The 236,803-nt window shown below is 34.6% G+C and overlaps 12 protein-coding genes, 1 long non-coding RNA gene and 1 other non-coding gene across 24 annotated transcripts; 6 read left to right on the top strand and 8 right to left on the bottom strand.

Moving 5' to 3' along the window:
- Window positions 1-442: 442 nt before the first annotated feature.
- Window positions 443-104,001, bottom strand: LOC120348633 (kalirin-like). Of its 4 annotated transcripts, XM_039418807.2 has the most exons (70): window positions 103,983-104,001; window positions 103,211-103,436; window positions 102,428-102,542; window positions 99,812-100,004; window positions 95,831-96,052; window positions 93,191-93,323; window positions 91,673-91,702; window positions 89,246-89,427; window positions 82,404-82,526; window positions 81,573-81,718; window positions 80,830-81,040; window positions 79,885-80,022; window positions 79,107-79,208; window positions 78,352-78,474; window positions 66,507-66,593; window positions 66,116-66,220; window positions 65,280-65,449; window positions 64,759-64,981; window positions 63,658-63,850; window positions 62,477-62,643; window positions 61,622-61,741; window positions 60,961-61,200; window positions 60,310-60,418; window positions 59,830-60,027; window positions 56,962-57,102; window positions 56,384-56,481; window positions 55,989-56,098; window positions 55,530-55,648; window positions 54,716-54,923; window positions 54,276-54,413; window positions 53,222-53,351; window positions 51,853-51,978; window positions 51,198-51,365; window positions 50,502-50,636; window positions 50,108-50,227; window positions 49,568-49,677; window positions 48,354-48,465; window positions 47,633-47,906; window positions 22,648-22,764; window positions 21,168-21,262; window positions 19,890-20,048; window positions 18,811-18,936; window positions 17,444-17,533; window positions 16,636-16,740; window positions 16,025-16,182; window positions 15,583-15,652; window positions 14,765-14,944; window positions 14,217-14,345; window positions 13,453-13,637; window positions 12,470-12,663; window positions 11,928-12,032; window positions 11,088-11,822; window positions 10,524-10,686; window positions 9,976-10,185; window positions 9,377-9,616; window positions 8,963-9,029; window positions 8,735-8,846; window positions 8,024-8,354; window positions 7,758-7,851; window positions 7,125-7,285; window positions 6,484-6,623; window positions 5,346-5,477; window positions 4,506-4,676; window positions 4,031-4,168; window positions 3,464-3,608; window positions 2,825-2,963; window positions 2,259-2,464; window positions 1,379-1,490; window positions 959-1,132; window positions 443-584 (listed from the first exon to the last, which is right to left on the bottom strand). In XM_039418807.2, the coding sequence occupies exons 2-70, from the start codon at window positions 103,275-103,277 to the stop codon at window positions 549-551; spliced, it is 10,605 nt and encodes a 3,534-aa protein (XP_039274741.2). In that variant the 5' UTR covers window positions 103,278-103,436; window positions 103,983-104,001; the 3' UTR covers window positions 443-548. The 4 variants fall into 4 exon arrangements, with proteins under 4 accessions (XP_039274741.2, XP_039274742.2, XP_039274746.2 ...); XM_039418808.2 differs by lacking the exon at window positions 91,673-91,702 and having other exon boundaries at window positions 7,125-7,288; XM_039418812.2 differs by lacking the exons at window positions 78,352-78,474; window positions 79,107-79,208; window positions 79,885-80,022; ... (9 more) ...; window positions 103,211-103,436; window positions 103,983-104,001 and adding an exon at window positions 72,869-72,967 and having other exon boundaries at window positions 7,125-7,288.
- LOC120325552 (small nucleolar RNA SNORD34) lies at window positions 17,245-17,322 on the top strand. The gene has a single exon (XR_005567351.1). It is a non-coding gene; the product is annotated as a small nucleolar RNA SNORD34 (small nucleolar RNA).
- A 17,315-nt stretch (window positions 104,002-121,316) lies between the features above and the next one.
- Window positions 121,317-123,040, top strand: LOC144427441 (uncharacterized). 2 transcript variants are annotated; one of them, XR_013477980.1, is made up of 2 exons: window positions 121,317-121,785; window positions 122,111-123,040. It is a non-coding gene; the product is annotated as an uncharacterized LOC144427441 (long non-coding RNA). The 2 variants fall into 2 exon arrangements; XR_013477985.1 differs by having other exon boundaries at window positions 121,317-121,834.
- A 4,590-nt stretch (window positions 123,041-127,630) lies between these two features.
- LOC120338243 (proteasome activator complex subunit 3-like) lies at window positions 127,631-130,559 on the top strand. Its single transcript, XM_039406205.2, has one exon. The coding sequence runs from the start codon at window positions 127,682-127,684 to the stop codon at window positions 128,453-128,455; it is 774 nt and encodes a 257-aa protein (XP_039262139.1). The 5' UTR covers window positions 127,631-127,681; the 3' UTR covers window positions 128,456-130,559.
- Window positions 130,560-130,588: 29 nt separating this feature from the next.
- On the top strand, window positions 130,589-136,096 carry LOC120338236 (exocyst complex component 2-like). The gene is made up of 7 exons (XM_039406194.2): window positions 130,589-131,273; window positions 131,564-132,213; window positions 132,961-133,064; window positions 133,458-133,618; window positions 134,034-134,719; window positions 135,027-135,205; window positions 135,699-136,096. Exons 1-7 carry the CDS (start codon window positions 130,603-130,605, stop codon window positions 135,912-135,914), a joined length of 2,667 nt encoding a protein of 888 aa, XP_039262128.2. The 5' UTR covers window positions 130,589-130,602; the 3' UTR covers window positions 135,915-136,096.
- Window positions 136,097-137,429: 1,333 nt separating this feature from the next.
- On the bottom strand, window positions 137,430-151,066 carry LOC120344956 (p53-induced death domain-containing protein 1-like). 2 transcript variants are annotated; one of them, XM_039414307.2, is made up of 18 exons: window positions 150,224-151,066; window positions 149,892-150,049; window positions 149,061-149,222; window positions 148,887-148,985; window positions 148,305-148,408; window positions 147,698-147,821; window positions 146,841-146,936; window positions 146,237-146,383; window positions 145,646-145,785; window positions 144,928-145,018; window positions 142,280-142,432; window positions 142,020-142,138; window positions 141,401-141,486; window positions 139,866-140,065; window positions 139,253-139,316; window positions 138,970-139,078; window positions 138,728-138,826; window positions 137,430-137,986 (listed from the first exon to the last, which is right to left on the bottom strand). In XM_039414307.2, the coding sequence occupies exons 1-18, from the start codon at window positions 150,921-150,923 to the stop codon at window positions 137,869-137,871; spliced, it is 2,769 nt and encodes a 922-aa protein (XP_039270241.2). In that variant the 5' UTR covers window positions 150,924-151,066; the 3' UTR covers window positions 137,430-137,868. The 2 variants fall into 2 exon arrangements, with proteins under 2 accessions (XP_039270241.2, XP_039270248.2); XM_039414314.2 differs by lacking the exon at window positions 150,224-151,066 and having other exon boundaries at window positions 149,061-149,232; window positions 149,892-150,024.
- Window positions 151,067-166,545: 15,479 nt separating this feature from the next.
- On the top strand, window positions 166,546-174,056 carry LOC144424488 (uncharacterized). Of its 3 annotated transcripts, XM_078113843.1 has the most exons (16): window positions 166,690-167,044; window positions 167,124-167,273; window positions 167,804-167,957; window positions 168,109-168,212; window positions 168,425-168,622; window positions 168,911-169,066; window positions 169,139-169,246; window positions 169,573-169,683; window positions 169,767-169,839; window positions 170,113-170,328; window positions 170,580-170,636; window positions 171,134-171,198; window positions 171,384-171,507; window positions 172,198-172,979; window positions 173,059-173,220; window positions 173,709-174,056. In XM_078113843.1, the coding sequence occupies exons 1-16, from the start codon at window positions 166,940-166,942 to the stop codon at window positions 173,856-173,858; spliced, it is 2,715 nt and encodes a 904-aa protein (XP_077969969.1). In that variant the 5' UTR covers window positions 166,690-166,939; the 3' UTR covers window positions 173,859-174,056. The 3 variants fall into 3 exon arrangements, with proteins under 3 accessions (XP_077969977.1, XP_077969973.1, XP_077969969.1); XM_078113851.1 differs by lacking the exon at window positions 173,059-173,220 and having other exon boundaries at window positions 166,546-167,044; XM_078113847.1 differs by lacking the exon at window positions 169,139-169,246 and having other exon boundaries at window positions 166,548-167,044.
- Window positions 174,057-176,111: 2,055 nt separating this feature from the next.
- On the bottom strand, window positions 176,112-194,167 carry LOC144428282 (calnexin-like). Of its 2 annotated transcripts, XM_078117289.1 has the most exons (16): window positions 193,972-194,167; window positions 193,626-193,705; window positions 192,768-192,902; window positions 191,716-191,863; window positions 191,560-191,628; window positions 190,830-191,032; window positions 190,224-190,334; window positions 188,964-189,114; window positions 187,659-187,853; window positions 187,077-187,217; window positions 185,713-185,766; window positions 180,953-181,071; window positions 180,070-180,142; window positions 179,486-179,555; window positions 177,788-177,881; window positions 176,112-176,868 (listed from the first exon to the last, which is right to left on the bottom strand). In XM_078117289.1, the coding sequence occupies exons 1-16, from the start codon at window positions 194,098-194,100 to the stop codon at window positions 176,826-176,828; spliced, it is 1,815 nt and encodes a 604-aa protein (XP_077973415.1). In that variant the 5' UTR covers window positions 194,101-194,167; the 3' UTR covers window positions 176,112-176,825. The 2 variants fall into 2 exon arrangements, with proteins under 2 accessions (XP_077973415.1, XP_077973418.1); XM_078117292.1 differs by lacking the exon at window positions 185,713-185,766 and having other exon boundaries at window positions 193,972-194,165.
- Window positions 194,168-196,068: 1,901 nt separating this feature from the next.
- Window positions 196,069-207,794, bottom strand: LOC144428274 (peptidyl-prolyl cis-trans isomerase FKBP9-like). 2 transcript variants are annotated; one of them, XM_078117268.1, is made up of 14 exons: window positions 207,671-207,794; window positions 207,280-207,395; window positions 206,907-207,052; window positions 206,258-206,334; window positions 205,517-205,626; window positions 204,614-204,759; window positions 203,846-203,956; window positions 202,450-202,518; window positions 200,800-200,908; window positions 199,898-200,043; window positions 199,055-199,247; window positions 197,943-198,088; window positions 197,269-197,435; window positions 196,069-196,808 (listed from the first exon to the last, which is right to left on the bottom strand). In XM_078117268.1, the coding sequence occupies exons 1-14, from the start codon at window positions 207,737-207,739 to the stop codon at window positions 196,611-196,613; spliced, it is 1,803 nt and encodes a 600-aa protein (XP_077973394.1). In that variant the 5' UTR covers window positions 207,740-207,794; the 3' UTR covers window positions 196,069-196,610. The 2 variants fall into 2 exon arrangements, with proteins under 2 accessions (XP_077973394.1, XP_077973398.1); XM_078117272.1 differs by lacking the exon at window positions 202,450-202,518.
- Window positions 207,795-210,258: 2,464 nt separating this feature from the next.
- LOC144425917 (cytochrome P450 2J6-like) lies at window positions 210,259-212,322 on the bottom strand. Its single transcript, XM_078115714.1, has 2 exons — window positions 211,075-212,322; window positions 210,259-210,851 (listed from the first exon to the last, which is right to left on the bottom strand). Exons 1-2 carry the CDS (start codon window positions 212,190-212,192, stop codon window positions 210,626-210,628), a joined length of 1,344 nt encoding a protein of 447 aa, XP_077971840.1. The 5' UTR covers window positions 212,193-212,322; the 3' UTR covers window positions 210,259-210,625.
- Window positions 212,323-213,537: 1,215 nt separating this feature from the next.
- On the bottom strand, window positions 213,538-216,323 carry LOC144428269 (cytochrome P450 2C3-like). The gene is made up of 3 exons (XM_078117257.1): window positions 214,734-216,323; window positions 214,186-214,297; window positions 213,538-214,003 (listed from the first exon to the last, which is right to left on the bottom strand). The coding sequence occupies exons 1-3, from the start codon at window positions 215,888-215,890 to the stop codon at window positions 213,767-213,769; spliced, it is 1,506 nt and encodes a 501-aa protein (XP_077973383.1). The 5' UTR covers window positions 215,891-216,323; the 3' UTR covers window positions 213,538-213,766.
- Window positions 216,324-217,592: 1,269 nt separating this feature from the next.
- On the bottom strand, window positions 217,593-222,150 carry LOC144424484 (cytochrome P450 2A5-like). 2 transcript variants are annotated; one of them, XM_078113840.1, is made up of 4 exons: window positions 221,949-222,150; window positions 220,389-221,591; window positions 219,858-219,969; window positions 217,593-219,406 (listed from the first exon to the last, which is right to left on the bottom strand). In XM_078113840.1, the coding sequence occupies exons 2-4, from the start codon at window positions 221,537-221,539 to the stop codon at window positions 219,170-219,172; spliced, it is 1,500 nt and encodes a 499-aa protein (XP_077969966.1). In that variant the 5' UTR covers window positions 221,540-221,591; window positions 221,949-222,150; the 3' UTR covers window positions 217,593-219,169. The 2 variants fall into 2 exon arrangements, with proteins under 2 accessions (XP_077969966.1, XP_077969960.1); XM_078113834.1 differs by lacking the exon at window positions 221,949-222,150 and having other exon boundaries at window positions 220,389-221,933.
- A 4,356-nt stretch (window positions 222,151-226,506) lies between these two features.
- On the top strand, window positions 226,507-229,149 carry LOC144427265 (cytochrome P450 2D28-like). The gene is made up of 3 exons (XM_078116157.1): window positions 226,507-227,677; window positions 228,401-228,512; window positions 228,704-229,149. The coding sequence occupies exons 1-3, from the start codon at window positions 226,521-226,523 to the stop codon at window positions 228,938-228,940; spliced, it is 1,506 nt and encodes a 501-aa protein (XP_077972283.1). The 5' UTR covers window positions 226,507-226,520; the 3' UTR covers window positions 228,941-229,149.
- A 2,569-nt stretch (window positions 229,150-231,718) lies between these two features.
- On the bottom strand, window positions 231,719-236,292 carry LOC144428275 (cytochrome P450 2C1-like). Its single transcript, XM_078117274.1, has 3 exons — window positions 235,130-236,292; window positions 234,125-234,236; window positions 231,719-232,947 (listed from the first exon to the last, which is right to left on the bottom strand). Exons 1-3 carry the CDS (start codon window positions 236,266-236,268, stop codon window positions 232,696-232,698), a joined length of 1,503 nt encoding a protein of 500 aa, XP_077973400.1. The 5' UTR covers window positions 236,269-236,292; the 3' UTR covers window positions 231,719-232,695.
- Between the last annotated feature and the right edge of the window lie 511 nt (window positions 236,293-236,803).

The raw sequence follows: 236,803 nt of genomic DNA, 5'->3' as shown, positions 1-236,803 counted from the left end.
GCGCCTATTTGAATATGTTGAGGTATCTTCAATGAAAGGAAGATGTAAATATGACATGAAAAACTAAACTTGTCTTACGTACATGATTCAGTAATAAGTATATAGGCAAATGCTGTAGCGGGAATACTGTCATGCTAAATATAATTAGTGAAATTTTACAAAAAATTAAAAAATATTCATTTTATTAGTGACACAAAGTACCCTATTATGGGTTCAATTAGAAAGGGCAGAAGATCAAAAAAATTACAAAAACATAATTTTCACTTTTGATTTGAAATTCAAGAATATCACAATTAAAAATGGCAAAAATTAACAAAATAATATCTATAGGGAACAAAACGATCATCAAATTCGTAACAATCTAAAGTATCGAGTCTTCAATAACGTCACTATGACATTATATTATCATGAATGTGACGTCACAATACGGCATAACAGAAAGCAAATAATAATAAGAGGACAGTGTGAATCAAGAAAAACAAAATTATGAAATGAAGTCCAGCAGTGGAAGCAGGAGAAATAAAAGTAGTAACACGATGAAAACGTCTTTATTTATTGAATGTTGACAACGGCGATGAATTATGCTGAAAATGAATAAAATAGAATTATTAAAATTAGTTTTCTTGTATTTCTAACCAAATAATAAAATTTAGCTCTGTTCTGAATATACGAGTAATATGTTACACCAACATTTCAAATTGTAATAATGCAAAAAACACAAAATTCGACCGATGGTTTTATACATAAACTACATTGAACACACGATAGTATAATCTCAACCAATTAGCCAATCGCAACTAATTATTTTCATCTGAAAATTCGTTATTTTACTATTCAAAATCATTTTTTATGAATGAATGAACTCATTTGAACAAATTTCGTCACTGAGGGGACTTGATATATACCAAACCCAATGTTCCATATCTAAAATCGTTTTTTAAAAAGCAGTCGCAATTACCTGATGTTTCCTACGTTCAGTAAAAACGCTCAGATGAGAAGTCGGGAAACTTGTATCCTTTGTAGTGGAAGAGCTACGATTAGTTTTATTCACCCACTTATGTTTCAGAGAAGTTTTTGCAGACGGCCGAGTAGAAGGTAATTGAATCAGTAGAGATTTGATAAAGTCTTTCGCCTGAAATGTGAAAGTTTTCAATGTAATAAGAAAGGAATTTGTATCTACTCGTTAAGCAGTTAGATTTGGTATGACGTCATGTTTTATTCATTTATTATGACATTTTGTAATATGATGTCACTTTCCACATACATCATGTATCAATATGTGCCCGTTTTAAACGTTACGATCTTGTATGACGTAACGTTATTTGAAGTGTGACGTCACTTTTTACAGGTCAATTGATAATAACTTAATTTAACTAACCTGAATAGGTACTAATGAAAAATATTCTTCTGGAAAAGTGAAGTTAGCAGAACAAACATTGGAACAAATTTCTTCAGAGCTGTCATCAAAAAACGGAGAAAAACCACTAAACCTAAAAAAATAAGCATCGAATAAACATTTTTGTCCATATCATGGTTTTTGATAACAAGCAAGCTATATCTCCTCTTAAGATGGTCAATACAAGTGTTGGAAAGGTTTGACTCATTGACTCAAGGCCAGCTGAACTCAATTAGCTATTATTTAAAGACTCAAAAGTGACTCGAGTAATCTAAATGAAATGACTCTGATTCACACTCAACTAAACGCCAGTGAGACTCAACTCAGTGATTAACGTAGTATTCGCCCCAATTGACACGGGTATTACATTGAAATTTAGTGCTAATTTGCAACAGTAAAGCATACAACTACTCAAAGGTATATGATTAAATGAAACTTGATAAATTTCAGATAATATTTATGCTCATCATCTCTGAATGCAATAAATACTTGCTTGTGTAGAGACTAGTTCAGAGCAAGGGTAGGAAACAACCAAAAATCGCTGAAAGGTTAAAGTTACCTTATCGAGACATAAATAATGATGGATATAATGAATACAATGAACACTTGAGATGACACGTGGGATGTCTGTGTTATTGTTTATAACAATACATGGAGAAGTTACATCCCGGATATAACCTAATGTCAGATCATGTTATTATTGAACACAAAGTTGACATACGAGACGCTTCGCTAAATTGTTGTGAACTGTGGGTGGACTGCTGCGCGATTATGTATCTTATCCTTTCTATTTTGTGACAAAGATCACGAAGATTCGTATCCCAAGACTAGCTTAACAAACTAGTCTAACCACCATACTTACATAGAGTAAGTGACAACACCCAAACTCCATAAATCTGCAGCGGTCGTAGTAGGATGACCGCGTAAAACTTCTGGTGCCACAAATTCTGGTGATCCTAGTACTTTATGAACGTAGCTCGTACCACGTTTTAGTTGAACTGAATCACCAAAGTCAGTGAGGTAAATTTCGGGATCTGGAGTTGTCGATTTCACCAAAACATTTTCAGGCTGAAAATAACAAGAAAAAAGTAAGCAAGTGCACAAACATCAAAGCTGAATAAACACAGTGTGTGAAGACTACGTTAATTTAAAATAAAAAGATCGTCATCCATTTAATTAATTCTATGCGCAAACTCCATTTTTTTTACCTTTTGTTTGTTGACATCTTATGTAATAAACGTGGCGCCAAAAATTACGAATGAAACACCTTAAAAGCAAAATAGAGCAGGGTCCTTCATAACATACTTTACTTTCCAATCATAGTTTAGATTACTAATAGAAAACACTCAAACACCAAAAATAAAATCTTAAACTCAGTGTCATTCCCCATAAAATAAACAATTTTGAGACAAATTTGACACACATTACCTTGATGTCCAAATGTGCGATATTTTGTCCATGAAGGTACACAAGAGCTTCTAACAATTGTGCGACAACGTCAGCAAGTACCGATATCTTGACTGACTTCTGATGAATCAAATAATCAAAAAGACGACCACCTGATAATCTGTAAATGGAAATTGAAGGTAGGTTAGGATAAGCAACACCAAAATATTACATAAAATGATAAAACAAGGTAACTACTTTTGAGATGGGTACAATATGTGTTATCCTAGATCTGACATGGGCAAACTACGGCCCGCGGGCCAAATCCGGCTCTTCAGGTAATTCAATCTGGCCCGCCTGATGCTGCCACAACCAAACTAAAACCAAATTTTGATGACTCAGATAAAAATGGCTCAAGGAATTTGTTGAGATTGTGATTAAATTTAGTTTTGGCATGTTAAAACATAGCCTTTTGATATTCTAACACCTAGTGTGAGATAGCGTCGAGTCGCACATCCTCCAAGTCTCAAGTCGAGTGGACCACAAAAATCAGTCTCACAGGTGGCTAGCTGATGAGTAATTTAGAGTAATCCCACTTAGATGACATGAGTCACTGATGTAAGGTACTGGCACTCGCGTCGAACAACCGTTTCATTCTCTAAATTACAATAACAAACTTACATAGGCATAATAATAACGTATGCTAAAGGTGTGACGTAGATATCTTTAACAGGAACAAAATAAGTTGTATCTTTTATCATTTGCATCATCTTGATTTCTCTTTCCGCATTTTCTTTTGTCGTCGTCTTTTTGCTTAGAAATTTACCTGAAATAAAAAAGAATTTCAAAAGAAGAACTGCAAATTTTACATGGAACGGTGAAAGAACCTGTAACCCACCAGTAGTCAAATACATCTCTCTTCGCAACTTCAATAATTATCTCGCACCACGGGCATAAACCCGATAAAGGGTAAACAGGGGTTTGATGGAAACCATGTCCCTAACGCTCAATGCATTATATAAACGTTTTTCCAGTATAGTTATCGCTAACTCAACTCAGATTTGAATGATAGTTATGTGAGGTCTCACGTGCCAAACTGAACGTCTTCCTGACATTTTTTTTGGAATCTAGCTTTAAAAATTACTTCAAAATAACAAGAGTTTGCAACCCACCTACACCAATTCTTTAAATTCCCCATACATTAAATTTCCAAATTTCTATAACATCGCTATAAAATTACCATCTTACCTGCAAATGTGTTGCCAGATGATATAGAAACCAATTCTTGTACGACGGCAAATCTTCCACGAGCTAGGAGTTGTGTGCACGAATAATGTACATCAATATCTTTCTTCCAAACTATTTCATCTTTACTTTGAGTATGAGCTTAAAATTAAAACCGTTTTGCTGAATTCTTGTTGGTTTTGAAAAAAAAAAAACGCTTTTTTCAGTGTAAAATGACACAATCTACTTCAAATTTTTGCACTCAAAGATGGAAAAAATCACTAACTAAAAGGCTTCAACACATTTTTTTTCTATTTCCTCATAATTGTATGGCACCCGCTAAAATTCAGCAAAAATTTTGAAGTCTAGTTGAAGGGGACACTTTTTATTTCGCATTGCTCGACCGCCTTCTTATTACGAACTTATTTATCGCTCTGTTAGAAAAAAATCCACAGGTTGAAAATTGTCACCCAACCTTTATTAAATCTGCCACAGTTACCTTTATCTTGCTGAACAACAGCAGGCTGAGATAATTGTGAAGGACGACTGTCTCCTGCTGAATTATGAACAATGATACGAAACTGGTACAACACACCAGCTGGTAGATTCTCCATCAGTTGCGACGTAGCGGTTGGATCAGAAATCTCGATTTTTTGCCACTTTTTGCTCCCTAAATGAATAAAAAAGTATTTGAAATTCTAGTCTCAGAGATTCAACCTTGAAGACGGCTCTTAACAGGCAGCAGAGTTATTAAATTCAAAAAGAAAATTTTTTTCAAAAATATGCCATTTTTTAACAAGGTGTAGGCGACAACATAATTTGCTCCAATAAACTCTCCAATTTATTCTATGATAAAGCATCAATTTTGGAATAACACTTCGAAATTATTGAAATACTAAACCAGTATATAAATGGGAAAAAGGAATAATACTCAAAAACGAGTTTCCTACAATTTTGTAACACATTAAATTATCATGTTTAGAGTATCTATCGATCAATATTAAAATAAAACATTAAATTTGGAGTACTCCCGTAGTGTGTGTACCAGGTTAGGGTTAGGCCAATATTTCATTTCGATTTTCCTTATTTTATTTCTATTAAGAGTTAGGGGACTGTCTGTGTTACCCAAGTCAATATACCCCTCTCCCATAGACACAACTTGATGTAAAGTGGGCAAACAAAATTAGTATCTCCATATTGGTACACATACTTCTGGAGCGCCATGCTTTGAAACAATATGTGATGTTCGACAGAGTATGGTCCAATGATGAAATGTGATGTGAGGCACATTCCATCATTGGTCCATACTCGAAACAGTACAACAAAATAACTCTATTACCGGCTTGTACAAATTCCAATGTATATCCAGTTATTGGTAAATTTCCTGTTAGATCAGGCGGTTCCCATGTTACTGTGATGCTGGCTTTTGATGTTTTGATTATACTCGGCTTCAATACTGCACTTGGGGGACCTGCGAAAGAAATACAAGGAAAAATGTATAGGATAAAACGAGAAGAATAGCATGGGGATAGGTACTACATAGTGTGTGTACGAGGTTAGGGTATAATTTTATTCTGATTTTCCTTATTTTAGTTCTATTATGAATTCGAGGACTGTCTGTATTAGCCAAGTGAATATACCCCCTGTCCATAGGTTTCAATCGTTTTACACAACTTAATATAAAATATGCGAACAAAATTAGTTACCACCATATTGGTACACACACTTCTGGAGCGCCTGGAGAAACGGTGGAATTATGTTGGCATGAGTTTTGAGATGTATGATCTGATTTGGCAAGTCAATTGTCTTCCCATATATTTCATACCAGAGTTCAAGTAGAAATATCAAGTTGCGAGTTAAGAAATGTCATTGACTATCAGAGTCTCAAGTCTAATCTGGAGTCAATCAATGATTTAAGTCTAAATGAGTCTAGATGACTCGAGTGTCGAGTGACATTGAGTTTTTGTTATATTGTCGAGTCAATAACTCAAGCCGCCCCAGTACTGCTCCAAACCAACCAGAGAGTAATAAGATTGCAAAGTTTCTAAATTTAGCTGAAAAAATTTGAAATGTTCACTTGATTCTTAATCGCAATTGTTTCAAGTGTCTTGCCACAGGGCTTTGATATATTTTCAGGATTTTATCCGATATTTTTGCTATTATGGAGATCGTTTCTATAAATTCTGAGTATTTTTCTCACTTTGACACTTATGAGTATATATTTATAGCAAGTGATTTTCAACCTTCTGAGGCACTCACCCGAGTGAGTTGTTAATCTCTTTTTAATTTCCTGCTCGAGTTTTCTGCTTGAGTTTCTGCTGAGTTGAGTTATTATTCCCACATTTGTAATTTCTGAAGCACTCACATGAGTGAGTTATTATATTAATACCCTCAAATTTTAACTTTCTGAAGCACCACCCCTGAGTTACTAATCTTATTTAAGAACTCCCAGAAAGAATAAAATTTCAATGGCCTACCTTGTACAGTTAGGACAGCTGATGTGGTGGATGTACCGTTTTGATTGACAGCAATACATGAATATTGTCCAGAATCCCTTGCCTGTGCTTTTGTTATTTTCAATATCGCTTCATTGTTTTTAGAATATGATGTCACAAACCTATAGAAAGCGGGTGAAGGGTTTAAATATCCATATCTAAAAATTGAGGAGTGGCCAAATGCAATGTCCTAATGGCTGATGCACTTGTTCATAGACTGTCATTTAACATTCATACTTTTCAATAGAGTTACAGTGGAAACTCAATTGGATAATTATGTTCAAGAAGATTGCTGGACTTATTGCCACCATAGAAAAGTTCACGTATTTGTTGGACAGTTACGGCTTTCTCGACCACCAAGTCCATGCATTTGAAACAAGTAACTGGTTAACTATTCCCATGCCCAATATGGACTGGTAAATGGTCGAGATGTCCATTTCAATCCTGAACACACCAAATGCATCCTCATAAACGTGATGATTTTAGTAGGCTATGCCAATCTTCACAAAAACAAAGCAGTAACAACTGCTTGTCCAAAACCTTGTTTAGATCAAATATGCAGAGCGGGCAAAGGCTAACACTATGTTTTACTGAATTGAAAGTCAAGAATATTATTTACCAACCTGGTTCCATGTAACATATTACTATTGGGAGTCTGCCATGCTACGTCCGGTCTTGGACGTCCACAAACAGAACATTTAAATTCGACTGGATCACCTTCACGGACTGTGATATCGATTAACTGGGTTTGGAAGACAGGTATGTCAACTGCAGCAGATAGTTCCTGCTAAAATCATGCAAAAGTTGATCCTAATGTTTATTCAAGTTTTCATTATTATATGAATATTACTAATAATACCTTGACTCAAATTGATTAAGAATTTAATCTGAATACAATAATGAATATGACAGAAATTATGACAATATATCCAAAATGGGAGTATTCTATGAATTTGAATAAGTGTTTACAAAATTAAATGATTGTATATTATACTGACCACGATTTTGAAGTAAAAATTAAAAAAAACATAATGGGTAAAATATTTATTGCAAAGTCTAATTCTAGAGTTATGGTGAATGAAAACCACTCATAAGCAGTGTTGAAGAGGCGCGGGTCATTGATGCGACTTAAGTTGGAGTAACTTAACTGAGAGATTGAGTTGACTTGCGATTTGGGGATTCCTACTCAACACTGCTTGATATATGGTATGGTTTTTGTCACAAACACTCAAACCTAATGTGAAGATTTCCCTCACCTGAGTAGAAGAATCCGAATGCCTACTCGTCGTTGACATTTTTCTTGAAGAATTTGAGGATTTTCTATGACGTAAGGAAGCCCATGGTGAAGCTCTACAAACAAAAAATCATGTAAATTATCTAAAATCTGGAAGCACGTTTTTCTACATATTATTTTCCTTATTATTAACTTCATTAGTAAAATTATTAAGTATATTCCCAGGTTTCAAATAGTTTTTTATGTAAATAAATAGAAACGATCATGAAACAGATTATCCAATCTTACTTTTCTGAAGACAACTTTCGAACTGGAGTTGAAATAACGGAAGCGTTATCTTCATCCCCGTTGTTATGGTTACCAGTAGTCTCTGATGTATTATTCAAACTTGGTAATGACTGTGCGGCAGAGAGAGTTTTGCTTGATAACTTGCGTAATCTTCTTCGACCTTTTGACCTTGAAACCTCTTTTACATCTCGGGGACTTTCGACTGACGAGGTAGACTTCTTTTTCGATGGTCGTTTCAAAGTATTACTGGTGTGACCTAAAACGTGACCTGGTATCCACCCTTCGGCAGCTGGACTCTTCTCTGTCACAGGTCGGTGAACAAGACATTTTCCTAAACACATAATTGTTTATTTTAGACAAATAGGATGAAATCCAGATGAAAAAAATGTCCAAGGCGGTTTTTCGGTATTTTTCACAATGCTTCAATTATTCATTGAATTTAACAAAAAATGCATAAGACAACGACAAACAAATTTCCAAATCAAAATAAAATTCTAATTTTGTACAAATTTTGTATGTTTTATTTATATCAAAACTTTATAAAAACACTCGTTCATTAATCGATTCATATTTAACCAACAATCCTCATGCATATAATTACAGCTCAGAAAATTTCAACCTATACCACATCATTGTATTAGTTGGCCTTGTTCAATAAGCAGATGTGTAAAAAATCCAAAAATTTGTAATTTAGTAAACCATAATCATTACCTTCACTGTTAGTTGCAAGAATCTGTACGACATCTCCTTTATTCACCGATATTTCATCTTCTTTTTGTGCAACATAATCACATGCAGCTAACATTGATACATTCTTATTTTCCTGCAATGAAAAGTTAATGTCATTTGACTGATAAAACACTGCTAAAAACAAAATCGTCGGATGAAAAATATAAAAAATAATGCTTAAACAAAATATAAGAAAATACAAATGAATACCTTTTCCTCTCCTTCATTAGTTTCAGGGTTTTCTTTCTTTTCAGAAATATTATCAACACTGAATTGTCTGAAAAATAAACTGAAGTTGAATGCAACGTAAAAAAAATTTCATAAAATATTCGTGGCCTGAGATATGGATGTTTCACAATCATTGACTTCCTTGTTTATTTCCCCAATAATACCGAATCAGAAAAATCAACAACGAAACAATTGAAACTTCAACAGTCGCTTGGACATATCTTCGAGTGTGATTCTGAATGTTCAGTTTTTTTCAGCTTTGAGTGATATAAGTTCTTCATACAAAATTTAAGTATAAATCAGATATGGCCATCATTTAATGCTGTCAGGACTATGTAATTAATCATGCCATTTTTTGTGTCATTGCGGATTTATAAAATTTTCTTATCATATCACCTAGATACATTAGACATTGAGCCTGATGCTGGATAAGAAAACACTTCCAAAGCACTTGGTTTTGTAGCAGGAGACATAGGTGACAACCAGAATGATTCTTTCGGTAACGGAGACAAAATTCCGCTACTTGTACTGCTGGCATGATGAAGCCCAAATGCTGGCGTAGACCGTGCTGACAATCTACTTTCTAACGATGTTCTTGATGGTGCTTCTCGTAATGGTACTGGTGAATGTATGGTCCTAAATATGTATAATAAATAAATGAATAAAAGGTTGACAAAATTTTTCAACTCAAATTATTTAGTTCACAAATTACAAGCAAGATGTAGAAAAACATGACATATCAAAGTTTAGAGTCCCACTTGTCTCCATTTTATCACATTTGTACAAGTTTGCCACAGTTGTCCCCACTGTTCTAAGATAGTGTATTCATATGAATTGAAAATCATACAATTGCGACAAGTGTGGGACATGTAATTCTGAAAAAGTAACTAATATCTAACGATATGTAACAACTACTGTTTTTGGATAGGCTGATATTTTTCCAATTCCGCAATGACCAATTTTCAACAAAAATTAGTAAAATTGTTTGTGTCTACCTTATAGCTTCAATTTTTGGTACTGGATTTGTTTGAGAATCCCTGATATCATCTTGAGAGCCTCCTAGTTTTCTAGATGAAGATGTAATATCTGGTGAGGATGATCTTCTTCCTCTTCTATTCATTATTTGGTCGTCTTTTGTTTCATCCTGGTTTGGATCTGGTCGAGCATCTGCAGTTTTACTACGTTTTGTGAAGAATCCTGGTAACCTGAAGAAGTTCGTAGAAAATTATCATAAAAAATTTTTCCCACAAACAAAATCATATGTAAAAAATTTAAATGTAAAACATTCTGAATGAAAGTCAAATAGAAAAATTTAGGTCAAATTAAATTTTGCAAAATTTTGAAGTGACATTTATTTAACCAAACATTTCACATAGCAGGCTGTAAGCTTATTCATAGTAATACATGCAAAGGTGGCTAAATTATAACGCTTGCTTCTTACCAGTTGTGCATGCATTACTACAAACATTTCACATATTTCATATCAAACGAATTAGAAAATTTTTTTCCAACAAAACAAAAACGTCGTATTCCAAACTCTTACCTTCTATGTTTTGCTCTTCCTCTCCGTTTCTCCAATTCCTGATCGTCAACAACAGACGTACTTCTACTTGCTTTCTTCTTCGCTTCTTTTGCCATTTTTTTCAATTCCTTGCCTGATGGAGGTTTTTTCGTTGATGATGTCATAGGTGAAGAAGACTTGATAGCTGAAGATATTATTCGGAAAATAAAATAGATAAATTCCGTGAAATCTCTGAGTCAGAGTTTGGCATGACTCATTGGAGCTGGAGTCGGAATTTGAAGTTCGCGAAGTCTGGATTTCAATGTTATTATGGAAGCTAAGTTTTTCTACTGAAACTCAGAAGGCAACAGGTTTACTGAGCAATTAAAACATATATTAAAGAAGGCATCCTGAAGTTTGGTAACAAAATTAGATTTCCTCGGAGTTTGGATCTGGAGTCAAAATTTCGAAAAATCACTGTCCATTATATATTTTAATAAAATAAATTCATTTAATAATTTATAAAATTCTAAATTTTTGCCCAGCTCTTGAGCTTGACAAATTTACCTTAATTTCACATAAAAAATCATTGCTGACATTTCTCACCTCCATTAGTTGATCTCATTTCACTTGAGTCTTTCACAGATTTAGGAGATGAAGTTATAGAACCAGTAGTTCGGGTCCTTGGTCTTGTATCTGGCAGGCTATTTATTGTCCGCTTAACAGAAATCTCTGACGACGGTGCATAAGAGATTGTGTCATTTGAAGAATATTGATGAGAGAGTTTGCTGTTTAACGATGCTTTTAAGCTTTCTTGTGATGGCTTTTTAACTAACGGAGATCTGTAACCTGGATTATGGTTTAAATCTCCATTTTCAGTTGGAAGACGTTGTCTAGTAACAATAGCGGATGGGGGTTGTATTCCGTTGTTGTTATTATTACTGTTGTTGTTATTATGTAAATTCCATGTACCTGCTGCCCCAGAAATAGTCGCAGTTGGAATTGTGAGGGGTGGAAGTTTTAAAACTCCGTCTGGGGTCATTACCGGGGATGATGAAAATGACACTCGTTCACAGTGAGTTTGAGTGGTTAGGTCGAGTGATAAAGACGTTTTTGGTCTCAAATTAGTTTGAGTAGTTTCTTGGTTTTGTTGATTTTTTGACCACGGTGGTGAGGGCGCTTCTGTTATAGATAAATTTTTAGAAGCGAGAGCGTTCGTTATTTCGTCGCTTAATGACGACACGACACTTCTTGACGCTGATGGTAGTACGTCAGACTCCTCACCACCCGTGTGGCAGTTTAAATTACTGTCAGATTTGTTGCTGTTTGAGTTTTTGGTGCCTGAAATATAAAATTAAACCCAAAATTAGGAGAAAAATTGCAGGTGGTTTAAAATTTAAAATCATAAAAAATAACCCTGAACATAGGTAAATGCACTCAACTTACTTGGTGAAAGCAATCCATTATTGTTGTTATTATTGCCATTACTGTTTGCTGAATGTGCAGGTGACGTATTGAGATTTTGTTGGTACATTATCGGAGCTTGCAAAGCTGAAAACAATATAAGGTAGTATATGAGAGATTGACTTGTTGCCTTCCAAACAGTATAATGTGAAATTTGTTTCCACTCTTTCGAGCATGACTCCGTACAAGCGGCCATAAAGAGCGCAGTTCAGCACTGCCCACCCAATTTATTACACTTCCGATGAGGTGGTGGGTATGGGGTTTCAAAATAAAAAAACTCCACTAACTATTTCAAATTCTTTCAGTCAAGATCCCAGATGCACTCCATGTAGGGCGAGATAAAATTAGCCAGGCAATGTCAAACAGAAAACGTTACAACTATTCAAAAAAAAAAATCAGCTCTTCTCATATCATTAACTACTTGTCTGGAGCCTTGATTGGAGTTGAAAGGCAAAATTCCATATAAAGATATAAATTTGTTTAATTTTTTCTAAAACACGGTAAAACGATAAATAATCAATCACCTTTCACAAAATCCAACTGATTTTCCAGCAAATTTCTGATTCGCGTAACCCATGATGAAACAATTTCTGAATTATCGCAAGAAAGTTCGTAAGTTTCTGGTCCTTCACTTCCAGGAACTCTTCTGCTTTCCATAAGTTTAAATTTTGTGGGATCGTGATGGACTTCACTCAGTACAAGGTTAATGCATTTGATACTGTGGATTGAAAATAATGATGATAATATTTAGCAATAATGATAAATATTTGAAAATTTCACACTTCAAAAACTATAATACAGTTTAATAATGTAAGTCACATATTTACTTTTACTACCACTTTTAAAATTAGAAATGCCTTACCCAGAAAAACTGTATATACCATAATCCAAATACATTATAGTAATAGAATTAAAAAAATTGCAGTCAATTTACTCTAAAGTAAAGTAGTGTGATGAAAGGAACCTAGTGAAGATTTTTCTTGTGGCCCCAAAATGATTCATGTGGCCCTCCAGGGCAACCTAGTGCCCAGTTTGATAAACCATGCACTAAGGCATTAACATCAAAATCTTAGTTTGGACACCATTTATGAAGCTGTATGTAGCCAGTGGACAGATATCTTTACATGGTTATCCGATTCTTTCAGTAAATGAGATTTTATATCAGACGAGTGCCACCAGACACTGTTTAATGGAATAATTAATCAGCGTCCTTAACAGCAATCAATCTTATTTCCGCTACTAGGTCCATTCAATAACACCACAAATACAACTAATAGAACCTTTATCTGTTTTATCCCATTAGAACAGAAGTAACAGTTCAATTGTGGGAGTTGACAATCAGAAAATCAAGGATAATCAGAGATAAACACAGTTTTATTCATTCTAAATGACTGAAAATCGATTACCCAACGGAATGGGACAATTTTATCTTATTTCAAGATAATTGAAAGTGACAATTCACGAGATGTATTCTAAGACACGCTGATAAAAATTATGGTAAATTTACCCTGATTTGTATGTAAATCCCCTTTCTTCAGATTTTTTATCCACAAGTTCACTGAATATGATAATTTGCTCAAATAGAAAAACTTTCCTTTCTTTCCCTGGACCACTGAAACCTCCTCCAGGTTCCTCGACTCGAACCAAGAACGTTTCTTGGAGAAGTAACTTGCCTTGAGCTGTTAGACGGCCCTGTATAAAATTGAATAAAATTATAAAACTCAAAAGTCAGAGTATGGAAAGATAGAAAAGACAAGAGAGTGATGTTGAAAAATATGGACACAAAGTTCAAAACGCAGCAGTACGGGTATGCAAGGAGGAACCAATAAAGTAATAGCCTTCTAGAGAACAATATGAAGATTGGATTAAATTATTTTCAATGAAGGATGACAACGAAGATACATGACAAGTCGAGTCACTTGCTCCAGCAAAGTTCAGACATACAAACGTGAAGGTTGCAAAACATTTTAAAGCACTGAGTTTGCTGAAAGTGTACAAGCGAGATGAAGGCAATCAATCATGGCAAAATTTAAGTAGTGTCTCCATTTGATTAAATTAAAAGTGATACCTTTCCAGTGGATTCAGATATTTTAAATACAGAAAATTTTGAATCAATTTCTCCACAAGTTGCAAAAAAAAGTCTTCAATACTGAAAGTTTTGAATCAATTTTTTTTTTAACAGTAACCATTATCCAAATAACAAAAATTCAGGAAAACGATCCAAATGAAAACGATCGACTTCAAGTAGAAAAAGTCGCAAACGCTACTTACCTCATAACCTTTCATTCTTCCAACCATCATCATATCATTAGCATGCTTAGGAACAACATGCATAACTTCTACTGCGTCTCGTAACAACTGACAATCCAGCTTTGCTCTGTCAGTATATTTGAGAATATCCTGAAAAAAATTATATTCAGGATATTAGAAAATAACAATAAAATGAATAGTAAAACTCAGTGATGTCTTATTTGTGTATTTTTATGCATGTGTGTTGATGACTAACGGGTTCTCCAGTTGTGTGTACCAATATGGAGGTAACTAATTTTGTTCGCCTACTTTACATCCAGTTGTGTAATAGGACCAAAAGCTATGGGCAGGGGGTATATTCACTTGGCTAACACAGACAGTCCCCGAACTCGTACTAGAACTGAAAAAAATAAAAAAAATCAGAACAAAATTATGCCCTAACCTGGTACACATACTATGGGAGTACCGAATAAGGGGCCATGAGTTAACGATCAGGTAATTAATCACAATTAATCACAATCGTTAACCATTCAATAACGATTAATCATTCTACTTTTTCTTTTATTTACCTTCAAAAGTAATTGATATTTCATAATTCTTTGCACAGGTTTGATAAGATATCCAGCAATATCCAATTTTCTTCCGTATTTTTCTTGAATTTCAGTGAAGTACGCTTTGTGTTTCATGACAAGAAATTCTGATAAAGGTTTATTACTGCAGTATGTCACGTACATCTGCAATCGTCTTTCCTGTGAAAAGAATGACAATATAAAGCGAAAAGGTTATTAATATATAAAGTGAGCCCACCACCCAGGGTAAAAATTGGGACCTCCTGAAGTATGCGAACCAAGGTGGCACACAACCTGAACTCAGGTTTTGTACCAGGTTAGGGTTCAGGTTATGCGACATCTTGGTGCGCATATTTCAGGAGTACCAAAAATTGAGTAGACAATGCTGAACCCCATGGATTCCATCCCTGCTAAAAGTAAGAGCATATAATTAAATAATAGTGGATGCTGCCTTGTTTGGATGGATGCTGCCTTGTTTGGATGGATGCTGCCTTGTTTGGATGGATGCTGCCTTTGTTTGGATGGATGCTGCCTTGTTTGGATGGATGCTGCCTTGTTTGGACGGATGCTGCCTTGTTTGGATGGATGCTGCCTTGTTTGGATGGAAAGGCACGAATGAGTAAGCGACATATAAAAACAGTCAAAAAGTAAATAATTTTGTAACAAGAAATTTTAGTTGCCCAAGCTCCTAGTCATCCAATTATTTTTGTACATTTTGTGCATGTGGGTCCTGAGCCTGAGTCAGAACAATTGTAATTTTGAATCAACTAGCCAGACCTGCTCATGACACTATTATTATTCAAATAATTTTTACTTACATATCGTTTGAATAATCTTCCAATATATTCTGGATTGTCGAGACACTTCTGAAATTCTTTTGAAAATACACTGAAATGAAACAAACATTAATATTAATTACCAATTAGTGAATGATTTTTTGGAGATTCCAGCAGATATCTTTGGACCAGAATAGATGTTTTAGATTCAAGTTCTGGTAATTCAAACAATCAGGGAATAGGAAACAGGAAAAATTGAAAAAAAAAGTAATAGCGTTTTAGTAAATTTATCCATCTTTAAGTGCTGAACATTTAAAATTGAATTTGACATAAGTTGCGAAGAAAAGCGATTTTTCATGTTGCTCTAACAACAATAAAGCAAAATGATCCATAAGTCTACTTCATGTGCAATCATCAATTCTACAATTAGGAATTCACTCTTCTCACAAAGAGTAAATTCCCATCACTTCTGCATGGTACTCACTCTCTATGCCACTCATATATTTGTTTCGTATTTCCAAACACAACTCTTTCTTTTCCATTATCAGGTTCAGGTAATCCTTGATCTAATGTATCAGCCATAAATTCATTGACCACAATACCAAGATCAGTGACATAATCTTTTTCGGTGTCAACAAGTTCCTGAGATTGGAAAGATTTTTGAAGATTGAAAATACGCAGATCAGAATAAAAAAAAAGAAAAACTAAAAATTTGATTTGGTATGAAGAGAAAACTGAGTGAGTACAATGGCTTATTGGTTGCCGAAACAGAAAGATTATGGTCATATTGAACCATGGCAACTATTTATCTAGCAGTGGCAAGTGGAGAAACTTGTTTGAAGCGGAAGGTGTATAAATATGTCATATGAAAAATAAATACCGGTATATTAAATTTCGATTGTACTTAAATACTTGATTCGTTTTGGACATTCCCGATGAGAATACTTTAAAAGACCAGATGTACGGTAATAACAAAATAGCGATGTATTTTGTAAATTGACAGGACATGAAAAACTTTCATACAACATTTGAATTCACTTTCATTTTCCTAGCATAAATAAGATGTAATAAAAAATATGTAAAGAAAGTACTCACCATTAGGACATATTTTCTTTTCTGCAAGATTGCATCTCTTTCCTCTTGAGATATTTCTTTAATTAGTGGTTCTTCTGGTTCATTAGCTTTGATTTTATCAGCGTCCTGATGGAATTAAAAAACAGAAGACGTAAATGAATTAACTCATCTAGTAAATCTATATTATGCAAGTCTCCAGTGGTTTGAACTTTCAATATGCATGGGATATGATAACAAGCAAACAATGTTGGGCGCTTGAAGGTAACTAATTTTGTTCGCCTACATCAAGTTGTGTAAAGAGACTGTAACCTATAAGTAGGGGGTATATTCACTTGGCTAACACAGGCAGTCCCCGAACTCGAAATAGAACTAAAATAAAGAAAATCGGAAAATAATTAAGGCCTAACCCTAACATGGTACACATACTACGAGAGTACCCGAAGTTGGGCATTGACCCAATTAAATATATAAACACAGACTGAGATGCCAACATGCAGATTAGTTTTTTTTTGACAGAATCTTACCTGAAGATAGGTTTGGAATTAAAGTCTTATATATCATAATTTTTTACCTTCAAAATACCAAAATTTGGAAAAATAACAGGACTTAAAACTATAATTATATCTCCGAATAGTTTAGAATGCTTTTCAAATATTCCTTACATTTTTTGATATTTATAGAAAAAATCTTATGAATTCTGAAACTGATTGAATATCTTACTTTAAAATGTCTATTAATCAAGAAAGAATTTCATTTTTTTAAGAGAAAACCAATAGGATTAGAAATATCTATCAAATCTTCATAACATCTATAAAACCAGTAAACCTACCCTTTTTTGCCAAACTTCAGGATTTTGTTCAGATTTGTCTGAAACTCCGGAAATGCTGAGACGTTGAAATGATTTTATAGAAGTCGACGTCTGAATTAATTAAATAATTAAACATCGATAAATTGTAAGGAATAAAAATACACGGACATGCAGAATGTGAATTAAATATATTTACTGTGTGCTTGAGATGTCTAAAAAATTCAATTCAGAAGAAATTGGAATATGAAGATATATATTTAAACCCAGGTATTCAAGTTAACCTTTTTTAAGAAAACTCGCCATTTTTATGATGAAACCATACAATATGTGATCTTATTATTAAAAATTTAGCATATGGTGTGATTTTTTTGCTAGATATTTCCATTTAGAAAATTTGGAATTGAAATTAATTACAAATTTGGAGTCCTAAATACCCAAGTGTGCAAATTCAGTGTGAAATATTTTGTGAGGTTATATGTGCAAAGAAACTGTGTTTGAGCGAGTGCTTGTTTGAATGAGTTCTCTCACTCTTGTTGAGATAATTGAGTGAGAAGGTGGTATGATATTCCGTGCTCTTTATATATTACACAATTTAAAATAAATGAATTTTTACGTCATAAAAAACCTGATTAAATAATCCGAAACATACAATGAACTTAGTGAAATATAATGTAAACAATGATAAATGTAGAGATGATACACTACACAAGCACTGTAAAATGACAAAACTGCGAGACAATGATGATTCAAATAAAATGAAAGTGCATTTGCAAATTATGATATCACCAAACTGTGCAAAACACCAATGCAATAAGCACACCAAAAGAAAAATAATATGGTAGACTTCACAAAAGGGCTGTAGCAACAAAATAGTTTGGGAGAGTCAGCAAGTTAACAGTTAAACCCAAACCAAATAGATCAAAAATCTAACAAATTCGCACAATCGAGTTATATATCCGAGAATAACCGAGATGTAGATGATACTCGATTTAGCCCTTATTATCATTATCTATTGTTGAGTATTACTTCATTTATCACTTTTAGTCAGTGTACGGTAGGAACCCCTAAACGTCAATTCTCAAGTCAGAGGCCACCAGAATCTCGAGTAGAAACCGAGTTAACCCTTGCTGGTGGTTAGTTGAGTACGAGTCAGAGTAATTTCATTTAGATGACTCGGAGTACCTTCGGAGGCTTTAATAAATGGTAACTCAATTCCAACTAAAGTTCATACAATAACTCAAGCCTCCTCATCAGTGATTTTAATCAAGACCAATCATTAGAGTATCACCCTTCAACATAGCCCCAATAAGATGAAAAAGACACCCCGTGCAGTTTAAATTCACCCAAATCACTCTAATATGAAAAATCACACTCAAATCAATTTATACCGGAAATTTCTCGCATAGAAGATCTTCCATTTCTCGACTAAAATCTTTAGCTTGTGAACGATTAAGATTCGGGTCGGTTAGATCTTGCTCGGATGATGATCCACCTGCCCCTGCCTGTCCCACAATCTTTGAGGGGGGTAATGTACGCCAGGGAAAAGATTGCAGGGTTTTAGGGTGGCGGATAGGTTTTTATTTAGAGTATGTGGGGGGGGATGTTTTTTATTTTTAAAAAGAATCCAAGGTAATGAATGTATAGGAATAACGATAAATTTGCGCATGGCGCAATTTGAAAATTTCATTTTTTTAAAATTTTAAAAAAGCCGAATATTTTTGAATAATTTTTTTATTATTATTGATTTTTATTTCAAAATATTGAATATTATATAAATCAACACAATACAGGGTGAAATATTTATCCACAAAATAAATGGGGTATGAGGACATCACAGACATTAAAAATTAACGGAAAATAAAATAAATAAAAGTGGGCAAGCCAGGCAAATAATAGTGCATAAGACGTTTAACCAACATGGCAAAGAAGGTTTTTGTTTAAAGGCAGAAGATAGGGACATGCAGGACAAAACAATAGAACAAGCAAAAGAAAAATATGCTGTAATAAATGCATGCTAATTTACACCTAAAATGCAGTTTTTAAGCCAAAAAGATAAATAACTAATACATTTAGAGTCTCAAAATTTAGATTTGTTATTATTTATTATTCTTAATTTATGCAGTATTTGTATGGGTATATGCTGCGTCAATAATATGTTAAAAAATAATGTATTTTTTTTTATTTCAATTTTTATAATTGTGATAAAAAAACCTTAGCTTATAAGGTTTTTAATTATTTTTAAGAAAGATCATTATCTCAAAACCCATCAGAATATGTTATTTACACCAGGTAAAAGTTGTCAAATTTCTTGAAATATACTCAAATTTGGATTTAAACACCTAAATGTTTCATAAATTATTCCACTCTCTAATAAATTAATCAATAAATGCAAATTCCTCCCAAAGTAATTCAACTAGCGTAATTAACACCGAAAAGCAACCGAATAAACATGCAAAATTGTATCTACCTTCACTCCATTTTCTGAAAATTTATTTTCCACAATTGGCATCGCGGGAGGAAGAGCTGGGGCAGGTTCAATGTCATCACTTTCCGAGACGTCGGCAACAAGGTGTTGCACTGACGAAGCTTTGACCACTGGGCCAGTTTCATCTCCTTTTACTTTGTCCTGGAAATTTTTATACAAATTTTTATACAAATTTTTATAATTTATTCGAGTCGAGTCAAAGGTCAATCAAGCCTCACTTAGTTAGTTTCACTGGCTTGATAAAAGGTGACTCGAGTACAACTCAAGTCAATGAAGCGAACTCTTCAACAACAAGTTGACCATTCATTTTTTTCCTACAACACTGAAATTTAGTAGCCTATTCACTTTATTTTTTCAAAACAAATTCGTTTGAAAAATATGGTCATAAAGTTATTTTTTGTCAATTTCTAAGTAGGAGAGAAAAATCTTTCACTAGTTTCTTTTATCACAAAAAATATGAGAAATATGAAATATTTTCATTGCAAAGGTAATAAAAAGTGAAAATAGGCCCGGAGAATATATTAAAAATTCATACACAGAATGTTTTGAAGGTAAAACATTGTGCATAAATTTTAAAAGAGATCCAATGAATGCTAGGTGAATTAGTTAAATTTAAGCAACCAAATTTGACAGTTTTTAATTTTAGTTTCGTCATTTTTTGAATTATTATGCATTTTTAAACCAGGAACTAGCCTATAATGTTCCCTATCCCATAACTAACACTAAACGAATTTTTATTTGAAAACAGCGAAACTATAATGAACATGAGTCACCGGTACATTTCTAAATTTAGAAAAGTAGGTTCACTTCCCTTAATCAGTCATATGAAACATTTTCAATTTTCATAAAAAATATAACAATATGATCACATAAAAATTAGATTTTTTTTATATAAAAAAATGCCAAATCAAGGTTATATGTGCGTGTGCCATCAGAAGCGATGGTGCCATCATAAATCGAAACCAAATAGTCACTCAAAAGTAAGGGAGATTGATCTCCGACTTACATTATAGGCGTCAGTGAGGTAGTATATCCTACATAACTGAAGTTTATAGAAAAAAAAATTTTAACATGCAATTTTTTATCTGGAAGGTAGGATGACCGTAAATCAATGTTAACTCACAGTCGACTGAATATGAAGCCAGCAAGATTACCAATGACAGCTGCGTAAGTGTTAGCCTGGCCATATCATAAATCAAAACCAAATAGTCATGGTCTAGCAATAAATATATTATGTCTAGAAAATAGTTGAGGGAATACCTTTCTTGCTTTGGGTGACTTAGGAGGCAATGTACCCATTGATGCATTAGTGCCAGCACCTTTCCTCTTTCCTGTTGACAACCATTTTAAAAACCCTGCGAATAAGAAAAATTAAATTAGTTTCGTTAAGATTAGGTCACAGTTTCGGTGATTCATATTGCTTGTGGTGAAGGGAAACGTTAAATGTAATTTGAAGGAAAACTAAAAAAAATTGGTGGTTTTTGATTTCGTAGTCTCAATACGAAAATATTTACTTATTCATGAATATTTTAAAAGTTGTAGGAAAAATCAGCAACAGACCCTGATAAAATTAAACAGCCGTATCATTAAAGGAATCAAACCTTCGTACCTTTTTTTTTTATTCAGGTACTTTTTTTTTCTAGGTTTGGCAAAAGCAATAAATTCTCTCTCCCTCAGATATAATCATAATGGATCATATATTCGAACTGCTGACTCAATTACAAAGCATAAATGCATTTGGATTTAAGATTATAAATCAGAAAATTATACTAATATCAGAACAAAAAAGACAATGTTTATGAAAAGTATGAACTAATTTTTTTTTGCGAACTAAATAAGCAGCAATGATAAATTTTTATTTAGCAAGGTCATATTTTTGCTATATAATTTCCTTGCTTGTTAATGTCAAATGATGACATAACCACGGTCAGAAAGACGCACGCAATCAACACCATGGTGTCAATGTTAAAATTAGACGAACTCATTGAATCACAACATACGGTTTAGAGAAGTGCATTGCTATGTGAGGGCAAAACAAAGTTCGAAACGAATATCACATTCAACGCAATGAATCAGTAGATTTACTATATATACAATCTGCGATTATATATATATATACCGTATATATATTTTGTTTTGCTCATAAATATATATAATATCAATACCAAAGTCATCTAATTTTTTTGTCTTTTATTAATATTTTAAACCTTCTCTCTGAAGAAGATCAGCACAAGTCACTGAATTGTGTGTTGTTTGGGAGTCGATTCGGTACGTTCTATAGAATTCTTCATATTATAAGAGAAATGTACTCTAATTTCCAATACCAAGACAGCCACTGCGCTTACTTACGATACTTTTTGACAACTTATTCAAATCTAATACATAAACCAATTTTGTTTATGAGAGCGACTCGGTCATACTGCTTTTGATTGCAAATAAAGGTGTTTGTATATTACTCTAAGTCAGTGGTTCTCAAACTTCCATGATCTTTGGCGACCAAAGATTCTCAACATTTGTGACCCCCCTGCTACAATGTACCGGATAATTAAAGAATGTTCCATAAAATGTGACTACAGCATAAAAATAAAACTACAATTTTAAGTTTTAATTGGTGAACACTTAATATTGCACTTCGGTTTCACAATAATTATGAAGACATTTGTTTGTGGCCCTAAAAAATCCCTCCATGGCCCAAAGGGCCCAGTTTGAGAAACCCTGTTCTAAGTATTCGTCCCATTACCTTGTTTTTTCTCGGGAGGTAGAGTCGCTGTTGATCCAGCCTGTGATGTGTTGTTGTTCTTTGCATATCTGCCTGATAATGCTGGTAATGAAGATGTGGAAGAAGACACATCTGGATCTGTAACAGAAAAAAACAAGTTAAATTTAATGCTTATTTACAATTGTACTTCCATTGAACTTTAAATTTGTTATTATTAAAATTTGTTATTATTTGTAATAGTTCACTTTATTTCATTCAACATATTATGCAATAATGTATATCTTGATTTGAATAATTTGCATACATAATGAAGACAAATATCGTCTTGTTTTAATAAGTGATACATATACTACGCATTTCGATATTTTTTTTCATTTTTTATTTATTGAGTTTTAAAAACATAATACAGAATTTTAGATACAATACGTCACCCACTTCCAGAGAGTGTTCCTATGTAATATTCCGTAAATGATAAAAGTATGATTCTTATTGATTTACTGCGCAGGTGAATTTTTGTGTAGGTGGCTATTTGAATGAAACTGTTTCGCTTTCCATATATATTTATTTGTTTTTTATATGAATCAGCGTGTATACTGTGTAGCAATGCACAAAGGAACAAAACCTACACTACACAAATGAAACAAACAGGTAGGAATGTTCATTATCTCAATATTTATTTTCCTAAAATTTTTCTATATAATCGATTTTGGATATCCCATTCATTCATTGAGCAGTAAAAACATGATTTATGACAAATTTCATGGCGGAAATTGCGATATCACTTAAAAACAAACAAAAAATATAGCAAATTTTGATTTTCGTAGTGAGTACAAATCGGGTAATCGAAAATAGAAAAAAAACTCTCTTCCAGACTTTATCTAGAAATCAGGAATGTTTCAGAATCAGAATCAGAATTTCAAAGAAAATTCCAAACCCTGAAACATTTTAAAATGACACCAGCTATGATTCTGGTTTGACAAAATCTTTGACTCGACCCCACAGGGTCCAACTCCGAACAGAAACCTAAATTCGATATTGCCATATGCAAGTCTTAGTAAACTTGATGCTTTTTGTTTCTGTTCTTAATTTTTTGACTTTAATTATCACCATGGCCTAAAATTCTAAATCCAGAGAATTCCGAATTAAACCCTCATTTAGACTCTTTATTCCAAAAAGTTTGAGAATATGACTCCGATACCAAACAAATCAGTAAGGCTAGGAGAGTAATACATGTATGTATCATCTTGTTGATTAATTATTTCCTGCTAATCAATTTAGATGGATGATTTACCTGTTTTAGGTTTACCACAGTCAGCACAGAGACGCAAAAATTCTCTGAAAGAAGTTGCCATTTTATTTGTACATTATATCACTATTTTATTTAGCATTCCATATGGAACATCTATTACATATTATTACTGAATTCTATACAAAGAGGAAAGGAGAACATCAAATCATGATTAGTTCAGTAAGCCATGCCAACAATTGAAGCTTGAAGCAAACTACCGAATAAAACTGAGCATAAACATTGAAAATTTTGAAGTGAAAAATACTAATAAAAATTCTGAAGCACAACCCCAGTTACGAGCGTTCTAATAACTTTATTCAACAAAACTTGAAATTTTAATTCAAAAAAAAAATTGATTCAATAGAATTGACAATAGTTACTTTATAATTACTGCTAAATATCACGATTTTTCTTAACAGCCTTTCAAATAAAATATTCAAAATTGTGATGAATCACAAATAGCAAAATGAAAACACATTTCTATCTTACTTAAAGCAGTATATAGCTCAAATGAAATAATAAAATCCTCAAAATTCAATCTGAATAATACCTGATTCTATAATTATAATTGAAATACTAGCGCTTGAAATACAAGCTTCTAAAGTCCTAACCATTGAACATTATGTAATACAATAAGATAAAATCATGATCTTAAACGTACAGTCTGATAATTGGATTATTTCCATTTATATAATCCTTGCTTTATTATTTGACGAAAATCCATACAACCTTATGTATGGTTAATTTGGTAGCTCTCTGGGAAATATTAATTAGGAGTATAGATTTTTGCATTACTTTCCATATAATGACTATTTACATTTATTCCCTTGGTGATTGTTGAGAGTGTTTATGCAATATTTATTACCTGAGTTTTAAATATTGTTAATTTCACTCCTACTTTTGTCTATATTGAGATGGTTTTTAATGATAATTACGGTAGTTCGAAGCAAGCAATCAACTCAATCATGTACTCAATTTCAAACTCAACTCGACACTCATATGACCTGTGACTCGGGGTTTAGAGATTTCTACTCAACATTGCTTGCAGGTCCAGCAGTAATTCTAAATCAAATTATATCTACTAAGCAAGGTGAGAATAGTTGATTATCATATTCATACTACTTAGATAAATGAAGCACATTTTTTCACTATAAAACGAAATTAAGTCAAAAGTAATTATTAGAAAACTTCATTATTGATTTTAATCATCTGACACTGATTTATTTTCAAAGATAAACTAAGATGATTCGATTTTCTAATTACTTACTCGTTTTCATTTTAATATTTTATTTACTGTTATGCTAATCATAAAGTCGAAATAAACATTAAGTTCATATATTTAATATTATATACAAAGACTGATGCAAAAAACATTGAGGGACAGTTTCAAAAATGTACTTCGGCAATTTAAATATATGTATGAATCTTTCCCAAGCGTACACTTTTCATAATGAAACTATATGCTTTGCGATATTGCAACCTATATATGTGCAACATATGTTCACGTTAAAAAAAGGCGCTCGTGTAAATAAAATAAACGATTTGATGACTCTTACATCATAATACATGGTTTAATAGCAGCCGGGTTTGCGTAATTATATTTCTATGACGTCACAGACACTTGTTGCATCAATGGGCCATGCTTAAATGATGCGAACGAAAGTAAATGAGGTCATTCATGTATCATATGCATTATGAAGTATAAATATAATAAATTTCATTTGGTTGTTTTAAAAGAAAATGCGACGTTGCGGTGATTTTAAAAAATCAATTTGGATGATAAATCAAATATCGTGAAATACTGTTTCGGTTTTAATTGGAAGGTAAATTCTGATTGAATCGATAACCGAAACTCGAAGATTTTTCTTTTAATTTAACATCGCCGTTTAAGAAGCGTGTCAAAAGATTTTGGCGGAATTTCATTTATTTTTAATTCACTATCTCATTGTTTTTTCCAGATTGTATTGACTTGAAATCATTTACAACGTGTAATTTCACGCCATAATTCGGCGCTCCAGAAGTGTGCGTACCAATACGGAGGTAACTAATTTTGTTCGCCTATTTTACATCAAGTTGTGCAAAGGGATTGAAACCTATGGGCAGGGAGATGGATATTCACTTGGCTAACACAAACAGTTGCCGAACTCGTAATAGAACTAAAATCGGAATAAACTTATGGCCTAACCGTACACACACTACGGGAGTACCCATAATTCTACCTACATAGTTATGACATTTGTAGACGCTTCAGCGTTGCGTTAACATTGCGTTGAACAAACTTCCATATAAAAAGGGCGATTTCAAAATGCAGGGAAACATTGTGTTTTCAAAATTAATTTAAATTGTTAAAATTTAATTTCGCGACATTTATGTTCTCAATTAATAAATTTGATCAATCATGATATAGGATAAAGTGAGTCTTGGTATTTTCATCCCGGGGGAGAAGAAAGGTGATAAGATGGCTCGGCTCAATGATGTATATATATTTATATATATAACAGATCACGGCCTCTCATCCGGCTAACAGTCCATATCGGGTATGGAAATACCGTAGATAGTTGATGATTCGTTTCAGATACACGTACTTGATGTATGCCCGAACAAATAATAACCATCCTACAATCTATACCTAATCACGCTAGATCCTATACTAAATCCTGCTCAACTCGATACACGTCATCTCAAATTAGACGATAACTCAAGAAAATTGACCCGAATGCTATATTGTAAAAACGCACGATAGAGGGAAACCTAGTATTTCGACAACTACTGTTATTTCATTCGAAATTGACTTTCCCAAGTGCTATATTACTGTCGCAGTTGCTACTTGGCAAGCAAACCTGTTATTTTCTTTTGTTACAATGATCTTGGTAAATCTAGAAAAATTCGCTAAAAACATGTTGTTCATGCGAAACGGAATGCGGCGTGAAAGAATTTCCAAAAATATATAAAAAAACGAAACGCAACTTGAAATATTATCGGTGGCCTAAAGCTTGAATGTATCGAAGGAATAGAAATTACCACGGACAATTGATTTCCAATGGACATAATATAAATAACCATTATCGTTAAAAGCTATAAAGGTTCAGAAATGAAATACAACAATCAACCCTAAAACGAAGGCGTATCCAAAAAATAGTAGAGATAATATAAATAACCATTATCGCTAAAAGCCATGAAGGCACTATGTTCACAAACGTAGGACAATAATATACCGCAAGACGAAGTCATATAAAAAATACCAGATATAAACATGGCCGTCGAGTCGATTTTGGCTTACTTTCACCGGAGTCGGAATGCTTAATTCCAGGAGTCGGAATTTTAGAATCTTCACGGTTATAAAAAGAATAGAACATTTCTACCGAATTTCAAAAAAGAATTTATTTTACTAAGCTTTTTTAATAGTCTATCAAAGAAGGCATACGCCAAAGGTTTTCTTATCAAAATTTGATTTTCTCTGTGCTCGGAGCTTGAGTCTAAATATTCCTCAACTCAGAGTCTGAGTCGAAGTTTTTTTAATCCGGATTTGGAGTCAATTTATTTTCAATCCGGATTCGAAGTTGATTGTGAAATTTCATCGACTCCCCAGCCCTGAACACAAGCTCGGAGTACTGTAACCTTATTCTACGAATATTTCGATTGACATTTAAGAAAAGCCCAAACAACGTGAAATATTCATTTCAGTGCAACATTGACATTTAACACGTCTGAGCAAAGTTAAGGTCACGAGAGAAAACATAGGAAAAACGTAAATCAGAATTGAATTTATGAACAAAATCGAAACAAAAAATCCATTAACTTCAAAATTTCACAATATTCGTTATTTCACATCACAAATGAAAATTTGAGTATCGAGTATTTGAAATCTAAAAAACTTTTAAATTCCGTTTAAAATAAACGCTTTCGTACAACGCTAGTATAAAATAATAAAAAAATTCTGATTTTCAAAATAATTCTCAAGTTTCTAAATGACATGCTCATGAACTCACATCTAAACCAATACTTAAACCTCAAAAACGCTTAAAAATCCCTCCAAGAAATCCATTAGAAACGGAATACCTTCCACCTGGGCTAACTAGCCTGGGTCGTTAACTTACCGACTCCAATCTGAGGCGAAGTCGATCAAGCAAGAAACGTCAATAAAGTAAGTAAAATGTAGTTCCGGTCCATGCCAAATTAAAGATAATTCGAAATATTATTAATTACTTTGTTATTAGTAAACAAGGCGCTATTTTTGTTTGTGATTATTGTTTGATCGAGGGTTACTCATTAACAGCGAAAATCGTGTTCCTACAGGTCTAATTCCAACTTTAATTCGATTTTTTTCTACTACTAAATCATTTGTAAAAATACAAATTACTACATATATCCATCATCATTAAAATCATCTTAATATTTCAATACAATATCAACATGCTAGCTAGGATGTTTAGTCTAACATAAAAAAAAATTGTATGGGAACACTTATCCAGCGAAAAAGAATTATTTGATAGGAATTCGTCTTCAGAAAAAATTAAGAAATGTGAAAAATAAAATAAGAAGTATTTGTAATAACAAAATCAGAATTACTTAGATTATGTTTGTCTGAAGAAACCAAAAATACATTTGCGTATGTCTACAGCAAGATTCATATTTCACTTAGTCTTTGAAGAATAAAATAAGAATTTTTATAACCAATTAACCTTCCAGGAAGCAAAATCAAAATCACGAAGAGTTATATTACGTAAAAATGTACAAAAAAAAAACAGTTTCAAGACATTAATTCTATGTCCAAAATTCTTAATTTCCGAATTCTTTCGATTCTCTCTCGGAATAACTAATAACCTTTGCTAGTATACTTACAAAACGAATTCCCATCGGAAATATTCCTAACTCAACTTCATCAAGTCATAACTTGCGTTTGATAAATGACTTCAAGAACACGCTATGTTACTTTTATTACTAGAACAAAACTTTTTTTTACAAATATCCTGTAAGGCTTAATTACGAGCTAAGACTGTTTGCTATCTCACGCGTTATTAGCGATCACAAGTTAAAATGTTACACCAGTTAGCTAATACACAGACGTGTTAAATACAAGGATATTAAACTGTCCGTAGCTGAGCTACATGAGTAGATAAACATTAATTTATGGCTTGTAACACGAGAGACTACACCAAGGACCCTGCGTAGGTACACTTTTCTTTTTAATCTATAATCAAAATGAACAAGAAAAAAACTATGCACGGGAGACTACACCAAGGACCCTGCGTAGGTACACTTTTTTTTTAATCCATAAGCAAAATAAACAATCCCAAAAGCTTGCACGACAGACTATACCAAGGACCCGTAGTAGATATACTTTTCTTTTTAATCTAGAATCAAAATATACAAGCCCAAAAGCTTCAAATTATCCCTATCCGATATTCAGCGGGATACAAAATTTGAATTTATCTCACAGTTTATTGTTTTGGGATTAAAAGCTTGAAATTAACAAGCCCCCAGCCCGATTCTGTATCCGATTGCATATATATACTACAACATCACTTATAACGAGTATAACCTTACAATTAAACGACGGACGTTGTTTAAAAATACGCGTAACACAGATATCAAATTCGGGAGAGTTAATTACATTTTTCTCTCGCTACTCTCGTTTTCAAACAATGTTAATATGCATCACCAACACGCAGTTTTTAAATACATAATACATGTGATTATATATATATATAACTTGACTCAAATTTGACTAAATTACGATTCAATCCGTAAGATGTTTACTTAAATTTTCATCGTGTATGCAAATATCTGGGGAATACTTGAGAGTACAATATTAAAGCAGTTGGAAGCCACTGCCTTATGTTACGTTATTTATGTAGTCGGTTTCGGCTGTCATGTCATGTTTCACTTTCTGATGTGCGTCGAAGAGGGGAGTCAAGAAAATGTTCCGGATCACACAAAACCGCATTTTAATCCTTGTACTTATCGCATTATATGCGGTCTCGTGTGGACGTGTGGGACAACTCCTCAATTAGCCCGACAAGAGAATAAGTAAGTAGCCTTTAATATAATTCTATCATAAATACAGTTATGATATGGATCAAGTAAAAGTCTCGGACAGGTATTGATATCGAACGCGATACCGCTCAGTGACGTATATAAGACTAAAATCTCGAAAAGGCATTTTTTCTCACTCCAAAATATGAGTAAATAACTAAATATGCAACGAAAAATACCCAATTCCAGTGCTCGTTTTATGAAGGGTAGGTACCTTTTTCCGACTCAACCTAGCGCTGATTGAAAGTAACATGAAATCGACTTTTTAAACTGGTATCAGTTCTCTGGTTTGGCGCTTTACTCCCTATCTCACTCTACATGTGCTACTGCATCCACACATGTTGAAGGTTGAAAATTCGGTTCTCTCATAGTGTGTGTATCGGGTTAGGGTTAGGCCATAATTTTATTTTGATTTTCCTTATTTTATTTCTATTACGAGTTTGGGGACTGCTTGTGTTAGCCAAGTGAATATATCCCCTACCCATAGGCTTCCGTCCTTTACACAACTTGATGTAAAGTAGGCGAACAAAATTAGTTACCTCCATATTGATACACACACTTCTAGGGCGCCAAAATTTATTCTTAGGTAATCATTCTTTCTTCCATAGGCAGTCGATTTTGAGCCCTTTCTCCAAAGTAAAAAATAATAAATCTTTATTCTGACCTCCATAACACGCAACCATATTTTAGCTTGGGGGGTGAAACCTAATAGGCAATACATTATAAGCGGTCGACCACCGCTATCATAAAAATGATTAAACGCGACAGCTGTGACAATACCAATTCACGGTCCGGCAATCAAAGGCATCGTTTCATACAAAAATAAATATACTTCACCGGATACACGATTATCTGGTAATTATATTAGTGAATATACCCCCTGCCCATAGCTTTCAGTTCCTTTACACAACTTAATGAAAAAGTAGGCGAAAATTAGTTACCTCCATATTGGTACACACACTTCTGGACCGCCGAAAACAAAAGATATATTAACGTTGGGTAATGCTCACAAGATATACATTAATACAGTTATCAGCTTCCCGTAATTTAACACCGACATACTCTCAATCATTATGAGGATACGAATTTGGGGCGTAATTAAATCACTTCCTAAACCAGAACATTTAGGCAGCCTATTTGTTCTGGCCTATATTGCCGATCGATTAGGCAGTGATCCTCAAACCTTCCTGATCTGTGGCATCGTTTTAAAGACTCTCCACACTTGCGGGCTCTTCTACAATGTACCGGATAATTTGTGAAAAATAAGTCTCCGACCGTCATAAGTGACGTAATAATGATTTCAATTTTGATGTTAAACTGGTGAAATCTAGGTATAGTAGGTCGTAACACCAGTACTTGGTAGTAATATCATCGAGAGATCAGTTCGAGAAGTCTTGCCATTGAGTATCTTATACGCATTGCTTGAAAATGTGACGAACAATAATTTCTGGTATAAAACTCCAAACTCTACTCCATTACCATTTTTTACTACCATACCTCAAGCAGCCCATAGTGCATTGTATATTTCGCACGCCTGAGATAAAAAACCTCATGTTTCATAAAAATCTCTCAAAACGTTTGAAACAATCTATTACAAACTTAAATATCAGATTGGTAAAAAGCTCATCAATTATCTTCTAAATAAAAAACATGCCGACTGTATCGATGATGGAACGTATTCACGGTTGTCGAATTTTCAAGAGAAACCTTGAGGAAATCCAAGAATTTACGGGGCTCAAAATGTACTTATTATAGAAAAAATATAACCTATTTACCAATATTCACTTTCTGAATGTTAAGCTATACTTCTAACCTATAACAAGATTACACTTGATCTTGAATACTCATAAATGCTAGTAAAATAACTGATTTTTTTTGTTCGACTTTTTCTTTAAGTAAATTGGTTCTAGGTTGACAAGGAGCGTCACATCTTCAGCCATGAGGAAAGGTGAGGTTTTATTTGGAAGCAAATATTGAAACGCTTTGGAGATTATGATAATGAGAGACGCAAACAAACTGATTTCCGCATTGGGCATCTTTTTCTTTCATAGAAATAGAACCCATCAATAGTATATAGGCATCAAGCATTCAAAAGTAATTATCATCAATTATAGTCAAAAATGTGAAAGTGCGGAAAAAACATAATTGCCATACAATATCCCTCTTCGGATATCTTATACTACCACGCTCCAGTATTTCTTTATTCTACATGTGCAAGTAGTAAAGCAGAGCTATGTGGAACAGTTTGCCAAACCAAGCATAGAAATGCATGCGGCACATACATTTCTAGGTGAAAAACACCGACAGTCGAATTTTGTTAAAACTCAAGAAACCCAAACGTTACGTCTTTATATAATTTTAGGCCAATGACTGAAAGAATATAAGAGTATAAAGAGTATAATCCTTCACCAAAACAACTATTTTGACACACGACAGTTAGACTTATTGGGCCCTATCCATCAAATTAACCGAAGCAGGGTCGCTATACCTTTCCGATATACTATACCAAGCATGTTTATATAAAATCATATCTCTCAGTCTTATATTTGCGTCCTCGCTTGTACAATAAAAACAATGGTAAGGTAAACTAAACCAACACCTTTAACCTGATAGGTTTGGCTAGAAAGCATGTAAAACTCACAAAGGATTTCTCGCATTAAGATTTTAATAACAAAAGGAGTTGAGAGATGATTCCTAACTAGATAACTACTTTAGCAATGCTAACGACGCAAGGAAACGAAAGTTAGGTTATCTCTGTCTAAGCTCACAGGATATAATGTTTCTAAACATAACGGCGCTCCAGAAGTGTGTGTACCAATATGGGAGGTGTAAAGGGACTGAAACCTATGGGCAGGGGGTATATTCACTTGGCTAACACAGACAGTCCCCGATCTCGTAATAGAACTAAAATAAGGAATAAAATTATGGCCTAAACCTAACCTGGTACACACACTACGGGAGTTTCAACATGACAACTTGAACTTCTGGAAATAGTGAAACAACCTTATAGTTTCATCTCAATAGATCCAAAATGGCGAATTTGGCCATTCCAAATACTTGTTAGCATTTCTAGGGCAAGTAGAAATCTGAATCCCCAGACAATCAAACACAATGTATCACCTTTGTCGTAATTTAATATAAGAGTTCAATGCACCTTTACTCAACTGACTAAATCTTATCTTTGGAGTCTAACTCACTTCGCACGAAGTTTCCCTTTTCTTATGTATATATAAGAAATGACAGTTTTACAAGTGCAAAGACCTTAACGACATTCTTGTTCCTACAAACGGTGATGACAAAATACTACGTAATGAGATTTTCTTCACGCAAGACGAGAGTTTAGAAAGCTTTAGCAATAACACAAGGCAATTGAAATGCATTCAGTATTATGGCCGATAATTGGTGACATTGCTATCGAACAACGATGCGTGATAATACCGGTATATATTTTTCGTTATGACTAATAGTACAAATCATAGTTTAGTTTGAAACTAATACATTTATAAAATCAAGTGACGCAATACAGGTTGTTAGAAAGTACACAACATATTAGTAACGTTTCCCACGATAAATAGTCCAGATAATTATTTTAAAAAAGTTTACACGATTTGATGCCTAATCTATATAAAGCACTATAATGGAATCAAGTACATAATAGAATTCACTCTTCGTCTAACATGGATACACACTGTGTTTATAAAGTCTTAAAGAATTTAAAATTGCAAAGGGTATTTATCCATACCATATATCGTGTGGGTGTATTTAAATAAAGAAAAACTCAAATAAACACTGATTAAAATAAACAAACCCGATTTAGATATATTGAGTACTGACTCTATAACAAAACTGAAATTGTAACGGGACTCCGTAAAAAACCCGTATAACCTCTCCCTAAAGTATTTACGACTATAGACTCAATCAGCATTACCTGTTTGATGTGCTTCTTACTATAAAGTAATCTATTCAAGCGAAAAATTCAATTCCCAAGCGACCATAGATCACCAATCAGTAGGAATTATTCGGTCGGTGATTGGAGTTTGATCGCTTAAATTAAGGCTGTTTCCCTTTGCACAAAAGAAATTGATTCCCAAAATTGATGAATAGAGTAAATAACAACACAATGGAGCGAAAAACTAAGACGCTGGTGGTTCTAACCTTTTCAATGCATTACTCACCAAATTTTGCATATTTGGAACTTTTTATTTCTCGCTAATCCTAAAAACTCAGATTTTGTTTGTTGTTTCAATTTTAATCGACCTTTAGCACTAGTCATACGCGCAACTCGCGCGTTTTAACTTTTATATAGTTTAAAAGGTTATAAAATATGTGCATAAACTAGTGTTAGGTATTACTGAATAACTAAATAATATGAGTAATTAATACTGCACGCAAAATACGAAATGGAAATTAGACCATAAAACAAATAAAAATCTCCCTGACTGGCTAACACCGTATCACACAGAGGTTATGCACGAGCTTCCGTCCGCGAAAATAAAATAAAATGAAGGCTCCTAAGCTAACGTTGTTTTTTCCTATAAAAAGTCACTTGAACCGTTTGTTTAGGCTAACATAACTCTAAAATTACACAAAATATTCAGATTCAAACATCGGAGCGGAATTCTTCAAGCAAACGGAAGAAAAGGTAAACACGAAATTACAAAATAACTCCACGCTACACCGTATAATATGTATTCGTCTGCGGCACCCAAACTAATCGAAGTAAATGTTATTATCCCGCTATCACCCCCAGGTCTTGGCGCAGGCAAAACCGGATCAACCCACGCAATGTAAAAGTTCGGGTCGAGCATAAAACACACATCTTTTTAGACAAAATCATGCTTGGTATGGCGCAACACCATGGATTTGAAATGAAAGAGGTTTCGACGAGAGGAAGGTGTATAAATTGAATTTTCTACGTCTCATCAGTCGATATATAATTTATATTGAAGATTAAAAAAGCCCCGAAACTAGAAAGTTAAATTATTTGGTGCCAATAATACACTTAAAAATGATATTGTACCGTATTGCCAACATTCAGTATTGAGTTTTTTGACAAATATTTTATGACCGCCCAAATAATGCTTAAAATCCACAAGTGCAGAACTACTGATGAACCACTTTAGATATTATGCTCGTTATTACAGGTTGCTGTGCACATTATAAAATGAACAAATACAGCCAAAAAGACAGTGACTTGAGACATATCCAGGACTAGGTAAAAAGAATGCATATACGGGCGTTTCGGTCGCCGCGCATTGCATGAATATGGGGGTATGTCCTATGTTGGAAAACCCAATTTTGTTCTCGATTTGCAAGTAAGAAATAATGCAAATTAATGAACCAAAATGTCCGAAAAAGGGGAAAATATATACGAAATGCCAACGCAAGGTACAGCTCATTAGATGTGTAAAAAATTGATTACCGAACTGAAAAAACTACAGATATCGGATAAGCAGTATCGACAGGTAATTAGATTTTATAATTGCTTGTTCGGGTGAAAGATTTGAATATGATAAACATTAACAAAAACTAAAAAAAAAATCATTCACCAACAAAAACCAGTGCTTCTATAGCATGAGGTCTGACGCTGCATAACGGATATCACTCATTATAGCAATTTATGGCATGGATCTGACCCCAACCCGAGCAAGTTAAACTGCAGACTGCTCCCGGGTGGGCGATATGTGGTGGTAGACCGCCTTCTCAAAACTATCGACTTTAAAAGAATCCGCGCTCCAGAAGTATGTGTACCAATATGGAGGTAACTAATTTTGTTCGTCTACATTACATCAAGTTGTGTAAAGGGGCTGAAACCTATGGGCAGGGGTATATCCATTAGACACAGACAGTACCCAAACTCGTAACAGAACTAAGATAGGAAAATCGGAATGAAATTATGGCCTAACCCTAACCTGGTACACATACTACGGGAGTACCAAAAAATCAACTAGCCTTATTAATACGGCGGAAGTCAGAAGCTAAAAATACGATTAACAGTTTCGAGCTGGCTGCATCCTAGTAAACTGAACTCCGAATAGCACAAACTGCAAGCAAAAAAGGTCACATTATAGTGAAATTGACTGATATCACGTAAACTAGGTTCGCCTTACGTAATTTTACGTGTCACCATGACGATAACATATGAGTAATAAAATTAATTGCGTTTCTATTCAGCAGCAATATGTGAACATGCAGTTTCAGTAAGGCGCCGGTAGAGTTATAAAGTTCAATAATGCGTCGTTGAGTAATGAAGCCTCAAATTGAAAAAGGCAGTTAGACGTTTTAAATTAAATAATTCAATCTCGTTTCTATTTACTAATTATATTTTTACCGCGTTTAAACAAAAATAATAAAATCGTGGAACGCTGAGGTTTTATAATAAAATAAGTGAAAGATTAAATATTGTGAATGAACCTAAGGAGTGGATATAATGCAAAGGTGTTGCAGCAAGTTTTTTTGTAGCGTTTCGTTTGTATGTTTGACGAACATCTGACATCCATAGGACGGAACGTAACAGAAATAGTAAAGTAGGCAGTGCCAAGCCAGAAAGATTCCGCAACTTCCAAGAATATCTAAGTGCGAATATACTCCGCATAAGGAATATGAAGCGATATGTAACTGAAAATGTACTTACCAGCAGATCTTGAAATCCTAGCTGAATAGCTTTTTCGAATCGAACGTCCGAAAGGCATCCGGGCAGCAGTTTTAATCAATATCGTTTAGGTACTATTCAACAAATGGCATCCATCACGTAATTTACGCATAGCATTACATTTTAAAAAGTCGCTGAACGCAAAAAAAGCAATGTAACCATAGAATTACTAAAAAGACAGGTTCATCAAAACAAGCAATAATGAAAAAGACTAAGTATTCGAGAAAATGTTCAAATATGCAAATCACATTTTATTTTCAACCGAAGTGTCTATTTTAATTAAAATGCGTCTGCGTTCTTCTTATTATACATTTTCACATTTTAAAGTAACTACAAGCTAATAAAAATATTTACTGTCAATGGCACCATATGGACTAATGGCTCTGATTGCCTTAAACCTTCAAATTTGGATAAATGTGTATTTTCTACACAATGAGCCTCTGTACCGAATGGACACAAGTCATTTTATTTTCCACAAGAGCCAAAACGACCTATCGACACGTGTAATTGTATTAAGACTGATTTTACGCCGCTTGGGTGACAAGCTAAATTCAATTAACCCGAAAAAATATGAAAAAACGATTCGTATATTATATCCGCGAAACCCTGGCCCAAAGATAAAGTTTGGATTTTAAATACGGGCCGAGTCTCTACGCTGTGACTAATACATTTACGTTGAAATATTAGCTGATGGAATTATGGCAAAATTAGAGTTTTACAACAATTTAGTGTCGGATTTTGAATTTGGTTTGACATTTTGAGAACGATGAAAGTCGATAAAGAACTGGGATTTTCAGAGAACAGTTCCAAGTTCAAGTTTTACCGAGTATAAAGTATAAGTTTGATACAGTAAGGACGAAAGAATAAAAGTCTTTTATCTAATTTTATCCTCGGGGGACAGGAAAGCCGACAGTAAGGCGATTATTAGAATGGCAAACTGCTTCACTCCGGTGTCTCAAGATGCCGTGCCCCATTTGTCCCACACATGCCCTAAACTTGTCCCAAACTTGTACCACTGTTCTGAGTTAGGGTAGATAGAATACTGGCAGAAAAAGTATTCATATGAATGGATTTACATACAATTGGGATAAATGTAGCAAGTGGGATAATTTCGAGACACCCTTTCTCCCGTAACACTTTGTAATTGTCCCAATTTTTTACACTAGTCCCGCTTATTCTAACCCATACCACTGCTCTAATTCAGGGTAAATATGATAATTAGTAGGAAGGTTTGAGTAACCGTTTAAAAGTGAGATTCGTACAATTGGAGCAAATGTGAGACACAATATTTTTGAGACACCCTTTTCTCGTACGCCAAATAGATTGCGCGTGATTTCAACTCGGGTAGAAATCAGTAGTAAGCCAATGGTCTGACACATGCAAACTACGGCCAACGGGTAATTCAATCTGGCCCGCCCGATGCTACCACAACCAAACTAAAAACTAATTTTGATGTTGATAGATCAAGGAATTTGTTGAGTGAGATTGCGATTAAATTTAGTTTTGGCACGAGGCTTATTGTTTTCAACTTTTGCTTTTGTAAAACCGCAAATAAATTTCTATTCATAAAATGTAACTTTTTACGTTATACTTATATGGCCCGCCAGTCTAGGTGGGCAAAAATGCCCTAGGTCGAACATTGCCCACACTTGAATTCTACGTCCTAAATAACAACTTTACGATACCGTACCGATATCCACAAGGAAGAAGTATCTATTCTGATGCATTTTTAGTAGAGCGTAAAAATACAAAAGGCGGAATCGAAATGAAATTATATATAGTAACTGCCGGTTTGGTTAATGTAACTAGTTAGATAAAATCTGTAGTCTATATAATCTCGTTGCTGTTTTGTGCTCAACACCTATATTTTGAGCCATATCATTGGACTAATCCTGGAACCGCAGTCCGAGGTGGCCAAACCTATGCCTAACGGAGCATTCTTGCATTCTCTGCTGCCTATGGACTAGAACGCCGAATATGCTGCCCACATCAGCACTGCCTATGTTATTATATTGAAATCTCAGCTTGAAGTGAATATATGACAGTAATATTCGCCCACATAATACTTCCCAACCTATACATATGCAGCAGCACGAGACGACGCACACGACACGACACAAAACATATAAATAGTCCAAAATTTGTAGTTTGCTACCTACTTCCACGTGACGCAGGTCATTGGGTCATAATATAACCTACTATTTGATGTAATTTCACAAATGGGCCATCTGTGGCACAAGTTTGATAGATGATGACGTCACTGGAGGAAATTTGTAATTCGACGCAGGTGCGTATATATTCAGTTTGCTTAGTTGCGTAAATAAAACGTTGGTATGCGACTATCACAGCGTTGTGATCAATATTTAACGTGGTACAATTTTGGATTAGAGTTGGACACAATTTAATTTCGCTACTCACTAATGTCCGATTTAGTAGTCATACACAGTCTCACCTTGCGAAGAAAGTTAGCACTGATGGATAATACATAAAGTAACCTCGCCCTGTTGTCTAATTTGATTAAAATAGTTCAGCCAATCAAGATTACCTTACCATAGTATTTGCTACACACACACACCAGTTGGTTAAATTAACAACCTAATAAACGGTATTTGAAATCGTACCAAATCATCCTCACATATTCCTATTCGAAATGAACCATATGTATAATGCAACTACTACGCTATAACACAAAGTCTTTAAATACACGACATATCAAATATTTTCCCGAGGTAACAGCGGCAATCAACTGGCGAAAGATACATTATGTCTTTTAATTTAAACGTGAAGTAATTTTTCAAGTACCATTAAGTATCAGGTATAATAAACGACTAAATGTCGATATCTTGGACAAGCCATATACCAGACAACTTCCGACTAATCTGAGCCACCCACAATTTGTTTTCAATCAATTAGATTTCAAAGAAGCATTGCAAAAAAAGGATGCAACGATAAAATGAAGGCGTGAGGCCTCGGGGGACAAGTTTGCTGCATTGCCAAGAAGACAGGTTTAACTAAAGTCCGATTGCAAATGGCTTGGTATGCTAGGAATGACGGGACCGCGCCAGTGGCGCATGGTCAGAATCATTCCATAAGAAAAGAGCAACGAAGCGTGGAATTGTTCGAATCGAAATTGCGTCCAGTGTGGGCGGGCTGCAAAATACACAAATGCCTACTTATGGTTACCAACAAAGCATCCGCACTACATTGTTTCAAATAACAGTCACTATACAGACTTCTACTCTGTGCAAAATATGGCAGTAAACACACCCACAACAGATAGAGATGAATATACGAAATCGGTATAGCTTGACTTGCACCAACGATGCCCATTAGTGGCAGCGCTTAGTTATTAGTACATGAATGTAGATTCGAGATATGGCGATTCCTTAGAGCAGTTTTCATACAGAACTTGAACTTAGAATTAAAAGGGAACATTTTTCCAACTTAAATGGAGACATAACACATCTTACTTTCTGATTACATTTGATTCTACTGCATTATTGACCAACGAATATCTGACTGAATAGCTATACTCAACAATACATTATAATTTTTGTTATATAGGCATAGCGCAGTGGTATTTGACCAAAGTTCAGGAAGTTTGCACTCAAATCCGAGTGTCTTTATTATTATATGTATATTGTTCACTTGAATATATCAAATACATTGTTCAGTACATTCCGTGGCATATTTTATGATAACATAGAATAAATTGCACATGTGTTCATCGAGCCTGTCCACCAAAAAGCTTGAAAACCACTGACAAAGAAAGAAGGGTGGGACCTCCTAAACTAAAGTATGCGCACCAAGATGGCGCACAACCTGAACTCAGGATGTGTACCAGGTTAGGGTTCAGGTTGTGCGACATCTTGGTGTGCATACTTCAGGAGTACCGAAGGATGTCTTCAAAGGTCGATCACAATTTCAATTTTGTTGTGAAGTCAGTTCTCAATATATCTTGACCAGGTTTGTCGTTCTTTAATCAGTAATTGTTTAAGTATTTTTACTTCATTTAATAAATCTGTGAGGGCCAAAACAATATATGGTATCGATAAATTTCCTTTGCAATTTCAAAATTTTTTAAGATTTTATGGACACTCGATATAGCAAACAAATAAAAATTCTTACTTGCGTCTCTCACTGTGACGGTAGCCTCATCTCCAGTACCGTTACTTTCGTCAATCGAACGAAACCATGACATTCGTTTTGTGAAAAATTTTCTCTTATTGGACGGATTAAAATCATAACCGCCGCTATGGCGACGCATGTTATTCATCTTGAAGACAAGCAAATACTACATTTGCTTTGTAACTTTAACCCATGATTTTTAATAGTATTTTCACATTATTATACGGAATTCTATAAATACAATAAAAGTCAAATTTTGAGATAAAACAGTAATATTTTCATATTTATGTATTATTTTTCAAATTACCCAATTTTTTACACCCTGGGTGAGGGGGAAGGGTGTACGGCATGGGATTTAAACCCACAAGGATGAATATATAAACATGGCCCTTCTTCAATTTGAATAGACTTTTGTCAACAAAAAGAGGAAAAATAATTAATGCATTACATTCAAATAATTGAACAAATCTGTCGATTTATTTTAAAATTATTGTAGTCATCGCAAATAGAACCTAATGAAACTTCTGCTTGTGGGTCCCTAGAAAATTACCCCGTGCCCCCTAGGTGCGTCGAAAGCTCAGTTTGAAAACGTCGGTCTAATTCGTTTTCAGCTATAAATTTCCACCACTTCACTCTAAACCCCCCCATCAGCCTCACGCAAACTACGCTATTGTAAATTGCCTGCCTGTCGTTATTATACTTCTTGCAAAAGTCCAATAAGAAATGTTAATCATTCTCTACAGAAAAGCAAACAAAGAGATTTACACAGCCATTGAGTATCAACCTCGATAACAAACAAGGCGCAAGAAATTCTTAACGAATAGCTGTAAAAGTGATTCAAGATTCTATCTGCACACTAACACAAATATTTGTGTTCAATAGCAAGACTCTTGAATCACTTAGGATTGTTATCTCTACTCTTGCTACAGCATCCTTGCAGTATATGCATACGGATCCACCGACACAAAAGCATAGAAGAAGAAGAAGTATGTTAGTCTCGCAGAAACTAAATCATTAGCGAAAGCTGTAAAATTTCCCCCTATGTTGTCGTTAATAAAACTAATCACTGACGATAATGCTAATACCTACCACAAGAACATTTTCGATTCAAAAATAGCTTTCAAGAACGTCATATCAAGCTGAAAAACAACATACCGGTATGCATTTGAAATTACTATACGACGCAGGAAAAGCTAGCTCTGGTCTATACGATAATGAATCAAGTCGGTAAAACGACCTAAAATAGACGGATGTGACATATGAAACTGACGGGAAGTGCAGCAAGGTAGCCCACAACACGGTAAGACGAAGAATGATTAATATATCGACTATAAGCTTATCGAAAGTAAATTTACTCGAAAGGAAAAGTCAGAGATGAAAGTGGACTAGTGCGTTAAGGGCAGGGTTCGCACTTTTATACGACGTATTTACACGATGTTCGTTCCGAATAAGGCTCTGCACAACACAAGCAACTGCTGACATGTGACGAGGTACTTTATTTTGGATAGACCGGTTTCTTCTTAGTACGACTTCGCTTATCCCATTCATTTTGGTAATTTGATTATAAAGCATCAATTTTTAAAACATATCACGTATCTTGGAAAAGACGAAAAATTATTTAAATTAAAAAAATAAGTTCACAAGAGAGTCGATTTACAATTAATCAACCATCAATTTTCATTTCATACAGAAACCGAAAAAAATTATACGCGTAACATATGTGGCCCTTCAAAAAAGAAATCCATTTTATTACGCAAATGTAAATTGCTTTGTACAAGAATAATTATTCATAAGTTCTTCAATGTCTAACTGACCGTTTTTTTAAATATTGTTAATGTTTAACCATCAATCAATATACCTTATCAATACCGTTGGTAATGCCAATAATGCGAGTGACCTTAATGTCAATCGCTGCCCACAGTGCAAATAAACTTAACACTTTTTAAACCGTCATTGAAATGGCCTCTCCCGTTATAGGTTTCCAGATAACAAAAAATAAGGTTTTATGAGTCACGTACATAACTTTAATTTTTTTGGACTCAATTACCCTGCCAGATTTGCAATAGAAGCACAAAATATTTTACGTGTTTCAAAAATATTTTACGTGTTTCAGAACGATCGTTTCGATTATATTAAATATGTAACAATCTCTCATTCATTAGTACTGATAACTAATTTTAGCCCAATATAGCGCAGTTTTTTCCGAACTAATTTTTGATTTGATTATTGTTACTGAACTAAAATTTGCAAAACAAGGTCACCACCATACGGTTATTTGATTTACAACTGAATTTCATAAATACTGCTTAATAGTGATTATTAGCTATCCAAACAACGAAACGAGCTAATGTTTACCACTATGCCTAAAAAATCTGTTGGCGTGAAAAAGTGTCCAAGCGGCTGCTAAAATTTCAATTATTACGTCACCGTTGACATCACGCTGATTAGACAATATTACGAAAATAAACAAGGAGGTCGGGAAACGTCCGGGAAACGTCCTTTAATAAAATAGCATTTATTGTCTCTGCCCGAGTCTGTGCAAATAGTTTTCTGTCTAATTTAAATTTATACCGGAGTCTACATAATGAAATTTATAAGGCTCAGTACCATTTCATAGCCTAGTGAAACACGGACTCAATCATAAACCATTATAAGAAGACCTCTGACCACAAATCAAAAATTTCTGGTTTAAAAATTTATTTCTCTTCATTGGGACAAGATTATGTATCATATACACATGGGCACAATAAAAACTTCTGTCTAGTGAATTATGCATGTTTAATCTCGTTTCAGAAAACGGGGCGAAAAACATCGAATTTCGATTTCAAAAATCTCAATCGAAACATGGAATTCCGCATGTTCTTGTCACGGGGATCGTGTTGCCCGTGTTCAATTATAAAATTCGCGACGTAAACTCAATCGGAGAAAATCACAAAGTAAATGGCTGAATATTTTCAAAACTTTTCGGGGTATGCTAGGATGTGGTATTGAACAGTAAGTCCTGTCGCCTCGTCTCCTTCTTGCATCGGATCGGATCCGTATATGGTCGTTGCGTTGGTTAAGTTATATCTTGTTTTGTCTAGTTTGACTATGATCTAACGGAAGCTAACAAATATACTTGATATTTCGTGGATAGCGATTATGTTATTCTTTTCATAACTTATTTCATAAAAAAAAATCTGCAATAGGCTGCATTCGCATCTGTATGTACTTATATAAAAAAAAAACTACGTAAACTACGATAATGCTAAAAACAAACGGCGAATAAAACAAAAAGCGCTGGAAATCTTATCACACATCCAACCTTTCTAATTCAAATACTAGAACGCTGGTATCAGTGGTTTACCGAGGACGGTTCGTGATGCATGCTGTCATTAATTAACCGCTACGTTTTAGTTCTGCCTGTCAATACGACTCCTGTAAGATTTTAATTGGCTTGTGATATTTTTATACCTCGTCTATCATGTATGATAGATTTGGAAGTATTGTATTATAAAAACGTGCAAATAACACAAAAACAAGATCTACACTTAGTACAAGGCTGGGTAAAAAGTATGCAATTCTTGCATTATGGGTATATTATTTTTGAAAATGTTGAATATTTCCGATTGTCAGGGCATAAGAATATACTCAAAATGCAAGTTTACTGAGAGTTCAAAGAAGGTTCGCATACGCAAAAATTTCTGATATCAAAATTTGAATTTTTTGGGGTTCGGAGATGGCGTTGGATTTTTTTAACCCGGAATTCAGAGTAGAAATCCAAATTTTTCTTAATCCGTGTGATTTTTCCCTTGATTAAAACCACATATTTACTCCACATGACGATGAAATCTATTTTTTTTACATACTTTTAATATCAGTTTTCGACAACCAATTTAAATTTCGAAAAATATTCTTTCTAATACTATTTGGCTTTACTATTCCTTCCTGTTTTATCGTCACAACTAACCTGCCTGTTTGTTCTCCTTCGTCACTTAAACCGAAAGTATCAAAGAATTTGGCACTGTAACTCCAACCTTTGGACTTCACAATACCAATACCGTCAAGTTCCAACAAGAAATAACGCCAAATTATCGATTACATTACATTACTAGCCAACAAATCCAATTTTATTTGTCTTCAGCTCAACGCTTCAACCTAACCTAAACTCCAAAACGATTCTGCGGGCTAAGTTTAGAACAAAAATATTTGTAGACTGCAAATAGATTTGAATAATTCCAATGAATAGCGGTGGGATGTAAAAATGTAAACATGTCAAAAATTCCATAAAATAATTCTCTTCCGTATTTAAAGAATGTAATTCACTAAATATAGTAAAATATACATGCATTTTTGAGTTATTCCCACGTTCAACGGGTTTTCTAACATAATGTAAAAGAAAAGATATTCACAACGTCATCTCTTTCAAAACGAATAAACCGTGCAATTGTAAAACAAACGGCATAAAAGTTCTTGTGAATTTTATTTTAAGAATCGAGCGCTTTTCATTATTTTTCGATCGGAACAAAACACTTGTATTGTCAATAAAACCATTCGGGGGAAAATTTGAAAATATAAAATTATAGATTTCTAAAGACTTCTTCCATTTTGCGGAGGCAGAATTTGTTATTGATTGGTCCACAAGTTACGAAAAAGTTACGATTTTTTTCATTACCAACAATATTTCAGAAAAATAATTCATATGTAGTGTCCAATGACGTTTATTTCTAACAGCTTCGTGTATCTATTTCAGATTGAGATAAGAAATAACAATTCATAAGATGAACAATATGATCGAATTTAAATGTGGCAGGTCCGTGACATAATTTGCAAATGGATCGGCTACAAAATAGCATAATACATCATGACATGGTAAGTTCGTGGCACGCTGGCATAATTTATGAGCGAGACGAAAATGGAATGACGAAATAGAATAAATTTAGAAATGCGATGTAATACATATCCACGTGCCTATTCAATACTAATATAAAAAAGTTAAGTCATTTTTTTGGTAATATATTTCCCAATAAAAGCTTGAAAAAAAGGCGCTCCAGAAGAGTGTGTACCAATATGGAGGTAACTAATTTCGTTCGCCTACTTTAAAACAAGTTGTGTAAAGGGACTGAAGCCTACAGACAGGGGGTATATTCACTTGGCTAACACAGACAAACCCCGAACATCGAAAAATCGGAATAAAAATGTAAGTGTAATTTCTTCCAGAATTTTCATTTAAGCCCTAATGGGCCCGATAATTAATCCATAATTTGAATGTTTATTCCAATTCTTTAAAACAATTATTTTTTTGATGAATGGAAATACTCCATTCCACCACGCTTGTCAGCCAATTTGTTCGGTAAACTTCGCACTTATTTACCGGTGCTGATGACAGACAAACCCCGAACATCGAAAAATCGGAATAAAAATGTAAGTGTAATTTCTTCCAGAATTTTCATTTAAGCCCTAATGGGCCCGATAATTAATCCATAATTTGAATGTTTATTCCAATTCTTTAAAACAATTATTTTTTTGATGAATGGAAATACTCCATTCCACCACGCTTGTCAGTCAATTTGTTCGGTAAACTTCGCACTTATTTGCCGGTGCTGATGCGCGTCCTTTGCGGTCCGCTTTTTTGAACATTGCTCATTTGTCAGAATGAACATACAAGTAACGGAAAAATTCGACTGTTAAATGTAATCCACCATTCCATCAATGACAAAAAACATTCGCGAAGTAGAATCATAAATTCTCAACTAAATGAAGAAACAGTCTCAACCTCACAAAGCTTTGTGCAACAAAAGACCTAAGAAAGAATGCCATAGATTTTCTTGTTCTACTTAAGTTAATCGGAATAAAAAATAATCAACTTCGGAAAACTATAAAATATCCAGTCCTAAAATTCCTTTGTTTTTTGTCTAATTTACCAATATTCTTGTAAAATATGTGGGAAAGTGTTCGTAGCAGCAAGTACTGTGAATACGAAACGTTCTAGCCTTTTTTAAACGTAAAATTACGTAACTGCACATTATACCCTGTGAAGCCTTTCCCCAGCCATCAGAAATGAAATATTGTGACTGGATTGAAAAACAAATTTGTAAATATCGGAAGTCTAACAAATATGGCCCACATTAAATGTGGATTTTATGTCAGATTTTGCTTGATCACTGCTATAGTACTAATCTCAAAAACTTCTTCGGATTTCCAGAAATATATATCTTATCCGCCACAAAAACCACGAGTGTCCTATTCAAAATTCACTCAAGTAGGCTTAAGTGAAAGCTTAAAATTTTCAGGTTTCCGTAAATCTCTTTTCACTTTAAGTCAACTTAAAACTTATGTCAGTTTTTTATATTTAAAATGAAAATATAGTTATAATATGACAAAAAGTTCACTTATGAAATTATATCCCATGACTTGTTTCCATTCTTCAGATATAATAGGAGTTGATGGTGTTGAGAAAAATCGTTTGAATATAGAAAAGATTAGTAATCTTTTATGTACAATGTTAAAACAAATTAATGTCAAATTTGTTTTGTAGTAAAATTAACATCTTCATTTGAAGTCTGAAGAAGTCTGACCTTGGTCAGACAAAACGTTACAGAAATATATTTGTGTTAGTGTGCAGCAGGACCCTTGAATCACTTAGGATATTCATTTGTTGAGTTTGTAGATTTTTAATTTTCATTGTTGTTTTGAATTTGATGTTGCAATGATTTTAGCTCAGTTTTATAAAAATGTTATGCTATGTCTGTCAAGTAAATCTGGAATCTTGTGAAGTTCATTGCTGGTCCCATTATTTACACTTTCTTGTATCATTTTTCTTGTAATCGATCATGTATGATGAATAACTGAAGCTTAGGTTTGCATTATCCACGATCAAAACTGGCCTTAGAAAATTACAACCATTAGCAATTTTTACTTACCTTGATTCATTGGTCCAATACATGACAGCGGCACCAGTCCTTGGCATGACACTGGGCTTGGGTCACGTGGCAGTGCACCAGGTGTCAAAGGTGGGTTCAATGACTTTTGACCTTCGTATGTCGTGGGTGTAGAGTTGGTGACTCGGACAAGAACAAGATTATCGTCTCTTGAGTTGTCCATGACCTCCAATGTTTGACCCCGTCGAATGGACAAGTGGTCTGGACGATTTGGTGCATAATCTTGAGTGGCAAGAACGAAGTCATTGCTCATAAACTGTTGAATATAATGAAGTAACATTTTTTTTTATTAGACATAGGATTATACTACATAGCAAGAGAGCAATGCTAAAATATATGGAAACCAAGGTCGAATGGCCGCAATGTCAGCAAAATTCTAGCCAAATGTTAAATGATTTGTACCCTATATTATATGAAAGGATTTCCACGAATTATAGAGAAAAGCATAATTAGTTGATGGAAAAAAAGCAATTTTTTTCTTCAACAACAACAATAACCCTAAACATCTCAACAACAACAACAAGAACTTTCCAAAATAGTCCATAAAAACTCAAATTCATGCCCAATAAAGTTCGTTGGAAAAAGATATACACCATGTAATAGCAAATAATATTGTACTCTAATAATATATATTAATATAATATTGCAAGCTACTAATACTGTAATATTGTACTATATAATTTTTTCCCACTTAAGCACCTACCCTATCATTATCTGCATTCTGTGAATGTCTGGAATAAAGTGAAATTGAATCGGGTTGTCCACCACTGCTCGTTTCACTCATTTTATCTTCATCCAGTAAACTTGCACTCGACCTGACAAAAATAAGTCGGAAATTTAATACAGTACTCGCACCATTAAGATGAGGGAAGATGTTCAGAATGAATCGAATAACCAGTGTAATCAAAACGGGTGATATTCGATATAGTAAATTATTGATTTTAGAAACAATTTGGAATATTTTCATTCAGATATTTAGCATGTCCAATGATCGGACAAAAAAGTAAACTTAGTGCAACTTCTGAAACTGTAAAAGAGTGAATATAAATTAAAACGAGTTGATATTAAAATATCCACATTATCATAATATGAATTCTCATTTGGGTAAAAGTTCTCTCTTGAACATGGCCCATTTTAGGTCATTCTACTATTAAATAGAAAAAGTATTTTCAATAAATGTTCGCTGATTGATGGTCAACTTGAAATTGATTTATATCCATTAGGTAACAAATGAATAAAGCTATAAAACCAAGGATTCATGAACGTTCAACAAATTATGATAATGAAAATGAAGAAAATAGATTGTAACTTAAATAAACATATGAATAAAATCGTAAAAGAAATTGGGTAAAATATAAATGAAAGATGGAAAATATGTTAATAACTGAAAAATGAATGAAAATAAAGGAAGATATGTAAAATCTTACCTATGTTAAGTATATAAAAATTTCAGAAACACATTCTGTGAATATATATGACATGATAAAAGTAAGAAATGAGAATAGAAAAGTACATGTGTACAAGTGGGTATTCATACTCCTGTAGTATGTGTACCAGGTTAGGGTTAGGCCATAATTTTATTCCGATTTTCCTTATTTTAGTTCTATTACGAGTTCGGGGACTGTCTGAGTTAGCCAGGTGAATATACCCCCAGCCCAAATGCTTCCATCCTTTTTTACACAACTTAATGTAGAGAGGACGAACTAAGTTAGTTACCTCCATATTGGTACACATACTTCTGGAGCACCTACAAGTGTTTATATGGAATGGCTTTATATTACAATAGAGTGATTTTTCCCCATGTTGTTCAAATGCTTTACAAACGAGGATCTTCACAATGATATGAATGAATATTAGTGTATTACAATTGAAATTTATTATTTGTATTCATTTGTATGATCTAAAATGGGAACACACCGCTTAGATCTGGACGAGTTTCTGAATGCTGTAGGTTTAGGTAGTTGCAATGTATCTTTCATATGTTCTCGAGCTTCTTGGATTATTTCTCGTAGTTTTTTCACCCATTCCTAAATATTGAAAATAGGATAGTATTTTTTTTTTATATATTCATGATTGAATAAAAGATATAATAAAATAAAAAATGAATTAAATGAAAAAGTTCTAGAATTTTTTTTATACCTTTTACTCTAAATAAGGCCTGTACAAGCCTCCAGTGGTATTTAAGAAGCGACTTTATTTTTAAAGAACTGGAATGTTTCAGGTTCAAAATTTCCTAATCAATTTATTCCAAGCACAGGATTTGAACCTTGAATGCCAACATGGTTAATTTCAAAGCTGCACCAGCAACAGACTAGTCAAACCACATTAAATGAACACAAGACTTAAAGAGATCTAAAACTGGATACCACTGGCATCGCAATAACATTCTTGAACTACCATATAATCATTTTAACTATTGCTGAAACCACTAACATTTTCAAAAGTAAGTCCATGTACCTGTTTTACATCATTAGAACTTGCTTTCAATGTTAATTTTCCATCGCTCGCTTTTCCTCCCCAAATCATTAACTTGCATTGATCTCCTTCAATAGTGTCTGACACACCGAGTTCATTGGCCTAAAAAATAAGATAAGCGTTGTAATTGTGATTACATTACATGTAAGTCGTTAAACAAGTGATTGAAGACGGTATCATTATATATTATCTTCGATCCAGAACCTTGGTTTACTGTTCATCAATAGCGAGATTAATTAAAACAAAAGAAGAAAGCTATAATCAGAAATATGACATTTTGAAAAAAAAAATTTACTAATCAACTAAAACTGTTAAGCCATTATATGTTTCATCAACACAGCCTATATATAATATTTTGTAACAGATGTGTTATTACCTGAAGTTTATATTTGAATTGATATTTGCTTTTTCCAGCATTATCCTTTCCTTCCTTGCAAACCAGAACTCCTTGTTCAAATAGAAATAAATTTCTATCTCGACCTTTGCGAATCAATTGTTTGGTGTCAGAAACCTGCATGTAAAAATTTGCTAGAATTAATATTGTTCGTCAAATTAAGATCAGTCTAACGTAAATTATAGAAATTGAAAACGAGGCAAATCCTGTCAAATAACCAGAATTGTTTGATTATTACCAGTTCACAATTAGATAATAGATACCTGAATGGATGGGATAAGATTTTTCATTTTAATCCTGGGGGTAAAAAGCAGGCGTACCGCAGCCTCTCGTTAAATTACCAGCCCATGTCAGATATGGGATTAGATAACCAGTTATGTGCTTCAGATGCATGGACATGATGGTGGAGTACAGGGGCGTAAGCCAAGGGAGGGGCGGTTTGGGGGTCGGAAGTGGAATAAGGCGAAACCGACCAGCTGTGCAAAGAGGTGGCAATCATATTTCAAACACGAAGCATGATGCGCTAACTGCGTCTGGAAGAAACTGATAAGCAGTTGTGTGAAGCACCCTTGAGTCGTGTAATCAATGGTACAATGATAAGTATGTTTCTATATAGTATTGTAGCATAGGCCACCCTTTGATCATACCAATGCCTAGATGAAAATATGATGAATGTACCTGGAATACATCTTGTAAGATGACATCACCCATGAATGCAATGTCCTCATCGTAACCTTCGATCAAACTAACGTGCAAAGCATCGTTAGCTTTCCTAGGTATCGTCATCATCACTTCTAATCCATCTTTAATTTCTCCTGGTTCATCTTTACAACAAGCCAATAGTTCCTGGAACAAGAAGAATGAATGTTAAGAAATTAAGTAAAAGTAAAATTCCTTCTCCCCTTGATTTATTTTGACTTTTGCAAATACTTATGATTTAAAAAGCGAAGTGCTTCTGAAAAGGAATTTCAAAGTAGAATTATGGATGTAGATACCTGAAATTGATTGCATTTCAAATTCACATAACTACAGTTATAGCATGCGACGATGCCAATTTTCTTTTTTTATTAATGACTAACAACGATCCGTCTCTCTGTAGTAAGAGCATACTAATATCTATTATGCAACAGAGGACGTAGCAATCCCAAGAATTTTACAATCTGCTATATAATCAATGCTGTATTAGGTCACATACTTCAATAAAAAACGGTATGTGAATTTCTTGTCTGCAATGTTTACCCACAACCACAAGACAGGTCAAAGGTCAAATTTTCCCCCAGTCACACATTTAAAAGATGGTACTTATGTGACAAAACATATAAATTATATTTACCTTCAATAATAGTTGATATTTGGTGATTCTCTGTACCGGTTTGATAAGATATGAAGCGATTGAATTTGATAAATTCTTTGCTGCTTGGATTTGTTCAAAAAACTTTCCGGCGTGTTCGATGAGAAGCTGAAACAATGAAAGAATTTTATGTTAAACAAGCCGGTAGGCCGTCAAGGGTTGATCAAACACGAAACATAACATCAATCCGAGCTTTGTGTAAAACGTACATAACCAATATCACATGATAACCAAGGTAAGGGATGTTACCCAGATTGAGTTAGCAGTTTTTTTAGATTCTACTACAGCTGGACAGCCATTTAATTAAATACACAGACAGACAAAATGATTAAGAATAATACTAAAGCGGAGATCCAATTACACTGAATAAGTTTAGTTTGTCTCTGAGTGTATAAAAGAACCTACGGCTTAAAAACCCAAAAATTCAAAAAGATGTGCAATTTAGAAAGACGATGTAACACAGCAAGATCTCGTAACTTTTTGGTTGAGGGAATAAATTAATTTAAGGGTTTCGAGATAAAAGCCTAAATATTAAAAGTAAAAAAAAAACGAAAAAATAAAATGCATGAATTGGATTTGAATATTTATCATTTCCACATATACTCACTAAGGCTATTATTATTTAAATTAGATACCTAATAAATAATTCATGAATAAACCCGAAACAGTAATCAAATTAACTAGCCAATGCAGTGAAATACTATCTGAAATAAACCGGAATAATGGGATGATGACAAAATGAACTAAATGTGGTTTTGTTTTATGAACAGATGAACACCACAGCCTGATATGCAAACTGTCGAAAAACGTGAAAAATAAAATAAAAACTTGTACAGGAATTAAGTAATACATGTGTGAGCGGCTATTGCAGCCCTACTACTCAGTGTGTTGGCACAACTTTTTTTCAGAAAAATTTCCTCAGAGGAAAGTGACATACACTCACTCAAAAACTACATAGAAGTGGTAGTGCATTACTCAACAGTAAGTACTGATTGACGAGAAACTTGAAGCAGTAAAAGTCAATATGACCAGGAAAAAAACATAAGGATGCTAGTGTTATGGATATCCACATATGATAGGTCTAGTACATGACTGTGCAACATTTTTTGTTGGTGGGCCATAAAAAAACTCACAACATCTAGTAGGATAACACAAAAAATACAAAATGCACTAGCAAGAACCAGAGAGCCGAAGGAAAGGCAAGAGAATAGCATGTGACTATCGCTTAGCCTCACAGTTAATAATACACTGTCAAATCGACGGAAGACTTAACGCAGCGACACGAGCATTCACCCATGTGAGTGCCCGTTTAAACAATTACCGAAATTAAGATGTCAAATGATACACATACCTGAGTTGAGTCGGGCTTGTTCTTGCAAAATGTAACATACATATTAAAATCTTGAGCCCATGTTACGAAACAATGTCCAAGATCTTCAGGAAGTTGTTCATATTTTTCTAATTCTTTCAGAAATGTTTCACTGTAGAACGAGATTTAACGTAACGTTTTGCTACTTATATGCATTATATTCGAACATTTCATAAAAAATTTCTATAATGATAATAAATAGTCGTATGGTGTATAATATTATGTCATTTCAACTGTGTGGTGAACATCTGATTTTAAGTGGCAGTTTCAATTTTTTGACTGATTTCTCAAGCCACCACAAACAGTAGCATACTAATGAATATATTAGAATCATGAGTGCAATGCACACTAATCCAGATGATGAGTATTGTACTTTCGCTCTACTGAACAGTGATGAGCTTATGTATATCTGATGGATAGTATAAAATGATGACAACTGGTTGGTAGTATAGGTATAGGTTTGTGGTATATGGAAAAGGATGACAGTTGGTGATTGTGGCGTTTCTGCTATGGTTAGTTGTTATGGTCAGTTAATAATAATTTTCATGATCAATTAATAATAATGGTTAATGATTCTAAATCCAACAAGCGAAAGTAAAAATTAATTAAGTAAAATAAATAAACAAATCAAAGCCAAATCTGCCTTAATTAAGTCTAGATTCTTGTTTGAGGTGGTGAATCAGGGGCCAAAAACCAAAAAAAAACTGGACTGGCGGGCCATGTGAATATGACATAAAGTTACATTTCATGAACAATATTTACAGTGTTACAAAAGCAAAAGTGGAAAATATAGGCCAATCGCAATCTCAACAAATTCATTGAGCTATTTTTTAGCTAAAATATCAAAATTTGGTTTTAGTTTGGTTGTGGCAGCATCAAGCGGGCCAGATTGAATCCCCCAGCGTGCCAAATTTGGCCCGCGAGCTGTAGTTTGCCTATGTCAGGTCTACATCCTTGTGTGAGGTAAAGATGTAAACAAAACCACCTTCGTAAAAACTTTATTTATACAACAAAACAAAAAATATTTGAAACTTACTTATGGAAGCTGAATATTTGATCGATATTTCCGAAAATTATGTTTTCTTTTCCACGAATTCCCATTGGTATATCGTATCTTCCTGATTTCATCTCCGATACGTAGTGACGTATGCAATCATCCAAATCTTTCACGTATCTGGAAGTAAAAGCGATTATGAAATTAAATGTCGGGAGTGGAAATTGTTTATTCTACTAAGCATTTTTAACAGTCTATGGAGGAAATCTTGCATATGGCAAAGTTTCATTATTAAAATTTGATTCTCTGATTGAGTTAAATAATTTCTTAACCTGGAGTCGGGTGTCGAAGGCAAAATCTTTTTCAAACCAGGGTCAAGGGTCAATCGTAAATTTTCTCAAGACTTCAAACCCTAAGATAAAACTACCACAATAAAATTACCCTATGTCTCTTTACCCCAATAAAGTCAAACCAATACATACATTCTCTCAGTTTGTAGTAATTCTGTCATGATACATTCCTTTCTTCTTTGTAGCCTGCGTTTTTCTTCTTCAAGCTGTGTCAAAGGTCGATCAGAATTACTTTGAGTCGCCTGGGCAGTGGTAGAGGGAGCTAGAGATTGAGAACTTGTTACTGTTGATTGTGATGTCACAGAGATATTTGATCCAGAAAAGTAGCCTGATGATCCTTCTGTCAAAATAAAAGGTCATATAAAAATCTGTAAACCATCAACAATTAAAATTGACTATTTTTTGTAATCAGTATCAGAGAGACTTGATTCATTGATTCGACTCGTTTCGAGTTACCATTTATCAAAGACTCAAAGTGACTCGAGTATAAATGAAAGGACTCTGACTCCCCATCAACTAACCACCATAGAAACTCAACTTAGTGACTGGAAATGTTAGGACTGTGTGTCGCAACCTAATTTCGAATCAGTCGCACAATATCAACTCATTTCCTGAAAACTATTTCTTATGTGCCTGATTTAGAACTGTCATGACACGGTAAAAATTTTCTGAATTATTGTTATGAGAGCAGTACGATTCACAGATATCGAAAATCCAGTTCTGTTATGATTGTTTATATGCACGAAAACAAGCTCACATGTAGCATTGATAAAATGCGCAAAAACTGTATTGTAAAACACCTACTTGTCGCAATTTAATTTTAATGTCAAATTTTTATTTTTTTATTAAATGCGTCAATATTCAGATCAAAGATAATGAATGTGTCTTGAGTCATTGCTCATTGCTCTGTGCATTATTGAAGATCAAAATTTATAAAAATTTTCACCTGATAAACCGCTTAATCTCTGATCTTGTTGTTCGTGTCTACTTGTAACTGATCCAATACCTAAAGCCTCTTCCAATTGTCTGCGATATTTTTGCATTCGCTGTAAAAAGTCTTTGTACCTGAAAAAAAAATGATAAAAATTAGACTTTTCCCATGAACTGTTTATGTTATGCAGCATACTTATACGCCTTTCACTCTGAACAAGGCTCTGTATAAGCAGTCACTGATAAGATAAAGCTAGTTTAGTTTGAAAGAACAGGACTCTTCCCGATTTGGCATTCCTATCTTGGCAACTACTTCAGTCTTTTAAGTACTGAAAATTTGAAATCCATTGGACCATTAGTAAAGAAAAGGTGATTTTTATTTTGTACCGAAAAAGTCGCCCCCAACAACAACAACGATTTTAAAAAGAATTGTTCGTATCATCACCTTGTGTTCAATAATAACAATGGTAAGTACCTGACATCCACAGCAGTCACCCATGCTTTAAACTGTGAAGAATGAGGACTTCCACGCTCAACAAAAATATCGGCAAGTTCTTTCAAAATTTTTGCACTTTCGTTCTTTTCCTAGACAGAAAAAAATTCAGAATCATGATGTAAAATGTTACAATAAAATCAAAAATTGTGATAGAAGTAAATAAAATAACAATGAAATTGGATGAATCATATTCAAATTCACATCTAAGAAAATGTATAATTCACACAGAATCTGAAAATAACAATGAAATAGGATGAGTCAATGGTATTCAAATTCACATCTCAAAAATTTTTTCGAACTTCATTAACTGTAATTTCAATTAATCCGCACTCAGTAACTTCGGACTAGCATTATAAATTCTAATCCAAAAATACCTTTGCTTCTTGTTCAAACTTGAGGTGTTTGTCATAAAACCTTTGAGTCTCTTCTCTCGTATTTCCAATGCCAGCATTCGAGTCGAGATATTTTTCACCTACAAACATAAGGAGTAAAAATTTCAATATGATAATGGACGGATAAAATGGAAAATAAATAAACAGCTGCGCCTAAATAGTTTATTCCAGAGCTTCAGGAAAATTATTGACTTTGAATTGAGAAAAATTTTGGCTACAGGTTAAAAAAAAACTTTACTCCGGGGATAAAAAATTTTGATCCAGACTTCAGCTCAAAACTGAAGTTGACTAGAAATTTTTTGACTGTGAGTGGATCATTGCAATTTTTAGGGGGGTTTTTCATATCTTCGCTGCAAACAAGGCTCTGTAAAAGCTGCACTTGTCCATGTCAGGACCCATAAAGAAGGGAAATCTCTCTAATTTATCATTACCTATCTATGACGTGATGGGCATGAGATTTGAACCAAAATTTTTATGCACAATACACACACGATTAACGCATCTTGTGAAACTAGTTAGATACACTTTCTGTTCAATTCAATTCTATAATAAATATGTACCTGCTTCTTGTACCCAATCCAAAGCCATTTTTGCACTTTTTTCAAAAGTAACATATTGTTCCCATTGTTCCAATCGTTTCTTTTTACTTGTCCAAAACTGAAGAACTTTGTTTTCTTTCTGCAGAAGTTCTTGAAGAACACCTAAAAAGATAGAAATAACTCATTAAAAACAATACCAAATACCACAAGATTCCTGGTATATTCATTCCATTTTTTTTACAATATTCAATAAAGGAGCTACAATATTTTGGATGGACATATTCTTTCTAATTCAGCACTGCCTACAAAATTTATTACATCTTGGAGGGGTCGGCATGGAATTTAAACCACAAATCTTCAGTGCATAACACAAATGACACACACTGGTATAGAAAATGTCTCAGCTTAGCACAGAGTGCGCCGCAAAAACTGATGAACAAGTATTACTTAATAAATGATCCCACACATCATAAAAAGTGTACCCATGAGTTGAAAAAAAAAAATAGCAAAATTTGTTGTAAAATAACCCATAGGACTCAGGGAAAATCATATGCACATTTAAATTATTGCAACAACTAATACAACAAAATTTGAAAAAGCAATACAACAAAATAAATTAATTAGTACGGACACCTTTAGATTTCTTGAACCTGCTCGATAATCTGCATCTTATAGAAGTAACTGATAAAGATTTCTTTGTATTTTTTGATAAATACATATCTATGTTAATGTTGTTAATAGCTAAATCATACAGACTTTCCAAATGATAGTTTAATAACAATGAACTTAAAATCTATTTATCTTTAGGTTCTTCATCAGCAAGAGTACTCAAGACGAGTTTGAGTCCCTTCAAATCTTCTCAGAAGCCTACTACCTGATTACTTTTGAGTACTGCTTTGGTGATTCATAAATTAAAGATATAAAAAGTCGTATCAATTCATGAAACTTAGCAACAACTTTGAAATTTTCTCAAGCGAAACGAAATAGTATACACTGTGCTTTTTCTGTACAGAAACAACTTTTAGACTGCTGACGGGTACCAAACTAGCTATTTTAACGAGAGACATAACTGCGGAGATTGTTTCAGAACCCGTAGCATGGAAATTCCCACAAAATTTTTAAAACCTCTCCTTTTTCAAGGCCTGCTTTCCCCCTAACTACAGGTATGTCATTTTATAAGTAGCATTCATATCAAACTAGAGACATAGAAATAAGCGGAATTTTTGATAAACCTGTTTATTAAATTAAGACTTTCCAGTAAATGACAACAACCTGTCATTTAAAATTCCAATTCCTGTGAAACCACTACCTCAAAAACACTTTTACAACTGTGGTGGTATGAAAACAAAACAACTGCATATCGGAAACAACAAATTCAATTAAAATTTCAAAAAACGCAAAAGAAAATTCTCAGATATCCTCAAAAACGACCAAAGCGTTCATTAAATATGCAGGACCCGAGGGAAGAGAAGGCAGCACTTAGAGCATGGCAGATTATAATGATATACGATGGACGAAACAGTCTCGTGATAAAAAGGTTTTTTGAAGCTTGGCATAAGATGCAAATCCTTTTGTTTTGTTTTTTAATTTGAAAGATTTTAATTTAAGTCAACGTTTTGGCCAACCCTAGAATTATCTTATCAAATATTAAAATTGACACAAAAGGAAGTTCAAGACCTTGGACAATGGATACATGACTGAACATTACATGCGCCATAATCTTTTCTGGGTTGAACTAAAATATGCAATTTCATGCCTCGAACTATGATCTACATAGACACTAGTAACAAAATTAGTGTTACAATAGGAATGCTTAGAAAACCAAGTTTAAGTATTGATCATGATATTAATGTTGGAGCATTTTGGTACGTCAGACCGGATTATAGAACAATGTAACAAAATTTATTGCTTTCATTTCTCGATTTTAGGAAATTATCAGAATAGTTTTATTTGAAAAATAATCATTTAATGCAATTAGAATTTACCAGTATGGTTGACGTTTCCTAAAGTTTGTAAAAACTATTAAATGCATTGGATATACAGTGATCACATATAAAAATATATTCGGTGCTCTTCATTCAAAATATTGTTCCAGAATATATTCGGAATACCATATTATTCGGTTTTGGAAATTCCCTTTTTCTTCAAATTTTTACTTCGGAGAGTTAAGACATTGGCCTGTACTTCTGAGGAACACTCATTTAATAATAAAATAAGTTAAAATTAAATCAGCAAAATTTATTTGAAACAGAATTTAAGAACAAAAAACTATTCAAATACATTTATTCCAAACTCCATTTACTAACACTACACAATAGGTAGTAGATTATATTTACAAAAAATCAATTCTCATTAGTTACGCTGACCTGCAACACCAAAGTTGACATAAAATATCCATTATGGCCACACAAACTTTTTATATGTCTGCACGGAAACTGCCATGCAGCAACGCAAAATAGCGAAATGTGGGTTGACGAGCCCCCATGGGTATGAGAGAAATGTTCGAAGAAATTGAAAGTAACAATTACCCAAACAACACAATTTAATAATAAAATCCATAAAGTAGGTATACAGTTATTTTAGTTATTTTTTATTACCTTCCAAGCAGCTAGGAAACTAAGTAAAATTCACACTAGATTTATTATCTAAAAAAATAAGCAATTTTCGTGGTACTTAGCAAGTAACATAAAGTGAACTGCAAGTAGCTTCAAAGCATATAAAATAGTTTAATAACTGTATACCCACTTTTGGGCCACCCTGTATATTTCATTTGCAATAAAAATCTGTCCTGATATTTTTCATCTCGAGTATAATACTACCTACGACTTGCTAAATAACAGTTCAATATGGTATCGCTAAATACGAAACAAATAACGTAAATCAACTTACGTCGAATACTTGATTTAGGATTCTTTGCTCTCTTTCCCATAGCGTCTTTATAAGCTTGTGATGTGGCTGAATTATCTGTATCGGATTCACCATGAAAGTATGGTTTCATTCTTTGTGCACATTTATTAAAAATATCTGCATGTCGTCGAGCGAAGGTGCATGCTCGTAGAAAACTTTCTTTTTGTTCACCATGTTTTTCTAGAAAAAAAAATAAATAATTAAAAATCAGCGGAAAAAGAGGTTACTCTAGGAATTTTGCGAGTTGGCACTTTCAAACTAGTATACATGTTTCATAACTATTATTTTGATGCAAAGCACTCAACCTACTGTCATTTAAATGTACTGATAGGTAAATTCAAACTAGTAAACTAAAACTTCTTGGAAGACATGTTATGAAAGTAAACAGGTGAACACTAGAACACAGAATCCTTAGAACTTAAAAAAGAATTACTATTAAAATTAGTCCGATATACTACATACCGAGTAAAGATTTAACGTCATCTAATTCAGCAGATGCATATCTTTCATTAGTCGGATAATCATTCTCTCTCTTGTAGTCGACTTCAAGGCTGTCGAGAACTGTACAAACCTAGAAAATGGTTATTATTTATAAATCTGGATTTAGAAGACTCTTATTAAATTAGGGGTTTGACCGGGGTAAATTTACCCAAGGCTGTGAAGCCAGAGTCGAGTTTAGCATATCTTTATTGATAGTTTGGAGTCCTAATTTCGAACTCCCCAAGATTCGGAGTCGCGAGTCAAATTTTTGAAAAACAGAAGTCAGAATTTCAGACTTTTACCGTAATTATGATAATCTATGTCAGAATTTGCAACAAAAACTCAAAAAGAATGAAGCTGCTTTTCAAGTAATTTCAAGAGACAAATAAAGAAGGGTTATAAGCACCAAAGATTGGTTTTTTTGGAGTTAAGAAAGAAAAAATTGAGGACAACATTTCTTACAACTTAGAGTTACCAGTCAAAATCAGAATTTTTTGTTATTTTTTTTTAATTGCTCGAATTTGGTGTCTGGTGTAATTTGCCAACGACTCCACAGCGATGTTCAAAACATAATCTTACAATTTAAAAAAAAAGTGAGTTTTCAATCACATCATAGCTACAGTAAAACTATACCTCTTCAGCAGTTTTATAAAAAACAACGGCAGAATGAACCAATCTTGTTCTATCCTCTAGGTGGCGTGCAGTTCTTTGCCATTCAGCCACTGTTCTTTCAGCAAGTTCTCGAACTTTTTCTGAATCTCTGTATAATTGTGATCGTTGATCGAGCGAACCACCTTTCCTTTGTAGTAGTTGTTGTTGTTTCAATAACTGATCGGCTTTTGATTGGACTTGTTTGACGCTGTTTCTCGTTTTCTGCGGAGAAAAAAAAAGATAATTGCAAAACATGAAGTTTAGCTGAATTTGCAATGTTGGGGAGACTCAAGTTATCTACTTGTTTCAAGTCTTATTTTTGATGACCTGGGCCAGTTACGTAGCAATACCACTTGACTGGAACTTGACAAACCAGCAGTAGGAATAGCTAACCAGTTGTTGTTTCAGATTCATGGGCTTGAAGATGGGCGGCGCCTACAGCACAAGCAGTTCTAGCAATCTTTTTGCAAATAATTTTCACCCACAGGATTCAACCCAGTGAACCCAGGCAGGGTAATCAGAGGTGCGAAAGTTTGCATATTCCTCACGCTTAGCACAATGCCAATTGCTGGGTCATTTATTTTTTGAAGTTGTTCACCAAAACAATATTCTGTTTTTCTACAAAAATGTATAAATCAAATACCTCAATGGCATCAGTACATTGTTGATGTTTTCTTTCACAATCTTCTGCGTCGTTCAAATTATTCAACGTTAATTGAGATGCTTGAATTAAATTTTCACCATCTTGAATACATCGCATTACCTAAAATATATCAACATACAATTTAGCAAATATTCGAAATTATGGGAATTACAAAAAGATACAATTTGAGCTAGAAAATTTGAGGTGGCATTTAAAAATAAAAGTAATTTCAGTAAATAGTGCTGACAACAACTTTGATTGCGCTAAAATTACCAGACCTTGCCCAAATCATTTTGTGCACCCCCTGCCCTTGGAGAAAGCTATGAAAATTTCCCACAACTACATACAAAATCCATATTTATTGTATTTGAAATATCTAAACTAAGAATTGTCAAAATAATTTTAATAGGTTCCATCCCCGTCTCAACAATATCAGTTGCCAATTAAGTACTTTCATCAATGTAGCCATTGCAAAAAAAGCTCGACCACCCCTGTTCTAATTATTATTAACTATTAGCGACTAATAACTTATTCAACTTATAAGTTTAGTACTAAACATGAGCAGATAATTCGACGTTCCAGAAGTTTGTGTACCAATATGGAGGTAACTAATTTTGTTCACCTACTTTACATCAAGTTGTGTAAAGGGACTAAAACCTATAGGCAGGGGGTATATTCACTTGGCTAACACAGACAGACCCCAACTCTTAATAGAACTAAAATAAGGAAAATCAGAATAAAATTATGGCCTGACATCAACCTGGTACACACACTATGGGAATACTGCTAACTCCATATTGCAGATCTATCAAATCCTTTCTAGCATAAACATTACATCGAATCTATTAGGCTTACCTGAGATACTTGTGAATCCAAATGTCTGAGTAATAATTTTTGTGCCAAAATAATCCTATGTCTTTCCACTGCCTCATCCATCTCATGTAAACTCTTTTGCACAGCTTCACACAAGTGACGAATTCTATCACTGGCTGTGGTGTCATCCTCGCATTGTACGTCAAGATCTTGAAAAGGAAATATTAGGAGATTAAAAGTTTGTAATATATTTTAAGCTCATTAATGATTTCCTTATATAAGATTATTCTCTCTTTAGGAATACAATGTATAATCTGATGATATGGTAGAAAATTTGATGTTTTTTTTTTTATTTGTATTTTTGCAATTTGCTTCAAAGATGGCCACACGCAGTCACTCAGAAATAAATGAAAGATCTCAAAACGAAGTTGCAGTCGATCTATAAAGAATTTAAGTTGTATGCGTAAATTGCCACGGAACTCGGAAGCAATTCATACTAATGCAATCAGAGAAAGAGCTATGAAGTAGTGAATTCTTTGCAACAGAAGGTCTCGGAAAAACTTCATGCAAAATTTTTTTTATCTCAATTAGTCGAAATTAATTAAATGTTCATGGAACACAAAATAGGCCATTTTCGTAAAATCACAAAGCTGTTTTCCTGATTGTATCCATTGACTTGATACCTTAAGCTTATAATAAATATAATCCAAAGTTTCAGAATGTCTAATATTGTTTTAATATCCATTTTAACATTTCAATAAAAATTGGAAGACTGGAGTTATTGACTCGACTCGAGTTAAACTAGAGTCATTCATCATTTATCGAATATTCGAATTAACTTTGAGTAGATGAATAAAATTGGACTTTGACTTTGGATTCAAATGACTTGCGAGTTTGGGTTTAGGGATTTCCACCCAAAACCGGCTTACTACTCTTCTATATCTAGTTTATACAGGGTGGCGCTAGAAAAGCAAAAATTTTGAAAGTTAGATGAGATCACCAATAAAATGCCTATAGGTTTTTAACCTTTAACCACAATTTAACCTTCAAAACGCTACACGAGCTTGGACTTCTAGGTTAGGACACTGCTCTGAAGTGCACAAACAACATTTTGAGCATCGAGTGTAATATGACATATTTGTAAGTTTTTCTTTGTAAAAATGAATAGCTGTTTGACAAATTTTCTGTTTTTCTAGCGACCACCTTGTATTATTGTACAATACCTGAATTCTCAATCTGAGCACAAAGTTCTCTTCCTTTCGCTAAGATATCGTTAGTTTGTATTCTCATGGTATGAGCGTTGCGATCAACTTGTGAAATTCTTTGCTCAATGACAGAAACGTCTTCAAATGAATCGATGTCAGCAACAGATACTTGTCGTACATCGGCAGACCAAGAATCTAATTCCGCAGAAACCTTGAAGTAAAATATGATTAAATGTTATTTCAGAGTAAAACCAACCGTGGAGAGAAATTTGAAAACATCAGACCACCCATATATAAGAAGCCACGAAGATAACAACAAACCAATAAAGGTAAAACAATAGAAATTAGACTTGTGCTGTCGGTAACTAGATAACCGAAAACTCCTCAGCACCATATCATTATTGTAATTAGTCATATTTTATTGAGTTTCAACATCTTCGCACTAAACAAGTAACTACAACAGGGTTTGGCAAGGTTTTTGGATCAGTGGCCAAAAAGTTTGCCCACCTAGACGACGGCCATGTGAGTGTGACATAAAAAGTTACATTTTATGAACATTGTTTACAGTGTTACAAACGCAAAAATGGAAAACAATAATCTCAACAAATTCCCTGAGTTATTTTTATGCTGAAACATCAAAATTTGGTTTTACTTTGGTTAGGGCAGCATGAGGCGGGCTAGATTGAATTCCTGATGGGCCGGATTTGGCCCGCGGGCCGTAGTTTGCCCATGTCAGAACTAATACAAAAATTCTGTACATTCTGAGTGAGTGTGTGGAGTAGTGTGAGTGAGTGAGGAGGTCACATGGTTGTTAATATGTAGGAATAACATGGTTAATAGTATGTTTCTTTGCCCCAATGCAACATCTCTTTTGTTTTAAGTCAATTACTATATTGTTGCTACCTAATTATTGGACATGTCGTGGACCTATGGATTGTTTTGTTATTATATTGTTGTTGTTCTTTGCGTTACTTCCTATCAATATGGAAAAAATGGCCACTACTGGACCAATTACTTTGAAATTTTCAGGGGTGAAAGACTTTTTTTGCTAGAATGCTATCGCTTTTATTCATTTCAAAATTTTCTATGAATCCTATGAGATCTCAACATAAAGTGTACCTCGACTGCGTCTCTTTCAAATGCTCTCAACTGGAGTTGAGAATCGAGGCGTACTTCTCTCTCGGCACATGCGTCTTCTAATGTGGCTCGTTCTTCGTCTAATTGTCTTAAAATACTGTCGACATGTTGAATGGAGCCGCTAGATTGTGTCGCACCGCTAGAAGTTGGAGTTCCTGATCGACCACTTGCACCAGAATTACTGGTCTGATCTATAGATGAATACCTGGAATAAAAAGAAAAATGTCACACAACAAAAAGAACGAAAAGCTAAATAAATGAGAATGATATACAATACCTCTTAAATCCCTGTCTCTTTTTGAATAGAGATATGTTTGTAATAGTTATGAACAAATCCAGCCAGAAAATTAGAAATTGTTGATTCTTGATACTCAGTATCATGGGTTTAAAGTCTTGGATTCATTACCTTATCCCCTACCTCCTTAGGAGTCCTCACGGTTACAGAGTCAAGTTATTAATCCAAAAAGTAGTTAATGAGGCGATCATGGTTATAAAGAACTTACTTTAAATTTTGCAGAAGGTGTTTTCCTTCTTGTTGTGTTGCGATAAATGTTTCAATTAATTTATAACGAACTCTTCGAAATTGGTCAACACCCTCTTCTGCTAGTTCTAATGTTGAGGCAATTTCAACGCTGTGCATTTCACGCTTGACAGATTCTAGCCAAGTCCAGAGCTTAAAATAAAAATATGTTAATGATCTAAAAAATTGTGCATATAGGAAGTAGGAATGAAAAGTTATAACTTAGTATGGCTAAATTTAAATAGCAATGATAAAATATATATCCATGGGGTAAATAGACTATGACAATGTACCATGATCAAAATTTAAAACTGTGAAAGAAAGAAAAGAAAGCAAAGTTATAATGAATAAAAATAAATAAAAATATGATATGAAAAATAAAATATGATATATAGCCTTTTAGCGACTCCTTCCATTCCTAAATACTGGAAATTTGAAATAGATTGGTGCATTAATTGCGGATAAAAGCAATTTTTCTGAGCAACAAAAAAAAAATTTTGAAAAATAATAATTATTGTCATAAATGCTTGAAATAACAGTTATATTGCAGTATAAGATTTTGTAAATCAAAACCATTTAAAACACATGTAACTTGATAACATTTAGTCATCAAGATCCATTTACATATTTCAAATACCAAATATTACAAAAAAATTTCAGGAATTCTGAAACACAACGAGAACATTGAAAACTATACTTTCCTATTAACGACCATTAATTTATTCATACTATATTCAATCATGGTCCGAAGAAAAATAGCATATAGATTAAATTACTTTATTCGGTAAACAGTTTTTCTAGTAAAACATGATGAGTTACCTCTTTAACGTGTGTATAGAATGACACTGACATATCGAGAAGCGTTCGTCTTCTCTCAACACGTTTAACGAAGTCATGAATTCTCTCTTCCAAATGTCTTGCGACCTGAAAATAAAAATATACCATTGGTCTTTACCCTATGAAAAATTCTCGAACTTTTAGAGACAGATTCCAAGGGTAGTATAACTATACTTGCACACTGCAGGATCCATGGTTGGATACTAGCAATACACAAAATATGCATGAACCGAAGAATTTAATTCACATTACCAGTATGTAAGGTATCGCACACATAAATAAAACTTGAAAAAAATGTGATCGATTTTACCCATAAATTAGCTAAAAGGTAAAAAGTTAAATCCGTTTACGTAAATTGTAAAATAATTCCTACCTGGAATATTTCGTGTGGATCACAATCTCCATTTTGAGCAAGTTGTTCTGCAGCTTCTAATAATTTGTCTGCATTCGTGTATGTGTTCTGAAATAAGATCAAAGGATGTAAAACATGATTTAATAAATGAATAATATTGTAATTGGAGAGCCTAAAAGAAACCGACGTCGTTTCTACCAACTCTCAATATTTCAAACCTTAAAAAGGACCAAAGAGTTGGTAAACCACAATTACGAGCAAGCCCAGTCACAAGTCATCTAAATCTCGAGTTGAGTAGGAGTGCAAAGTTGAGGCAATCACCAAGCCACATCTCAAGGGCGGTTTGTGAGTATGGGTTCAAGACACTTCAAGTCTTGGGTGACTGGAGTATAACTTCAGTCAATCAATGAGACCCCCCCAATACTGCATACAACTACCATTACTACTTTTATAGTAATATCAAAACTGGAACAAAACCATATGAAACGTAAAAAGTTGTAGTTTAAAAAGTTCCTTTTTTATATTCTCAATAACAGTATGATTATTTGATTCACTATATTACTGCTTTTGTTCTACAGTGTTCCACATGAAATCAATAAGCACTGATATTTGAATAACATTAAACAGTATTGCACGTCACAGTACTCTTATCTACAAAATAATACGACAATGACGAGACGAGTCACAAACTTCCGTAAATACCATTCAAGTGTTTGCATGGGTTAAATACTGAGTTCAGATTCTTGAATAGATTTTATACAAGGTTTGAAGATTAAAGCAAATGCAATGCTGACATCTTTGATATTTCCTATATTATGGTGAGAGGTGTACGTAATATATTTGTTATTAGCGAAATCTCAAGGCCATGAAGTAAAAAATGTGAAACATACTGATAAAACACTAACACACAACCATTGAGATCTAATTGCTATTTATAGGTTTAACCTTGCGACAAAGATGTCAGTATATAGCTAAACGGTGGGGTGCGAGTTAAGTCAAGTATAAGGAATTCCATTATTTTAACAAAATAATTGAGAAACAAACCATCAAGTCATCGTGGACAGCAGACTCAATTCGTTTCAAGTTATCCATCGGTAAGATAGATTCCGACATATTGTTAGTTTATATACATATATTTAGTAAGAAATAATAGAAACATGAAAAATGCAACTGAAATACAAGAAAACATATCTCATTATGTAATAATAAAATAACAGCAAAGCCAAATACATAAACCTTAAACATCTTAAGTCAGATATGTTTAATATTTAGCATTTAACCGTAAAAATCAGCTCACAGCTGAGAACTGAAAATAAAAATGGAAGCAGACTGTGCAACCTTTCTCTCATTCCAAACAATGTTTTCATATGATTACACCCAATTTATTGCAAAATATGCAAATTCTTTGTCTATATTTCGTTGCTAGCACCGTAAAAAGTAAAGGTAAGACGCCAGTTTGAAAGTAAACTCTTAAAACCTGGGGTGGACAATTTGAATTGCTACCAAATTAATATACGATACAAACACTGCGAAGACTACAAAGATTCAACTAAGTTTGTCCCTTGCTAGAAAATGGTATATTACCAGCTAAATATCACATCATCCATCCCTGACTTCTGAGTATATACACAAGATATTATACTGTAGCAACATTATCTAAACAAAAAAGTACTGTGAATTCACTTTTTAAATTACTATACTGTTTAATTTCATTTAAACAATAATCAGTTTACATGGAAAGATTTCAAATGCCCAGACATTGACTAACATACATTTGCCATAAACATAACCACATTCTCTTACATCTTCAGAATAAGGTAATCACTAATGGAAACACTAGTTAAATATGACTCATAACACACCACAAATTTATGACATAAACTGGTTTCTCTCTTATCACACCACTTCCCTAAACGCCTACAATTTAACGTCATCTTATAAATTAGCCTATGAGATTAAATATGAAGTAGGTAGATAAAATAAGGCCTTTTTGAATACTGCCAAATTACAGTAGTGGATATATATATTCTTTAAACCAGTGGTTCTCCAACTATCATGATCCATGGCCCATTTCAAGAGCTCATTAACTCTTGTGCTCTCTAGAAGAAGGCCTTTGCTTGTGTCCGCCGCAGAACCACTCCACAGCCAACTAGGGGGTTGGAAGTTGGAATCTAGTTTGAGGAACTGCAATGAACTCAAAAATGATCCCATTTAAATTCAAACTTGTAGGGAAAACATTCCTCAAAATTGCTTGCTTTAAACATTGCAAGCCAACCATACAATATCACACAATGACCATAATGATGAATGAATAAAATGATGTAACCAAGTTAAACCAACATTGAATGAGTATTCAATTATAAAACTTCCGTATAATTTACGACACGCATTCCACTCAGTAATATACAATTTTATTATTGAATGCAATCAACATATTACAAGTTAAGTCTAATTTTTTGAATAAATTTATTTAAAAGTTTGTCTACAGAATGACTGTGTAATTTGTTATTGCAATACCAATACAATTACCATGCCAATAAAATACTTGAAAGTTTCAATTAAATGTAAAATTTGACATGTCTATTGCAAAAAATGATTTGTATCAAGCTTAAAGAAGTCACCTAAGTCAGACTAAATGACTAATGGTCATTTTGTAGAAAACCAACCCAAAAGCATATATGGTATATACAGCATTGTATACAATACAGTAATATTCGTAGCCTCACAAATGTACTCGCCAACACAGGAGAATAATAGATGATGATATACCAGGCAATAAATGTCTCATAAAGTAAGGTTACATACTCCTGTCTGTGTTAGCTGTGTTAGCCAAGTAAATATACCCCCTGACCATAGGTTTCAGTCCTTTTTCCCAACTTGATATAAAGTAGGCGAACAAAATTAGTTACCTCCATATTGGTGCACACACTTCTGGAGCACCGAGAAACTGTAGCATGATATTCTACATGAACATTCCAACTATGATTTACTCAAATTATTCTAATGTACCGATATATGAAAATCCCAACATAAACCAAAACCGTGCAACCTTCAAAAACCTTTATACTTTGCTATATTCTCAGTCATGTAACTCATACAATCACATGACACTAAGACCTACGAAATTTATAGACCCAGTAAACCACGAAACACAATGAAAATATTTATTTTAAGTATTCAACTATTTCAGTCATAAACTCAATCGCACATTTACAACACTGTCTTGTCAGATAATAAAGCAAACAGAATAAGAACAAAAATTTAGTGTAGGAAAAATTTCAACCATAAATCGCAGTGAATTTGGTATTTAATGAAAAAAATTTTGATACCAAAGGTATAAACTTGAATAAAAAAAGTATTAAAGATGGGTGAAAATATTATTTAAAACATAAAATTATATAAACAATATTCCAAATAATAATAAAAAATTGAACTTTGATCAAAAATCAATCAAATTGATTCTATAATTACCGTAATTCTTTATTATAATAAATACTGTCGAAATAATAAATTGTCGAAACATGAAATTTGGTCTCCCAATAACCAAATCATCAGAAATACCTATCTCTAGTATTTTCCATCATATCCACCAAATCTCATCTATTTTTTCCAAAAAATAAGAGCACTTAAAAAAGCATACAAATTTAATATTACTGATACATCTTTAACTAAGAACATTAGAAACATAATCTGAATAAGTTATAACACCACATATCTCAAGAACAACAATTATTCTACTTTGGGTCCTATAAAACATAACCTACGCTAACATAAGATCTGGAACTATAATCAAACATAACGACAGTACTGCGATGTCACATATCTTCGAGCGATACTTTTGTCATTAAAAAACATTTTATTCATGATGTCGTAGTGGAGCAGGTTGGGTAGATAAATGATAATTTAGGATAAGATTAATCGATGCTCAAGTTCGAACGAACATAAACTGGCTATATTTTGTGATCACTGCTATAGATCTCTTTATCTCGTTCAATGTCAGTATCAAATTGCGAGACGCAATGTCATCGTCGCAAGTTCAAGGGAATTCCTGTATAATAGTTAATGTGATGGCCTCGCGCAGGGGTTCTCAATCTTTTAGTGTTACAGAGCATATAAAGAGGTTGACTATTGTTTACAGAAATCCCCCAATGCCCCTATACCCCACCCCCCAACCCCAAAGTGAATTTGTAAAAGAAAAACGTTGTTATTTATATGTACTGATAAATATCCCAGGGTGAACTAAATTTTCTTAGTTAAATGATTGAGATGTAGCTCGCGGATTCACTAGGTTTTTTTTAACGAATCCTCAAGGAGCACTTTGGGAACCCATGGCCTAACGAAGCGTTAGACTCAACTGTGTAGACAATAAAGGTTACCCACCATTGGCTATCAAACTCTATCCCTAAAACCTTATCCCTTATTATTACAAGAATATATACATAAAAAATCTCAAAGTCAAAATTTCATTACCGGCACATAGAAAAATTTCCTACTGTTAGAAAAATTGTAAATCCTAAACTGAAACACTTTCACTATCTGTTCTTCGAAAACTTCGCTACCAATCACTCAAACGATAAAATCTAATGAATACAACTTATCTCTTCAATGAATATAACATACTACCTACTCAATGTTCTCGTGAACCAAACTATTTATCTTGCTACACCTGACAAAGTCAACATTGAGGAATTAGGGTATTCGCAAATCAAATTCAATGAAAAGCAAACATAATATATCAATACTATGCCTTTTCATTTAGAACTATCGAAAAAGTTAAAAAAACAAGCAAAATTGCTAAGTAACCTATGTAAGTTTCCTATGAGGAATTAGGGTATTCGCAAATCAAATTCAATGAAAAGCAAACATAATATCTTAATACTATGCTTTTCATTTAGAACTAACATAGAAAAATAACACCCCATAAGTTTATAAAATATAAATCGCAAACTTTCATTTCATAAACAACATAATGCTAAAGATTGTGAAATTAAATTATTTTACAAAATTTTCAACAGCAAATTAGCTAGACGAATCAGTATATAATACCACAGTACTTACAACTATAATATGGGATAAGTGCATAGTTTAATACAACTACCACACCATTCAAGAATATTCTATATATATATATATATATATATATTAAACAGATAATGATAAATAATATAGTGAATGTAACAATAACAAAAACAAAATCTAATATGAATTTTTGCAACCCTATAGCAGCATAATCTTGGTACAGTCAACATATACCAAAATCTTGGTGAAGCCAAATTAAACTTCCAAATAATAGCTTTGTAATAAAGCAAGTAGCAATAACTTTGAACCTATGTAATCTCCATACTTTCAACTCACTCCTTGAATTTTTTACCTAAACTATGCAACCTCAAAATTACAATTGATAATAGAAGGACCATAGATGAAACCAGCAAATTTTTTATCAATATCTCATACCCATACTTGGGATAAAAATTTTAACTTTCACAAGAAAAAGAATTTTATATGGATATACAGTATACCGGTATAGCTTATAGTTGTTTCAACATTGCTTCACCGAATTGTTTGAATTTAGCGAGTATATGCCTTATACGGTGTACAGGAGGCGTAACTATGCTATCAATAACAGTAAATAGACACAATAATATAGCATCACAAATTCACGCCACATATTTTAAAACAGATCCTTCATTCACAAATACCAGGTTGCGTAAAGTCAGCAGTTAGGGTTGAATGATTTAGTGTGGCATATTTTGCCTATCCCGCAGAAATGTTTAAAAAAAATAGATACTTGATGATTTTTTTTCATAACTTAACTACAAAAACTGCAATTGAATAATTTTATCGAACCCTAATTTTTAATATATTTATCAGACGTGTACATATAGATCGTCATGCTGAATTTTTGTCGCTGTTAGGGCTTTTATTGTTGTTGTTAAAAATCCTTTTCCTCTCAACTAATCCCCAATCGATTTGCAATTTTCAGTACTTAAATATGAATGGAGCTGCTAAAAGGCTATTCCTATTACATTTACTTTTTTTTTTTTAATTTTTTTTAAGGGTTCAATAAGACCCACTAATTCACCCAAACTATTGTAGTTTTTTTTTAATTCCTGGGATTACTATTTTATGAAACATGGTAACATTATTATACAACCTTTGTTTCCATATATTTGAGCCTTTTTATTTTGAATAAAACATACTTTCGTCTTACTATCTGTTATTTGTAGCTTATTGTTATAGCTAGTTATTTCTGAGCTGGGGCGCGAAACTCAATAAATTCTAAAAAGTTTGAGAGCCACTGTTTCAGAGCAACAGGCTAAATTTTAAACTTGTGTTCTTGTGATTGGTTCTAGCGATCAAGAGTTTAAAATTTATAAACTTACCCGAGCATGATGTGAGTGACTACGACTACGTTTTCTAGCTCTTGTTGTTCTTCTCATCATTTTAATTCATAAAAGCAGTATCCAAAAAAATTAATCCATAGTTGGTCTACTAAAGTAGACTAATTTAGAACTAGTATTGACAAAAAATGAAAAAAATTTACTATCAAATACTGATAAGGAAAACATAATATACATTAGTTATTACGGAACTGTACTCAGAGCGTATGAAATTAGCTAATACCTATGCCAACAGTGGGCAAACTGCGCAAAAATTCCTTTATCAAAATGGACGCTCAAAAAGCACCTTGCTCAGATAAAAAAAAAATTACACCCCACAAAGTGTCACAAAATATCTAAATAATACCTCAATTTGCCATACTCAACAAGATTACTATAAAAAATAGGAAAATATAACTCTCAATTCTGCGATGCACCTCAAACAGAGAAAAAGTTCTATACTACATATATTCAAAATTATCTTAAAAATATCCCCTACTTATATATGACAAAGTATGAAGGACCAAACTAAAGTTTTTTTGTACACGCCGTTGTCTCTGAACAAGGCACTATACAAGTAGCCACCAATATCAAGGACAAATCCTTACTATGGCCAAACAAAATTGGTATAAACCATCTGACTCTGGTACTGGTACTCAGACGTTATTTAATGATAATTAATCACAATTGTCTGAAGAATAAATGAGACTTTAATATAATTAGGGCGAGACCCCTCATAAAATAAACAATTAAATTAATCCATTACCGGGTATCATAACAATAATAATAAATCGAATATCCTGCTGAATTAATCCTATATCATGATTGTCCGCGCACTAAAACGGGATATACACAGTTTTCAGAAAGTCCCGTTAAAATTTCAACTTTGTTATGAAGTCAGTCCTCAATATATTTTAACCAAGTTTGTTTTATTTTCAATCAGTGTTTTTTGAGTTTTTTTCATTTCATACACTTGCAATCGGCAAACAAACTTTATATGATATGGATAAATTCCCTTTCCAATTAAAAAAATTTTAAGACTTGGTGTAACATTTTATATTGCAAGATAAGACGCTGTATTATATTATACATAAACAACTACAAATTATACATTTTGAATAAGAATTACCATCAGCAAAACTGATGCATCTGTTACAGATAGATACGCCGGAAAGTAAAATTCCACGAACGATTGAATAACCAAAACCGATGGATATTTTAGGAAGGAAGCAAATTTACAGCGGAATTGTGATTAAATTAACTTGTCTTTCATTTATCAATAGTAAACCTAGCCCAAAGTTGCAGAAAACTAAATGATTACGATGAATTTTTATATCGGCTAACGTCATTACAGAATTTGTGCGGGAAATAATTCTGATAAACATTCCGATCCGTGTACTCTTTCCATTCCCCAACAATCTTCAATTCTAAGTCTAATATAACATCGATAGCCTAAGTCCACACTTATAGTACAATTATAAACTGGTTAGCTATAATCATAATCAACCTATGTGAATCGAATAGGACGTGAAACGCCCTACAAATTCATTTTATCGGTTTTCTTGAACGCGCGAAATTTGAAAAAAAAAAATTTCATTCTAGATTATTAAATCGGAAGACGTTTGAGTTAATAGCTACCGAGTCCGATATAAGCAAAGCTAAGTACAAACGTATTGTTCTTCTATCTGCCTATAACTCTGTCAACCAATCCGTGGCCAAATTAAGTTAAACGAATGATCGACCAATTTCATACGATATTATACCCCGCGCACAATTTTCACCGAGCGCTACCTGTCCTAAACCGATACTAAAAATGATATATCGCCTCTCGTCTCGGTTTTTAAAGTTACGTAAGAAACCCACAAAATCTAAAAATACCTCCACAGAATTGAATTAATTTTTTCTCTCGGCCAAAACAACAATACACTAATATTTCTGGCGCTTATTGATTATTGGTACGGGTTTTAGTTTAAGTTAGACTAAGAACGGGAAAGTAGAGGCGCCTAATCGTGCATGAAAACAAAACGCAAAAAGTATATCAGTCAGAAATAACAGTTCACCGAGCATGGACCAAGCGAATGAGGCAAACAAACGCCATATCACTAAATATTTTATTTATAACATATACTAACAGATTCAACTTCAAAAAAGTATTTATCCAAGGAGCGGGGAAAGTCGCCAAGACGCTAACTCTCTTTGCAAAATTCAGCTTCGGAGAAAATTACCATCTTTTTCTACTAGAGGCAACATATGAAATGAACCATCCGCCGCAATAAAATCTTTGTACTTTTTCCCACCGCAGACGAATAATAATGTCATCCATTATATCATTGAACGTTTTAATTAGTTATTACCGTTGTTACGTCGTAGGTAATCCTTTATGATACATAAGATGGCGCACCCAAGATATTGGAAAACAAGAGTTTCGACAGCAAAGAAAAAGCAACGTTACATAAAGGCAGACGAAAGACACGATTTTTATATTTACCCGGGAGAGAGGACAGCCGATAAGACGACTTATCAAACTCAATTTACGGCATGCCGTCCGGTTAACGGACAAGATAGAAAATGAATAAAGTTAACCAGTTATTAATTAACGAGATTCGAACCTGCGCGGCAGCTATAAAACCGAAAGAGAGGAATGCCGATAAGACGATTTAATCAAATGGCTAATTGCGACCTCTCGACTTCCAGATCAGGTCAGATATGAAAATAGACAAAGGTTTATCGCCCTGACTGTGAAGGATGCCACACCGATCAGAGATTAGATTAGGTAACCACAATCCACGGGAATCGATCCTGCGTAGCCACAACAAGTCGACTATCGATTGGTGGATTTTGAAGGCGGATACGTTAATAATTTCAATAAACTAGGGTCTGAAAATTAAAATTGCAACTTTCACACATTTCCCGTGATTCGACGCTATCACGGATATCGTCACGCTTTCTATCCATATTACCCGGCGTTTAAATCTATAAAAAAACATGCTAAAACCGAGTCGGACGATTGCACTGGACAAACCAAATAACTAGCACTGGATTTGCAAAACGCTATCGAACTATTATAGTCATTATCAATCTTTAAATTACACCGACTTCATCTAAGAAAATAAAAATATGACAATACAAACCCTACGGGCACACCGTGGACTGCGGGTTCATTAGCTTTATTTTATAGAACGGCCGAACATAACCTAACGATAAAAACAGGATATATCTACCAAAAACGCTTGGTTATATATAAAATATACAGTATTTTGAGCCAGGTTCGAAAAACTACAGAATACAATAATATCGTCAAATGAGGCAAAAAGGTATTTGTTATAGCATGATATCGTAACCTGAGTTCAAACGAAAATATAAAAAATATAAAACCGCACTTCAAAGATGATAATCGCACACGTCAGACGTAATATTTCGTAAACCGGCTTTTTACATTGTATGGAAATTTAGCAGAAGATAGAAAACCGATAATGATATCGCTTAATGATATGGAGAACCACAGCCAATCGTTCGTCAATTTTTTAGGAGTGGATAAAATTTTCGTTTTTGCCGGGGAGAGGAAAGGTGTTTTGTTTGTATAACAGTGATAATATATTTGTGAGACTTATCTCAGTAATTGACTCGACTCGATTGACTCGTATTTCGAGGTTTAGAAACTTTACCTCAAATTTTCTCACTGTACCAATGTATGAAACCATTGGCGAAACAAAAATACCGAAATATCCCACGCAAACTATTGGCGCCAAATATTCCATCATGTGACTCATACTGATAAATGATGAAATATTATTGGCTTACACATTGCCTATGGCAACCATAAACAAACAAAATTAATTGATTATAGATAAGTTAAGATAAGTAAAGAGGTTAAGATTACGATTTTAAATCTAAGGTAGTTACTTTTGTTTGTTGGATTAGAAAACGAGAGTCATCAATATCTCTTTATCCCGCCGTTGCGAGAAGTATCAAAAATAATATGAATTGTCTTATAAACATGCAAAGCTCGGCTAATATGGACGTCCTAATTGGAAATACCGAAATCCAAAATTAAATTAGACGTTTTTTTTTTAAATTCAGTTAATTAAAATAGGAGATTTTCCTATTAAATGGCCAGTTTCGCGTTCTATTTTAGATATTTTATGAAATAAAATTTGGCATATCTCGTATGATGTTGAGGCAAAATATAATCATTGGAACGTGTTAAATTAGGAATAATTGTAGGCAAAACTCTAGAATACAACACAATCACAATTGTGACATTACTGTCACGTAAAAAGCGCTCGTGCTAAAGTCGAACATATTATAAATGCAGAATACTACCAAATTACAAACGTTTCTAAAACAAGCGAGCAATGCTCAAATGTATGAACTCGAAGGTTGCGCATTGGTAAAGGTACAGCGACCCCTTGGAGCTCCGCGTTTTTGAAAATGTTGGCGGACAGACATCAATAAAAAGTGTTCTCCTTTCATTGAATCAAACAGAAAAATTTTGGCTGAAATACCGGGCCCTATAAGCATCAGAGGAAATTCGAACAAAAATCTTGGAAGGTTGAAATGATTGGACGAAGAAAAGCGATTTCTCCCAATGACAAAAGATAAGAATTCAGCAAAACGATTCACAATTACACCTTGTGTCTAATAATATCACGGCACATATTCTGACCTATCTAACTCCGATTACAGACTACACACTGTGTTACTACATTATATCCTAGAAATAATAAAAACTCAAAAAAAGACGAACTAAATCCCATACAGACCAGTTTTCAGACGCGACCAAAAGCGTCATAAAAGACTGAAAGAGAATGAACAACGAAAAAATAATCGGCAAGAAATTGTTTTTGGTCGTCAGGAAGTGTGGGCAAATGATTATGTAAATGTCACTTACATATTGCAGTTATAACATTCCGTCAGAAAATTGTGCAACTTTCCATGATGACGATATGAATTTGACATTTGTAACTTAATACCTATAGAAGTGGGCGATAATATTCGGGTTTCGTTTTTAGTATGTGCGACCTTGGTACAAGTTCATAGAATTTCTCAAGAATAATTCTTTAGTTTTGCAAGTAGTGTAAAGGATGCCTGTGTAGAAGTGGTGCCAATGTTGAAATTAGTGCAGGACAGACGGCCAAATAACTTGATATATATAAATCGGGGCTAAAAGCAGACAAATGAACAACTTTTTTCTGATTGAGAATTGTGGTCTTTAGGTAGCAATTATCAGGAAAATATCAAGGGCTGTGGATTCGGGCGTCTGATTTGATATGATTTTATAAATAGTGGGGTCAAAGTTACGACAAAATTTTTTCACTCCCCATCTCCCCCCAAGTTGACCAATTTTGACTAATTATTCTCAACAGAAAATTGAAGAAGACTTGCAAGTAGCGGACACCTGATTTTTTTTCTATGGTTTGAATTCGTTCACTAATATTGTACTATATTGTTCAAACCTATTCATCATGCACTGTAACTTAACAAACCTGAGCGACGTCTTCAAAATCTTCGTGTCTTTTCTTCAATTGCATAGCACGATGTAAAGATTTACCAACTCCAGTATATTTGGCAAGAAATGCTTCGCCATGATGCTCTATCCAATTCAATACCTAAGGGATGATTACAATAATAATGATAACTGGAACCATAAGATATCTACACTATAGCATGATATATTGAGAATTGGAGATGTGAATAAAATAATATGCAGAGGTTATAAAGTTTTGTAAATTAATTTGCAATAGCAGCATTTCTCAAACTATGTGTGCTTCTTCGCAGTGTTATGCTGGAAAGGGTCAAAATTGTGACTAATTTGTTCACCATGCGACTCGGCCGTATTTTAGCTCCTCTGGTAAAAAGCATAGGCATTCTGGGGCTAAAAGAAACGACGAGATATAGAATTGTGAAGGCCACTCGTTCACCACTATTTCTTTTATCTTTCTTGTATTTGATCAGCGTTGGATATGTTGGCACCACAGGTTAAAAATTTCAGGTACAATTCCCGAGCCCACCACCTTACCTAGGGTGTAATAAATTGGGTGCCAATTCCAAAGTCGAAAAAAATTCTGGCCCTCTCTAAATGAAGTGGCTCCTCCAAAGGCAATATAAAAAGCGTCATAACTACCACAAGTACTGTTAGCTAAATGAAAAGCCATGTATCCATATAATTAAGCTACATTATCGGCTTTCGTTTTCCAAATATATATTGGTAGAAAAAAATACCATGATATGTAAAGCCAACCTGCTCAACGTCTTGTTCATAAACTCTTAGCTGATATCTTTGTGTCAGAAGTATTTTCTTTTCTCTCCATAATTTTTCCAGTTCACGATGATGATGGAAAACCTGGAGAATAGTAGTTTTTAAGTTTTTGATTCAATATTTATTTAATTTATTTATAATCAGAAAGGTAATAATGTAAAATAGCAGTCTCCAGTGTTAAAAAAGTACTGTATACTGGGCTGCCACTTTTTGTAAAATAGTGGTGAAGTCTGAGAATATTTGCACCCGGCTTCAACTCTTCTCTGATTACCATTTAAAAGAATGGCTCCAACACCAGACTTAACTTGACAAAGATTAGACTTCAATTTTCGATCTCGTCCAGATATTTGGAAAAATATTGACCTAAACTCCAGCTCTGAAAAAACACATTTGTAAATACACTTTTGGGAAATAGCATGCAACCCTATAACTCTCAAATAATGTCGAATTCCAACTCCATGTCTCCAAGTATTCACAAACAAATGAGTTAATGCAACACATTATTAACAAGATCTAGTGTGATATCGATAATGAGCATGGACGGATATCAAGCATCGGCCCAGGGATGTGGATGAATGTGCTGAGCCCACAGGCCCATTGCATATATATATATCCTTACATGTGATCAGTGCTTTTTGCCAATTTTTTCAGACCACCTTTGACGAGCCCAAACTTTGCTTCGAGCTTTTTGGATATCGTTCTCGCATGCTCTCGTCATGCTAATGGGACTTACAATATACAACTGTACAATTGCACTTACTTCATGTATTCTGTCCAGTACTTGCTGTGAAGCACTACTGTAGTCTATCAATTGGGCTACAGCATCATCTGTACTTGGACTTGCAGGTTTCTGAAGAAACTCCAAAAGTGCTTTCCCATCTCCATGTGGTCCACAAACCTGGAAAAACAGAAGCATGAAGTTCAACATCAGAGAAATCATCTAGCTTACCTCGGAACAAGGGTCTATATGAGCAACCAATGCTACTTGGGGGCTATTTTTTTTTTAACAAGACCCCGAATCTTTCCAGTTCGGCATGGGAATGGCGACAGAGATTTTCAACACGCACTACCAATACAGCTTAATCCCACGCTTCAGCCACTGCACTGCAGGTCATTGCATCTACTTATTTAGTAGTAATAAATTGAATTGTTTCTAAGTCTCATGTCAGCTCATGCCTGCATGAAGCTCTTAGCTCTGTCTAGATATAAATGAAATTTTTGTTTCAAATTCAATGATATATTTAGCAAACAAGAAAGCTTAGTGAATCACTGATTTCAGATATCAGTGCCGAATCGGAAAGATTCAAGTCCTTTAAAAAATAGTAGCTTTGTCATTATCGTTAGATATGGAAGGCTGCTTGTTTTGAGCAAAATTTGTGAATAAGCGCTGTATAAAATATATTGGCAATCCTATCCTGAATGATTAAAGATATTTTGAGCTTTTTCTTCTAAAGTTACAAAATTCAAATTCAATCTCAATAGCAAATTGAGCTATCGATTGAGTTTCTATTTGACTTAACTAATTCTCAGTCTTCTATACTTCAGCGCCAGTGGATCCGTATGCATATGATGCAAGGATGCTGTTGGAAGAGTGAATATAACTATCCTAAGTGTTTCAAGAGTCTTACTGCAAACGTGGTATTTCAAAGAAATTTTCATAAAAAATTTGCAACCCAAATAACCCCAAATTCTGACTGTAACTTACTTCATGATATTCGCCAGAAATACTGTCTTGTAATTGATGATGTTTTTGAAGATGACCTTCCAATGTTGCAATGTCGTCAGGCACGATGTACGTCACGGCAACACCAGCAGATGACATTCCTGATACTCGACAATCTTCTTTCCATCTCGATGCGTTTCCGATGAATTGTTCAACTCGTTGATGAAACTTTACAGCAAGGACGAGAAGATGACTGGAAAAATTTGAAAATAGAATTAATGAAAGTGCACTCAAAATGAGTCTTGACTCTCTTTTTAGAAAACAAGAAAGCAATGCTCGAATAGATGAACATGAAGGGCTAATGATAACCACAATGTCCACAAAATTCAGCCAAATGTTCGAAAAATTGTGTCGAATGTCATGAAGTGTTTTCTAAGTCAAAAAACAGCAAAATTCTATCGCTATATCGAACCTCGTAGAATTTAAGCTACTTCATCTATCTTTAATTACTGAACATTTGGAATTAATTGGTCTATTCGGTATGAAGAAATGTGATTATTTTCATAACAACCCAATCATCCAAATAAGACATCAACAACAACAATTTTGCAAAGAGATCCACTCTATGTTCAATAATACACAATCAAATTTGACTATGTGTGACAAACGAATGAAAAACATCGTGAACAACAGTCCTGTCCTATTGCGATGAAATTACATGTGCCCCTTTTCACTGGCCATAATGACACCAAGCCCAAATAAGTGTATTTAGAATTAAATAATACCTTCTCTCATCTAATGCAGCAGCAAATATCTTCCATTCTCTGTCTAAATTAGCAGATATTCGTCTTATATCATCAGATGCATAATGTCCTGTTTCTAGTAACCTGTTTGCCACTGACATCACACGATGCACATTCACATAGACACTCTGCAACATAGAAAAAAGGTTATATGCTACTACAAAGTGCCAAGATTTACTGGAGAAAGATAAAGATTATAGCAGCGAATCATGTGTTAGTGAATATCGAGTGAAACACTTGACTTCAGCTAGTTCAGGAAAACAACTATAAGGCTGTGAATACCACATTACTGGAATTGTCCGAAAACTTTTTGGCATAACACCCATAGATGTGTTGAAAAAAAAACAGGTGAAACCTTATAAAAGCTTTAGAACAGTTTTTCTCAAACAGGGCACTCGTCATCCTTGAGGGCCACAGAGTTTTTACCGAGTACCACAAGCAAAGATCTTCAATAGGTAGCTTCGCAGATGCCTTCACTGGTATTGCAAAAGCTTTTGCTATCAAATTCAGAGTTTATAGTTGAGTAAAAATTCCTCTCAACCTGACATCAGAAACCAGGTCAGAGTTGAAATACCGTATTTGTCAATCCTGTGGCCAGGGTTGTTTTTAAATTCAACTGCCGATTTGTTATGTTCGCCAGTCAAACTTGAAATTGCGGTTTTACTATCATGTCATAGATTCCCTTGAAACATTCGCTTTTTCGGATCTATTTTTTTTGAACGTCCTTGAATTATTTGGTACCTCATAGTCTTTAGAAGACCACCACAGTTCATGAAAGTTTGAGAAGTACAGCTTCAAAAGCTTTTAACTTACCATTGAATTAGTTGCAAATTGTCTGTGCTGTTCTTGTAGTTCAGCAGTTTGTTGATGAGTAGTTCCGATCTCCGAACATTTCGTAATAAAAGCAGTTCGATTTAACTTGATCCAATCAAACATCTGAATTTGAATGCAAGAAAAAATTGAGAATATATAGTGATCTGCACCAGTGTTCACTATTAGCGCACTTTTTTGCGAAAATTGCGAAGCACTTTCGCAACTTTTTTTAGGGACTGCGAAATAGCACTTTTTTCCGATTTTGAAGAGAAATAGCACTTTTTTCCGATTTTGAATGGAATAAAAATTCAAAGTTAACAAATATTTTCGAGTATTAAAGTGACAAATAAGTAACATACTAGTACTTTTGTAACTCAATTCTGCATATCATAACGATATTTACCGGAATTCTAACCTATGAGATGCAGACATAGGAGATAAAGCTTTTGCATTAACGGCAAAATTCTTGTTTATAATATGATTATTATACAAGCACACCGATTCCGCTTCTCCCGCAAAAACGCTCCCCGTCTTTGAAACCAGATGTTGGAATACTACACAGTGCGTTTCTTTAAACTAGAGTGGTCATGTGACTATCAATAATATCGTTGAATTCAAAATGACTATAAAAGTGTTAGTAAAGTGTTATAGTCACTTTGGATGTATTGTGACCAAAGTGCACGATTTTCAAATCAGACGAAACTTTTAGCAGCATGTCACAGATTTGCAAAATCACCAAATTCACAAAATACCATTAAGTGCCATTTTATTGTAATCACAATGTTGAAAGCATGTGACATTTTGCGATATTTACACAACTATTTCTCATTGATATGCGAGTACCGGTGGGCAAAATTCAATATTTTATTGAATTGAATATTTTTAACGAATAACAAATATTTTTGGAACGTTGGTGGAAACATTATTAAAAAATCGGCAACAAAGCCTTTTTACTGATTAATTCCGTTGTAATCGCTAATTGTTCTTGTCGCCGATCGTTTTGGCGGCGATATCCAGGTTTTGTTAATCTATATTCCCGCCCTCTCTTTTTTACAAATATAAATTCTTGCGGGTCGGCGGACATCGAAGTTTTATATTTCGGGTTTACCCGTTTGTTCACATCGGCAACAGCTGTTGAAGACATTGAGGACTCGAATTAACATTTGCGTTGGCTTTAATATTACCTATCAAGATTTGTAAATTTACGGTCCCAATTTTATGCGAATGGTAATATTATTGTCGATACCGTGATGCTGATATTTATTAAGACGATAATTAACTTTCTCATGTTTTTCTATGGTGATAAACTTCACAAATCTGAAAATTGTGCCAATCCTGAATTTTGATTTAAAATAGTGATTGAATAATTCGGCAATAAAGGCATTTCTGCGTGGTCATAGGACGAGATGACGTTAATGAACAGCACTTTTTTACAGGATATTTTACGTAAGCGACTTAATGCTAAAAAGATTGGACTCGAGTGCTTTTTTTTCCAGTGCTCGAGTGTCTAATAGAGGTCAGGCGCTAACTGTAACTGATTCCCTCAAGTTTCAACATGTTTTCAACAAAACAATACCCCGGCGATAATTATAGCTAAAATGTTACCGAGCAATTCACAATTTTATTTATGGAATTTGAAAATTCACCAGTTTCTTGACGATATTGATAATGTCACGCCCTAATTATTAGTGCAAAAAATACTCCCCTTCTTCTGCGGCGGTTTGACGGGTTCTTTGTTCCAATCTTCAGAAATTTCTGACACGGGGATATAGAATACTGAATCCGGAGGGTTCAATCCCTGTCGACTTACTGGTGATTTTCCGTTTTGGAATGCGTGGAACACTTTAAATTAAATGACGTTTCGCGGACTAGAGTTCTCCCCGAAAATGATGTGTACCAGACGTTAGTTAGACGATAGATAAAACATTAGATAAATATATTTCATGACGCCCCATTTTCGAAAATACAAAATTATATAGCAAAAAATGCGTTTTGATACATTTGGATTGAAACATTATTTACGGTTAATTCAGATCATATTTTATTCTTCATGACACCCGGTATCCGAAATACAGTTGTATTGCGAAAAATGTGTTTTGTTACATTTAAAATAAAACATTTTTGCGATTAATTTAGATCATATTTTACTTTTCAGGACACCCGTTTTTGAAAATACAAGGTTATATCGCAAAATGTGTTTTGTTACATTTAAAATAAAACATTTTTGCGATTAATTTAGATCAAATTTTACCTTTCACGGCAATCCGTTTCCGAAAATACAAAGTTATATCACAAAAAAAATGCGTTTTGTTACATTTATTTTGCATTCCCGATAAAATACATATTTTCCCTAATTAAAGTCGTCGATGAATCTGTTCCTGTCGGTCAAGCTTGACATACGTTTGGACGAGTGTGGGGCGGTTTTTTGGTCGACGATAAATTAAAAAGTTGCCACACGTTATTTGTATGACGATAATAACTGAAAAATTAGATTTTATAATGGAAGTGAATTTGTCTCAAGATGGTATTTTACGATACTTGCCCACAGAAAATAAACACGCTGACAGGCTTGGTTATAATTGATATTCGTTTAATTTATTTTACACTATTAATAAACCCGCCACATCAAGTGCGGCCATATAAATTGCTGTCGCATCGGTATAATTATAATTTTCAACAAAACAATACCCCGACGGTCATTGAAGCTGAATTCGTTACCGAGTAATTCACAATTTTATTTACAGAATTTGCAATTTCAAGATCTCACTTGACGATTTTGATGATGTCATGCCCTAATTATTACTGCTTAAATGCCTCAAAATACAACAAATGTAATCATTTTCGACGATAACAGGCGCAACAATTCGTAAACGAGCCGTTATAACGAAATTCGCGATTGATTTTACCTCTCTCTTGTTTACAATTTTAACATCCCGCCGGCCATGTATGGTCGAATAAAATGTTCACATATTCGAAACATGACTTGGCCAAGGATGGAAGGGATCACTAAAGAGCTAATAGAAAGTACATACGCGAGGGTATGATATTAATATCGAGAATATTTGTGAGCATATCACGGAAACATTTTGCACCCGGCTGTTTGTTGGCAGAACAACGATACGCTAAAGTTAATTGATCGAATACAGGGAAGTATTTATTTATCATCTCACTTGCGAACATCGAAGTTTGGGCGGAATTGTACGATCATGTTGTCTTTCTTAAATAATAACCTCTTCAATAAATGTTCATTTTACTTTTGCGTCTTTATTATATGTCCGGGTTTTCATTAATTTTAAATTCGAAATTGTCCGAAATACTCCAACAGGTGTATAAGTACAATAATAATAGTACTTACCAGGGAAGTTTAATACACACGATGTGTTAATGGCGTCGTAACTCCCGTTTTTTAATTTGATTGTTTTACATTCTGCTTAAAAAACAATGTCGTTTTGCAGTCGCCTAACGTAAATCTCGCGACCAAATCTTTTTTGTTTTGTATGGCATCGTCTTGGCGACGAATTTATTGCCGACTGAATTTTAATTGTGTTTTAGGATAAGTTATTCTCTGTTTGTTGGTTTCTAAACTTTACAAACGTGGGTAGCAATTACTATTAATGTGAGATTTGTGCATATGAACGATTGAATATCGCGACTGGCTGTCCGATATCTGAGAATGCGTATATCAGCGTTCATGTGGTCGAATAAAAATTATTTATCAAATGGATTGGTATTTCGAGACACTCTCAAAATTATTTGGGATCCACTATCATATCATTCGTTTATTTTTTATATTCATGTTTTTTTCAAGAATCACCCTCGTTATATTTCGTGTACCTTCGCAAAAGAAAACTCTTTGTCATCGTTCCTATTAGTGTAATTGAAATATATGGAAACCTCGCAAGTGGCGTTGTGATGCGAATATTTGATACTAGGTCAGCAGCATTACAAAGAGTGCTATTTATGAATGCTGAAAGTACATGGCATTACTAAACATTTTGCCAATATATGATGCTTTCTGCCTGATTTAAACTAACTCGCACGCAAACCAAGGCATGTCGACATTTAAAAATTACTTGTCTTTGGGTAAGCTCTGAAATAGTATAATATGAATGTAAATGAGAAATTAGGTCACGCTAGCTCACGAAAGGGAGGATTTTCAAAGTGTAATATTTCGGAGAAAAAACTTTGAAAGGAAAGTAGGTCAATCTATCTCCTAAAACAGGGGAGTATCCTGCGTAATATTTGGGAGGGAACGTAGGTTAACCTATCTTTTAAAACAGGGGAGTATCCTGCGTAATATTTGGGAGGGAACGTAGGTTAACCTATCTTTTAAAACAGCGGGTGGCGACTTTCAAAGTGGTTCAAAATCAAAATTAATAATTATCAGATTAGGTTTAGGGATAAATCGAAAAGTTGAATTTCCAGCGCACCTAACCCTAATTAGTTGATTGCTATTTAAATTTTTTTTCGGGGGGAATTATTTTGCACGGGATTTGTGCAAATGATCCACCCTGATCATATGGTTTCCAGCCTACGTCGTTGTCTGTTAGATGGAAGGAGTAACAAATGTGAAAGCCTTTGCTGTTCACGCGAATAAGAAACTGACACCATGATACATTGCATGAAAATTTTGTTCGCGGCAGGTGTTAGCAGATGTCCTTTTGTTGCCGATGAATTCGCTTGTTTTAATTAAACATGAATTCGCTTAAAGGGAACTCGGTTAACGGAAAGGCTTCTCTTTAATTCATAATATTAACCGGAGGAGCGCATTTTCGAGTATCTATGCCATTTTAAATGGGTTATATGAAAGGCTAGAGCACCTAACTTGTTAAAATCGGCAAAAGCACTTTCGCACTTTTTTTTTCGACTGCGAAGCACTTTCGCACTCATAATTCGCTTAGAGTTAACACTGATCTGCACTCACTCATGATGAAGGCTCTCGAATCATTGGAAAACTGGATCTGAAACTGGCGACATATAATTACAGATACAGGCACAGCTATGGGAGTGTTTGAATATAGGCTAATAAATTATGTGTTGCACTTTGATATTTTTAACCTATAAAACCTATAAAAGATTATGGCCTAAACCACAGGTTCGCAAACTTTGCAAAATCGCAATGGAACGCATTGGAAAGAAAATTTTACCTTATTATCATTAAATTGCAACAAGGAAAAGTTTTATAATACATGAATTAAATCAATAGGATACACAACCTCATTTTTTGGCGCTCCCGAAGTATGTGCACCAAGATGGCGCACAACCTGAACCCTAACCTGGTACCCATCTTGGTGCACATACTTCAGGAGGTCCCATTTTTGGCACAAGAGACTAATATTGCACATTAGTATAGTAAGTTATTTCTATCCATCATTTTCTAGTCCAGGGTCAAATTCAAAGCAAAAATATATAAAGTATATAAAAGCTTCCCCTATTTATTTTTTCTTTTACAAAATACAAAATCGACAAAGTTTGCAAGTGCAAAACATAATTTTTAAAACCTATTTTTTTTTCTCGCATAACTAAACCTTGTAAGAACTGTACAAAACAAAATAAAAACGTATAAAAGAAGTTTTTTTGAAATATTTTCTTGAAGCAGAGTCACACTCAATCACAGCGCACTTACTCAGATATAAAGGAAATTAATCTCAACTTGAGTGACAAGTGCTTATGATGTTATAAGGACTTATAGTGTGGTATTGTACGCTAGTAAATATCCATCATTGCAAGACTTAAAAAAGAAATTCATGTTTTTAAAATAAAACATTGGGCGACTTTTTTTTTTTTGTCTGGTAGGCACACTGACAGTAAACAAGTGAGATTTTTGGACAACATGAAAAAAGATCAGTCACGAGATCTTCAGAACCCACCGCATGAAATCGAAGCAAAGCCATGGTGTATTCCAACTCCGCATCTCTAGTACATTAAATAAATAATTCATGCATCAACCGGTCAAATATTTCCCCTGGCAATGACCTTTGGCCGAGCATAAATTGATAAAAATTAATACTTAAACAGTGAGGATCAAGCTTGTCACATATAAAAAAATTCCCCATTTTTGCGAGGCAAAACCTAACATTGTGGCTATAGAAATAAAAGAAGATGGTCACAATTATGTCAGAATGTGAATCAATTACCCAAATCATTAAATTACGTTTAAATTTATAAAAATTAAATTAACAATGGATTACGAAAATAGACAAACAACAACTATGTCCAGCAAAGAGTTTCAATGGTTTGAAAACGCTTAAAATCAGGTTTATTGGATTAAATTTAAAGTTAAAGTCATTTGAAAAAGTTCCTATTTTTGTCATTAAATTCAAAAATACAAACTATCTAAAAATGGCATCCCCTAATTGGAATCAGTATTAGGCACAAGTCCCCAAAACCAGAATTGAGTTGCAGGTCATCTGAGTCTCAAGTCAAGTCAATCACAGAATTGAGTCCCACTCGAGTTCGAGTCATTTTATTTAGATGACTTGAGTCACTTCAAGTCTTTATTAATAATAGTGCCAACCTGCGTCAAGGTAATATGAAATAGTGAAGAGAAAAATTTTGCATGAATTATCAAGACCCATAAGACTCGATAAAAAGCTAAAATAAAAAGTGATTCTTGAGATTTATTCCATCTTCAAGAACTGAAAATTTGAAGCCGATTAGTTGCGGAAAAAAAAAGTTTTTTCACAAAAACAACAATTTTGCAAAACAATGTATGTATGTATGTATAAATTTTTTTAAAAAAATGGAAATTAAATTTCAGCTCAAACTTTTGATAAACAAAATTTTAGGATTTTTCTAATCCGGTGAGGTCATTTATAACCATTACCATTTTATTTACCAACCTTATTTGCGTCTTGTTCGAATAAACGTAGTTGAAAACACTGATCAAGTTTGACTTTTCGTAGATGCCACATATTATGAAGTCTATGACGAGTGTTGTGCAGTTTATCAACCAGACTGTGAATTCTTGGAGCAGCACATTGAAAATCTGAATTCCCGGAAAGAGCTACTCCACCTGAACTCCCTGAAATATAGAAAGAAAAGAGTAAAATGAAGAAAATATGATGAAATTGGAAATACGGACACAAGATGGGCATGTTTTTCTTGATATTAGAATCAGAGTTGGAGACACATGTCGTTCTTTCACTTAGTTGAAGGTCGTAGTCGAAATTTTAAATTTATCAGAGTCAGAAGTTCAAATTTTTCATGATAATAAGTAAGCTTGAAATTTCCAAGTAGCATTGGGTTAAGCATTTTTAACAAATAATTAAAGAATTCTGCACACAAATAGCTCCTGTTACCAATATTTCATTTTCTCAGGATTCAGATCTAGAGTCAGAATCAAAATTTCCTTGAATATGCAAGTCGAAGTCCTAATTTTTTTTTAGAGTGCTCGAAATTTGAAGTCAGATTTCGACTCCTCAACTTAACTAATCAGAGCAACACAACCCTTCCAAGTGGAATTTCCATTGATACGTGTCTACTAGTTTAAACCACTGTATTTGCGCCTACATACATTGGAAAAGGCTTATTATTATGATAAATATACTTTTCCTAAAACATAAAAAAATGTAAAAAACAGAAAGATATGAACGAAAATACCAATATAATTGTGATTAATGAGTTCTGACTAAGATAAAAATTACTAAAATTTTGAAATTTGAAAACTATAATCAAAATATTTTTAATTATCTTTATTTAGCGCTTATTCACGGCTTTCGCTCCAAACAACGCACTATGTACGCAGCCACTGATATCTAAAGAAATTTATCCCAAAAACTAAGCCAGCAGCACACAATTAAACATGTCATTCTTAAGGTAAATTTCCAATTTTAAATATTTCTGTATTTACTTTATACAACAAAAAAAAATTATTTTGGGTGAATGTTTAAATAAGAAACCAAACTTTATAAGTGCTTTGTAACAACAATAATGACGTGAAAAACCAAAATTACAGGTCACTGGACAAATCTGAAATGATGGCAAACCAGCAATTTTCCCATGACAATGTGGTGGGAAAATTTCAGCAATAATTCAACAAAAACTATATAATTGATGGGATAAATAGCTATTTCCTAGTATGAATTGAGGACGCATAGGTCAATTTAAAATCAAGACAAATAGCTGTTGAATAACAGCTATGAATTCAAAAGTAAAATGAATTTGGTAAAGCGAGTGTCTAAAATTTAACTAATAAAATTTCTGCTATTTGGAAGAGAAAGATTACGTTTTGTAAGATTTACCATTTTTTAAATTAAAAAGATGATTTAATAAGACAAATTTAAAAAACGGGAAGGTTAAGATATTAATTCAAAATCTATATGGAAACCAAACATATAATTTTTTTATACAACATGCATTCACACTAAATAAACCCTGCACAAGTGTAGGTATTAAATACAATACTTTCAAAAAATATCCATATAATAGTATTAGTAGGTGCGATAGCATCAGTAGCGATTAGTGTGCTGTACCTTGTCGTCACAAATATAAATACTTTTGAATTTTGAAACCCATGTCAAAAACCACACTCAAAAGTGTATACTAATAAATTTGGAATATGCCGAATTGTAAAAGGAAAAACAAATAAGCTCCCTACATATCATACTACTGCTTGAGTCTAGTTCGGAGAAAAAAAACATTTCTCATTATTGTTCAAGACCAAACTCAGCCGCAGGTTGAGAAACTAGAGTGTGAAATTCATGCTCAAAGAGTAATATATTAGGATTATGCCCAACTAGAAAAAAAAATTTCTGAATGCATCCCTATTAGCTCATGCTTGCGTAGAGCCTAGTTCAGAGTAAAATCAGTCTTCATTTACATTTGGGACAAAATTTAATCAAATCAAGTCAAATCTCAGCGAATGAAAAATTAATCAAAGATACTAGGATATAAAAATAATTAAACTTGATAATTGCTTTATTCTTTATTGAAACGGTGTCTCACACAGTCACACTGAATAAAAATAAATCAATTTTAGAATCGATCAAAATTAAAAAACTTGAAATTAATCAATAACATAATTATTCATAGGTATTAAATTAAAATAAAATTACCACAAAAAATTACGCGATAAGTCATTTCATTTAAAAAAAAATTTCAAATAAGTCTGAATCACTCAACAAATTTATGAATCACAAAAAAACAAATAAAAATAATAAAATCATAATATTGAATCAACATATTATTAAAAATATTGTGATCAGATCATCAAATGACGTCATTCTAGCCTTGATTGTAAATAACATGTCAGTTAATAATATACGAACCGTTCATATAGTACTTGTATGCTTTCAAAACTGAAGTAAAACAAGCAGAATTTTAATGATTTTTTAAAGATACTAAAATGTATCAGATGAGGGATAACCAATATCTCTATCCACTATCTACTGACATCTTTTTAAGAGCAGGAGCTCTTATCTTTATCTTCTCGTTTTCCCCTTGCCAAGTTTCGAATAAAAGATTTATCTCTTGTAGACTGTGTCTATACCAGGTGTGGGCAAGGTTTTTGGACCAGGGGCCAAATATTTCGCTCATCTAGATTGGCGGGCCATGTGAGTTCGACGTAAAAAGTTACATTTTATGCACAATATTTACAGTGTTACAAAAGCAAACGTGGAAAACAATGAGCCTTTTGCCAGAACTAAATTTAATCACAATCTCAACAAATTTCTATAACATCGAAATTTGGATTTAGTTTGGTTGAGGCAGCATTAGGCGGGCCATATTGAATCACCAAACGGGCCGGATTTGGTCCAAGGGCTGTAGTTTGCCCACCCCTGGTCTATACAGTAGCCTACTATCATGTTGTGTGTAAAATCTGAAAAGGGCACAAGACCAGACCATTTCTCCGCAGTGAGAGTATAATTACCCCAATTGTGCAAGAAAGTACTTTGTATGCATTATTATATGTTATACACAGATTTGACCGATTTGGCCAGGTACTTCTTGCTACCTCCAAAGGGTAAATTTCACGCCGACCGAAGAGAAATTCAGAAGAAAAAAATTTACGTTCCCACATTTATTGCTTGAAATTTAGCATAAATTTTGATTCAATATGAAAAATTAAAATTCTACAAAATAAGTTATTTTTACAACTTTGTTGTTAATGTAAATCTATTTCATTGGCAACAAATATTAACTTTATTCAAATTGTATTTGCTGAACTACTAGGTGGAACAGAAAAAAAAAATTAATCTCAACTGTTTTATGAGTAGGCTACATCTATAAAATTTTAAAACTCGGCAATGAGTCCAGATATAAAATTTAACAAGCTTCTGAATACACGGATCTCTGTTTGGTCAACTGTCAATAAACTTCATTTACACAAATTTTCAAATTTACAATTTATTTATACGATGATTTATATGTGTCTTTCCTGTTGAATAAGTATCCACTTTCAAAGTCAATACACAAAAAAATTAATTGAAAGCATATTTACTGTCTTTATTAGATAAATAAAACAGAATTTTGTACATATTTCTAAAATTAAAAATATAGGTGATACTTATTCATGATATACTTATTTAAAAGTATATTATTCGATTTGTTATGGTCTTACTGAAAAATTCATCTCTGGTGAACGCCATACTAAAAATTCCCCTTATCATCCTAAACATCAAGATCTGCAGTACTTACAGTGATGTAGGTTACACAAATATATAAAACAAATGAGTAAAATTACCAGAAAACCATACTAAAAATTCTCCTTATCATCCTAAACATTCAGATCTGCAGTACTTACAGTGATGTAGGTTACAGAAATATATTAAAAAAAGGAAAATTACCAGAAAACCCACTGTCAGCATCACCGTTGCTTCCGTTAATTCGTTTCAGTAACTTATGTCCTTGAGTATCAAGTTGTTCGATTGGGGCGTGAATTATCTTCTTTTTCAGTTTAACATGGTTTTCAATCATTGCCTAAAAAGTAGACATATTATAATGGCTTTCAAATGATTACAAGACAAGATATCATTTGTTATGCAGAGTTGAGAAGTCAAAGAAATCTACCATCGACTCAGACGCTTGACTATGGCATGTGAGAATTTTCAACTCTGACTCCAGCTTTAACACATTTAACTTCAATTAAGTTAAATCTTGACAACAAAAGCGTCTTTTGTCTGCATTGAAAGACCGGAATCCAGACTGTGACGATGAGGAGTTTGAAAATACAACTCCAGGAAAAAAAAGATCCCAAACTTTGACTCAAACTCACAGCCCTGCATTAAAAGATGGTTTGACCAAATTAGAATAATCTACTATTCTGAATATCTTTTGAATTACTATTCTAAAATACGGAATATCACATAATAAATTTAAATTAGTTTGTGTTCTCCCAATAAATATCCAGAAATCATTGTAAATTGAGAATTTGGTATTTGCAGAGTATTTCAGATTATAGTTTCACAAACCGGGCACATGACATCTCAGTGGGGTCACGACCAAAGTCTTCACTAGGCTTTCACCTTCACTTCATATGATGACTATATTATTTTGAAGTAAATTGACTGATTTGTTTATTTCTTTAACCATAATACATTTATATTTTTACTATTATTTATTATGTGGTGATTAAAATAACAAATGAAAAAAAAAAATCAAACAGGGTGAAGGTCTTTGAAAGGGGGTTACCAATCACAATGTTTAAGAACCACTGGTTTACCATAAACTTTGTTTTGATTTTATATATTTCAGTGTCAAAAGTTAATTGGACTCTTGTTTTTGTTCCCAATACAATAAGAATTCCTTACAACATATTTCAAAAAAAAAATATTTCAAATTATTCGTAAAATCAAGAATTCAATATATTGAATATCACCAATTTAAATATTTGATACACTTGGTCAATGCTGCTTATAGGCAAGGAGTAGTACCGGTATCGTCAAGTTACTGGCATTCCTAAATTTGTTTGAAAAAAGTCAATGATTTTCAATCAATGAGATTACATAGAAGGCCAGTAATCAGATTATATCCGAGAAAACCAGATCACGCTAAGCAAAGCCAAACAAAATAGTTCTGTTGAACTGTAGGTCAAGTGAACAACTCTGCTTTGGATCTCCAAACAATAAAATCAATTTTAAAATACTTTTTCGACAGGTTGAAGTCTAAAAATTTGGAGAAAATGAATCAAATTTTCAGCTTTGATACAATATTTTTAAACTCGTTAAAACTTCTCATTTGGAATTTTATCTAATGAAAACCTTGTTTGATTTTGAGCTTATAAGGTCAACTCGCTAGCCTGGCATTGAACCAAGAAATAAGGTAATGGGTCAAATAAATTATGAAAATATATTTCTCCACAGCAGAACCAAGTTAACTGTTTGAAAACAGTTGGAATATGACAGTAAAGCCTTAAATTAAGCAAAATTGACAAATTGATATATTGAATGTAAATTCCTATATCACACCAATAGTTAAATCCAAATAAAATGCTAAAAATATTTTTTACAAGAGGGAAAACTTTGATACTAAGCAAATATTGTGGCCTGAAAGTATCACTCTTAGCAATATAAGTAAAATAGTCTGATCAGTGATCAGATATGAACTAGCATAAATACGAGGATATTGTGTTAAATTATCACAAGTTGGTACTTGATCAGAGCTTGAACAAAATAGGCAAACAAAACATAATGGCAGTGTTGCTTTGACACTATAATGAATTAGTAAAGGTCATAGGTCGCTCGGCAGCCCATTGTTCATTCCCTTGAGAGCTGACGATCTGTTGCGGCTTCTTATTATGTTAGAATGTTTGAAGAATCTTAACACCGCTTCTGTTATACTTGATTTTTCATTTTTCAAATATAGACTACTAATACGAAACAAGTCATTCTTGCAGAAAAGTGAATAAAGTAAATTAAGAAATACCGAAAACCAAATTTTTATTTTCCATAATTCATTCTAAAAAAAACTATTTCAAATATGGGATATATCCAGATTGGCTATGTTTAATAGAGAAGACAAAATTGTTGCATATTCACGAGCTTATGGTAATAGTAGAGAAAACTTGGATTACAAAAATATGTTTCGAATGTTTTACCATTCTATACAGTTCTCAAAATTTTACTTTTCTTGGTCCGACTGTCAGATATCTTAAAATAATAAATTTTTAGACGGAATTATTAAAACTGATTCTAAAAATAAACCATTTATTAATATAACAAATTATTTCTAAAATTCAATTCGAATATGTAGGAGTATACAACCCTTATTTGACTGTTGAAAACAATTAGTAAAATAAGTGTGTTTGGGGGGTTTTTAGATGAAATTTCAATATATTTAATCACTATTGAAAGTCTGCAATTCTAAATGAGGCTGTTGGAAATTTCGAATTTTGACTCAGTCTTTGCAGCGTTTGAAATCTGACTCCGGCTGCTTAAGATAAAACATGCTAGATGAAAAAAGGCAAAAATAAAAAGTTATTAACAAACCTTAGCTTCTTCTTGTGTGTTTGCATATTCATCTGAGGACAGTTCACCTTCGATGGCATGAAGTTTATCGAGCGCGTCTAATGCGTCCCAGATAAATTCTTCGAACGCAAGACGAAGTTCGATCCATTCATCGTGATCATATGTCAACGTGCCGCTGATATCTGGAGTCAATTGTCGTGGATCGAGAACTTTGCATAAACTGTCGACTGAGACGAGTTGAGTCTGAAAGCAAAGAGGAAAGATTGATCATCATGTTTGTATACAAGATTAACTTTAAATTCCTTTCAAAATTTGTAGGCATTTTAGGCTCATCAGCAAATAACTGTATTACTATACTGAATCAATTTTAGAGTAGATTTGATTGTTATGAATATTTTTTATATGGCACGAATTATTTGTAGGTATAAGCAGCAAGTGATTTTTAGACGGATATTACTTTTTGGAGGACCGGAATCTTTACGATTCCGATTTCCGATACACCCTGGGTGAGGAGCATTTGGCTTTATGCCTCCCTTTCCATTGAATACCTACCGCTTCTAACAAAAAACTGCTGTAACCACTTTGATTCACGGGAGCCAGAGCTCCGAGAACAAAGAGCCACATGCAGCTCCGGAACCGCAGGTTATAGATCGCTGATCTGGAGCAGGGCTACTCGACTATTTTCATCAAAGATCTACCTACAAAGCTTCAATATTAATGAAGTACAAGCTTTCAAGAAATTATATTTCTACATCCTTAAACGCGCATTTCCTCGACTGGTTGATGATTATTCACTGATCAAGATAACGCTATTCGCATTGTTTATTATGTCGTTACAGTTCTTTTCATTCATAGTCAGGTGCAAATATGAGCAAATTATAAAATAACCTTTGAAACTATAAGTCATATAATTAAAACTTTTACATATCTATTGATCCAAAACAAAAAATTAGGTGCGGTTCGAATCGAATACTCGACAAAGTCCGGATTCAGACCTTGGTCCGCCAGTTGAGTAGCCCTGATATTGAGCACCAGATATGAAATGCTCGAAATAGCAAATTTTTAAATGAAATTATTCTAAATCATTACTAAAACCAAAAATCAAATATATATTTAAATTCAACTATACGCGTATTTGATTTGGATATCCCATCCTATTAATAAGTATTATCAACATACAGAGTTAAGTCAATTTAACTATAATCCAGAATATTCAGAATAAATACCTATTAATTCATGAATTTTCAGAAAGACATTACAATACACATTCATTCCATTTTTGAATAAGTTTAAATCTTCTTTGAATCAATAATAAAAGTTAGAAGTTGATTAGTATTGATACTTTGCAATGTATAAATACTTCTCAATTTAGGAGTATCTATCTGATGCAGTATTGATTTTCAATACAATGCACAACCGCAGCTGTTATTTGAAATTGGATATACTTACTACCAGAAACTCTATTATAGAGCCATTGAAGCTATTCAATATAGGAAACATATATGGAATATGGTGTGTATACTATACTCAGTACATATTAATAGAATTGTGATGGGTTGGATTACATACATAGAGAAAGTATAGTCAAACTCAATATGACCAAAGTTAATAATGTCCTTATCCAAAAGCATTCCAAAAACATTTGGTAAATATCTACCGGTATATTCAAAATCATGCGCTAAGATTCTGTTATTATTAATGTGTTGGACTTTACCATTACCGGCTTTACCGGACCGTGAGTAAAAGAGTAAAAACTCAGGTTCAAATCCCATGCCCAACATCTCACACAAGGTGTAATAGATTGGATAGGCAATGCAGAACCAGAAAGATACCAGTTAAAACTATAATAGCTTGTTACCTAAAAGTACTTGTTCTGAGTGGATGTATACCTAAATCGAATAAAAAAAGATGAACATTGTTTTGTTTGATTTGTAAATTTTTGTTCGGTGGTCAGACAATAATTTCCCAAATATAATTTTTTTTCAGCCTCTTTAAACTGTTTTTAATGAGAAAACATTCGAGTAAAATATAGGCTTAAATCTATTTCATAAGTACATTTTATATTTTTTTATATGTTTGGAAATCCCTGTATAAAAAAATTTGAATGCAAGGCAAATAAAAATCTAGCCTCAATTCCTCTATTAAATTGAGCAAGTAAACATAACTTTTACTAGATGACAAAAAATTACCGTAACTTTTTCTTTCAACTAATTAGATAGTAAACATTGATACTTCAGTATTATTATAACAAAGTTAAGGGTCATTCTCAACATTCCTCAAATGGTTTGGAATAGTCTAAGTACACGTGGAGTAGAATATAAATAGTAGTTAAAACATGTATGTCTGAGAACGTCTGACATCAGCTGGATGAAAGTTACAGAAATATATCCGTATTGGTGTGAAGCAGGACTCTTTAACTTAGAACCATAATAGTAGTTACTAATTCGGTATGAAAATAAATCGGGTTTGAAAAAGAAAATATATTTTTTACATTTTGAACGGCATGTATTCAAAACCATCAATTTTCACTTATTGATATTGTGCCAGTATATATCATCATATCCACTTAAAAATAGCATTTTTATTTTAAGTTTTAAAATGAACCTTGTGCCTAATTAAAATAAATCTTGTGAAATTTGACATTAGTGAGTTAAAAACAAATATCACACTGCATTAGCTTATTTGCATACTTCCATTCTGTCACTCTACTCTCTAGTAAAATTAGAAACTTATTTATAGTTCTGATTACTGATTAGCATTGCCGATATTCGGCGTTTATAAATAATTCAAACAAAATTATTTTCAGCGTAATCATGTTAAATAGCAAACTTTACTGGGTGAAATATCTAAAATTGCCATCGATTTTTATTGACAAATTGCATATTAAATAAAAAGGTAATGGCAGTAATTTTTAGTAGAAAATATTTCTCACTCAAATATAATATGTCAATACTGGATAGCATTGTTTAAATAAAATTCTACAAGAATACCCAGTTCAGATTCAAAGAAAATTTTTTTTAATTTTTTTGTAAGTGAAACGAAAAATTGCTTTTTTGACTGAATAGCCTATTCAATAATATCAGAAAAATGATATAAGCAAGACATTAAGGCACCAAATACATAGGTATTCATTGTTACTTTGGTATTGAACATATTTGCAAACAACAAATGTATTATATAGCGGGCTTTATTAGGAAGTAATGAAAATATTGATTTAAGGTCTTGCCAATATTTAGAAGTCTAAACAAATAAATTGAATCGTCGTGAATCATCAGTTAATTTGACTGAGTATGTTTATTACCATGAATTCAAAGTAATAAAATAGCTAAATAATGGAACGTAAACGAAGATGGAACATTCATTTCACTAAAACTGTAGATATGCCTTTGCATTATGAGGTGTTTTCACAATTTCACTCCATGGCCCTCTTTCAAAGAATTAACACTTGTGGACGTGGCCCCCTACCCTTCTATAAAAATACTGAGCTTGAGTTTGATTTCATCACTAATTTTAAGTGTTACATTAATTAATGTAAATGCAACAAATGAAAGCAAAAGAATAAAAGCATTACTGACATTTCATTACTTTAAATAAATGTGGTCATTGAGAATGATACCTAATGAAGGCCCAGCGGTTAGGGCTGGGCATTTTCGAATACTTGATGATTTCAGAATCAAATTTTTTTTTCGAATCGAATCTCGAATACTTGGGAGATGTAAAATTGTAAGTAACTTTCATTAGTTACTGACCATTGGCGGAAAGAAAAAAAAAGATGGCGGCGATTTGAAATTTTGCTCGAATGTTCGACTCGAAATGCCCAGCCCTACCAGTGGTACACTCTGTGGCACCAGGGGGCCCAGAGAAAGCCATGTTATACGAAATAATGTGAAAATCAATAATAGGGCAGTGGGGAACAGTGCTTACTAAATTATCAATAAAAGTATATTGAAGTCCTTTAATATACCTACATGATACATCCTAGAAGGGTGATACAATACTCACTTCGAAAGAAAACTTTGTGCTCCCAAAATTAGTTCTTTGTTTTTGCCAGAAATTGTCAGGTTTTATAATATAACTAATGTTGATCTTTCCAGGAAAACCTTCCTGTAAGGCTTTCAGTAAAGGTTTGACAGAATTCCATGTTGAACCACGCATGTCCATTATCACAGTGAATCCAATTTGCGCTACCTCCTCACTGTATAATAAAAAACAATTAGAAATTAGAATAATTGAATCATTAGAAAATACAAGAGATTAATGTTCAAATATATGAACGCAAAGGCCAAATCTCGAAACAGTGTTTACTTGAATGAAAATAAAACAGAAAAATTCTGAGTAGGCCCCAGAAAAAAATTTGAAAAAAATAAAATTATAGCCTGCGACTGATCTATTGGTCGATGAAAAGATTGATTTTTCTTTATAATAACAACAACAACAACCTCAACGAAAACAACAACAATTTAGCGGAGTTATCCATAATTCCACTTGTGTCCAACCAGGTTTATACAGTGGAAAAAGTATATGTAAATATGGCATGAATAAAATTTTAAGAATATAAACCAGTATTAATATCAAACTGAATAGCTATCGGTATTTATAAAGTGTCTCCTTTTCATATTCATATAAATAAAGAGTACAAACGCTCCCCTCTGAGGCCATGTATATTTCAACATTTGAAAACAATAGGTCAAAAATGTCTTTCATTCATACAGACAACATGCCGAGATAATAAGTGTTGTATAGTTTGTAAGAAAATGGGAGGGACATAGCGGCTTGAAATGTATTCACTTTCTGATACTGATGAATTCCATGAATAATGATGTGCCAATGTAAGTGAATCAAATAGGAAAGTATAATTTGCTATTTTTATGATAATTGTCTTTTTGAAAATGTTATGATGAATAGGCAATTCAATGAGTGAATCAGAATTTGAAAAAAATGATTTTACTCTTATAAGTTAAAATAGTACAGGAGTTTATCAGGCGTTTACTAAAGATTCAGTGCAAAAGCATTACTATAGTTGCCTGAAGGAGATACAATTTCATAAAGAAGTCGTTCAGCATTTTCCACCCAATTTATTACACCCTGGGTGAGGTGGTGCTGAAATAGCTCGCGTAAGTGGTAGCATTTCAAATTTTCTGGGCTAGTGAATAAAAACAATGCAAATCCATCATTAAATAGGATTTCCAATGTCTAATCTGAGATAAGAAAAATGGGATAAATGTGTTAAGCATAAGACTGTTTTTCACAATCGATTGACCTGAATAATCCTATAATACATGAACCTAATTGGCAAGTAATATAATACTGCAAAATACGTATAAAACGCGGACAATTTAGCTAATGATTGGCTCTTGGAATAACAAATACAAATTATCTAAAATGTTCAAAACTTGATATTTTGTGCCAGAAAGTTGATTTTAAGAAGATTGACTAGAATAGTAAAATTTATATTACAGAATCAACAATAGTCATTGTGAACATGTAATGGGTATCTGTTACTTGATAGAGCATGGATCAGCCAGACTGCCCCAAATATCAAATTCTTCATTTTTCCATTCTTTCAATACCAATTTCATCGTACAATTTTTTCAGAAATTTTACTCAAAGCGAAATCATGCACACTCACTTACTGAGAAACAAAAAAATGCAATCCCTTGGTGAAATTATGAAGAGAACCGAATTGCCAAGAGCTATTGACAGTATAAAGAATTTTAGCGGAAAAATAATATGATAGGATATAGAGATTTGCGTTATTTTCAGCCTTATAATTTGTATCTATAAATATTATTTCATATTGTATTTGGAACAGTAGAACTATTCCATTCTTAAGTCCATAACAATGCTCGATACATATAAATGCAAAAGAAATAAAAATATAGTTTCGAATTTAAAAATTGAAGATTCAATTTATACGTCCTACTACATTCAGTGCCAGACACAGTACAACATCTTTTGGCAATCAGCCTAATACATACTTACATAAAGTATATAACACAAAAAACCCAAGAGACTTGACACTACAACAATGCTAATGATAAAATAACCGTGACAATGACAGATTGTTCAATGGATAGGTTTAACAAATCAGCGTGGGAAAATCAAACATCAAAAGTCTACAAATTACCAAATTGTAAAAATGTGGTTTAACATCTCAGATATTAGTGAAACCCCTGGGTATATAATAACTACATTATCTTCCTGTTATACACCTACTAAGATTAAATTAAAAACTGATAAAAAATGAACATTTTCAATGAGCCAGTGTAACAGTATAATATGAATATCCTATAAACAAGTTCAATTATCAGCTGGATATCTGAAAGATGATAAAAACGTTTGGCTCCAGAAGTGCGTGAACCAATATGGAGGTAACTAATTTTGTTTGCCTACTTTACATCAAGTCGTGTAAAGGGAGTGAAACCTATGGGCAGGGGGTATATTCACTTGGCTAACACAGACAGTCCTTGAACTCGCAATAGAACTAAAATAAAGAAAATCGAAAAATAAACTATAGCCTAACCCTAATCGAAACACACTACGAGAGTTCCAAAACTATTGCGTAAGTTAGTGTTACAACATATGCATTACCTATCCATTGATAAGGTTTATTATTACCTTGGTACGCTGGCAAGATATGACAATAAATGTCTCATGTCATCAGGCTTAATTCGATCAGTATTTTGACGAGCTGGAAAGGTGAGAATAGGCCCGCCATTCTGATCTCTTCCCCCTAAAAAAATTATTCAAAAATGACACAATGATACACAATGTTTTTTTTTCCTAAATCACAAGTTTCCCACAAAATTTAGGCCACGATAACAATGATAATTATTTTATTTTTGTACTCTCACAGAAATGTGACTCCGATGAGAGTTATTATACATTCATCGGCGGCGAGGTGCTAAAGACAACTTCGCAATCCGCAACAAAAATTTTTTGATTCAAAAACGGCAATATAAAATACTAAAAATAAAACAGTAAACTATATAAGTTTTGTTGTAAGAGTAAACGCGAATAAACCAATAGTTGGCAAATAACGGGACAAGGAAGTTATATAAGTTGCATTACTTCCTGTGGGAGGTAACAATAAATATCAATCAACATGTTACAGTTTTATTCTGATTCGCAGAAGCAACATGCCAATATTATGTTCTGAGTTAAGACAGAAACATGGTTTAACATGGTCCAGAGAAAAGGGACAGTTGTGCAAAGGAACAGAAGGAAGCCCACGGGCAGAAGGTATATTCACTTGGCTAGCACAGACAGTCACCGAACTTGTAACAGCACAAAAAATATGGAAAATCGGAATAAAATTATGCTCTAAAAAGGCCCCTAACCCCTAACCTAGTACACACTACGGCAGTACCTATGAAAATGTATAATCTAAAAAAATCATACCTGATAAAAAAGCTATTTTTTCTTTTAAAGGTTCAATCAAATCAATTGCTTTTAATCGTTCTCCCATGATGACCGATGAAATATATCCAGTTACGATTATATTTTTTGTTGCCTATATCCAATAGTTACGTCTTGTTTACTTGCTGAATGAATCACAACAATAAACAAAATCGTCCATGCTTTTAGACATAAGTCTCGATGATTAAACATTAAACTAAACTTAAGTCTGTAAAAAAATAAAATAATAGATTTTACTCTCAATGTTTTTTCCGTCCTCAGCATAAAGTAGACATAGAAATATGAACTAAACAATGTCCACAAAAAGTGAAATATCAATGCCATAATTCTGAAGAAATCTTTGGTCTTTCAAACAAGTGGAAATACCAACCCATATAGCTTAGCGGTAGCTGGCAGTGACCAACAAAGTAGGTGGTGCAAGTTGGGGATTGCCTTATGAAGGCAGTTAAAACAGAAACATTAGTGCATTCAATTAGAAGATTTCAAATAGTCCAGATTGCGGACAATGTGTTAACTTTAGTAACAAAATTTGTCACAACCTATAAAAAAGCATGGTTAAACAATTCTCATCTGAAAAAGATTATTTTGAGTGTACATGATAGGTATGCCATTAAGATTCCAAATTCAAAATACTGATAAAATTCAGTCACATGAGGAATAAAAATTGCACTAATAACTAGTGATGTAATCATGCAATGCAAATATCTGATCATGACATTAATGATTATCAACAACAAGTAACTACACCGCTAACCTGAAATAGCATTGATCTGCATTAAATCATAGAATAGAATGCTTGTCTTATTGAAACATTTGAGTATGATGAATCAGATATTACACTACTAAATCATAAACCATAGATAATATAATTTTAAATCAAACTGACATTGGAAGAAGAAACTGCAGTTAGATTTGTGTAAGAACTATGAATGTATATTCTAAATAGCGACAATCTGAAGCTATTTTTTATTAGATTTTATCACACAAAGATATGAAATTAAACATGAATCACAATTTCACCACAAAATACTGACAATCTTATAAACAAGCGATACAAACTAACAGATGTCTTTTTCAATGATTCCTAATAACCCTCTTTACATTATGTTACAATATCTGAACCAGAAACATACATGAATTGGATACAGATTGACCCCAAAAAATCAGAACCATTTGCAACATATTCTATACCGTGTCCGGAAAATTCACGTAGCTTTCCGTAGATTTCCTACGGCAGAATTTCCTGCAACGAATTTTCCTAGAACCTTTCTATAGAGAGAAAATAACTGAAACTTCTAGGGACACTCATACATAAACAGAAAATCAAGCGCATAAAATAAAAGTGTAGAAGTGTATAATAAATTTATGTGTCCTGTTATTTTCGGTGAGGCAGGCCGGGTGACACAACAGAAGTGTGCAAGATTGGATTTTATTTTTTCAGGTGACTCAGAAATGCACTTCATCACCATAATAATAAATCCAAGGAATATTTTTTAATTACCATATCGGTACCCAATAGGCCTACCATATCAGGCAATATCCAGACATGATTTGCAAAATTTTCCAAAAAATAGTCAACAAACCTCAAACAAGTAAGGGTCTAAATCACTCTAAAAATAACCTGTTCTTTAATTAGAATTTATTCCCTATTTAACATGACAACAGAATGTAAGGTCATATTGACAATCTACCAGATGTAAACACTCAAAATAGAACAGTAAATTTGTCTTACCTAATGAGGCAAACATCTCACAAGATTAAAAAAAGATAAATGTAACATTGTGAGTCTCAGTGTTCAAATAATATACACTGCCATATGTTAATAAATCTCAATCAAAATAACAAAAAATGTAGCCATTACCAAATCATTATTCAGCATGGATATTAGGTTTCAACGTTCTTCATTACTCTGCTAGCTATCATGTTTTGTTTAAGTACTTATCTTTTCTATTTGACCTCTAAAACAGGCATTTATGTAGAGTTTTCTGTGGGCTGTCAACACAAAAGTCATCAGTAAATGTCCCATGTTGTATTATGAGCCTGTGAACTGCGATATCAATTTAACACTAAAAAGATCCAAATATTAGAAAATATATGTAACATTCAAACAAATCGAAGAGAAAATAGATAGGCACAGCCCAGGTATCTTTAAGGTGCATCTCTATTTATTGTTGAGCGCATTCTTTTCAACATTATCATATCAAAAATATTTAGTTAAACCTAGAGCATGTTAGATATAACCCTCAAGCTACCCACAAAAATTGAAATAAATTATTTCAGGATATCGTCAACTCATCAATTTTAATATGTAGGGGAAGCGTCAACTTATACTCACATCAGTAATGTCAATTCTTCAGTTTAATGCACCCTCTCATCATACACAAGATACCATAAGAAAAGTTTTACTGATTTTTTTTTTATAATATTTTTATATAGCTATTTTTTCATTTTGCCTTGAACATGAAAAATATTTACCGATAACTATCAAAACTTGAATCTCGCAATTACAAAACGAACAACACTGCAGACAGCACATACCATACCTAATTTTATCTAATCTGCGGGATCGGCACAATTTCAATATTTTGATATCAAAAAAAGTCCTAGATAAGTGAAGCCGCATGAAAATATCCCTTGAGGCAGGATTGCCCATGTTTTGTGTCGTATAAACGACGTGAGTTACGCGAGATAATTCATTTCGTGGCATCTAATTTGCGTTCTAATAAGATCAATTTTGTACGACGCGCGAATTTTATAATTTCAAAATTCCGAACGACAAATAAATACTACTATTCAGTTGTACAATTTTTGACGATGTATAAAGCTAGCGACAAAGCGCGCTTTAGTTTCTCAAAAAGAATGTGTTTTATTTAAAAGGCACTAAACGCAAAGCGCCGAATTGTCAGTATATTATAACCGCAGTGGAGGCACCATCGCGAACGTGTAAATTTGAATAAACGGCTTTTCGGAATATAATAGATTTCGTTTTTAGATACAAATAGCTTTGAACGCTTTCTATTATCGCCGAGAAAAACTCGACAAAACTATTACATAAATGGTCCAAAATTACACAGGACAAAGCAATTATAGCAAAATAGCTCGGTGTGACTATTAAAATCGCCTCCATAACTTAATGGCGTTACCGTATTTACAATTGAATTTCACCTAATTTACTTTAAACTTAAAATTCTTACACCGCCTTTAAAATGAACTTACCTCACTGAGCCTTTAATCGATCGCTAACTTTGTCCTTGACCTTACGTATCACCAACAAAAGATAAAAGTTTCACAACCGCTGATAGTAGTTAAACGTAACTTTAAGCGATAACCATCGGGAAAATTTGGAAGTTCTAAAGTCCCGCACACGACAGAAAACGACGACTGTTAAAAATTGTCCGCGTAATAATACACCATTTCAACGTCATGTTTATCGATTTTTCCAAAAAGACTTTCTCCTTACGTAACACTAACATAGTGTATCACATTTGTCGAAGATTTTAATCTGCCAAGCGAAGTCCAACGATGATAAATAAAAATTCCTCGAGCGCGTCATAAGTCAACGGTGATATACCGAACTAAATATGTGGAACAATTTTTCCGTACGCTCCGATTATTGTCCTAACATTTCAAATGAGAATTGATCATCGGCGGATTGGCCATTTTTTTCCGAATTTGTAGTATATTTCCAATTAGATCCTGTAATGGCGGTCTTTCAATTTTCTAGCAATTGAGTAAATATACCTGGTTTCCACCCGCCGATCAAATCCTTGGCATTATCGATGTACAAGATGACAAATTTTAAATTAACGTCGGAAGTATTTCAATATTACAATCTTTTCCGATAACCGTATATCGAACAGTGTCGTATCATTGCAACATAATCATGATCAATCGAACACTTTTCAATTTATTCGCGCGATTATGCATCTCCTTTTAGTCATTTTAACAAAGTTGCGGAATAACATAACCATCGGACAGAGTTAGGTCGTATCTAAAAAGTGCCACCACCGTAACGACAAAAATGTGAGCAGCGAAATGACGCATCACTATGCTACGTCATAAGTTGTTTTTGTTGCGGCGCGGTTGATCAAATTTCATGAAATCTAATCGTGACCCGGATTTAAAATTTACCTATAAATCGGACCCGATCGAAAAAACACGGATAAAGTAATTTGGGTTCATGGCATTTCAGATAGGAGACTGGTATGGTATATATTTAATAACCTAAACTTCAATCATTTTGACCATGTTCGCAGACAAACGTAATGATTTTTTTGCGTTCACCTGTGTAAAACTCAGTAATAGATGTTTGCTAGCAAAGACATACGTGTCAGACAGATTACTGTTGGACAGTTTTTGATTGTTGCCGTATGTAACTAATTTGTGAAACTGTTTTCCTTTAAAAAAAAACGTAATGATTAATTTGATAGTTATCCCATAAGGTAAACGCGACGAGTACACATACATAAGATTCCTCATAAGAGTAGACAACACACCTATCCCAGGATAATAAAATTTATTGTTAAAAAATTTAAAAATAAAAATTCGCACGAACCCCAAACTTCTGTGCTTCTATTATTTAATCTCAAACCTATAATTATATAACTATAAAATCTAATTTTAAGACAATTATATTTTAAACGAACAGGATACTAGTGTATCTTACCACACACCAACGAATACATCTTTTACTTTACTAGTTTAGAACTACACTAAAACATGATCATTCGTGATGGTAAGGAGTCAATCACTATTGATAAAAAAAAATCTATACACAACCCTTGCCACTAGTTGGTCTCATTTTCAGTGTAAACTGAAGAACTGCTTGCTCTATTACACTATGACCAGCACCGCCAAAACTAACTTTGTAAAGTGTTAAGTATCATTTTCCACCAGTGTTAACCATAAACAAATGTCAATGCCAAAACCGGCCAGTCGAGAGGAAACAAATTTTGGATTGATGTCAAATATTGATCACTTCAAAAATACGCAATATTTCAAGGCAGGAAATGTCTATACAAATTGTTCATGTATAACCCATTTATGATTCGTATAAAAAGTAATACTCAACAAACATTGAAAAAAATAAAATTGGAAATGAACCAGTAATGTGATGGGTGATTAGCAAGTTTCAAACATATAAGTATATTTATTGATTACTTTAATCGAATACATAAACAAAACATGCAGAGAATTCCTAATCATCAGATTTTGCATTTTTGCAATTGTGTTTGAATTTGCGAGGACCAAGCCGCTAGAGCGTTAGACCCAACTGTGTTGGAATCGCAGATTACAAATATCGGATTTTAATCCCATGCCCTTCACCCTACCCAGGGTGTAATAAATTGGGTAGGCAATGTCGAACAAAAGGATTATGATGCTTTCAGAAAAAGTAATAAAAGCTGCTCCTGCTCGTTTATGGCCTTGTTCAGAGCAAAAAATGTGAATAGCATTGCATAATTAAAATTACTGGTATTTGCAGTGCTTTTGAAGTTATTCAAAATAAAGAAACTCGAGCCTTGTCAGAAAGGGCAGAAAATATATAAAAATTTGGCATATTCTATATATTGATAGACTAATATGACGAAACATTTTCAAACGATGATTTCAACAACTTATCACTCCACAAACAAATATTAACATACTCTCAAAAACATAATTAAATCAACCAAAATTCTTGCACTGACAAATATAATCTAGAAAATGAACTGTACTCTGGGATTCTGAAGTGAGAGAGAGTAGTAGCCCACATATATTGAATTTATATACAGTGCGAATGCAAATTTTCAAATCTACAATCAGTGCTGAGCTGACACCCACAATTTCATAGCATTGCAAATTTTCGTGACCCTAGTATCCTATGCTAACATACAATACAATTTTCAGAATGGTAAAGTTACGACAATTAATATTAAAAATTAAAAAAAAAAATTTTGTATTGCAAATAAAAAAATAATTACCATAATTACAAGTTTTATAAAACTCACTTTTAGTCATTTACTATTCAACTTTTCAATGATCATCATAAATTCGCTCAGTAAAGCATGGGTTTAAAGATAATCCTTACTCGCTAGCATGTTGTGCACAACCGTAATTCTATATAAAACAGTTTCAGTACCGGTACTTTTTAGCCCTTTATTTGTCCGCAAGTAACATTGCTCAGAGATTACATTCTCCTTCAGTTCTGAGTCAGTGACATTGCTTTGAGAAATTTTCCTATAAAAAAGCAACAGAGTAAATTGAACAGAGAGATAATAAGATTTAAAGGACTTCAATATCCCTCGTAATTCTTGAAACCTCACAAAAATTGACAGACATTTTAACCAATGAATGAATGTAGCTTTTAGAGTATCAGTAATTAAGTAGAGTATTACACAGTAAAGGTTATACATATACAAACTGTGGAAGAATCCCACTTCTCATCAAATAAAGTGAACATGGAATAGAACAATACGAGTTTGCTATATGATCTCTAGGTTACATAAAAAGTGCTTTACACAAAAATATCATCGGATTTTTCCCAGCCAAATTCATTTCGCGTTATGTATATTCTAAATTATGGATTAATATAGCAATCTTTCACAATAAAAGTTTTTATGTAAAATCGGTTCAGGATGAATTTAACAATACAGAAAAAAAAATTTCAAGTTTGTTTTCGCTAACATGTTCACGAATAACATATAATATGTACCAAATCATACTTTGAAATCATTGTCAAACAATTACTGAATTACAAATGAATCCAAGTTAATAACAGCAGAATCCTCAAGTAGATGATTAGGATGATCTAAATATTTAAGAGCAATAGAAGGCCAATAAAATGGTGACAGGGTCAGGGACTCTTATATTTCTGAGTAATCAACTTGATAACAGAGACAGAAAGATTTATTACAGTACTATCATTAATAAATGTGAGCATTCGGTGTGGATAGAAGTAGCCAAAAGTCATAAAAAGGGAAATAATGTTTAATAATTTGAACATAGCATGCTGTCCGTCACCCCTTTCACTCAAATCATCGGGGTCTGGTATAGTTTAGTACCACATCCACTTCTAGTTGGCCTGGCTCAACAATTTTTGCATATGTCAATCCTAACCCCCACCTGACTAGTCACCGAAAAATTACGTCATTCCGACGTCACAGTGGCGTAATAAGGCTCACCGGAGTACGCGGATGGTCGCCAAAACGCGCAGACGATAACCCGAAATCAAGCAAGCTATTTCTCTCGTTTTCTCGTCGCAACGATCACGATAGGAGAGAGATCGCCGGCTTTAGCAAGTTCTTATCGGCGGCGCAGATGCCATTTCGGGCGATCGTAATTATACTTTGGCAATCCCTATGACGTCGTAGTGACATAGTTTTTGGATGGCATAGTCAGGTGAGGGTTAGGAATAACATATGCAAAAATCGTTATGCTACGCCCACTGGAAGTACTTGTGTTACTGAACTATACTAGACCCAATCATTGTAGCTACTGCTAGCTATGAACATAAATAAAAAGACTAAAAAATGGACGTGTTGAGGTGAGATTCCTAATTCTAAGCAATTCCCTTTTTGACATGTTTTGTGTATTTTGACCACAAGTTCTCGAATTTTGGTACCAAAACCCTCTCCCCCTCGAAGCACTTCAAATTAAACTAGTATAGTAGCACACTTGTCATCATGCATAGTGTTCTGAATGAAATGAATAGGCTTGTTGATTTTCAACTTCGCAACTACCGGTAGCGTAGGGTACGGTACTTTTCAATGTTTATCACATTTTGGTCCTATACAATCTTAAATCAGATATTTTCTTTGTTTTAGTGGCAACATCATCACATCTGAAAACCTTTATTACATCTTTTTAATACGATGTTGGAAATGCAAGAATCCGACATGTCGCGGCCTACGAATATAACTGTATTATTTAGAAAGCCCTGAAGTCACAGAAGGTTATTAAAGTAAACTGACTTAGACAATCGTTATTTAAAAAAAATAAAATCGAACTAGGTTTCAATAGCTTTTTACAGCTACTAAATAATCACGAAAACAAGTTTCGCGATGGGCTAATTCTGACCTTTCTCAAAGCCTTTCGAAATGCACTCTTGCCCCCTCCGGTTTTTGCTCTTAACGTATCTCTTTCGCCCTCTAGTCTAGACGGCGATATTGCACATTTGCTTTCCTGACATCTCTAACCCAAGAGAGAGAGATCTATTGAAATGAACACAAAAAATGAACAATGAAGTCATCGACTTCCTTGTTTACTTCGGGACATTGGCCAATCAGCAAGATGCAAAAAGTGACGTAACAGGCTCCCTTTTCGCGTCCGCTCAGTCTATACCGAAAAAAGTGTTTTTTTTTATAGCCATTATTTATTTATTATTATTATGACTGTATTTTTCCGGTTGACGAAATAAATCTCTCTCTCTCACTCTCTCTCAGACACTTTTCTCACTCAGACAGATTTTCAAGCGTGATCGTAAACATTACCTCGTTTTCGCGTTTTTGAACTCTATTCGTTAGTTTTCAGTTGTGTTTCGGAAACTTAAATAAAAATCAGATAATTCAATGATCACTCTGTATTCCTAGGAGTTTTGATTTGATTGCAGTAATAAAAAATTAGTGTAGAAATACCTATGATAGACTAGGCTAAAATTCTTTACCGATACTTTTAAAAAACAGATTGTTGTATGCGATGAATCATAATGAAACACACAGTTTGAAACACATACTTAATTTTACAGTCGCCAACTCGCAAAAGCACTCTTAAAATAGCCCCGAAAATTTTGCAATGGTAAAGTATAGTAAGAATTTTTCGGGGTCAACGGTCGGGGAAAGCTCCATAGCGGGCCTCAATATTTTCCAGCTTTCAGTTTACTTTGGTCTAAAATTTTATATAGTTCTGGTTTCTAGTCCCAACAGCGATAGGGTTCCTTTCTTAATGGACAGGAGGGGGGGGGGGGTAAATTTTTAGGCGAAATTTGAAGTTTCATTTTGAAGTTACTCTAATAAAGTTTGAAAAAAAATAAGAGAAATAGCTTCATATCGCATTAGGATAGGACAGGAATTACCTATTTATCCCTGAAGAGAGGAGAACCGATAAGACGACTTAACCATATGGCGAACCACGCCTTTCGTCCGGTTAACATTCTATGTCGGGTATGGGGTTAGTTAGTTATTTGTATTCGGAAGCATGGATTTGATGGTGGAGGAATCCGTATTAATGCCAATCGTTTTCAAGTACTGTACCGTTACTTAGTTGCATGAAAAAGAGATTTTTCTGAAAGAAGAGCAATTCAGCTAACACAAAGAAACGACATAGCAATGTTCAAATATATATTTACCAGTGGCGGCGCGTGGTCATTTTGACAACCGGGGCAAGCTACTGCGGGACCAAGTCACCCCCATCTACGGGGACAGGATGAGCGCTGTAAATTCTCCCATCATTTTATGAGTATAAAAACCATTCCATCGGTAACAACCAATCGGCAAAAGCGACAATTTTTAACGATAAGAAAGTGTCTTTAAAACCGGTCCAAGTCAAGGGATTAATAAATATAGACATAGTTTATTTTGAAACCTCTTTCAAAAGGAAAGGCAATATTTACCCAGATAAATACAATGACATATTAACAGAAGCTTCGGGAAAGCAGACAAAACCTAAAATAAGGTTTAAAACGTTACTATGAAGAAAGGAAAGTTAATGCAAAGATAAGGACATGCGTCGCTCACTCATAGATATATATGCTGCTAGACTTCTACTGCTTGAACATATATGCAACACGCCGCGGTTTCTTGGAAGCAAAATGCCCAATACCGCGCTGATTAAAGTCATGCATCCCAGAAATATCGTCTCTGTGAATGGATAAAACAGCCAAGGAATTTAATCTATCTTGCCTCATTGTGTTTCTGAGATACGTTTTAATACGCTTCAGTGTGCTGAATGTTCGCTCTGCGTCGGCGGAAGAAATAGGCGTCGTCAAAATGATGTCCAGAAATTTTGCAGACGCCGCAAAGGTAGTTACTAGAGTGTTATCTATGAGGAACCCATAGAGCGCGCAAGTTGATGTGATGTTCAAAAAAGTTTGATTGGTGTATATACATCGCAATTCATTTTCCAATTTACCCACGTTTATCATGGGGTAAAATATGGAGACAGTAGCCAACAAATGGATGGGAAATTGACGTGCAAATTTTGAAAAATTTTTGGGGTTCATCAAAGAGAACGCGGCAAGGTGTTAAGTGCGCAGACGATCGCCTATTTGATTCACCAGGATGTCACAGCATTCCTTTGCAGACAAAATCAAACGCTGCGTTGTTTGCCCGCGGCGTAAAGAAGCACTCCATGTGTCGTCGTATTTTATTGTTTACCGGATACGAGATACAGCATCGCAGAAGTCTGAAATACACGGCTGCACAGACGCTCCATCCACTAGCCTTGACTGCAATGCGCCGTATAATACATCCACGTGATAGAATATTGTGGAGAAAAAAGCGAGAAAAAATGAAAACTCACCATCTTCTAGCAGACGCTTTAGATCTGCCGCCTCCCTCACAGAGCGTTCGTCCCAAACCGGAGAGCTCTGAATGCCATTGAAACACTCAATGAGCTCAGACCTAATTTCGAACACGCCCTGCACCACGCGTGATTGGAAGTTCCAACGTGTTGGTGCACAATCTGGGAGACGGCGGCTACATATCTGGCGAAGGAGGTCAGAGCGCTTCGGCGAAACGGAAAAAAATGAAGAAAACCCCGAAACATTTGCAAAAAATATACGGACGAGAGGGGTATCAAGACACATGTTTTTAATAACGAGGTTAAATATGTGTGCATGTGATGTCAGTTGTCTCGTCAGACTGAATCGAAAGGAACTGGCAATTCTCAATTTCCAGAGCCAAATGTTGTAAATAAATTTTATACATTGAGTCGAGCAAATCATTTTGGATATCATTTTGGATACCGGAGTTGCGGAGTTGCGGAGTTGCAGTTGCGGCATCAAGATGATCTCTCAATACTGTATCTAGGGATGCGGTGTATTCCACCATATCCAAAAATACCCCTCTATTAGAAGAGCCAGCCCGTTCATCGTGCCCACGGAGGGACAGCTCGTGACAACCAATGAACTTCAAAACATCTATCAATCGACCGAGAACATGGCGGTTTTTCTCGACGTTTTGGTTGTGCCGACGAATAGAAACCGCGCGTCCTTCATCCAACTGTGCTGCAATATTAACATTTCCGAATGTTCGGTATTTTACTGCATTGTCCAGATGCTCCATAGAAGATTGATGATCCCTGGCACGCTCGGAAAGATGTTTAAGATCTCTAAAACCAAATTTACACCAACGTGAGTCACGGGCGGTAGCAAAAAGTAGGCAATAAAAACAAAAAAGTGCATTTTTGTCCTCGCTGTAACACAACCATTCGTGTTTTTTATACCAAGTTTCTGCGCAGAATGTACGCCGACGCTTTCCTCCGTCATGGGATTGTTCCAGTGAACAATTTTGTGGTTGATAAGGCCCAAGACGTTGTACCTCTAATTTTTGTTCCAGCGGCAGCTGCGAAAACGGAGTGCGAAGTAGTGCATCAACCTTATCCATTATGAGGTCTAAGGCTAAGAAATGCGAAGCCGGAAAGAAGTGAGTAGCTCAAAAGGAATGTGGAAAATCGAAAGCAAATGGACTAAAGGTCTCTAACTGATTCAAATAACGAAACAAGCGACAAAAACGAAGGCGAGGAAACTATCAACTCTTCAAGCAACCAACGAACGAGAAGGAATGCGTGAATATGTCAACACGTTGTTGTAAGAAACGTCGGCATTGTGTCGTCATAATTTCGGGGCTAGCCCGATCGGCCCCGATGATTTAGTAAAAGAAACAGAAAACAAACGAGACAAACGCGGCGAGTGGAAGATAAAAGAGAGAATACGATATACAATGAGCAACCGGGGCAAAATCGGCGTCGCCCCGTCGACGTTCGGCGAAGGCTTTGCGAGCGAAAAATGAACCATGTCGGGAGAATATGGCTAGTGTAGACAGTCTGTGCAACCGATATTGAGGTATTTTTCGAATATTTTTTATTATACCGAAAAAACAACCGGGGCATTGCCCCGGTTGGCCCTATTGACGCGCCGCCACTGATATTTACATATATATTATATAGACAAGAACGTTCCCCATCGGTGCCGACATGGTATAGGTCGCCCCGATGTCACTAACAAGATCGACGATCAGGAGAAGGTCAAGCGATACAAAATAAAATATATCTCTTTAAATTAAACAATCTTCAAATAAAACAATCTTTCTGGTACTACCATAGACTGGAAATAAAAGAAGTAATATATATATTCTTCAAGCGACTTTTATCATCTTCAAGTAATGACAATTTTAAATCGATTGGTCTGTTAGTGGCAAACAAGATCAATTTTTCTCGTTTAAAAAATATATACATATATTCTTTAAACGACTTCTTTCATCTAAATTAGTGGTTCTCAAACTGTGGTACGCGTACCACTAGTGGTACGCGGGAGCTTTTCAAGTGGTACGCGAGCAGATTTTAATTATTGCAATAATTAACCTTTCAGTTGGCTAAAATATGCCGGCAACGCTTCATCTTCCCTACTGTATGTATTTGCTGAGCGTTTATGGATGTTTTCCCAAGTTTCAGTTTCCTTGTTTATTTCCGTAACTATAACCAATCAGCAAGAAGTCAATAATGACGCAACAGGTAACAATTGCAATTTCTGCAACCAGCCGCTCAGACACTTTTGTCGCCCAAACAGATATTCAAGCATGGTTGCAAACATTGCCTCGTTTTTGTAGTTTTGGGTGATATTTGTCAGTTTTCAGTTGTGTTTCAAAAAAATAATTGTTAATTAATTAACTTAATTGTCATTATGTCTTCCGCGGAGCTTTATTTTAGTTGCAGTAATTAAAAATGAATCTCGCAAATGCTGCGATAAACAAGGCTAAACTTAGCTATATATATCAGTGGCTGCAAATGGCACATGGTTGATTAATTTCAATACAAATGATGGTTTCAAACACATAAACCAGTTTATATGCGCCAACATACCGAAACACTCTCAGAATAAGCATAAAGTTTGCAATAGTAAAGTATAGGGATAATTTTTCCGGGGTCAATGGTCGGGGAAACGTCCATAGCGCTGGTGCGCTACCAGTCCTTGACTTTATAAATCGCCCTCGCCCACCTTAAAAGAAGCGATATGGGCATGTTTTTGTCCGTTCTGCGTGTTACGCCACAAGGGATGTAGTACCACATCATAAAATACTCCCATAGCACGTTTCTTGTGTCTTTTTCCTCACGCCAAAAAAGGGGCTTTGTCGGTGGTACGCGGCCATAGTAATAAACAGTAGAGTGGTACGCGGTCTGTAAAAGTTTGAGGACCACTGATCTAAATCCTAAATTGATTTAAAAGGTGTTGCCCGATTTCATATCGTGTCTTTATTTTATTGTGTTTTTGACTGTTTTGGGGGGACGGGCACGTACTTGTACGTTTTTAACTTTCCCATGTTATGTCCATCCTCCAGGTCCTTTGCATTTCGTTTGTCCATTTGTTGTTGTTTTGTTTTTTGCAGAGTGACCAAAATAAAATTTATTGATGATTGATCTTCAAGTATTGACAATTTTAAACCGATTGGTTCGTTAGTTGCCAAGAAGGTCAAATTTTCTCAACAAAAGCAATGATAACCAGAATTCAGCAAAACGAATCATATTACGTAGTTTGCAATTTGCATGTTCAAAGACTTCTACAAGTAATCCTCCCCAATTCTAACCGTATAGCACAGGGGTTCCCAAACTTCATTGGCCGCGGACCAAAATTAGAATTTGAAGGGTGTTCAGAATGACGTGTAACGTGACGTGTGTCTATTTAATAACACGGGAGTGTGGGCACGCAGATTGGGCCTGTAAATAAGAATCATAAAAAATGAACATGTAGAATTGCGATAATAATCTGTCCAATGTAAATATTAATCATAAAAAATGAACATGTAGAATTGCGATAATAATCTGTCCAATGTAAATAATAATCATAAAAAATGAACATGTAAAATTGCGATTAACACAAGAAACGGGACTGGAAAAAGTACCGCTAAATGAGCTCCAAAATTATTCAAAACATATCCGGCTAGTGAAAGGAAACCGAGCATTGAAGCAGCAGGCGTGGCTGACAGGAGAAAAAAAGATCGTAACTGGTTACCGGGAGTTTCATTGGACACTATACGAAAATTTGCAAGAGAAAAGCAAGCATAAATAATATCTTTGGTATTAAGAAGTGCAATGCAGCCAATGAATACCATGGTATATATGTGACAATATAATCCAACGCAAGCGGTTATACTTCCTATAATAGAAATGACAACGGCACCTGTCAACGCTACCTTTTCACATTTGAATCGATCTATAATCCTTCCTATGATGGAATAAAAAACGCAAGAAACAATAAACGATGCACATACGATTGAGCCCACCGAACTATCAGCTCGTTTAGGGAAAACCTGCAAAATTATGGGAGACATAAGCGTTGATATTGCTGAAAGAGAAAATTCTAATGTATATTCAATAAGAAGCACACGAATAGCGGGAGACGAATACAGTTTGAATACATTGCTAACTTCAGATTTCAAACTGAATGCTTCCACTGACGAATCCACGTATTCGTAGCCATTACGCTGTGGAGTATCAGTAACAACACAGAAACCTATAACATAGAAAAGTAGGGCAAATCCAGCGAAAATCGAAAAATTCCACACAAGGGTGTTGTTGAATACGTCCAAAATGTTGACATTCTTGTTAACAATTTGAAACTTCGTTTGGTTCAATAATTTATTCTCTGGAACAATCCCAATAATTTTGGTAGAAACTAAAACTGATGTGATGGAGGAAGCCGATCTGCCTATCCAGATAAGTGATAGAACTGTCGCTTGCTCATTCAGCGCAAACCAGTTGGAGGTCATTGCCTGTGCCATAGGTCTCGAGATTGCTGCAGCCATTCCGATCCACACTTGTCCAATAATCACAATCGGATAATCATTCCGAGAACAAACGCCGATTGCCGCTATCATATATCCACAGAACAATATTAAAGATGCCATAAGTAGAATATACCGAAAATTCAATCGTCCACTTACGAAGCATAAGATGAACCCGAAAATTCCTCTTGAAAAATAATAAAGCGTTGATAAAAAATCCGTAATCCTGGGATCCGTGCGAAAATATATTGAAGACACATCGTTTACATAATTAAAGAAAACTTTGTTATAATCGCTCATATACACCAGAATAAAAACGGTGCTCAAAATTATCCATCTTTTCATTGTGTTCTAGATTTCATAAATAGGAAATGTATCAATAAGTTTAGCTTTATAATTTTATTTATACAAATGATTATTAATGTTAATTTTCATTGTGCAAAATTCATATAAACAATTACATTCATCTTTGGTATCGTATCAGGTGGGCCTACTAGAAATCATTTCTCAAATGATCTAATTCAGGGGTGTGCAACCTTTAATACATGAGGGCCAGATACAAATAACTGGGTGAAACCGCGGGCCGCACTTAACATATGTTTTTTAGTAGTTGCAGAGTACAGACACAAAGGGCATTGTGACGTCATATACATAGATAATAAATTGGATTTAGGTAGCAACGCAAAAAGTTTGGTAGTACTCGCTCCATAATATATACTCATTGCTCGCACGTACAAGATTAAACAAAATTGAAAATTCGTTTCGCGGGCGCACACCATTCAAAATTGGCACTTTTCCGCGAGACGCACAAAATTCCTTTGCGGGCCGCAGGTTGCACACCCCTGATCTAATTGACGAAAACTTTTATAAATATCCCGTATATAATGTCTCCAAAAACTGTCCTACGATTCGACGGGTTAAAAATATTAAGATCTAGAGCAAAATACTATATCGTTCGTGATCTAAAGTAAACGTTTGTCAGCGGTTTTTCTATACGATGATATCCGTCATTTAAGTCGTTCAACACAGTCTGTAACGGATAAACGGTCGTACCGAATCATGATTGAGCGACGTTACATTATCAATATATATTGTAATTTGATACAAAGCGTATGAACGTACAAAGCTATTTCGTTAGAGACGTCAAGGTGAAAAAGAAAGACATTTCTTACTGCATACATGTCAAAACTTCAATATGCGGGCCACGTTATCGCCCAAAAATATGTAATCATTTGGTTTCCACAATGCTTTCGCTATCACGGGTCACTATATTAGTCCCAAAAGCCTATAGCACCATTTTATTAATGATAATATCCCGACATTGAATTGGTATCTTTTTTTTTTAAATATTTGCATCTCCGTAATATGCTTTTTATGCACACATATCCATTTTTTAAAATCCCCATGGCGTAGATATTAGATTTTGTTGCGAATGATTATAAAAATAAAACTGAATATATCTATCGAAAGTTTTAATTTGAATAGTTCATGTGCAGATATATTATAATGGATGCCTGGAGATTATAAATTCAATTTTTCTTTGTAGATGTAACGGTTTAAAAACAATAGTTACTCCAAAACATCACTGAATATAAATATATATCGTCACGCTAATAACCGAATTGCGTAAGTCATTTTCAGCAGTTTTGAGAAAAACGTAAAAAACTTCCTAATGATATCGTTATGCAATTGAGAGTCAATAATTTGCCATGGTTGAATTTTTTGATCGTAGCCGGATTTAAGTTAATTTGTATGACGCAGTTAAGTGACGTCATAATGGCGCACTGTGACTTAGGCAGAAATGTGTCTATGACTTTGGGACATACGCAATTTTGCAACTTTACTATATGCACCAGTCCTGAAAACTAAACATTCCAAAAACGAATGTAATTCTCACTATCTACAATGTCTAATCCCCAAAATAGCTAATCAGTTTCAATTGCATTATTTTTTATGTTTAAAAATATATGTTTCATCAATATAACATGTTCTGCACACCCACCGAAATGAGAATGAGAATAAATATAAAGAATATAACAGCAATGCACCCAATATAAAAGCCAACCAAGGTGAATTGGACTCGGACAGTGAATATCACAAGTGCACGTCTTCCTATACTGTAGTATAAATTCAAATTAATACGCGCTAGGCTAGAATCCGAGATGCAAAAACTGGAAAATACTTAGCCGAGATTATTTTGCCTTTGTGACGTCACAATAGTCACGCGGTAACCATGATAATTCATTATGACGAAACAATTGCACAAATGTGTATGTCATACTAAATCTCCATTTTTATAGGTTTCGGAATTCTTAAAATAAAATCTGAGTTAACAGACAGGTGCGCAGCCTTACATAAATACCTATTTTAATAAAAACTCAAAATCGCCAAAAATGACTTACGCAATTCGGTTATTAGCGTGACGATATGGTGTAGCGAGTACATTGGGGTAGTTACTGTGTATTTCAATATTTTCACCTGATTGTTAATAGTGCATGTCATTCGCCTGAAACAAGGTCGTTGCTCTAATTCATTTCCTTCATGATTTATTTCCCTCGCTCAGTGTTGCTTGTCTTTAACGTACTTCGTTAGTTAGAGATTTAGTTTCATCATGTAACTGCATTAATTGAGGCTTTAAGTGTAATTTGTTATCTGTTTTGGGGATCAATTCAATTGTGCATCTTTACAATATAAAAACATTTGGCATTCAATCCATTGTGTGCTCATTGACTTCTGTGGAGTTCAGATCGGAGTTACACTCTGCTAACGTGTGTTCAATAACACGGGAGTGTGGACACGCAGATGGATCATACATAATCCCCTATAGGCCGCGAGCCGAGGCCATTTATCTTTCAGTTTCGTAGCGCACATAAGGTAACTACCTGAAAATAATTTTAAAATGTTCCTTAGAAATTTAGTAACAAATATTGCCTTGTTCCCATTTACAAAAGTTGCACGTTTTACAGAAAATACACTTTTACCACAATAAATATGTGTTACCATCTGTCCTACTTTCTCTGCTTATTCGGTATCATGGGCCAATGAACGCAGACAGCTGCATGACGTAACAATCGAATTAGTCAGCTGTAGGTGAAAACCCAGTGGTCGGATGAATATCAGATGTACTACTACTGCTTGCTTTTGCGTTGAGTAGCCTTTCCATAGTTTTTTCAGTTATTATTAGTTCAGTTATTCTAAGGAGGTGTTGAAAAGTATAAGTAAGATATTAAACACTTGTATATCCTTACCATAAATAGCAATTTTAGTTGAGCACTAGCTCATAAGACGTTGTTGAATAGGTACGGTGCGGTAATTCCAAGGAAGGCTAGACTTAGAATAATATGTCACAAACAACGATATTTTCTGGCTTGCATGAAATGTTTATGATTAATTTAATGACTCTTCTTGACTATTCAGCAGACTTATACTACTATATAGGCCACAGCATATTTGGAAATAGAAATTAATGGCTGTTTCTGTAATGCACGGTTGTGTGAAAGAGAAGAAAATAATCAATTTTACTAATGTCGGTTGGTCTAAATCTAAATTCATAGAGTCGACAAGAACCTGGGAAGCAATGATACGGTAAGTTATGCCGGAGTGGAAAGAAAGTAGCATTGGAAACGATTGAGAGGTGTGAAATCGAGTTGTAGACAGACAGTTGATGTTTTAAAATATAGTCTAGGCCTATAGTCCATACTCATACTGTCATAGGGCATTTCAGACTGTGATATATCAAAATTTAGTGTAGATATAGTCTAGTAATGGTATGCTAACACTGCTGGACTGTAGTACATACGCTCATTGAGTACATCAGATAAAATGCAATATTTATTCAAGGTATTAGTTAGTATTTAGTGGTATTTTTACACTCATGCTGTTCCAAATATGATTTTCTTCCTCATTTTAGATACTGTACGACAAAAGAAGACGGCAATGTTCCACCAATCCGACCTAATGCAGGCTCTAATCCCTGCTGCTATAAAATGGATTAAACAAGAAGTCTTGAAGCGTAAAGGTATATGAGAATCATAATAGTTGCAAACAGCTTAGATGGGCTATTCATATTGAAATACTTTAGCACTTTTCTGCAATTGGAACTGCCCATTAAACTCATGTTGGAGACTTCATTGTGGTTTTCAATTCATATTTTCTCAACTATGAAGATCTTTTGAGGTTAACGAGGCATTAATAAATAAAGCTGAGGAATTTGTTTGTTCACTGTATGAAGAGGATATGAAGAATGTAAATGATACCAGGGCACGTCTATTTAACACTGGCAAACATAAGGATTATACCCAACAATGATTCACTGAAGAAGCATGTGGCCCTCAAATCAGTTCTTGAGTTGGCAAACTGCAAGTGTAAAAAAATAGTCAAAATAATTTATGCAAGTGTGCCAAAATCAACTTAAATTGCACAGATTTTTGTTTTTGTATTGACTGCAAAATCACAGTACACTTATAGAGGAAAAGTCGATTTTCAAGATAGTGGATTTCGAAAACAATTCAGAAGAAAGTGAATTAGATATTGCAGTTGATTTTTATCATTTATCAGTAGTATCATTCATTTTTTTTTTTCCGAACATTTGTTAGTGTCGTAGTCCTGTTTCTAGAAATAATATTGCCTTTGTTCAAATACATAACCACATAAACTAAAAAAAGACTTATTGTAATATTTCTGTTCACTATGTTATGTACATATTGTACAATTTTCTTGACTTTTCGGGTAAATTTCTAAGTGAGAAATAACTGATTTATTTGTGTTTTCGTGCTCACGATGTTAATTTGTGACTTCATTGCTTAAAAATAAATACGTTTGATAGCTTCTATAAAATGGATGTAGCTTTTAATGCTCTTCTTGTTGTAAACTGCTTGTGGTTATTACATAAAATTCATTCGCTAATGTGAATCAGCGTTGTTGGTGTCGCTGCTTTCGAGGTCACTCGCCACTCCTGTCACACAATTAAAGTATTTTTTGTTGTTGGTTACACGTATGTCATATTTTTCATAATCTACCTAATAAATTATGATTGACTGAGGAAGTCCGATTTTGGTCAGGCAAAACATTACAGGAATACATTTGTGTTAGTGTGCTGTAGGGCTCTCGAATTGCATAGTTCTTATGTATGTGTTGTGAACTTATGGTTATTGAATTTCCGGGAACCTCTTATATTCAATTTCGCATCAGGATTGTGGAACAAGCTGTAATGCGTTCAGTATGTTCATTTTCACACTAAACTGAAGGATTTATTTAGTTACCAGATGTGCGCTACGAAACTCATTTTCTGGGCGTTTTCAAGGCTTCGTCTCACGGCCCATATCCGTTGTAAGGATCTACAAGAGTTTAATAACTTACTTATACATTTTTCAATAACGTCTTAGCATAACTTAACTAATAATAACTAAACAGGGCTATGGAAAGGCTGCCCAACTCAACGCAAGCTCGAGCAGTAATAACTAATATTCATCCGCTCGCTAACAGCTGATTCGATTCAATTGTTACGTCATGCAGAAGTCATTGTTCATTGTCGAAAATGTAGAGAATATAGGACAGATCGTAGCACAGATTTTTTGTAGTAAAAGCGTCTTTTCCGTAAAACGTGCAACTTTTGGAAGTGGGAACAAGGCAATATTTGTTACTACATTTTTAAGGAACATTTTTAAATCATTTTCAGGTAGTTACCTGATGTGCGCTACGAAACTCACTTTCTAGGCGTTTTTCATGGCCTCGGCTCGCGGCCTACTATACCAGGGGTGTCAAACTCGTGCGTTTTCAAGGGCCGCATTGCATTTTGGGAATTGTGCAAAGGGCCGCAAACAGCTTTTGATATATTTTGATAATGTATACTTAAAAGCATATTTTCAGATATGTGTAGTGTGTGACATATATTGTGATGCAATTAAATAGCCGAATGAAGTTGTTATTTTCTGAAATTTTAAATGGCATTTACATAATAATTTCTTGGTATTTCACTTATTATTGCAAATTTATTTATTCCAAAAAACAATTTTTTTTTACAACTATCCAAAACATTTTTGAACAAAGATTTGATAAAAGAATAATACATAATAAAAATGACTTAATCTAAATATATACCCCTAAAAGACTAACGAATAAACTCCCATGTTTTTTTTTTTTATTATATATGTCCTGACGTTTGGCATCTTTTGTGCCACCAGCTTACTAATATCGGGCTGAATTGATTTCACAGTATCAACTCTAATTAACGAGCAGGGGCGTAGCCAGGAATTTTCAAAGAGGGGGGGGGGGGGAGCTCTGAAATTTAGGTGTGTACGAAATGTCGCACAACCTGAAGATAGTATGTGTGCCAGGTTAGGGTTCAGGTTGTGCGTCATCTTGGTACGAATACTTTCGGGGCGCCGAGTTGACAGCAAAAGGTGGTCTGGCAAGAGCAACAGGCCGGAGGCCTCAAAACGCAAGGTTTCTAAGAGAACTGAATGTTTCCCCGAGCATCAACTTCCTTGTTTACTTCGGGACATTGGCCAATCAGCAAAATGCAAAGAGTGACGTGTTTCGCATCCGCTCAGACTGATTTTCAGGCGTCGCCGTAAACATTACCACGTTTACGCGTTTTGAAATCTATTCGTTAATTTTTAGTTCTGTTTCGAATATTTAAATGTAAATCAAATAATTCAATGATCACTTTGTCTTCTTAGAAGTTTCAGTTTAACTGCAGTAATAAAAAATTAGTGTAGAAAATAGCTGCAATAGACTAGGCTAAAATTCTTCACCGGTACTTTTACAAAACAGATTGTGGAATGCTATGAATCAGAATAATGGTCTGAAGCAAAATACCCCATTTTACAGGCGCCAACTCGCAAAACCACTCTTTGAATAAGCACCAAAAATTTTGCGATGGTTAAGTATAGGAAAAAATTGATGGGGGTCAAAGGTCGGGGAAAGGTCCATAAATCGCCTTATTCAGTCACAATCACATCGCTTCTACTTGCCACGGCATCCGGAGCCATAAAGTTTCATGCGCTTATTCGGCGCGTGGCAAGTCGCGCCTATTAGTCGTCGTTTTTACACATTCCAAAAGGGGGGGGGGGGGTCGACCATTGGCATCACGTGGCATATGACCGCTTGGATTATGATTTATATATATTGATTTTTAGTAACTAGGTAGTACGATAATTATAATATAAACACATAAAAATAAATGTGCCAAATTAAACAATGTGCTTTAGAATTTTGAGAAATACAGAAATATTGCAACCCCCTTTTTTTCGAAAATGCCAATTTCTTTGTGTACATTGCGTTTCATTTAGTTCCTGAAGTGTTGTTTTTTTCAATTCTTTTTTGCTAGCTTGAAGTGTATCCATAATTGGGTCAAATTGAAAATAAAAAAATCAATTTTTCAAAACTAGTTTTTGTAAATTGTCCTTTTTGTGTGTGAATAATCAATTAGATAAAAAATACTTACAAAATAATTACAATTATTGTTAAGCGTTCGAGGGCCGCATTGGAAGTTCTCTGGGGCCGCATGTTTGACACCCCTGCCCTATACTGTAATGGTAAATACGGCTGTAATGTATTTATATGGGATCATCTCAGATCGATGGAATACAAACAGAAAGTACTACATAGTACCCATAATAAGAGTACGTTTACCACCCCCAGCCAAACTCATTGATCCAGCACATTATAAGGTCAGATATCCGCATTTAGAGATGAAGCCTAATCAAAATATCACAAACAAAATGACAACATATGTTTTGATCAAATCCTCAGCCAGTAGAGCGCTAGAACTTTATTTCAATATTCAAACATACTTTGACCAGATACATTGCCGATAAAATGTTTAGGGTAATCGTTCTGGCTTTCGTAATTTTGAAAGTAAACCGTTTCGTCTGAATAATTCGATCACAAATAATTTTATGCGCAAAAAATTATATTGTGTTGGACAAGAAATTGAAGAGTTGGTGCTTGAATAACAAACCTTAAAAACTTTAATCAGGTATTTTAAATGTTTTCTCGCGTTATTGCTTGCTTTTGGAGTTATTCCTCGGAGGGGATGTTTTCTGGTGGGAACTTTGTACAAAGGGTTCCCATCGTTTTATATAAATTGTTATTAATAGTTTCCAATATAAAAAAGTGGTGTTGACAAGCGACGTCCTATTTTCTATACTAGGATGCATTACAAGTTACATTGCATTATATTGTCACATCTATAATATGGTAAATAATGGAGGATACGTACGCTAATCACCTAAGTAGATTGGATAGTACGTTAAATTTAGATACATTTTGAGAAACTCGAGGCTATAATAAAATGCCACGGCACCAGAACATGCAATGAAATCCAAATCCAAAAAACGATGAAAATCAGAGAGATTATGCTTTCGGATCATTACGAATCACATCAGCACGACAACACTGAAAGTCGAATTGAGTGACACCAGGCTAATCATATCGGCCGCGGGAAATTCTCGTTTCTTTGACAAACGTGAACCACCCTGCGACGACGAGGAGTCTGGGACGTCTCTCGCACATAATTATCTTCACAGGATGCGCACCTGCTGACCCACACGGGGAAATCAGCGGTGCGATGCCAAATGTGATTCTAACGGTTAAACGGTTTACGATTCCGGCGCTACAAATTACTATTTAATCAGCTTGTTGCGTAGTTTTTAGGAAAGACAGCAGTATTATCTTACGACGTGCTAAGGTCTGTTTGATTTGGAGCCTCGTTACTCGCACACTACCCAGTCCGGTTATCACTTTATCACAGCTTGAAGCAAATTATCCGTGAAGAACGTTAGGTTGTTTCCGTTTTCAGTGTATATAAGACAAGTAATTATAATATTGATTCAAATCCAAAGACTGCGCTTCCCAGTTCTACGAATGACATTGGAATTTATTCTATCCGGAATTGACTCCGCGCAATACCATGAGTCACGATGGGCTAAAAAGATTTATTTTGCGAGTGGCTGTTTTCTGAAAGTTTTGAGATTTTAATTTTCATATCTCAATATAAGACGATATTACCGGTAGTGTATAGCTCCTCAGTAGTACGGGAAACCAAGAAAAATAGATAAGAATTCTCATTGATTCGTGCAAGTGCAGTGGTGACAGAGTTGGAGTTTTGGAATCGAGATAGGCTGCCGATACGTTCGTAACCGGTACCGAAAGAACATAGTTTGGTCAGTTTTTCTCAGTTCGGAAGGCTGCTGTAGTGACTACCCCTATAATTCAATAACCCTTACTCTGCCTTTACACTACCGGCTGGCCGGCACCATTTGTAAATTTTGCTACAGGCAGATAGACCACTGGCCTATAGAAACTAACAGTACTAGCGTTTTTCATGTTTTTATGTATAAGCCTTTTACTTAGGCCTACTAAAACTATTTACTGCAGTACTGTAAAAATTGCTGAATTTGATAGCAGAAGGGCTTTTTTCACATTTCCACACTCTTGTATTACAGGTATTTAACTACTAAAATATCAAAATAAAATAATGGATCAAGATTTACAAATCAAGGATAAGCAACTGAGGAAAGAAATTTCTGATTTTAAACTTGGAATCGCTAAAGATGCTGAAATTTTAGTCAATGAATTTTTTCCAAAGAAATGTATTGAACTAGATAAATTTTTAAAAGAAGATGTTTTACAGACTGAAAACGTCAGAAACATTGCACAAAAACTTGAAATTCCCATTCCAAATGCAGTTATTGTGCAAGACTTTAATAACGTTGATGGTCATGTTACGAGCCCCAAAAAACGTAAACTTGATGTAGGACCGGGAGGTGACATTGATGGTACCAAAGTATTTTCATTTGCTTGTGGTCCAGTGCCCTGCAATAAAAATCTAATAGCAATAATCGATCGAATAAAACCCGATATTCGTCTACTGATGGAAAAAGTTAATACTGTTCGAATGTGGGTGACTCATCTTATTCCAAAAATTGAAGACGGAAATAATTTTGGAGTCTCAATTCAAGAAGATACTCTTGCAGAGTTGAGACAAGTTGAAAGCGAAGCGGCTTCATTTCTAGATCAAATATCACGATATTTTGTCACAAGAGGTAAAATTATCACCAAAGTAGCAAAATATCCTCATGTTGAGGACTATCGTCGCTTTGTTGAGGAGATCGATGAGAAAGAATTTCTTAGCTTGAGACTTATAGTGTGTGAGCTGAGAAATCATTATTCCATTCTTCATGACTTGATTCTAAAGAATATCGAAAAAATCAAGAAACCGAGAAGTTCAAACATTGATGGAATGTATTAAAGTCTAAAACTTTGGCGAGAGAGTATGATATGATCCAAAAAACTATAGAAAGCCAGGATATTATTGGACTCAAGATGGCTGGTGCAAGAATTAGTTCATCCTCTGTATTTGGCGAGGCATTTTATTGAAAACATTTTTATTACGAATAAAAGTTCACCATGAAATTTTTTTAGCTTGGTAAAAAATTCATTCATCTGTTTTTATGCTTATGTGTTTTGAGCCTGTCTAATATTGTCACAATTGCTGTTTCGCATTAATTTACTATTTTATTATTTCATTCAGTCTGCCATTCTTTGTGTTTTATCTGGCTTTTATTGTGAGGGTATTTGAATAAATTATTTGACAAACTATGGAATCAGAATGATAATACGCAGGTGATGGATATACAATGATAAAAAATATTGTCCAAATTCCAGTTGCTAAATTTAGGTGTATTGTTGAATTTAGGAGGTTTTGATTGTATCTTATTTTATTATCTGGTTCAATTATTGTTAGCTCTGAGTGTTTAAATCTCGTTTTTAAGTTGTCAATTGTCTAGGATGCCCATTAAAATATATTCTAATCCGTATTTATTCATAAAGCACAACTGTTGGTAATAAATGCCTTCCCTCCCCACATGCAAAGACTTTGAAAGTGTTAAGATACTATTTTCCAATAGTTGATTGTTGTAACATTAATAAGTGAAGTATCACTTAGAAGAAGATTCCTCATACTATTTAAGACTCTGACCCCTATTAGTCAATCATTTACTGATTACCAGTTATACAAAATAAAATTTGATTTCCAAATTGTCCAAATACATAAAACCTGTATTTGTTGCAAGCCAAACCCAGTTGGATTACGACGTTATGACCATATCAAAATAAGACTCCCTGTACTATTGAGGACTCCAACCATATTAGTCAATCATTTACTAATTACTAGGTATACAATTTGATTGTTTATTATTAAATAAAATTCCAAATTTCCCAAATACATAAATTCTGTATTTGTTTTAAGCCAAACCCAGATAGCTTATGTCGCTAAGACCATATTGTCAATATTAATATTACTATACCCATTCCGATTTATAACCTTGATGGTTTTCCAATAAAGGAATCTCGTTGTTAAACTGCCTGAATCAAGGTACTACATATTCCTGATTTCAGTATATTTATACCTGTTACATCTTGTCCTCTTCGATTTTGTAAGACATGTCTGAAAAATTGGGATCTTTTGTAGAAAGCCTCTGACAAAAAAACATCCCAGCGCTCAAAATAATAAAAAATTGGTGATTATCCAATTACAATTAAAGAATGATAGAATTCATCTGTGAATTCAGAGATGTCAGGGTTAGCGAACCTACAATTACCTAAAACAGGGCAGGTGAGGGTGTTGTTTTCAAGGTGGCGAGAGCTTTCTATAAAAGGTTCAAAATTAAATTGGTAATATGGTGGGGATGGAAAAAAAGACCTATCTTTTCAAGCACCATTTTCACCAGGTCTGCACGGTCCGATCAAGTATGCAATTTTGGATTCAGGATTTATGATAAAATTTAACTCCCGCTCATGACTCCGTAGTAGAATCAAATACAAAAACATTAGTAATTGTCGTATTTACTGTTTTGTATGTATATAATTATAATGGGTTAGCATTGTATTCTGTGGTGTCTGAAACAGTCATTTTTTTCTTGTTATTTGTTCTTAGACGATTGTTTTGTAGTAGCTCCCAACCAGTGAAAAAAACATTGCTGAACAGCATACTATTTATCCAAACTGATTTACCACTGTATGTGGTTTGTACTTTATTCCATATTTGTTTAAATAAATACTGTAGAATTTCACAGCGATTATGACGCAATAATTTTACATTAATGCTGGTTGCAATTTTAGAATTGGTGATAATTTTGACGGCTTGGCGCATGTGATTTTATTATTGCGATTGTCAAGTTATGTAATGGAAGTGAACATCCTCATTAATTGAGTTCATCGTAAGTCATTATGGCACTGTTTTAAGTGAATATTCCTGTAAAAAACCTGCCATCTAATCGCGGACATGGTGGCCATTTCCGTCTGTATTTTCTTCTTTCAATGTAATGAATCAGTGATATTAATTCTTTGTACAGCCTGGTAGTTAATTAGATTTCCTGAAAGGGGTCAAGGGTCATAATGGGACCACCACCAGTTGTGACAGGAGTCTCTCCAAAATTTGGAACGCCGCTAACGAAGATCACAATTCGTGGAGAAAATCTTGGAACTAGTAAAGCTGATCTGATTGGTGTGTTAATATGTAATAAAGATTGCACACTTACCTCCGAATGGCAGTCAAATTCAAAAATAGTTTGTCGTACTGGTAGCGGTTTCGGTAAAGGAGACATCATTGTGTTCACAAAGTCTGGAGGAAAAGGATCATCCACTGTTGGGTTTACAGGTCTGCCACCTAAAAAAGTCGGCCCGCTGGAAAAATCTGCAGTATGGGTGGATGAGAGCGAATATGTGGACCAACGTCTCGATAGAAATCAGAAGCAAACTGCTTTGTCATTGAGAAGTGACCCATTGGGGCTTAATTCTGATGATTCTGTATCCAGGGCACCAAGTAATATGAATCTGCCAGAAATGTACCCAAATGGAAGCCCCGATCCAACTGATGAAAATTTTGTGCCGGCTTGGTTCCTTATTGAGCGACATTTTACAACATCGTTTAAAGAGTTGAAAGAAGGCCATACCTACATGAAACGACGAGCGAATAAAAATACAAACAATGCTCCACTGAATCATGTCAAGGACAGTTTACCGGTATTTTTTGAAGTGCAAGAGATGTTATCATCGATTCACCAGAGGCAAGTGCAAGTGTTTTTTTTCTTTTTTTTTGTATTCTATTTAGTTATAGAGGGCTAGTAATAAATTCCCCATTTCTTCATTCGGAATTATTTTCTTCAGGGTTTGATGTATTTATATTATAATATGTACCTTCGTAATATCAAGTTCATGCATCTGAAACAAATTACAAGCTATCTATACCGATATCCAACATGGACTGGTAACAGGATGAGAGGCCATGGTTTCGTTACGTCGTATCGACTTTTCTCTTCCCAAGCAAGAATATAAAAATCCTATTCTTCTTATTCAGGATGATTAAAGATGAGGCTGGAAGAAACAATGAAAACATCACTGCTAATCTTGAGAGTCTGTTAGCAGAGGCAAGTGAAAAAGCTGGTTTGTTATTCACCACTGTACTAAACAGTAAGGACCGAGCTGACTCGATTCGTAACACTCTTGGAGTTCTCCAACGATTCAAGTTCTTGTTCTATCTTCCATTGAATATTCAACGTAATATTGAGAAGGGAGATTACAGCGTCGTTATCAACGATTATGAAAAAGCAAAATCACTTTTTGCTGAAACCGACGTCAGCGTATTCAAACGGATCTACGCTGAAGTGGAAGACAGGATTGCTAAATTTCGTGTGAAACTCCGCAACGAATTGGTCGAATTGCCTCTTCCGTTATATCGCCAGAAAAGTTTGATCCGCTATCTTCTCGAGCTTCATGAGCAAGGTGACCCAGCGTGGGATTGTCTCAATAATCAACACGAGTGGGTCCAGGGACAACTTCTCAAATGCAAAGATAAGTATTTGCTAAGAGCAAATAAGGAACACAATGCAAGCAGTGGAGATAGTTCTAAAACAACTGATGTTCCCAGAGAATTTTTGGAAGAGTTGGCTCAACTTGCTGTAAGTCAGATTCCAGAACACTGGCACCTATGGGAGCAATATTCCACTGGTAATTTTGAAATAATTTTTGCATCGAAGTTATTTTTATCACTGGTATCCTGTAAGACAGGCCTGCACAACATACGGCCCGCAGGCCGCATGCGGCCCGCTAGATACTTCTGTGTGGCCCGCGGGTGATTTGGAAACACGCCACTTCTCGGGTCTAACAATCAAAGCCGGCATTGTTATGCAAGCGCGACGCTATATCATATTCAAAATCGTGAGATTTATGTTTTGCACTAGTTTCAATAAATATCGAACTTTGTGTGAAATTGGTGTGCCCTTCTCGACCCCTAAAATTCGTCGCTTGACCCCTCGCCCCCCCAGTTTGAAAAACCCTAATTTGAATATCTCCGTATTCAGACTGAATCACGCTTAAAACAATATCGGTATACAATCTCACACCCATCAGTGCATATTAGCAACCTATTAATAATCCCATTATTTTTTTACTAGCAGTTTATGAAGCTGAAGTTTCTTTTTTGTGGCAAAGTTTGCGGCCCGCCGGGCCTTCAAATTTATGCTTGCGGCCCTCGTAATTTGAGTTGTGCAGGCCTGCTGTAAGCCTTTTTTGTCTTATTGAAACTAGTATTGAAGCCAAGAATCGATTTTCCACATCCTATTGGGAATATCAGTTGACTAAATAAATATTAACTACCGTAATCATGCCTTATCACTTAAACCTAAAAATGTTGTAATACGGACTTAATTAACTTCACAGTTTTTTAACCGTTTATCAATCTCATTTCCTATACAGGTATTATACTGAGTGAAACTGGTGAAAAATCCACCGATGTTGACAGACTTAAACAAATGGCATCAAAACATAGTAAACAAATGAAAGGATTGTTGAGAGATACAGTGAGTGTAACAATATTTTTATAGCTGTTAGAGGATTACTACTTGTACATAAGATAGATGCCACTCAAATGTCTATAGCACATTTTAATGGTTTTTCATTTATTCAAGGGTTTTAAGACAAAAGGACAAATGTTGGAATTTTGATGAAAAAATTTATAGGTAATCTCTGATCACTGGTATCCATAGTTGAAGCATTATTTACCAAAGTATTTCAACAAAAAGTTACATGATTTCCATATATCAATATTTTTCTGCAAAATAATTCAATTCAAAATTTCAAAAAATAGTTAAGAATTGTAACAAATTTGTACATAGATATGTACCTCTGCACTGCTTTTTGAAAAATTTATAAAAATATCATGTAGAATAATATACCAATACTTTTTATTTCAGATAATTCTTTTTGTTAATCTACTACGAGCTGCGTTCCTTCCTGCAACCTTGAATTTTGACGATGCTGATGAAGAAGACATGAAAGAAAGAACTTCTTATGGAATCTGGCCTAATGCTCATATTCCTGCAAACACTCTGGCAGAATGTGTGAGAACTGCTAGGTAAGGTCCAATGCAAAATATAAAAAGAATTCTAACCTTGGAATAACTGCAAAATCTGATCCACTTTCAAAGTATTTTTTTTTTCTTATCAAATTGAGTAAATATGCATGTAGGGACGAGCAATTAATGCTAAAATTAATTCAGAATTTTGGGTAATTTTAAATATCATACAAATATATTGTGATATCGTTCCCAGATAAAAGATTGAGATGTATTCAATTGCGCTTTCTCCCTCATACCATGAGTAAATAAAATAAATATTTGGGTAAAGTCTGTTTTAACAGCAATCCAAACCCATTAGCCTAGTTGCGCAGAGTGACAGTATGACACAATTTTTTTTTCAGTATATTATTTTTTGCAGAACATTCTAAAGTTGGTGTTTTCCCTAATTTCTCAACTTTTTTTCTGTTTTTAGGAATGTACTGAGAACTCTCTCACAATTGAAATTGGCAGAAAACACTCTACAATCACTGGAAGATCTGATTCACGATATGAGGGTGTTGTGTTTGAGTTCTTCCATGCAAGAAGCCAGCAGTTCGATTTCCTTGTTGAAACGAGAAGAGAATTGGCAAGTTGATAAAACCGGTATCACATCTTTACCTCCTGCGTTTGAAAATCTTGTCAGTAAATTGATCGTTACGTTACAAGAAACCCTACAATCGCAAGGCAAAGAGGAAGGCGTATTCACACGTGAAGCAGTTCAATCTCGCGTATGTGAATTGACGACATCACTTTTTACAACTTACGTCTCTTGCATGGAGCAGCTGGCATTTAACGATGCCACTTCAAATGCCTCTGCCACAAGCACCAATGTCGAGCCACAAATTGAGAAGCCGGCACTCGAAAAGAGAATCATTATCGTGTTGAGCAATCTTCGTTACGCTAAATTGAAAATAATGGCACCGATGTTACAGTGTTTTCATGAGCTATCCTTTCCGAAAATGCAGCAGACAAAGGAACAAGCAGAAAGTGCATTTGTAGATTTGGATGAAAGGCTCTTCGCATCGTATCTGGAACATAGAATCGAGCCACTTAGTGCAACCCTGGAGCCGGGAATGTATTCTGGATATTTCAGTTGGACAGATTGTGTGCGACCTTCAGGTAACTGCCATGTTAACTATCTAATCAGATAGATTACAGGTTAGACCATGAGTGCACCAGTTTGTTTGATCCTAATTCTAGATCAGCTTACTTGCATTTTACATTTGGAATGCCCATATGTGCTCACTTTCTCTATTTTAAATACCTAATTTTGGAGATGTTTCTGATATATTGTGAATGTGATGTTATTATGAGTGAGGCATGTGCTTTCTCTCTATATACAGTTTTCTGGTACATTTCCTGTATTTGTCATTTTTGCGTAGAGGTATTTTTGAATTATTCCTATTGTTTGTTTTTTCCCCCCCAGGGGTACGACCATATATCAAGACGGCGCTGACAGGGATAATTACTATACATGCTGAAGTTTACACGATTTCTCCACAACTTGTAAAGAGAATTATACAAGAAACTATCAAGTCTTTAGCCGAAGAACTCCTTCGCCTTATTCAATGTGTTCAAAAGTTCAGCGCTAATGGTTCTCTACAGGTATTGTATAAACTTGGAATAAGTTAGTTTATAAACAAAAGTGTCTTAAAACTACGTTCTAATGATGGCTGCTTCGTGGGGACGGTTATGAATATGCTCATCATATTGCCAATTCTCTCGCATTGCTTCATATGCCTTTTTGTCAAGTATTATTTGGTCATATATGGGTATTTTTTATAATTGTCCCGGATGATTAGAAAGCTAATAAGACTGCCTAATCATATGGCGAACCACAAACTGTCAGGTGAGGAGTCTAGCAATCCTCTCGTTCATAATTATCACTCATGGGATTCGAACCTGCGCAAGGTAATCAGAATAGTTGTTTATTTCGGCATTCTGAAAACAAAAAATTCGATGAAACAAACAAAACATGTAACAGAAATGCCCGGAAAATGACCAAAACCTAATAATAAAATTTATAACGTGCAATGCACATGCTCGATTCGCGACTTCTCTGATTTACTCAATTCAGTAATTGGATTTCCCTTTTCAGGCACGACTGGGGATTCTTGCTCTACAGCAATCAACAATATTATACGCAACAGAGCAGTCCAATAAGACATTTGAAGATGCTTGTGCTGTTTTGCCACAACTAGGTAGCGGTGCTGAGAAAAAACTATTGGAAGAATTGTTGAATAGATTCAAGAGTGGAATGCTGTTCCATCTGAAGTGCTTGGAAGCTCCTATAGATGTAGAGGATTATGAATGAAAATATATCATGTAAATGCATGTATCTGTGCAATAATATATTGAGGGTTTCAAGACTGAAGGGCGAATGTTGAAATTATCAAGTTTCACTTTCAAGGAGGAGCCCTCGAATTGTTATGTCTGTAAAATGTTGATTCTTGCTTTGTTATTCACATAATTCTACAATATATTATATTATCTGGATTTTTTTGTTGAAATAATTTTGGGGTCCATCTATATCAGCAGTCTATTTAAGATTCCCCAAAATTTAACTTCTATGATTTCAGATATGGAAATCACTCATTTAAAGTGGTCAAAATCTAAATCTTAAGGTGTCTGGAATATTAATATTCAGTTCAAAAACAGTATTTTATTGTCCGCGCTGTTGTTCTTGTGATAATCCCGAGTATTGGAGAGAACCTTTAGTTTTAGTGCATTACAATGGGAGATATTGTTAAATTATCAGTGGGACACCTACCATGAATAGATTTCTGTGAACGTTGCCGCTTACATGATTATGGTGAATATCACTGGAAAATATATGCTCCAATGGCCAGCATTGGAAATTGTTTAAGAGTAGAACGAATGCTCCAGTAGAGAAGAGCGCTTTTCGGTTCTCATTCAACAGATCTTAACACTACCATAGGAACAGACAGATTAATTGGGATAGTTCCGAGGTCCCACTATAAACCAGAGGACCATACTAGTTATGATACTTCAGACATTATTTTGCAGCATGCTAAAACTGTTGGTCAATGTTCTGCTGACTCCAATTAGTTATAGGTACCACCATCTCATCATATTTCTAGCTAATGAGCAGCTAGTTTCTCTTCATTTGCCAGTTAATGCTCCGGTGCATGGTTTATTTTTGTTTAATCTCAGTTATGCCCCAAAGTGCTCTTTGCCAAGTTTATATGAAAAGCAAATGCGGCAACATCAAATACGAGAATATCGGTTGGAAACCGAAGACTTATCGATCGATAGTTAGGGGATCCCCCAAAACAGAAACTGCAGTTTTGATTCATCCGCTCTTGTAACTTGCGCACTGCGCATCGCACACACACACTCGGCGGGTCTCAAAATTCTCTCGCTTTACAAAAATCTAGATCACTATATCAATAATTGATTGATAACTCGCTAATTATACGACATAATTCGCCCAAAATCAATAGGCTTCTGGTCCGAGATAAGATGAATGCACATGCAAAATCTGGAGCAGATTCAATCTCGCTTTCGTGAGATATCGCGTGCATCTAACAGACAAACAAACATACAGACAAATACCTATCAACATACTTACCGATTAAAATCGATAAGTAATAATAATCACATCAGAGAAATATTCCAGATCCACAGTTCATGAACGCAATTCATGAAAACTAACCAGTAAAGCACGTTAATGTGCCCCTTTTCAGTTATTTTCTGGTCCAAAGCCGGATAATAAGTCGGCACCAGAAACCACGCCAAAAAATTGGGTCCAGGGAATTGGCTTATTAGCTGGAAAATACAGTATATCAAAAAGGTAGACATCAATATACCGTAATTTGCATGTATTTATCTCCCATTTTTCAACAAGAAAAGTTCTCTGTACTGAAGAATTGATTACACTGTATAGAATCCACAATTCTCAATTTCAACTATCAAACGATTTTATTAATTAGAAAACTAGCAGACACACATAGCAACAATGCAAAAACTGCTAAAACGGTTAAAAAAGTAAAAAATGCATAGTGCAGAAAACAACTGATATCAAAATGGCAGTTTTGGTTGACTGAGAAAAAGGGAGATTGACAAAGTAGGGCAGTGCCATGCATCATTGTGTTTTGATTAAGAATTGGGTAATCCACGTTTTCAAAGGCATATAAATAGAAGACCTTATGAAACAGAGGTGAATGAAATGGCAGAAATTCAAAATTTTTCAATACAATGACGGTACATCACAAGGGGATTGTTCTAGGACCTTTTTTTATTTTCCATTATCCGATCCTCATACTTTTGACAGAGTTATGGAATTCCTTTGTTCCTTCTTCATATAAAGATTTGACTTTCAATGCAAGATCATTCCTACCAGCTTCTGATAAACCTGTTGTGAACCTAAAACCAAAAATATTGTAATTCTGAAATTACACAAAATACTATGATTGTTACAGCACTGTTAGCTTGCTCATGTTTGCATTTTCAAATCCCAAGCTATTTTCTTACTAGACCTGGACTTGTAACCTCATAGGAGGCAGCATTTTGCAGTGTTTAGGAGACTTGAGATACAGTTTTTAAAGACACGAGTCACACAAGCGAAAATTTTGGTAGAGCCTTTAAAAATAGAGAATAAAATTTCGGTATGTACGATACGACACCATACACAATGTTGTATTGGAAGAAAGTTGACTAGCTCGTGCAGCAATAAGTCAGTTGATACTGATATAAAGACAAAAAGATACAACCTAGTTTGATTTTCAAAATAACGTTGGTTTAATCTCAATGTGATTTATGCTACTTGTGACTCAGAAGTGCAGTGCCTCGACTAAAATTTCAAAATTTGCTGCCAGCCAGACTTACTCATACCTCGAGGACTGGGGACCATTACCCAAAACTGGAAATTTGAAAATCTTAGAGATGTCTTTAGGTCCCATCTATCCACAGGATACTGATGAAATTTTAATCCAATCTAACCTACATAGCAAAAATTCGAAACAGTTGAAAATTACTCCATTCAAAAATTTATATGAGCCCAAATACTTTGTGAAAGAGAAAGACAATTTATGAATGAATTTGAAATAAAAGCCCTGAAGTTTTATCTCATTCTTCTTTTATATAAAACAAAGCAAATAACACAACCTTTCAATACAATCTTCATCTGCTTTGTGCAGGTCAGACCAAGATTTCAGCATTCGAAAAATTTGTTCTGATAAATTTCCAGGATTGTTCATTTCAATTCTAAAACACGAAAAAAGACGATTTTAAAGAGAACAAATTACAAATAAATAACAGGAAAGAAGAAAACGCACAGCAAGTTATGAATCTTTCACTGATTGGAACTGGCTTACAAATCGAAGACAACAAATTCTATACTTGCATACCGGTCAAGTTGCGCAGAATTTAAGTCGAGGAAGGTTCCTATTTCTCTCCATTCTTTTCCAATATGATTTGAAAGATATCGTAAATTGTCTTCCCTGAACATTCCAGTTCCTTAAAAATATAAATTGATGTATCGCGATAAAATATTGAGTTATTATTGGTTAAATATGCTTCCCCTTCAAGTCACCCTAAATTTATTGAAAAGCCTAAACACGATGGAAATGAAAAATAGTGAAATCATCAACACAGTTATTTTTACTATTTCAAATGACAATATGCATGTACCTAATCCTCCATAGTCCAAGTCCATCTGTCTACTTTGATTGATAGTTGGATCCAATCCATCACCCTGGAAAAATATACTTTCAAGGTAAAGTCGTTAGGTCATGAGTTTGAGCATTGCCTTGTACAATAGTAAGGCTGTAAGCTTTGCAAAAGCAGAAAATAGCTTGGACATTTGCAATTTTCCTGGAAGCCCAAAATTCTGATTCAAACTAATTTAACACTCTAAAATTGCTAAAAAAACAATATAGTTCTCATATGTGAAAATCAAAATCAGTACATTATTTCAATTTATAATGTAAAAATAATGTTACATTAAAATAACGCAATATTAAAATCAAATTAATATTACATTAGCAAATTACAGTATCTATAGTGTCTCATTTGAAGCAAAGGACTTTTTGCTGTCATTTTCACTGTGGTTCGTCTCTATTGGCCATGAATTTTTAACCAAACTTTTCAGCATTCTTAGCCAGGGCTGCATTCTCATACCATTGAGACCAGTACCCACCTCCTGGTAGGTAGGTAAGCCAATGCTGTCTTAACTATTACTAATTGTAGAATGTAATTTCCATATGTATGAACATAACAATAAAACCCCAATAATCATTCTTACTTGCAATACAATAGGGATATCTCCTAAATGATTGTCATCATCAAACTCATCATCCGAGTTAATTTCAATGATCTCTTCTTTATTATTACTTGTGTTATTAATCACCGAATTATTATCCCCAGATTCTGCTTTTCGTTTCTGCTTCGTAATTTCAGGAGGCGAAAATGATGGTAGGTCTTCTCTAGCAGCTATTTTAGTAACTGCAACATTAAATAAAAATTGATGAAAAAGAGGCGCTCCAGAATTATGTGTACCAATATTGAGGACTAATTTTGTTAGTCTATTTTACATCAAGTTGTGTAAAGGGGCTGAAACCTATGGGCAGGTATATTCACTTGGCTTAACAAAGACAGTCCCCGACTCGTAATAGAACTAAAATATAGAAAATCGGAATCAAATCATGGCCTAACCCTAACCTGGTACACATTCGAGGTGCGGCTAAAAAGAAACGGGACAGACGTCACAGATTGCGCAACACAATTAACCATCGGTAATCAACACTTTTGCAGTGTGGCGTAATATGTGTTCTTTGTTTAACAACTGTTTTGACACAATATCGCAATTATTTTTGCTTTTCAGGATCCATAAGTGAATGTGATAAATTTCTTGTTGAAAAAAAAGCTGTGCGAGGTCTGATTGAGTTTTTTGGCGATAGGGGGTTCAATTAAAGAATGACGACTGAGCAAAGAATTAACATTAAATTTTGTGTCAAACTTGGAAAAACGGCGACTGAGACTTTGCAGATGTTGCGTGATGTTTATGGAGATTCTTCCATGTCCAGAACAAGAGTTTTTGAATGGCACAAGTGATTTGTGGAAGGCAGGGAGGATGTGGAGGATGATCCGAGGTCAGGGAGGCCTTGCATTTCCTCTACTGATACCAACATCGAAAAGGTTTGGCAGTTGGTTCGCAGTGACCGTCGCTTAACAATTCGCGTCATTGCCAACTTAATTGGGATGGACAAAGAAACGGTCCGCACCATTTTGGTTGACACTTTGGAATGCGAAAGGTGTGTGCCAAAATGATGCCAAAGGCTCTTGAGTTGACTGAGGAGCAGAAAGCTCAACGATTGAATGCATGCCGAGTTGACATGCATTTTTCCAAGTTTGACACAAAATTTAATGTTAATTCTTTGCTCAATCGTCATTCTGCAATTGAACCCCTTATCGCCAAAAACTCAATCAGACCTCGCACAGCATTTTTTTTCAACAAGAAATTTATCACATTCACTTATGGATCCTGAAAAGCAAAAATAATTGCGATATTGTGTCAAAACAGCTGTTAAACAAAGAACACATATTACGCCACACTGCAAAAGTGTTGATTACCGATGGTTAATTGTGTTGCGCAATCTGTGACGTCAGTCCCGTTTCATTTTAGCCACACCTCGTACTTGGGGAGTACAGCTTTCTGCATCAAAACTGTACTTGATCAAAAATCCCAGTCCTTCCAAAATCCTTACATAACAACATCTTTCTGTCTAGAACCTTGTTTGGAGCAAAGTACGGAATATCCCATTAAAGTACCCTATTCACCTTTTTCTTCTTCGTTGTCTACTTTATAAAAGGAAACAAATCCAGTGTGAAATTTTTTATTTTCTTCTCTTGATTCAATGAAAAATCTGAAGACAAATTGAAGACAAGTGAATAGCACAATCTATGCGAAGTGCTCACCATCGTATAACCTAATAAATGTCAAATTGTACTAAATAATATTCGAGAGAAAATAATCAGCAATCCTTAGTGCACACATAACTATTCTCAATAAGAATGGCATCAACTTGGTTTTAGACGTGAGTCAGATTATGTATATTTAATCCGGGTGAAAAGATATCAAGTAAAGTGGCTTAATCATATTGTGAACCACAGCCTCTCGTCAGTTACCAAACTATCTTATGTTACGGGAACAATTAACCAGTTATTTATTTTAGTTGCATGGACTCGATAGTGGAGGAAGTTGTATTCGACCAACGGTTGCATGAACCCCCCTTTAACACAAGGGGCGCACATAAATCAAGCTATTCAACCAAGGTATTGGGAAGTAAAAGACCCATTTTGAAAAAAATGCGACTTAATTCAAGGTATAAATTGACGATTGCTTTCTACTATGATATTTATTACTGAGATGGATACATATAAAGTAAAGAACGCCTACCTAGAAAATCCCTTTTTATCAGGAGGATATTGCGAAAAGAATCTGCATACTACAAGTTTTTCTTGAACATGTTGAGCAACTTTTTCTTTAAATGTTTGCAGTTTGACATCGCCAATTACCTGAATATTACAATGCATGGTTACAAACTAGAAAATATCTCTAAAAAAAACTTAAATACGGCAGGTGTTTTATGATGAAGTCTTTAATTTATTATGCGTTGTTGGCAAATAAATTTAAAAAATAAGACAAATATTATATACCTTCATTTTAAATACAGCACCCTCCATTATTTCTTGCACTGGAGTTACTGAATCTTCACCAGAATAACCAGATTCCGTCAGTTGCTTTACTCGTTCAGGAACTTTCTTTTCAAGCACACATTGTGCAAGTACTTGGGTTGGCAATGAATGTTTCTGTTAAACAATTTCTGGGTGAGTCGTTTTCAAGGCAAATCTATTTTATACTGGGGAATACCCCAGCCATCTAGTGGAATGAGTGGCCAGTGGAAAAAAACCTCTAGTTGGCAATGTTGGTTGGTACGAATACCATAAGCATACACATCCAAAATAAATGCACTTTTTGAACCTAGAGTCAAGACCTTTTTAATTCAATTAGATTTTAGAACCTTGGATATTGCTGATCGATAACTAGCTTTGGCTTCACTTCTCCGGGTCGTATCAAGAAACACAGAACCAAATGATAATATAACAAGGATCGCAAACTTGAACAGCGGGATAACAAAAAGGGCCCTTTATTGGGGAATATTATTGAGGTAATCTTTATTAAGTAACTTTTTTTGAATTATCTTGAGAAAACATAAGTTTTTAAAAAATAGGATTAGGAAAAAAATAAGTAAAAGTTAATTTATTATTGAGTAAAAAAACAAAAAACACAATTAAAATATCAGAATTAAAATAATCAACTATTAGCCAAATTGATTGGATGTCAAAAGGATCACTGAAATGAACAAGATAAACAGTCCACACTGTTTATCTCTTTCATCACAAACACTGTGGCTTTGTTTTTGCTGGTTAAAATGCGTCAAAAAAAGCGGCAACGCTTTTCCCGACCGAATTGACGCAAACTGTTTCAGGTCTTGCCTAAATCGATATTCACTCACATGAAATTCTACAGTGCAACTCTTTATAGTGTCAGTAGCTCTTAGGAATTGTAGTGTTCCCTAGCTTTGCTCGGTGTTCATTCTCCTCAATTTATGAGTGAGCTTTAGTGACCTTGCTTTGATAAATATTTTTGAAAAAAAAAAAAAAAAAAAAAATTGTTTTAAAATTACACAGGACGCAGTGCCAGTGCCTTCCTGTCATGGGTTGTGACTATGTATCATGAAGAGGAAGTAGTTAGTGTTTTTTTATAGGCTGTTTTGTAGGACTGTGTAGGTGTGACGCATTCATGCTTAGGCAAATCTACAGACATATAAAGCAGTTTAGTTCTGCCTTCTAGGCTCTCTCTTAGTCAGTATATCTGTGCTGTGTTGAACTGATTTTGTATTAAGTTTATATAAATCAGTTTATCATACATTTTTATGGGGTCTGTTTACTTAGATATCATGTTTAATTTGCTAATACACAATACAGGAAAATGTAAGAATGTGAGGAATTAAATAGGAAATGTGTAGAATAATTATTAAGTCTTAGATTTGGCAATCAAAAAAGTTTAATAAATACATATCGCAATGACTACATTATTCAAAAAACATATTACCTGAGACTTGTTTAATTTTTTTACCGTAATGAATTTCTTTTTTTGTTTAACTGTGGTACTACAATAACTGATGGAAATGTGTTGAAAGCAAACCTATATATATTTTTTATATAAAATCAAGGGGCGAAAAGTGTGGAGTTTTGAAAGGGGTCCAAATCATAAAAGTTTCTATGTATACTTAAGGCTTGTCCAACACCCATCATTTGCAATTGTTATTGTTACTTTTGGTGCATCTTGGTAAAATTAAGTACATTAGTACTAAATTGATTGGTATTTCAGAGGAATATCAAATATTTAAAATAAGTTGTGAATTTGATCTGCTCGTTAACTATCGAAAGTCAAATTATTTTAAAATGGACAAAGATATTCCCTCAATGGTTGCGTACAAAAAAGGAATACTATCGACAATCAATGAAATGAGAAAATCAGGATTTGCTTGTGACTTCTCAATAAAAGTAGCAAACAAAAGCTTTCCTGTACATCGCAATATCATTTCAGCTGCTTCTACATACTTTCGTGGTATGTTATCACACCAAATGAAAGAAAATCTGGAAGGATTTGTACAGATGGAAAAGGTGGAACCATTAATAATGGAAGTGTGCATTGACTTCATGTATACCGGTGATTCCAGCATGTTGACACAAGAAAATGTGGAAGCAATACTCCATGCCTCAAACCTGATGCAACTAAATGTGTTGACACAAGATTGCTTTATGTACATGCAAAACAAAATTTTCAACTGAAAACTGTCTTCAAATTGTTACTTTGGCCAAGTTTTATGACGAGGATGATGTGAAAAAGTATGCGGAAAAGTATGTTCTGGCCAATTTTGAAAAAATCATTCTCACTGAAGCTTTTGATAAAATAAGCGTTAACGATCTAATGTTTTATATGAATGAGTTGAAAACAACATTTTCATCTGAGAAAACCAAGTGGACAGCATTGTTAAAATGGGTGGAACATGATCTTGAAAGAAGAGAGAATTTTTCACAATTCTTCTGCTTGATAAAATTAGAACGTATATCGCCCGACTTCGTCAGCAAAAAAGTCCGAACAGAGCCCCTTGTGAAAGCATCTACTGAGTGTTTGAACCATTTACTCGATTCAATGGAAAAAAGAGGTGGTACAAGTTACATAAAGAAAAAACAATTGTTTTAATTTCAAATTTGAATGAACTATAATGACAAACCTGCATAGCAAGAAACTGCACTTTATGGGTCCTGAGACGTCTGTAAATATAACGAACAACTCCACAGAAAATTTCTGTGACAAGGACAAACCTAAAAAAAAATTATATTAATGAGCTGAGGTAGTTGAATTATGTGTGTGTGGAAAAATCTGCGAAATGATACAGTGTTTTTTTGTGCAGCCAGACTCTTTGATCACTTAGAATATATAATATTGCATGAAATGGAAAATGAAAGGTTCTAAGAAAATTCACAGTAGGAAATTTCACTGTAGGAAATCTCGCCGCAAGAGTATTTTGCTGTAAAATACGTATTTGTGATAAAAACAGTTCAGTTTTTGAATTACTGATACCTTTTTTTTTGAAAAGATTCGTTATTTAAGAGCATACCATAACCCTATAAACTTAACTTTTTTATCACAAATACTTGTTTTACAATAAAATGCCCTTGCAGCAATTTTTCAAGAGGCGAATTTTCCTATGTGGCGAATTTCCTGGACGCGCTACGTGAGAGATGTATACTTATTGAGTCCTCAAAGAATGATCAATGTACTGCACACTAGAATAAAATTTGCATTGTGTTTCTCAAAAAAAGTTTTTAGCACAAGTAAAACTATCCACACCGGTACTAAAATGCCAAACTTCAATAACATAACCAAAAATTCAGTTCAAATACTGTTGTGTTTTGGAATTGCTGACCTATCAATTTAATTTCTCTTACTTGGAGAATGAGTGTACTCGGAATGAAACATCAACGGCAGAAATATTGAGTGGGGTCGCATGAGTTACATCTTGCCACTCGATGGAATCATGAGCACATTTCATTAACTTCAATGTATTATGATCGAATTCCTTTCCAAGCTGAAAAGTAAAATTTAAATTTTTTTCATTTTTTAATGATAAATTTCATTTGCAAATGAATAAACTTGACAATTATTCACTGCAGTCAAAATTCTAATGCAATTTGAGTTATTATAAATTAGAGGATAGGACTAGGAGTTTTCTAATATAACCAGAGAGGGAGGCATGTCATAATGGTAAACCATGGCCGGTTGTCAAGTTACCAGTCCATGTAAGATATGTGGATAGTTAACCAGTTATTTGTTTCAGATGCATGGACTTGATGGTAAATATAGATATAACTGACCAGCAGTTATGTGAACCACCCTGCGGCTTCGGAAATTCCAAATAATTCTTGCATATAATTGTAAATCACAATATTTGTGATAGCGCAGAATAATCAGCGATGTAATGGCAAGTGTGCACCTAGTGCTTGCAATATATATGGTATGAAAATGTAACGGCAACTCACCAGTTTATCCGGCAATGCGAGCCGTACAATCACAGGTTTTTTGAAAACAGTTTCGGGTGGAAACACTTGAACAGATAAAATACAACTTGCAGTTGCAGTTTGACTTTGTGAGATTTCTTCAACAATTGTCGAATCCATGTTGATAACCTGAAAAATATTACAATGTTATTGTTTATTTTCGTTTCAATTGTGCAAGGTAGAGTAGGCAAGCAGGTGCATCATACTCGCAGCTTTTGATCCATATTCGCACCCCTGCATAGCCGAAAGCTGCTTTCCAAATCAGCTGAGAATAATTAATAACTAATGCCATAGTGTAAAAACTTCTTAAACTTAATTTTGAAGGAAAGGAAATTTTTGATTGGAACACAGCATTATCAACGGCGCTCCGAAAGTATGTGTACCAAGATGACGCACAATCTCAATCTGGTACACATACTATGATCAGGTTGTGCGCCATCTTGGTACACATACTTTAGGAGCACCTTATCAATAGTCCATATTAATGAGATAATACCTCTGTATCAAGTTTCATTCAGGCATTCCTTTTAATCTCAACTTATTGACGTCAAAAAACTTTTAAAAAGTTCATAAGCATTAACCCAACCTTCATAGTAACTTTGGTACCATTGTTCACAGATCCTTCTTCAAATTTTAATTTTGTTCTTGGAAAAGCGGGAGAAAAAAGAAGATGTTGACTGTCCTGAAAAGTTTGAATAATATAAAAAAATAATATTCAAATAGCAAATAAAACATATAGAACAGAAAAAAAAGTTAATACAATGATTCTTCCCGTCTTCCGATGCTATGAAATAAGCCATGTACAGGCAGCCATTGATATCTAACGGTAGGTAAAAAGCTGAAGCGGAAGGACCTGATTCTTTCTGGTTTAGTATCACCTATCCAATTTATTACACCCCAGATGAGATGATGGGCATTTAATTTGAACCTGTGATGTGTAACTGACAATGCCAACACAAGTCCAGCGCTTTCACTGCAAGACCACCATGTCCTCAAGAGCATTGAAGGAATATGAATGGATTGATATAGATTTTTAGGCATAAAGATAAAATATTGTAAAATCATACATTCTTATTTAGCTTAACATGTTTAGCAGAACATCCAAACCTATTGGATATAGTACAAGACAGGGTCATACACACGGTGACACCCAAGAGTGGAATGGAATACAATATTGCCAAAAGTTGAAGGTTTAATTTTAAAATTCAGATCACATCATGGTCTTTAATAGAACTCCTTTTGGGTTGATGTCTCATGATTGTGGTCATATCATAAACAATAATGGCTATGAAGCTGATGCTGGAGGCAAACTCTGCTCTGATGTCAGAGATAGCAAACAATCAATTTTGAATATACTGTTGCCTCAGAGCTTGGGCCAAGGTGATTTCAAACCTCAGCTTAGTTTGCCATATGTACAAACGTGCTTTTGCAATCAAATATTACCTCTTGTAAAATTGTACTAGCTTCCATTACTCTAGCTACAACACCAAACAAGCAGAAATGTGAGGCATATGCTTCAGCAATGTTTATGTCTCGTTCTCCATTGTTTTCTTTTATTGTTTGAGTTCTGTAAAACAAAATTGTATTTGAATAATTTCAGATAAAAGTCAAGCAAGTACATTATTTCACAACTTCTTCCACTTCATAACAATTTTTTTTTGTGGAATATGTTTCCAGCTTTGACTTGAAACTGAGTTCTGCGAGATAAATAATTGAGTCAGTCGGTTCCTACAGGGCTCAGGTCAACAAAATTTACACTCCCAACTCCAGGTTAATGATAAATTCGATTACAGACTCCCAGAAAATCGAATTTCATTAATAAAAAAAAAAAATGCAAGCTTTTTTTAATATACTGTTAGGACTGCTTCACTGAATTTTATTTTTGTGGAGTTCAAGGAAAATTACGACCTGAATTATCACTATTAGAAATTCTAAATTTTAATCCCAACTATTTTGAAAAACGATAAGTCAGTAAAATTTTTTTCTGGGGTCAATGGTTAAGGAAACATCTTCTATGACATAAGGTTCAAGATCATATTATGAAACTTACTCTAAATCTTCAGTAGAGCCATCTGCTGACATCACCCTGATCACAATCTCCCTTGTTTGTTGGTCATGTCTTTCAAATGAATAGGGTATCGATAGTTTGATTGGCTAAAATAATATTATTACTTCGAACTTAAAAATTTCAAATCACTGAAACTAATATTGAAGCTGAGGGTAATGAATGGAGACTTGAGGAGTTCTAGATCAAATTGTCATAATGTTAGAAACTTACAACTAGCGATACAAAGGACTAAATGATTCCAACGCATCTGGAAGATCTAGCTAATTGGAAACATGATAATATAGTAACTAGCCTGTCGGTTCAAATACTGTGGAATCATCCGATACAAATAATACCAGGCAAAATAATTCTATACCCAACATGGAATGCTAACCAAACAAGAGGCTGTGGTATGCCATATGATCACCCTATCTTATCTGCTCTCCTTTTTTCCCGGGACACCATAAAAATCCTATCCTATCATAGGTAAGACAGGTCATCAGTAAAATTTTCACGTTAAAAAGCAATGTTCCAAGGAAACCCAAATTTTTTTTTTAAAGTGAACGAAAAAGTTGAATAACTCACATTATCAAAAGTCAATCCGTCCGGAGTGAGTTCTAATACCCCACTTAGCAATTCATCCATGTCCTCCAGTCTGAAGTCAACATCAGCATCAGGAACAAGCTAAAATTGTTGAATCAAACTTAAAATACAAATGAACCTTCTAATTTGATAGAAGTGAACAAAGAGCAAATTTACCTGAGAATACAAGGTAAGATTAACTGCACAAGCATTCTTTGGCACAACAATATCGATTCCACACGGGAGTTGAAATTGAGCTCCCGTTTCTACTTCGACTTTCATACAACAAGTATCATTTTCCATTGCAAATGCAGGGACTTTGTAGAAATCCAGCAGATCCTGAAATCACCTAAAGGTTAGAATTGGTTTGAAATTCCAAAAGTGATCTAAATTTAATTCCTTTTTTTTTGAATAGGAGATAAATTCAGAATAAACTTTTCATAATAAAGTCTAAATCAGTGGTTCTTAAACTTCCATTATTTATTGCAAACCGCTTCCAAAGGGTCTCGTGGTCATTCCCTAATATTCAATGAAAAGAGTTTCGATTTTGAAGTATTAACATCAGTTAATTTATCCGCAATATTTAACAATGAAAAAGCCAACGAACAGAAGAAGTAAAATAATAGGTGCATTACAGTTGAAAATTAAACAATTTAGGAAATGCCAAAAACTGTGTCACTAAATGTCACAAAGAGAGTTAAGATGAAAACTATTTTAAGTTGAACTGGCAAATGGTACTGGTAATTAGATTGGTGACCCACAAGAGAACTCTTCTGAACCCCCTCCCCCAAGGCTCTGTTTGAGAAACCCGAAGTAAAACAAAAAATCGTGTAAATGTACCGTATCTATACTGCGTGTATACTGGATATTCTATAAATTTAACTCGATAGAATATGCATAATCATGTATTGGAACAGATGGAAAAAATATATAATTTTTTATATTTCCCAATTTTTTAGAATCTAATATACATGTTATTCTATTGATTCCGACACTAATATTACTCACTCTGTCTTCTTTTTTCGGGGAATTATATCCGATGGGATTTCCGTCCAAAAGTATGAAATCTTTTTCAATCAACAGAGACGAAACGATTCTTATTTTATTGAAGCGGAGATCAAGACAATTCAACGAAGTTGAATTAACAAAGTCAGCATCAACCGTAACTGAAATTAGATGATATGTTAAATATTGAGGAAATAACGGAGACTAACAATTTAAAAAAGGTCCATAAAGTCACTTTGTGTCTAAAAATATAATGCTCAGCAAATAACTGCCTAACTGGTCAAAGCAAGCTATAAAAATGAATACAGACATGACAAACTTTCCATCCAACTTACCTATTTCATTGTTTCTCAGTTTCAAACTTTTCAAATTTCTCCAACGTTTAGAAGAAGCGACACAGCCACCAATCAAATTTTCCGACAAATCCAAGGTTGACAAGTTTTGTAATTCGAATAACGCGAAAGGAATTTCCGTAAATTTATTATTTGACAAATTCAATACATTCAGGTTTTGAAGTAAAGAAAAACCTTCTGGTAATGTTGACAATTGATTTTTTTTCATGTGAATTTCTTTCAACATCGACAAGACACTGATTTCAGCAGGAATCTCTTTTAAGGCACAAAAACTCATCTGTAATCTTTGTAAATTTTTCAAGTTTAAAATCCAAGCTGGAAAAATGTTAATGTCATTAAAGCTCAGATCCAGATAAGTTAAACATATCAGCTTTTGCATATTTGTTGGAAGATTTGCAATATCCCCTTTAATAATATTTCCATTTTGGTCCTGTTTTCTACCTTTATAAACCAAAGTTTTCAATCTAGTCAGTTTCAAGATGGAAACCAAGAGAGGTTGCAATTTTTCATCAAATCTTGTAGATGGCAGGTGCAGGCTTTCAATGTTTTGAAGAATGTCATCTTTGGTTGTTTTCATGAAATTCTTGAATGAATCATAACACTCCAGTGTATTTGTTGAAACAAGGTTAATAGGCAGCCGTCCCTCATACTTTGCAATATTAAGAAGAATGTCATTGTTCATCTCATACTAGGCCAAAAAACTGAGATTATAAAAGATAACATATTTACTTGATATATTAAAATATACACATTAAATTCAAATATACCCAGACATATTTTTGAAGCTAGAATATATTGCATTTGCTGAATGGAACAGTGCTTAATTAAAGCAAGAAGTTAGAAGTGCATAGATAAAAAAAACAGTGGAAAAGGAACATATTTATCGAATTGAAGAATTTCAAATCTAATGAACATAGTGTGGATCTTTGAGCTTTTATTAAAAGAGCAGAAGAGCAGGTTTGCCCAAAATCACAACATAAGCCCGAATATTGAACAGAAAAAACATTGACGATGGATATTCACACACAAACATGCTGGATAATAAGAATGGTCAACTTTTCAGTGAATGGGCCCACAAATTTTATATTGATAAAAAGAATAACCGATATCCGAATTAATTGGAAATCCATCTCATTTTTGTTGAAAATTATCGTACTTCTATGCAAATTGGAAGCTGTTGATAACAGTGATGAATCGACTACAAAGTTTGCTGATCATGCAAGATTCGTAAAAAGAGACAATTTGATTCGCAAATCAAAGCATTGCATTGCTAGTTTATATTCATAAATATAACCATATTATAAGTATTAAAAATAAAGCATAGTATTTGGAAGCAACATTCAGAGAAATAAGTAGCTGAAATCGGCTATAGTAACATTTTAAAACTTTATACATCTAACTAAAAGCAGCAATATATGGCGGCTCTAACATAATTCATCAACAAGGCCACAAAGTCAGAGTTAGGCATGTATTTTTCGATTGTGAAGTCAGGGTCGTTTTTTCGGGCATTTCAGACTTTGGTATTATTAATGTTGGGCGTTTACATCAAAACTTCCTTCAAAATGAATTTTGTTTAATAATGTAACCTACATACGTAGGAACTTTCAATCAAAATAGCAAAGTGAGATACTTCGCAATATACTTATTAATCACTGCAGTACTTTTCTTTCAATTACTCAGTGGTGCGTATGACATTCTTTACATCCCATACTAGACTATGTTTTCACTGTGCTCCATATCAATTGGAGTTTGAAGGGTACTTTCACAAGTTACAGGTAGCAAAGGCGTACTCTGGCTTGCTTCTTCCTCTGGCAAAGAATTTTGCTGAGTTTCAGCCCCCTGTTGTGTTTCGGTTGGCTGTTGAGTTTGATTATCAGACTCTGTATTCCCATGAAACTTTCTTCTCATGCTTTTTTCAAGTTTAAGCTTCAATTCTTGTCTAACATCATAGTGACCAACTCTGTCAAAAACCCACATAGCAGGATGAGATTGTCCTGGTTCTGAGGGAATGGTACAATAAAGCATATGCTCAAGAACCTTAATGAAAGGGATAAACTTCGGAACATTGAACGAAGGCGCACTGTTTATTATACTATTCAAACATAAATCGAAAGGTGACCTTTTGTTGTGACCTTCATCAACATCAAACTCATAAACTCCACATTCAAAATGGCGAAGATTCATAGTTGTTTCAGCTATGTAGGAGTTTAACAAAGTTATAAAGATATCCCATTGTTTTGTAGATGCCAAGTACTTAGCAAAATTTTGTGCATCTGTATCCCAGTGAGTAAATCTGTAAGAAGAAATTTCGTTTTCAATCATCATCTTGTGATGTATATACTCTTCACTATTTCTGAACTCATCAGAATGCAATGCTGCAGAAAGCTGATGCTTCATTAAAATTCGGCGTATTTCCATCTCGCTGCAACTTGGAACAGACTTGCCTCCCTCACTTGCTTCTATCAATTTCTGTAGTTCTGTCAACTTTTGTTCAGTAAGATGAGGATTCTTATCAAATACCTTTTTCACGAAATCTTTTGCAGACCATGTCTGAAGACCACTGTGAACGTATTTAGGTCGATTATCCTTCATAGCTCCGAAAAGATACTCAGCAGCTTTAAAATATTCTGGCTCTGACAGAGCATAATATAGGATAGACCTTGGAATGTTATGTACCGGTACATACGGAATAGAATGTGGTTTTCTATATTCTTCCAATTCATCCAAATTTAGGTTTAATCTTTTAATATATTCTTCATTTTCAGACACTTCAGAGTTTAGGCAGCTAAGAACTGCGACCAAAAGAGGCCAATGACTATGTTTAACAGCTATTTTTATCAAATCCTCTGTTTCAGAATCTTCTACAGAGCACTGGATATGCTTCAAACATTTAATGATATCGTTTGCACCATATACATTACCTTGACTATCTTCTTTGTTTTTACGAAAGACACCAGCCAGGATTTTCATTACATGTCGCTCTCCATCTTTTCGCAATTTACAGTACATTTCAATGAAACGCATGTCATTAGATTTCACAACATTATTAAGCTGCGTTTTCATTTTATCCAATGCTTCTTCGCTAAAAACGAATTCAACAAAACTGCCAAATGCCCCTGACCGAGTGGGATCAGCACTTTTCCAAAAATTTATCATGAATTGAGAAAACTTGAATCCTTTTTGTAAATCTTTACTGCGTATGTGATCAGGCATGGTGATATTACGTGCCTTAATAATTCCCACAGAAGTAAAAGCTATCTGACAAAATGCAGCAATAGAGAATACTATGACAAAAGGAATAAGTTGTCTCCTTATATTCAAAGAACAAAAATATTTAAAGGGGTCACCAACGCCATGAACTTCTAAATGATAGCCCTCAGTAAGAGAGCAATGGAAGCGATTGCCAGATCCAAATAATTTCACCAATGTTGCAATTGAAAAACATAGCGATAAGAAAATAATGACAAGGGAGATGACATTCCTTATAACATAAAATGTAGCAACAGTGCTTTTGCATTTATAGCCAAACAAGAGTTCATGAGCTGTTCGAAGTTGTGACGAATCCCCTTTATCCTTATCAACGGGTTCAGTAACCATAGATTTTAAATCTTTATTTCGATCAAGCAATTCTTTAATGATGGTCTCCACCTCCTTAAAAGTGTTGAATGAATTTATGACGGCAGGAAAATATAGCCAGGAAGCAGAAGCAATCAACAATATTGCTACAAATGCCAACAATATTATCCCACTATAGGAAACAAACCAGGGGAATTGGTTGATACAGTAATTGTTCATTAAAGAGGTATGTGCTTTTGTGAGCTCAAATGGGAGACTTACATTCTGTGACAACGGAACACAAGCTGTGGATGTAGTCAACGTAAAATAAAACATGAAGAGAGACGCTGCGACACAAGCTGCATAACAATATCCTCTAGCCTTTTCCCACCAGGGTTTCATGTTTTTATCCGACAACAAATCACCCAATATGAAGTCACTCAACCCAAGAACAGACATTTTTAATATTTAGTACAGATATTTATTTTTACCAAACTACTGTAAAACCTGTCAGTAAGAAAATAGGTATCCACTGTTACAAATATACATTGAATTTACAATGTCTAGGGTAATTTTTGTTAGTCTATTCAAAAAGCTTAATAATATAATAAACCAAACCGAAGACCATACAGCATGAGGAGTTTATGAAACTCGAAAAGCAGAATATCCACTTGTATTATACGACAGAGAAATGATAATTCCAAGTTCTAGAATTAAATTATTACAGAGCAGTAGCCCGAAGCTAAATTCCGATTCTTACCAAAATTTCATAATATAAACCCAACAATAAGTGTACCGGTAAGTCAGTAAGTGTTTATTTTCATATTTCATTACAACAAAACAATAAATGGCAAAACGAACAAATATATACAAAAAAATCAGGGAAGTGAGCAAAATCTAAAAAATATTTAAGAAGTGCTAATGCAGGTGCCCACTTACCCCAAACAAAGCAATTGAAGTAAATTTTGAAAAAAAAATGAAAGATGATTCCGGCGTAAATATTTAGGTGTGGACGTGGTGTTTGAACATGAACTGCGGTTTCTACTATATCTGTACAAGAAAATAACAAAAGAGCAGAATACAACAAACAATCGGTGTGCAACATGTGATTATGAACGCACTCAACTAATAGCCTACTTGACGATAATCAACAACATGTCACATTGTAATTTAGTCTGATAAGGCAAGTTGGTGCATCTAATATAAGACAGATGTAGTAAATGCAGTAAATGGCACTGATTTTATTATATTACGATTAATTTCAACAATAATGTTTTACCGTGACTCTAATTACTGAATTATAATCAGTCCAACAATATCTTTTAAGGAATATTTTTATATCCACAGTATATAACTCTTGTTGACTCATTCGGTATCCAATTTGGCAATCCTCATGAAATTATTAATTCGGTGTGGCAAAAGAATTTATTCATTTTTTTTTTATATTTTTCTTTTTACTGAGTAATTTTATTGATTTTAAGTCTCGCTTTGTTCACTCCCAACCTTATCATGTCTCGATGATTGTATGTGTGGGTGTTTTAATTCGTTTTTATACTTTTGGGTGAGCGAACACGTACTACTTCTTTTATCAATACCTTTCCATCTGAAATTTGTACGCTCCAAATCTTACTTGAGGTTTTGCTTGCTCTATCGATTTTATAATCAGTTATTTTTTTTTGTCTTCAACTATTATTTTATTGTCTACTGCTGATTATGGAGTCGAAATGAACTTTTACCATACTGTTAGATACTTTTAAATTGAGTAGGTAACATACTAATTTAGTAACTAAACATACCAAAGTGGCACCAATAGTCATTCCTGAATCCACAGGTTCACCTTCCTCACTTCTCTATCAATTCCAGCAGGTTTGCAAACTTTGTTTATCAAGAGAAATTTTCTCATAACATAAATTTTCCATAACATGTTACGCAGACACTTTTTCAAAAACTACGGTACCGTACTATATTTAGGTCTTCTACTTTTCATGGCAAGAATATACTGATATACTCAGAAGATTTGTGAATTCTGTCATAGCTGAATTGACGAAGCCTTAAACAAAAAAGACTTTAGACTTCCAAAATAAGTGTCATATAACCCTTGTGCTCATTCATCAAAAATGTGATTGTATTAAAATATTTTAAGTGTGTTGTTCAAATCTATAGTGGTGGTAGCATAAAAGTCATATTGGGGATGGCAGAATAGGGATGGCAAAATACGGTCGAAAGGTGGCAGATTAGGGATGGCAAAATAGGGTCGAAAAGTCATATTGGGGATGGCGAAATGCGGTCGAAGCGTGGCAGATTAGGGATGGCGAAATGCGGTCGAATGGTGGCAGATTAGGGATGGCAAAATGCGGTCGAAGCGTGGTGGCAGATTAGGGATGGCAAAATGCGGTCGAAGCGTAGTGGCAGATTAGGGATGGCAAAATGCGGTCGAATTGTGGTGGCAGATTAGAGATGGCGACGTTTGAGAAAGTGAAGGGCATGGTGTCAGTGTTACCGTATACCGGTACCGTACGAACATTTTAAGGTTCTTAAGTTTAGCATGTAGCCTGAATGTATCTGCATATGCCAGAGTTACCATACTTGGACTTTTAATTACTATGGTAACGGTAGACTACCGGTACCGTATCATCGGACTACCGGTATGCCTTCGCGGTAGAATTATTGTGTGGCAAGATGTAGGCACGAACACGGTATGTCAAATTGGGACTGGTACCAGTAACATTGCAGCATTGTATGGAGCAAGCGATAAACTAAAAAGTGAAACTGCTAAAGACATTTGACTGTTTGAGTGAACTCCGCAGACCTAAGCAAAATGTTAATATGCATTCTAACTATTTGATATATTTAATTGCTGAATTGTCTAACTTCAAATTAGTAGTGGTGTGGCTCATCGTGCTAAGCCTGTAAGCGGAATAAGCTTGGCATCGCACCTCTTATTACTTACACTATGTCAGTCTGTGTAGGTTCGCAGGTTTAAATGTGGAGATCGTTAGGAATACGCTCGTCACCCCATGGTTATGTGCGAGAGGATTACTGGACTCCTCGTCTCAGTTGGGTGGTTCACATAACCGCTGGTCGGTTACAGCTTCCTCCACCATCTGGTCCATTATCTCTCTCCTGGGATAGATATATGTAGATCCTATCGTTAATCCGAGCGAGACACATATCATGTTAATTTACTGTAGTAAAAGCCCCGAACTTCCAATTCCATTATAAAATTTTATCGTAAATGACATTAAGTCTATAATGACTACTTGAAACTCTGTCAAGTATTTTGATATAATTTCAGATATGAAGATTAAGGTTATCTATTCTTTAGGGATATTGCTACAATGACTGAAGTGAGTCTATTTGTGCCAGAAAGGGGATCAAGAACTTTATAGTTTGCACTTTCAACAAGAGAGCGATGCTCAAATATATGGACACGCAGCCTGAGCGAAGCAGTAGTCCAGCTTACCTTTGACGGTTCGCTAAACACTAGAAGCACCAATGTTTGCTGACTTCGTGACTCGCTCGCACGATGAACCGCCACATGGTGGCAATTTTTGATGAGGTCATAGCACAAAAGAAATGAATTCCATGCAGCTCTCAGAAATATTGGAAATATATGAAAGTAATAGCCTTCAGGCAAATCAATCTTAAACCATTGAAAATTTCAAAGCAATTCGTCCAGTAATCAACAAGAAAAGCGGTTTTTCAATATGTGTCAAAGAACAACAACATAATAACAAAACGATCCATATGTCCACTACATGCCCACAAATGAATTGTGACATGGGACTTACTCCAAAACTATCTCTGTACTTCAAAACTGTGTTTTGAAGTTGATGACCGGCTCACATACTCTACTGTGTATTGGTTCAATCTGCAAATATTCTGAAACTTGAGAATGTTTATGAATTTGAAGTGCTGAAACTTACGTTTCAGTTCAGATTTGGTATCATTGCTGATCATTGCTTCGGACAATTCATTAAAAAGAGATAATAATCGTTCAGCTGATAAAGGTTCCTATTTTGTTATAGTTAACTTTACCCTGGTACAAAAATGTATTGAAGATACTTTCTAACACAATAGCTTCGTGTAGTATTTCACTAGTTCTTTGAATATGATTATGTTCAAATTTCATAAAGGAACCATTCTAATCTAGTGATATTTAATATTTATTCAGCATTTTAGCTTATAAGGCAAATGTTAAATAGGTTAGGTTAAATACTTGTTATTTGTAAAGGGCATATAAAACATTAAACTTTAGTGTATGTTTGCTAATCCATATGTTAGTAAGAGTTGTTTATTTGCCATAATTGCTTCTATTAAAATAATTTTCCTATTTTTGTTAATGTAACTTGGATCAATCATAAAAATCACTCTCATTGTTAATCTTGTTATTGCTACTGTTTTTTATGCAAACTGTATTCCAATTGTTGCATCCAAGGTTATCCATCCAGCTAATCTAAACATTTTTATGACAGATCAACTTTTTCATAGATTTCACCTAATAGCACATAGTCAGCCCTATAGTTATCATTTTATTTACACAAACATTTGAAAGAGTGCATTCTCCTGGTCTGATCTTTTACTTCCACAAATATTTTATCATTTCGACTTGCTACTAGTATGCAATCTCACTTACTTTTGTGATTTCCATTTTCGTGTCTTGAAGACATTCTCATAAAATTCAGTTCCTAACCCTACCTAAAATCCCTGAGATCACACAATCGCTGAGATTGAATACCTTTATATGTTTAATAGGTGCTCCCTGTGTGCATTCCGTCCCAGCATGTGCACCAAGATGGCACACAGCCTGAACATATTATGTGTACCAGATTAGGGTTATCAGGTTGTACGCCATCTCAGTGCACATACTACGGAAGCGTCGTTTAATAACCTAATAGCTCTATTTGTGCTACTGTTCAAATTAATGTCACTGACTTCAACTTGTGTACACAAATTCCAAATATTTATTTTTTTCTTCTAATAACGTGCAACATACTAAATTGTATTTGTTTGAGATTACATTTTTCCAAGATACAGAAATATGTTTTAATTTGCTTTCAGTATTTTTTGCCAATTATTAAACACTATTTATGGGGACTGTAGCATTTGTGTACACGATATTATATTCTTTGTCTAGTCCTTGTTTGTTTTGAAGTCAATCAATAAGATCTGATTTTCATTCATGAATCATAACCACTTTGTACTAATGCATTGTCTGCAATCCTAAAATAACAATTTCTCTGCTACTACTCCATACTGTGTTATTTTGTTCTTGTTATAAGATAAACTTGTTATTCATGTGGGTGGGTGCATATGCTGTTATATATATTCTATAATGAAGTTCCTGATTACTTTCTGTAGCAATAGTTTTCAGTGTGTAATCTTGAAATCTTGCAGTGAAAATATGTCTTCCCCCAGATAATGTCCTAGCATTTACTAAGTCCTTTGGTTAAGTTCATGTTTTAATATGCCAAACTATGCATGGAAACACATGTAATTGTGTGACAACATTTCGAATCAATATGATATACTGGTGTGGTGTTATATGCTTTCATTAATATAAGATATTGTAAATTAATTTCTCAATAATGTAATAATTTTTTATTGGTTGGATATCCCAATTTTTGTGTTCACATTTTGAACCTTACTGTAAATGACGCAGGATTTCCCATTTTGCATTTATACCCGATATCTTTATAGCATCATGTCATCTCAAATTATGTGCTTCATGTTATCTCAAATGTCATCTCTTTATTTCCGTTTACAACTTCTTTCTTGCGCGCATGTATGAATAAACATGCATGGTTCACTAACATTTGCATGTTTTCTCATGAATGTCCTGCTTGTAATTTTCTTAAAAGCTTCTTAAATATACTCTCACTCTCATGTCAGTGCGCTTTCGTTTCTATAATATAAAGCTTTCAAAATCATATCATATTACATGAGCCAACTTTAATGTTGCTCAATTTTGAAATGATTGATGATGATGATTTTTTTAAACCTACTTAGTGACAACAACTAGACCATTATAGTTACTTTTGATGCCTTATACCTTACTTTGAGTCATTCACCATTTACATATCTTAAGTAACCAAGGCCATTACCTCAAATTTGAAAATACCATAAAACCTACGATCTCTGGTCGTTCTTAGAGCATCGATTCACGGGCCTTTCAAACTCTCTGGTCATTTAGTTCAGGGACATTTTATTCATCCCTACATATATACCGTTCAATATGTTTTAATGTTAGTCTAGTCTTGGAAAGTTTTGAGATTGTTTTTATCGTGGAAAACTGAATAAAATGAAATAAAGAGGGTTGTGATTAGAGTGGTAGTGACTTCAACATGGCAGAAAGCCAATCTAAAAATGCAATTCTCATACAGTGAAATCCCGTTTCAAAGCTCTTTTGAAACCACGGGAATATTTACCGTAGCGTTGGAACATATTTCGGTAATTAGTATTACACAAATTACATAAAATCGAGTACAAGATATTACCTTAGTCTTTCAACTTCAAAGATTATGAGTCTCATGGAAAAATTGAGGCAGCGGGTTTCTCTTCAATTAAATACCTACGAGTGGCCAATACCGAATAGTTCACTGTTTCAAATACATTTGAAGTTCAAAAAACGCTTATCTATAATTAGGGCTGGGGAAAATATTCGAATAGCGAATCGAATATTAAATTATTCGAATGGCATTTTACTATTCGAATATCGGGTACCACGTGATCTGCGTCGCTTCCCTTGGACACGGAACGTCTGTGAACCGATCGTGAATTGCGCGAGAATTCACCTACAAGCTCGCTCGCTAACAGACAAATTTGAAAAATCGTTTTTGCGTTGTGGTGTTATTTGTTTTCTTTGCGTTTCGATCGTTCATTTCAATTCCCTATGTTGCACAAAGAGGTACCGACACCGTTCCCCAAATTTAGAAACGTTAAATCAGATGAGGTATTCAAAATAAATATTCCAGATTTTAAACTCCGTATGATTGGCGGCACGTGATTAGCCGTTTCATGAATGAACCAAACATAAATTTGTTTAACGAAAATTAAAAGTTGAATTAACTTTTGCGTGGAACCATATATACATAGTATAACACGAACAAGCTATGACCAGAAAAGAAATGGCAGGACATAGTTCTTTTAATGTACTTTCAAATAATTCTTTAGTGATCCCTTTCATTCTTGACCAAATAATGTTTCGAAAGTGTAAACATTTCACTCGGGCATGCATGGCGGGTGGAGTGTAGAAATCGTGAACATGAGTATGGCGTAAAATCAATCGTGAATTTCGATGTAACAACGCGCACTGTCTCGTTTACGAATTGTTGTATCGTCGGAAATGATTACATTCGTTTTATTTTTGAGCATTTTTGCACTAATAAATAGGGCGTGACATTGTCAAAATTGTCAAGAGAAGTAAAAGTGAATTCGCAAATTCCGTAAATAAAATTGTGAATTACTCGGTAACGATATTAGCTATAATGACCGCGGTTTGTTGAAAGAAAACGTCGGAACTTGGAAGAGTTAGTTATAAATAGCGCCTGGCCGTCTATTAGGCACAAAAGTACAGAAGCGCAATTTTTTCAGCATTAGGTCGCATATGCAAATTATTATTCAGGAAGCGCTGTTTATTAACGTCATCTCGTCATATGGCCACGCAGAAATGCCTTTATTGCCGAATTATTTAGTCACTATTTTAAATCAACATTCGGGATTGACGCAATCGCAGCTCTGCGAGGTTTATCTGTAAAGTAACATAACCACCATAGAAAAGCATAGCAAAGTTAATTACGGTATTGTCTTAATAAATATCTGCATCCCGGTATCGATTATAATATCACCGTTCGCTTAATATTGTGACGGTAAATTTACAAACGTTGATAAGTAATATATATGAAAGCTAACGCAAATGATAAAAATTAGAATAATATTAATTTGGGTTTTTACATCAATCCTTAATGGTTTTAACAGCTGTTGCCGACGTGAACGCACGGGTAAACCCGAAATATAAACGTCGATGTCCGCCGACGCGAAAGAATTAATACTTGCAAATAACAGAAAGGGTCACGGTGACAAAAACAATCATGATTATGACGAAATTAACCAGTAAAAAACGCTTTGTAGCCGATTTTCAATGTCTTTATTAATTTTCAAAGGGAGTATCGACCGACGTTGTAGACCTCCTGTTGTGTATAAAAAATATTCGTTATTCGACTATTCGGTATTCGTTAAAATATTCGAACTATTCGATTCAAAAAAAAATATTCGATTTTGCCCACCCCTATCTATGATATGCGAAGGAATTTGCATGCAAGAAACAAAGGAATAACTGGCTATATTGCCAGGCATTTCATATTCACAGATTACTGCGATATATATTTTAGAATAGTAACGCTTTTATTCTTTTATAAGTCGACGTAATCATGAGTTAGTTACGTTAACAGATTTAAATTAATATGGCAAGGCATTTGAAATAGTGGTATCGGTCATGGATTTGAATATTTGGCGCAACACAAAATCATCCTGGTAAAAAGTTCATACTTTCAAATACCAACCATTATTCAAATTATTTGCCAAAAAGCGGGATAAAGTATAAATTATTTTTCCGACTTGGGACAATTTTTCCAAGAGTCTGAAAATACGAATCAAAAATTAATTATATTCAGGCGCTTTACCACACATTTTAAGCCCACAAATTGCCGTTGTATTTTGGAGTAATAATACTTTTATTATTTCGTGAATACGAAAAAACGAATCAGCAATTAATTATATTCGGGCACTTTACCACACATTTTAAGCCCACAAATTGCCGTTGTATTTTGGAGTAATAATGTTTTTATTATTTTGTGAATACGAATCAGAAATTAATTATATTCGGGCACCTTGCCACACATTTTAAGTCCACAAATTCCAGCAGATTTCAGAGTAATAATACTTTTATTATTCAGTAAATCCGAAAATAGGAATCAAAAATGAATAATAATCGGGCAGTTCACTACACATTTTATGCTCACAAATTGTCGTCGCAACCATAAGCTACGTTAATAAACAAAACTAAATTAATAACGCATAATAATTTTATATGCTGGTATCGGTCATGGATATGAATAATTTGCACAACAGAAAATCATCCCAGTAAAAAGTCGAAACTTTCAAAGGTGCTCCCGAAGTATGCGAACCAAGATGGCGGACATCGGAACGTAACATGGGTAACAGGTTAGGGTTAGGCGATAATTTTTTTCCAATTTTTCTTATTTTAGTCCTATTATCAGTTCGAAGACTAGCCAAGAGCCTCCCGTAGTATTTATACCTAAAATTATGGCCTAACCCTAACCCAGTACACATATTACATTCCGAGCTCCGCCATCTTGGTTCGCATACTTCGGGAGCCCCCTTTCAAATATCATTATCAAAATTATTTGCCATAAAGCGGGAAAAAGTATTAATTATTTCCTCTAATAAATCGACTTGTTTTCCGACTTGCGACAATTTATTGGGTATCATAAAAATTACGACATTGAATAATCTTCAATTTCTTGACGTAATGGAAATGAATGTGTAAAATCGTTTAAAGATTCCCGCAAAAACGAAAAACCGTGTTTGCGATGAAAAAAGACTATATATTATTCGAAAATCAGCCGAAAATGTATTCGAATATTTGATTCGTTTTGGACAACCCTGTCTACGAACCACAGTCTTCTTTTCTACAATACAACAATAATTTTCGTCCCAATTCTTTAAAAAGGTTCGCCATTCCTGCTAGACTAACCCATCAAATTGCGTGTTCCCTGACTACTACATGAAACATTAGCGTTTTCTGACCATCAAATGTTTGAGATTGTTTTGTAAAGTTTAAAAACAATTAGGTTGAAAATTTTCAGTTGCAGATTAGTAGTAATTTGACTCCAGTGTAGATGTCGAATATTCAGGGAAGTATTTCACTGGCTTTATTTCGCTAAATGTCCGTACAATTATAGAGACCCTGCTCAGCGCAGAATGTTTTCAAAACATTTCGCCTATAAGTTTTTGAAAGTATAATTTCATTTAATTTCAATTGAAAATCTAGAAAGGCTTTTTGTATCTTATACACACCAGAACAAATATTACAATCATTAGATATGAATATTGAACGTATTACTAGCTCAAAATTAATCCCTCATCAAACGCATTTGAACGTGAAATAACGGTGCACGAAACTACGCCAGTTATAAGCATCATTAAATATTAAACAATGCGGATATATATAGCACCAAGGTCAAACCCACCCTATTCCAAACAGCACGAAAAATTCGTAGCAAATGCGTCTTTCCTTGGAATTCAATTGCAACAAAGAACAAGACTTGCGTTACACGTAACACATTAATTTATAAGTTGCTCCTTCGCTATCCAGTAAGACATGGGTTGGATTCTGTACCAAGTAATGGTAATTATGTTCCTCAAGAAGTAAAGCATGCAAGAAGATTCCTAAAAAGTCAAACTAGTCTTCGACATTTTCTTTCTCAAAAACGATAAAATGGATGACTTTGGTGGTTCCCAACATTTTGTGTTGTAATCTTCTATTAGTTGGTTTTTGAACTGTTTATACCAAAATCCCTATGTTTAATTACCTTGCCTTTTGTAGTATCTTTTCCAGTGTTATACAAAAGTCGCATTTTCATTTTTACGCAGTTCAAATAGTTTGTCGCGTTTTCATGAATATTATTATACAAAAGTGAGTAATACTACAATGTATATTCCTATTCAAAGACTCTCCTCTAGATAGGAATTCACCCAATATCATAAAAATCATTTTATAGCATAATATATCGAACACATCTTTACATCAAAAGGTTATATTCAAATTATGAAACCAATTAACTTCGAAAGAAATTTTGAGAATTGAAATTAACGAAACACGGAGAATGAACTCTTCATGCAGTGTGATCGTGAATTATGCCAAAAATATTTTAAAGCAAAACAGGATTCTTCTACATATATACTTGAGCAATTTGAAATATTTGTAATTGAAAAGAATTGTTTAATAACAGTATTTGGAATAGAAATATCGCAGGCTTCGGGGTGGCGTAAAAAATTGTAGCGACTATAATACCAGGGAAAAATTGAAATTTCCATGACGAAAGAGATAAAACATATGACCTCATAAATGATGGCACGATCCAGAATGCTATGCCAGCCAATGCAGACCTCTTGAAATATGCGCAACAAGCTGGCGCACAACCTCAGGTTAGGGTTCAGGTTGTGCGACATCTTGGTGCGCATACTTCAGGAGTACCCAAAACTTGATGAGAGAAACGTAATAATATATCAAACATTAAAAGATTGTATTAAAATTATTAATCAGAAAAATATAAAAAAAATGTTCAAGACTTGATGAGAAAAATGTAATAATATATAAAACATTAAAATTAATCATAAAATAAAGACACGATGAAAAATCGGAAAACGCCTTTTAAATGAATTTTAAAATGTGAAACACTGATCAGATTAATTCCTTAAATTTGACAATGTTCGTTTCCAAATCTGACACGCATTTCGCCATCCTTAACATGACACCCGTCAACCCACTGCCCTATTTTGCCCTCCCTAATCTGACACGCATCGACCATATTTCATCATCTCTAACCTGACAGGAATCGACCCTATTTCGCCACCCCCAATTTGACACGCTTCGTCCGCATTTCGCCATCCCTAATCTGCCACGCTTCGGCCGTATTTTGCCATCCCTAACCTGCCACGCTTCGACCGTATTTCGCCATCCCTAATCTGCCACCACGCTTCGACCGCATTTTGCCATCCCTAATCTGCCACCACGCTTCGACCGCATTTTGCCATCCCTAATCTGCCACGCTTCGACCGCATTTCGCCATCCCTAATCTGCCACCACGCTTCGACCGCATTTTGCCATCCCTAATCTGCCACGCTTCGACCGCATTTCGCCATCCCTAATCTGCCACGCTTCGACCCCATTTCGCCATCCCATTTTGACACTCATCGACTGTGTTTTGCCAGCCCGAATTTGACAGGTACTACTCCATTTCATCAGCCCCAAATCTAAACACTTTGGCCATATTTCTTTGTAATTTTGAGTCAATTGGTAATTGTTATCTGTATACTCAACAGCGCATTATGACAGTCGATTTGGCAAAAACTGACACCCATCGACCGCATTTTGCCATCCCTAATCTGCCACCACGCTTCGACCGCATTTTGCCATCCCTAATCTGCCACCATTCGACCGTATTTCGCCATCCCTAATCTGCCACGCTTCGACCGCATTTTGCCATCCCCAATTTGGCTTTTCGTCCCTATTTCGCCATCCCTAATCTGCCACCTTTCGACCGTATTTCGCCATCCCTATTTTGCCATCCCCAATATGACTTTTATGCTACCAACCCTCCTCGTTCAAATCTCAAAATCTTTTGGTCTACTCATGGTACTGTGATATGTCTCGGCATTAGTAATAAAAACAATAATGATACTGAAGATTAATTGCTTTTTCAATCACTATACGGTACGGTACCGGTACTGTACGGCTATACAAAGCATTCGGCATCTAATTTGTGTGTATATTTCCCGATCCCAAGCGCAAATTCGATGCGCAGCTACGGTAACACTTTATTATACCGATACTTGCTCTTTCCCAAAAGCCAGCATACTGGCACTTGTTTTAGAAAGTGGTAACAAGAATATAGGCCTGGAAAACATAATTTAAAGATTGGTGAGAGCCACCATTGTACCATTGATGACTTAACAAGTTGTTAAGGTATCAATGATTACACGTTGATTAACTTCCTCATTCATTTCTGCAACAATGGCTAATCATGGAATAAAGTCACAGTGACGCAACAATCGAAGACAAAAAAAGCGCCAGTCAGCACTTGTTTCACTTCCTCATATTTTTGGCCACTTTTCCCCAAAAATTTGAGTACAAATCGAATAACTTTTGATTTTCTTTTGGTGCGTTATTATTTATTATCTGAAATGATTTTGCTTCCGTCTATCGTACTAATATAATATAATAACAGCATATGCTCATTGCACCACTGTACGATGACGTTCCCGGAATAAGGTTTCTGCAGACGTCGTCTGCAAGGTTAACAGTCAACAAGTTCGACGTGCGGTAGGATCGTCTGTATCATGTCCAGTCACTGCATATTTTTCATAAAACTACCGCCTTTGCGACAATTCTGTCATGTCGTGTTGAAGATCAATAATAAATCATCAAATTGTCCCCAAACACAGGTAAGTGTGATATAGGCCTAGTACTCAATTTTATCCGATAAGGTACCGTTACGATTACGGTACTATTTTCTTTTTCTAGACGCTGAAATGCCGGCAACTTTGTTTTCTCTGTCGGGAGGTCGTGGTTTCCCCGAACTTCTATGACGATACCTTAATTGATGTCGTGATGAGCATGGGTTATTTTAAGGAAAAGAAACTGCATCCAATATGTCAAAAGTTAGGATTGCAGGTAATGTTTAAGCACCATATTAAATGATAATATCGGTTAAATTTATAATATATATGGTATAACTACTGAAAATGAAAAAAAATGTATGCACAATGGTCACTGGATTACATGGATTGACATTTCATGAATGTGGACACAATTCAAACTAATATGGGTAAATGTATCTGAAAAAATTGATATTTGTGATTATTTATATATCATGTATTGTATACTTAACACCTAAATTATTTGGAAATTGGGATTCATGCAATTAAATTGACATAATAATATATTTGGATAAACCAAAACCATCATTTTCATAAATCCGATTTGGCTATGGATTTAAATTTGGCAAAAAAAAAAAAAAAAAATGTTTAAGCACCATCATTTACCGGTACCGGTTGAATTCTAAAGCTTTAATAAGTGAATTTATCTTGAATAGTTCAGTATTTGAGCTTGCTTAAATTTGTTAACTGTATTCCAACACAATAGTACAAACCCTCTACTCACTACTGTGTTATTTTATATTGATTTCATTATATTTCTTACAGCCTATACACGCCAGTCCCGCTATGCTGAATGTTCTACAAGAATGTTTCACTTTCACTATGCGATTCAAAATATCAGCGTCTTGGAATATGATCGGCAATTTTTTAGTTAAGGGACCAGATGTTGTCACTTGCAAAGACAAACAAGAAGCTGTTGGTAGAAAAACTTTATAAACATATTTGTAGCCTACTGTTTTTTTTTTAAATATTGTCGAAACAAGGGCGATGATGTAAATTGTTTATGCATCCAGTTCATTATATATACGAAAGTGAATTGTGTAAATCTATTGACTGCATTAATTCTACAGATTTAGACATCCTTATTTCTGATGAACAAATTACTCTGACTGTACGACCACAAGCAATCAGAAACCCGCCACCCGTAATCCAAAGTTTTGATATCTGCTTTCAAGTAGGTGTTGACAATGTTTTAGTAAATAATGTTTTTGCACAATATTCCGAGATTGCAACTTCAAATAACTTTATATAGTAATAGTAACAAACTATGAAAGAAATGGTATTGGATCTCGGCAAACATTCTTAGTAGAGTTACAATTTAAATGCGATAATATGAAATGTCCCAAGTTACTCTTTTTTTGTTCAATTTTGTTCAATCCTTATCAGGCGCTTCGAAACTTTGAAGAAGATGAGAATATGGCGATAGAAGAATTTTCGATATATCGAAGCTGGTGTCACATCTTACCAACAATGAAACGTGGACAACTAGTCAGAGTTTCACATAAAATTCCTGTGGGAAGGCATTTAGATTCATCTTCAAGTTTCACTGATTATGCTGGATTGAAAAAGTACTGGAAGAATCATGTATGTTATAGGATAAAATTTTTTTTTTATATATATGTATCCCAAAAGAGAGGAAAGCTGATAAGTTGGTCTAATCTTTTAATCACATATTTATAATTATCCCTTTCCGGGGCTATGACCATTTTGTAATAAGTATAAGTTTAATAATAACGATAACTGCCAAATTTCCTCCCTGAGATATATTATAATTACGTTCTAAGATACTTTGTGCATTTATATTCTCTAGCACACATATAGATGGGTATTGTAGAGATTGCAAACTAATATAACTTATCAGTATCATTTAAGCATGGTATACGATTACCAGAAGAAGAAACAGGTATGTTATACGGAAGCATTTATTTCAAACTGATTGGACAACAGCTATTCACCTATCCACTCTGCTGTTTGAGAACAAGAGAGATACAGGTTATGCCTAGATGTGATGGACTAGCTATCATAAAGGTACATTTTGATAACACAATAATGCTTCCAACATTTTTTCACAATGCTTTTTTATCAAGTGTGATATTGCAGGATTTCATGACATGTTTGCATCAGAAATTCGACAGAGTTTGCGGATTTAAACTTGTTTATTCTTCAAAACCATGTTATGCGACAAATAATTTATCTGAAGCAACACAGGTTGGTTGAAAATCTGGGTACCCCTGTAGTATGTGAACCAAGATGGGGGACACCGGAGCGTAGTATGTGTACTAGGTTAGGGTTAGGCCATAATTTCAAGTACAAATACTACAGGAGTCCTTGGCTAGTCCCCAAACTCATAATATAACTATAATATGGAAAATTGGAATAAAATTATGTCTTAACCCTAACCCGGTACTGTACACATACTACGTTCCGGTGTCTGCCGTGTTGGTTCACATACTACGGGAGCGCAAAAGTTTGTTACACAAATAGTAGACCTATAGGATTTTTGAAGTTCTTATTGTTTCTACTATTTTCTTCAGATCAAACCGGGAAAGTTATTAAATGTAACAATGAATGACAATGCGGCTACTAAGAAAATGCCTCCTGTGCCAGCAAGACCTCAAATATCAAACACCAAAAATTTGATTCAGGTTTAGCATATTCGTGAATTCCAATACCTTGAGGTAATAATATAGAGCCTTTTTTATATATTATAAAATTTTTTCATTCACAGACGAATAAAGGAGATAATATTATACCCTCTTCACAACAAAACACAGAAAAAAGAATTATTGATAAAACCAAAGGTTCAACTTTTTAATAGTACTTGAAGCACTGGCGGTTTGAGAAGATTTCATGCATAATTTGTAAATAGGGTTTGCTATGCCAGGATAAGTACCGGTATTAGTTTCAATGTTTTAAATTATTTTATATAATGTACCTGAAATTAAGTTCCGAGCTGCCTATTAACAACTTCTAAAAGAATTTCTTGTTAATTGAAAATATTTTCTGTTGGAGCATAATTATAGCTAAAGAAATTTATTTAATTTTTTCAATCAAAATTCTTCATTAAACAACAGGAAAAAATGATCACACTGCCACTCAAGTGATCCCTTCTAGTCAGGCTGAGAAGACGAATTTGGGAAAAAGGAGAGACAGTCTTTCATCAAGAGTAAAGATACAAATGCCAACTAACGTCAATGGAAAATTTATTCCAGTATTTAAAGCCAAAGTGAAATCAACAAATAATTGTGGCGGCAAAATAAAAATTGATGTTACGAAGAAAAAGAAGCCTGGTGAGGAAATTTCGTATTTGTAAAAATTGCAACTTGCGAATCTTACGCAATGATCATTGTTTGATAGAAGTGTCTATACTCACAGGACATTTGAGTCAAGTGATCACGGAGTTAAGTCTCGCTAGTGACTAGTTGATAACGAGTCTGAGTCATTCCATTTAGATAACTCGATTTTCTGATAAACTCGAGCTGTCCCAAAATGACCGTGGCCGCATGAAAATTTACAAAACTCATCTAGATTTGTGTCTTAGGTTCGAAGAAGCACTCAAGCATTTCCACTTCAACTCCAAAACAAGGAATAATAGGAGGTAACAAATTTGTAACTTAAATCATCCTAATATTAAATCTGCACATAATGGACAGATGATATTGTTGACACTAGGAAATATCTAATTATTTTAAGGCTGAAAAATGAAAATAAGCAATGAATAATTTTCCAGTAGATGTAAATGAAAGATTACTTTGCAATTCGTTATGAGAGATGTCTTGCTCTTGACTTGAATTAGGAACACCTTTTTTGCTAACATGTTTTTGAAATCTAATTTGGTTTCAATTGAAAAAGCCTGAACTTTTTGACTCCTGATTTCGAATTCAACCTTAACCCTGGATAAAATCATTCTTGTCTGAATTATTAAAATGGGTTAGGTTTTCTAGATTATTCCTAATAAAAATTACTACTCTGAGCAGCATATCTTTCACACTAACATGTCAGGCAATTTGTTTCATCAGTGATTTGTAATTTATTACATACAGTTTGCGGATCAAGTTTAACTTTATGTTACCATATTTTTATTTCAAAAACTAGACAAAACAAACACTGGAATTGTAACATCTTTGGCTGCTGGCAAAACATACAAGACTCCCAAAGCAGTAAGTTTTGCTTACTGAATTAATTACTGTCTATCTATTGATAAAGTCTTATTTTATATACTTATGTTATAAGTCGATATTCAAATGCAACTAGAAAGCTTTCTGTGACTGCTGGATGTCAAAATTATAAGAAGGTATATTTACAATAAAAAATGTTTCATTTTTCAAAATCTTTTTACCGTCAGCTCGATCACAATTTTGATGACAGTGGGTATGACTCAAACGTTACGCCACAGAATATGGAAACTCAGCAAAGAATTGCTGCGAGGAAATACCAACCAAAGAAACTGTCATTTGAACACATATTAAGTAAGATTTTCATCCTTTTTGGTTTGGCGAATAAAAGCTTCCAGCAAACAGGCAAATGATTGATATGCATAGACCAGTGTTTCCCAAACCAAGGCCCACGGGTCAATTATGGCCCGCGTACCAATTCAATATGACCCACCGAACTTGAGTCAAATAGTTTAACATACTATGTTTTTACTTTTTTGCATTCTAGATACCGCCATTATCACAGTTTAATCATGTGTATATTCGTAACAATTCAATCCTATCAGTATCTTAATTATACGTACCAATATTAGCATATATATAAGTGTCACGCCCTTGCGTGCGCATCTTCTCCTGGCCCGCGAATATGCTTCCGCTTCTAATTTTGGTCTGGTCAATCAAATCTGAAAACCACTAATTTAGAGCTTTTGTGTTATCCAATTTTAAATATTAAAATGACACACAACCAGTGGTAAAATTCAATGCGCGAACCCATCCTTGGGAATATTGTGATAATTAGCAATCCCGTTTTTGCTTCAAACTTTAGATGAAATGGGCAGCCAATGGGTAACATGCATTGTAGCTGACAATTTAAGGTATATCCAGCGTTTCGAAAGTTATGTATTGAAGCGTGTCATCTTTAGTTCGATACAAAAGAAAACTCCTTTTTAAAATTTTCAATCCCGCCACTGCACTTAATCTACCAGTTACATATTCGTTACACAGATTTGACTTCTGACAGCAGCGCATCACCAGCATTTATGAAGCAAAAGAAGTCACCTTTGAAGATTATCAAAAATCACTTGTTTGATTCAATGTTTTCAAAAGCTACTGAAAGTTCCCAGAATACTTATTCTGTGGCGAACAAAACACCTGGTAGAGCCACCAATAATGAGAACAAAATCAATAATCTTGGATCAAATTCACCTTTGAAAATAATGCAAAATCATTCATTTGATAAATTATTTGCAAAGGCTGGCTACTCCACTTCAGCACAGAAGAATAGTAATATAGGATGTGTATCCCCCATGCTGCACAATGACAGTGGCTTTGATTCATCACCTCATAATATTCTAAAAAATCACTCCTTTGACAAACTTTTCAAACCAGCAAACAACTTTGTGAATGATGTGATTCCATGTTCAAGCGACAAGACAGGGAATATTAAGTTATTATCTTCCCATACTGATCGCAACTCGCAAGATTCAAATCTAAACTTCTTTGAGAGGCAAGCAGAAGAAAGAAAACACATATCAGCTAAAAATCATTCCTTTGACAAACTTTTCGCTTCTGCAAGCACAATGCAATCGTCCTATCCACGGAATGAAAGACAACATAGTTTTGAACATACTAAAAGGTCTTCATCGGCAAACTTACCAACGAAAAAGCATTCTTTCGCTGAGATTTTCAAACCAGCAAACGAAAGCATTTGTCGAATTCGGAATAGCATTAATACAAGCGATCCAAACGTAGTGCTTCTATCTCAAACAGCAAGTGTTGGCGATCCTGTGAGTATATAGAATAATAATGACGTGTTCTTGAAATTTCCAAATTTTTCTAAATTTCACATTCGTTATTGGAGAGCAGGTGGCAGGAAATCTTCAAGATGGTTCACAAATGGCAGGAAATACGACAGAAGCTTCTAAAAGAAAGTTGTCAATGAATGCTGATGGTGTTAGCCAGCAGATAGTTAAGAGGCCTAAAGTGAGATCAAATGTTGATGTTGAGGATATGGCCAGAGAGAATAAGGTAGTTCAGATTCTGAATAAATTTGAGTTTTTGTTATGTGGGGTGTTCAGTGTGTCTGGTTTGTCAAGAATATGAAGCAAAATCCAGGCGTAATTCTGAGTGCGGGTTTATATAATTCTTTGCCAGAGTCCGTCTGAAGTGGGATTCATATAATTGGGAGAAGTGTGGTGGTACAAGACACATCTGGGATACCTGCTAGTAACCCCTTTATATATAAATATAGTTCATTTGACAAATACTTGTATGACTAAACCTCTAATGATATAATAGTTCATTACGAATCCGAAAAAGTCGTGCTTGTGGAATACAGAATGAGTTATTATTACCTAAAATCTTTACACTTGAAATCAGCTTATGAAAAATGTGAATGCAGGGCTTACTGTTTTTTTTTTGTCAGCATTGTTTTGCAGTTTTCTATATTTTTTATTGTAAAGCTTCAATTTACTGAGTAAAATGCGTAGTGAAACACCGTCTCCGAATTATTTCAGTTATCTAAAGTAAATGCAGCCACCCTTGCATGCTGGCTCAAGTCTAAAGGAATATCAGTGAAAAGCAGAGAAAGGAAAGAAGACCTGATCACAAAAGTAAAATTGCAAGTCATGTTGAAACAGGGTTCATTTCAAGGAATTGATGACTAAGGATACATGAAAGACAAAATGTGAGACCTCGAGGATTTGAGGCCACCCAGTCAGTAGCAGTGCGATATGAATGATTTGGTTTAACGAGACTTATTAATGACAAATTGTATAATATATACATATTGTGTATTGAGACAACTATGTCCAGTTTTATATTGTTAATGTTTGAAGATTTAATAAAGTTATTTATGTTGTTGTGATAAACACATTCTTTGAGTATGCATAGTTGTAGAAAGAAAGCCTGCATCCGAATAATCAGCTGTTCCAGAAACACTTGTATACCTTATACCAGTGGTTCTCAACCTTTTATGACTCGTGGCCCCCTTTCGGAGGCTTTTAGCACTCATGGCCCCCACTTTAATATTCCAGAGGTATTAATAGGGTTATTTTCATTGATAGATTCCAAATCCCATTATGTTATAACAATTTGCACAAAGGAGAGCGAAAACACCCTGCGAAATAACTTTGTTGAGCAGCAAACTAGGAAAAACTGAGATTTCTTTTAAAGTGAAAAGTAAATTCAGATTTCAGCCCATCCTTGTGGCCCCCTTAGGGAGCCGCGGGCCCCCGGTTGAGAACCGCTGCCTTATACCATTATACTTATGGACCATCATGACCTTAACATATGCCGATTGTACGTATAAGAGTGATCAAAGATAATAAGCATCAACTTCTTCAGAATTTTCTTTAAACTTCTGGTGAGCACAGGTAGAAGTGTGAAAACGCACAAGGCGATGATATAATTAATAAATTATTTTGATCGGCGCTACGGTATAAACTACGCCCTAATGAAATTTAAAAACGTAATGTGCAAAGGAAATCTTATGGACACCATGAGATACTATTTAAACTTGTGGTACACCAATAACTGTGAAGCAAACACGATGAGATCAAACGCATGCTGCTGACATGCGTACAAGAGCGGTGAAAATACATGATTTAATGATAAATGTGGATACCTATAGGTTGTCATATCACGTAAGAAGTATGATGCTAAGAGCAAAATGAACACATTAGTGGCGTGTATACATTTTACGCTAAACAGCAAAGAAAAAATAGTGCAGCTGCAGTCAATCAGTCGTTTTGACATGCTAATAACTGATGTGAGATGCAATTTACGCTTTCATTTAAAACATATTGAGAGAGATTGTGACACTAAAACCGACACTTTTATCACTAACATGTCTGATCCCCGTGCGACCAAAAACTATTATTATCTTTTCCGACCATTCATGCTTTAATCCAAGATTTATAACCATCAGATGGGAGCGGGACTCGAGTGTAATAATAATTACAAAATAAAACAAATGTGGCGTGCAATTCATCCTTCTACAATATTCTTTAATAAATATATATCTTACCGATACATATATTATACAGGCTACAGCGCGAGAATTGACCGCGTACGGTATGTGTATACAAGTCTGCGGCAGCACATTTGCTCCGCGGTCATTTCTGCCAACGAATATTTGTTTCTTTATTAAATATTGAAAATAAAGATCTCTTACAAACGGAAAGTATAATCTAGGTCGCCATAGTCACGTTTTTAAATTCGTCAGTAGCAATAATCCTACCGCACAGTATCCTTTGCAACGGTCGGTTTTTTTTCAACGAAACGATCAAACGCAAAACAATCATGTATACCGATACGTGGCGTTCGGCTAGTGCACGCTAGCAATTACGCCGAATAAAAACTAGCCCAGACTGTATGCATCACGTCGGGAGTTTACTGATTGCACGGCGTTTTCGTAATATTCCATATTGCTGCTAGATGTTTTTCACCCGTTTCGAGGTCTTTCTTGAAATAACATAATGGATGGAAGTTTGGGTTCGTATTTATTACCTGTTATAAGATTATGATGTCCATCAGTCTGTGAAAAATGTCATTAAAGCCTCGTTTACTTCATAGAAGGGTCGGATTGCCCCAAACTAACCAATGTGAACCATATAAAATGGAGAAGTTTTGTCTGGTGGTGGAAATGTCCATTGGTACAATCCGTACACTGGTATCAAAACCTGTGGTGGCAAAAGTATACAGTTGCTAATATAATGAATGGAAACTGCAGGAGTTACACACTCCTTGTGGAAACAGTGGTAAACCGTTTGGGCACGTATTAACCCCACAACAGAATTTAATGGTCTTAAGTTCACAGTTCTCAAATCTTGGCATCTATTGTAGCAACATGTTTTCCATTAACGCTTGTCCGTCACTAGACAAAGATTTCCACATTTACTAATATCTAAAAGATACACTTTCTATCCACTAATCATAACCTTTATTTCAAATAACGGCAAAAATGTAATAACAATTACTACGAACCACTCTTAACAAGCACACCTGATAAGTGTCATATTGGTGAAAAACTCATTAATCCACTCGGACGTCATTAATTCAATATGAAACACATAAAATTAAATACTAATGAAAAACTTGGTGCCACTTTCTGAAGACGCAATGTTGTTTTTCCCCTAATATATGATTGGATGCATGAACATGACCAACACAGAATCTTGACAATTGTAAAGATAAATTGAACCTGGGACGGCTGGATACAAATATACTAAAAACATAAAATACATTAATAGGAAGTCCGAGCGACTATTCCTCTTAAAAAATTCAGGAATGAACAAACAGTCAACTCACTTTCTATGCAGAAAATCCACTCTAAAGCTGTTTCACAAGAGTGATATACCAAACAAATCAGATTTCTGTTTAAGATCATTTTTCAAGTTTGTGTCTGAAAAATTTATATTTAATTACCACAATAGCTTTAATCATTCATTATTAGCAAGTAAATGCAGAAAAAAAATGACCTCAATTAGACTAAAAATTATTCAAGATAGTTGCAATTCTAATTAATAATAATTGTGCAATGAATAAACTTCAAATTAGTCTTAGAGTGTGTTCGAAACAGTGATGTCATTCCCACGATAATTTTCGACAAAACTTTGACAGAATAAGCATCATCAATCTTTACGCGCTTTCCGTCTTGGTGATCTTCTATTTGTGCTGTAAATAAAATTGTTTATAAATTTACGCAATGACAAGTACAATGAATTGAGTAAAGATAAGGGGCACAGCCGGGCGTCTTAAGGGGAAAAGGGTGGTCGAAAATTTTTGTAACCCGGCCGAAAATTCTCCCGTAGCGGATTTTAGAACAATCGCAGCGATTAAAACACTCAATACTAATGCTTGATAAATTTACTGGTACTGGGGGCCAGAATCATACCTTCAAGTTACTTACGAAGAGTTACAATTTTAATTTCAATAAATTATTCCTATATGTCAGGACGGGAAAAAGTCAAAAACATCTTTTCTAGTCTAAATTTTGTTATTTCGGAATCAGCAGGTGAAGTCTAGTAAATCATCTTTAAAACTCAATTTTGCATCAAAAATTTTTATGACCTATATTAAATGTGGGTATTTGGTGCAGTGGTTGGATTAAACTTATCTCAGACCATGCAGATGAGATTATGGAGTTTAGAATCTGTGGTGATATCCCATGTAAGGCACTTCGTAAATTATGTGGGTCTCACAAACAACATTTGCATTGCTTTTTTTAACCTAAACTGCATTAACATGACACACTTCACATAAATCTAACGTTCAATATCGAATTCTAAAAAAACATTTCAACGTGCAACAAACAAGAATGTGTTTTATGTAGACATGAGCAAACTATTGCCCGTTGGGTAACTCAATCTGGCCCGCCTGATGCTGCTACAACCAAACTGAAATCCAATTTTGATGTTTTAGGCTTTTAGCTAAAAATAACTCAAGGAATTTGTTGAAATTGCGGTTTGCACCTTTGCTTTGTAATATTGTTTATAAATTGTGACTTTTTGCGTCACACTTTCATGGCCCGCCAGTCTAAGTGGGCAAAATTTTTGGCCCCTGGTTTTATGGTAAAATATTATTCAATGCCTACGTTTGTTCTGCAGGTTCTTCTTCTTGTTCTTCATCTTCTTCCAAATCAGTCTTTGAGGGTTTTTTCTTTGCGTCGCCAGACGCATCTTCTGGGGCTGAATGTAGGAATGAGAATTTTTGTGTATTTTTCACATTAAACACATGCCTTATATCAGTGAAGGCAACATATTTTACTCTGTGCCACACATAGTACTTGAAGGCCACAGATTTAATAAACCAAGGTCAGCATCGATGAAAAACTTGATTAAATAGGTATTAAGTAGGTTTGAGTTTTACACATAACACAACTGTGGTAATTTCTCGTACTTGGTTTTATGAAATTCATGCGACTATATTACGGTAACCGGAATACGCCAGTGGTCCGCCAGTAATTTATACATGAAAATTTCAACTTGGAAGTGGGTAAAGAAGTGTAGAATACGAATTCGCACAAATCTAGCAAGATTATAAAACAATTTAGAAAAAATAAGGGACAGAAATTTCAAGAAAACAAAGTCTACTGAAATATATATAAGATTGGTTTATCATCCACACGACCGACAGACACTATTCAAGAAAAAACAATGACTGACAAAAATTATGGGTACTCCCGTAGTGCGTGTACCAGGTTAGGCCATAATTAGGCTTCCCGCTGCTTGTCAGCAGGGAACCTATTGTATTCCTGTGTTTTATTATTATTATTATTATTATTATTATTTTTTTTTCAAATTGGTCCTACAAACTTGAAATTCACCTCAAATGTGCAGAAGTTCTCAGCTAGCAATAAAATGCAAATTTTATGCATGACTGACCATGCTTTCACGCTCCAGTGAGCAAAACGCAGTTTCAGTTTTTTTGCGATTTCTCAAAATTGATACATGCTATTGGGTTGAAATTCATAACAATGATTAATGGACATGTTCCGGATACGATATGTCAAGGATACGCATGAGTGACCTCGGCGATACGCTCCAGTGATCAATATAGGATTTTACATTTTCATCTTCTTCTCGAGAACGACACTACTTAGAGACTTGAAATTTACATCACATGCAGATAATAAGTCCCCCATCATAAATTGCAAATTTTATGCATGAGTGACGACGCTTTCACGCTCCAGTGAACAAAACGCGTTTTCGTTTTTTTTGCGATTTCTCAAAATTAATACATGCTATTGGGTTGAAATTCATAACAATGATTAATGGACATGTTCCGGATACGATATGTCAAGGACACGCATGAGTGACCTCGGCGATACGCTCCAGTAAGCAATATAGGATATTACATTTTCATCTTCTTCTCGAGAACGACACTACTTAGAGACTTGAAATTTACATCACATGCAGATAATAAGTCCCCCATCATAAATTGCGAATTTTATGCATGACTGACCACGCTTTCACGCTCCAGTGAGCAAAACGCGTCTTCAGTTTTTTTTACGCGGGAAGCCTGTTAAAGCTGCACGCAGCTCTAGTTTCATTCAGATTTTCCTTATTTTAGCTCTATTAAGAGTTCTGTATTAGCCAAGTGCATATACCCCCTGCCCATAGGTTTCAGTCCCTTTACACAACTTGGTGTAAAATAGACAAAATTAACAAAATTAGTTACCTCCATATTGGTACACACACTTCTGGAGCACCAAATTATGAGTATCTTTTGAATAAGGACTATAATTTATCAGAAATTGAGCAAAATATTGTATCAGTTCAGTACAACAAACCTTGCTCTGGTTCTTCCTCTTTTGCACTATCTTGCTCTTCTGGTTGATCTTCATCACCTTCCTTAGTTTCCTAAAAATTGGAAATTTATTTAAACACAATAAAAATGTGTCAAGAAAACTTGTGAATTGTGTTCATCACTGTTTGTGTACCAGTAGATGATCAAAAACAGATTTTTTATCTTTTACCCCAAGGAAAGGAAACCTTACAAGACAACCGCATCAAAATGGTAAATCAAAATATAAAACTATTTCATAGTTCCAAACGCATTGACTTAAGACTTTATTGGAAGCCTTAGCTTACAGATGGTTTATTAACCAAACTGCTGCCTGATTAGTAATTCTATCTCACATAACTATTCCCCACAGACTTCAAATCAAACTACAATTAGCCACACAATGTAATCAGCAAAGATATGGAGAGTCCCTTTGCAAAGAGTCTATCGTGTGTTGCAAACTTTTTTTACTGCCATACAAAAAACTCCAATAAAAAATGAGACTAAAATAGGCAATTCAGGTAATTATTGTCTTAAGTGTTCAAGTGCAAATGAGACGAGAAATGAGGAAATAAAGATATGTGATCTCACCTCATCCTGTGAATCGTGTGGGTCATCTGGTGTTGGCTCATCAGTTTTCTTTGGATCGGATTTCTTTTGCCCACTATAGATATAGATAACAACTAATATTTATAATTTTCATGCTGGCATTTTAATTTCGAACGGGTACATTGAAGTCATTAAAAAAAGGCTACAAAACAAATATGATAATGTAACAAATTCAACGATAGTATATGATTTGTGTAATTAAAAAAGGATGATCTAATGAAATCTAGCAAATATACTTGCTATTTCGGAATGAGATGTTATTCTAATTCATCACTTTAATACTATCTCATTCAAGCATCCATGTAGGAATGGAAACACATGGATCAAAAGTAGGAAGTAGAAAGGTCCTGCAGTTCAATATACAATATCGTAGTACTCCCTAAACTGAATCCTTAACAAATTAGAATATGATACGAGTCTTCAGAGTAGAAAATGATCCCATTTAGCACTGTTGGGGAGGCTTGAGTTATTGACTCAACTCAAGTTGAGCTAGAGTTACAACTTATCAAAGACCCGAACTCAACTGCAACTAACCATCAGTGACTTAACTTGATGATAGATGCGACTTTAGATTTTCGCCACGATTCATGGTTTAGGGACACAACTCGGAAATTTACAGATTATCTAATGATGGACTAGGAATTGATAGAAAAGTATTTCAGAAAATTCAAGTATTTAGTACAGGGCTTCCCAAACCAGGGGTCGCGATCCCAAATTGGGTCGGAGTGATGAGTAGGTGGGGTCGCAAACAGGTCATGGGGTCGGTGAGGTATGGTAGAGGATGGATATACAAATCATCTAAAATTTGTCAAACCATGTTAAATTCAGCAGTTTGTACCGTGGCTGATTTAGTACAATAGCTCACCTGCAACAAAATGTATACAGCATGACCAAAGGCAATCCGATAGCACCAATGTATACAGCCCATAGCCATGGTCTTCCTTCTGTCGCATCCATTATTTGTTGAAAGATTCCAGCTGCTGGCTAAAGATACAGAAAGAAGATTTGGTGAAACAACTTTTATCAATACTTGCGCGCAGAAGTATTTCAAAAATTCAACTAAAGTGTACTTTTAAGTATATTTGATCAGAAACAACAAACACTACAAATTGGACGTAAAATGATAAAAAATTTTTCATCGAAATGTGTTTACATGCAATGCAAGACTATTTGAAATACATATTCATGAAAAACACAAGATATAGGTTTGCACACAATATTTCACAATAATTCCATTAAAGCTGATTCAAGTATTTTCATTGGTACTCCCGAAGTATGTGAACCAAGATGGCGGACACCAGAACGTAGTATGTGTACCAGGTTGGGGTTAAGCCATAATTTGATTCCAATTTTCCTTATTTTAGTTCTATTACGAGTTCGGGGACTAGCCAAGTGTGTCCCCTAGTATTTATATCTGAAACTACGGCCTAACCTGGAACACATACTACGTTCCGGTGTCCACCATCTCAGTTCACATATTTCGGGAGTACCTTTTCATGAATAATGTTCAAGATGTAATAATTTTATTTTCATCTATGTATATCAATAAAGTAAGCAATTTTAAGCTGTCCACATATATAGATGAACTCTCAAAGTAAGACCTAAAATTCTCGGAGATATTTTATCGATCTGTAAGCGGAGATGATAAAATTTTGGATTCTGCCATGCGCCACCACTAATCAGTCTTCAAAGTTTAAAACTGAATCATTTTTGGGGAATCATGGTTAAATAACAAAACAATCGCAACAAATGACAGTTAGACTCAATCACAGGAAAGAATACTTCTAGCCACCAGTATTTTATCTCCAGAAGCAATTACATGTACTCGACACCTATTTATACTAAAATTAACTGAATGAATTGCTATCAAAGTCAGGATAGGATGTAGAATAGCGGTGAGAGTGCCAGCAATCCTCTCGTACCTAATTATCCACTGCAGGAATCGCAGGATTTAAATCTGCGAACAAGGTAATTAGAGATGCGATAGCAAACATTTAGCTCAATGCACAAAAGTATAAAGCAAAGGCTGAAAATCAATATTTATGATTTTGCATGGAAACCAAACTCATTATGAATTCAGAAGGTGGAAATCAGCCAGTGGGTAAGACTAAGATAGAACTTAGTTAAACATGGTATTAAGGACAACAGGCTTCTTTAAATTTATGCTATCCTGCCCAACAGGCTCTTCCCACACTCGATGATATGTTTTACATGAGAAGAAGCCTGGGCGCTCCAGAAGTGTGTGTACAAATATGAAGGTAACTAATTTTGTTCGCCTACTTTACATCTAGTTGTGTAAAGGGACTTAATCTTATGGGCATTCACTTGGCTAACAAAGACAGTCCCTGAACTTGTAATAGAACTAAAATAAGGAAAAATCTGAATAGAATTATGGGCTATGGGGCTAACCCTAACCTAGGACATATACTACGGGAGTATCGAAGCCTGAACCACCTACTTGATGATTCAAGCTTGCAACTCTTAAGCTGTCAATAGAATACACGCTTACCAATACATCCAACCAAGGATGTATTACATACACTCACACAGGTGAGCAATTACTGTACATTGTTATTATTCAATTGGAACTAAAATCTATTGAGAAGTTGTAAAACAAGGTTTAATTTACAGACAATGTTGTTTATTTATGTAAAATAGCATCAAGTGTAATGAATCGCGCTTCCTTTTTTATTTCTTACAAAAAAATCTTTTTTGCTTAGCATTGCCTACCCCAATTATTACACTCTGGGTGGGCATGTGATTTGGGCACTCCAGAAGTATGTGAACCAAGATGGCGAACACCAGAACGTAGTATGTGTAACGGGATAGGCCATAATTTTATTCCAATTTTCCTTTTTTTACTTCTATTACGAGTTCGGGGACCAGCCAGGTGACTTCCATAGTACTTGTACCTGAAATTATGGCCTAACCGAACCTGGTACACATACTACGTTTCGGTGTCCGCCCTCTTGGTTTACATACTACAGGAGTACCGAGATTTGTACCCTGAGACGCGAAAACACTTATGTCTAATGCTTAAACTGCTAAGCCTATGAAAACCTACCTCAATAACAATACTAGGATATTCAAATTGATAAAAACTTTGACGAGACTTTCCGAACAAACGATATTCATCCTCCATACTGGCGTAGCTTCAAACAGATATTTCAGAGAAAGAGAACTCAAATAGAACGGGAGCACTAACACATATACCAGTATATATAATTGCAACGCAATGCAACTCCAGAAGCCAAAAAAGGAACGCGAGTTTGAATTTTATTAATTCAGACAATTCAATTACACCTCGGCCATGGTTTAAATTTGGTAGGTTAATGCATTAAACTGGTATAATATTATTTAATTAGAATTATTGTCTTTCATATCTTTCTTATCGGGAGCAAATAATCAAATATTTCATTTCCACACTCCTCAATACTAATTAAATCTTTTGTTCGGTAATAAAACTGTCTACCATTGTCTAAAAGGTACTCCCGAAGTATGCGAAACAAGATGGCGGACACCGGTACGTAGTATGTGTAAGGCCATAATTTTTTTCCTATTTTAGTTCTATCACGAGTTCGGGGACTAGCCAAGTGACACCAGTAGTATTTGTACCAAATATCATGGCCTAACCCCAACCTGGTACACATACTACGTTTTGGGGTACGCCATCTTAGTTCAGAAGAAGAAGAATACAAAAAGCTCTTTTTTAGATATTTGAAATATTAGATTAAGAACATGCTGATTTGCCTGAAAATTGAAACTAACTTTTTAAAAAGTTATCTTGTTCTGTCCGAAATCTATTGTGAATTATTTGAGGCCTTGTCCTAGAAATGCTTGAGTTTACCTCAAATGAAATAGCGTGTTTATGATTTCAGATGATATTAGTCAGGATTCTTCAAACCCCCAGGGGTTGGGCCATGAAGCATTTTCCTAGGGGCCATGATCAAAAGCGTTCACTAGATATCATTTACAACGACAAAATAAATCTGAAGTTGATTTACTGTGACATGTCCAATTCTTTGGCTGAAATGAATTTATTCTTTTGTTTTTGTTTGTTGGCTTTTTATTATTGAACATGGTGCATAAAATAACTAATGGTTATATGTTTAAAAGGAAAAATAAATATTTTCATAAAAGAACTGGAGGCCTTGGAAGAGAGCGAAGCATCATGAAGGTTTGAGAACCACTGGTTAGACAATGGTGGGCAAGGTTTTCGGACCAGGGCCACTCGCGGGCCATGTAAGTGGGACGTAAAAAGTTACCGTACATATTATGAACAAAAATTATAGTGTTGCAAAATCAAAAGAGGAAAACAATAAGCCTCATGCCAAAACTGAATTTAATCAAAATTTCAACAAATTTTTTGGGCCTTTTTTCTAGCTATAACATCAAAATTTGGTTGCGGCAGCATCAGGTGGGCCAGATTGAAGTACCCAACTGGTCGGATTTGGCCCACAGGCCATACTTTGTGAGGGTTAGGCTAACTGGGTCTGAGTTTAATAACCATAATTACAGTATTAATACCAGTACTTTACCTTCTAATAAAAGAAAGTGTTTGCTATGAGAAACCAAAACTAAAAGTTGTTCATGTTTTCACACTACATCCTTTCTATACTAGCAATCCACCAATCTAGTTCAACCTTTTTTTGCTTCCGCCTGCCACTTCTCCTCCGTCTAGATCTTTTGCGCCTCCGACTTTTTCTCTAGAAGCACGCGATTGAGGATTTAGTATGTTAGCTATGTGAATGCTCGTTACAAAGAAGGTTTTCCAGTTCATTCTATGGATTTTTGTATTGGACACATTTTGAAGTCATGCTGAGGCATCTCAGAATAGTTTGAGAAATTCTGATTTAATTTTATTCATTCGTCTATCCTAAAGCAGCTGCTGACAAGTAGATCAAATGCTCATTTTGCAGTTATCGTGTCCATTCCAGGCAAACTCATGGATATATTTTTGAAAAACTATTTTATTGTGGTCATTTGCCTGAATGGCTAATATAAAAAGATTTGATTTGATTGTTTGTAAATTGTTGCATCACTAATATAATACAGTGAGAATTGAATTTTTTAGAAATCAAGAATGAAAAGCCGCTATACAGCTAATACTCGTTCGTACTTTGTGAGGCCTTTTACCTTAGCCGATTTTAGAAAAATGGCCAAATGAACAAAGTCTAAATTCCGGCAATTTTTTCCCCTAACCCTTGACCCCAGTGAAATTCTGTCGTTGCTAGAAGTCAATTATTGCACCATCGTTATGTTATTGCTATTTAACAGGTTGTTACGGAATTAAACAAAGAAGTCTATGCCATGGAAACATCTAATGATTTCGGTCAGCGAGACAATGAAGGTATCACTATCATGCGAGACCTAACTAAGTGTATTTCTCTTTTATTTTCGACAAAATGATTTATAATGAAGTGTTTCTCCAAAGAAGACGTGCTAATCATAGACATAGTAGGCATAGAAGGAAAATGGTTAATACATAGGAATTTTTTCAATGACTGTTTTAAAGTTTTGTAATACTCATGATAAAGGAAAGAGAGCTGTGAGTACAACACCAACACCCGTGAGAAAGCCACCACCATAATAAACCACCTCACTCCTACTCGCACTCACTATCACCTTAGACTTTCCTCTCTCTCTCGCTTCCTTAATCATCTGTTTTCTTTTCCTAGACTGTAAATTACAGTTTTCAAAATTTTAGGGAGATTTTAATTTATTGAATCAACAGCTAATATAAGCAGTGCTGGATTACCAGCCTGGGTCTCAGTTTCGCATGTCTTTATTGATAGTGGAATTGACATTTGAGCCAATAAATCAGGAGTGGGCAATTACTCTCTGAGTAGGCCAGTTACACAAAATAGTCTTGGATACTATGAGTAAAAACAGTTTATATACAAAAGCTAGTCCAACAGCTAGGCTAACGTTTATACAATAATAATGATGGGAACAATGTTACAATCGGGGTTATTTTGACATTATTTTCATCGATATTTTCAACGAAAATTTATATCCATGAAAACTATAGTCGTAATTTCAACAGACACAAGTGGGCCAGATGAAACACATCTGGCCTCGCAGGTCCGTAATTTACCCATCCCCACACTATATACATCGTAAAAAAAATGAAACTTCGAATAAGCCCCTTAAGCAGAAAAAACAAAAACATTCGCTAGATATCGTCATGGCCAATTTTTAGTAATCTACAATTCAAATTAAATTCTAAAATAATATTTCCACTGCAGAATAATTATATAACAGTCTTATATATATAGTCAGTCTACATTCTTAGTATTCTTGTAATAAACGTTGCAATTTACGTCTAGGTTCAACAAAAACTATATACTTCTACATTTTCAGAATTAATGCAAGCAGTATTAGTAATGAGATTGTAATGCAAATTCCCAATTAATTGTATTAGGAATGATTTTTTTCATTTGAAAAAAACACAAACAAACAACAATTTAATTGTTTATCATATAAAAGTATTCAATCTATTTATCAAAATATTCCTTATTTTGCAAGACCAATGAAGATGGAAAAATGCCAAATCTACATAAAACAATTTATCTTCTCATTAGTATAACAACAATACAAACCAACTTCAACATATGTTACAACTCATACCGGTACTGTAAGAGTAAAATATATTAGAGCTAGCGTCAAGTGTTTGGCACGGTTTTCAACTATGTAAAGACAAGTTACAGTTCTCTGGTACAACCACCTCATGCCTCACCCAGAATGTAACAAATGCGGAAGGCTTCCACATACTAAAATTTTCAGGTCCTATAGTCGAATTTGAGAGTCGAATCACAGGACTAAGTCTCACTGGTGGATAATTGAGTGAGAGTGAGTCATTTTAGTTAGATTACTAGAGTCAATCCGATAAATCGTTAACTCGAGTCCAACATGAGGCGTGTCAATGACTTGGAGTCTGCCCAACACCACACTTTATATAGAAACTGATAATAAGAATTAAAAAATACCTCATTTCTTGCATGTGCTATCTTCTTTTGCTTCCAAGTTTGCATTGCGTAATCATCAGCGACGGCTTTATCATTCGTCATGATGAAATTATCAAACATTATCTTATCGCTCATCGACCAGAGTTCAAGACCAATTGCTCCCTAGAAAAAATTAATATTAAATTTGATTCAATTTCTATTTTTATGCTGTTATCTTATCATGATAATTTTCCATAAACTGAAATTAAAATGACAAAGCAGTAGTTTCTGTCAGGGCTGTGAAATTTGGTAGGTACTCATATTTTCAAACTCCATGGTGTCTTTTCAATTGTGGTAAAAGAATTCAAAATTTAACAACAGAAACTTATAAAGCAATAATTTTACTAAGGTTTTTTACAGGATGCTATAGAAGGCTTACTGGGGTACAGAGCTGGAGTCAAAGTTAATTTTTTTTTTCAACCCAATGTCAAGACCTGGAGTTGAAGTGTTTCGAAACCAGAAGTCATGAGTGGAAGCCAAAATTCTCCTCAACCTGGAGTTGTGAGTTCATTGTAGATTTTGCTCAAATGTAATATGTGAGAAAAAATATCAAACTCAACTTACAATCGGTGTCATCTTGTAAGGTTGAAGATCTTCAAAGTAGTCTGGGTTCGGAATTTGACGAGGCTTCCATATTCCTTTGTACGCTGGATTTGCAATCATCGGTGCTCTCCATTTACCCTTGAATTCGGGGTTAGCGATGAGAGGAGGTTCCCATGTCCCACAACCTGGAGCTTCTTTGCATTTTGGATTTTCGATCTGGAATTTTGGAGCGAAATAATATTTATTTTTAGATAGCTTAGCCTTATATCAATTTACATAGGACGTTTTGACAAATTGATCAAGTCGCTGTTGGGCAACTGATCATGTTAAAAAAATAATCGCTGACAAATCAACAATGGGAATCAATTACAAATTTCAGTATTTAAAGCTTGAAGTCGCTGCAAGGCTAAAGTCCTATGGAACGAGGTTTCATTTTCATACATGCATTTATTTTTTTCCATCATGTTTATCAGCCACCGTCACACTTGTTTGCCGATCATTTGAGCAATCTTAGCTACAGCCCATACTGTACCAGTACACAAGACCTAGGTGTCTATATATTTAGGCACTGCTCTCTGGTATAGAAATAGACCGCATATAGTCTGCACCATAATGAAACAATCTACCTTTGGGTAACAAATAAAGTGCCAATTTTTTTATCAAATTACAGTACAAAGTGTTCTACAGTTCAGAGAACAAGCCGTAAAGTGAAAGTGAATTAGTTAATCAAATTCTATTTTCTTATTACACTGGCACTCTTGAGATAATTTATGTAAACCGTGTTATGTTATGTAATGAATTGAAAAAAAAATGCCCTTTTTCCGGAAATAAATAATATTGTTAAAAGGAATCGATATCACCAAGACTAAAAATAGGAATTTAAAGAATTTAGTGTGATTTTGATTTTTCATATGATGTTTTCGTGTGTCCCCTCTTATCAAAGCATTTTACTGAGCTATAAGTTATGTATAACAAGTCAAAAACCATTAATACAAAAATAAATTCCGAATCATCGCAGATTTTTGACAAAGTTTAATGAAATATATTTTTTTTGCTTGAATTTAATATTTACATTATGTCAAGGAAGAAAATAATTTTTAAAAATTTTCAAGAGTGAAGAATGCCACTTAGACGGTTAAATCATATGGCAAATTAACCACCCACCCCCGACACATTACTAATACATGTCAGGTATGGGAATAGCTAAACCGTTACTTTTTGAAATGCATGATTTGATGGCAAAAAAGCTGGAAAAACCCTACAAGAAGTTCAGCTGTTCAAAATCCAATGTTTGAATGAAGGTTATTTCCAGCTCGTGCTCCATACCTTAGGTGCTTCCCATTCTCCGTCCATTTCGTTATCCCAATCTTCAGGTTTAACAGCGTCAGGATCATCTGCGTATTGTGGTTCGTTTTCCAACCATCCTTCAGGCATTTCTGCGTCTGGATCAGGAATTTGAGCTGGTGCATCTTCATTCCTAAATAATCAGATCAAAAAAATTAAATTGAAAAATTTAAATGAGAAAATATTTCACAATATTTCGAAATATAAATATTTCATATCGAAATTTAATTTTTTTTTAGTTTTCTTCTAAAAGAATATTCTTATTCCGACTAGACGCAAAGTTAGTAGCTTACGAAATATCCAAAAGTGCTCGAGATATTTATTCTTATTATCTCAAAATGACAATGTGTTGCTAATAAATCAGCATAAAGCAGTATTTGATATTTACAGATATCCTATGAAGGAAATAAATTTCCTGTAACAGGAAACTCATTTGCATTGATAGATTTCTGATATAATGTGGGATGGGGATCTGTATACCACGCAACACGTAATATACAGAAACTGGTATATTCAAACAATTTAGTTTGAATAAAACTTGAAATTCAAATTGTAGTTGGAGTTTGCTAAAAAAAAAACAGGAATGTCCAAAACAAATCAAATACTCCTAAAATTAACTGTATTTAATTCAGTATACTCTTGATTTTGAAATAATTTATTTTGACTATTGTCTTTGATAAAAAAAAACGATATTGTATTAAATTGTAAAGTCAAAACCGACTCTTAACTCCTGATAATAGATAATATAGGAAACCAAGTGAAAAATTGTTGTTAACTTTTTGGCAAATCTGAATATCTTTGTTTAAAAAATGTGATCTATGTCCGATCTCTTTCCAAAAAGTTGCAGTATCGTTAGATATTGAGATTTCCGAAACCCTGCATTAATCCCTTTAGCGGATTTCGAAACCATTACAACTGTGAACATACCAGAACCTAATGAAATAATAAATAAAATGACCTCCGGTATGAACAAGGCACTGTACAAGCAGCTATTGATATCTAACAATATCTAAGGATCTACTATTTATTTGAAAGGAATAGTTCTGGTTCGGCATTGCCTACCAAAATGAAAACACCCTGAGTGATGTGGGGAACATAAGATTTTAAACCCTGAGATTAGTAATCCATGATGAGGACGCTTCGATCGCCATGCTAAAGCGCTGCCGTCTGCATATCATATTTTATTCAGTATGATATACTACATTGGAAATCGAAGCAAAATATAAAAAAATAAATACAAACCAGTCATCGGGTTTCGTTGCTTCAGGATCAGGAATTCTTTCCCTTTCATCCCATTCTTCAGGTTTCTTATCATCTTTATCTTCAATTTCTTTAGGTGGATTCACTGCAGGCCTGAAATGACAAAATTGTAAAAATGTAGATAAATAAACAGGGAGTGGGGTTGGGAACAATTTACAACCAACTCGTGCTTTTAGGAATTTTGATTAGAACTCTTGACTCTGTGAAAAAACAAATTCAGTGTAGGCAAGCTATTTTGACAGCTTGTTCAGAAAGGTGAGTCAACCTTTTTGGGACAATGTTGTTCTCGTGAAAAATCCCTTTTTCGTGACTACCAAATCAACCTATTTCAAGTTTTCAGTAGTTAAAGATTTAAGAGAAGGCAATGTCTTTTATTCTCAATTTGTTTTAAACAAATTTTGCTGCTTTCTATAGCATATAATATCAATTTATTTCATCAGGCCTGTTTGGCAATCTTTTCAGAAAACTCACAGTTAGCTAAAGCCCTAGCGATACCGATGTACGATACGGTATGTACTTCTTGTTCCCATATTTTTGGCATTGCTCTCTTGGATTTTATTAAGATAGTTAAAATACAAGAATACATACGTCATGTCTTCCAGTAAGCTTCCACTGTTGATTTCCTTTTGATCCAAATACATTTTGAAAGTATTATCTGGGTTGACGACCAGGGTGTAAAGATGGAAAGCCTTATCTGTGTAAGCTGACTTTAGATCTGCTGTCGTCTTCTTTGCATGTTTCTCTTCATATTCTCCTGTTTTTGGATTTTTGTGGCGGAAGATGAAATGAAGCTGAAACAGAAATTGACTTTTTCTTTAACGATTTCAACATAGGCAAAGTAGAATGTTGGTGAATTACCCAGTGCAGTTGAGGATAATTTACACCTGACCATTTTAAAACCAACTCTGGCTACAAAATTTGACTTAGACAGACATTAAGATACAGACATTTGGATGGGATGGACAGAAATTCGAAAATATTCATTTTGCTACCAAAATCTTTTGTGTATGCACATTTTTCCTTAAATTATCAACACCTGAAATTCCACATCACTATTCTAAAGAATCAAAAATTATGACTCCTGTGATTTTGAAACCATCAATTTGACTAAGAGTTCTATTCAAACAAATTTGCTTTTCTTGGAGTTCAAGACTAGAGTCCAACTCTAAAATCTATGCCATTGTTGAATGGCTTGGAATAAAGTGTGATTTTTACACGACTCCACATTTTGCCAAAATGTTCGATTTCTCTGTACAGACATCTAGAATTCAAATCCATATTCAATTTAAAACAGAACTACGTCAACAAGAAAATTTACCTTATAATCTTCCCCGCATTTGTCTGGCCCAAACATAATTGTGTACGGTGTTTTATCGTTGAAAGTTTTCTGAAAATGTAAAATAGTTGGTTTGTTGAAAATGCTTTTACGATATTGATAGAAAAGAGAATTGACGTTTTATTGATAAAAACTTACTAAGGTAACATCTTCAGTTTTTGAAAGGAGTTTTACATAGCCACCACCACATTCGATTCCATTTTGGAAATTGACTTCATACTGCATGACAAATGGTTCTCCATCAAATTCATATGGCTTTGACAGGTCGACAGAAATTGCATGATGTCTAAAATAAAGACATATTATATTTATAATTTATAAAGATCTGTTGCATCACAAAAATTAAAAGGTACTCACGTAGTATGTGTACCAAGTTAGGGATAGGCCATAATTTGATACTGATTTTTCCTATTTTAGTTCTATTACGAGTCGGGGACTGTCTGTGTTAGTCGAGTGAATATAACCCCAGCCCATAGGTTTCAGTCCCTTTACACAACTTGATGTAAAGTAGGTTACTTACATCAGTAGTAGTTACTTCCATATTGGTTTATATACTTTTGGAGCACCTATTAATATATATTTTATTGTTTTATACAACAGCATAATAAATTGAGTAAACAATAAGGAACAAGAAAGATCTCAGACTTTCAAAAAAATGTCATTGAATATCAGTGGATGCCTACATGGCCTTGTACAGAGGGAAAAGCCCGAATAAGTGTTGTATACAATACTGAACAATGATGCATTCCAACAGTAATTACAGCAAACACAAACGTATATACAAACAATGCTGATGTATACAGTTTAGATCCAAACCGGTTACAGATAGACTGACAAATGAGTCATTTCAGGATATTGCATTAGAATAACCATATCATAAGTCAGATGTCAACTGCGAACTGTTTAAAAACGGATGGGTTTCAAATTGAATTGAGACAGGAACAGTAACTCCTCTTCAAAATTTAAAAATATACAGGAATGCAAAAATGACATTGCAAATGAAATGCCACTAAAAATAATGGCGCTCCAGAAGTATGCTTACCAATATAGAAGTAACTAGTTATGTTCGCCTACTTTACATCAAGTTATGTAAAGGGACGGAAGCCTACGGGCAGGGGGTATATTCAATTGGATAACACAAACAGTCCCCGAACCTGGTACACTTATTACAAGAGTACCAAAATACTAACCTCGCTTTATCTTTCAAAACTAATCCCAAATCGCCATCTAACAGTGGTGTAATGGGTTGAACAACTTCCCAACGACCATTATATTTTGATATTTCTTCATCAACACCATCTTTTTTTGCTTCAGAAATTTTCCAACTAAAACACAATAAAAATTAAAATAATATTATATGCATTACAAAAAAATTCAAATTTTGTTGGAAGCTCAAGCAAAGCACGAAAATGAAAAGCCATAAAAACAAACTAAAAGTAATTATTTGTTATATCATAATGGCAATAAATAACCAGTATTTAGAATAAGATTTTTTATACTAAAACTGGAGGCAAGAAAAGGTGCCTCTCATCTGGTTACAAGTCTAGGTGTGGGAATCCCTTGGTAACAGTTGAACATCGGGTCAAAGGTTCAATACACAACTATACGAAGGTTGTTAATGGCAGAACACCATTCATTGAATTCCAGTATTGTATGTCCCTTGCTTCCCTTTGCCAAATGACGTTCAGTGTCGTGAATTCGCAATGATACATGCATGGCCAATAAGTACAGAAGTATTTCATGAGTTGAATATTATGTTACCAATTTTATATGCCCTAATTCAAACTTCCACTACTGGTAATTGCCAACCCCTGCTTCGTAGTCAGCAGCAACAACAAGGCGTTCTTTGCACTCGGCTCATATAAGAGTGAAGTTGTAACCAGACTGTGATTATATAACAGTAAGATGGGACCTCCACAACCCATTGCAATTAATTTAGCATTACAATTACGATGTTTCTTATGCTAAGTACGGATGAAAATCAAGATAAAAATTAATTAACAACCATTCAATAAATATTCAAATTGAAATTACTGCATTTATCATACCCATTAATAGAATCTGCTTTATCGAAAGGTTCTGCAAAGTTGACGTGGCCTTTGGGAACCGGTTTCTCATATTTTGTTATCTGGAACAAAAATAGTTCGTATTAACGAATAATATACAGAACAAAATAAAGAATTCTTTTAATATGATGGTGCTGTAAAATGCTGTTACGATTATTATCCATCAGTCCATAGATTCAAAGCATTTATAGATTATAAAAAATAACAATTTGGATTACAATAAAACAATAAAAAGGGCAAATTGCAGTCTAGTTACTATAGGAAGAATTTCTGGAGGTCAAAGGTTGAGGAAATACCCCTTAAAATTCTACAATATGAAGAATCTTACTGTGGATTCTGGTTCTTCAACTGCTTCTTCAACAACTACTTCTGCCTCATCATCATCCTCGGCCATGTTCAAGCCGAATCCAGAGAACAAAATTAAAAGAAATACTAATCCAAATTTAATGACAACCATTTTTAATCCTGGGTTATTGACTCATGTGGAATTACTAAATATTATTAAATATTACTTCAAAATAAAAAAGAAAATCAGTAAATAAATTAATAATATCTGATAGTTGAAGCCCTAAAGTTTTACTATAGCTCACATAATTCAATTACAGAATTACAGTTTTAATTTTGAATTCGGGAATTGGGGTTAACAAAATTATCCGAATGATTTCAATATTTAAAAAACTCTCAAATCGCGAATTACAGAATTATATATATCATTTCTTGTACATTTCAGAGCAGCAAATTCTGCTTATACTACAGAATTACAATAGCCAAGCAGAAAAGAGCGAGATTTGGAAATAAATATCAATTCTAATTGGCAGATCCAGTGCAAAATTGAGAAATCATACCCCTACCAGTACGGTGCATAAATGCTGAAATGAACACTGTGGTACCCACTTTCATCTGCTCATGTAATGATATCAAACGACTATGCATACCAACGCTCTCAGACTCTATTACTGGAATGAAAAGAATTTGGTAATCAGCTAGCAGGCCAGGGTTTCCACTTGCTTCTAAAGTTCTAGATGCCATTGCTCCAAGTCCATGCTTCCGAAAACAAATAACTAACTAATCCCATACCTGCATACCCAACGTGGAATGCCGGAATGGTAACCGGACAAGAGTTCGCCAGCCTTCTTATCGGCTTTCCTATCCCCGGGATAAATAGTTAAATCCTATCCTAAACCTGTCAACCGATTGATCAACTACCGTAATCTAATTCTGTAATTCAAAACGGTAAATTCAAAATTAATGAACTTAAAATTTACATCCCAACATCTCTTCTTTAGAACCTCTATCTCAGTATCTACCCTAATATCGATTAACAGAAATGGGCCAAATAATGCCATCGCGTTGTACATAGCCTAAACCGTGAATTCATTCCAAAGCAGTAGCTCAACAAAAATCGAAAGTTTTCTTATTTCAGTAGTGCAGTACCGGTAGTAGAATTTAGCTGTTGGTCGTTGGGTTTCTCCAACTTATTCCATGATTTCACCAGGGACCAGCTATTACGTTAAATAAAATACAGGCCTAAAACTTGTTTACTGCTCATGACATGGTCGTGAATAACTAATAAAATGTATATTCTATCATTTTATACTTATGTAATACAGTAATATCTGGCAATATGAATTGAAAATCCCTATCACGCGAAACACGCTTCCTCACTATTCATGCGAGACCAAGCACGTGATAGTGTTTGTTTAATTTATTCCTCGATGCGTGGTGATCTGTGAGTGGTCGATGTCCGATTTAAATTTACACGGCGTGACATGGATAGTATGCGTAATTCTTGCGCCATTTGTTAGCTCAAGACATTAAAATGTTGACATAAATCACATTGACGACTACCTGCTGTTAAATCCCTTCCACGCAGATAAGAATTACTAAATAAAACTACGCGAAACAGAGCGTACGGTGTCTGGCGACAAGTTTACGATAGATAGGGATTTAACTCAGCCGTGGCACAAAATACGGTAATACTTACAATGCAACAATCACATACGGCGGAAATTCGCCATGATTTCGAATCAGGTGAGAATAATGGTATGTGCAATCTCACCCTGTGACGTAGAATATAAATTATGAAACTCAATGCGATAATGCCTAACCTGATTTTGATACAACAGAACTCCGGTCATTTGGAACAAAAGCTACAGAAAATATAACTCTCGTGCAAAGCGCCCTATTTTACTGAGATTTCTGGGTACAAACCATACTTTTCTACATGAATAGTAGTGTTAACATCGTATTACACAAATGTATGTAAAAATCAGACGTCGAGAACTTGTTTTCCCATTATAAATATGATAATTCATAGAATAAGATTTCTATTTTTACCTGTTGGGGATGATGGATAGGGACCGTCTATCGCAATCTGTAATCGGTCTTCATAACCCCAAAGATAGCTCAAAATTAATATCAAAAGTTTGCAAAATTGATGAATTTATTGGCACATTCGAAAGTAAAAAAGTTAATACTGCTTACAAATAAGACTTCAGTTGTGCAAACTGCAATACGTAAATGAAAATTTCATACTTGTTCTACAATTATAACATGATAAAGAATATTTGGAATGGATCCTAATAGGCAATATGCTGATATTGAAACAATATAAACAGAGCAGTGATTAAGGTGAAATCAGTATATGGCAACAATAAACTAACAGATAGTGTTATACCAAACCCCAAAAAATTTTAAAAAAGTTTCAACTTAAGAATAACTTCAACTTTCAATGATTTTTGCAGTGACATCAACGAAATTTAACTCTAAATTCCAATTACGACTAAACAACACTGATCATTTAAAAAATGCCTACACTTGTTATAATTGTGTATTTGATTATATAGTAATACCCACTAGCACCTTTACAGAAAATGTATTAAATTTCATAGTTTTGATTGATAGTTGGCAGTGGAATTTTTATCTTCAAAAAAATAAAAAATTTCCTATTGAAGAAATATTGAGAAGTCACAGTTCATCATCAACTTTCTCTCCTATGATGCCTTCAAACTGTGGAGTCGGAAATTCCAGCTCTTTTTCTTGTAGAAAACCATCTTCATCTTTATCCATCACCTTGAATAGATTTTCAATCGTTTTTTCCTTCTCAGCACCAGGAAGAAGTTTGCCGTTACCAGCGTCAACTTCTTTAACAATGTATGACATCAACTGCAGGAAGTATATCGAAAGATAAGTTTTACTGGAGAAAGGGAAGTTGTGTAGAACCAAAACTGGCTATGGCGCACTGATACCCAGAGTTCGAAATCCAATATCTAATCGAAAAAGATTGGGAATTTTAGTTACCCAACAATTGTCGGCGAGTATTGTATGCTTTTTTGGTAAACCAAGATTTTTAATACATTTTCATTTCATCACTCCCAAATATGTCAAGCATCCACTAATATGTAAAATTTACTGTTTTTGGTGAAACGAACATTTTTCCAGTTCGGCATTACCAGGCTTATTACACCCCCAGGTGAGATGGTGGGCATGGCATTTCAACCCAAGATTTCAAACCTGCGATGTCAGCATAGTTAAGTCTATTGCATTGTGTCTAGATTACGTAAGTACTGAACTTCAAAAATCAAAAATGATATTTATTGTTACATAAAATGTTTTCATTGTGTACCTCATCAATAGAAACTTTTCCATTGGCATCATCATCAATCAACGAGAAAAGATTCTCAGGTTCAGATTTGCCTTCCTTCCACATGAATAACATTCCGTTAGGTAGAGAGTCTTCAATTTTATGCAGTTCCACAGTATATACCAGAACAGCACTACCAGGTATACCATCTGAATGAAACAAATTTGATAAAAGATTGAAAAACAAAATTATTTAATGAATAAAAACAGATTTGGGGGGACTCGAGTTCGACTTGAGTAGGACCAGAGTCACAATTTATTGAACACTCAATGGAATGACTTGGAATCAATATCGAATAACCACCAGTGAGACACAACAGAGGAATTGACTCAAATTTGGACTCGACTTGAGATTCAGATTACCCTCGACTCAATGTGCAGGGGTCTTTATTCGACGCTCCAAAAGTTTGTGTTACTAATTTTGTTCGCATACTTTACATCACGCTGTGTAAAGATGTGAAAGCCTATGGGCAGGGGGTATTTTCATTTGGCTAACACAGATATTCCCCGAACTCGTAATAGAACTAAAATAAGAAAAATCGGAATAAAATTATGGCCTACCCTAACAAACTACGGGAGTACCCTATATCCAATATTCACAAACTTAAAACAGGGAGATTTATGTTTGAAATCAAAACCTCCGCTGTATAACTCTACCTGCACCAGGTTCTCCAAAACCGAGATGAGGTGGTACAACTCCTTTTCTGATCTCCCCTACACACATTCCTGTTAGCATATTTTGAAGACCAAGTATGACTCGACCTCTTCCGTTGTACGTTGCCCAAGTCCCTTCTCTGTTCTTACTGTAAATAAGAAACTATATTAGATAATTACCTAACATGACAAATGACCCAACAGGCCAATCCCAAACTTCCAACTTTTTCCAATGCGGATAAGAGCGTTTGTCCATTGTTTTATAGACATAGAAATAGCATAAAAGATACCAGTGCTATGTTGAGATTGTCCAGAACATATAATGAAAGTTTTAAGCGAAGCTCAGTAATGAAATATTCTTTGCCACAAAAGAATCACTTAGCGATATCAAACACGCCTTGATTTTATATTCTTTTAGGTATACGAATTTCCTATTGTCGACTTGTCCGTAAAACTGAGTTCCTTTATTAGTAAAGTATGAATTGACATGAATATTCAGTTTTAAATGCCAAGGTTTGACATAACAATCTAAGATATTTGATGACCATAAGCAGAAAGCGCTATCATATAAAAGTCACTTAAGCCTGCCTGCTACATCTGTGACGATATGGATTTTTGATGAAATGTACTGGAATCTGTGGTGTAGCAGTCATTGACAGGCCCATTGAAACATATGTCTGCGTGAAGTCACACATAGATAAACTATTTTATGAGTTGTTTAAACGTAGAAGTTTGGGTATCTGTGATGGACTATATAGTTATTTTCGCAAATTAGTCAGCTGGGTACATGAAAGATTGTATACTGTACAACTGTTTCAGGGGACCTTCGTCGAACCCCAGAAACAGCTTCAATGAGGGGTTCGATCAAACCCAGGTTAAGAAAGAGTGAGTGTGGCAGAGGAAGTCGTAACAGTGTTACGAAAACCACTGTATGATGGTGAGGAGTCCAGCAATCCACTCACAGATTATCTCCAGTATAGTGTTCAAACCTGCGAACCCATGCCGGGTAATTAGAGGTGTAATGATAAGTGTGTTCCTATCGAGTGTTATCTGAACATAAATTAAGATGAGAACTTCAACATTCCCACTGTATACCAAAAACACCAAGAACTCACCTAGAATCAATCTTTGTCCCATCCATTAGTTCAAGTTCATAATCATAAGTTAAGTAATCATCTTTAGCTGCCTTCCTTTCACAATCAGTAGGTGGATCACGAATAACTTCAACTTTGACCTCATCTTTGGGATTGTGAACATCCACAAGGTAAATATCAAATATCAAGACAGCACTACCAGGTATTGTGCCTTCTGTAGTAAAAGAATGCATGTAAAGGAGAGAATAGTAGACAAGGATTTATTTGAATAGTGCAACGGTTTTGAACAGGGGTGTAAGTTTGTGATGCATAAAAATTTCAGACATAATACACCATGTTTATAGTGATGAGGTAGGATGGTACTGTATTTACATATTTATCCCGAGAGAAAGGAGAGCCAATGAGACGGCTTAATCATATTGAACCACGACCCCTCGTCCTTGTCGGTTATGGGATTAGTTAGCCAGTTACGGTAACTGTTTTCGGAAGCATGGACTTAATGGTGGAGAAAGCCCTAACTTACCGGTTACGTGAACCACCCTGCAGCGATGAGGAGTCCAGCAATCCTCTTGCACATAACTATCCCGGCATAGGATCCGAACCTGTGAACCCATGCTGAGTAATCAAAGTTGCGAGTGGCAAGCGAATTCTTAACGCTTGGCACAATGCACCACACCCTCGAATTAAAAAAACGTTCAAACATTCTTTCAAATTTGAGTTGGGATCACAACTGTTTCAAGATGTTTGAATTAAAAACATTTGAAATATAACATCAATGTTGGGAATGTATTGAGAAAAAACTAGATAACGCTCTGGCAACCATTTTAATTTTTTCGACATAAAACAGAATGAAAATTATCTGACCTATTCCAGGTTCACCATATCCCAGATGTGGAGGGATTGTAATTTTTCTATGTTCCCCAACACAAGTTCCGAGAATCCCGCGTTCCATACCAGCAATTAATCTTCGAAATCCAACATAGGTATCGTAGGTATGATTGTTGTCATGGCTGGAATAGAACAAATCAAAATGAAACCACAGCATTTTACCATACTTGCCGAAACTAAAAATATCTCAGTGTCTGCTATCTTTTGTAAACGATGGCCATCCATTCCAGAGGAGAGGGAGTTGATAAGCTGACTAATGATGAGGCAAACCAGGATCTTTTATATGTTTACCAGTCCATGTCTGGTGCAGGAATACTACCAGATATTTGTTAGATTTTGGACCGACCATGGACACATGGACCACCCTACCTACAACAATGAGTCCAGCAACTATCAGTGCCCATGTAGCTAACACTTGAACTGACTAGGTCGAGCATTCAGCCTTTGATCCATTCACCCCCAAAATGTCATTTTCCACTTTTCCTTTTCCTTTTCAATTTTCCAGCGAACGCAGGGTTATCAAAATTTTACAAGATTAATTTTGGTTAAGATGTACATTGTATTACAGGAGGAATATTTTTGTTATCAAACAAGATATAGGTATGTGACTTGTAGTAGAAAAATAACTTTTGTAATAAGAATCTATGCTCAAAACAATGTCGCACACACTCGCTCAGAGGTAAAGAAGATTAACAAGTGACCACTACAGTTACAATAATATGTAGACTTTGATGGCAGTTAGCATTAGTAAGAACCAATTAACTAAAGACTTGAGTTAACACAATGGTAGCAATGAAATTCATGAACGATTTTATGCTTAGAGCAAATGGTATTAAGGTTTCTTGTAAAAGATCTCACGCCCTATATTATATACCAACCTTGAGGCAAACTTAGTTCCATCGGCAAATGAAGCATTGTAATGATATCGAACAAAATCTGTATCTTCAACTTTCCGAGGACATGTAACTGCATCTTCACTGCCATCAGCTGTGGAATAAAATAGCCTTGTGATTAAAGTGTTTGATTTACCTATATTGGTATTGCATGTTGAAAATCTTGGGTTTAAATCCCATGCTTGTACAAAGCCTCCTTCTGAGTGAAAAAAACAGCATTAGTGTTAGAGTTAATTGTAGTAGGGGGCATTCTAACTGCATGCGGCGCGACGCAGCATGCACCCGAGATTGCTCCCCATTGTTTCAAATGAAGCCGTTTACACACAAAGCGTGGCACCTGATGGCGATGCGCGGCAGCGATTCAGTTTCTCTCGATGAGTGATTTTTGACATGCTCTGCTTCTGGTTGAGCGACACAGGTGTTTACATAGCGCGCATCATTTTTATATCGCCCGATGGTGCCAGAGGCGGTTGCTTAGAAACATAGACACTGCAAATTCAGTTAGGAATTTCGTCTAGATTTTTAACTAGAGCAGCGAGACGAAAATCGTGCAATTATTCCGCAGTGATGTAATCAGGAACGGCAAAAATAATATACTGTACTGGATATATAAATGGTATTTCTAAAGCTTGCTCGAACCATTGTGAAGTCAATTAAATTTAATAATACAGAGTAATTGAGACAAACACCGTTTCCACTGATTTTGTCTGGTAAATTAAAACATTTCCCAATTCAGCATTATGAAGTAATTGCATGATTTTCATATTTGTTGAAGACGCACGCTCATACCTTGCACTCTATCTCTTTAAATTGCATGTATATATTTACTCTATGCCTATACCTTTAAACATTGTTATTTATAGCCGACCAAAGTTATTGTAATGTTTGGTATATTTCATGTCAAACCTTTTACCTTACTTGCTTTCTCTCTATAACTGCTTTCATTAAATATTTTTGTAAATCATTATCTTTCTGCACATGTCCTTGCATAGTCTGAAATAGTCTTTTTATTCATTCTGTCCTTTTTGTAATTAAATAGGTCACAACCCATTTTATTCCCAAGTATTAAAAATATTCAATGTTTAAACTAGTTTTCTATTTTAAACTTTATTAATGTTCTTCAATGATTAATTGTATATATGACTTTCATTTTCCCCGCTTCATATTTATAATGTGTGAATACATTATCTTGTTTAACGTTACCTTCATATTTAATAACTTTAATTGCTTTGGAATCAATTTTTTTTTTAATCGTGTTCGCTGTTTGGTTTATAATCGGATCTAACTGTTCTAAAGCATCGCCCTGACGACTAAATTCAAATATTGAAACAAAATAAATAAGAACTCAGTTGATATCATGAAATGCGTGCTGAAACCTTACTAAAAGGGTAATTTAAATTAAGTCCTGTCCAAAGTTTAAATTTCATTGTGGACTCCTAGTTCCATTTTGTCAATAATAAATGATATTTATCGCGAATACCTTGTATATAATAACATTTCTATACAACCCTTAGACTTCATCAGCTAGTAGAAAGGTAGACGAACCAAACACAATATGATATGATTAGAATATATTATGAAAAAGGCAATTATAGTTATTCAAGGCGCTGTTAAGAATCAATGATCTGAACTTACCAAACTTATTTCTCCTTTTTAAGATAGGATGCACCCATCTCGCTCTCTCTTTTTTCTCGTTGTTGTTCGCTAAATACAAGGCAAGTGCCAAACTATTTTTTTTTTTGATAGTGGCATTTTTATTTATAATTAAGTGGGCGACAGACGAGATTCCTAAATGAATTTGTCGTGTCTATGTTTCTAAGCAACCGTCTCTGGTGCCATCGAGTGATACAAAAATGACAAACGCAGCGTAACCACCTGAGACGTACGACCAGAAGCGCTGCCGCAGCGTCGCATTCGGTATAAACACACCTTTAGTATCATAGATTACACACATATAGGGTTCAAATCATGAAAGATTAGGTAGGCTAAAATATAGCTCCTTTCGTGTCATCAGATATCAGTTGTCGCCTATATAGGCCTGCCTTGTACAGAGCCTTACTCTGAGTGAAAGTGAGAACATCATGACCTAGTGTTAGGATTAATTGTGTTGGTATCAAACACATTCAGAGTTCAAATCGCCCACCTTACCCATAATGTAAGGAATTAGTTAGGCTAAAAACTAGCTCCTCCTCGCATATCATCAGATATCAATTGCTGGTTGTATAGGGCCGTAGTTCCCAACCTTTTTTATATCGCAGCACACTTTTGAGCACTTTACATATTCGTGGCACACCTATCACAAAACGTGAACATTTTCTACACTATACATGAAGCCATTTTGCTATGAGATAATAATAAACAAGGAAGATTGGATAAGGGGAATTTTATTCATGTAAATACAAGTATACAACATACCCTGTATTCAGTACAGGTATAGAATAATAGCATTGAATTCTTTACTACTGCTGCAATTTGTGGGCGAATGTGAGAGATAAACACTCTCTACGAAGGCAAGGGAATAATTCAGTCTAGATTTTAACACATTTCGTTCCCGCTCTATAAAATTATCATTTTGTAAAAGTGCGATAGTCGAGCGCAAACAAATGTTTAATAGTTACCGATATTATAACCGTTTTCTTACAATATTGTACACAAGAGCGTTCTGAGTACCTCACAATATTGTAAAAGATGTGCGGCCGTGATATGTGATAAGCAGCCGTAATATGTGTTCTTCAAACCCGACATATGTTAAAGACAGCTAACACGGAGTAAATTTTTCTCCTTTGCGCCGGTTTCGCTTTTTCTCCCCACCGTTTGCAAATGACCTGTCTCAAATGTAAGTTCAAATAATGATTCAAATTGGAGAATTTCCCATGGCACCCCTGACAATATTTTACAGCACACCAGTGTGCCACAGCACCCCGGTTGAAAAGCACTGGTATAGGGCCTTGTTCGGAGCTAAAGGTATAAGTATGTAGCATATAGAAGCATATAAAAAGCACACACTTGAAGAAAATACGTCAAAACTTACCAGATCCAAATTTCTGACTCAAAGTAACAACCACAGCCTCATCATCAGGATTATGGAAATCAACAATTTCAACATCGAATCTTATTGTGGCAGCAGGTGGGATATTTTTATCTGGCAAAATAATCAATCAAATTATCAAATCTATGATTAGAAAGTCAAAATATAATTAACAATTAAGAGGATAGTTCAATGGCATCGAAGAATAGTCTAACAAATAACAGTAGAGACATTTTCAAATAACTAAAATCTTATTGACATACCCATGCAGATGTAGTTACCAAGCTACATTTAGACACCATAAAGACGTTTGATAAGAGAAATATGATATTTGTTAGTTCAAAACAATGAACTATGCCTCATTTTAGAAAAAACAATATGTATATTTTGAGTCGGGTACAATTTTCAAACTGGATATTCAAAATATGATTAGCACATATCTGGTCCAATGTTACTCAAAAAAGTTTGTCCCAAAAACAGAGCGGCTTACTGAACCATGAAAGGAACCATTCAACCATAAATCTCCACTATTGCAATTTTCTGATTCCATTACATTTGAACCCACGCACATTTGAACCCATGACAATTGCACCTGCATACTATTGCACCCTAACCCATGGGTTATAGCACCCGCACATAGATTGAACCCGCGGATATACACATGGCTTCAAATGTACGGTCACCCAATTTTCCATACGTGGTTAGAATTGATTTCGCAATGAAGGGAAATGCAATTTATTTTATTTACATTTCAACAGCATTTTTTCTTACCGTCTCCTTTGACTCCATAGGCCAGGTGTGATGGTATAGTAATAGTGCGGCGTTCCTTCATGCATGAACCAATTAAACCTATATCCATTCCGCGAATCAGCCATCCCTGTCCAACATACGTGTCGTAAGTTCTTTCTTCGTCATAGCTGAACAAACAGATAGAATTTAGTGTTTGGAAATTGTGAGCGAAACAAAAAATTACACAAACATAACTGAAGATAAATAGATTATTACAAAAAGCTATTCTGCATTGATGGTCGGTATTGAAGAGTGTTATAATAACACATAAGAGAGCCAAATAATGCCAAATTCAAGTAATATTCTGATTCAAGTCTCATTTAAGTATTCTATAAACACTGCATTGGCACGAGTCACATTACTATGACATTAATTAGCAAATGGGATCTGAACGCAAAAATATTAAACAAAATGGTACAAAACTCCACATACATTACAAAGTCTGTAACACATTTAACAATTCCTATACAATAAACAATTCCTCCTGAAAAAATTCAATACAAGATTTTACATTTACTTCACACCAGTGTTCCCTTTAAGAAAATGTTACACTGGGCACTGTTTGTTTTACTGAGCATGAATATTTTAGGGCTGAGCAGAGTCTCAAATGTTTTACAAACTATGTGAAATATTACAACAGTATAATATATTATCAGAATTCAAAAAAGTAGGCTATGACTCAAAAACATGGAATGAACATTCTAGCTAGAGTAAGTAAATATAAGGAGCCACGCTTTAAAAACGTAATGTTGCAATTGTGCGAGAATGGAATTTTACTGTGCAATGGTGCAATTGCGCACCTTAGAAGAAACCTTGCTCCATACATTACCATAAAATTATTAGAGTTGCCATCTTATTATGCATAATAATTAATTATAATCCAACCTTGAGTGGAATTCTTCTCCATTGAGTAGAGTTCCATTATAACGATAACGAACAAAATCAGTATCTTTCAGTTTTCTTTCACAATTTTCTGGCATGTATGTTGTTTTAATCTGTGAAAATCATAATAAAATGAACTCAATTAAATAGAAATAATGATTAAAAAAATGATCATTAAAAATAGAAGTATGCAAGTTTTCAAAATATTGATTATACACTGAAGGTTATTAAAATGCTACATGCCATGATTTATATGCTTTTCAATATATGACATCATGGTATCCCTGAAAGAGGAAAGCCAACAATCATGAGGCAGACCACAGCCTCTCGTCCAGTTGCCAGTCAATACTAGATATGAGAATAGTTAAATAGCATTACATGGACCCCCCTTCGATGGTGAGGAATCCAGCAATCCTCTGCATCTAATTACCCATCACCCGTGAGAATCAAAACCACATAATCTCTCACAAGCGAGTCTTGAAATGAATATGAATAAACTGGCAACATATAGGACAGATATATCAACCGGGAAATTTGAAATCCTTATATTGGGAAGTGTATTATATTACGTCCTTTTAAGTGCTTGTACACAAAGCAGACTTGAAAGTTTAAAGATTCCAGGGTATAAGTCATTACTGTTTAAAATGTTCTAAAGGGATAATTTTGCAGCAAAATCTTGATATCAAAAATGACAAATGTATAATCCATCCGAGTACTTTGGATAAATTTAAAAATCAAGTTTACCTGGACAGTGTCATCTTCGTTTGAAATATCCAACAATACAAAGTTAAATAACAATGTTGCTCCTCCCGGGATGCCATCTTAAAAAAAAAATTTAAATTTTTTTTAGGTCTTTCAGAAAATAATTATTAAGCATTAAAATGCTAGAATAGGGTTTGAACATATTTATTTCAAAGAAAGGACTATTTATTCATAAGGTGAACCAAGACCTATTCATCTTAGTAAATTAGAAGCTGGAGGAATGAGCTACACTGGACGAAAATCCAAGAATACCCCCAAAGTCATTTCACTGTCAGGTAACTATGTAGACAGCATAGGTGAAAAAATATCGGGTTCAAATCTCATGTCTGCTACCTCACCCAAGATGTGATAAATTAGATAGCAAACTTGAACCGAAAAAATTATGGTTCTTCCAAAAAAGTAGCTTCTCACATAGCAGTGGTTGCTTGCATGGAATCTTGTTTGGAGTGAAATGCATATAAAATATCAATAAAAAATTAAACCACAGGGTAGACCTTGGTTCAATTACCATGAAACACCAGTAAATATTTCAAATCCTTTAAAAATGTTTGGCAGTATGAAGCTTAACTAGAGCGCTTCAATACAAAAAATGTGTAGAATTTTTCTAAATCAGCAATAAGCTGTGGATTACCTGTTCCCTCGTCCCCATAAGCCAGATCAGGCGGGATTGACACAATTCTATGTTCATTCAAACACATTCCCAGAAGAGCATCGTCCATTCCTTGTATCAACATTCCTGATCCAACACGAGTGTTGTAGGTTCGTCCTCTCATATAACTGGAAAAATAAAGGGAATCTAAGGGGACAACTTGTCTGGGCAAGGTGTGGTCAAATTATACTTATAAAAAGTATCGTCCACAAAATTTGAAGTTTTTTTTAAAACTTCAAATACACCTGCAATAGCACACAACGTATTAAATTTTAAGCAAGTTGCTTTGGTTAGCCAATCAAACAATAACACAATGCCGAAGTTTTGTCAAAATCATTTCTGACAATTTTCTCACCTTGAATCGAAATGTTTTCCATCTTCAAACATTCCATAGTAATGATATCGCACTGAATCTCCACTTTCAACTTTTCTTTCACAATTAGGAGGAATCCATTGATGTAAAATCTTTATCTACATAAACAAAATTGTCTTATAAATAGTAGAAGTTACTCCAGTGACAATGATTGGATTTCAGAATTTCCAGAAAATTATTACAGCATCAACACAACCATTATGAGTGGCAACAGGGAAATAAATTGTTAATAGGCCTACTTTTAAACATTCAGCCTTTCAACACATAAGTGCAACCAAGTTAATATCAATATTTAGAATGCTTTATATTGGTGTATATGGCTTTTATACTGCCCTACTTTATAGATTTAGAATGTATAAATTAATTAACTCACCTGTTCCTGCGATAATGCAACATCATATAAAAGGAATGATAGCCAAATGGAAAATATCTTGATATGCATAGTCAAATTGTAACTTCCGTATACCTACTAATACTGTGATATAACAACCTGATAAAATAGTAATAATTGTTTGAATAGACAACACAATAATTGCTACAAGTTTCCCTGCAGTAGCTACATATCTTCAGACTCTTTCTCAAGATTTTCTGTATTTGTTATATTTTCTATTTTCATAATTACCGGTACCGTATACAGGTATACACTATACAGGTATACTTAATATATTCCAGTATTTACTAGCATACATTATTTTGAAACCTGCTTCATATCTTTCCTGGAGAATTTTATATGTTACTGGTACAAAGTCCCACAATACAATACTTATAATTTGGTATAATTCTTTCGGTAACCGTAAACCACAAAAATTCCTCACGAAAAAGCCGGTTCGAACTAGAACGTCGAGCGGAAAAGTCCGATTGCAAAACACATGTCTAGACAGTATACAACGGAGCTCAAAATAAAGTAACCAAAATCTTGTTGATTTTGAGCTATGTCTTTTTGCACGCCGACTGAGACTCTGCATTGTTGCAAGGAATAAGTAATTCACTAGCGCAGTGGTTCTCAACCTTTTACTGATTGCGTACCACTTTTGTGTTTTTCACTTTGGCCGCGTGCCACCGACAAAACTCATTTTTGAGATTGGTAACAATAGCAAGGAAACGCGCTATGGTAGTATTTTATGTGGTACTACATCCATTTTAGACCTTCGTGCAAAGTTTCAACGTATTCATTTTGAGCAGTAACAACGTATTAATTGCGTGCAAAATCGCCAGAGAATTTGCGTCGTCTACCGTCAGAGCTGAAAGGCTTTAATCATCGTTTTGTTTTAGGTGGCCAGTAGCGGGCGAGGGCGATCTTAAGACAAAATCTGGTAGCTTTTATGATACCGTTCAGCGAATACATACAGTATGGAAGAAAAAGCGTTGTCGTAATAATTTAGCCAACTCAAAAGTTAATTGTTGCAACAATTGAAAGCTGCTCGCGTATACTCGAAAAGCTCCCGCGTACCACAGGTTGAGAACCACTCTGGACCAGCGGCTCCTTCTTATATCTGGATCAGTTCGGTTTCTAATTCACTTTATATTGTTTGTGTCTATCTATTTTATCACTCCCGTTGTGTTTTAAATACAGACGGATTAATCTTTTTTCCATTCGTCGCATGCATGCTGTGTTGTTGTTTTCACTTGATAGACAAATTTAACACTTTCGGTATGACAAATGTACTTTATTTGTTGTATTAAGTATTAAACATTTAAAGTAAACAGCATTCAAACGATTTGTCATATATAAGTTTCACACGGAATGTCGCCAAATTGAGCGAATATGTCTGTTAGGGTTATAGTTTAATAAAATATCGATTTGGGGGTAATCTGAAGTCAAAATCACGCCAGCTGGTGCTTTTTGAAAGAAAAAACAAACAGTGGAAGCTTTCAGATTCAATAAACATATATTATTGCATTTCTGTATGTCTGGACGCTACTGTATTTATTGCCCCAAGGCCCCAACACACACGCTCTGTCATGAGAGCTTTTGCCAGAAAATCGCCCGTGTCCCCTTGAGTGATCGAGCGCCCAATTTGCCACATAATGTATAGTGCATGTATATTCTAAGATCCTTGAAATAATTTGTAAAGAACGATAGTTGAACTATCATTTATTGCGTTTTTGACTCCAAATGATTTGAGTTTCATACTCTTTATCGAAGATTTAATAGTCTTTTTCAAGATCATTTGCTAGTAGTCCTAATTCATATATATATTCAACCATCGCTGGCACTGTAGTGTATCCAGGCGATTTCTCCAAGAGCGATGTCCATTCCAAAAGAGCTATTTTTGGTCCATGGAAGCTTCTTTTTAAAGTCTAAAAATATCGACTTGCTTGAAGCAACCTTCTATGTCACTTAGCCAAACCAGAATGTTAGAAAGCGCATGGTAACGTAATATTATTCGCTATCTCAGATATATATATACACCATACGATAACTAGAAATATTTTCAACTGTTCAAATTTTAATAAACATTTTAATATTGGCATAATGCGAAAAATCATTCCTGAAGTAAATCGGTATATAAATGACGGAACAATTCAAATGTAATATTTATAGCAAACGATTGCACATAAAAGTAAATACACAATCATTCTGTTTTTAGCGCCTCAAGTGCATGTGCAGTTTTTGATCTTTGGGGATACGGAGGAGACCGCCTAGCGGCTCCAAATCGACTTCAGAGTTGTTGGCCGAGGAGATATGAAATTTTTGCACCAGTTTCACCAAGTATACAAACAGTTGTTTCTTGAATAGTGGTGCTCCTACACACTTCCGCAATCCGCCACCGAACGGCATAAATGCGTCATTCTGAATGAATTTTCCTTCCTGTTTAAAAAAATGAAATAAATTTTGTGACATCATGGACGGATGTCTTATTAATGTATTGTCTCAATTGTACGAATCTCAGTCCATGCGAATGTGCAAACCCATGTCTCTTCAAATTGGGGGCCCGACCCCCCGGTGGGTCGCAAAAGGGCTCAATGGGGTCTCGATACCTATTATTGCCAGAACTAGCCATATGTATTCTTCTTCCTTTTGCCTCCAATTTTCTGTGTGAAAAATTATTGTCGACGCTAATTTATGTTAAAACAAAATATCGGAATCAGGAAATTTGGAACCCGTACTGAGACACACTCACCGAAATAATGCCAAGATTCGATCTTTTGTGCGAAAATATGCACATCAGTTTTAATAAAGTTCATAAGGGTCACAAAAAATGCCAATTTTGAAGAACACTGCTCGTCTAACTTTGCGGCAAGGTTATCTCAACCCAGGACATAGCTTGAATCTCACTTCATATGTTGGTTTTAACCATTTGCAGCATAATAATTAAACCCTAACTCAGAACAGCGGGACACATTTGGAGCAAGTATCCTGCGAAAAAGACAAATGGGGATGGCATTTTTGAGACACTTTGCTCTTCGATGTTATCGGTAAACGAATGTCGCCAGTTACCCCTGACAAGAAATTTTCAGGGTCAAAGTGTTTCGGATTCTTCCATTTGTCTTCTTGCATGTGTGATGAGTAAGAATTCAACAAAAATATTGTTCCTTTTGGTATAGAGTAACTATTGAAAAAAATAAATATATATTTATTAAGCATTAACCCTGAAACGACAAAAGTTCGGAATATAAGTCATAGAGACATCGCATTAAACGAATAATAGGTAGCAAACTGAAAGTCGGTTCATTGTTGGCTAGTTACTAGTATTGTTATTAGTAACTTTTCTATATTTTACAAATAAATATTGAGTTACGACAGCAGTGTAACATGTTTATGACTTCACTCACCCACCAACTGTTACATCCCTTGTTGCTACTCGTGGTACACCGACTGGAGTAGCGTTCGATACTCTCAATATTTCATGTACAGTGGCATATGTATACGGCATCTTCAGTCCGTCAAAATTTTTTATCTCATCATCGTCGATAACTTCCTGAATTTCAGTTAATATTCTCGCCTGAACATTTTGATTAGCTGCCAAGTAAAGAGCAGCATATTCCAGGGTTCTTGCAGAGTTAACAGTGCCGGCAAACAACATATCATACAAAGCAGCTCGTAGACCGGCATCCGTGAATAACTCTTGGTTTTGCATTTCTATCAAGTATAAATCAATTAAATCTCTTGGACTCGTAGGATCAATTGTGTTTTTGTGCAATTCAATTTGATCACTGAAGTAAGAGAATATTTTTTCTGACGTTGATATGAATTTTGTAGCCGATTCCGGTAGCCATATCTTTTCCAGCCATGGTATCATATCAGGGAGAATGAATAAAGGGCTTTCCATCAACTCAAAAAGTTGTAGAATACTCTGAAATAGATCATCCGTCTTCACTTTGGCTTCTTTTGTGGTTGTTACATTCTTTTCTCCAACAAGGGTCAATATTGAAACATTCATATAAAAAGTCTCTACCGTTTTTCTTATGTATTGAGGCTGATTAGATTGAAACAAATCTTCAAGCTCATGCATCATGTCAGTTGTTTCTTTTTGTACAATATGATCAGCATTATTTTTCACGTATTTATTAGACATGAAGACTGAGCGAGTTAAGGCATGGAAAGACTTCAAAAATTCTCCATAATTTGAACCCTTGATCATATGAAAAATGTAAGCAGCTGATCGATCACATATATCTGTGTTGAGCAGAACTTCATTGTTGGCTTCAACGTCACAAACACAAACGTAATTCTGAGTGAAAAGACTCAAGCTGAAAATATTCCCGTATGTAGTTGCCAGTTTCAACATGTCTTGTTCGGTATATTGCTTCAGATAATGTAAACTACCTATTATCGGGATACCCATAGGACCAGGTGGATAATTTTTCGACTTCGATATTGACTTGTATATTAAATACAACAGAGGTCCTATCGCAGCTACAGTAATCAAGTTAGTAAATGATATGTCCATCGTCGCTCATGGGTACCTTAAGCTGATAAGTAGAGTAACATGTGTGAAATATTAGGATAGGATCCTGGGGGAGAGGAAAGCCGACGAGACGGCTTAATAATATGGCGAACCGCACCTCTCGTCCGGTTACCAGGCCATGGGATTAGTTAGACAGTTACTTTTTTTAAATGCATGGGATTGAAATTGTAAAATATAATATAAAAAACTTGTTCACGGGATGCGATAGTTTGCTCCCCAATTATTCATTCTAGTAAGGGATGTTTCCAATTCACGCTGTGACAGATATTTTGCTTTTAGCGATAAAACTATTTGTAGCTCATAAATATAAATATATGTGTTATCTATCTGACTGACCATATACGCCCCTTTCTGGATATTGAAGCACAATTATATTCAAATTAGAAATCGAAGCGCCTTGTCAAACCTCAAAATGAGGGGTGTAAAATTTGAAGGGGATCACCTGCTATATGAAGTATACGGAATTCAAAGTTTATCTGTATCCCGACCTTATGTGATTTTTCAACATTCTTTGCAAACATTAAAAATATATCAGGACTAATGCTTTAATAATGATTTAATGCTACTCAGACAACAGAAAAAACTCTAGTATATTTTCTAATGTCCACACCACACCTGTATTAAGCCAAACGTAGTTACTGTTACCTAACTAGTCTTAAATCCATGCCTTTTATCTCTTGAATTTTCAACAGTTTCTCGGATGCAAGAAATTTGACTCCGCCCATGCAAATTTCAAAAAGCTTCTTTTATTTTAACTTCAGTTCATAGGTGACTTTATTTAAAACTAAAGGGGTGATTTGTAATAACGCAATATGTGCGCACATCCGGCCGATACATTTCCCCTCGTGAATTATAAGCTCAAACATTTGCGAATCGGATACAAATCCGAAATATGTTTTAAAATTGGAGCTCCGTATAACAAGTTTGTATGAACCAGACATGGGCAAAATATGGCCCGCGGGCAAAATACGGCCCAGTGGGTTATTCAATCTGTCCCACCTGATGCTGCCACAACCAAACCTAAACCAAATTTTGATGTTTTAGCTAAAAAAAGCTCACGTAATTTGTTGAGATTGCGGTTAAACTTAGTTTTGGCACGAGGCCAATTGTTTTCCACTGCTGCTTTTGTAACACTGTAAATATTGTTCAGAAAATGTAATTTTTTACCTCATACTCACATGGCCCGCGAGTCTAGTTGGGCAAAATTTCTTTTGACTCCTGGTCCATAAACCTTTCCCACCGCTATAAACCTAGGTGAGCAACTTTACTATTTCAAGACCCGATTTCTTATATACTGTATAATATATGATAAAATATTCACTTCACATTTACGAGCTATATTATTTATTGTAAATACAGCCTAAGAGGAAATATTCAATCCACATAACTGCAAATATGTATCAGCTTATCACAGCTACTCGTTGTGCAAAATAAACGATGTATTGTCTGCAGTTAGTGTTAAGATTTATTCGATATTTGTACAACTGTAATGAATAATATTATTAAAAGAGGCTCATCTGTAAGTAGGTAATGTCATTCTATAAACAATGTTCAGTTTAATAATCGATCTCTCTGAGTTGCAGTCGAAGTTTCTGTGGCTTCGGACTGTGAACAAATCCTCCAATTGGTTCGTGATCAATTTTTGTGTCGTCAGTCTCCGGCTTGATATGAAATTTCTGGATTAATTTTACCAGGAATACAAACAGTTGTCTTTTGGCCAAGGACGCCCCGACGCAACTACGTAATCCGCCACCAAACGGCATAAGAGCGTTGTTTCTGACGAATTTTCCATTCTGTAAAAAAACAAGCCAAATACAAAGCACAATATATATATATGTTAATTTTGAAAATTATATAAATTAAAAAAAGGTAGGTGATCATCACAAAAGATGTCGCTGATAAATATTCTCATTTTCAATAATATTTTGCTACTCGTTTCTTTTGTTTGAAAAATTAAAAAAAAAACTTTTCTTACCCTGTCTAAAAAGTTTTCTGGGTCAAATTCTTTTGGATTGTTCCATTTGTCATCTTGTGTATGCGAAGACCACGGATTCATCAAAAAGGTTGTTTCTTTTGGAATTGAGTATCTGTGAAACGGTTTTATTATTGAATTTTCTCCATTATATTCCGCCACCCACCACGTTTAGTTAAGCCTAATTATTCTTACCATTGAGTTTTATAGAGTATTAATTTGGCCCTTATTTGGCAGACAACGTATAAAAAATTAAGTTAAAACATTTGCATGCGCAAACCTTATAAAATCAATCGTTCGTAATATTGCTATTTAATTTTATCTTGACACGGTAGCATACGCCATTATGCTGAAACCATATGTTGAAGGAAACAGTTTAAAAACTTGGAAAAAAATTACATGATAACATAACAGCAATTTGCTGTTGGAGCATGCGAATATGAGAGAAAAGGGAGAAGGTCATTTGCAATTTACTAAATTGATTGTTCATATCAGGGTATACAGATATTTTAGAATGTTATTTTACAACATATATCAAGTATGGTCCGTACCCGCAAATAGTTACATCTCTTATTGCCTTTCGGGTAACACCAACAGGAGCTGTCGATGAAAATCTGAGAATTTCACAGACAGTAGCTTTCGTGAAATCCATTCTTTTTATGTCGGCATATTGCATCTTTCCATTGCGCCCCAGGACTTGAATAATTTCTTTGTGAAGTCTTGATTGAACGCTCGGGTGTGCAGCCAAATATAAAAGCGCAAATTCTGCGGTATTTCCTGTATTTTCTAATCCACCTAGGAGGATATCGAAGAGTAGGTGTTGAAAATTGACCTTCGTGAACACTGGATCTTGCAATTCTTTTTCTTCGTCCATTTTATTCAAGTACAAGTCTACCATATCTCTTGGTTTTTCAGAATCCCAACTATTTTTGTGATCTTCTAATCTGTCTGCACCATACCTAAAAATGCCTTCGCTCGCTGAAATGAATTTTTTTGTTGACTCGGGGAGCCATAACTTGTGCAAGCCTGAAATAAGTTCGGGTAGCTTGAAAAAAACGTCTTGGAATGCTGTTCTTAGTAATAGCACATTCCGCAGTAATTCGTCTTTTTTGTTCTCCTCTTCGACCGTTTTATTTGTTTTGCGTCCAAAAATAACAGATAGGTAAGTATCAATAGCCAAAGTCATTAGAACATCACTCAAGTATTTGGGTTGACAACTCTTGAACATCTTCTCAAGTTTGTCCATCAAATTTGTGATTTCTATTTCAACGATCTCATCAATGTTGGATTCTATCTTTTGTGCATCTGTTAATACAGAGTGCATAAACTCACGGTTTAAAATGAGTTCCTTTGAATATCTTCTGGTTGTAATACCCTCTGGTTCGTTTCCTTTGACTATGAAGAAGGCATAATTATCTTTACGGTTAGCAATGTCTTTATGGTTCAAAACTTCATTGTTAAGGTCAGTTCCACACACACAGACGAAATTCTTTGCAGCTGTTTTTAAACTAAAAATATTTCCATAATTTTTCGAAATCTTCAGCATGTCTCGTTCAGGGTATTCTTTGAGCAAATGTAAACTACCAATAATTGGAATTCCACGCGGCCCTGGAGGGAAATTAGCTGGCCTGGTCATAGATCGATAAGACAAATACACAAGAAGGCCAACCAAAACCCCGACAAGTGCTAAAGTTATAGTTACTTCCATGGCCTATGACGTGCTGCCAAAGTAAATTTCTTGATTTTATAACATGCTTGGTAGCTGATTTATATTCGGTTAAGAATTAGTGAATAATATACCTTTGCCTTAGTTAAGGTTCCCATGTATTGACTCTTAACGTTGTATTTCTAGGATCTCGGGAATAACTTTGTCAATAAAAAAAGTCTGCTAATAAGCTATGTTAAAGGTACAAGGACGCTGAACATAGAATAATAGGCGCTCCACAAGTGTGTGTACCAATATAGAGGTAACTAATTTTGTTCGCCTATTTTACATCAAATTGTGTAAAAAGACTGGAACCTATGGGCAGGGAGTATATTTATGTGGCTAATACAGACAGTCCCCGAACTCGTAATAGAACTAAAATAGGGAAAATCGGCATAACCCTAACCTGGTACATACTACGGAAGTACCGAATATTGTACTACAAAACCATCTTTGACTTTTTATGCAAATGGCAACCACTCGGTGAAGTGAGTAGTTGAGGAAATATAATAATAGCCGGAGGTTATCACGGGAGCACCAGTAATTATATCCTTTGTAAGAGCAAGTTTAGAAGGATTGATTTTCAGAACGCCAAACTTGAAACGACTTTCTAATGCTATTTTGTGGATTCGGTGAAATATTTCAAAATAACTAAATTAACCCTCAAGCAGTAATTGAATGGGCCCTAATCCCCACAGTAGTCCAAGAATTCGCGCTTATTTGGGGTATTTTACGTAATACTGCACATTCATATTAACTTCGGTTGAATTCGTAATAACTGGGGAAATTCTATTATTATAGTTGTAAATCGGATTCAGCTTGAATAATTTGAATTAGAAGAAAGTAAGTTGGTAATAACATTCCATTTTCCGACTAAAGCTGCTGTGAAAGCTCCGATTCGCGAGCGTGGTCCTAAGCAAAAATATATTGTTTCGGCAAGACGATCAAGATTTGGTTTTGTGTCATAATTGATAGTACATTAATGAGGAGACCGACTATGTTGATATAAGCCTCGTATAATTTGTAGTGCGAGCCAAAAGGAACGATACATATCCGTAGTATTGCTGAAGTTTGGCAAACAAGATTGTTATTGTGTACGGAAAATTCGCCGTAGGAAATCTCGCCGCAGGAAATTTCGCGCATAGAAAAATCGCAAGAACATTTCCTGCGGTGAATTTTCCTAGAACCGTCTGTTTCAATATATCAACGCTTCTTTACCCAAGTTGGTGCTGCTGAGTGTGGAAATGTGACCAGCAAGCATGAGCAATTGCCCAACACCGACTTGTTGGACACAGAGTGTACACATGATTCGTTTTGTTTCTATGTGGTCGTTGATCATGTTGTTAGTATTCTTCCTCTTTTTATTGTTATGAAAAAAATCGCTTCTATCATTAACTACAGGGCCAACTGCTTTGAAATTTTCTATCACTAGTATTTTCTATCTATATTTATTTCAAAAATTTATGCGGCTTCTATGGAATTCGTTTTTTGTGTGCGTCATCAAAATTGAAAATTGCGCTCATTGTGGCGGTTCTTATTCGCGTAAGTTGATTTTGGTGGTCTATCGTGGTGGGGTACCGTTAAGATGCTCGCACCAGAAGTACGTTAGGTACGAAACTACACGAAATCCGAGATGCTTACCTAGCCTACTTCGTCTTCCTATATCTAGACATCGCTCTTTTGTTTCTGTATGGATAATTGCACACGGTAATGTATTTTGCACTTTTCGTCAGTATTAAAATGTTTACAATACAAGTACACAATATAGAAAGTTGGGACAATTTTCAAGTTTCAAATGAGGTATAAAAGATCGACTCTGGATATATTAGGTTGTCTCGACGTACTTGAGCTTTTTTTCCAGTATTTAATTCGATTTTTATTCATTTTTGTCCTCGACCCGATACTTGAATGTGCTACACAGACAATCACGCTCAGATTCCAAATATGCCATCCATTTTTTGAATATATATATATTTCGAACAATAAGTTCAATATGTTATAGCTGATGAAAAATACCTTTTCCTTAATTAAAAATAAAAACATCTTGATAATATCTTTGATATTAGTACTAGATAGATTATGACGGTAACTCTTCCAATAAAACTGTTTGACAACGATGTACACGTCGATAAAAAATATTATATATAAAGTATGAGGTATTCCCGGGTTAGGGTTAGACCATAATTTTATTCTGATTTTCTTTATTTTGGTTCTATTACGAGTTCGGGGATTGTATTTGTTAGCCAAGTGAATATGCCCATAGGTTTCAGTCCCTTTACACGACTTGATGTGAAGTAGGCGAACAAAATTAGTTACCTCCATATTAGTATACACACTTCTGGAGCGCCAAAAATTGTGCCTATGTTTATAAAGTTCGTATCATTTTGGGGAATACAAATGTCTGACAATGTATCTTAAATTACATCGATGTGCCATATACACCAGACAATACAAACGTTTGGTGTTATGGAGCCCGTGGAGAAATTGGCTATTATTTACGGAAGCCCACGATGAATATATGAAAAAAAACACATTGTTACTCAGTACTTACTTGTTACTTAGTGTTCCTGAGTAAATTAGATTACTTCGTTTAATACCTCGAATGTATTTCTCACAAGCATCACTTAAATTTCCCATCGCTAGTTTATCAATTTTTAGTATAGAAAGTATAGAAAAAAAAAAATTAAACAGAACTAAAATACTGAACCATCTTGAATAGGGTTAATGCAAGCAAGAAATAAATCTAAATGTTACTAATAAATTATATTCATTAATAAGAATAACATAATCTCTTTCCACGAAATAGTAAGTTTATTTATGAGCTTTCGTTAGATCATAGTCTAACTTCTTCAGATAAAGCAAGATACAGTTCAATATACAGCGAATAATGATATATATAATGAAATTACATTCACCCTGTGAATTTGACATTTGATAAACATATTAACAAAGTATTTCAAAATGTGACAAGAAGGCTGGAACTGAAATATGGCATTATCTATTGGAACTTATAGTCTAGAATAGATAATGTCTTATTTGAATTGCCGGCTTGTTGCCACATTTCGACGCTGTCGTTGTCAAATTTTAATATTGCCGTTATTGCTCCTCTGGATAGTTACAAAATCAGCCTAGAAGTCAGTATTTTGATGAGTAAACGAAAAGCTCGAGGAGCCACTAGATTTCTCCCACTGAAGCCCCCTGGGGAGCACTTCGAGGGGGGGGGACCTCACAATTAAATTTAGCGTTATATTTCGTAAACAAAGTCGTCAACGTGACTAAAATCTAATCATAATCCTCTCTGAGTTGCAGTCGAAGTTTCTGTGGCTTTGCAGTGTGGATTAGTCCCCCAAGTGGTTCGTAATCGATTTTTGTGTCGTCGGTTTCCGGCTTGACATGAAATTTCTGGATCAGTTTGACCAAATACATGAAGAGTTGCCTCTCGATTAAAGGTATTCCGACGCATTTGCGTTGTCCGTCACCAAAAGCCATGAAGGCGTCATTCATGATAAATTTTCCGTTCTGATATAAAAATTATAAAAGTTAATAAATGGCCAAAACCGTGTCTATAAAATTAGCCGCAGGAAATTCCGCCGTGGGAATTTTCGCCGCGTAGGAAATTCGCCACATGAAATATCGCCGCAAGAGCATTTTGCGGTAAAACAAGTATTTATGACAAAAACAGTTAGATTTATAGGGTTAGAGTATGCCCTTAAATACGAATCTTTTTTTTTTTAAAGGTTTTTCAAAAACCCAACTGTTTTTATCACAAATACTTGTTTTGCAGCAAAATGCTCCTGCGGCGATTTTTTTTAGAATCGGCCAAAACAAGTTTGTTAAACAAATTGTTAGAACGTAATGAATGAGACATGATAGCTATGTGTAGAGTACAAATTTGGACACAGTGAAACTGTTTTCTAATAGATTTTTTGATTTCGTTCAAGAACATTCAAAATACAGGTTTCTACTTCACCTCATCTAAAAAGTTTTCGGGATCGAAATTCTTCGGGTTTTTCCATTTGTTATCTTGCATGTTTGAAGAATATGAATTCATCAGAAAAGTTGTTCCTTTTGGAATCGAATATCTGAAAGAAAATTGTCCAATCAAAATATATGCCCTTCTCATTTATAGAGTAGTATAAGATATTCATGTTTATCAATAAGACGACTTAATCATATGGCGAACCACGGCCTCTCGTCCGGTTACCAGTCCGTGTCCCGTGTTAGGTACGGGAATAGTCAGCCAGTTATTTTTTTTTTTCAGATACAATGACCGTCTCCTTATCTGACATAATGACATCTACAGATATATAACTTGATAAAATTAAACTAACATGAAATTGAACTGATAATTCTAAAATCCTATTTAGCTTAATTATTGAAACATCATTTCATCATATCCATAAGTTATATAAATATAACAACAACAGTATAACAATTGACGAAGTACAACAATATCCACTTTGCGTTCCACAATTATAACAAATATATATGCAAACCATACCCACAAACATTGACATCCTTTATGGCTCTGCGAGGAAGTCCAAGGGGAGCCAACGATGAAAATCTAGAAATCTCAAAGACTGTAGCTTTTGTATAATGCATCTTCAATCTGTCCTCATATCGCAACTTTCTATCAGACCCCAATACCGTAGCTATTTCCTTATGGATTTTTTCTTGTATGTCTTGATGGGCAGCCAAATATAAAACTGCAAATGTTAGGGTTCGTCCAGTGTTTTCTAATCCGCCTATTAGGATATCGAGGAGTAAGTGTTGAAAATTGACCTTTGTGAAAACAGGATCTCGCAATTCTTTTTCTTCATCCATTTTATTCAAGTACAAGTCTACCATATCTCTGGGTTTCTCAGGATCCCAACCGCTTTTGTGGTTTTCTAATTGATCTGTGCAATACTTTAATATGTATTCACTCGTCGAGATAAATTTTTTTGCTGATTTGGGGAGCCATAAATTTTGCAAGCCAGGAATAAGTTCGGGTAACAAAAACATTTTGTCTTCATATACTTTTCTGAGGAATATTACACACCTAAGAATTTCATCGTTTTGGTGTTTTTCTTTGATCGTTTTAATTGGTTCAATTCCAAAAATAACAGACAAGGCACTATTGGAAGATGAAGTCATCAGAATATCGCAAATGTCTTTCGGTACCGAGTGCTCAAACATGTCTTCGAGATGATCCATCAAACTTGTTATTTCCTCACCAACAAGCTCTTCAATGCCAAACCCATTTGCATCTGTAAACGCGGAGTGAACCAAAGCCCGATTCAAAGTTCGATTCTTCGAGCAACTACTGTGAACAATACCTTTAAGTTCATTCCCTTTGATTATGGAGAAAGCGTACGTTGTTGGACGGTTCGCAATGTCTTTATGGTTCAACACTTTTTTGTTGAATTCAGTTCCACACACACAGACGAAATTCTTCGCAGCTGTTTTTAGACTGAAAATATTACCATATTTTTTCGCAAGCTTAAGCATGTCTCTCTCTGGAAATTCTTTGAGCAAATGTAAACTACCAAGAATTGGAATTCCCAGCGGTCCCGGAGGAAAATTAGCTGGCCTGACCATGGATCGATAGGACAAATACACAAGAAGGCCGATCAAAACCCCGACAAGTGCTACAGTTATAGTAAGTACCATGGTCTATGCTTTGGTTACCAAAGACTGAGCAAACGCATAAACTCTGTACAACCTTAATGTAAAAATGTTAGCTTTATATTGGTCGAGAAAAGGCTGATTCATACTAAGCATAGCAACAGATATTCATTCACGTTGATGACATTACCACGGCAATTATAACTAGAGGGCGCTGATCAAATATATGTTCACGAAGTGGTACGGGTGAGCAAATGTAGTAGCCTACCGGTACCGTATTGCAGCTGAGCAGTTCTCTCACACACAAAAAACAATTTTTGAAATAAACAAAAGTAATAGCCTTTTAGCGAAAAAAAAAACAATGTTTACCCACTGAAAATTTCAAAGCAATTGAGTACGAATTCTCTGCATATATTATTACAATTGGAAAAAAAAAACAGGATATAAGTTTTACCTCAAAATATTCTTATTTGACGAACATATAAACAGAGAACACACAGAATATCGACCTCAGTATTTCACGAGAAACCCTCCGTGATAAGTATATATTCTAACTTCACTTCTATTCATTTCTCTAAACATTTTGACGAGCTGTTGTTAGTTGTCTTGTTAATAGATTGTGTCGACATAGTAAAAGGGCATAAATGAGAAAACGTAGCCTTACATCAATTACTCATGCATTCACGAATCGTGTCATAAAAGTCTTGCGGGACCTTCTTACCGATTTCATCAAATAACGTTTCATGATAAACCGATCAATAGTAATTAATCATCTCTGCAAATTGCTTCGCTCAGTCAGCAGATTGCATGTATAAGACATAGGTTTTTGAAAAGCCGTTGATTTTATTATAATGAATAATATTTCTCAATAACGTGACAGAGGTCTTATTTTAGGTGACCGTACATTTGAACCCATGTACATTTGAACCCATGCGTATATCCACGGGTTCAATCTATATGCGGGTGCTAAAACCCATGGGTTAGGGTTAGTATGGGTTTAACTATCCGTGAAACAAAATAAATTCCATAGGTGCAATAGCATACAGGTGCAATTGTCATGGGTTCAAATGTACGTGGGTTCAAATTACAACCCAGTATACATTCTTATATTATTTCGTTATCCCATCCTATACTCAAATACAATATTAGAGATAACCACGATATGCACATCACATTGGTATCAAATTTTCGCAATATTAAAATCCGCCAATCGTATCAATAATTCGCGATAATATCACACGCGATTTTCATTTTCGTGTCAAAATATCACAAGAAAGCAATGCTTAAATATATGGACACGCAGAACAATTCCCCAAAAATCATATGCGGTGACTTACCTTTACCTGTATCGGGGACCGGGGTACCATGAACGGATCAGGTATCGAACCACAGTCAAACATTTCACATAAAAACGTTACTAAATAACATGCGTCAACTTAACACCACCTGAATCGAGTTACAAATTTTGATACAGTGACTGTCATAGCCGTTTAGGGCTGATGGACAATTCGACTACAGTCTACGCGGACAACTCACCAGGTCATTTTCATTTCCGTGTCAAAATATCATGAAGCACATAAACAATACAAGACTAATGGGCTGAATCGGAATGTAAACCTTTAGGCATGGGATGAATTATAATTTAAAATACATTTGGCACGCGTAGCCTATAGGTTGACTTGTTGGAAACGTCAGTGAACCCATGGATCGTTTTAATATTATGTTGTTGTTGTACTTTGACACGTTTTTGGAAAGTCGCTTTTCTCTCAGATTACTCAACCAATTGCTTTGAAATTTTCAGTATTTGAAGATGGAATATTTCTCCAGAAGGCTATTATTTTTATTTATTTCTAAATTTTGTATGAATTCCATGAAATTTGATACTTCGTCCAAAATTTCGCTGTGTTATTTTTATCAATGGAAACACGGTTTTCAGCCCGCGTGATGACGTTTTGATAAGTAATCAGTAATCAGTAGTTTATTTTCTCACCATACTAAATGCACACTTGATATACAAATTGCAATAAATAAAAAAAAGGCATTTCAGGGTGAGGGGAGCCGCGAGAAACCAAATTTGGTTATCGAGCAGCGGCACCCATAAGCAAGTCTAACAAGGAAATAATAACAAAAAAAAGTCGAACTGTGTATATACAGTATCATATATACGTTAATTTGAAAATAAATATAAATACGTCAAGGCATTCTAACCAGGTATGCCCAGTAATCTCGCGTTTCAACAACAACAAAACAAGAAACGACTCCGTGCACCAATTATCTAAGTAGCCATGACGATACTTGTTACTGGAAATCCGGAACTTTTTTGAGGGTACCGGTAGTGTCAAAGGTACCGGTAAGGACTGATTCGCTCTGGTATACGTGTCCATATATTTGGGCATTGCTCACTTGTTTTTATATATGTGATGAACACACAAGCACTTGGCCCAGAGTTGCGAGATTATCATGCGCCAACGAAAAATACCTTAAAAGCTGAAATTCTTCGCGGAATTTGTGCAGAGTGCACTCAGGTGTGACGAGGTAAAAATCCTCAACAAACTGTTTTTGCGTCAGGGGTCTTGATGGAGTATTCGGAATATTCAATCAAATTGTCTGCAGGGTCACGTTTGCCAGCAAAAGAAAATTTTCAATGTCGTTGTTATACGATTTTTACATTGATTTCATTTGCAAGATAAGTCACAATGCATTGTGTAATTTTAATGATCTGCACTGGTATTTTCAAGCTTTACCGTCGAACCGAAAATAATTTTCGGTTGTTTTACATGCTAGGTGAAATGGGGTTAAATCACTATATCTAGAAGAAAGATATTTGGCTTCAACTTTCTCTGGGTTCCATTAGCATTTTTTGTATTAGTGTGGTTATAATATATGATAGAAATTGTATTATTACTCAAGTGATTTTTTAGTATTAATGTTAACCTTCAGACCTTATTGAAATGCAAGTGACTTATGAGAAATTAACTTGGGTAAAACTTTCTGTGTGTGCTCGTGAGTGCTTGATAGATCGATCGTTGATGTCTGGTTTTCAATTAGAAAGTTTGTTCAATACAGTGCTGGGATATGTCATATGATATATATATATTGAAGTACCTTTCATGCCGTGTAGGTCATCACTCATCAGAAAAGATAGAACTGCGTATTCTAATAGTATTTATTTATTTTCTGTCCACAGGTCATCATTTAGGTGAGACTGTTGAAATATATTTCTTGTTTATAATATTATACTTCATGAAACAATACTATGTATGGTTTCAGTTGGTACAACACACTTTTTCTTAAAGTAATCCCAAAAGTAATTTACTTTCATTCAAACATCAATGAAGAATAATTGTTATGGACAAAATCCAAATTTGTATCAAAACGAATTCTACGCATATATTATTACAATATGAAAAGATACAGGGTATAAGATTTACCTCAAATTTTTTTTATTTGACATAGGCCTACACATAAATAGAGAACACACAGGATATCGACCTTGGTATTTCGCGAGAAACCCCTCAAAGTTAGGTATTCTAACCTCCATTCTATTCATTTCTCTTAACATTCTGACAAGCTGTTGTTAGTTGTCTTTTAAATAGATTGTGTCCACATAAAAAAAGGCATAAATGAGGCAATGTACATCAATTACTCAGTCATGAAAGTCTTGCGCGACCTTTTCACGAATTTCATTATCTAACCTTTCATGATAAAACGATCAATACCAATCGCTGAGCAAGTCTGCCTGACATCATCCGGACGAAATGCTACAGAATATAGATTATGAAAATGTGCGGCAATACTTTTGAACCTGTCGATAACGTTAAGTGTGTCTGTAAATAAGCTGCCAGTTTTCTTGCAAGACCGCTCGGCCATTTTCTTGCAAGACCGCTCGGCAATTATAACAAAAGAGCGAGTCTTATAATACAAGTTCGGATGTTACCACAATACTCAGACCCGACAAAACAGCATTGAATAAGGGCTGCGCACTTAAACATATACACACAACATAAACACGGACATTATGGTCCTTGACACAATTGATGTGATGGTGTCGTCAACGTAATGGGTTTTGTCATAAAAAATTGCTGATATTCAACTTTTTGCCACCAAAATAAAGCAATTTTTTACGTCCAGATTGTACAGTGTTTATGCATTTGCTTAGCGTTTGGTAGCCAAAGCATAGGCCATGGTACTTACTATAACCGTAGCACTTGTCGAGGTTTTGATCGGCCTTCCTGTGTATTTGTCTTATCGATCTATGACCAGGCCAGCTAATTTCCTTCCAGGACCGTTCAGAATTCCAATTCTTGGTAGTTTACATTTGGTTGAAGAATACCCAAAACGAGACAAGCTGAAGCTTGTGAAAAAGTATGGAAATATTTTCAGTTTAAAAACGACATGAAATGATCAATCGCTATTGATCGATTCATCATGAAACGTTAGATAATGAAATATGTGAGACAATGACCAAGAATTTCACTGCACGATTCGTGAATAACTAAGCAATGGATAGACATTTCCTCGTTTGTCGCCTTCAATGTCGACACATTCTGTTTTGAAGACAATTAACAAAAGCTTGTCAGAATGTTTAAAGTGATGAATAAAGAAGTTTGAGGGGTTTCCCGCGAAATACCAAGATCGATATTTTGTGTGTTCTCTTTTGATATATATAATCATTTCTATGGCGAATCTTATAACTTGTTCAAATTGTTAAATATGCGTCCCCTGCCTTACATATAATTGCTGTGATAGTGTCGTCACTCGTCTCGTCAACGTAATGGATTTTGGGACCTCCCGAAGTATGCGCACCAAGATGGCGCACAACCTGAACTCAGGTTGTGTACTAGGTTAGGGTTCAGGTTGTGCAACATCTTGGTGCGCATACTTCAGGAGCACCGGATTTTGTCATGGAAATCTGCTGATGTGCCTAGTATAAATCAACATTCCGCGACCAATATAAAGCAAATATTATTTACGTTAAGATTTAGTTTATGCATTCGCTCAGCCTTTGGTAGCCAAAGCATAGGCCATGGTACTTACCATAATTATAGCACTTGTCGGGGTTTTGATTGGCCTTCTTGTGTATTTGTCTCATCGATCTATGGTAAGGCCAGCTAATTTTCCACCAGGACCGCTTGGAATTCCAATTCTTGGTAGTTTACATTTGCTCAAAGAATACCCTGAACGAGACATGCTGAAGCTTGCGAAAAAATATGGAAATATTTTCAGTTTGAAAACAGCTGCAAAGAATTACGTCTGTGTATGTGGAACTGACCTTAACAAAGAAGTGTTGTACCATAAGGACGTTATTAATCGTCCAGATCTCTATGCCTTCCTCATTGTCAAACGAAATGACTCGAAGGGTATTACAGCCAGAAGATATTCAAATGAACTCATTTTGAACCGTGAATTTATGCACTCCGTATTAACAGATGTACAAAAAGTAGATTTCAACATTGATGAGATCGTTGAGAAAGAAATCACAAGTTTGATGGACAAATTCGAGAACATGTTCGAGAGTTGCGAACCCGAATACGTGAGTGATGTTATACTGGCTTTAATTATCGATACTTTTTTATCTATTTATTTCGGACACAAGACGGATAAAACAATCGAAGAAAAATACAAAAGAGACGAGTTAATCCAGAACTTGCTATCACTCAGGGCAGCATTTGAGGACGTTTATTACAAGATACCCGATCTCATTCCAGGCATTCACAAGGTATGGCTCCCTAACTCAGCAAAAAAATTCATCTCAGCAGGAGAAGGCATTTTTAAGTATTGTACAGATCAATTAGAGGATCACAAAAATAGTTGGGATCCTGAAAAACCAAGAGATATGGTAGACTTGTACTTGAATAAAATGAACGAAGAAAAAGAATTGCAAGATCCAGTGTTCACGAAGGTCAATTTTCAACACCTACTCTTTGATATCCTTCTAGGTGGATTTGAAAATTCTGCACATACCTTGGGATTTGCAGTCTTATATTTGGCTGCACACCCGAGCGTCCAATCAAGACTTCACAAAGAAATTATTCAAGTCCTAGGGCCCAATGGAAAGGTGCAATGTGACGACATAACAAGAATGGATTTTACGAATGCTACTGCCTGTGAAATTTTCAGATTTGCATCGACGGCTGCGGTTGGTGTCACCCGCGAAACAATAAAAGACGTCACAATTCGTGGGTATGGATTATACTTGATATACATTGCAAGATAACATTCCAGAATATCTAGGGATCTAAAATTCCCTGATAAAAATCCTCTAGTCAATTGGGTCAATTCCAAATAAACTTTCTGCTATTTTAATTTTTGATTAAATTCATGATATAGCTGTTATGTTATCATGTAATTTTACCTAGGTTTTTGAATCCTTTCCTTCATATTTTGATTTCCTAACGTATATATAGCGTCCGAGTCACGATAAAACTCAATGGCGATATTGAGAACGACTGATTGAATAAGTTTTACTCATTCGAATGTTTCCACTCAATTTTTTTTGAATCGTCTGCCGAAATTAGTGCAAAATCGATACTCTATGTCTATAACAAGGGCCACAAGTCAATTTTGGATGCGTGACAAAGTCTTCAAAATAATCTTGACGTGCGCCGCGTCATGTTCGAATAATTGTTGGACGTTGGTATTGTAAACGGGCCCAATAAAACACATAATGACTCCACGAGCTAGCAATGAGTGAATAAACATGGTGATTTGAGTATATTTTTTATTTCGATGTAAATGTGATTTTTTGGATTAAATGTAAGACCAAATCGTTTGTGCGCAACGTTGGAGGTCATGGCGTGCCACATTAAGCACCCATGTATTATGAAACACAAAGTTACGATCGAACAGATTTATTATCGGAATGAGGTGTAAAAAATTTAAATTTAATTATATACCGTTTTACAGATATTCGATCCCAAAAGGCACGACATTCATGTTTAATCAATGGTCTTCGAATACACAAGATGACAGATGGAAGAATCCAAAACATTTTGACCCAGAAAACTTTCTAGACGAGGTAAGAAAAGTTTTTTTTAATATTTGAAACAAAAAAATAAAAGGAGTAAAATATCATCAAAAATGAAAATATTTCCAAGTGAGCAGTATTTATTGCTACGACATCTTTTGTCGCGATGGCCTGATTTTTCGATTTATTTAATTAGTAAATTAACACTGATCGTGCTTTATATATTTGGCTTGTTTCAACAGAACGGAAAATTCGTCAGCAACAACGCACTTATGCCTTTTGGTGGTGGATTACGTAGTTGCATCGGGGCCTCCCTGCCTAAAAGACAACTGTTTGTATTCCTGGTCAAATTGATACAGAAGTTTCATATCAAGCCGGAGACTGACGACACAAAAGTAGATTGTGAACCGATTGGAGGATTTATTCACAGTCCGAAGCCACAGAAACTTCGACTGCAACTGAGAGAAATCGATTATTAAACTGAACATTGTTTACAAAATGACATTACCTATATTTACTCATTACATCCTCAAAAATATAAAATCAAAAACAAACTATGCATCGTTCAACTTGCACTGCAAGCGTCGGTGAAAAGTTGGACTGATTCAACATAAGTGATTTCCCTATAAAATCTAAAACACTGCCTTACTTTTAAATTGTGATCATATTGTTTAAGATGCCTGACATACATTATTGCTGTTCATCACAAATACTAAATTTACTTTAAGTTGTATTTACAATAAATTATAAATATTAAAAATGTGAAGTGAACATTTTCTTATCTCATAAGTTGTTCGGTTTTGAATAATAAAATGGCTTACTTACTTTTATGCAAACCTGATTTACCGAGATACAATGCGATAAGCTCCAATTCAAAAACATTGTTTATTATGTAATAGAGTGAAAAGGATAATTTTGACACTTTTGCGACCATTTCGGAATTATAACCAATTCGCTAATGTTTGAGCTTATTATACATTAGGGGAAATGTAATACCATGCGCGCACATATTGCGTTATTCCAAATTACCCCTTTAGTTTTAAAAAAAGGCACCTTTGTACAGAAGTTAAAATGGAAGACTGCACAGTGATATAAGAAATGTGCATGGGTAGAAGCATTTTTTTTGCATATGAGATACTGTTGGAAATTTGAGGGAATGAAAGGCAATGATTTACGAACTGTGAGATACTATTAGCTACGTTCAGCTTAGTATAGGTGCAAACATTTGAGCCGATTCTTAAGTTCTTTGAAATTTCTGTTGTCTGAACTTATATATAGTAAGAGTACATTGGTCCCGATATTTTCTGATGTTGGCAATGAATGATGTAAAATTGAACTAACTTTATACGATTCAAGTTCGTATATTCCTTTACAAATAGTGTTAACACATGGTGAATTCCCTATATGGGTGGAACGCCCGCCTAAAATTCCCACCCGTTCCCCATCATTTTGAGGTTTGAGCAGCACCTCCTTAAATTCTGATGTTGATAACTGTTTTAGTAATTTTTTACTTGCTCACTGTCGATGCACTTGATGGGATAACCAAGGAACATTTGGCATATTCTCATCCAATTCTACCAGTGCTTTTATGTTTGTACATTAACACTTGTATGAACCATAGTTGTATTCCAGCATCCTCGCTTTCAAGTGCTATTCAACCTATAATTAAGAACAAAAATGGTGGCATTTGTGGTGCAAGTAACTACGGGCCTATTGCAGTAGCCTCTGTCTTAACTGAGATTTTTGAGAAACACATTTTAAATAACATTGGGTCTTACTTAACTACATCTCACAACCAGTTTGGTTTCAAGCCTGGTCACCGGATGCCATTTATTCACAAGTTAATCATTGGACTCTATTTCGTAAATTAATCAACAGAAGAATCCCTAAAATATTTTTGTCGCTGATTGTACACATGTATCGAAATCAATCCATGTTTGTTAGATGGGGTAGCAGTGTGTTAGATCCTTTCTCTGTCCATAATGGGACCAAGCAAAGTAGAATCTTAAGTCCATATTTATATGCTGTTTTCATGGATGACCTCTCTGCTAAGTTAAATTGAGAGACCCTTGAATGTGTAGCAAATAACAATATATATTATCAATCATATTTTTTATGCTGATGACATGTGCTGCATTTCACCTTCAGCCAAAGGCCTTCAACGTTTACTCAACAAATGCGAAAAATACTCTATTGAACATGACATCTTGTACAACTCGGAAAAATCTGTTTGTGTGTGTATCCAGAATAAAAAGTTTAGGCTGGATAACTTGCCTGATATCAAACTTTGTAATTCTGTATTGACGTATGTTTCGTCCACTAAATATCTTGGTGTTTACCTATCCAATGATCTTAGAGGTGACCTTGACTGGAAACGTCAGTATAAATAAATTTATTTTATAGCCCATACTATTTTGAAAAAATTTGTCAATCTTAGTTCGACAATCTTATTTGTCAATCTGCCAGCTCTGGTTGTTTTTCAATAATTATAATTATAAAAGGGTGAAAACTTCATATAATAATGCTTATAGCGTAATTCACTGTGTTTCTAGATCTGAGAGTGTCCGTCACAAAATGGTATCTGGAAACATTCCCGCTTTCGAAGCACTCAATAGAAAAAATCTGTGGGTGTTTATGACGAGATGCAGGAACTCTAATAACATCCTATTACAATCATTATTTGATTTCCAGATACTGTTTGTGACGGCTATCTTGAATTCTATACTTCACTTTTGACCTCTTTGATTACTATATTAACTCTTTTTTGAGAACTACTGTGAATCTGATTGTCGTATCAGGTGTTTTATGTATTTATTGTGTTATTTTTGTGTTTGCTTATGTTTATTTGTTTGTGTTATTTTTATATGGACCGCAGCGGTCTGAAGTAATAAATGAATTGAATATAATGGTGCTCGAATGTACAGGAAGTAGTGTAGGTTAGTCAGTAGCGCAAATGGTCAGTCAAATACATAAAGACCTTTTATAAATAGTTTTATCGATAATAGCAAAATATCCGCCATCCTCAAATTGGAAACTCCACTTAAAATGAAAAGCTGAGAGCATACTGTTATTTGGTAACAGTGATTTTCCATGAGAAACTTTGTAGGGCTCACACTCTACCAAGATTAATTTCGCCAATATAGTTGCCCCTAGAAAGTCGATATATATTTCATTCTAACGATCCAGTAAATAACTTGTAACTGGACTCTAAAAATGTAACAGCAGCAACGTTAAATTAGTAAAACTGTCTGCTCCGGTTTGATGCAAATGACTTTTTTTGCTTAATTTTATTTTTCAACTATGACATAAAATTCCACTTTTTAATATGTAGATATGAATCAAAAAATTTCTGAATGATATAGACAATCGAAAGTCGCTATAAGTAGATAAACAAAAAAGCGATGCTTGAATATATGGGCACGAAGACAAAAGAAAAGCAGCCATTTATAGTACCGGTACCATCAAAAAACTTTCGTCTTTCGCGTAGCACGGGAGAGGTCGAAGAACCGCTACAAATAAATTTTATTAATTTTAAAGAGGTAATCACACAAAATTTCGAAGTGAAAAATCAATCCCATAGACCCCACAGAAAGTTATGAAATAGATAAAAGTAATGGACCTTTCCCCGAGCATCGACTTCTTTGTTTACTTCGTGACATTGGCCAATCAGCAAGATGCAAAAAGTGACGTAGCAATGCTCCCTTTTCGCATCCGCTCAGACACTTTTCTCACTCAGACAGATTTTCAAGCGTGGTCGTAAACATTACCTCGTTTTCGCATTTTTGAACTCTATTCGTTAGTTTTCAGTTGTGTTTCGGGAACTTAAATGTAAATCAGATAATTCAATGATTACTCTGTCTTCCTAGGAGTTTTAATTTAATTGCAGTAATAAAAAGTAGTGTATAAATAGCTGTGATAGACTAAGCTAAAATTCTTTACCGGTACTTTTAAAAAACAGATTGTTGTATGCGATGAATCATAATGATGGTTTAAAACACATACCCCATTTTACAGGCGCCAACTCGCAAAAGCACTCTTAAAATAGCCCCGAAAATTTTGCAATGGTAAATTATGGGAAGAATTTTTCGGGGGTCAAAGGTCGGGGAAAGGTCCATAGCCTTCTGGCCCAGTAGTTGAGAACAGGGATTTTGATTTTTTCATACTAACAATATAAAAAATACCAACAAAAACAATAATAACAAAACGATTCATAGGTCCATTTCGTGTCCAATAATTAGGTCGAGTCAGTGTGATCGTCCACCTCTCTGAGCTGTAGTCGAAGTTTCTGTGGCTTCGGAGTGTGAAGAACTCCCCCATGTGGCTCTTCATCAATTTTTGTGTCGTCAGTTTCAGGCTTGATATGAAATTTCTGGACCAATTTGACCAAAAACACAAAGAGTTCTGTCTTGATTAAAGGCTCTCCAACGCATTTACGCAATCCTCCACCGAAACCCATGAATGCATCATTCATAGCAAATTTTCCACCCTGTTAATAAAACGCAAAATGTTAAATTATAACATAGAATTTTAATTTTCATCATTTACTTTTTGTTGTTATGTTTGTTTCACGAAATAATATTATTATTTGCATAAGTTCTCAGAGTAGAATTTCAAGATTGTTGGAAAATAAAAGTTATAGAAAACGCAGCGTAATTTACCACACAAAAAAAAATTCTAACACTTTCTTGTTTGCGATCTTTTATCAGGCCAACAATATACAATTTTATACTTTTTCCGAAGAATTATGATAACATTAGTAACTTATACCTCAAAATACCGTCATTTGACAAATTACCAGTCTATCTACATTCCCTAATCTGATCATGCCATATACATATGCAGTCGAACTAAGATCTATCACCGTTTAGTATGTCAATTACCATTAAATCTGATAAAAGTGTTATCTATAGACAGCATCTGCACTTTTCTAGCAAATAAGAGAACTCTTACTTTCATATTATTATCGAGTAAGAACATATGTATATCATTATACGTTACTCCCGTAGTATGTGAGCCAGGGCGGTGGACACCGGAACGTAGTATGTGTACCAGGTTAGGGTTAGGGCCCAGTGGTTCTCAGCCTTTTTTCTTTCGTGGCCCACTTTCGTTTCATAAAAATTCGATGGCCTACTAACTTTCTCATGCACGGAAAAAACTAAAAGCAAGACAAGACTCTTTGCAAAAATAAATACTTTTACTTTAATAATTAGAATGAAAAGCAGCAGCATCATTAATTGCTACTACCATAAAAATTTGACTATAATGACACAAATGAAAGTAAAATTTGCAATACCCATAGTAATTTTTAATAGGCTTGTGGCCCACTTGAAAATGTCTCTATCGCCCAGCAGTGGGCCATGGCCCACTGGTTTGTTAACCAGTGGGTTGGGCCATAATTTCAGGTACAAATACTACGGGAGTCATTTGGCTAGTCCCCGAACTCGTGATAGAACTAAAATACGGGAAAATGGGAATAAAATTATGGCCTAACCCCAACCTGGTACACATACTACGTTCCGGTGTCCGCTATCTTGGTGCACATACTACGGGAGAGCCTATTATACCACCAATTATATGATTATTTTCAAACGCTAGTGCTAACTTTCAATTCGTTGACTAACAATGGCTAGAGGAATGTTATAAAATAATACTTCGTCTACTACCTCGTCTAAAAAGTTTTCTGGATCGAAGTTGTCTGGATTCTTCCATCTATCATCTTGAGTATTTGAAGACCAGGAATTCATCAGAAAAGTGGTGCCTTTTGGGATGAAATATCTGTAAAAAATCAGAATTACAACATAACTTGTACCAGTTTACTAATATGCAGTAATATGGCCTAACTTAGGATCAAATTAGTTATCTGTGTAACCTGTGTATGTGCAATGGTTTTTGTCTTATGCGTTTTACAACACGTTGAATGTTGACAATATAGTTTTCAATATAGTCACTGTTGAAGATGTTGATCTTATAGACCAGGGTGGTCCAAACCCAGGCCCACGGGCCACATGTGGCCCGCCGCTTCATTATCTGCGGCCCGCATCACATTCGGAGAGTAATCAAAAAATCGGATTTCGTGTTGTTTCGTCATAAAATTTATCATAAAAATCTTTTGAGGTATTGTCATCACTATTGTCACTGAATTAAATAGTGTTATAGATAGCTGGGGAAACTAGCCAAGTTGAATGATGTGCTTGGCGGTCTAAATTGTTATCTGGCTTTTTAACTTTTTGGTCGGGAATATATGCAAACAATATAGGCATCATAGAAAACTAAAAATCGAATGCAGATTCTATTAGCCTAGAATGGCTATGCCTGATAACTACGTGTTTGCACAATAAAGGTGTTTGTTTTGTATTGCACTGTTTATCTATTCCTGGCACTATTATGGCCCGCGAACAATGCAAAAATAATTTTGTGGTCCGCGGAGCCGACAACCTTGGACCACCCTGTTATAGACAATGCGGTGGCGTTATGGGGTCCTGTAACGACCGCAAAATGTTCCGAAACGCTATTTCGAAGGCTTCCCCCTTCGCAGGAATTTATTCATACACAGTCAATAATGGTCACTGTTGAAAATTACTAAGGATACCATTAATATACTTAGTCGTTTCGTATATATGGCGTGGTAATGCTGCAAGTCTGTACATGTTTACTAATACTTAACCAACCCGTTCAATGTGATATCTTTCATCGCTTTACGGGGAACACCGTTTGGAGTCATTGAGGAAAATCTCAAAATTTCAAAAGCAGTGGCGATTGTGTAATGCATTTTCAATCTGTCTTGGTATTGTACTTTCCCATTTTTTCCGAGAACCTCGGTAATTTCCTTGTGGATTTTTCTTTGTACATCTGGTTGGGCAGCTAAGTATAGGGATGCAAATTCCATAGTCTTTGAAGCGTTTTCTGTTCCCGCTATAAAGATATCGTATAACAGAATGCGGAAATTATCTTTTGTGAAGACGGTATTTTGCACATCTTTTTCTTGGTCCATTTTATCCAGGTACAGGCCAACGAGACTTTTTGTTTTTTCGGTATCCAGTCGAGTTTTGTAAGCAGCCACCTGTTCTGCACAATATTTGAAAATGGTATCACTTGTTTCCAAGCATTTCTTTGCAGACTCAGGAATCCATATATTGTGTAAACCAGGAATTAGTTCAGGAAGCATAAACAATTTGCCAGTAAACGTTTCTTTGAACGTGACTACGGTTCGCACAATTTCTTCAATTCTGTCTTTTTCTTCTTTCGTTCGAACAGTTTTACTTCCGAAAAGCACATCTACGACTGTTGTAACAAAAGACGCAAAAATAAGGTCACCGATATAGCTGGGCTCACCACTTCCAAAATAATCTTCAAGTTCGTTCATCATGTTCGTTGTTTGTGTATCAACAATTTCATCGGCAGAATCGGTAAGTACTGTATGCATCAGGGCACGGTTTGCCTTGAGCCACTCGTTGAATTTGCTGTGCACAATACCTCTAGGCTGATTACCTTTCATCATGTAAAACACATACGCCGTGGGCCGATCCGCAATGTTCTTGTGGTATAAAACTTCTTTGTTAGCATCAGTTCCACAAACGCAAACATAATTCCTTGCTGCAGTTTTCAAACTGAATAAATTTCCATATGTTTTTGACAGTTTTAACATATCTTGTTCTGGATATTCCTTCAGTAATTGTAAACTACCGAGAATCGGAATTCCAAGTGGTCCCGGAGGAAAATTTGCTGGCCTAACCATAGATTTATAAGCCAGATACATCAAAGTACCGACTACCAACCCAATGATTATTTCAATAGATGATATTTCCATGGTCTATTTCACTGAGATTCTATAAATTTCTGAAATAGGAAATCAATGCATAAAATACCAAAAATTTAACACGCAATTTTCAAACGAATATGACACACAGAAATCTGAACATTTATATTACGCAGAAAAGTAGGATAGGATTTACATATTTATCCCGGTATATAGAGATTGTTTAGGATACGGGGAACTGAGGGCCGCATTGAAAAAAGTACTTAATTTTTTTAAAAGACCATTTTACATAGTTACCTTTAGTTCAAATTTGGGCCGCAAGTTGGCTGTGGGTCCGAGTTTGCAAACCATTTGCTTTGGACATAAAGCATTACAAAAATTAGTGTCGTGTTTATACAAGAGAAATTTCATACATTTAAAAACTTGATTTCCGTTTTACAGAAATTTCAATTTAGCAATTCAGAGTTTTGCTCTAGTATTCGTAAGAGCCCGAATTATAAAACTCGGACCTGCATTATGCCAGTTTGCAGTGGCGGCGCGTGGTCATTTTGACAACCGGGGCAAGCAACTGCGGGACCAAGTCACC

This window comes from Styela clava, chromosome 1 (assembly GCF_964204865.1).
Source record: "Styela clava chromosome 1, kaStyClav1.hap1.2, whole genome shotgun sequence".
Taxonomy (NCBI): Eukaryota; Metazoa; Chordata; class Ascidiacea; order Stolidobranchia; family Styelidae; genus Styela; species Styela clava.
This window is presented reverse-complemented; position numbering and strand designations above follow the sequence as displayed.

Excerpts from the sequence above, each read along its gene's own strand:
- LOC120348633 (XM_039418807.2), bottom strand. The coding sequence starts at position 103,277 with ATGGGAGAACGATTAAAAGCAATTGATTTGATTGAACCTTTAAAAGAA. Across the intron at positions 60,419-60,960 it reads TTTATAAAACTGCTGAAGAG|GTTTGTACAGTTCTCGACAG; the intron begins GTATAGTTTTAC and ends ACCATTTTCTAG. Across the intron at positions 10,186-10,523 it reads GGAAGAGCAAAACATAGAAG|GTTACCAGGATTCTTCACAA; the intron begins GTAAGAGTTTGG and ends GAACTTCTTCAG.
- LOC120338243 (XM_039406205.2), top strand. The coding sequence starts at position 127,682 with ATGGATCAAGATTTACAAATCAAGGATAAGCAACTGAGGAAAGAAATT.
- LOC120338236 (XM_039406194.2), top strand. The coding sequence starts at position 130,603 with ATGGGACCACCACCAGTTGTGACAGGAGTCTCTCCAAAATTTGGAACG. Across the intron at positions 132,214-132,960 it reads ATGGGAGCAATATTCCACTG|GTATTATACTGAGTGAAACT; the intron begins GTAATTTTGAAA and ends TTTCCTATACAG. Across the intron at positions 133,065-133,457 it reads AAGGATTGTTGAGAGATACA|ATAATTCTTTTTGTTAATCT; the intron begins GTGAGTGTAACA and ends TTTTTATTTCAG.
- LOC120344956 (XM_039414307.2), bottom strand. The coding sequence starts at position 150,923 with ATGAACAATGACATTCTTCTTAATATTGCAAAGTATGAGGGACGGCTG. Across the intron at positions 150,050-150,223 it reads ACTGAGAAACAATGAAATAG|TTACGGTTGATGCTGACTTT; the intron begins GTAAGTTGGATG and ends ATCTAATTTCAG. Across the intron at positions 140,066-141,400 it reads AGACAACGAAGAAGAAAAAG|TTACTAAAATAGCTGCTAGA; the intron begins GTGAATAGGGTA and ends TTAATGTTGCAG.
- LOC144424488 (XM_078113843.1), top strand. The coding sequence starts at position 166,940 with ATGTCCAGTCACTGCATATTTTTCATAAAACTACCGCCTTTGCGACAA. Across the intron at positions 168,213-168,424 it reads GTTTTGATATCTGCTTTCAA|GCGCTTCGAAACTTTGAAGA; the intron begins GTAGGTGTTGAC and ends AATCCTTATCAG. Across the intron at positions 168,623-168,910 it reads AAAAGTACTGGAAGAATCAT|CATGGTATACGATTACCAGA; the intron begins GTATGTTATAGG and ends GTATCATTTAAG.
- LOC144428282 (XM_078117289.1), bottom strand. The coding sequence starts at position 194,100 with ATGGTTGTCATTAAATTTGGATTAGTATTTCTTTTAATTTTGTTCTCT. Across the intron at positions 193,706-193,971 it reads TTGAAGAACCAGAATCCACA|ATAACAAAATATGAGAAACC; the intron begins GTAAGATTCTTC and ends TTTTTGTTCCAG. Across the intron at positions 191,629-191,715 it reads AAACTGAAGATGTTACCTTA|AAAACTTTCAACGATAAAAC; the intron begins GTAAGTTTTTAT and ends TTACATTTTCAG.
- LOC144428274 (XM_078117268.1), bottom strand. The coding sequence starts at position 207,739 with ATGCATATCAAGATATTTTCCATTTGGCTATCATTCCTTTTATATGAT. Across the intron at positions 206,335-206,906 it reads TTATGGGGACGAGGGAACAG|ATGGCATCCCGGGAGGAGCA; the intron begins GTAATCCACAGC and ends TTTTTTTTTAAG. Across the intron at positions 196,809-197,268 it reads GAAAAGTTTCTATTGATGAG|TTGATGTCATACATTGTTAA; the intron begins GTACACAATGAA and ends TACTTCCTGCAG.
- LOC144425917 (XM_078115714.1), bottom strand. The coding sequence starts at position 212,192 with ATGGACATATCATTTACTAACTTGATTACTGTAGCTGCGATAGGACCT. Across the intron at positions 210,852-211,074 it reads AGGGATGTAACAGTTGGTGG|TTACTCTATACCAAAAGGAA; the intron begins GTGAGTGAAGTC and ends TTTTTTCAATAG.
- LOC144428269 (XM_078117257.1), bottom strand. The coding sequence starts at position 215,890 with ATGGAAGTAACTATAACTTTAGCACTTGTCGGGGTTTTGGTTGGCCTT. Across the intron at positions 214,298-214,733 it reads AGAGATGTAACTATTTGCGG|ATACTCAATTCCAAAAGAAA; the intron begins GTACGGACCATA and ends ACCGTTTCACAG. Across the intron at positions 214,004-214,185 it reads CAGAAAACTTTTTAGACAGG|AATGGAAAATTCGTCAGAAA; the intron begins GTAAGAAAAGTT and ends GTTTTTTTACAG.
- LOC144424484 (XM_078113840.1), bottom strand. The coding sequence starts at position 221,539 with ATGGTACTTACTATAACTGTAGCACTTGTCGGGGTTTTGATCGGCCTT. Across the intron at positions 219,970-220,388 it reads AAGGATGTCAATGTTTGTGG|ATATTCGATTCCAAAAGGAA; the intron begins GTATGGTTTGCA and ends ATTTTCTTTCAG. Across the intron at positions 219,407-219,857 it reads CCGAAAACTTTTTAGATGAG|AACGGAAAATTTATCATGAA; the intron begins GTGAAGTAGAAA and ends TTTTTATATCAG.
- LOC144427265 (XM_078116157.1), top strand. The coding sequence starts at position 226,521 with ATGGTACTTACCATAATTATAGCACTTGTCGGGGTTTTGATTGGCCTT. Across the intron at positions 227,678-228,400 it reads AAAGACGTCACAATTCGTGG|ATATTCGATCCCAAAAGGCA; the intron begins GTATGGATTATA and ends ACCGTTTTACAG. Across the intron at positions 228,513-228,703 it reads CAGAAAACTTTCTAGACGAG|AACGGAAAATTCGTCAGCAA; the intron begins GTAAGAAAAGTT and ends TTGTTTCAACAG.
- LOC144428275 (XM_078117274.1), bottom strand. The coding sequence starts at position 236,268 with ATGGAAATATCATCTATTGAAATAATCATTGGGTTGGTAGTCGGTACT. Across the intron at positions 234,237-235,129 it reads AAAGATATCACATTGAACGG|ATATTTCATCCCAAAAGGCA; the intron begins GTTGGTTAAGTA and ends GATTTTTTACAG. Across the intron at positions 232,948-234,124 it reads CAGAAAACTTTTTAGACGAG|GGTGGAAAATTTGCTATGAA; the intron begins GTAGTAGACGAA and ends TTTTATTAACAG.